We start from the raw sequence: 268,427 nt of genomic DNA on the forward strand, positions 1-268,427 counted from the left end.
TAGCTGGGTGGTGAACTGATCACACTTAAAAAAGTATGAATGATTGGGTTTGGATATTAGGTTTGGGTTAATAAGACTGCATGGCTTATCTTTTTTTCAGCCAGCACCATTCCCTCATCTGATTTGCTGCAAGGCTGCACAAACACTTCCTGCAGAGGTAGAAGTGGGTGGGCAGGAGGAGTGGGGTGAGGGGGTGCAAGTATTTTTTCTTTACACTGGCAGGGCCTGCTTTAAATGCACACTGAACTACAGCCACAGACACCATGAGAGCACACCCTTCTTTCTTAAGGAAATAAAGCTAAAATTATCTCTAAAAAAAGTGGTGGGTTTGATACCTAGCAAAGGAAGAATAAATATAAAACAAATGGTCAAAACATGAAGATTTGTTTTTCCAGCAACCCTAACTTACACAAAGAGATGTTTCTTTGTGCAAGAATAACGAAGAGGGCACAGAGAGCAAAGAGGTTTTGCAACTACATCAAGCTCTCAAATGTAGAGCCAGGCACAAGAATTTTAACAAAAAATTCAAATTACCATGTAAAAAATAGCAGCAGGAAAATCATGGCAAAGAATACAATAGTCATGAGGAGATAATCACACCAAAAGCATTGTCTAAGGATGCTTAAACCTCCATCACTTGGACTCTTAATTTTGGTACTGGGTACTGTTCCATGGAAGAGGTAGTGTTTCTATGAACACTTAACAGCTTTACTATATGTCCATTCTGCTTCTCATTAGATTTGTGTGCCCTTCTTACTTTTTAAAATGGCAAAATAGCATTACTGAAATTACATCCGATACCTAGGCAAATTGCATGTCATGGTTCTGGATGTGGGAGGGTCAGGGAAACGTTCTGTGCTTGTGTTATGCAGGAGATCTAATTTAGTTATCACAATGATTCCTTATGGCCTAAAGATCTGTTAATGTATCACTGCCTGGGCTTTGCGTTCTGAAAAAACAGGTTATTGGTGAAATGGAGCTTTTGAGACCTGGTTTCTAAGTGCCAGCAAGTTCTTGGTTTTCAGATATATTTTTTGTATGTGGTTCTTTTTCTTTGGCATTGAGAAACATAGCCTTGGTTCCTGCTCCTGTTGTGATGGACTGGTAATCTTCAATTCTGTTCCAACTGATTGTTTTTCAGAGCCACATCTGGCAACAAAGACACTCTGATTCTGTTTTGGATGTCATGTTCCTGGACCTCTGCAGAGTTTCAGGACTTGCGTCTTAAATGGCCCGGAAGATCTTAAGTCCCTGCTATTATTTCTTGTTCACTATCCCTGTCACTGTCTGTTACTGTCCTTATTCTTACCATTGTTGAAGCTTCACAAACCCAGAAGAGGAAGACTAGCTCTGTCCCCCAAAGAACTGGTTGTTTCCACTTTACGTTCTATTCATGTTACAGCCATCAGCATACTGCTTTCATTCTCCTAACTCTGCACTATGCTATGGGATGTAGCTAAGGAAGAACTTATGCTCAAAATACTATTTTGGGAAGAAGTGCTACTTCAGGTAGAAAAAAATGACAAACTATGAGCACACGGATTTCCCGTTCCATAGATATTATAACTCTGAATACTGTTGGGCAAGCTCTTCTGGAATTAGAAATCAGGAAACCTGACAATGTCATGGTTGGTAATCATCTGACAGCTGACCACTGTGCTGCTTAGTGCCAACTGGCAAACACCTACCATAACCAATGCAATGGAAAAACACAGTAATGCAATGTCCACCAATACCTACATTATTCCTCATATTCCCGCTTTAGCCTTTTACTGAAAATTTAATTATGATCTTAATTACTCTTCTGTAGTCTATGTGCTGCAGAAATACACTGGAATTTATTAAAATGCCTATTTTTTTTTCCCCAAGGCAAAATACTTATGTAATTGATTTGAAGCAGGATTTCATTTTGATTATACTACAGTCACTGGACTCCTGAGCTGCTTCAGTTCCCTGCTTGCTTCCAGGAGGCTTTCTTTTTGAATAAGCTCAGTCTCTGCTCCTCAGTCATCTGGCTTTCAGCTCTTTAGCATTTTCATCCCAATCCCCTTCATATGCAAGCCCAGATTACAGGAGTTTGTTCCAGCTCCAGATAAGTAGTAGCTGGATTTTTCTTTCCCAGTTGCCAAAACTGCCACAGTCCATCACAGGAAACATAGTCCAGCTACGCATCGCAGCCTACAGGGCCTTGAGGTGCTTGGCCTGCAGCCCCTATTTTGGTGAGTCATGTGTGCAGAAATGAATATTGACCAAAGGTAAATATCCCAGGCTCCCAACAGGAAAATAAAAATGTGTCTGCAAAGTTGATTACAGAAATGGATATTTTCTTTGCTGAAGACATTGCATTTTTGCTATTCCACCAGAAAATTTGAACCAGCACTAGTTAAATGTGAGGGGTGGGTTTCATCTGTCCAAATGGAAGTGCCTACAGCGTAGTCCTCTGCACTGTGCTAATATTCTGCATTTCTTTGTAGCCCATGGAGAGAGGCACATGGAGCGTGTGGTTTATCTTATTGAAGATGTCCGAAGCAATTCAGATGAGCTAAATCTGGAAGTGGTCTAGTTCATTCTCTTCAGTGATTAAAGGGAGCATAAAGTGATTACGAAACAGACCTTTAAGTGCAAAATCCACTCTAACTCTTTAGAGAAATAAGATGTCAGAATGTCTGCAACTTTGTTGATTTTGTTACTGCATTTTTTTCACCATGTTCAGGCTGAGCTCCTGCTCGTCATGAATATCTTAGGGTGATTCTAACAATCAGGTATTGCAGCTGTGACATTATTACCGTAAGCCCTAGCTCAGAAATGACTCCAGATTAGCTGAAATGTGCTTTCCATCAACACCAGGTAGGGACATGTCTCTTTCCCTTCCTTTTTGTTTGCAGGGAGGGGGAAAGGGAGCAAACCATGTCTTTCGCAATTCAAAACTTAACAGTCTCTGCCTGTGTCAGAGTTCCCGTATGACTTTCTTATAGTACAGTGGGATCTTATGGAATGGAGGATCTTGTTTCACACACATCTGTCTTTTTTGAATGCATATCACCACAACAGCAAACACTTGGTTTTAGGGACCTCCTGTGCCAATACTTGTGTCTCATTGGGAAAGGAAAGGATTTTCCTCACTTGGCAGGTGAACATCTAGATTGCGTCTCATATTCCGTCTTCTCAGAGCCAAGGTCTGCAGAACATGCATTATGAAGGCAGTAGTCTTAAGGCGTCAGGAGAATGAGCCAATGTTATTAAACCTGTGCTTTTTTTCCTTTGCAACAGTGTTTTTCAGCCTGTGGTCTGTGTACCTCTGGGAGTCTGTAGAATACTCCAAGAGGTCCATGAAAAACAAGTAACAGAAGCAGGCCTATTGTCAGTTGGTTTAAATTCTCTATGCAAGGATATATACCTCTTTTGGAAAAAAAATTAGGGGGCTTGTAAATTGAAAACTGTTGAAAACTGCAGCTCCGTAATGTTACAAGGAGTAATTTTTCTAAACGCTTAGATGTGTGAGGGGTCAGAGGGTGAATTGTTCTAGCTTGGTGGTTAGCACAATCACTCAGGCAACAGCAGTTGCTCCAATAAGCATTTAATTATTTTGTACAAACAGGAGAGACTGAAAAAGTCCTACCTCCAAGTATCCTATAGTGCAGTAATTAGGAAAATCTCTAGGAAGGTGAGAGGCTTGAATTGGGCAGGAAAAAATGTGAAGCTTAGCACATCTGTGGAGAAAGTTCCCACCTTCTCTATACTGGATATGTAAGAGCAACACCTTTCCACACATCTCTCTTTGTGATGTTTTGTGCTGTGTGGGATCTGGTAAATGTTTCCTTGTGGCTGAACGGTTGGAGTTGTACACATGCTCAGCGTTGGAGTGGTTGTACACATGCCCAGCAACAAGAGACTGTGAGGGTGGTAATCTAGATATACAGGCTCAAGTAGCACTGCATCTAGGGTGCTGAAGATCTACGTTTGTGAGTGGGGCACCAAAAGATGCTTTATGATTAAGCCTTTCGTGATTCACCCAAGGCCACACAGGAGGTTTTTGGTAGGGAAAGGATGTGAGCCCGAGTTTGCCAAATATGAGGCCAGTACCTTAACCACAGGGCTGTGATGTCTACGTTAACACAAGAGAGGCAGTGACCAGATCAAGGGTGAGCAAGAGAAGCTTTTTTCCCACAGAGAGTTTTAAAGGGAACCAGTAACATGGGAGTGCTACCAACAAGCAAGCTGTGCCAAGGGGGAAGAGGGAGAGGACAAAGCCCTATGCTGGATGTGAAAAATACAGAGGTGATGCAGAGAGAAGTGTAAGGTTAGATTTACAAATTTGTGGGAGGTTTACAAAGAGGGTTACTGCTGCTCCACGATATGCTTTCTGTTGGATTTCCACATAGAGCTCACAGCATCCTAATGAAAGGCAAAGATGGGTTCATGTTTCTAGTAGAAACAATATTTGGTTTAAAAAAATGGATCAACTTCAAGGATGAACAGCTTCTTATTCCTCGAAAGAGGTGTAATTGAAATCAAGACAATCTACTACTTCCCAAGGGCTTTGTCATACTGTTCAGACATCCTGAGGAACCATAATTGGATTTTCACCATAAACAAGCATTAAGCAACATGTTTCTTATTTAGGTTGGTTCATGTGTTCATGCCCTTTTTTGCTTCCCTGTTAGTCAACAGAATTTCTGTTGACACAAGTGGGAACAGGAAGTAAATATTTCATGTGGGGAAAGGCAAACCTCCTGAAGTTCACAGAACGCGAAACTATTAACCTATTTTGGGGATTTAGAAAACAAAATGTTTACCTTCACAAACTTGTTTTGCCTGTAATTTAAACTCATTTTATCTCCCGTGCCATTTAAGGAGATTACATTTCAAAAACAAACAGATTTTCTAGGGAGCCAATTTGTGTACTAAAGAAGGCTGACAAAGAAGCAGCCACAGATCAATCCTATGTAAAGGATTTCTGTACGTCCTGTCCTCAGACTTCCTAATGTTTCCTCTGTTGGAAAGTATTTTAGATTTTTATATTACATTAAATATTAAATTATATATTATATAAATGCAATAAGAAATATTAAATAATTACAGGTTTTTATTTATTATATTTATTGCTTGTATTTATTTGTAATTTTTGTTTGTATTTATTGTATCTGTTGAAGCCTCTGTTTGTTTCTGTCCCTTTTCATTTGTTGTGTCTCTGTCAAATTCTCTCACCAGTGCATATGTGTGTGTGTTTTGCATTTTCTAGCGGGAGGTTATGCTCTGTTTAGAAAACATTAATCCAATAATGTGGAAAATAACTTTCAAACCTGATTTATTGGCGTTGTCAAAGAATTTGGAAAATTTCAAACTTTAAGGTAAAGACAGCTGAGAAAGCAGATGTTTAAATATGCTAAAGCTTGGAGGATGGTGAGTTATTCTTCAAACTCCTCTTTCTTGTCAATCTCATTTTGATGCTTAAAACTAAGTCAATTTTGCAGGCGGGGTACAGTGAATGTGAGTGAATGAGATTATTGTTTGTATTACAGTAACAATCAAACAACTGGTAATGATAGGAAGGTTTTCTTTTTTGAGTCATGAGGTACTGAAGGGAAGAGCAAAAGTTGAGCTTTCAGTTCTAACTTTCCATGTTCTGACAGTTGTGTATTTGATTTCTCAACATTATCGTTATCTGCTAACCCAGAAAGACTATAGTGAGGGTTTAGAAGCGCAGTGAGAGGATTGGTTTGTACTGTGTAAATAGTGTGAAAACAATTTGTCTGCAATATTTTAAACAGTGGCTTGAATTGAAATACTTTTTTATTTATTAAAAAACAGCAATATTTCTAAATCTTCTATTTTTTTAACTGACATGCAGTATTTTTGTGTTTGTTGTGGCTTCTAAGGAGTTACATTTTTTTCTTTAATCTATTCAGAAAGTTTTTCAACATATCAGTAGCAAAAAAAGAAGGGTGGGTGGTTTCTGAATGCAATGCTGAAGAGCCAGACCCAAGTCCTGTGGAAATCTGTGGCTATATTCTCACCCCATCTACACGAGAAGTAGGTCTGGATTCACAGTGGGTCTGAGTCAAAACCTCGTGAAATCATTCTGAGCTTTCCCTTTGACTCCAGTTGTCTTTGGCTCATGTTCAGTGAATGGGGAGACAGTTGACTTGTATTTCTGACCCCAACTTATTTTTATTTATTATGAGTGGACACCAGCTGCTTCTTTGTTGTCTAAAATACACTGTCTGCCCTTGAACTTCAACATTTTCCTTCCAAGAGGATGATTTAGACTTTGTCCATGGTTTGCCAAACCAGCAGGCTACATCATACTTTTGGACTTCCGACAGACTATGAGAGGCTAATCACCCACCTACCTTTGGAGAGATACATAAAGTAAAATATGAAAAACATATACAAGGCCTTATAAAATGGAAGTATTGATCGATGGGGCCACAGTTTGTGTGATTACCTTTGCTGATATGTTCAATTAACAGTCTTGTCAAGGAGACCCTGGTTTTGGTCACTCAACCTTACTTCATTTAAGTTGATAGTCCTCAGTATCCAACAGTGGGATAAACCAGATTCCTTAGCTTTGTTTGTTTTGGCCTACCGTGTCTCTTTATGAGGAAAATGGTCAAAGTAAAGTGCTTCCTCTGTGTATTTTGACAGGAAACAGTACTAATATGCTTTCCTTTTGTCGTATGCCTTGCTCTTTTCTCCCGGTGTTGTTTAAATATTTTCAGTCCAATGACATATTTATTAACCCACCACTCTCTGCATGGGGTAAGACTTTGATTGGCCCATCTGTAAAGACTCTCGGTTAAGGTGGTTTTTTCAGCGAGAGTTAATAATATTACTACTATTCACGTAAAACTCTGAGACAATCTCTTTAAAAATGGAGCACATTTATCTAAAACAGCTGGTTAAGAGAGCATGAGGGCCCAGCTAGAGTCGGCAAGGTCGGAGGTCAGGGTTAACACCAATCTCTGTGGAACTTTGAAGCTGACATTTTACAGATTATATGTGTCTCAGTGCACAGTGGGCATGGCATATAAATTGGTCTTAGAGGCCCCTATTTGTTCTCTGCATTTTTATGAGCCCACAGAGTTGTTCTTTGAAGCAGCACACACAGAAAATAAAAACTCATTTTAATGTTGTGGAACTATTTGCAGTAAATCATGTTAACATCCTGGCTTTTCTTTAGAGAGATGCAGTGTGTTTTTCCATGTTCTTGGGTGCTGTTATTGCCTCTGATTTAATTCTGTATTTTTCCTTTTAATCTGGCTTCATACACGTTGTCTTCTCTCCTCTTCCCCACTTTGGTATTTGCACAGTTATCCTGTATGCCTGGCCGATTTTAAGGTAGCAAGGACACCTTCATTTTGCTTCATGCAGTGGCTTAGCTATTGTAAGTGCTTACTCTCTCCTCTATCGAAAATCCCCTGGCACTATAAACCCCTTGCTATTGTATGGCACTGTAGCCTTAGAAGAAAGCATCTGATTTCAAAGAGACTAAGTTCCATTCTGGAACTAATTATATCATTTACTTTATGGATTTTTTTTTAATTGCTAGGTGTTTTAACTGGAAAATGCTGTATTCTGGAGAGCCACAAGGAACAAACACTGTTAACAGAATCTGCTGGAGGTATTTTAGCCACCTAATTAATTTTCAATAAATGCTTCCAATAGGTAATTTGCTTCTGGCCAAATGTAAATCAACTGGAGACAAATAGGGTTAAAATTAGAAATGTGTGATGGGGACAATGTTTATGGACAAAATAACCTGGCACTCCTAGAAATAACTTGCTGACAGTAATAGAAAATTAGACCACACAGATGTTAACGAAAACTGAACATTGCATGTCACATGGCCCCGGTAGAGTTTCTCCAGCTGGACACACAACTGGTCTCACCACACAAGGCCTGCTTAGCCTTAATGTTCCCTTGGTATGGATTGGGCATAACATGACCTCAGTCCTCCTCTATCTGGCATGCTTCCTAAGGTGCCTTTTCTCTGTTCTCTTTTGCAAAAATGGACCTTATTGTCCACTTGAAACCTCCACAAAGCCTCAAAGATGCTCCAGCTAGTACAAATATCCTCTGCAGAGCTCCAGGCTTTTACGTTCTCTAGTCTTAGAGGCCATATTTTCAGAGGCACATAATAGCTGAAACACAGAAAATTGATGAATAAAGTTTTCTGATTTTGTTAATTAATAATGGTACTAATCTACATCTGCTTCTGAGAGAAATATACAGATTTAAAAAAAAATAAACACTTCTTGCATATTTGCTTTTTTAAGTTTCCTCACCCCTCTCACATGCTCTTCGCTCAGAGCCTTCTAATTCTACGATAAATTCCCTTGTCTTCTCCTCCAGAAAATGAAGTCAGTATCTGTCCCTCCCTAAAAGGGCTGGTAAGAGATTCTTTTTATAACTTCCAGTCTCCCATGCCGGGAGGTAAGAGATTCTTTTTATAACTTCCAGTCTCCCATGCTGGGTGGCCCTTGGACATGTCTGTCAAATGGCCAAGGTCTCCCATGAAGCAACACGCTGCATAAGTCCCTTCCTGCCCTTAAATTCAAACTATAAAAAGTTAGTCTGACCTGGGCAGAAGCACACTCTTTATCCACGGAAACTTTCATTTGAAAAGAGGATTGTTAAGGTTTGATGCCTCTTTATTATGGGTCTTAAGTCACTTACCTTTATAATTTAGAATAAATTAGACAACGTGGTTCAGAGAAAATGACAGGATTGGTGTTACTTTCTACTGAGTGAGCTGTGGATACTGGAAGAGCCTTCAGAGCAGATACCAGCTGCTGTATAAATAGGGTAATCTCTCAAAGCTGGCATTCATGGGCAGACCAGCAGCAGTACTAATAAGACATGATGGAGTTGCAGTGACATCGCTGGCCTGAAGAACAGGCCACAGATAATCATGGTATGGGACATGACAAACATAGGCTGCTATTAAATAAACGTAAGGACAAGTGACCTTTGGAGGAATGTGATTACCCTTCTAGAAGGAAGCTTGCTTAAATCTTTAGCATTATCTGAAAGCAAAAGTCAATGACACAGGCTTGCAACTTGTATAAACTTCTCTAAACATAACAGTGACAAAGCAAACTATGACATTCTCCTGGCATTTTCCTAGTCTCTGTTACTGAAAAGATCCTCACGTGGTCTCAACATTTCCCTAAGTTTTAGTGGATTTAGGTCTGGTCATGCTCTATACATAGGATCTCTGTCAACTTCAGGAAAAGGGCTTGGGAGAAAATTTGTTGGTTGATCTAGCAATAGCTTTTAACACTGTAAAATCATGAGGGGGTCTGGAAAATTTTGTTCATCTTTTTGAAGTCCCACAAAGTTTATTTCTGTCACTTTATTTTTCCGTGATGGCCAGTGTATGGAAAATGGCAACATATCAGACTCCATTCCTGTCTCAAGCAGCCCCAAACAAGGTTGTGTGCTGGCTCCCACGCTGGTTTCCTTCTTTTTCTTGGCTGTGCTGGCGGAGGCATTTTGCTGACATTGAGAGAGGAATATTTATTTAGTTCTATACCAATGGAAAGTTTCTCCATCTGCAGTGCTGCTCATCAGAGATCTTCTTTTTTCAAATGACTTAATGCTGGTAACTTCTTCAGCTGAAGACATTTGCTTAAGCAGTGACCATTTTGCTGAGCAGCCAGTCAAGTAGGTTTCATGACTGAACAACAGGATGTGCATGTCCATCCTGTTCCTGCTTCTCTCCAATTGGGGAGAGGTTTGCTGGTTAGTAAGAATGCTGTCACAGAAGCTGCTGATGAGATTAGCCATTGCACGGCTTTGCATTCTGGCTGTGGTCACACCTCTGTAGAACAACGTTGTGAAACTAAGTAGTAATAATAATGTCTGTCAAAATGTCCCACTCATACTATTCCTTCCTGGTTATAAGACATGGATAACATACTGTTGCTCCATCAAAATACCTAACCTATACAGCCTGTATGCTTTGGTTTGCCCTATTTGTGAGATTAGATGGTGGGGTGAAATACCTAATATGCAAATCCTTGTATGTTGACAAATTTTTCTCATTGAGAGCTGAAAATGACTGGACACCTTACTATATGGCTTGAAAATTCTTAAGTAAGTACTTTATGATCAACAAAACCAAACCAACTGTTACCATTTTGCTGGGATAATGCAAATCCAGCTGGTAAGTGAGCTGGATTGACCCCCCGAGGAGGCAGCAGCCCACAACAGAGCAGGGTGGTGGCAACAGTGCTGTAAGCATCTTTGAAAGAAATTGTCAATCGTATGAAAAAAAGAGCACCATTCCTTGACGTTCTTGATAATTCCACTTATTCCACATCCAGCTACTTTTAAGACTTTCGCGTAGCTCCTGTTTCCAACATACCTGTCCGAGTTGCGTGTTTTCTGGATTTATGTATGCTGAAATCAGCATGAGTTTTCATCATTTTTGGTGAGATAACAAGAAAGGCAGGTAAAAACTGAATTCAACAAGATTGTGCAGCTTAACACAGAATCCCATTATAAACAGATATTTTAGATGGGTTCCCCAGAGCAATGTTCTAAAGTAGTTTAAAAATGGATGAAGGAAATAACTGGCTAAAAAAGATTTTGTAGAGATGAGGACAGATCCTCAGCTGGCATGAATTTCCATAGCTCTGCTGAAGCCAGTGGAGCCAGGCCTTTTTATACTAGCTGGTGTTTCAGCCCATAAAGTTGTCCTTTTCATTCCATCATTAATTATGAGCCATATTTTTGAAATTCATAGTCAGACAAATAATTCTGTACTTAACATTGTGACTAATCATGCATTTAAGGCTTGCAGGAAGAGGAACCAATAAATCTAAAGACCAATATGAGACCAATACCCCTCAGGCAAGAGAATCTGATTCTGTATGGCATTTTAAGCATATTTTTCTGCTCTGTCATGGATTGGATTGATTAATTAGCCCTGAATCACATTTAATCATCAAGACTCAAACAATCAATGATGTATTCCAGGAATTCTGATTTTATGACCCATCTACCTACAATAGCAAATTACATTCGCTAACTGTGTTTAAGATGAAGTTATTATGAGTTCTTTCACTGCTAGAAGAACTGGTGGTCATAACATCAGAGAGGCAAATCAGTCTTGACTTTTGGAAAAGGACAGTCTTTCTATTCCTAGAATCCTATTAAGATAAATGATAGCAAGTTTTCCTTAAGCTCGGTACTACCCAGTAGTACAAGCTAGTTAATAAGGGACTTAGAAATTGCTGGAAATACTTTATTTTTGAGTTTATGGACATTCGATACAGTGCTGAATCTATATATTGCCTTTAAATCTAAAAAGCATAACAAAACTCTCTACATTTTCTGCATTAATCTAGATGTATTTAATTAGCAGTTAAGCACAAGGCTGGGAGCCAGGAGGTCTGGGTTGTAACTGCTGTGGGTATCCTTTGCAAGCCCTGCCTTGCCTGTCACCTGGGAATAAAAGTCTCTCCAGGGAAGGTTTGCCACAATGGAACTTAATTTACTGATGTTTTTAAAGCACTGTAAAGGACTGAAATGGGAGGCACAGGAGAAATGAGAATTGTGTGGAACTATTGTGCATCTTAGTACCCTGGTAATTGTTAATGATGGGCACGTTTCAGAAAGTTTTCAGAGTAGCTTAGATGATAGCCATGTATTTGGGTACATACCAAACATAAAGCCTGTTCCTGTTGAAATCAATAGAAGTCCTACGCTAAACCTAATGAAAGCAAGACAAGTCCTTGTCCTGGGTCTGTGTCAAAAAATGGTGCAAGGACATGTTCTCATAAAATTTTCTCACCAGGACTGCCTTTATCACATTGAATTAGAAAGTGCAAAGGAAGAGGGAAGCAAGAAACGTATCTTTCTAAAATAAATGGAATTTTATTTTTAATCTCAAGACAGGCGTTTCTTGAATGCTGTGCACAGATTTGTTTTACTTTGCTATTGCCAAATTTCTTGAGCTACTGCCAGTCATAATTCATTTGAGCTCTCATGTCATGATTAAACACATTGAGTGAATGAATGAAGATGGGAAATGCCAGTGTATATAAATCACAGCAGGCTGCCAGTTGTTCTCCATTTGCTTCCTCCTCGTCGTTGTCTCCCCACACCCATGATCAATGCTGTTTCCTGTTTGCTTCACTCAAATGGAGATGTGGTCTGATCCTGCCTTTCTTACAACTTCGTTTATAAAAGCCTCTCTCTTGTTCTGCTAAGTAGCCCTTGTTTCTGAGGAAAGCCTGACTGTGCCCAGCTGTAACATTCAGGTGAGTCAAATCCAATGGCCTCCATTAAAATTTTAGGGGTATGTCTGCATCAGCGTGAAAAAACACCTGAAAAAAAATTTAGCTTGACATTTCAGCCTTCAGTCACATGAGAAATGCCATTCATTTACCTGTATCTGTTCTCATGTGTCTACCCAAGCAATGGCCCCTACCCCAGGCCAAAGAGTCTTTAACCTCATAGCTAGTGGAGAAAAATGGACAGAAAGCTGGTGCTGCATTTCAGCCCTGGTTGATGAAGATAAAGAAACATGCTCTGTGCTGCTGGCAGCTGTTTCTTTCTTTGGAAGAAGGTCACAAAAATGATAAGTGAAACACCGAAGAAATGGTAAATCACTCAAGGAAAACTAGATCTATTTTGTTTTGTCCCAAAGTGTTTCATTATAATCATAAACTATAAGGTGTTAAAGGGGTTAACAGGCTCTCAACTCATTGTCAACTAATTATCTTTAAGGTGTTGTCATCACATACTAATCGCTGGGTTAATGCCAGTTCCACCACTGGGAGGTGCCCAACCCCAGGGTGACCTTCTCTCACCTAACAGATGCTTACTTCATTAACTTCAACCATCACTTGCACAAAAAAAGCTTTTAGGAACTTTCATCTTTTTAAAAGGGCAGGGAAAAAACCCTAATAAACTGGTAGCCTGGTTAGCAGTAGGGGATAGCTTTAGCTTAAGGCACCATGGGTGGCTAAGATGTATGAGAAACAGATGTAAGGCCTTTGGTGATAGGTCTGCACTTTCTATTTATTGACAAATGAAATAGGCAATAGAAGGCAATTAAAAGCCAATGATTGCACACAAACAGTGCAAACCATAACAGCAGAGAGGAAAGAAAAGCAACAACGCTGTGCAGCTCAGCTTGTTCAGGGCCAAGTGACATTGATTTGGGAAGCAAAAGTGTGATTTCTTTGTAAAGAAAATGTTTTGAGTTTAAAGCTGAAGAGGCTTGATAGTTGTTCTTGCTTTTGTCTTCTGTTTTTCTCCAGGTTCTGCCTGGTTACAAGGCACTATCCATCTGTTTGACTCTGGTTTTCTTTCTGGGGTTCAAAGAGGAGGTTTAGTATTCATTTTAACTGATGGAATGAATAAGGGAGATAATCAAATGTGAATAGGCAGCAAAGGGACAGTCCTTTCTTGCTGTGACTGAATGTGTCAGCGATTTGACATCAAACTGCAAGTTTGATAAGCTCTTTACATTTTAATGTTTTCTTAACAGCAGTTGAGACCTGGACATGAAAAGATAAATTCAAAGGCTTGTAATCAGCTTCTCTAAAGAGAGAGATTTATCCCCTTTTTTACTAATCTTCTGTCCTTCAGCAAATAAGCTTGCGAGGTAATTTATCTCCTAAAGAACTCGAGGAGTGTGTGTTCTGCTTGTAGGCTGACCTCCTGATGCCAGAACATACAGATAGGTAATGCAAGGAAGAGAAGGTCTTCTATGTAGGCATTTTAACAACCATTTTATACTCAGACCTGGGATAACACCTACTTTTCACTTAATATGATGAAGGTGCAAATCCATTGGCCTAATTTAAATGCGTCTTTATTCTGCAAACTATAATTTTGCACCAGAGGCAAGGGGAAAACCAGCTCACCCTCCCAGGATGATGTTACGGCCGAGCAGAATCTCATTAAAAATCAATTCCTCATGTCCATAAAACAAGTTTATTTTATCTTGTGGGAGCCTGCTGTTAGCACTCACACAGTCCCATTGTGTGGAATTCTTGTCTCTAGTTGTATGCCAAACTGCACAGTGTACCATTAACAAGTTTCAATTTTATGCTAAGCTTTTCAATATTTTTGGTGTCATTTACTGCAGGTTATTTTGCCAGCATGTGGTGTCTTATAACATATGTTATTAATAGTGATGACATGTTTAGGTTCTGAAGGTTTAAACAAGACCTCCAATATTTACATTTATAAAACCGGGAAATGATGAGAGCAGGGCTGTGATTGGCCACCGAAGGCTCCAGCTGTGCAGGTATTCATCCTAACCCTTGCAGGTCAAGGCTTGCTAGCCAACTGTTACAAAAACATAATGCAAAACACATTTTATAAGCACCACAAGACAAGTCAATACATGTTAATTATCTATTAATCTGCCCTTTTTGCAGAGGGTGGTAGGAAGCACATGTGTTTGGTATTGTGCTTTGTAGTACCCTGTATACCCGTGGTCCTCAGGGATGATTGCACCCATGCCTGGGTGATACAGGGAGTGCCACGGGGCTCAGGTGCCCTGATGAGTTACCCTGGCTTAACACCACAGCTAAGCAGTACCTCTTCACTGGGGCCATGCAAGAAAAGCAAGGTAAAATACATTGACTTATATCTGACTAAGAGAGGTTTGAGTTAATCCATTTTATGTCTTATCTGCAACGGATTAAGAACATGCACATGCTCAGTAACTACAGTTTTGCTGACCTGTGGTAATTGAAACTGCTGTAACTTGACTGTGTTTCTGGGCCTTTCATCTATAGGGCTTTTACATCTCTATCTGTGTTCTGTTTGAAAAATAGTATTTGGGATTTTTAGGCACTATTGTAATTAATAAATAATGATCTCATATTAATTTAGAAATGTCACTTTTAAAAGCTGGGAAGAAAACATGATATGTTCAAAGTATTGTTAATCTTGCATGTGTATATCTGGGGGGAGGAGATGTGCTACAGTCCTAAGTACCAGACATAATTAGGATGATTAGTCAAGGTTGACTACACTGTAAATTATAGGGAGCAAAGAGTGGTGCTTGAGTGATGCTTTGTGGTGCTAGGAAATGATTCATGTCTAGAAAAGATAAATACAGCATCTTGAATGAGTTATCCTATATTGTATTTAGTAATAGCAGCAGAAAGAGTAATTTTTTATTTCTGGTGCACCTAAAATTCCAGGGCTAGGATTTTCAAAAGGACACTTCCAGTTTTATTTAGGCAACCAACAGCTATTGACTTTGCTTGCTTGACTAAGCTTCCCTTAGAAATTCCAGTGACACCAGTGTAGGTTTTCAGTTCAGCAAAAAGTGCAGGCATGGAAAACTGCAGCTTAAAGTGATGTCTTCTGTGAACAACACAGAGTGGCTGTGTTTATAACAGGTAGGTGTAGGTAGCAAGGAACTGATGGTCACAAACATGCCTGTGGGTCCAGATGCTGAAATTCCCGTATGTTTAACAGAACTAGGTATGGGCATGAGACCTCTTGGGAGATGACGAGCTTTTTTCATTCTTTACTTGTACGTTGCTTGTCACAATAGCATCCTTGAGGGCATCATCTGTTTATTTAAAGCATTGAATAAATACAATGTATTGAGTAAGTAATAAGCTGATGTTTCCTTCTGATCAGACAATTATGTCAGGCTTTAAAACACCTTGTTTTGTAAATGTCCTCTTTACCAGAATGAAACGGAATGTATTGCACTCAGAAATCAAGCGCGAGACCTTCAATCCCAGTCCTGTTGGCTGTATAAGCCCTAGAAATGTAGCAGTGTCACTATGTATCTTCTGTCCAGTCAAGGGCAATAGCACCTATGTATAAAGCAGCCTTGAAAACTGGCAGTCTTTATACTACGTTGTTTCCTGAGGTTTCACTCCCTAGGAAATACCTGTGAACCTTTTTATATCCCACTGTTGTCTGGTGGCTGAGGTGGCAAGTAAAGGACTGAGCAATTATTATGCTTTATATAACAGTGATGTTATTTGCTGTTATCTCAAATGCTTGAATTAAAATACAGATAATAAAAAATACAACATGACCTCATGCTGGTATCTCTGAAATGGATGTTCATAGAGCACAGCCAGGAGCTTTGTGACACTTCACTTGTTTGGATCACCAGGGAGCCCAAGGCCTCTGTTCCTTAAACTTCTTTGGGCATAGGAGATGTTATGGTTAGTCAATTTATTTCATTTTCCCATTATTTTGAATTGAAATTTCATGATAAATAAAATCAGTGATAAAATATAGCTGAAATTATCATTATGGATAAGGAAACAAACAAAATTAGCTAATAGATCACATTTTCCTGTGCCTGTATTTTTGGCTTCCATTCACGCAAGAAAAGTTTTGAAATTTTTAGTGAATTTCAACCAAATCAGACAAACAGGAAGAAGATTCAAAGTAAGCATTCGCAGAGGATTCCTACAGGTTTTATGGAAACAGGTGTCTGTGGAAAAGGGAAAGGTACAAATGAGTGCCCCCCCCAAGAGAAAGGCTGCAGCACAGCCTCTGCTGTATTAATAGAAATGGGAAATACATGAGGAACAGTCATACTTAAGACCCCAAGATGAGGAGAAGCCTCTGCTGGAGTTCATGCTATATTAGACGCAGGATGATCCAAGCATGAGACACAGCCATGGGAAACCAGGTTTCAGAAGTTACGCTGTTCACAGAACCCCTTGGTTTTAGACCCCCACCCTCAGAAATTACAATTCAGTTTTAATTCAGCATCATAAGAAAGTGCCTATGAATTGGAATACTTGCAGTACAGTCAGGACAGTTAAGAGTGTTTTTATTTTATTTAAAAGGCTTGTTTTTGAGTTCCACGAGGTTCCCTCCAAAGTTACACACAGAAGAAATCATTTGTTCTTAAATTTCTTGAAGTCAAGAAAAATCACCCCAATTTTATTTTCTTTTCAATAGTTAATGAATTTCAAAATAATGTTCATTGGAGTTTTTCAAGGCAAACGAACAAGTTAGGCATGCATCTCCTGCTGGCTTTCAGTGGGAACTCAACAATTCACTGTCATATTTTTACTTTAAAAATCTCCCCCACCGGTAGGCAAGTATTCATTTAGGCAGGACAGATTTTGTATAGAAGGAAGTGCCAGAACATTAACACAACTTGCAAATAACAGAGGGCTCAGCTGGGTGGTGAACTAGGTCCTGTCTCACCATGCCACAGCACTCTCACAACAGCTAATCCTGGATTTAGGCATCTAGCACTAGGAGTGCAAACTTGAAAAATGCAGCTGGTGACTTTTTGCTTTATTTTTATTTATCTCCTCTTCTTGAAAGTCTCCAGGCCAGATAGAATTTCACAGCAAGGCCCCCTGCAGATAGCAGGAGCAAAGTAGTTGGTTGGAGTCAGAAAACTTTGGAGAACCGGAATGATCCGATCTTCATTATTGATCCTCTTGGTTCATACTTTATTTCTGTTTTGGGAAGTTGTCGCCGCCTCAGTACGGCATCCCTTAAAGGTCACCCGTGAAACTTTTCAGATTTTTAAGAGCCCTCGGCTTTCTCCAGTTCATCTGGTAACAAAAAGCTGGGGATAGCACAGTGCTGTACCTGCCACAGGCGAGGCAGGGCAGGCCCTGGGAAGAAAAGTGCGACGTGCACTCAAGTGTGCCAGCTGCTGCTGGGGCCATGAGTGCGGGCCCATATGTGGTCAGCTGGCTCTCCTGCATCCTTTCGTCAGATTAGCTGGCAGTGGGGGCCCTGTCCTGGGTGTAACCCCAGCACAGGTTCCGTTACCTCTTCCCTGAAATAGGAGTTACTGGTACAGCAGCTGAACAGCCTCAGGACCCGTGTTTCTCTTCCTCCTTGCCTAAAACTGCCTTTTCCTAGGGCCCTAACCTTGCAGTTCGCTGCTTTGGGGACAAGGGATGGTGGAAGCACACAGAAACTCAGGTTTTGCAGCAGGTTCTAAATTCAGTTATTGCTTTGAAGTCATTACTATAATGAGCACCAAAACCCATATAGACTCAGATGCACTTCCCTGCTTTCCTCACTTTTGTGTGCTCTTAGGGATCAAGGCAAAGTTCTTGCAAGTCAGGCTCTTTCTCACTCTTACTGCCTATGTCTTTTCTTCAGGACTTGGGAGCTTTTCCCACTCCTCTTTGGCTGGATTTCTTTATCTCAGCTGGTCTTGAAATTAACAAATATCGTTCTGTTATAAAAGCACGCTCCCATCTCCTGTTTCCTGCACACAGCGTCTTTCCCAGAATGTACAGTCCCTTTGGTGTCTTCATTTTCAATTCCCTGCCACTGCTTTCTGCTATACCCTCCCTTGCCAGGTGGCCCCGAGCAGCCTCCAAAGTGATCTAAGTCCCTACCTGATGATCAGCAGCTTAGTTCGCTTCCCTCCCTGTCCCTTATGTGTTCATCAGACTTAATAAATGAGGTAGTAGCCTTCTCTTTGTCTACGGCTGTTGCAGTTGAACCGGCTATCGGCAACATTTAATGACCCCTTTTTTTATTAGCCCTATGCAAAGGCACAAAAGTTTCTCTCATCACCTCCTGTGAATTCTGGGACACTGTAAGCCAAAGGGAGCCAAGAAAGAAAAAGATTGCCTGCTCAGAATGGATTTTGTAGCCTCTCAGACATGCAGAGAGAGTCCCCTGTAGCAAGCAGAATTCACAAGCTGTATGCGGAGAGATTGCCCAAATTGTCACTTAAGTTAACATGACTTTTTATAGTCTTTCCCTAGGAACATGTATTACTTTAACAAAATAAAAAGACTTTCCCCTTATCAAGCATTATTCTTTTACATTTACAGTTTGCCTGACATACAGGAGTAATATTCCATGGTTTGCTACAACTTATAAGTTTATGACCCTTCTGTGGCAGATCAGACTAAACATAATTCATTCACAGCTACTTAGTGTTCTGGGAAATAAACCCCTGAACTTAAATAACTATAGTGTGACCTCTGTAAAATATTATTTATGGGTTAAGAACTATTATTATGTACATATCAAGATGTGCCAAAGGTTATAAAACAAACACTAGTCAGCAAACTGCTCTGTTTACTGGCCTAGTCACTCATGGCTTGCTTTCTGGTTATAGTCCTACAAATATCTGTAAATGGAGAAAACTATTACTTGGCTGCCTTGGTAATTAGAATGAAGTTGATGCTATGGACCACTAAGGATTCAGTAACAAATAATTGTCTGTCATAAACAGAATGCCAAAATATAGCTAAGCAATCCAGTTGAAATACATGGTGTTTTCCATTAAAAAACATTGATTGCTGCAAGGGTGCAGCCACTGTCAAAATCAGCAGGGAAATGACAGCCATTCTGCTATTCATTTTGTAAATCAGTCGATCAAATGCAGGCAGAAAGCTCCAAGCACATATGTAAGGCTTCCAAAAGGGAATTTCGGGTTCTGGTTTTGATATCTACCAACCCACAGGGGTTTTGGGGAGAGTGTGAGTGTGCATTCATTGCACGGCTTGTTCGTGTATAATCCACCTATACCAGAACACATCTTGTGCTCAAGGCTCCTGAAATGTTTTACAGGCAGAGCTGTATAGACACATACATCAGAAATGTTCATATTAGTCAAAACCACATCATATAATTTTATGTGAGAAATCTGTCATGGTTTATTCCCCCTTCCCAGCTCTGCCCCCCCCTCCGCGCCCCCCCCCCCCCCCCCCCCCCCCAAAAAAAAAAAAAAAAAAAAGGACAAGGTCTGAATGAAAAATGAACCACCAGCTCTATCTGGACAAGTTTTATAATAGTCACATTTAATGCTGCAGGACAGATCCTTATATCCCTTTTTCAGTCAGGAAAGTCCCCTGGCAATGTCAATGGGGTTTCAATAATTTCTGCAATAAGGACAGGTATAAGTAAGTACCTGCGTACAGATTTTCTGGGCTTTCAAATCAAGTCCAGTAGTGCTCAGCTCACAAAAATCCCTTCCATCCAACTTGCTCTTCAGACATCAGGGATGGTTTCAGGCATGTGAGGTAGATGCTAAGTAATTAGTATGGGGAAGCAAACAATTTTTCAGCCCTCTGAAGAAAACTTTTTTTTGTTATTAACTCAGGGTTTTCTTCTTTTCTACTTTTACTACAAAAATGCTGCATGAGTAAGAGAGCTGATACCAAAATAGCAATCAGCCCTGTGGTTAGGGCAATCCCTAGAGATGTTGAAGACCCAAGTCCAAGTCCTTTTGCAAACCTAGGATTTACACCTTGGTGTGCCACATCCCATGAGAGTGCCTTGTCTGCTGACCTGTCTCTAACGCTGACCAAAATCCCATCCTGGGCTGAGCCGACTTTCCCTCTGGGACCTGGGTGGAAACCACCACCTTTCCCGTCAGAGGGCTTTGTTTCAGTGGAATGTTTCAATCCATTTTGCGAGACAGTTCTCTTCTGCCCTACCAGTTAATGATTCTTCTACTTTGTTTGCTGTGAGGGACCTGAGGCTGTTACGTATCTTAACATTTCCTTCATAATTTAATCCCATTACATCAACGACACCCCTGCAGCACCTCCAAATATTCACACAACCCACCATTTTCATTGGTTTGAGGCTGTTGAAAGATCCCAGTTTGGTAGAAAGCAAACCAGATCTTGCACCAATATGGAGCAGAATGGGGGCAGGGAGTTTGCTTGCTGTAGCCAAGAGTTGTCACTTCCCACAGAAGTAAGATGGAGTTGTATGAATTCCAGGACAATATCACTAATCTGGATGAAAAATTGACCATTAGAAGAGCCAGTTATGTGAGCCAAACTGCTCACTAAGTCCTTCTGAGGTTCCCTTAGAATATGGCAGGTGCAGACTTAGCCACCAATCTCCAGGGATATAGGAGGTATTGGAACAGGCAGAGCTTGAAGTGCTGGGTGTATTTTCCATTGACATGAAAATAGGTGGCATTTCCAAATATTTGGTTCTTTTCGCTAGGTCACAGTTTAGGCTAATGTTTACTCATGCTAGGTCTTTCCTGTGACCTGCTTTACTTCAGCTGAAGCTGGACTGCAGGGGACCTGGCTTTCAGAAGAGCTGTGCATCCATGTTTGTAACCTAGCCGGGGAAAAACAAACCACAGCAAAACCAGGGCACGCTGTGAACATAGAGCATTTGAGATAGCGTGAGCCATGGAGGAGGACCCTGGTAGGGGAACTGGGTGACTGACCTAGGTCGTACTCCTGGCTCTGTCCCATCGGCAGGGTAGTCTCAGACCACCACTTTTTCCTTCTTTGGTCTGTTTTCCTTCTTCCCTTATGGCTTATCTGTTTTGATTGCAAGTTATGTGGGACAAGTTCTGTGCTTCTTACTAGGTGTTTGTCCAGTTCCTAGCACAGGGCAGTCCTATGCTTATTTGACTCCCCTCAGGCACTGCTACAATGCAAATAATATTAGAGATCTGAACATTTTTGCTCTTATCCCTTTAATAAGATTAAATATGTATTTTAAACATGAGCTCCTGCGGGCCTCCTGTTTTTTTTCATTCACTCCCCAGAGTCATTTTTGGCTTTGATTGCACAGGAGGCTTTAACATTTACGTCCTTGGAAGAGGCTGGAACTGTTAGTTGAAAGCACAGCCGTACGCTGCACGGTGCGGTCCCAGGCTGCCCAGGGGGCCGCTCCAACTAAACAGAATCAAATTAAAGCGCATCATAAAATTACAGCATGCTTTCTGTAAAGTTTGATTTTTACTTTCCCGGGCCTGGCCTTCAGGTTTCATTAGGAGGAGCACTCAGCAGAGCTCCCTGCGTGGCCCCACTGCGGGCTGAGGGGACCCTCTAGTGGAACAGGCGCCGGCAGCAGGGAAACACTGCGGCTGCCAAGGGACGGCAGGGGTGCCCTGCCTTCCCAGGGGCTTTTTTAGGGCCGATGAGAAATTAGGGGAAATGAAATGCTGACTCTGGACCCTGCCCATCTGTGCTCTTCACCCTGTGCAAGGGTGATGGGGTGCAGGTGGGTTTAGGGGTCATGTTTAAAGGGAGATGTGTGCTGCCTTAATCCTTCCAAAATCAGGGCTTTGCGGTTCTCAGGCATGGAAGGAATAGTGCAGTGCAAAGAGGGACACAATACTGTTAGTTGTTCCTCCTGTGCATAGTGCTGTCATGGTGGTACCCTCAAGGCTTGTTCTCCAGGCTTATGGGATCACGCAGGCTGAGTGTGATACTCGCGCAGCCAGTTCTCTTCAGGCTGGCTGGCCCTGCTGGGAAAATTGCTACCGCTGTCCATGGAAGGGGTATGCCTTCCAGAAATGAAGCCCCCCCATCACAGGAGGCAAAGGAGTTCTTTGGTGTCCCAATTTATGCAGTCTTTCCCTCTTCATAGGGACCTTGTCCAGCACTGAGCTCAGCTCCCAGACTTCTGTATATCAGTGGCACACCACTGATATAAATTAGCCTGGCTGATCTCTGTCCAGCTGGGAATCTAGTGTGTTATTTACATTCAGATCTCAGCAGTCTGCAGTCGAGTTTGACTCTCTTTTCGCTCCCAAACGTTACTCTTCTGGAAGGGGCAACTTTTTTAAGCAATACAAGGGCATTGGCAACACAGCTGGTTTCTCAAGGGATTATGAAAAAGCTTAGAATATCTAACGACAGCGCAACGTGGATGCAAAATGATGCTCCCATGTACATTGTTGTAAATGCCTAAGCTTCCTTCCCTTACATAGCATTGTATTTCTCTTGTCGCGCCTTATGGCTGGCAGAACTTCACTAGCTGTTACTTGGTTTGAAAACAAAAGAGGTAGCTCCATCTAGAGGTCTTTGATAAGAGAAGAAAACCTGGTTTTCATAGCTCTGCACTTAGGAGTTTCTGTCTGATGCAGCGTTGTGTACGTGGGGGTGCTTCCCCTTGTGCAGTGTGGCTATACCTTCTGGTTTCTACATGTTTTATAAGTTCTAAGATTTTGGAGCAGGGCCTTGAAGTTTTAGAGCAATCCTGAGACATTCGTTTTTCTCCCCTGCTTATTATTCAGAATGAGTTGCAGCTCAGTGAGAGCATCCATATGTGTACAGTTTGCTGCCTGTGTGCAGGGTTTGGGGCAGAAATGGGATGGGCGGAGAGGTCTTAACCATTGTTTCTCCCTGTTTCTTTGCAGACATGTCAGAATTTCTCAGTGTGATATGTGAGAGAGGACTGCGCTCGAGCCTACACTGGTATTTAGTGGTTGAGCCTACACCCTGATTCAAAAGAAGGGGAGAGTATCGCTGTGGTAACCACCATGGAGTGAGGATGGGGATATGCAGGTAACTTTTACTCATAGGTGTGCACCAACAGAGCTGTTATTTTAAGTAATTAGGAATCTAACAGTTTGTCTCAATGAGTACTTGGGATGGCATCTTGGTATCACAGAGTTCTTACAATTTACGGAGATTTTAAAGATCTCAGTAAAAGTGCATACACAGCATGTTTTCTTCCTATCAGTAATGATTAAAGCAGAAACATAGCGATAAATCTATGCACAGCATATCCCATAGTGCAGGCCTGCCACGGCACTGTAATCATATGCTGGGGGATGTTTCAGGGTTTAGTTCTGAACCAAGAGGAGAGTTCTTTGTAATGGACTGAAGAATAGAAATTGATATTCCTTATATAGAATTTAAAGGTTAATAATGCCCAATACCTCCTCTGTGTTTCTTTTTCTTCTAGTCACCTAGTCCAGGTAATTGTTCCTTTCTCCCTTTGAGAATTCTTCATCGTCATTATATTCTCTATAGTACACTCACCTCAGTATACTTTTAACTCCATTCATTCTAACCCTTTCCTGCTGGCTTTTCAACTTTCAACTGCTCTATAGGTATTAAAGATGATAGCTCTTGTGGTTACTAGAAAATGTACAGATAAATAGAGCTTATTGGTGAGCTCCTGCATTTCAGTGGAACGGAGTTCAGCACTTGAAATGAAGAAAAGAATGTGCAGTTCTTGGCAGATGGGACTTTTTTTTTTTAATGAGAAAAAGGAATTCAGTGAGAGACATGGCAGGAAACTGAAAGATCAGGCTAAGTCTTGACCAAAATAAAGAACTTTGAGGGCTTGCTTATCCTTTGCCAGTGTTAAAGGAGTCAACTCAGTCAGGTATTATTAGCTAATATGAGTCTGCAACGTGTTGTCATAATAGTCCCATAATGTTAATACATTTCTTTTTCTCTCCCCTTTAGCCTACTTACTGTTTAAACAACATCTACTGTTGTTTTAGCACAGGTCATAGTTCAGTCTTTTGAGGACTTAAAAAAATGCAGAATTAAACTACTCAGGAAAAGAACAACATCCTACTTCTTAAGGAATAATATTCATATTAGATAAACATTTCTGGGGAACATTTGGAGTGCTAGATCTTAAACAGATCTCTGGCAACCACTGCAGTGGTTTTGTTTACCAAACTCTCCATCATTTTCTATTTCACCTATTTCAGTTTCAGGCTCTCCCATGAGGACCAGGCAGGTGGGCACAGTTCATGCTGGTTTCTCACAGAGATTATTCCTCACTCAGTACAAACAGATAGGGGTGTCGCTTTGTCTCCTCAGGACCAGAGCATGGCAGCCCTTGGAGCTGCCTGCCAAACTTCTCTGAATCTCTTCAGCAACGCAGCCCCCAGCTCTCCATAGCCAGCACAATTTCTCTTCCAGAGACATCATGTTGACACCTGCACAAGGTCTAGTGCAGCCGGGAGTCTGTCCTGTTGATCCATAAGCACGCAAGCTTTATTTGACTGTGGCAGGTACCTGCTTCCAGAAGCTATTTTTCCCCCAGGGTATCTTGGCATCTTTTACCTCAGAGATGTGCATCTATGCCTGGTCGGGTGTGTGCTGCAGACACAAGGGAACCACAGGTTTGAAAGCTGAATGCTTGTCCTTACTGAAATCTTGCTTCTCTGATTGGGAACACTGGGGCTAAGTCTCACTGATCTGAAATAAAGCTACGTACTGTTGTAGTAACAGGCCCTGGCCTGACTCTCCCCTCTGAATCTTAACATAATTTTCTAATTCACTTTCTTTTAAAATGAGCTGGATGTGAAGCTCTTACCACATGCATCTAGGGCTTATCAGCTTGGCTTAGGCAGCAGCTCCTGACCAGAGTAGTATGGAGAGTATAAACAAAGGTATCTCACAAATGGGAGGATGAGCCTGTCAGTGTGCTGTGGCTGAGTGCACTGGCAAGTCATAGAATCATAGAATAGTTTGGGTTGGAAGGGACCTTTGAAGGTCATCTATTCCAACCCCCCTACAATGACCAGGGACATCTTCCATGAGCCCCATCCAACCTGACTTTGAATGTTTCCAGGGATGGGGCATCCACCACCTCTCTGGGCAATCTGTGCTAGTGTTTTACCACCCTCATTGTAAAAAATTTCTTCCTCGTATATAGTCTAAATCTACCCTCTTTTAGTTTAAAACCATTACCCCTTGTCCTATCACAACAGACCCTGCTAAAAAGTCTGTCCCCATCTTTCTTATAAGCCCCCTTTCAGTGCTGAAAGGCTGCAATAAGGTCTCCCTGGAGCCTTCTCCACGCTGAACATGGCAACTCTCTCAGCCTGTCCTTAGAGGAGAGGTGTTCCATCCCTCTGACCATTTTTGTGGCCCTCCTTTGGACCTGCTCCAACAGGTCCACGTCTTTCCCGTGCTGAGGACTCCAGAGCTGGACGCAGTACTGCAGGTGGGGTCTCACCAGAGCGGAGCAGAGGGGCAGAATCACCTCCCTCGACCTGCTGGTCACGCTGCTTTTGATGCAGCCCAGGATACGGTTGGCTTTCTGGACTGTGAGTACACATTGCTGGCTCATGTCCAGCTTTTCATCCACCAGTACCCCCAAGTCCTTCTCCGCAGGGCTGCTCTCAATCCCTTCATCCCCCAGCCTGTAATGATACTGGGGCTTGCCCCGACCCAGGTGCAGGACCTTGCACTTGGCCTTGTTGAACCTCATGAAGTTCACATGGGCCCACTTCTCGAGCTTGTCCAGGTCCCTCTAAATGGCATCCTGTTCCTCAGGCTTCTCAACCGCACCACAATCATAATGTGCTCTTCAGTTGTTGTGGCAGGATCTCTTTCTTTGCTGTGCTGACACCCAGATCCCTGGAGAAAGAAAAATGATCCAGTGGAAGCAAAAAGAAGGAGTAACATGCTGCATGAAGCACACAGTGACTTTGTTAGGAAGATCCGTTTCTGCGAGAGGAGCCTGAGGGAAAAGGAGAGGAAACTGGAAGAGGGAGGTTGGTACAATGGCACAGTATCTCATGCAAGAGCAGGGAATGGGGTGCTCAGCCTTTTTGTAACAAGGGTCTAGATCACAGCTCTGGCACCTGCTTTCTGTTTGTAAAGGAGACTATGGGGTCTCCTCTGTGTTTGAACAGTCCTGCTGTTCATGGAAAGTCCTGGGATTTATTATGTTCTGAGCTGTACCAGGAGCTGAAAGAGGCAGAGATCCTCTTTTTATTCTACCGTGTTACCACAACGTAAAGAGAATGCATACACACCTGATGATCTGGACCATTCCTAGCAAGTCTCCGCATCTTAATGGCATAAAGTGCACATCCTTGGGCTTCTTAAATACTTTTAAATTTCTTGCCCAACTGGTTTTGTTGCACAATGTGTCAGCACGTGCTAGCTTGGGAAAGAGGGTAGGAAGGAAGTTGTTATCAGAAGCTGATAGGAGGGAAGTTGTAACAGAAGTGGCTTGTTTATAGGCAGCAGCTGACTCGTATCTTTGAGTCCCCAGCACCACAACACTACACATCCCCATGCACATACCACGTGAGACACAGGCATGGGCATACAGAATAGGCTTTAACCTCTGCTCTGGGGATAATAGGCGCACTTTCTAATCACATGTGCTGGTTGTACAAACTAGCAGTGTCTTGAGCCTGTTCTTAGCAAAATCTCTCACCTTTTTCCTCTTGACGCTGTGTTGGCTACATTGGGTGCCATAGCATCTGCATACGTTTGCAGATAGCACTGGGCTGATGTAATTTGGCCAAATTTGCACTCCATGACCATCCTCTGACTGCTTTGTGTGTAATCAAACCGTGATAAGACCCTATTTCACAAGCTGAATGCCCCACCAATCCTCTTCGCATCTCCAATGCAACGCATTCAGATACCACATTGTGAATCACTTTATTTGGAGGAGCGTGGCCTTTCTTCTTCAGAGAGTTAAGCACCACGTCTGCCACTGATGCACTGTGCCACTGTGCTGGTTGTGGCCCTGTCCTTCTGACTGACCCAAGCCTTTAGTGAACAGGTAGGATCGTTTATACCAGGTGTACCCTTGTGCCTTTGTAGGAGGAGAGGAGAACTTAAGTACCATTAATAACCGCAGTGCAGTAGAAAAAGACCAATAGCTCAGAAATTGCGTTATTTCAATCTCATTAAATATACCCATTCCCACAGAGGGTAAACCACAGTCACCTCGCATATCTCCACCTCTGAAGTACTGGTAGCTGTCTTGCAACACCAGTCAGGTCTGACACTGATTGGTGGGAGTCCGGAAGATCTTGTTTCCAAAGAGCACAAACAACACATTTCTGGGTGTTTCCTCCCTCATTTGTGTCTCATGGCACTGCAGGTTGAAGAAAACTGCTCAGACTGCTTGGTGAAAGCCGCTTTCATGACAAGCTGTTGCCAGTCCTTTGTGACAATTTGACACTGGTATTGTTTTTCCATTGCTTTGAACTGAATCAGGGTGAAGAAAGCAGAGCAAGTAACGTGTGCATCGGGGGTCTTCAGCATTCAGAGTCTGGAAGGTCTTTCAGATCTTGATAGTACTGGGTAACATTCCTCACATACAAGCATTTGCAAGATTGTGGCTCTAAGCTTATTTGTAAACAACAAGGCCAGAAGAGACCTGGACTAAATGTTTGTGCAAGACAGAAAGAGATAACCCTTACTTGATGCATCAGTCCCAACAAAGAGGTAAAAGATATTTTTAAGCTTGAATGTTGGATTTCAGTGAATTAGAGAGAGAGAAGCATGAATGAAGCAGAAGATTTTTACAGCCTCCTAGATACACGTTAATGTATCATTTACTTAAATCCCATTATTATCTATGTGGGTGGAAGCTGCTGCCCAACAAAGAGATACAGAAAAGCAGAGGCTGCTCCAAATGCTTGGTGCCTTGGAGCTCTCTGGATTGAAGGAGAGGTTTGTTGGGCTAGGTGGGGCTGGCAGGAGGGGCTGGCATGTGAACCTACTGTCTACATGGATGGCTTGAACCCATTTCTGTGTCAGTCATGTTTGGGAATAAGTGAGGAGCTAAATTATAAATAATAGGGCAAGACTGCTGGGAAAGAAATAAACCCCAGTAAACCAAAACAAGCGGTTTGTTCTCCAGTGTTTCCTGTACAAGTAATAAAATCTAATAACTGAGTTGCTGTTAACAGTTAATGACCACTGCATTTGTTAATGGACCCAGACAAATGAGAGCAGTTTAATACAACAAACAGGCCATTAGTTGAATTAATGGTTGGCTTGTAGGAGTTAGTGCTCTTATAAACTATATTCTGCAGTTTATAATACCAGCACTTTATAAAATGACCTGGTGTTTTCCAAAAAATAAAAAATAATAAGGATCAGGTGAGCTCCAATTTACTCATGGAAAATAAGTATGCATGCTACCTAAGAAAAGCTGATATTAGGCTAAATCTCTTTTTCTAGTTTGCATTGGGATAAATCAAGAGCAACAGCAGACATACAAACCAGGGCTGATTCTTGTATAGCTTAAATCAGTGGCAGCTTTGCTTTTGACTTCAGTGAGTTTTGGATTGATCCCATAATTATTATCATTAGTGAGGAATTTGATCTTTTCTCTTTTTCTTTTTTTTTTTCCCCAGACCACAAATGATTCCACACATGGGATATTCAGTTTTTAGCAGCTGTCATTATTTAGAGGTTTAACAAGCACTCTTACAGAAAGAACTATAAAAGGGAAGTTGTATAAATAGACTAAAATTAATAGAGGAACCAAATAGAGTTAGTTCCTGCTTCACTAGCCTCTACAGCTCTTTTAATTTTTGTATTTTTAAAGTGTATTTAACTGCAGTTCCATTTACAAGAAATGTCGGTAGCATTTTTGCAATGGTAGTTGTAAAAGCCAAAGTTTTTCCATCGCTTGACAGACTCACTTCTGAATGTAACCAGTGTTTGGTAGAAATTTAAAAAGTGGAGCAATTTAAGCATTTGCGCTTAACTTGCCAAATGGGGACGATACTAAATTATTACAGAATTATAGGTTACTGGTGAAGGGAATGCACACTTTGTAGGAAAAAGAAATGGAGGTTTTAAATGGTGCATGAATGGGCTCTAATTTGTGTATAGCTGTAGTGTGAGATGAGGCCAGGCTTAAATCATAAACTTGTAACAGGGCTTAGCCAAGCTCTTTGGCTTTGTTTGTGGAGCCGAATTGCCAGTTTTCCAGACAGACTACCAAAAACTTAAGAGAGAACTTGCATAAACTTATCCTTAAGGTTACTATGACCTGAAGGAAGAATGCAAGAGTAAACTCAAAGAGTTGTTCCTGTCTTTGGCCATTCACCCATCTGCAGGGAACTGTGGCTAAGCCAGTCTCAAGAGGTGTCATTCCTGAGTTTTCTCACTTAGATTTGGAAATTACAATCCAGAGGAATATAATAGGCACACTGGGTCCCTCCTAGATTCATCATACCTCAGCCATGCTGTTCCAGCGAGTGGCTGGTAACTGAGGCTTCAGAGTAAGAAGTAAAATGCTTAAGCAGAAAAGGATAAGAAATAAGAGAAACACAGAGTGGTCCTTCCTCTGTTCAATCCTCCCAGCTGGCAATTTGTGGTTTAAGAAGTTCCTGAGCCAGGGTTTATCTCATGGTCAGTAGCTACTACTAAGTCCATCCTCCATAAATGTCTAGCCCCTTTATGAGGCTGTTTATATTTCTGGCCTCCATTTTTGGCAAGGGATTCTATATTGTAGCTATGCATTGTGTGAAATGACATTTGCTTCTGTATGTTTTAAACCTGCTTCCTCATAATTTCACCGAGTGCCCTTTAGGTCTTTTCTGGGAAAGAATGAGAAATCCTTTTCCGTTCATCCAGCTCATATGGTTTATGATTGTACAGATCTCCCTCATGTTTTCCCCTTCAGTCATTCTTTCCCAGATTCAAGATCTTAAGCTAGGCAGCCTTTCTCCCTTCACAACCCTGTTTCATGCCTTTGATCACCGTTGTCATCTTTTTCTGTGCCTTCTCTAGCTCTGTTGTGCATTTTTTGAGACGGAGGAGAAGTGGACTTGCACGCAATATAAATGGTATGGGTGTATCATTTATGCAGTGCCTGAATGACAGTTTTGGCTTTGCTCTCGGTTCTGTTTCTAATAATTACTAATAGTCTATTTGTCTTTTTGATAGTTGGTGAGCTCTAAGCTGTTTTTTCCAGGAGGTTCTCCACCACCACACTAAAATCTTCTCCCAGATTGGTAGAAGGTTAGTAAGATTGCCTATTATCTGTTTGTTTATCCTGTAATTTACCTATAATTCAGATTGTATTGCCTCATGTGCTTTATTTTGTATTTGTTGCCATTGCACGCCATCCACCATGCTGCTGCTCAGGCACAACATCAGGAGAGCTGTTCATTCTTCTCAGTTGGTTTCTTGAACACAACTATGTGTCATTGGCCGACTGCTCAGGAAACCATGCAGCTTGGCAGGAAGCGCTAGGAAGAGCTCAGCCTCCCTGAACACTTGAGGGCACAAAATGAATCAACTTGCCATGTCTGGAGCCTGGTCTCCGAGCTCCTGCTGGGGAAGAGAAGAGAAGCCATGCTCCTGCAGACCTGCCTGGCACCGAGAGCTGTGCAAGGAGGTTCAATGCAGCCATCACCAGATGGTGCTGCTGCATTCAGCCTTGCAAGGTCATTATGTGCAGGGATGTTTTCATTCTTGGAAGGAAATACTGAACTGGGGGTGTTTTTCCGCTGCTCGGATGTCTGGAGAGTAGGCAGGGTATGTTCTGACTTCATGTCACTACTTGGTTCTCTTTGAGAACAGGACGTTTGGGCTTTGGCTGGGAGTTCAGAATAGGGGTGTGTTCAGATGCTCTTTGAGATGATCTGTTCCAGACTAGTTCAAGTGGATAAACAAAATTAATTAGATTCACATCATATGAGTCCACAGGATTGATTTTTTTTTCCTCCAGTGGAAAACCGGCTAGCAATGGGTACTGCTGCTTATCAGAAAAATTTATAACTATAGCTCACCTGTTTTTTCCATAAGTTTTACAATACTTGCTCATTTTTTTCCAAGGCCCAGGTACAGGAATCATGTTATCACACAAGACTCCAATGAACCACTATATGGAAAAAGTTCTTTAAGTCTCCTTTCCTATTGCTATTAGATATGAAATTCCAATGCAGTGAAGTACTTCACCTTGTGTGATTAAGCAGAGGAAATGGCACCATCAGAACCTTTAACTAGCAGATTTTGGTTTTCTCCCTGTTTGTGTCAGTAAATATGTGAGCCAGTCATTACTTCTAACAAGTTGCTTGGGAAGGCTTTCATCTCTGCTTCCTCAGAAAACTGAGGAAAAGGTAAAGAGAAAAATTTTGTCAGTATTATAGCAGTTTGCTATTGTAATTCATGTTTATATATAAACTATAGTCTCCAACCTCCGAGTTCTTGTGAATATAAGCTGATATTCAGACTTCTAAAAAGGGGTTATCTGCACTATTGGGGGAGCCTATAGAGGTTTTAATTTCCATAAGGCAAATAAATAGATCCAGCACAAGGAACTCGGAGGCAAACTGGACATGCTGCACTAAGCCAAAACTTGTTCTTTTTAAATCACCATTCTTCACTGCTATTGCGCTGAGGTCTTTGAAGACCTCTAAGCAAAGTAAAATCTATGTTTGACGATTTGGAGTTTGGAGAGTAAGCGCTCCAGCCTTTATAAGGCCTTCAGACTTATCCTGTGGATGTTCATCCTGGGTGCTTTAAAGTTCAGGCTGTCTTTAAGTCTTGTCTGTAGCCATTACAGAGTCCTGGTGAAGTCGTCTAAGAACTGTGGGTTGCCCATGATGGTCAGTATGGATTCTGTCCTGGCTCATGGACTCCAAGGGACAGCTCATGACTAGGAAGAAGGATAGAGACGATGAAAGTGCAAAATGGCAAATAGTGATGCTCTTGAGAAGGTAAATGAGGGGCTTTTTTATTTTATGGTGTCATGAAAGAACAACAGTGGTAAATCAAGAAATTAAAGTGATAGCAGATGTACAGCTGATAAAAAAAAATGTTTATTTGTGACCAGCTCACTGCTGTGCGATGGAGGAATCCAAGAAGGTGTGAAGATTAAAAACAGGATAGCTGTAGGGAAAATAAAACTACCCAGAATGATCATAGCTAATGCTAAAATGCGTTTCAGAAGGAACATCAACCCAACAAAAAATTCCTAAATCTTTAAGTCTTTTATGGGAACAGACTACTCTGTGTTTGCTCAGCCATATCTTCTGTTAAAAGACCTCGAGCTGGTCACTCCTGGAGACAAGATCCTACCTCCCATGGTGGCTGGATTTTGTGCAGTTTGGCAATTTCTCAGATTAAGCCTGCGTTCCTCCCCAGGATGAACTGTTCTAACCAAGCCCAAAAAATTCTTCAACACTTCTTTTCTCCAGCTAATAGTGACAGATCAAGGAACTTAAAAGCCTTGCAAGGAGATCTGTCAAAAGTCTGATTTAAGGGTCTGTGAGTTTTTCTGGCAGAACTGTTGCTTCCATGTGAGGAATGATCACATTACTGAACCTGTTCCACCTGCTCTCTCCCGAGTAAGCAATAGGAGCCCTGCTCTGTCTGAGGCTGGAAGGAGCCTTGCCTTGGTGCTCCTGCAAAATGTGGAGTGTCTAGAAGGAAAAAAGGGTGTGTGGAGGAGGACAGGGGGTGGGAAACCAGAAGCGGTTTGCTAGGGAATGGGTAGAATGTGAAAGATAAAGGGCTGAGGGGAGAGGAGTAGGCTGGAAAAGAAAAGAAAAAATGAAAGAAACACACACCAAAAAAAAAAGAGGCTGTACACTCTCAGCCAGCCTTGGCACTGTCCGGCAGTGGCAGGGACCTTCAGATGACCACATCTTCTTCTGCTGCAGGGACTGCAACCTAATTCAGACAACATTGGCCAAACAGTATCACCAGGAAAGCAGGATTTCACGGCTCCCCTACCCAGTCCACGCCATTTTGCTGTGAACTCTGGAAAGTAATTAAAAGTATTTAAATTCTGACTTTATTAAGTGCAATAAAAAACCAAGAGATATCCACCCCAAAACAAACCCTTCGTGCCGAGTGCCAAGAACGTTAATCATATGCAATTAATCCCAAACGGCAGAGTTGTAACAATAAACTTTTCAATATCAAAATCAACATATCTTCACATCCCCTGTACCCGTTCTCCTAGTTAAATGCGCTGCTCCAGCGTTAGGATGCTGTAAAACGCCTGCCATAAAAGACAAGGTACAAAGCAGCTGAGATAAGGCTGCGCTGTTTAAGTCCTCTCCCCGTTCAGCTGTACCGGCGATACACCGCAGGGATGACCAGGCGCGGCCTCAGCCCTTCCCCGGGCGGTGTGAAACGCGGCGGGAAGGGGCTGCGGCCGCCGGGGGGGTGGTTTGGGAGACCCGGGGGGCGTGCGGGCGGGGCGCACCCCTGCCTCGGCGGGGAAAGGCGGGCCGTCTCCCCGCGCAGCGCCGGGCCGGGCTGCTTGCCCCGCAACCTAGCACCGGCGTTGTTTTCCCCACCGCGCTTCTCAGGGCTCGGCAGGCGGTTCCCCCTCTCTCTCCGCCTCCCGGCGGGGCTCCTGGCCGCTGCCGGCCGCACCTGTGCTAACGGCGGAGGGGGGGCACCGCCCGGGACCGGACCGGACCGGACCGGGTGGAGCCGAGCCGAGCCGAGCCGAGCCGTGCGAGCGCCCGTCCCGCCCGCTCCCCAGCCCGGCCCCGCCTTCGCGGCGCGGGTTCGCGGCTCCTCCCCGCCCAGCGCCGTCCTACGCCCCAGGTGTCCCCCGCCGCGCCGAGCCGAGCCGAGCCGGACGGCGCCGCTCCCCGTCGGCAGGAGAGGCCGGCGCTGGGCGGCGGAGCGGCTGCCCGCTGCCGCGGGAGGAGGGCGGTGCGCGGAGGGAGGAGTGGGGGGGGGGGGGGGGGTGGCGGCGGTTCCGGGGCCCGGCATGGCCCGGGGGCGGGCGCGCCGCCGCCGGCCGGCCCCCTGAAGAGGCGCGGCGGGGCTGGCTACCGGCCCGGCTCCGCGGGAGAGGGGTCTCGCTCTCCTCCGGGCTGCCGGGCGCCGCGGGGGGGGCGGCCATGTCCGGAGCCATGAAGTTCAACGGGTACCTGAAGGTGCGGATTGGGGAGGCGGTGGGCCTGCAGCCCACCCGCTGGTCCCTCCGGCACTCGCTTTTCCGCAAGGGCTACCAGCTCTTGGACCCTTATGTCACCGTCAGCGTGGACCAGGTGCGCGTCGGGCAGACCAGCACCAAGCAGAAGACCAACAAACCCACCTACAACGAGGAGTTCTCCGCCACGGTTACCGACGGCCATCAGATCGAGCTGTCCGTCTTCCACGACACCCCCATCGGCTACGACGACTTCGTGGCCAACTGCACCTTGCACTTCCAGGACCTCCTGCGCTCCGCAGGCCCCAGCGACGGCTTCGAAGGCTGGGTGAGTACCTGTCTCCAGGTGAAGCTGGAGCTGGGCTCCTCTCTGAATGAATGAAGGCGCTCGAAGGGTACTCGCGGAGCTGGGGCTTGTCCTTGCACGCCTCTGCTGCAGATGCACGCAGCCCGGTGTGTGCGTCTGCATTCACACAGGTGTACCTTCGTGCATCTGTTTGTGCCCCCCCCCCCGTGCTTTAGATTTGCTTAGACTGCTGTTTAGACTGCTCTTTCAGCTGATGCATATTGCGACTGTGAGAACAAAAAGTCTCAGCTGTCACAGCTTGAGAGTCAAGACCCTGCAGCTGAGGGCTGTGAAGTCTCTCCTCTTTGTAGACTAGCAGAAAGAAGACTTGTAGTGCATAACTGGCAAAGTACACCTGCAGACTGACACAATCGTGCACCTTTCTTCTTTTGCTTAGCACGCAGAGGTATACTTGGAAACTCGGATACCTGGGGTTGGATGTATTTCTGCTCAGATCTACACATGCTTGCACAATTGTTTGATGTGTGCATGCAAATTTCTTTGACTTCTTAACAGAACGGCAGGACTAGTCTTGTGTCTATTATGTACGCCGCTGTGCTGGTTGAACACAGTTTCATTTACAGCTAATTCTAGGTTATTTCCAAGTAGATGTCACTTGCATCTGGCCCAGAGAACCTCATTTGTGTCTTAGTCCTAATGGTAAGTGAAAGTAATAGCACAGGCTCTAAAATTGTGCCTTTGCTTCCACTACTGTAAAGGAAGAAGTGACTGTATTGATCCAGACAGTAGTTTGAGTTTGCTTGTGTTAGGTTAGAAAAGGAAAAAAAAAAGTATTTCTTCTGGGGAGAGAAGGTGCAGAAGAGCTGAGAGTTACCGAGGTTAAGGTAGGTATTAACTTTTTGAGGCCAGGAAGTTCAGCACGCGTGGTCAGGTAACCACCACAATAAAATCAGACGTAGAGGAAAGAGAGCTGACACTGTAGAGAACAGATAGGCATCTCAATCGTATCGCTGGGGAGAATACGCTGCTTTCTGTTCTCAACCAGTATCTGAGACTGAGGTGTGATGCTACACCTCTGGGGTGATTACAGGGAAATACCAGTTGCAGGATTGATTAATAGGTGTATGTTGGTCCTATTTTTTTTTTTTTTTTTTTAATTCTTATGGTGTACTTAGGTACCCTACGGATAGGCTTGAGGTTCATGCACTAAAGGTGGTTTCTCTCAGACAGTCACTGATGTGATTTTGTGTCAGGCAGAGGGATCCAGGCTAGCCTCAAATGAGTTGGCTCAGATATTGCTCCTGACAGCACAGCCAGAGCAGAATTCACAGGGGTTTGCTCGGTGGGTGCATGCCCAGCTTCCCAGGCTAGTTGTGCTGCTGGAGAGAAACTGCTCCTGGGACTTGTGCTAAAACAGTTTTAAATACAGAACGAACCCCTGTGGGCTAGGGCAAAGGAGTGAGCTCCGGATAGAGAGCTGTAGTTTTGAGGGTTTTCTTTGTTTAATTTGCTGGGGGTGTTTCCTCTTTGCTGTTGAGAGAGGCCCTATCCTCTCGTGAGGCTGGAGTCCCGGTCACACTGGGTCTGGCTACATGTGGGATTGGACTGCTCTGCTGCAAAGGTGGTGGCCTTATTTACATTACTAAAATATCTATAATAATATTGCCTCTGGTGTGGATGCATGCATGTCCAGGGGCCCGCTGTTTCTTTTCCTTTCATCCATCCTGCAGCGCTGATTTTTAGGACAGATGCAGTCTGTAGCCTGAAATGCTTATTTGGTGAGGGCAAAGTTTCTTATCCCTGCTAGATAGGCACATGTTTTATGAACTCCTGTACCTGTGAGTTGATGGGTGCAAAGGGGTGGAAAATCAGTGAGTTTTTTAACTAGAATGATGTAAACTGATGTTATATCTGGGCGTGTAGACAGAGGCTAGGAGCTGCTGCTCTAACTTTTCAGTTAATGTCTAAAAATTACAGCTGGGGTGGGTTTAGTGAGGAGTGAGCAAGCGTTCATCTTCTGTTCCCTTTCTCCTCTCCCCTCCCTTTTGACTTGCTTCGTTAGCATCTCGCATAGCGTGCAGCCAGGATCACATGATGACAGGGAACAGCATCTTGCCCTGATAATTTAATATGTATTGATAAATCCAGCAAGGCTGTCATGGGGTTTTGTGTAATCAGAAGGATAGGAAATGCTGGTTTGTACTAACCCAAGGTCCATGAACTGCTGGCACGATATAAGACACCACAAGGGATTTGAAGATGATTTGCAACACCTCCACTCTGAAATCCTTCATACTGCCCTTTTTCCATCCCCAAAGCAAAAGCACACGTAGGCAAGGAAGGAGTGAATGGAGTGAGGGGAAGATTGGTGAATCCTCAAAGTTTAACCTGGCTTATACTGACTTGGCTGTGCGTGATTTTTCATTTTGATTTGAAACAATTTTTACGTTCACTTTTCAGAGACAAGGACGACAGTATATTGGTAAACTCCAAATGCTCCTTGGATTGATAACAGCCAAACTGCCTCTGCTCTGCTGGCTGCCTCTGCTCCCTGAGCTCTCCTCTGGAGAGCCAAGCTGCTGGGGATAACCTGGGATAGTCCCTTAGCAAACATGTTGGCCTGAAAATTTTGGCATGAGCTCTCAGGCTCATGCTGCTCTGTTTCTAAACATGGATTTTCTCCTGCTGAAAAAAAGTGATTAGTTGTAACATTGGTCACCACCTCTTGTGAGAACTGTAGGAAGTGTCGGTGAGAGGCAAGTGGGAGCAGTTGGTGTGTAAGCATTGGTGCTTCCCAGATGACTTGCAGGTACATCACTGCAATTATGACCCCAAACACTTATGCAGATGAGTAAGTGTATGGACATGAACTGTCTCATCAGTAATGCTTATACACCTGAGTCATCCCACTGGGTACTGGGACAGAGTTCTCTGTTCATGGTTTGCGTTAAAATCCATGTTCCAGAGACTCTTCAAAACTGACCCTTTTTCTTCTAACCATTTTGATTGGTTTCTGAAGTCTTTCTAGTAAACACATTACCATGGTCTGGATATCTTTTAATTTGCGTATTAGTTATTAAACACATTTGACTAATTTTACACAGATAAATCTGTAAGAGCCTATTAACTTGAAGATCCTTCTCTCTGTTTCCCATTTCTTATGTTTACTTGTCAAGTTGCAGAGCAGTAGTTTTTATTAATATTGTCAGTTAAATGCCATTTTGCCTTCAGCATGCTTTAATGTAGTTAAAACCGGGAGCGATCTCTCTGGTACTGTGTTTTTTCTGGTAGGCATTTTCCTGTGTGGGTGTGAAATTGTGCAAACCTGAATGGTAGCATTTTACACAGGTGCGCGTGACCCTGCCCAGTGCAACGCAGTGGAGAATTACGCTGGCTGCTATCCGAAAGCTGTTATGTTATGATTTACATCAGGGTTGAAACTTGTCTTTTAAAGCATCTAATTTTGCACTAGCATGTGCTAAGATCTTTTTACTCGGCATATGCCTCTTTAAAAGGTAGTATCTCCTCTTTAACTGTCTCTGAGTGCAGTACAGGAAGCAGTCATATGTCAGTGAAACAACATAAATAATTTGGAGTACTGAGTTGTAACTGAAAGGGGAGATGTTAACAATATATAGGATTATTCCTATGAGTTTATGTAGTAGCTGAAGTAATTTTTAAGCTTGGGGGAACATTATTTACAGATACTGAATTGCATTGTTACTAGGGAATTATTTAATTACGATTGTAAAAATTGTTAGTCCCTGTGTAGAGATGTCAAAATTTCTAGGACTTTAACAAGGAGTTAAAATTCAACCTTGATCTTGAAGTAGCAACTTATCAGAGTATACTGAAGGAAATTAGATAACAGATGGACTATAAGATTAATGAGCCAATCACAACTTCCTGATGAGTTTGTTACCATTTGCTCATGTGTGCAGGAAGAGATTAAGACAAATAATTCTTATGCGTTCCATAACTTGAGCTCTTTTGCCTGTATCCTTTGCTATGATTTTTTCTGTCTGAAGGCAGAAAGAACTTTACCCATGTTTATATGCAACTGTATTTATTGAACATTAAATTGAAGAGTTAAAGGAGAATGCAACAACTTCCCCAGAGCATTATGACCATGGCAGGGAGCCAGGGTGCTGCAGGTCAAATACGATAAGGTTGCTTCTTGTTTTGACTCCCGCTTCCCTGCGGAGTGTTCTCCAAGTGGGCAAAACTTGCATCAGGAAGCCAAAAATACTTTATAGCTGTTGACAGGATTTTGCGATGCAGTATTTTGTGCCTGCATCAGACTGTGCCCGCCTGCGGAGATGGACTGCAGCTTGTAGAGCGGGAGTAAATAGTGTCTCCTTCCATAGGTCAGTAGCAGGCTGAGAGATAAAGAGCAGGAGCAATCTGTCCATATGATTTCTGTTTCCATACACGACAACTGTATACATAGTGCAGATTTCTGATCTATGTGAAAGTCACGCTGCACGTTAATTGCAAACTAGGATTGAGTAAACTCCTTCCCTGTTTCTTGGTAAGTTTTAAGTTGTTTCTGTAATTATTATTACTGATGTGCAGTTGTCATGTTGAATGGGAACAGTGGAGAGAAACACCCATTGCAGAAGGTAAGATGGTTTTTGAAAGCTACTAGAACTTTGGCTTCTGTTTCTTTTCCTTTAGCATACAGCTGTCCTTAGGCCCTACGAACAAACCCTTCAAAATGCCAGCAGAGTCCCGTGCACCAAGGCTACCTGAGAGTGCCCTGCAGCCTAAAACAAAGGCTGTAATAAATAAATAAAGGAAAAATTGTTGCGCTTTGTCAGGTATTAAATAATCCTGGGGCGTGTGATGCTAATAACAGTTTTACTGATCAAGGCAGATGAGAACGACTAGGGCTGACTGTCACGAAGAGCTGCACGCTTGCTGCCCTGTTTCAGCATCAGAAGTTGAGCTAATTAGGAGTCGATTTCTCGCTCACCCATGAGCTCCTCCCCAATAAACGGCCTGTCGGGCAACTGCGAGCATCCTTGGAGAACATAGGCATTTTGTTTGAGAGTGTGTTAGGCTGGAAAGATTTGGTCAAAGAATGAGAAGAGCCAGCTTCCAGTGGTCGGAGCCACTGGGATGCCGGTCGGGGTCTGTGGGACGGGAGTTCATGCGCTGGCTTTGAACTGGGTACAGTAGGACATGAGTTTGGCTGTCCTGCATGCAGCTGGGTGCCTGGTCCCGCTGCGGTACCGACTTTCTAGTGTGTTGCTTAGTCTGTTTTTCCACAGCTGTGTCTTGAGAACTGTTCCTTTGATGCTGTTGGAGTTGGGAAGGGCTCGGGGAACGCCGCAGAGGTGTGCGGGAGAGGAGCACGCTTTCCCGCCCAGTGCGGTTCGCCTGGGATAGGCTGTGCAAGTGTCACCGCATCGCTTTCCCCAGCTGCGAGCAGCCGCTGGGGCCGAAAGCTCGACCCAAACCGCACTGAAAGGCCCTCAGGCCCCCCCTCTCCACGGCGTGGTGGGCACGGAGGTTTGTCGGCCCACGCTGCCTTTGCCTGCCAGCCCACTCGCCGGCGCTTCGGCTCTCCGGCCTGGTGGCAGCTTCTCGGCACGGGGTGGAGCGGGCGGCTGGGAGAGGCCCCAGCTCGCGTAGTCACACGAGGTTTTCTGGAGCTGTTTGTCGAAGCCCTTGCTAATGTGGTTGCTTTTATGCCAGTGTTAGCTTTCTGTTTCTGCTGCTGCCTGTTGCTCAGCCGGCGGGGTTGCCACTGAATTGCCTGCAAGGCCTGGTTAGGGGGAGAGGCGGCAGGCCAAGGGCTGATGCCCGTGTCTCCTTCGGCAGCGTAAGTCATGGCAGAAGCGGCTCCTGAGGGGGCTTGCCCGTGCCCCCAGCCCTGGGGTTGCTCTTTTCGGAGAGGCTGTGTGCGGAGGAGGAGGAGGAGGCGGGGGGGGCCGGCGGGGTGGCCGCAGCACAAGTGAGCCCGGCACCCCGGGAAGGTCTGTCCCCAGCCCTGCTCTCTGCGCCCCGCTGGCCTCGCCTCGCTCCCTTTGTGTTCTCATTTAGCCTTTGCCACAGGTCTCTCTGCATTTCATCCAGGCTGTCCGAGGCTTTCTGCTAGGAGTATTTTCTGAGTAACGATTTGGTTTCTGGCCATTTTGAGCTTATAGGCAATAAACCCCGCAGAAAAGATTGTCGAGGGGGCCGTTTAAGCTATTGAAATGCCATTAGAAAGTCTACTGATTTACAGTGTAATTCAATATGAAAGCATATCCCTTACTGAAGTGAATAAGACTCCCACCCTTTCTTTGCAAACTATTAAAGCTCCTTTGATGTTTTAGGCTTGATTGTAGCTATTGTGCTTTGCTAATACAATCAAGAAATCGGGGACCTTTTGTGTAACCATGGAGAAAAAGGCGAACAGAGGAGTTAGCAAGTAAAACGAGTTGCTGGCAGCTTTTGTAATGTGTTCTGGATCAGGCATCGCACCTTCTTGCCTCCCAAATCTCAGCCTATTTAGGCACGCAGTTAATATATGTCAAACCATGCTGCAGACTTAATTTCTTCTGGAGACAGCGAGAATCTTTGTTCTGATTGCTTATTCCACCCCTGTGTTATTTGTGGGGCCGTGCAGTGAACAAGGCTGGAGTCCTGGATAACTAACCTGGCGTCGTGTCCTGGTGGAGCTCACCAGGCGTTGTTCCTCTCCCAAGCCATGCCCTTGGTTGTGCTGGTACAAGAAGCCCTGGCTGGTTGTGAGGGAAAGACTTGCTTTATAATTATATCAAAGATAGCAAATGTATGTCTAAAACAAAGTGCATCCTGAAGCATCCAATTAATGTTACTAAGCTACTTAGGGTATGCCAGACAAATTACTTAAATTTCTGCAATGCCAATGACATTTTTTATTCTTTGATATTATGAGATGTTCTCATCGCTCAGGGAAGGCAATTGCTGAGGAAACCATCCTGCTTTATTTTGAAAGCCAGCACCATGAACAGATGTACGCCAGGTTTCGTTGCGTTAGCACAATGCTGCATGAAAGCAAGTGTTCCTCAGCAATTCTGGCGCTACCGATATTCAGCGCTAAGATCTCGGCGTCTGTGCTGGGCCCAAGGTGATGGAAAAAATTGCTTTTTCACTGCCCCTGCGAGGCCTTGTGTGCCCTTCTGCCCTTGTTACGCTAGACCAGAGGCATGTAATCGATGACCAGATCTATCCCACAGGCCTGCCAGAGCAGTTTTACCAGCTGACGGCCCCATTCCCTGCTTTGCTCTTCCCTGGGGTGCCTCGGATGTGGGGCAGGGGGCAGGTTGCAGGCAGAAGAATTGCTCAGGTTGCAGGCAGAAGAGTTGCTCTGGCAGCCACCAGCTTGTTTTCAGCCACTGTCTTCCTTGTGGGAACCACGGCATCCCCAGAAAGCCTCGTGCTCTTTAGCCCACCGGTGATCCATGTCCTGATGGAGGGATGCAGCCAATTTCTGTGTTCCATTATACGGCGTAGACCTGTCCTTCGGGTCGGCATAGCTTGCACTGGAGTAAGAGCATGCTGCTATGACTGTAGTTACCCATGAGCTTTGGCAATACAAAAAAAATGTTGGCAGGGCAGGAGGGAGGGGAGCGTGAACCTGTAGATGACGTTACATAAAGACTTTTTCTTGGTGTTCACCTGCCAAGTTTCGTAAGTATTGAGTTTCATGAGTGAGTTGATTGTATTTGTATCAGTGATACGGTGGCAGCTCTCCAGACTCCTTCCAGGAGGGGTCTCCTGGCTGTTGAACAGACAGGAGATGAAGTACTGGTGCAGAAACAAAAGTTGGGCAGCTTTGGTAGCTGACTTCAGTTTGTGAGATGGGAGATAGGTTATTTATTCTATTTTTTTTAACCAACGTGACAATGCTGTGTAGGCCTTAGTGGAATTTTTTTGACTTTTTTTTTTTTTAAACTTTTTATTGCAATAGGGATATTTCTGTCAAAAGAAAGAGAGAAGGAAAATACATCCATGCAAGACATATTTCTAAACATGTGATTTGGTGTATGAGTATTACATGTCTGCTGTGCTTTTTAAAAAAAATAAATTGATAAAATAATTTGCAGTGTGAAATCACTTGACAGATCAGCACAGCCCTGTAACCTCTCAGATGGAGGCGAGTGAGGGAGAGGATGTGAGAAACAGGCTGCGTATCTGTGCTGTCCCAGGACATTACACCGAATAGTAAGAATTATACTGACAGTCTGACAATGTGCATCTAGGGGCTGAGGAGAGGTTTGAGATGGCAGTTCCATATCTGAACACTGAGATGTTTTTCCTGCCTTTGTCTCATATGTTTAGTATCAGCCATCCTCAGAGGCAGGATTTTGACTTGTCAGCTGGTCTGATTTGGTCTGAAAAAGCAGCTCATACCTTCCTACAGCACTTCTGGTTTCTAGCCCTCTCTCTGCCTGCTCTGTGGTTTCTGTTTTTCCTTTGCTTGTTTCGTATGTTTTTTTCTTAGCTCTTTGTCATTATTCTCCATTTTAGCAAAGTACTGTAATTTGTATTTTTCTCTTGAGTAAATTTAATTTTACTCTGTCATGTAAGCAAGACATCACTTGTAAATTAAAGCCTTCATATACATCTCCACTTGCTTTAGTATCTTAAACCTCCTACGGTAGCAATGGGGTCTTAGTTTGGAAATCCTTTTATTGCTTTTTGGACAGAAAATATTTGCCGTCATTCACAGTTTTACAGATGCTGTAACAGGTTCAAGTAGGGACCAGTCATAACTATGCCAAGTGCTGTAGGTATGAGTCAGAGAGAGATGTGGACTGTCAGAAAGATCATTTAGGGTTGTGTCAGTTCGTTAGAGCTGGCTGGCTCTATGGTCTGGATAGGAAAGAGGGTGACAGTTTTACTATGACAGTAAAAATCAGCATGGGATGTCTGTACTCCTAAGTGCTTTTATCTGGCAAAATAGTTGCAAATAAATGCTGTCTCTGATAGCATTGGGGTTGGCTTGTCTATGTGTGAGTTAGTTTCTAGAGTGATTCTCTCCACTTAGACTGGTCAGTGTGCTCATCCTGTACTAAATGTATTCAATTCTGGGCTAAGTTCCTTCAGAATAACGAAGGCCGCCTGGATCAAGAACAACTAATGAAAGACTAGTTTATCCTGTTTGAATTCCTACTTTGTCCTGCATTTATTTTCCTTGGTAAACAAGGCCATATAGCTTGTTGGTTTTTGCCCAGGATTGAAGAGCAAAGGAAAAAAAATGTTGTTCTAAGTGGTGAAATCTGGGGATTGATTTACTGAATGTTTTCTCCTAGCTTGTATCCTTTAATTCTTTTAAAATTTAAATGCTTTAAATCTGAAGAGAGGGAGAAACCTTTCATGCAGCGGGGACCAATTCTTATCCCTCCTGTGCATGTAAACTCTGGCACACTCCATGAGAAGCTGCTCTCCAGCTGCTCTCCATACATGACTTTTTTCTGGCATCTAATTTTAATAACACTGATGTGGAAGTTGTCTTCCTCCTTTCTTATTTGTTTTAAAATGTCATTCTGTAAAAAGTTTGCCTGTGTCCTCTGTGAGATTTCAGCAGAATAGGAGCCTGGTGCTTGCCTCTGCTTTTGCTTGCCAGGCTTACATTGGTGCATTCCCAGTGGCATCAATGGAGTTAGGCTGCCAGCTTTGCACTGGTCTAATTTGGAGAAGAACTGGACACATTTCCTTCCTCCTTCTTGCATGCAACAAGGCTTTATAATGATGGCTGGGTTGTACATTATTTATTGAGCACAGTGAGTGCTCACGGAGCTCTAAGAAAGAGGAGGGAATTGGCTTCCGTGCAATGAGTTTATTATCTAGGTCATTCACAGACTGAGGCATCTAACATTAATATATTCAATGAAAATTTATTCTGTAAGGCACTTTGCTCCTGAGCCTGGAGGAAAATATAACTATGTGAGGAAAATGTTCCTGTGCAGTCCAAATCCATGGTGGGATTTCTTGTCAAAGCTACTCAGTTGGAACACACTATTTAATACAAAAGCTACAGTGGTGTCAAATGTGTAGGGTGATCCTCCATCCCCTAATAGGGCTTTGTGGGAGTATTGCTGTTGATAATCAGTTTGCAAGATGGAGCCCCACACCTATCACTTTATTATCTGTTTACTTAGTAATAGTAAAAAGTCCAGTGTAGGAGCTTTGGGTACTCTCACAAGACTGGCTTATGTGGGGGGAGTGTGTGATTTATTGGAGATTGTTGGAAATGACCCTCCAGTCAGTTTCCTTTCATAGAAGTATCAGCCTCTTGTTTCTGCAAGGGACTCACGATGTGGCAGATTACAGACCTACGCTAAGAAAAAATGCTTGTTTATTAGGTCTTCCTTAATATAGTGGGATGTAATTGTGGTGGTTTAGTAGCTACTATATGAGCAACTAAGCTGTTCTTGGTTTGAAGTGGAGCAAAACTGGGTAGAAACCCAGCTGTGCTAGGATAAGCCATCTTCCTCTCAAAAATTAGCCCCTATTATAATAACCCTATCGGTACTTAATGACAGTAACTCATTTTGACCACATTTTCAAATAATTAGCTCAAGTAACATTTAGCCTGTCTTGCCAATAAAGATGATAGAGTTTTTCCCCATCTTCTTAATTCTAGGAGGGAACATGTTGCACTTTCCTGTGCAAAATCTTGCTGAATGGTTTTTGGCATGAGCCTAGAAGAGCATCAAGTTCATTGTGCTCATGTCCAAGAAAGGAGCAAGTTCTAGAGCTGCGTTAGTGAGCCCAGACAGTAGGGCCTTGCTCTTTCCCTTTGAGGGACAAAAGGGGTATGACGGAGACAATAGAAACGGGCAGCAATGTTACAGAAGCAGATATGGTTTCTCTTGCATGTTCCAGATCTCTACAGGTTGAGGCTAAGATCTCTAGCTCTACCTGAAGGACAGTGTGACCCCCGCATTTACTGTTAAGGTGCTGTCTCTGCAGGCCAGGACTCACTGTACCCAAATCCTTAGGGCTTGTCATCATCTTGGAGTGACGGTGGTGTAATGGAGAGCAAACTCTTGGATTCTGGAGTGTCTGGCAGGCTCAGGAATAAAGCATCAAAAATTCAGGCACATCCTCACAGAATGGTTTTTGGCCCCTTGTAGGCAAAAGACGTTCATGTGCTAGTATGGATGAAATCCTTTTCTTTTGGGTGAATGCTTACAAAGTCATCCAGATTAGGAATGGGTTTTGTGTTTAACCACGATGGAGCACTTTTTCAGCAGGTTTGTGACCTGTGAGCTCTGGCAGCTTGTGCAGGACAGATCTAGGAGGATACCCAGCAGATTTTTGTCCTTCCTCTGCCCCATGGGTAGTTGCTGTGCAGCAAGAGAGGTAGAGTGCTTCCTGCTCGTGTCTCTGCTTCTCGCCTACCCCATTTCATAGCTGAGCTTGCTCAATAAAACATCAGTCAAAGGCCGAATGAGTTAACGTGGTGGGCTGTGAACTGTGGTTTTGGAGTCGTGCGAAAGCAGCGTCCGTTCTGCTGCCTTTGCAGAGCAGTGGTGACGGCCGGAAGAAAAGGGTGGGGGGAAGCTTTGGGGAGGCTGGGGACAGTAATCCGATTTTGATCAAAGCTTGATACCAAGATGGCTTTTCCCTTTATTTTGTATCTGCTGAAGAACTGGCTTAATGATTTATCAGTTCATAATCACCCCTATGCTCTTCCCAGCAGTTAACTACAGCCACTGTTGGACGCGTACAAAACCCAGCTCCGATGTTACCTAAGCTCCACCGAAGGGGTGCTGAAAGCCGTGTCTTTTAGCTTGTCTTGGGTGAGCAGTTGCTGCGTGTGGCTGCACATCTGCAGGAGCGCAGGATGTTAATGCTTGCAGGGTAGATAGAAATGCCTGCAAATGCGTGCGTGTTGTGGGACAGACAGGACACAACGCACACTCATTTCAGTTCTCGTTTAGTGCCGCTTGTAACGAGGAGAAATTCCTCTGACTGGTTGTGTTCCCTCTGGTTACCGCTTTGTTGGGTAAAACTCTTAGAGTTAAGAACTTTAGAACTCCAGAATTTTAGAAGAACCTTAGAATATTCAAAATCATTGGATGGTTCATTTTAGAATTGCACTCTTCTGATTTTGTCAAGAGTAAAATTGTAGGGTCTGGGTGGATTTCTTTGAAGAGAAGCAGTGTTCATTCAAGTCATCACATGTTTTGGCTTATGTGGATGCAATCTCAGAAGGTTTCTGATGTGTCCTTGCAAGTTTGTCACTTCCCTTTGTCATAGGGAAAGGAGTGTTTGTGATTAATACGAGGTCAGTGGATTTATTTCTATATATAAATAAGCTTACTGCAAAGAGACTTGCCTCAGCAATGGATATGCAGTACTCATTGTTTTTAAGCAATGCCACTTCTTATTTTAGTAACATTTTGGAAGTGCCTGTTCCTGTTTTGAACATGAACATTAGGTGAGAAAAGAGTAACTGAGGCTTGCTGGTTTTAAACAACCTTTGGTGCCCCTGTGCTTGGCTCCTGAAAGAGTGTTATGAAAGAATCTTCCTGACCTTGAAAACGCTCATCAACATTTTCTCAGTATAAGTTTTGTGGTTCACTTCTAGGTTGACTAAACAGTCTCCTTATGTTAATAATCCTGGGCATACGAAATTTTATTTGCAGAGAAATGTGGGTTTGGGGTTTTTTTTTTTGGTTACTTCAGCTGCACAATAATACTCTCAAAAATACTCTGATAATTTTTTTCACTGTCAACGATAAGAACAGGACCTCTTTTTTTTTTTTTTTTCTTTTAAATATATATATATATATTTAGCCAGTAAATGGGTAGTTGCAAAATTCTGTGCACCTCTAGTATTTATTGTTACTCCATCACTAACAACATTAAGCAACCGTTTCCACAGGAACGGTGCTCTTTACAATAGGCAGTGTTGTGGCTTGCTTCGAAGCCACAGTTAGAACATGTAGGTGTTTGAAGAGTACCAGATCTTTCCATCTCTTGCTATGAATTTTCCAGTGGGTCATTACTTGTTCAGACTTTCTATCTCAGTATCCGAAACCACCTCAGTGCTTCATGTTACTGTGTGTGGTAATGTCCGAGAAGTCTTTCAAGTGCTGCTGGGCTGCAAGAGGAATCTTTTAGATTCGTGAAAAGCCAAAACTCATGGTGCAGCGGTGGCAAGGATCTAGTCAGCAGCTCCAATGCAGCTAGTTTAGGATCCAGCTCTTCGCTGCTGTAATCTTATCTAGGGCTCTTTCAGTGTCATGCTGTCATGCCTATTAGCAGTTGAATAGCATTAGGTGTTTTATTATCTTTCTTAGGGGACTGCATTTGTAATGGTTCACTTCATTGGATGTATGGCAGTTATTAGAGGGACTGTATCTCTTTCATTTTCTTCCCCCCAAGGTCATTACTGAGCAGCCTGCTTGTACAGAAGAGAGAAACTGTTTGACTGGCTTCTCAGCTTTATATTACAGGGCTTGGTAAACCTTAAAGAAGGGAATTTATTTGATTTTATTTTGAAAGACTATAAATGCTGTCCAAGGGATTTCTGTCCTCAGCTGGTGAAGGCTCTCTGGTTAAGGTTATAAGACTAAAATTGATGTGACTTTTCCTGGGGCGAATAAAATTATGCTTTGGGACTTAAGGTAGTATGTCCCCCCTCAGCAAGGGCTGTTTGTCAGCGGGAGGAGTAGCATAAGGTCCACATTAGCAGTGCCACCCAGGTAGGGAAGTACTTTTCTCCAGAAGGGTATTTATACTTTTAAATGTATTAGCTAGTGGGCTGGAGTTGAAAGCATGTGTGTTTGTAATATAAAGCACATGCAACACTGGCTGTGTCACAGATAAAATGCCAGGCCTTCCATTCACAAAGAAACTAAATATTTATCAAGGTGGGCACATGACAGCAGTTGTCCTAAATATGATGGCCATGTGATGGAGCCTGTCCTGCTCCCGGCTTACCTAGGATTGCCATGTGCTCGGACTTGCAGTGATCCCCAGCAAAAGCTCTGTTCGAAGAGAACAACATTTATCTGCAGCTTTGCAGGTGATGTTGAGCTTCGGATGGGAAATGTGGTCAGCATCAGGTTGCGTTCTCGATTGACATGCGAGCAAAACCACTCTAACCATGTTCTGACCTTTTCTTCTGCAGACACTTTCTGGGTCATCGTGTCCCCCCCCCCCCCCCTTTTTTTTAATCCAAGGTACATCTTGGTCACATTGGTTGAGAAGTGCTTCCTCATCTTGAAACCACGCTTTGGAAAGGGAAAAAGAATTATTAAAAAGGGGAAATACGTGACAATATGCTGTTGGTAGATGCCAGCAAGCTGCCTGTCAGCTTGCAGTTGCACACAAACCCCAGAAGTGCCACCTCCTTCAGATGGAGGCAGATGGCTGGATCAGCTGAACAGCATATCCCAGTGACATGTCACCTTGTCACCCATCCAGTGGCCGGGAGAAGGCTGGAGGCTGACACTTTTCAGCTCCTTCCCGTCTCAACTCAATTGCTGGAGTCACAGCTATGACTTTATGGTCACAAGTGGGTAGTGAGATCATCTCTCTCATGAGGTAGATGAGGAAAACTGTAATCACAGACTTGATGGAACTGAAAATTGCTTGGTCTTGGACAGTAGTCTGTCTGTTATTGCAGTGCTTGGCTTCAGGATTTTGGGACTTCCCCCCCCCCCCCCCCCCCCCCCCCCCCCCAATCCTTTTTGTACAAATACACAACCCAGGGTCCTTCACTATGAAGAACGTCACCTATGCACCCTTTTTTTAACTGCTGTTTTACAGATATATTTTTTATTGTACTTCCCCCCCCCCCCCCAAAAAAAAAAAAACCCCAAACCAACCCAAAGCCCAAACAGAAAAACAAACCCACAAACAAAAACCACTACACAAATAGGATATGATCTAACTTGGCGAAGCAAATGTTGGCAATGGCATGTCCTGTCTGGGTGTTGTCAGCTGCGTACTAGATCCCAACCTACATTCTTTTTGCTGCGTGAAGACTTGACTGTGACTCCAATGCTGGACCTTGTGGGATTAGAGTGGAGACGTGAGTGGTAACATCTGGACAGCAGGAGCAAGCATCATACCTTCAGGAATGCTGGGGGAGCGCATGCCTTGGCACTCCTTTTTTTTGTACCTTTAGAAACATCTAATTGGCTCTGCGGCCAGAAACAGCTACTGTTTTTACGTGATGTTCTGGGATGTGTGTGCCAGGGATGTTAAAGAATCCCATAAGCTGTTGGCAGGGAATGGGACAGGGGTTAGCGTGTGGGCTAAAGTACTTTTAACCTTCCTCTTCATCTTTCGCTGTGTCCCAAGCAGATTCTTTCCTGTGAGGCACCACCTACATTTGATAGTTTGCTTTTCATCCTTCCAGCTCAAATCATTTGACAGATCATCTTGCAACATGGAGTGTGAGAAGAGATGTGCTGTATTAATACTGGCTGGATATAAATGTTAGTCCTTAATAGTTTCAGTGTTAAAAAAAGTGCTAGGTGAGGAAGTGAGAGGAGGAAGAAAGAAGTCACTGTGATTAATTCAAGATCTGGAAAGAATGGTCGGAGCAGTGCTGAGGCTTCTCCGTGGTGTTACAGCCCATGCCAGGATCTGGGCCGCGAAAGTTGTTGGAATGAATCCCTCCTTTTTCGTATCCTCACTAAGGATGAGTAATGCAGCTAAGGCTTTAAATAGGGATATCCATGATGGGAGCTGTAGTTCTAAAGACTGGCATGCCACTGAGATATGTAATTTGAAATCTTATATTTTGTCAGAAATACTGCTGATAACTTGATTTTGCACATAAATTAATTCATTGTGATACTGACGGGGTGGTGGTGTGTGTCATCCCCCCCGTCCCCCCTCCAAAGCACTTAGTACAAGGCTTTATAGTCACTGAAAAGAGTGATGGGTTCCGGTGCTGTGGAGCAATTGACTCTTCTTGACATCTGGACTGCTGTACAGTCCAGGCATGCATTGCTTTCACGGGAACTGCAGAGTCTTCCTTGCCCTTTTCCAAGGTGGGGTGGCTGCCATGCAGTGTGCTAGGTCGGGCTTTTGAAGTCCACAAGCACTGTTTCTAGTTCTGCTCCTGCCATCCCCATATATTGCTTTCCTTATCTATAAAATTGATGGTGTAAGGTTTCCTCAGCACCCCAAGGGGCTTTGCAGTCTTTGGTTGAAAAGGTGATGTGTATGATCTCATACATGCAGCTTCTTTCATACATCACGTTGCCTTTAGGAGAGATACACCACCACCACCACCGCTGTAGGAGTGTGATACCAGGGTTGCAAAAAAGGGATGGCAGCCTGCGTGGGAAGCTTTTCTGGGTGAAAGCAAGCACTGTGGGCCTACGTGGCATGGAGGTTCCCTTAGCCCTACCATCCCTGTTTGGTGTTCCAGCTATCCCGGGTGTAGTGCTACAGCAGCTCTGGAAGTCAGGCTGAGATAGGTGAGCGATGATCAGGACAGATAGCTGTTGGCCCCTTGTACAGCACACAAAACACTTGCCAACCGAGCAGCGTAGCGTTGGCTATTGCAAGGCCCTCCACTAAGTACAGATCTTTTAGACGCTCAGTGTTAAAGGGAGGAAGTGGGCAGGTGCCTGCAAACGAAGCCCTCTGCAGAGTTTTTGGTTTGTATTTGAATCCCTGTATCATGGAACCCCAGCTGCCATCAAGCTGCAGGCGTCGAGATGCTTATTACATCTCACTCTGGGATCCTTTTTTTTATTTTACAGCACCCCTTAATAGTGATCAAGCACCATAAATAGCTGGACTTTTCCAGCAGATTGCCTTTTGCGATACCACCAGGACTTAACTTTTAAACTGTTATTAAAAAGATGGGATTTGGCTCTTCAAAAGTGAGTCTCTGACAGAAATGGTTGGAGTAGCAGAAAGTTGTGACCTTTCACCTTTCTACCTGGGGTGTTGAGAAATTTGATGGATTATATCTGGAGGACTAATGCATTTTAATGGTTCATGATCTCATCAGCTGTGGCCTGGTTTTAGAAAGAAGAAGAAGCTATTGGACAAAAATGGAAAAGCAGCAGTACACCAAATGAATTATATGTAGTAGGAAGATATTTTAGAAATAGTGACGCACCTAATGGAGGCTCAAATGAGAAGAATTTCACAGAAGTTTAAGATTATGCAATAAAACCTATGAATAACGGGAAGATATTTTGCAGCGCTGAATACTGGAGAACAACGCAAGTATGTAAATGAGCAAGGTGCTGGGGAGGCAACTGCAAAGGGGTTCTTTGCTGAGTATTGCGACTGGTTTAGGGGTCTACAATTCCTTGGGTTGGATCCACGAACAGGATATTGAGGGCCCTATCTGACATTGTACAACCCACTGGATTTCCCCTAAGTTACATGGCGCTTTCCTGCTGTAGCTGTGTGGTGACGATCCTTGGCTGACCAACAAGAGTGCCTTGAACACAGAATCTCAGATCACGATGCAGACTTTGCTGCTTAATGTAAAGTCATGCATGATTCATAAACCTGCCAAGATTTTTTAATAAGGTTAATTAAAACTGCAGGTGAATGCCGTGCCTTGGAAGACTTCTCCTCAAGACCGAGAGCGTCGTTATTGCTTCTCTGCCCAATGCTTTTGTTTCTCCTTCTGTATTTCTGCCTGGTGCCTGTTCTGTTCCCCTATGGGCAAAACCCAGGTCTCTGGTGTGTGCTGGCTGGTACATGGGCTACCTGGGCTCGCTCCCTCGCTAGCACTCGCCTGCCCTTTTCTTGTCGGGGGACGTTGTATCAGTCCTAAGCTCAGCTATGTCAGTGTTTTACTTTGAGGAAACTCCGCTCACCAACTCATTGCTATGGCCCTTGGAGTGTTTCCAAACGGGAAGTGCCACCACCAACTTGCCTGCTTGGCACCCGTCAGTGATTTATTTATTTATTACTGTAAACAGCAAAACTGGCGGCACAACTTCCTGGTTTTTCTGCCAAGTTATATTGAGTTAACATATGTGACAGAAAATAAATTTGTTGATCATCTCCAGAACTTGGAGATAGAAAACGTCATTTCCTGCATTGTGTACTCAGTGAGAGAAGTAAAACATGAGCTGTTGGCATCATCCCTTCGCAACTCGTGGGTCCAGAGTGTAATAGTTAAAGTGGTGTCCCAGGGCTCTATAGCTGTTGAAAGATTTTTGTTTTGTTGGTAATAACTGATTGTTGAGGTTTATTGACCTGTTGTTACTGTTCATTGAGTGGAAATAGAAGATTTTTGTTTGTTTGTTTGTCAAAGCTCCTAAGCCTCTCAAGAGCAGAGACCCTGTCCCATTTTCAGCCTCTTTTACCTACAATTGCATATATAGGTGTTTGCAGGCAGGTTTCTATACATTGCATATGCAAACCGATAGCCTGATACCAGCTACCAAATGTGTCCATGGGCGTATTTGCTGTAATCAAGTGTTCAAACAGCTGAAAATGAAGCCCTGCATTTGCCATCTTTTAATTTAGTGGTCCTGCACTGATGTTAGTGTCTGCCTGTTAGGAAATGATAGTAATCTGTGATTTCCCTGCCATCCCTTAAAAAAAAAAATTTAAAAAAAATAAAAAAAAGCTGCAGGAGGAAGGCAAGAGGAGTTGGCAGGAGAATCCAGTGACGGACTGGACACGATGGTATTTGGCATGGCGTTACAAAGCAAGACGTGCGTTTAATAATTTGTGCGCAGCAGAGCCAAAGCTCTGCTTGCATGCGCGTGTGGTAGGGAAAGGCAGAACGCATCCTGCCCACGCGATTGTGGTTTCACGTGGGCTACGGTCGTAGCGGCTGTGGGAGGGAGCCGGGGGAGGTGTCGAGAGGCCGCCCGGGAAGTGGTGTCCTGCCCCTGCGCTCAGCTGGGTTGCCGAGCCTGTTCAGGGAGGCACGGAGCAGCCTTTGCTCTCTGCCCGACGTCTCCCCTGGCCACCACCTGCAAATGAGATGCCATTCGTTGGCCAGGTGCGAAAGCGGAGCAGAATCGCCCACGACTTGATGTCTCGCAGGTGCGAGGTTGGTCCGGAGCGGGCTTTTCGCCGCCTCGCTCCTATCCGTTCCTCGAGACTTCCCCCAAAAGGGGAGACCTTGGCTTTCCAGGGCTCCGTATCCCAGTAGCGCCGCTTCACCGGCTTACCCCGTGGGGCCGTGCAGGAGCTCTCGGGCCGCGGCGGCTCGCTGCAGGAGCTGCGTAGGACGGGAAGCCGCGGCGTGGCTGCGCGCCGGCGATGGCAGAGCCGCCCGCGGTGAGCTCGGGCTGCGCGCCCCGCTTCGAGCTGCTGGCAGCAGCGTGAGACCGCCGTCCTCCCCTGAGCCGCGGGCCCCGCTGGGGAGGGGTGACGGCAAACCGCCCCGTCGAATCCAGAGGGGAAGGCTCCGAGGCAGGAGTTTTCAGTGCCTGCTTCGCTGTTTGTGGGCAGTTTGCAGAGTTGTCCCGTGCTCGGCGTGTTCTGCGCCCTCAGAAGTTGGACCCTCGCTGCTAGGGTCTGGTCATCTTTCATGTTTTCTTCTCGGCCCGTTTACCACCCCCAGTCGTTTCTAGCCCCACGCTTGTCTTGGGGTTGTGGACGAGAGCCCTTCTCTGTTGCAGGCTCCAGTGTGTGCGTGGGACTTAGACTCTCCTCCATCCCCCGTTGCATTTTGAGTTTCACTGAAATCTGAAGTAACGGGTCCTTGCTCAGTGGTGGTACTGCTGGGGTCAACGCCCGGTCTTTGAGAAACTTCAGTACTGTGGGACTGATAAATGGGCAATTGGATTTCTTCCCCTGCCACATAACTCAGGAAAAAGAGATCAGAAATCCCTCCAGAGAGGAGTAGTTGGTTTTCTCCTTAAAAATATAAGGAGAACAAAAATATAATAGTCCCTTAACCAATTGTGTGTGTGTCTCTCTCTCATTTTAACTTTATAACCCTACAATTTTTTTCAAATATACTAAAGAGCAGTCACCTGCAACTATTACTCATAAATCATTCATTGCTTTAGAAGTGGGATTTCTCAAAAGTCATAGAAGTTGGTGTAACTCCAGTAGGAGCACGCTTTGGCTCATGCTTTTGAAAAAAATTTTTTTCTTAAGACTGGAAACCTCCTTTTTTATCTATATTTTATTTGTAGCCCTTCAAACAGGTTTTCTTGGCAGGAATTTTCACAGGATAGATAAATCTTGTTGCAGCCCTTCCTCTTCCTACCTGAGCAAATCTCCTGTTGAGGTGGGTAGTCTCTTGGATGAAACCAGACTAAAATTGATTAAAGAGTCCAGGATTGGCTAAGACTCATTAGTTATGCATGATTGCTCATGGCTGGCACACAGCTTATAATTATGCAGCTTGACTGAAAGCAAAAGTAATATTTCAAACAGCTGTCCTGGAACAAAAAATTAGAATGACAATATTACACTAATAGCTGGAATAACTGGTTATAGGAGTTATGAGAGAGACTAACTTTCCACCCATTTGTGGGTTAACCTCCAGAGTGTTAAACGTACAGCAGTAATAGTTGTTGCAAAGGTTTCTTTTTCCCCCTGAAACTTTGACGGTTATTGTCACTTGCAGGAGGCAGAAGTTTTGAGCCTTCGTCCCCTAACAGGGGATGGCCAGGCTGACCCCCAACGGACCAGGTGTCATCTCCAGGTCTAATCGTGCATCTGCTGCAGCTGGAATCGGTGAGCTGCGAGGGCTTCGACACTCTGGGAATTCAGCATGGTGCATAGCCCTACCAGTTAGAGGTGGGACTGGCAGCCTTTCTGCAGCGCTGTGTCACCCTGTGCTCGCTCTTTGTTTTGAGACCTGGCATCAAAATTAAATCGTGGTGGGAGCAGGGAGATGCTGCTGTTTGGCAGCACGAGATTCAAATCTCGTGTGGAACAAGAGCTGTGGTCGCTGCTGTTCACCAAATAGCATCTGCTAGGGCCTCCCCTGCATGGAGCTTGTCACGGGTCACTGAGAAACTGTCCAAGTCTGCCCTTGGCACCTGGGGTGGAAATTACTGCCCTAAGCACCTGCCAGCCTTTGCAGGAATGAGAAGGTGCTTGGTACCCCATTTTGTTTTTTTAGGCACACTGATTTGAATCTTAAAAATTGCATGCTGTGCATTTGTAGGAAAAATACTTTAATCTGTTGGCCTGGAAATGCAAAATCCCCTTTGCACTAGAGAGCCCTAAGGATTTTTCCAGGGTTCTTGACTTGATAGATAGGTGTCTGTCAGCCTCGAAACATACAAGAGGGACTGATTAATCCAGACACCGTGTATTTGGCTGAGAAAATTGCTACTTGACCTGTCCAACAAAGGCATGCTCAGGTGGAGGTGCTACCTTATTAAAATACAGAAAGATGTGACATTCCATAAGCATGATCTGTTAGGAGCTTAAACAAGAAAAATTGAAAGAAATAACTAGAGGCATGTGAAAAACCAGCTTTAGCCTAACCCAGACTTTCAGCTCTTCTGACTGAACAGAGCCTTGGGAATTGCCTCTACAAATGACTGATTATATATGCAGTTCTGTTAATTAAATTTAAAAATTGTGTAGGAAGTCAAAAGATATAGCTACTTGTTTAATTAAGCTAATTAAGTCCCCAGGTTGCTTTTATATTTGCTTTATTCACTGCAAGTGTCTGGCTTGTTCTGTTTTTGAAGCCACGTCAGCATTGACATGGCTTAGAAAAAGGTTGCACTTCTAGGATGCTTACTAATTGTGCCTGTGGGGAAGAAAGGACGGAGCAGCAATGGGAGAAAGGATGTTCTGGGCTCCAGGGTAAATGCAGTCGTCTTTTGTGTCTGATCCAAAGACAATAAAAAGATTCCCACTGATTTCAGCGTGCTTCAGATCAGGCTTCCCAGACTGGATTATCTGTTGTGGGGAAGGGAGGAAAAAGTCTTTTGAAGTTGTGTTTGCAAGAATTAATGCTCATGCCAGATGCAACGTTGAAGATGTCTCTTCATCCTGGAGGTCCACCTCGTCTCCATTTTGGAGAGCGAGCGACTCGCAGGCAGGCAGCCACCCTTCGGATCTGCCTCTGCCCATCCGCAGCGAGTTTTTCACAGAGGCATGCCGGGCTCTCTCGGAGGCCGACTGACTATACCTGCTCTTCGAGTTCAGTGGATGCTTCAGCTGGGTGTTGATATGTTGCCCGAGAGATTACCCTCCCTCTGAATTTGTTTTCCAAACCTCTTCCATTGCTGAATCACGCGCGACCAGTTTTACTATATGTGTGAAGGCATATGGTTAAGGAGCCCTGTTTGAGTCTCCCTGCATTTGTTCCCTCGTTCGCTCCCGAACTAGCTTTTTTTGTAACGCGGAGAAGGGGAGTTAATAACACCTGCCTAGCTGTCGGGAACGATGTTGGTACAGTCCTTTTCTGGAGAAGGTGTATGAGGTGGTTGGCTGGGGCCCCTCCTTGTGGGAAACCGATCCCTTGCAGCTCCCTTTGAAGTCACGTGGAGCTGCGCGATCTCGGCAAGTTCAGGCATGGGGCACCCTGCGAGTGGTTTGAATTAGGAGCGAAGTCCTCCTCGGTCCTGGGTTCAGCCTCGCTGCCAAAGCGTTGCGTCTCACGATGGAAGCGTAACGAAACCGCGGCTGAACTTGTCAGTCCTTACCTGCTCATTTCCAGCTCGCTTGCCAAAATCCTCCAGCGCTTGTTTTCTCTTAGGTACGGCTGTGAAGTTCAACAGAAGTTAAAGTGTATGCTTAGCTCTGGGCCAAAATCCTGTGTTGTTCTTACAGATACAAAGGGGGTTCCTGAGCTCCAACAGTTGATCTTATCGAGCCTTTGTGCTATGGAGGCACGTGCTGTCTTCCTTTTCCTTGAACTAGAAGAGAGTGGCGATTAAAGGCTTTACTACACCGATAAGCATTCTTCCCTCTCCCAGTTGGCTAAAACTTGGCCAAGTTACCTCTAAAACAGCCAGAAAGTTGGTATTTTTCCTCCCAGTTGTTCTCTGGGGGACCAGGCTGAGGACAAAAGTGCCAGAGAGAGGGGAGGGTGATTACTGTTTACAGCTATCAGTGCCAATGCTGTGATGCTGCACACCACCAGTTTACTTCGATTTATTTGGAGATCAATGTACCTCATAGCATTCGCAATGTCATGCATGCATAAAAATTCAGGCTTCTCCTTTGCTTCTCGCAGTACAACAGGACTTTTCCCACTGCGGTGCATCTCCTGCTCTGATACTAAACCTTCCGGGCAGAATTCTGTGATTCCTTAAAAGTTACCATGTGCTAAATAGATCTTGGCATTAGGAAACTTTTCTCTGTACTTATTACTCTTTGAATATTGTTGCCAAATACATACAGATGGTTACATTCCTGTATCGCTTATCTCCTATATTATGACATAGGAGTTCCCCCTTAGCATCATCTGTGCTGCCTTCAGGCTGTTGAGTTTCTCTGAGCCTGTCCTGCTTTTTTGAGAAAGAAGATCAGTGTCAGCTGCATTGTTGACCCAAACTGATTGCATGGTCTGCTTTGGACTTTAATAATTCTGTCAAGAATAACACTGTGGCCCCTGCTTCTCTGTAAAAACACAGTTTTTTGCCTTTAAGCAGCCACAGCCGATGCTGGGAAGAAAAGAAAGAAAAGAAGTGAGAAGCAAAACTTGGCACATCTGTGGTACTTGTGTTACACCCGCACTGATGTTGTGAGGCTGGATCCCGAGGGTGTTCGCCGATGCTGGGAGGTACCGACATCGCCGGAGCCTTGCCGGCGCACAGTCAGGGCCTGGGCCGCCAGCCAGCCGTTGCTAGATAGGGTTATCCCTTCCATGGCTGGAGGGCCAGTGCTTTGGCAGCTGCTTCCTTTTGAAGTGCTCGAATCTTATTTAATAACAGAGCATAGCGAGAAGTCCTCTCAGTCGGTGAAAGTAGGTGCTAGGGATGGAAGTTCTTTAGTGACTGAAGAGATTGAAGGAGGGCTTGTATTAGGAGTTCCTCCTTTTGGGGAAGAAGTAGGGTACCACACTCCTCATTTGCGGGCACCTGGTTTCGGGTGGTTATGGGCGTATTTCTGCCTGCCTAAACGTGGCTGCGGTTGCTTGCTGGGTCGGTAAAGCCATCCCGAAGCGCATGCTCTTTGTGTAGTCGCGCTGCGAGGCGCGAAGGCGGTAACGAAGGTGTAAAGCAGGGGCCGGAACACGGGGAACGGAGCTGCGAGGATGGCTGAGGTTAGCCCCGGGACCCGGGCTTAGCAAACCGATCGCGCCGGCTCAGCACGCGAACGTCCGTCGGGCTGCGCGGGCTGCGCGGGTTGCGGTCCAGCAGGCGCGAGGAGCCCACGGGAGCGAGCTGCCGCCAGCGCGAGGCCCCCTCCGCGCTGCGCCGCCGTGGTACGGGGGGGGACCGAGCGATGGCGAGAGGCAGCACGTCCTGTCGGGTGGGTGTTGCTGTCTGGGAGCTGCTTCGTCGTCTGAGCTCGGGCAGGCCTGCAGTCAGACCTTTTCCTTTCGGTTTTCTAGATCGGAGATTGTTTTCTGTTTCAGGCACGTTCCACGTATCTGGGACTTGATCTCAGATATTGCACTGGCTGCTGCTTAGCTGGTCAAATTTCATCTTTAAAGGAGATCACATCAGATCCAAAAGCCAGGCTTCTACCAGTCGTTTATTAATTTTAATTACTTAATTTCATTGTATCTTATCTTTTGTTGTTGCTGTTGCTATCAATTTAAGACCAGAGAAACTCTTCAGACCGTCTGGTTTAACCTCTTATACAGGGCAAGATTTCACTATCGATCCTGCATCCAGCGGGGTGCCCGTGTGCCAAAGTTTCAGCAGCTCCTGGCATGCTGGGGCTTCAGTCCTCATTTTGGAGCCTTTCAGCTGTAATTTTTCATTAAATCCTGCTAACATGTGCCATGAGAAGTTCTTGAGTGTAGCTAGATCATCTTTATTGAGTGCTCTTGAACTGTGATATAATACGAGCATGGCTGCTTAGTTGGTGTAGGGGATTTGACTGGTCTTTAATCTTGGAGTCTGGAAGGGAGAGAGGTTGTTATATAACTCTCATAAATCTCCTGCTATTACTTTTAGTATTATTTTGTTTCTGCTTTGTGAGGCTGTGCTACCTTGGGCAGAGGAATCCAATTTGCAGTGATGGAGAACAAGGTGTGTCGCAGAGTTTGGACCAATTTTTGTTTGTGCCCTGTGTCAAAGGTAGATGATGCTTTTGTTGCATCTCCTGGTCTCAGCCTAGCTGCTTCTGTCTTGACGAGCCTTTCCTTTTAAGACTAAACAAGGAGTGCAGGATTTGCTCCATATCCCACTGGAGACCATGTATGTCAGAAGAACAGAGGAAGGATCCTCTTTGTGAATGTGAAAACAGGAGTCTTAACATATCACTGTGTATGGAGACTGGCAGAAAAATGATAAGCACTGAAGAATGAGTTTGGAAACCTAAGTAAGTAAGGATTTTCCCATAAAATCTGAATTCTTCATACCCCATAAATCAATTTCGGTGACTGTGTATGTATATATTTTATAGATAGTACACGTTTTTGAAAGAACCATTTCTTTACAAAGCTGCATATCTCTCCAGCGAACTGAAATTTAGGTAATAATGATGCATGATATCTCTGGAGTTGAAGTTTATTTGGGGAGTGTCTTCGATACTAATAGAGACAGAGGGCTGTTCACACACAGCTTCCTAAAGCCAGTGTAGTAAGCAGCCCAAGCAAATACAAAAATTAATACTGAGTCAAAGCTAAATATTTAATTTAAATTTTCCCTGTGAGATTGATTTGGTTGTGTGGTTTTGGGTTTTTTTTAGTGGAAAATACAGTGCCCATAAAATCAACATTTCGATAGGTTTTTCCTGAGCAGTTCTAGCTTCCCTGTTTTGTATCCCACTGATAGAGACGTGTCACTTCTGGACTGTAGCTGGAGTTGTGCAAATAGGATGTTCTCTTATCCTTTCTCTGAAAGTATTTGCTCTGCTCATCCTAACAAATTCCCAATAGTTTAAAAACAATTTCTCTACTTCTGCAACAAACTGTAGGCTAGGGAAATGTATGTGATGCTGTGTGCTGTCTCTGCTTCCCCCTCACTTACCCCAGAAGATTGTTTTCTCTTGGCTCGTGTTAGCGAAGCTGCAGTTAGCATCCGTAGGAGCGGAGGTGCCAGCAGAAAGCGCTGCTATACCTTAACGCTGCAGAGTCAGCCTGGCTTGGACACTTTCTTCCCCCACTTACAGCAGTGCAGATACTTTCTGTCCATTTGTAGCATGGCTGTTTGGCTCCTCCCTTGGATATATAGAGTTCAACTTTCTCTTACATCTGTATCTTAATGTTATTCCCTTAAAAGGACCGGCTAGTGCCTGGCAGTGTTTTGCAAACTGTGGGCAAATGTCTGGATTAGTGGTGGTTCATACACTGTTGCTCTGGTAGCTTAGGCTTATGGTTAGAAGTTTATTTGAATGATGTGGTATGTGTTAACACTGAAGAGGAATCAAAGTGTTGGCAGGATACTTTGCATGTTACCCGAGAAAAAAGAGGGAGCCTTGGGTTCATCAACCTTTCTTGCAGGACCGGGAAATGTTTTTCTGCCCTGCAGTGTGCACACCAGAGTGTATAAAACTGTGGGCATCTCTGTGATGAAACTTGGGGCTGTTGAAGTTGGCTTGCTTCTATTTCTGCCAGACCAGGGAAAGGTGGCTGTACAAGAGCAGAGGGGGTTTGAACGATCATGTTTAGTCATTCCTCCAGAGAGGTCTATTTTCAGAATTTCTGTTCTGCACAGATTATTGATACCCATGAGATGTGAAGCTCCTCTTTGCTAATTTTAACCTTGTAATTTGGGGGTGTATTGGGGGGTGCCTTGGGTTGGTTTTTTTTTTTTTTTTTGAAAGTGAGATTTCTGTGTGACAGCCTGACTTAAACTTCAGGGATCCTTAGCTGTGATTTTTGCTAAAAACTAGCTAGTGAACAAAAAACCCAAAAGCAAGACCTTAATTAAAAATGTAACTAAAAATGAAAAATCTACTCGCCAAAAAATAAATACCTTCTTTCAAGGACAGGTTGACCGACACTGGGATTGAATCTCTGATCCCTAAAATTATGTTCTGTATCTCTATCTAATTTAGATTAAACGATAACAAGTCCTTAGGTAACAGCACTAACAGTTTTCTATTTTCTATGGTTTAAGGCCAAAAGGTGATTTATGTAAGAAATCGGTGTTTACCCCAGCACTGACAGTATTTTGAGAGACTGAAATAATTTAAATGGGATAAGATATAATAGGGAGGAAGTATCCATTCACCAAACAGATATGCATGGATCTTTTCAGAGAATTGCATGTGTTTAATGTTACTCCTGCTTTCCGCTTCATTTATCTGACAAATTGGAACACTATTAACCATATTTGATTTTTTTTCTTTAATATCTATTTCCTCGAGCAAGGTTGAGATTGTTCAGCGTTTCTAGGAGAAGAAAGGGATCAAGTTCCTTATTTGTTATGGAGCCCTGAATGCTTGATTTTTTTGCAAAATTAGAGGTGTGCATGAGAATATATATAGAGCTTCAAATATTATTAAAAGTTGGCAAGATTTATCATGCAAAATCCCGAGAAGAATCTTTGCCTTGAAATAGTCTTCTAACATTTCCTTTACTTTTTCAGGTGGATTTGGAGCCAGAAGGCAAAGTGTTTGTTGTCATAACTCTTACAGGCAGCTTCACAGAAGGTAAGGGAATCATTTTGGCTTGTTTCCATTAAGAGCTGGACTCTGGTGTATACTCTTGCCTTCAGTTACCAAGCAGTGTATAAGCAAATGGCATTCTTCATGCAGGCCACGTGCTATTGTGTGCCAGAGGTTTCGTGAGAAGTGTGGGAAACCTGAACGGGGCTCTTTGTAACGGCTCACTCTGTGTGTGCCCTCTGCTCTGCTATTGCTCTGATCTTGGACTCAGGGAGCCGATTCATGCTTGATCTGGTTTATTTATCTGAAGTTGTCCTTCAAAAGGATTGTTTTTGTCACTCGTACTTTTCACCTGGGTGCCTCTTGAAGGGCAAGCTAAGGAGCATGTAGAGCGTGTTTAAAATAGAACATGTTTAAAACATCGGCGTGATTTTTATTCCATAATGATTCCCATCTACTTCACATGCATTTCTGTTTCCCGAGTTCACTTTGCGCAGGAAACTTAGAAGCTTTTTAGTGCGACAGCTGCCCTGAAAAAGTATCTGGGTAGATTTGTTTGCTCTAACTATCTTTTATAGTATGATGTTTTTAATTTCCCTGTTGTTTACTGTGATACCAGCTATGAGCATGGATGTGAGCTCTGCTGGAGGAACCCAGGGAATCTGGGACAGAGCTCATAAAAAGCTTATATTCTTCAGACTTGCACCATGGTTCTTATTTGTTTTAGCTGCAGCCTCAAACTGCATTTGTTGGGGAGCGTTTTCTGTGCAGAAGCCAAGAACGGAGGCAGGATCTGCTCCACTCTCTGTTACCTGCAGCCTGGGAGAGCTGGATTTTTAATGCTTTCTCTTGTTCTGCCCCAGAAACCCATTGCTCTGCACGAAGGCTGTGCCGGGGGCTGCAGCACAGGCAGCCCACCCTGCCGTGCTCCGTCTTGGATGCAAGGAGGGCGCAAGCTGGAGGGGTGCGTGCTTCGAGGGACGGGGGAGCTCTGCTCTCCTGCGTAGCCGTTCCCCTAGCTTCCACCTTGTGCCGGGTGCCCAGGCCTCTCAATGCCCCTGCCTTTGTTTTTCATATGCAGGTTTGAATACAAGCTTGTGCTTTACTGGGATGCTCTCAGGGTGCTTTCTCGCTCTTGCTGAGCCGGCAGCCTGATGTGTGCTGGGGCCTGGGCAGCTGCTTGATGGGGACCTGCTGCACCAGAGGAGCTGGTGAAGTTTTTGGTTTTCTTTGTGTGGTTTACACCCCAGGAGTGCTCTGCTCCTGGCAGGATGGCTGTGGCCTTTTAAAGCATTTGAGCTGGTTACAGAACTGATCCGCTGAGCCACACCTGGGGGCCCAGCAAGGGTTTGCAGGGAGATGGTGTCCTTCTCCAGAGCAGCACCCCGAGCCCTGAGGTGGTGGAAGCAGTGGCAGGCTTTGCAGACATTCTTCCCGGTGTGCAGCTGGGGCTGCTCTTACTCCTAGAGACCGTGGGCAAGGTGTAATCCCGCTTGCAGAAGGTGTGTTAGGAGGGAGACATGAACAGGAAGCCTGACTTTGACTCCTCATCTTGGAGCGATGGAGGAGACGAGGAGTATCACAGCCTGGCACTGCAGCAGGGCAGAGAGGACCAGAATTCCCTTTTCCAGTGAAGTTCACTTACCTTGTAAAGCCAAGCAGGCCACATAGCATCACTACAACTTTCAGTTCTTTATCGGTTAAGTACGAATGCATGTTTTTCTCTGCCCAGGTGTCAAGTTTGGGGTCTGGGAACTGCTCTCGCATTTATCCACACATAAAATGTTAACAGATCATTTACCCTTTTTCTTCTAGGGACGTGCTCCCTACAACTGTGCTTTGAGAGGGAGACATGAAGTTTACTTTTTCAAGTCAATTTGGGAAAAGCTTTCTATTTGTAACCAGAGAACAGGGAGAGTGAAAAGGTGTGCTAGGGAAGCCTGGAGGACTTTTTTGCAGGTCCAGAGGCCATAGCTCCTAGGGATGAAGAGGACATTAGAAATTGGCTTTAATTGCCTATGACAGAGCCAATGATGGAAAGAGGGAAGAAACCAGAGGGCTTTTACTGACCTGCGTCCCAGTTTGTATCCACATGTAAGTGTGTCATGCTTGGCCATTTAAAGCAGGGTAGAGCAGGGATGGTGGGTTTGAGCATAAATGCAGTGTGCTTCAAACTTGTGCTGGTGGCGAAGCTGTTAAGGCATATTGCTAACAAGGTCTCAAAGACAAGAGATGGAGAACTCGGATGTTTGCACCGCTACTGCTTTCCGAGGAAAATGGGAAATGTTGGAAACAGTTTACTTCTCTTTCCTCTGTCGTTATTGAGGATGTGTGGACTTACAGAACAGGAAGATCAAAGACAGCTCTTGGCGTTTTTCTTGGCTGGTTAGTCCCATGTGTGGTCACATTTAGAGTTTCCAAGAATAGACGTAATCCAGGGCAAGCCTGATTGTGGATACTAACTTCTCCCAGTCGTTGAATAGTGGAGGCATCTATCAGGGAGGGGTTTCCTTCTGAAAAACAGTGAGGTCTCCTCCCTAACATCATGTTTTATTTTTCTCTCTTTTTTAATGGAAATCTGGAGGCTCAGAATTGTATTTGAAATTTAAGTTTTTTGGAAAGAAGTCTGAGAATAAATCAGAACTTGAAAGCACAAAAAGTGGCTTCCCACTTGTTTGCCCTAACCTGGAGGGCAGCCGCTACCACATGCTCCCTGCTAGTTATGGCTAACGTGGCAGAGACCGCTTGAAGGCTGCGTGTGTCTATGGGTACACAGAGAACCCAACGATTAGTTCGTGTTAGACCCCATCAGGGTAGCATGTAGACCCATGTGGAGTCTCAAGCAATATGATGTTTAGGACTTCTGATCATTTTCTTGTGACTTATGAATGGTTAAGTGTGTAACTCTGGTGCTCTGAAAAGGATCCAGCAATGGTGATGTGGTTTTTTTAGCAGCTCTTGCCTCACTGCTTTCAGTAGACCATGGGGACGGAAGGATAATGTAATGGAGTCAGTCTGAACTGTGGGGAGCATCTTCCTTTGAAAAGCTTCTGAGAACTCCACAGAGCAAAGGTGGAGGGTCAGTGCCTACTGCTGGTCCTCATACTGCCAACATGTCATTCATCTCAGACAAGTTTTATGCCAAGCTAGTTGTTTTGTTTATGGAAATAGCCAAATTCACAGGGTCTTGGCCACCATTGCCTAACTCCAGTAAGGTAAAAGCCCAAAAAGCGGCTAAAGAGAGTGAGAAGAGAGGGGGGATAAAAAGAAAAAAAAGCAAAAAGCCCCAAACCCAAACAAACATGTTAGGGATGTTAGGTCCACTTGAGACTATATTATTTGTTGTCCTAGAAAGGTTACCCAAAATAGACAGTCCTGGTGGTGTTGGCAGCTTGTACTTTCTTTAGTTTGGGAAGTGGTTGGTTGTTCTGTTTGATCAAAAGTTATTTTGACCAAAAGCTTAATTTGCTTCTGCTTACCTGCGGTGGGGATGGGGGAGAAGGGTGGCCTTTCTGTGAGGGGCACAGCGTGTCCAACAGAAGCGTTTGTGTACCATCAGGATGAGAGCAGTATAGAAAATGTACAGCTGGAAGGAGGTTAGTCCTTTGTAGGTTCCCATATGGCTCTTCTGTCCATCAGTGTTAATGTGCTGTTTTGAGGCAGGGAAATATGCCTGTTTCACATGTTAAAAATACGCATAACTTTTCAGGAAGAGAAAGAAACGGAGTCATAGAACGCAAGGGAGGTCTAGTGAAATTATCCCTGTCTATCTTTATTTTCTCTGCTGGATGGATTTGTTGCTGTGCTAAGCCATACCTGATTATATTAACTCCCCGCATTCAGCTGACATTTCCTGTGTAAAGCGACCAGTACAAAATTAAAATGAAAATCTCCTTACCTCGGGAGGAGATTACCTCTCCAAGCATGACTGTGTCTCTGCTGGCAGTGCTGGGTCCCGGTGGCCCCGGCACCTGGCTGGGGTGGAGGGAAGCACCCTCTCCTCCAGCCGTCTCCCTCACTGACCCAAGACCTGCTTCTACTCCACGCTGTTTTACAGAGAAGCTGAGGACTGACTTCTACCTGCCAAACTTCAGGCATTGCTTAGGAATTGATTCTTTCTTTTTTTTTTTTTTTTTTCCCATACCACTCGCTCCTGTGAAGAATTTGATTTAATCTTTCCTGGGGTTTCTTTATTTAACCTGCCTGATAATGGGATTTTTTTTCAAGTCATCAAAACTACCATTTCTTTTTAAATTTCCTCATTCTTTTTACTCTGAATATTAATACGTTTTGTGGTTTGTGGGGGTTTTTTTTGTTTTTTCACCCATGGTGTCTTTAGCATTTCTTATGTGTCTCTTTCTCTTTGTGTCTCCTTGCCCTTTTCTCCTTTTAAAATAACAAAAGCAGCTTCTCGGAGAGGTCTGTCTTTGCTGTGGACATGCCTCATCCATGGATGCGAGGCACGTTGTCAGCTGAGGAGCTGGGGATGGGAGCAGGGCGCAGCGTGCTGTGTGTGGGACCAAGCAAAGCTGTAGCTGTCAAAGGTGCTTCAGCTCTGCCCAGCCCTGGGGACCACAGGAGCTGTGTTTTAACTGAACCGTTAGTGTCCTGCCTCCCTGCCTGTGATGACCCATGTGTGTCCCAGGATCTCTGAGATAATCCACAAGATCTCAACTCTGTTTTAAGCCTCCTTTAAAGGAAAAATTCTGTTTTATTGCTCTCTAAAACAGGCAGTGCTGTGTAGGGTGTAAACCTCCCTAATGTTGTTCCTCTTCTAACCTTGGCCATAACCATTTCTAGGTGGGCAGCTTCTGAATAGGGTCACCTTCCTCGCCGCTCCCGGAGAGCACCTGGGAGCACCCAGGCAGGCAGACACCATGGACTGGAGGCGGTTGCGGTTCTCCAGTGCGGTGTGCCCGAGTACCGTTTCTCTGTGCTCTTCCAGGTCGTCTAGGTCCTCCTGGCTCGGGTTGAAGGTGACCCGGTGCCTCTGAGGAGACTCTGTCTTTGGGGCTTGTGTCGTTCATAGCAAGTGGCTCTGATGCTATTGCGGTGCCGCGTCGGGTGTTGCGCAGTCGGGGGCATGAATTCAGACCTGCTCTCCGCTACTTGTCTCTCTTTGCTACTGAATACTGGTTTGGGCTGGGAAGGGGCAATCCGTGAATTACTGTCGTCTTGGGCAGGGGGTGATTGATTTGAAATAAAAAGCCTTGCAATGAGCGTCCGTAGGCTTCTGTTGTTGGTGCTTCTGGACACCTGTGAGAAGTTAGCAGAGATACTCAAGAGCCGGTGATTGCGCGTGGGTCAGGGTGTTTCGCCGCAGCGAGGTCAGACTGGACACCGAGAGGCCCCAGGTGTATGCCTGAAGGATGGCATGAACCTCTTTTCCTTGCAATACTGGAGTCCCAGAGCAAGCTGAGTCCCCTCGCAGCTTCGCCTGTTGTTGTGTTGCTGTGCCACCTCTCTTGCTATTTACTCTTCTTAATTTTGAGCAAAGCTAATGAAATTAATACAAATTAATTATTTGACTGAATTAATGAATGAAGCAAGCCCCGCAGAAAATAAAGTGCTTCTATTTTAGTGCTTTGAACTCTTTCAATTTGCCTTTTTTTAAAAAAAAAAAGAATATATTTTTTTTTTATACATTGTCACTCAAAGTGATAATTCTGGCTTTAAGTTCAATTTTAATTTCATCATTGTGAGGTAAGTAATGGTTGTTTCTTTTCTTTCAGCGTCAGGAAAGACAAAGACAAATTTGAGTTCTGGGCAAGAAATAGAACAACGAGAATATTGAAAAGCCAAGTGACTTGGTAGAGCAGATATAGCACCCATTGCTAAATATTTAATGTTGGTAGGCTTTGCAGCAGCAAGGAAGCCTTGAACCTGCCTCTAGAGCAGGAAATACTTCTTTATTTTGCAACTGTCACATGATGTGTTCGGGGTGGTTTATTCTCAAGCATGAAGACTCTTGCTGTTGTTTTTCTTGGAATACATTTTTTCTAATGTGAAGTGATTTTTGTCGTAAGAAATAGTATTTCCTCAGACAGGTACCAGTAAAGATCTGCAGCCTTAAAGTCTCAAATGATATATAGGCTTTGTGCCAAGAAGATCCTTTTTCTGTATTGTAATGTAGCTTCTCAGCCCCACAAAACTTCTATTTGCAGATACCTTAGTAGGTCCTTGCACAGGAGGGAGAAAAAAAGATGTTTACCAGTCCTCTGTAAACTGCAATAATGACTGTTTTCAGCCTGTTTTTTATAGGTTAAGAGAATAATTATTGGAAACTAGGAGCCAGGAATGAAAAATGCCCTGTTCTGATCCCCTGCCTAGTTGGGCCACTCTTCTGTTTTGGGTTACTAGCCCAAGTAGGAGAATTTTAAGGCATGTAGTGGACAACATGCAGAGAACCTCCTGATCTGAATAGGCAATATCAGTGCAGAATAGGATAAAGAAAGTTTTGCTATCTTTTGTTCACAGTCTGAGAACATGGAAGTCTTTTAATGTCTAGCCCAAAGTTTTACGTGGCAGAGAGCAGCAGGAGACGTGTTTTTCTATACCCCTGTATTTTTTCCAATGCCTACACTTCTTCCAATGCTTTACACGTGTCACATACATGCATGCTGCAGGCAAGGGATTTCCAGATGCAGTCCATGTTGGTTCGATTCTGCATTTCCAGATGGAAATAGGTCAGAACAATGTTGAGTCCCATGGGGGAGAAAATACACCCTTAAATGCAACCTGGAGAAGATTGAGCCCATGCAGAGACCAGGAATGTCGCCCACAGATGCTGTGCATCTCTGCCTGAGAGGCAAGTGAACTTCACTGGATCCCCAAACTTGCTGGATAATGTCCATCAGGTTAAAAAGTAAAAGGCAATTCCAGAGGTTGATCTCGAAGTCCTGAGCAGGTATTGCTCTCCTGGAGGTCAGACTCTGCAACCCTGCACTCCAACCGAGATGTGTCAGCCAAGCCAACGGGAGAAAGAGCGGCTCTATCCTTGTCACGAAGCCTCCGTGAGTCAAGCATAAGGATGCCAAAGCTTCTCAGCAACACTGAAGATCTCAGGAGGGAATTTCAAAGTCAGAGAGACAGTGAAGAACCTCTTGGAGATCATTTTCACAGGGATGAGCCTTCAGGCCTTCTGAGAAATGTCCTTCGGGCTACGAGTTGCCATAAGGAGAAGGGGCTGTACCGCATCTTCCCGAGCGCTGCCTTTCACTTGTCATGCTGACAGTGGCATGAGAAGGCGTCACTGTAATGAGAGACAGCCCAGCCTTGGAAGATAGACAAAGTGGATGAACTTGGGAATAATGAATAATTATTACTGTTTATGGTGGGAGGATAGTGTGAGCAATTTTTTTTTTTTTTTAAGTGAAGCCTTCAAAATTTACCTATTGCATTGACATTTAAGTATTGCAGAGAGAACCCAAGTATTTTTGCACCTTGGCACTCTTATATCTCACATATGCATCTCCTCCATTAAAAAAAAAAGGGGGGTAAAAAAAGGCAAGTTTGGTAAATTCTGAATTTTCACAGGAAAAAAGGGTTTCACCAGGGGACAACAAACAAAAAAAACTTTATTCCTGATTGCTGGAAGATCTAGGCCCTGGGAAATAAAGTGGTTTGCTCAGTGTTACAGAGGGACTCTAATGCAGAGCCAGGAGTTGAACAGCGCCTCAGTCTGCTGCATATCCACAAGACCACCTTTATTTCTTGGAAAATGATCCATTTGCGCTCCACGTCTATTGCAGTATGTCTAATGCTGAGAGGTTTTTGGCAGTAATTCATGACTTGCCAAGATCTGCCAACTGCTTAGATATCCAGACGCTGTAAAAATGCAACAAACGGCAATATCAGCATTAACCTTACTTCCTCAGTGGGCTGTGTTTTGTCTGGGCTCTGAAACCTAGATATAAATATGCAAGCTTGCAATCTGCTCTGGGATTTCAGTGTTCCTGGCCATAATGAGGAGCAGAGATTTTTGCTTTATTTTAATGTGATTCCTGGAAGAAGTGACGGTGGTTCCCAGAGGAGTTTAAATCTATCTACTTGGCCTTGGAGGACAGCGCTGCGCTGGAGTGGGTGTTTGGGCTGCAGCGAAGCAGGATGGCAAATGTGGGCTGGAAGGAGCAGAGCATGAAGCCGTTTGGAGGTCAGGACTGTGATCCTGTGGCCAGGGATGATGACAGCAGCCCTGTCCCCATCTGCTGCGCCCTGTGCTGGGGGATGCTGTGTCATGACCATCTCCCTCTGCACCCATCGCGGTCAAGGGCACCTGGATGATGCCCTGGACTGGGATGAAGTGGGGGGTGCCCCGTACATCAGCACACCTCATGGCCGCAACTGAATTTCCCTAGACCACAATTTGCAAGGTACCTGACTGATGAAATAGGTGAATGGCTGGCCAAAAGCCCCAGTAGTTTACCTAAGGTCACCCTGTAAACCTGTGGCAGAAACTGGAGAAAAAAACCAAAAAACCCAACAAAACCCCACCTTTTTTTTTTTCTTTTTTTTTTTTTTTTTTAACCTCACCTCCACCAACTATCGAATTAGGCTGTCCCCCATTTAATACCCAGGTCTGTCAACTCTGGCTGCTGAAGGAGACTCCTAATTTAGGTGGTACCACCACAGGCAAGGGTTTTCCTTGTGTCTGGGTGTCTGACAGCCATCCAGAAGTCCCAGTCACCAGGCTGCTGTACGGGGCAGCGCTGGACTCGCTGTGTGAGCGGATCTGTTGGGCCTGTCGGCACGAGAGGATGCGGGAGGTAACAAGATGCTGTTGTGCCGCAGTGCTTAATTACCTCGAAAGTATTCATGCGTCATGGGTGCTTGCGAGGAGCAAAGTTCCCTCTGGCCCTGCAGACCCAAGGAGGACCAGCAGCATTGGTCTGCTGCGTGTTGTGGATGTTGCGGCAGTCGATTCCCACATCTCACTGGAGCGGGGCAAGATCTCATTGATAGCCAAGCAGGATGGGGTCTTCAGCCTTAGGCGAGCTGGCACAGAGCTGTAGGAAGTAGAGCTTGTCTTCTAGTGGTGCTTTCGGGGCGATTACTCATGTTTGCAATTTATATGCCCCTGTTTTGGGTTGTTCCTGAGTGTGCCCAGCATAAAATGCTAAGTTGCCTGCTCTTCAGTGCCAGCTGAAAAAGTGTTTGTTTTTGTTTTTTTTTATTTTCTGGAGTGCTTCAGCTGAAATGATTGTTGTTTTCCAGAATGAGATGCTGAATCAAAATACAGCTTTGAGCAAAGAGATCCTAACGTTGTTTTGCCAGCGCAACCTCAAGCTTGGCAGAGGAGAGGGTGGGAGGGATGAGAGCTGCTGCCGACTCTGTCTGCCTTGTGCTGTCTTTGGGAAAATGTATGCATTTGTGATCTTCTGGGAGAAACTGCATGAGACCAGCGTGGATTTGAGGGCTGTGGACACCACCTGCACTGAGCAGGCTCCCACCTTGGTGACTGTTCCTCCTGGCGATGCCAACACTGCTGGCCGTTGTGGATACGGGACTGAGGCGGTTTCATAATTGAGGGTAAATCTGTCTGTCTGAAAAGGATGCTCTTGGGTTTCCCTTGGGCTGGCCTCGCACGGGGCCACTTCTGCACCGGCTGGCTGGACTGGAGAGCTGAGCAGTTCTGGAGCAGGGGAGTGGGTTGGTTTTGGGCCAGATCCATCCTCTGGTTGAGGTCTGCGCTGGCCCGGGCAGGAGAGAGGAAGGCAGGAGGTCCGGCTGCGCATGTGTCCTGCTCTCCATGCCCTGTCTGCTGGGGCACAGGGCAAGGGCAGTGAACGGTGGAAACACTGGGAAAAGTCACTTGGAGGAGGAATAGAGCCATAAGAGTTTGGAAAAAGGACAGAGAAGAAATATAAGGAGAGATAGAAGGAAGTAGGAGACTGGCCTGGGGAGTGGTGATGGGTGGGTGTGGGCAGGAGCTGTAAGGAAGAAGAAGCTAAAAGAAGCTCAAAGGGTTAAAAAGGTGGGAAGGGGGGAATACGGACAGATGGATGGTAGAGGAGCTGCAGAGGATGAGGAAAGGCTGCAGCAGAAGAGTAGTGACCAGCAAAGCCCATTTCTTGCTAGAATCTGGAACCAAGTTTTTAATCCCAGACTCTCAGCTCTTTTCTGCCGTCTAGCTGTCAAACTTGTTGAGCAAGTGTGTCTGTCATCGCTAGTTCTGGATCTCTACAGCAGAGCGTAGTCCTTTTCTGTGAAGTATTCCTCTGGTAGTGCTACCCTCTCTCCCTGGACCTGCGTGTCTGAGACCACAGCCATGCTGGTGAAGCAGGACTGTGGAGGGGGAAGGCTGCTCCAGTTCCAGTGGATGAACTCATTTCCAATGACAGTTTTCTTTGTTTAGAAAACTTAGGAAATAGTCTTAAGACCAGAAACCTTTTCATTTTTAGGATATCACTAATGTTAGAAAATAAAACTCCCCAAAGTCAGGAAATTCTGAATTTTTGTGTGTAAAATTTGTCCTTCCTATATGTTCACGATACAGACTTGCAGATCACACTTGCAGATCAGCAAGAACAAAGGTAGGAAGACGTTTCTTCTCCAGCCTGCCCAGCTCAGAGTCCTTAAGTGGTGGGTGAGGAATCTGGGGCCTCAGTCTGGTCCTACACACTTTTTTACCTGCAATGTCTCTGGTCCTGTATTTCACTTGTGACTGTGAGGTAACCACGACAGGCGAGAAGAACAAGTCCTTCAGAGAAAGGCTCCAATGTTGCATCCGAAAGGGCTGACGGTAACTCGCACATGAGGGCCGTCGCACACCTTAGCTATAGAGGCACCCCGTGTCCCACGTGGTGGGCACGCAGGGGCTGAGTCCAGCAGCACCCACGGTTTTGGGCTGTGCTGTAAGGAGGAGTGCAGAGCCTGGATGCTAGGGACCACGGACCTTACAGAAGGCACAATGAAGTCTGGCTGATTTTCCCCCCAGATTGCTTTCACGCCCCACATCGTGCGAACGCAGCTGTTTGTGGGGTGCATGGCAAACTTGGGGAAGTGAACCGGCTGGAAAATGACTATGTGGAAGGGAGTGCTAGAAGGAAGGCAGGGTGCCGTATGGGGGGAGAACTGCTTAAATCTGTGTAAGGGCTGTTGTGAGCATCAAACCGCAGGCTGGCTTTCATCTCTTGTCATTTGGGCCTAAACAAACTCCCTCCCCAAGTGTTCCTTCCCCGTTGAGGGACTGGGAAAAAAGATTAAAAGAGGTGCAGGTTTTAGGTGTCTCTCTCAAGCTGATGGAGAAAGTTAACTTTCTTCCCGCTCACTCACCTCTGCTTGTTTGCTAATTGAGATGGGACAGCCCGTGGCGATGCAGAATACATACTTACTACTGCTGCTCTTACACCTGGTGGAAAGGGCCACCCATTTGCTAGAACAAAATTGGTTGGTGCCGCTGGTGGCCGTTACAGAGCTGGTGAAAGCAATGGGGTCCTTCCCTCTATGTATGAAGACGTCCTGAGCCAAGGCAAGCAACACCCTCTTCATGTGACACCCAGTGTTTTTAAAGCTCTGTTTGTATGGATTTGGGACATCTGCTTTTGAAATCTCAGAAATATATCTCAGAAGTGGAGAAATATGTATCGCAGGGTGAAAACTGTGTTGGGGAGGAGATGGGGAGGGGGGATAGATCAGGTCTAGCTGTGTAAGCTGCATGGGAAGCTGTCGAGGACAGCTGTGTTTTCTGACTGCGCCGCTCTTCCTGGCCTGCAGCCCTTGGGAAATCCCTCTGGGAAATAATAATCTGCTGGCACTAGGAGGGGTGCAGTGTGTGGCAGAGCAGTAACGGTCCGTGCCATCTGCAGAAGTGTTTTAGGACGGGCTGTGCAACGAAGCCAGGTGTGATTGCTACCCTGAGTGCTTGAGCACCGAGGATTTCCTTGCTGCATTACCAAGGTGGGGACTGTCTTGATGAGAAGAGGTGCTGCTTTTTGGCAGAGAGCTTCATGGTAGTAATAAGCTTGGAATACAAGAGGCTGAATCTATTTTTTTTGACAGATGCTTTGCTGCGGCAGTGTCTTGCTTAGCCCATGGTGTGTGGGAATCTGCGTGGGAGAGCGACATGGTAAACAACCTGCTTTTTAAGGCTGTTGCAATTAGAGAACTTATTAGCAAGCTGCCACATGGAAATCTCAGGAGTACCGAGGATCGGCTGTGTAATCAGAGCTGAGTATGTGGCCAGACCACTTGGGCTGGGTCTGTGCAACTGTTGGGTGACCAGTCGACCGGAGAATCCAGGTGTTGCAGGGTGGTGATTCAGATGTTGGTCATCCTCCCAGGTGAGCACAAGGCCAGTGCACCTCCAGGGACTGCGGAACGGCTGAGGCATCGCACGACAGCAGAGGCCCCGACAGCAGAAAAAGGGGAGTGTTTAGCTTGTCCTACTTAATTAGCTCTCCCAATTAATTTCTTCCTGACTAGATTCCATTTGTGCTTTGGGTCACAATTTGCTTTCCCAGACAGGTGCAGTGCCCCTGGTGAGGAAAGCTTGAGGTTTTGTCCTAGGGATGGCTGCTGCGTTGAGGAACGTGGTTGCCATCGGTGGAACTGCTGCAAAACTTTGCGTCCCTCTGGAGACAAGCTGCTTGATAGTGTCATTTCATCTGGCTTTCTGTTGATCCTGGTTTCTTTGTGTGTTTTGTCTCGTGTTACATACAGAATATTTTCCTGGTCCTCCTTCTTTGAGACAGATGTTAAGCCTGTGTCTCTGGAAAGTTGCACTGCCTAAACATAAAGGTCTGAATTTTAAGCAGATTTAGTGGAGTGTAAAGCCTTGTGTGGACACTCTTGTTTTAATACAAAAGTGGCCGATTTTAATTTTGAAGATGGCCACATAGCCCAAAAGAAGGATGTCCCTAGAGCATCTACTTAAAAATAGCTTTAAACTGCATCTAGTTAAAAATAGGTTTAACTTGGAGCTCATGCTTCCCTGTGTGGGTAGGGCCTCCTAATAGCATGTTGTGATACCTGCTACGGAGCCACCTACGAGCATGCGAGTTGCTGATGATTACAACACGCGTGAGCCCCAAGGCGTCAGGAGCAGGGGAGGGTGCAGGATCTCCCTGCTGTTTGCCCAGCCTGCCAATTCTGCTTTTCTCAAGGATTTTGCACAAGTGCCGGTAGCTTTCACGTATAAATGCTGTCACTCTGTTAGCGCTACTTCTGCTCTGTAGCCAGAGTAATTTGAATTCTTCTAAAACTTATGGTGCAGAGGGCTTCTGGCACATCAATTAATCATGGAAAAGATCAAAGTTGCTTTGTTAGTTTTATTTTCCTGTTTTTAATGAATAATGTATTTAAATGATTTCCTTCCCTAATAAATCACAACTCGACATTTTTCTCTTGAGTTTAATAGGTGGGAAGGACTAACAGGAGGTTTTACAATGGAAATTCACTTGCCTAAGCACAAGGAAATAATAATGATTATAATTGGCGAGGGGAGCAGGGAGAGGAATCAGTTCGTTAAGGCTTTAATGAGCAATGCAGTAAGAAGTACGAGGTACTAGTATTACTTGCACATCTTAAAGTAAGGAGGAGGATTGTCCCCATCTTATGATAGAATTGAGACTGCAAGCAGATGTGCCATTCTGCCCATAGCTGAGGAGGTGGTTATTACTGTCTGTTTCTCACTGTTTGTGTGGGTCAACTTAAATTTTTAATAATAGGGTTTTTCTGGGGTTTTTTTTTTGTTGCCTGTTCTTACCCCAGATCAATGTGACAGGAGTGGGTTATGGAGCAGTTGCAGATGGAGTCATGCCGGCGGGTCCAAGGTGGTAGGAAGGGGACTCCATCGTGAGGAGGGAGCAGTGAGGCTGGGCTGTCTTTTTGGACCTCTACTGCTGCTGGAAGACCATGTTCAACTACAGCCAGAAGGAAGCACGTATCCGTTATCTCGCTGGATACGACCTGACTAATCTATCTTGGTTTTCCAAACTACATGGGTGTCATGTGTCTCCTGCTGGGTTTGGGACAGATACGAGGTGGCCTTCCAATTATAGTGCAAGTCTGGGGCTCTGAAGGGCTCAGTTTGGTGCTCAGGTTTCTGCTGTCTCCCTCAAGTCCCTCCTCTAATTCTAAATAAAATCCTTCCCTTCTGGCATCTCCTCCTCTTTGTGCAAGCTGAGACAGTTCTCTGCCATTATCACCCCAGCCTGGTCTCTCTTGCAAACAGAAGTATCATGCTTTACCATCTCCAAACGAATGCAAAAACTTGCAGACGTGGAATGGTGAAATGGAGTGCAGGTAAAACCTTTTTTACTCTTGGCAGAGAAACAAGCACAGGGTGAAAAATGGGGCTGTCCCTTCTCTCACAGTGGTGTGGCTGTAAAGAGAAGGGAGAGGGAAGTGCAGGGAAATGGCTGTTGCCTTCAAACACATCCTCCTTGGCAGCCAGCAGCATTTCTGCAGCCTGTGGCCTGGAAAGCACAAATGGGCTGGCATGCAACGATCTCCGAGAACCTGGTCTCTTATGGCATGGGGTTGCTCATGTTCGCTGAAATCTTTTGTTATCCTCAGTATCCCATTTGCTCAGTTCATTGTTACTCACTACAGAAATGAATAGAAAGGCTTTTCCATTCCTACTTTTCAGCCTTGCGCAACATGCTGCTAGGCCTTGCTTCAGAGCTGTCAACATCCACAAGCAGACTAAAAAAAATTTTCCCAGAAATAACTTGTAAAAGCAGATGTGGAGAATAATATTTTTGAGCTGCCCTCTGCATGTCTGAAAACCTGTATGGCAATCATGATTAAAATTCTATGCAAAATAACCTGTATGGCATTCATAACTGGTCGGTAGACTGGAAGCGGCAGCAGAATACTTGTTTTAAGAGTTTCTCAAGCTGCCTTCTTCCTCCTCTCATGTTCTCACAGACCTTATGCAAACAGATAAAAAGCAACTATTCCTCCTTCAGCCCCAGCACTAGGCTCTACCCTCTGCTTTGCAGCCCTCTCCCCTCCTGCACGTGTGGACGGCTCCCAGCAGCCACGTACTGGTCACTCCAGCTCTGCAGAGCTGTCCTGCTGTCCCTAGCACTGCTACATCCAAGTGCAAGAGACTGAGTGAAGAAAACTGAACCCCACAAAAGGTCCTGGACCCCAGTTCCACACCGGTGAGGTTAGCAGTGATGGACGGAGCAGAGCTGTAGCTGGTAAGCCTGGGAAACATGAAGACATGTCCTCTCAGCTTTGCCATCTCACCTACTGATGCCACTAGAGCTTTGATGTCGTGTAATTCTAGAAATAAGCCTATGATGGGCTTTTGTAGCAATAGCTGAGCGCTGTCGTGCTCACTAATATTGTTGTGTGAACTTCACTGATCCTGGTCTTACTGCTGCTGCACTGAAACATCATCGTTCAGCCTCAGTACTCAATGCTGCTAAATCACTGGGAGCTGAGGGTGAGAGTGGAGATGAATTTATGTCCTAGACCTGGCAGGAAAACAAGGAAGATGGATCTACCCTACTTCAGCACTTGAACGAGAAACAGAGACCTTGCTTTAAGTGCAAAGTTCTGTGTGATTAGATGCAGGGATGATTACATGTTTTTGCATTTCCAAGACTGCCGATAATGCTGTTTCATACTCATGTGTAGGAAAACTCTTTATTTTTTTGGATTCAGAGCATCATTGTTGCTTCTTATTCTTTCAGACAATATTGACAGGTTGGCATCTTAAAAGATGAACTGCCCATTAATACGGGTTTTCTGTGAAGTCCTAGAAGACAGTCTAGTGCTGCCAGCACTAGCTGGCTCCTTCTCTGGTCTTCGTACAAAACTTTATCCAGTTTCAGAGGCAAAAACGGCAGCTGGATCAAACATAAGTCCCAGCCTGTGTTTGATGTGCCACATGTTTGCTTTGCAATGAGCCTCTCCTGGGATTTGAACCGATCTGGTTTTGTGCACAGACTGGCAAAAGCAGCAGAAGGCCAGAAATTTTGACAGACATGAAGTGGGAGAGAACCCTGTGTGGTTAACGCGATCTCTGCAGATGTGGCTGTTTTCCAGCTGGCCGATTCATGCATCCAAGTGACTTTTGAGGGGAGCTGAAGGAAAACCTTTGCAGTAATTAGGAAAGGCAAGGCTTTTTCACTCTGCAGCACTAATAGTAGGGAAGCAGAACAGTCAGCAATGGAAATACCACTTTGGGTCGTAGCCTTTAAATCCTTCCCTTTTCAGAGTCAGCCTGTCAGCCTCTTCTTCAATGCTATGTTATGTTTATAATGTTTTAATTAACAAGGCTTCCTGTGGTTTTGACCATCCATGGGATTATGGTGATAAAACTGGTTAAAAGATACCAAGCCTTTCCAAGGGATTTTTGTCATAACATACATGTTTTCCAGCTTGGAAAACAAACATCTTGGTTCATCTTGGTTTACCTCTGTTTATATTCAGTAGATGTGAGGAAGCCCGCTGTTGGGTAAATATTGAGCAAACACCTACACACTGATGGCTGGAGAGGGTATGTATGTGTATTCATTCCCCCCCATTTACTTGATTTGTTTTATATATTCTTTTCCTGAAACATCCACTACTACTCACCATTAGGGCATGGGCTAGACGAGTGTTTAGCCTGATCTGAAATTATTGTTCAGTGCTGCGGCGCTTGTGAGAGGCGAGGGGTCTGTCAATTTGCTATCTTGCTTTTTACAGTCTAATAAGTTCAGCTGGTTGATCTCTGCTCCATGCTCGTCTATCACTCAGTGCAACGGGATCTTGCTTGCAGTGCTCCCAGGGGAGCATTAAAAAAAAGTGTATACTGTTACTGCTACTAATAAAAAAAAGACTTAATTAAGTTTTAATCTGTTAGCATTATTGCTTTAAGGCTTTTTACATTGCTTTTTGAATATCTTTATTTCTTTCAAAGGAAAATCCTGTTGATGTGTACAGGAGTAATAACACTAGAAAATGTCATGTATCAGGATGTACCCAAACGACCTTTGTTGTGCCGGCATTATAGCAGTGGTTGATAGCACGACGGTGAGATTGATTTCCGATAGATGAGACCTGACAGGCTTTAACTACTTGAGGCAAACAGTTACACACACAACGCTTCATCCTGCAGCTCTTCTTGTCTTACTGCTGTAGTTCTGCCACCACTGTAAGGACTTAACTGAAATTAACCCCCTGGAATAAAAAATTGGGGTAAGAGAAAGGGGGGATCTCTGGCCGGGAAGGGCAGGGTCAGGTAAGCTCAGGGGACAGGTAGGGCAGTGTGATGAGGCTGCTGGGTGGGTGAGCAGTGTGCTAGTGCATGCAGATGTCCTCAGATGACTTGGTGGGTTATTTATTCTCCTCTCCCTCCGCATGCATAATTTCCACTGCCATAAACACGTGTTAGGCATGAGTGGAGAGGAGGAAAACGGAAGAGGCTTTTTAGTATTTAACTTTGTAGTTACTTTTGCACATAGCCAGGCACAGTAAATACCCCATAGTTACAGTCATCCGGATTTAACCATGGGTGTGGACAACTCCCTTCACTGAGCAATTACTTGCCTGTTTTTATAGCAGTATTTGGACATTTGAACCATTCATGGTGGTTGTTGCTTTACCAGAGATTAGAGGCTTTTAAAAGTCTGGGTCTCCTAAAGCGGTCTAGAGCTGCTTTGTTTTGTAAAATGCTCTCCGCACGCAGAAGGAAAATATATATTCTATAGGAAACTGGCCAGAACGCAGAACGTGAGCAGGGAAAACATCTATGATGACTTTACATCCTCTGACTCTAAAGGTGAGAGGCACGAGGGGCTGCTGCATTGGCCACCCTTTCCACTAGCAGACTCCAGCGCTGCGTTGATGGTTTCCCAGTGGTGCTGGGAGCCATTCAGCAGATGTGGTGGGTGGGAGCTGAGGAGCTGCCGTCTTGGTGGTTGGGGAGGCTGGTGGTTGGGAGGAAGGTGGCTTTGGTAGCGATATGTTCCACCATTTCAAAATCACTTGCGCCTTGTTGGAGGGTTGAACTCGCCTGCTCCGTGGTGTGGTGTGTGGGATGGGTGAGCGCCCAAGCCCTCTGACAGAGGGATTTATTCTGTGGGATGTGGTTGTGTATGTAGCTCTGCTAGATCACGTGGTGGATGGTCCTCTGCAGCTACGCCTGCTGGAGACAGCATCAGGAAATGGGAAGGACAGTGTCCAAAAATGCTGAGTGCATATGAAAAGTAACCCAGGCCTTGCTGAAGTCAGTCTCCTGCTTAGTAACACTTACATTTGTTAGAATGTAATGGGAGGTGAGGATCACCTGGAAGATGTACAGCATCTGGAGAAAGTTAGCAGGGTAACGCAGCCAAGTAGTGTGGGAAAATGTGAAATTTGAGGAATGTTTTAAAAACAAATTGTCCTTTAGAAAAAGACAAAAAACTTGTGGCATGTGTTTTAATGAAAAGTGGGTCTGTAAGACAGAAGTCATTGTGCTGCATGAGATGTCGGTGGCTGGAGAACAGGAGGTGGAGGCCAAGTACAGCCCAGAGGAGGAGGCTTAAGGCTGGCCATGGATGTGATCCACCAGTACAGGCAGCATGGAGACTTCCTCTGCCCCCCACGAAAAAGCAAGTGCCTGTCACTTTTCGGTCTTCCCGAACCATTTCAAAATTGCAGTCTCTCTGAAGCCAGGCAAACCACAGGGACGCACAGCAGTGTCCCATTCGGTGGCTTTGCGGGCCACCTTCAAGTGTCCCCTATTCCTGGTGCAAAGGACTGGTTTGCTCTGGGCTGCGTGTGGGCTTCTCGCTGCATGGGAGGGCACCAGGGAGGCAATTACGCCATGCTGATCCTTGAGGGGAACCGTAACAAAATGAGAAACTACATGAGCTAAATTGGGAACATATTCTCTTAAAGTCTGCTAAATGTGAGTGCATGAACTTAAAGGGCATCAGCTGCTGGGCTTCTAATGGAGCAGCTGGTATGAAGCAAGCTGGTAACTGGATTGCTGCTTTAGGTGATTTACTCACATGCTCACCACCCGCTCGCAAACTCTGCTCTCCCTTTCCATGCCTTGGAAGTTCTCCTGTATGTGCTGAATGCTAGGACAGGATACTTTGCCAGTTGAAGTGTTTGGCCCTGATCCAGGAGAACACTAAAGTGTATTCTTAAACCTAGATCAAGGAGACACTCTCTTGAATTTAAAGGTGGGCAAATTCTGTAATACTATAAGGATTTTTTTTTTTTTTTTAATTCTCACGTGAAGTTGCAGGAGGCTTGGGCTCAGAAAAGCAACTGGCTCTTGGTCTTTCTTTTGGGGAAGAAGGATGAACTAGTTGACGTCTTGAAGTTCTTCTCGGTTATGTTTCCTATGGTGAATAACGAGGCTATTGAAATTTTGCAATGATAGTTGAATGTTTGGAAGGGATATTAAACCTCCGCACATCAGCTCTCACTTCTGGAGATCAAAATGACATCTCATGTGTGGGAAAGAGGCAAATTATGTCCCAGCTGCAGGGTTCCTCCATCTGCTGTCATGTGTTTCTGGTTGCCCACTGACAGAGGCAGGATGCTGAACTAGATGGACCAATGTTCTGATTCAGTCTGGTAATTCCTGTGGTCCCCTCCGTCCTGTTGACTTCAGTGACAATTAAACACATGTTTAAGCACTTCCCTAGAAAGGCAGGCTTTTCTGTGCCAGTCTGTCTGCCCAGCTACTTGAAGCTCTGCAGTGAAGAAAGCAGGTTTCTGTTAAGTGCTTGGATCAGCCCTACCACATCCTTTTTTGTGTTTTAATGGGAAAATCCTAATTTGTAGCGTGCGCTTCCGTTTTAAAAATAAATGCAAGCTGTCTTAAAGTCAAGCTGTGTTCCATGTCGCAGTTACGCCATCGGGTAGGAGGTTTCCATTAGTGCCTGTGGAGGGGACGCGTGCACAAATGCCGGGGAGAACACAGCAGAACCCCCACCCTCCCCCTTGAGCTTTATGGCCAGCTTTGCTTCTAAACCTGTGTGGCAAGAGTACTGAGAGGAATACATCGTGTGGCTTGCGGCCCTTTGAAGTGGCTGGGTTCAGTACTGACGGGATGGCTTCCCTTATCTCCACTCCTACAAAGAGGAGTGGGAAATATGCCTGTGATGTGGGACTCTTACATTTCAAGCCTTGATCAGGTTGACAGCTTTTTCCTTTTTTTTCCCCCCAGTGGTTAATCGACAAAGATAGTTGAAAGCAGGGAAATGCTCTGCCCTCTTTTTATGGGTAAATGAAGCGGGACGGTAACAGCTGTGTTTGGGTACTGCTGCCAATCTGCCCCTCTGGGGTGATCAGATGGGTGGGAAGTTTATAGACGGCCTGTCCCTTGCTGTGTCATTACATCCATGAAGAGGGTTTGGCAATAGCTGGCGTTTGTCTTGCATCCAGTCTGTACCCAGAATGAGTAACGAGTACATATGTCGGTGCACAATCACTCTAGCAGACTCCAGTGTGTGTCCCCAAAATGCACTTGTAAGTGGGGCCTTTACTTTGCAAAGCAACTAACTTGAAAACTGCAAATTTCATTTCTTTCTTCTGAGGCGAGTGTGCCCCAGATGAGGCTTTGATCTGGGAAGCTCAGCTGAGTCTGACCTGGTCTGTGCAAGGATCCCAGAAACCAGCTGGCTGTGATTTGCAAGTCAGATGGCTGCTGCTGTATGGGAATGGCTTCCTTGATCTAGAGCTCAGCTCTTACAAGAGTGACTCGTTTTGTGTAAACTGAGCTTTGCTAGGAAATTGTTATATGGCCAAACTAAACCCAGTAAAAAAAATGAAATTAGATTTTGAGACAATTCAGGTTTGAATGCCAGCAGTTCCTGGATCACTGCTTCCCAGAACTTTAAAATATTACCTACCCTTTGGAAAATGAGCACTTTAAAGAAAGCTGAGAGTGGCACATATCCAGCAAGTAACAGCCCTTGAAAAATTAGGCTGTGCCTTTTTATCCAAGATGGGAAACAAAATTGCTGCAAATGGTGATACAGAAGTGCACCATGACAATACCGAAGGTGGATAAATACTATTCACCAAGCAAGACGCTGCTTTGGCTCAGCAAGCGGGGGCACTGGTCAGTTGGTTGCATGCAGTCATGTTTTCAGGAATTACTGCCCCAAAAGCTGTGAGTTATTACAACTCATTAGCCTTGAGCTTCTGGTCTGTTTACAGCTTGGGAATTAATGGGTTAGTGACATGTCTCAACATGGGAGAGGAGCAAGAGGAAGATGGGAAGAGGCAGTTATTTCTAGATGAAGACTGTAATTTTGAGCTAAAGGGGCCTTTGCAATTAACTTCCTTGCCTGTCCCAGATGCTATCCTCATTCTAGACCATGGTCCCCCAACTTCTAAACCAGGGATGTAATTGTAGCCTTTGAAAGCATTTTGTGCCATAGCAAAACCAGGAGTAATAACTGTGCATGCTAATGTTAATGTTTTGTTGCTTTTTTTTTTTCCTACCCCCTGCACAGGGACGCTCCAGAGGGATCGGATTTTTAAGAACCTCACTCGGAAACGCCAGCGGGCAATGCGAAGGCGAGTGCATCAGGTGAACGGGCACAAATTTATGGCTACCTACCTGCGACAGCCAACATACTGCTCGCACTGCAGGGAGTTCATCTGGTAAGAACATCTCGAACGCGGTGGTGTGGAGCTTCCCATCCCTTCGCATTTTGGGGACTGACATGCTACCCCTGATCCTGAATCAGTCACCCAGCACTTTACCAAGGGCCACCGATGTGATTCCCCTTGGCCATTAGGTTTAGCAGGACACATTTATGCTGCAAACTGGAGTGTACTGCAGAGAGGCCAGAGGTGATGTGTATCTTGGATGCTGGAAACAAACTGGGATGGTGTGGGGATGAGGCAATGTCCCTCACTTCTAAGCATAGATGTTATATCAAGGGGGGAAAAAGTAACCCAGGCACTCTGAAGAAAGGCCCCAGATACTAACTTGAGTGGAGCTTTGAGATTACGCTGAGAAAAAACAGTTGCTTGAAAGACTAGAAAAAATGCCTGTGAACAGAAAAGCCATCAGAGGTGTGAGGTGTGGGGTGATACATGTGGGGGAGTAGGCACAGCAGGGAGAAAAACTTAGATATGTCTCAAAAGAGCATGGAGTGGGAGAGATAATAACAGGGTGTGGGCTGCTGGGATCAGTCTCATAATGTGGTGTGTGTTGTAATAAAGTGAGGTATTTCAGAAAGTAGAGTGAGGGGGAATAACATGCATGTTGACAGCCTGCCCTGTAAGCTGTGGCCCTTGCAGTGCTTTGTTATGCTCCCACACCCCTGTGCTGAATTGCACCATTATTGCTGGGCAGTTTTGCCCCAGGGGTCTGGTCATTTGGGATCCTCTTGCATTTTGGTGCTGCCTTCTGTAAATGATCTGCAAGATGACTGGCTTTCTGATGTTAAATTATATTAATATTTTGTTTTGAACAGGGGTGTGTTTGGGAAGCAGGGATACCAGTGCCAAGGTAAGGTGCTCTGCTCCTGCACGGTGCGTGTGTGTAGGATGTGCTGTTTCGGGAGCGCTTTCCCATGCTGCTGGGACATCCTGCGGTTACAAGCTTCTCTGAAGTCACTGCTCCTCTTCCTCCATAGCCAGCCGAAACTGTGCATTTGAGCAGCTGTCAGGCTGATGGCTTGCATGCATGCAGAAAGCAAGCACCTACATTCATGCAAACAGCTAGGGGTCTAGTTGCTGTGTTTCATCCTGTGCAGATCCACTGAGTTGCTGAGTATGTGCAACACCCAGCTAGGCTTGAGACATGCAGGGTCCCTTCAGGACAGTATTCAGCTGGTATTGGGACACAAAGTACCCTACTGGAATGGCCACCCTCTTCCTTTCTCTCCCTATGAAGTTCAACAAAGTGAAATTAGGGATGTGACTTCAAAGGGAAGCCTTGTGGGCTGGTGCAGTACTTTTGTCTGAATGCATCTTTTGGCTGAATGGCTGTATAGATGTATGTGGTGCTTGTTTGCACTTAATTATTGTTCTGCCTTTCCCTTTCTCTGTGGTAAGATGACAGAATTACTTGCTTCACAGGTGCGTGGTCATTCAGTATAGCCTTCTAGCGTAGCCTGTTTCTTGTGCAATATCATAGGGTACTAGTGTCCTCATATGAAAGGAAGCTGCATGTAAACAAAATGGATATCCTACATAAAATTTCTGGGTGAAAGTGAATGCTATTGATAGCCCTTCATGAGTGCAAGCTTAAGTCAGCAACAAACAGAATAGCGTGGGACCCTTGCAACGTACCTGCAACTTGCAGTTTCCATTACAAAAATCTCCTTACGTAGACAGTAGCTATGGCCCTTAGTGATGTCTACAGTGCATGCTGGCTTATGGAGTGGAGGAATCCAAGTTCATTCCAGCCAAGCCAGCTTCAGACCTGGAGAGAGCCCAGCTCTGCTTTAGGGCTGATTAGCCCTCTTGATGGAGGCTAGCTGATTAGCCTAGACACAGTACCATTCTGCTGCAGTTATCCAGCTTCCCAGACGCAAGCATTGCACTGAGCCTCAATGACAAACTAAGCTGGGCAGGACTCACTTGGATATCCAGCGTAAGAAGCACTATGCCACTGAGATGTAGGGATGGCTTTGGGTATCTCAGACCTGTGTTCTCTAATGTTGTTTGTGTATGTCGTGTGAAATACTCTCCACTGGATAATTATTTCAACAGCTTTTTTTTTTTTAGTTCGTTTGAGAAGACACACTGTTGTTTCTTTGTGCATCACCCATATTTTATATAGGCAACTGTTTTCTAGGTTGTATGAATGACCTGGTGCAGAATTTCTCTTGCAATGGGTTGGAGATGCATCTCCAGATCTGTTATGAGATTTTGGAAATTCCAAGTCACCAATTGTTTTTCACATCTTTACTGGGTCCTGATGAGACAGCTGGGCCTTAAAGAACCCAGCTGGTGGGTTGATGTGTTCTGAGTCTTTCAAGAGCTCTTTTCAGTATGCCTCTTTTATTTCCTAGTATGCACCTGCGTTGTACACAAGCGCTGCCATCATCTAATTGTTACAGCTTGCACGTGCCAAAACAATACTAACAAGACCGATCTCAAGGTAAAGTCACGTTGGTTATTTTGGGTCATCGTAATTTGTGAAACTTCAGGGTTGTCTGGGTTGCTGGGCGTTGTCCTGTAACAGAATTTACTGTGTTATCTTTATTCATGGATTTAAAAGTGAGAAACAGTGATAGGGACGTGTATAAAGGCCATGCAATATCATCTGGTTGTTCTTCTGTTAATGCCAGTAACTGGTGGGACTAGCACATAGGTTAGGAAGACAGGGTGCCTTCATTGGAAGAGACATCAAGAAACAGCAAATCCACTGTTTTCCTTGGTAATTTTCTTGCATGATTAACTGTCTTGTCATCAAAATTTTGTGCCTGGTTCTTAATGTGGATTTCTTTGGCTTTAAAATCCAACCACTGGTCTTTGTTATGCCTCTTTTTTCTTTTCTGGTAACTTAAAGTGCCCATTTAGTCATTGCTCCACACCTTTACTCGATGAAATTATTTATGTTGTAATAAAGAACCCTTGCATAACTTGTATTTCTGAAGGTTTTCCTTCTTGCTAGTTTGGGCTGTATTTGATGGGAGTAGCATCCCCACCTGAAACTGCCCTGCGCCTTGCATGTCTTATTTCTATAACTGGAAATTGTTTAATAACTGTGCAAGGAAAATGAAATTGAAATATTTTTAATTGGGTTGTAGCTCTGTATGGTGTGCCATGCAGAAACCTTCTTTCCAGTGCAGATAAGAAATTGCCTTTGCTCATTATTTTCTTGCCTCCGAACTGCTGAGCTAGACTTCTTAAAATGACCCCTTGCCAAACCAGATGAAAATAAGTTAAAATGCTTAAGGCTAAAGTGCAAGTTACGTGGTGAATCTCCTCACCCCTCTTTTAGGATTGTTAAGGGTTTATAACACCGCTAAGTTACTTTAAAAGAAGACAAAGGTGAGGAGGCACCGCTCACTTCAAACTAATTGTTTCAGTCACACCTCTGACTTTTCTTTGTGAAGTGGTGGATTCCCCTCTCAGTCTTCTAAGATCTTCGTGTTGAGACACAAGATGGAAAGTAATGAAGAGGTTCAATGGGGATGGGTTTCTTCAGCCGATATAAGGTTTTCTAAGGTGTCTTTGAGATCTGAATGATTCACAGTTGGAAAAGAAAAAGGTAGAAAAGGGGATGAGAGCAAGCGATAAAGCAAAATCTGGGCCTGAAATGAAAGACTGTTAATAACAAGCAGGGTGAGAATAGGAATGAGAATTTTAGGAGGAGCTCGGAAAACTATGCTGTATTAAATTTAATAAAATCAACAGTTTGACCTAAAGTTATATGTTTGCACGTAGTATGAAAGTTAATAATTTGAAAACTGCTTAGTTACAAAATGCTGTAGCTAACATAATTTATATGTGGCACTTCAGTGCGATAGGTTTGTGATGAGGTAGTCCACACTTCTAATTCTAACTTTAAGAATTTATAGTTGGCTAGGCAGCCCTTTTTAAAATCTGCTTTGTCAGGTAGTCCAGCCTGCCCAGCAAGGAAACCAGAGCAGGCTCGCAGCAGATGAGGTTGGTCACTCTGTGTTCACTTGCAGTAAGCCTCAGTGAGGTGATGGATTGCGGTATTTTCTGAGTTGGAATGATTTTCAAAGTTTTGCACCTAAAGGCTTGTGTGTAAATGAATGTCAGCTTATATATATGTACTTGAATTTTAAATCTGTGCCTTTCTTTTGGTGCTTCAGGTGACTGAACAGAGGTTTGGAATCAACATTCCTCATAAGTTCAGCGTCCACAACTACAAAGTCCCGACTTTCTGTGACCATTGCGGTTCCTTGCTTTGGGGAATCATGCGACAGGGCCTACAGTGTAAAAGTGAGCAGCTTCTTACTGTAGCCTTTTCACAAAATACATATATCTTTAGACTCTTGATGCACTGTGTGGGCTTGATTTGTGCAACCTTCAAGAGAAAGCCGAGCAATGAATATTCATCTTTGCAAGAGTTAAAACCCCACTGATTTACTTTTTAATCTGTGGCTTCCAGAAGGACTCTACTTTGCACTCTAAGCACAGCTTTGTTTAACTTGCATTATTGAAAATATTCTTGGGTATCACTGCTCCCTGCATTCATTTTTCCCTTTACCTGAAGGTTTTTCCTCAGCTAAGGAGATAAGGCAACAAACAAGGCATCTGAGGGGAAAAAAAGGTCATTGCTTTAGGTTGACTAGCCTGTCTGTCATGCTGATAATTGATGACAAAGCATGTCCTGGTGCTATGTTTTTGTTTCAGTGATCCAGACTGTAAAATCTAACAGTCTCCATTTGCCTTCATCTCCCACAAGAGGGTGTGTGTGTGTCCATGAATGAGAGCAAGAAAGATTTGAGTTTCCCACTGAACAATATGTCTTTAAAATTAGATACCTGCAAATGCAGGGGAAGTTTGTTGCAAATTCTGTGGCATTATAAATCCTAATTTGACCTGCAGGCATAGCTGCAATGGTATTTATATGCCTGACAAACATGTGCTTATGAATAGCTTCAGGCAATGTGGCATCCTACTTGTAGAGTTTGGGGTATATTCCTGATTTTCAGGAGTTTATTCTCTTATGAGAGTCCTAATCTTGTTTCTGCTGAGATCAGTGGCAAAAATCCCTTTACTTTAAAGACACAGTAGATCCAGATGGGTATATTTCCTGAAGCAGAATTGCTAAATTATTTCTCAGCAGTAAATCCCTCCGAGTTATTTTAATTGTTCCTTTGTTTTTACTTTCCATCCCTACCATCACCCCGTCAGTCTGTAAAATGAACGTCCACATCCGATGCCAAGCAAATGTTGCACCGAACTGTGGGGTGAACGCAGCAGAGCTTGCTAAAACCTTGGCATGCATGGGTCTGCAACCAGGAAGCATTTCCCCAAATTCGGTAAGTCTTTTTCCTACCCCCCCCCCCCCCCCCCCCCCCCATTTAAAACATTTACAACTGAGTCTTTATACGGGTGCAGGAGAAATCAGAGACTTCAGTTATGACAGATGGCGTTAGGTGGTGGACTGCATGAGCAGGTTGTTACTGTCTGTGGCTTGTGGCAAAGACTTCACCTGGGGAATGGATGTCTTATATCCAGCTTTACCCTAGTGGAGGCTTTCATCTGTAGGTGTTGCTTTGTTGTATGCTTATGTTTCACAGTGGTGTGACTCGATTCACACTTTTATCTGTTTGGCATGAGTGAGAGGAGAATAAGACTCCTAACTAATTAGTGATCAATGTAATGTAATTCATGCCATACTTTTTTTTACTTTTACCACAAGCACAAACGCTCTGTCTGCATACGTGGCTTGCGATAGAGCAAAAGAAGAGCTCAGCAAGAGGCCTAGGTTCTCTTTCCAGCTTTGTCGCTGTTCTTCTGAGTGAGTCTGGGAAAACCATTTCACTCTTCTTTACAGTTTCCCCGGGTAAAATCTGTGGTCCCTGTCAACACAATGTCACCTCTGGTCTTTGCTCTCCGAGAGAGGGTCCCAGTGAGATTGTTTCCAGGGTTGGGACATATCTGTACAATTTCTGCTTGTCAGTACTTAAGGCATCCTAAAACCCCAGCTGTTGTATATCTGAATCTATTCAGAGAGTTTAAAACACACTGTAAGAGCTTAAGTGAAAATGCCCATACATGGTAATGGAAATCAGAGCTGCCATTTGATAACAAGTCAGTTTTCGTCATGTTTCCTTTGAGAGCAGTTTTGAAAAGTGAGTTTGCCTGAGACCACAATAACCCATAATAAAATACTGGTCTATTTATTTTTATTTGACCAAAAAGAAAATATTAAAACCCAAAACAGTCTAGTTGCCAGACATGGTAAATCTTGTCATACAGTTAGCCAGCTACATTGGTCAACCACATCACGCTGTATCAGCCTAGCATGCTCATTAGGCTGTGCTGCCCCTTTTGATTTCATTTGGTTCGTAGCAGACTGTCTTATCTTCACTCTTCATGCTGTAGCAGTTCAGGGGGACAGTTACCCTGGGAGTTACAGAGAAACACAAGTCTCACACCCCCTTCTCAGTTCTGTAAAAATCAGCGCTTGTTAGCATTTGTTCTTTGCATAATCTGCACATCAAAAGAAGATGAAACCAGGAAAATAAAAATCTGTGCTTAGTGTTTAACAATCTCTTTTCATTATTTGTGAGCTAAAGGCTGTAGGTAACTGTTCAGACTGTGCTGTAAGCTTAAATCTCTTGGGAGTTTTGCTGGGTGCTGTCCTGAATGCTGCTCTTAGTTCTTTCCCCATGGCTGGGGTTGCCACTTCTGTGGCAGTGAGACAAGTCTTCCGAGCGGGAAGAATTTTGCTTTACACCAAAGTAGTCACAAGGTGGAGCTCAAGAAGTCCGTGTGACTTTGTTCGGGCTAATAAACTGAGTAAAAGTACACGTGGCTTACATGCACACTCATACCTGGAGAGCTGTGAACAGAGGGCACTGGAGGTTGACTTGATCTTCATATACTGCAAAAATAGGAGCTCTAGAAATGTGTGCTAATACCAGTACAATTCCTGAAAATGCAGACACCTCGCTGCTGGAGTGGGAATGAACAGCCTTCCATCGAAATTACAGCAGCGGAGGAAGCCAGCAGCCCAGCTGTGGAAAAGAAAAATATTTTGAAGTTTAGGTCCCACTGAACTGGGCTTTCAGTAAGAGGCTTAAAATCAGATAGAAGACTAAGAGATTCAGATGAAATCTGCTTGGGTTCTAGATCTCTCCAGGACTTTGCATATTGCAGAAATTATGCAGTCCTCCTCGCTCTGATGTTAGATAGGAGACTTGGTTTTCCACACTCATTGTCTTATTTTTCTGGGGAGTGAGGATGGAGAGAGTCAGACTTGCCTCTTGGATCTACTGGGCAGTGGGTTTACAATTAAAATGCCCAGGTCGGGAACCGGTGTTGACATCTCAGCACAGCTCTGTGCAGTGCCGAGGTCGGCCGGTCACACGTAGCAGCTGCATGGGGTGGTGGTACCAACATGCCTTCTGTTCCAGTGGCCATACAGTGCATCTGAACCAGGTCCTAAAGGCCCAGATTGATAGCTTGACTACCTGTGAGTACCTCTAAGGCAAAAGTACACTTTCTATGCGGACTGATACTTACTTATTTTCTTCCACAGAAACTGGTTTCAAGATCTACTTTGAGACATCAGGGAAAAGGCAGCCTGAAAGATGGCAACAACGTTAGTGAAAGTTCAGCGAGCAAACTTGGGATCAAAGACTTAACCTTCCTTCGTGTATTGGGAAAGGGCAGTTTTGGAAAGGTGAGAGTTATTCATGGATCTTCTGGGGAAACCCACATTCCTTATTTAAGAAACTCCAAGATAGATGAAGTTATTTCATAATGTGGCACACAGGCTGTCCAGTGGAGTATGCTTTGTGCAACAAAGTTGGTTACGGAGAGCAGGGAGAAAAGGGAGAAGAAAGCAAGCTGACAGCAAAGTGAATATCACAAAAAAGAAAAAAGTTAGCAACTAAAGGAACAGCTGCATGCCAGGGCCCATACCTGAAATTGCAAGTGGGTGCATTAGCACTCGTTTGGGCAGCATTTCTTGGAGCATGTAAGACTTTCCCTTTAAAGGAAACAAGGCAGTGGTTTCAAATGCAGTGAGGTGGGGGTTTCATTTCTCTGCCTTGCCACGAAGCCAATATGAAACAGTGAATTTGAATTTGATAACTGAGGAGGAAAGTGGGATGGATGGCACTGCTGAGGGGGTTTGCCCTGGCACAGTGGATGAACTCTGACCAGCTAGCCCCGTGCCAGACATGGGAGCAATGTGTGTGGGTATTTCTATCTGGAGAAGCCTGCTACAGACAGTAGCATATGTGTCATCGATTGTACACCGATGCCCATACCAACAGGCTGACTCGCTCGCATCCACAAGCCTGGTCATGAGATAACTGACCTTTCTAGCGTGAGAAGGTGTGAGAGGCTCTGTGTTGCTCATAGAGACTGAGGGCTCAGCCCTTGCGATTCACCCTCCCCTTTGGTTTAGGTGATGCTTGCCAAGATGAAAGAGAGTGGGCAGCTCTATGCAGTGAAGGTGTTGAAGAAGGACGTCATTCTCCAAGATGACGATGTTGAATGCACCATGACTGAGAAACGCATCCTTTCCTTAGCGAGGAACCACCCATTCCTCACCAAGCTCTACTGTTGCTTCCAGACTCCTGTAAGTATAGCCTGGGCAGTGAACAGCCTTCCTCCTGATACTGGCTGGCACATTCAGGACAGAGGCTCTCCCCTGTGTATTTGCTCCCCGGCCTGTTATAAATGTCCACCTTAGACCCAGGAGAAACCTCTCTGCTCAAGGGTGAATAGAGCACTTTGCTATACTCCACCTCTAACACCTGCTGGGCATTTGGCAAACAAAATCCTGGCTTGTTCTAGGCTCCCTAACAAAATGGTAATAACAGGGAAGCCTTTCTTTGTGTCTTCCCTAGAAACATGTCTGTGCCATTGAATGTTTCCAAATGCATATGCGCAAATGTCTACAGCCCTGCAGTGTCCTCCGGTTGCTGTGGGATCTCAGGCTCTGCTGTCTTGCTACCTGAATTTTAACAGGACTGTATTTGCATTGAATTATCTGCAAACTCAATGAATTGTACTTGGAAGCAGGGGTAGCCTCCTGTATCTACCAGCCTTTGTATACTGCTCAGAAGTGAATGAAAGATCCTTCTGGGATTACTGGAAAGGAGCTTACAGGCATGGGTGGACACTGAATCAGATCCATATACAGTTGGTATTTCTTCTTGTGTAGATAAGACAAATGACAGCATTGCTGTCACTTGTGGTATGTATACCTCAGCAGAGGACTGCGTATGTGCTGCCTGTCCAGCTTAGAGCCTCCCCTGGTGTATGCGTGTGGGTAGGAGCTTATTGCTGATGTGGGTGGTGGAAGGAGGAGTGGCTGTGATGGAGGCAGTGCCACAGTTGTGTCCCAGCAAGGTAAGTTTGGGAGTCCCTGAGCTAAGCTGTTATTAAGACGAAAGCATTTTCTGCAGTGTAGCTCTTCCAAACTGCCTGGGCTTCTTTGCAGTTGCTTTTTGTCCATTGCTAAATGGTAATAGAGCTTGTTTTCCTCTTAGAAGAGGCAGGAGAAACTTGCCCTTTTAATTGTGGCTTCACTCCTCCTACATAAACCCAAAATACTAAGAAAAAAAAAAAAAAGGCAGACAAATGCATCCTGCCACCCACCCGTTTCTCTTCTCACTGGGGTGATGCAACAGCCAGCTACGGAGTTTGAGTTGTGCTCGTTTAGGGTGGAGCCCTTGGGTAGGCTCAAGCAATAGAAATGAGGTGGTTTGTTGTTTTTTGTTTTTTTGTTTTGTTTTTTTTTTTATATACAGCTTATGTGGTTCACAGAGCAGCTGTGCTGTATAGCAGAAACAAAACTTAAAGCTCACTGTTGTCACTAGTAACCAAGGAAACTCCTCTTTTATTTGTCTTCATAATATGAAGACACAGGGCCCAAATTTTAATGGCTTTCCTGAAGTTCTCATGTAAAATATCAGAAATGTCCAGTATTGATGTATGCTGTTTGAGGTCAGATGCAGGGTAGCAGTGTTTTTTGCCACTCGTTGCTATGCTCTTTGCTGTGGCTTTGCCTACTGAATTGCAATGTACACGTGAAAATGCCACATGTGCTCCTGGGCTGTGTAGAGTACTTCCGATGAACTTAGGGAGAATTTAAGGTCACTGTGCTAGCACCATCCGTCATGTTCAAGAAATGAATGCAATCTGCTATGGGTGCAGACAAGGTCTTCTGGGCTGATGAAGTAATTGCAGTCTTTTGCAAAGGGGGAAAAAAGGGAAGAACTCAGCCTGTTTAGACTAGCAAATTGAAAGCAAAAAGAGGATCTGATTGATGTCTGCAGATGTCGAACACTGAGGAGGGAAACAAAGCTGTCAAGATGCTGGCTAAGATTAAATGAGTCTAGACTGGCCATGGATACAGTTAGACTGGAAATGAAAAAGAGGTTGCTAAACAGTAGAGCAGCCTGGAACAGGAATTTCTGGACCAGCTTGTTGTCAGAGGAGCGGAGGGAAGAACCCCTCAGCCCTTGCAGCCCTGAACACAGCGCTGGTCAGTCTCTAACAGGGTGCCAAGGGAGTGATGCTTGTCATAGCAGGACCCTGCTATTTCCAGTCTTTCCCAGGTTTCTCCTTTACTTGAATCCCACTTTGCTTCATTGTCTTGATTGTCAGTAACAGAAAACCACTTCCTGCCAATAATAAACAAAACCAAGAAGGGAAGCGTTTACAAAAGAAAAAGTAGATTTCAGACTGATGTGGTTCATTGTGTCTTTTGCCCGTGTTCTGCACTCGGTGACGCCCACTTCAATCCAGAATAACCAGATTTAAATTGCTTATAAAAGCATAATTAAATCCCTTTGCTATAGTAGAGAAGTGATTGCAACAGCAGGGTATTCACTGGACAGAGTTCTTGCAGGAGGTCTTAACCAGGCTGATACAGTACTTAGGGTTTCTGCTCATTCTTTACATGGCATTGGGTTATCTCCTCCATTAACATGAACTTGGCAGAAAAGAATATATATATATATATATATATGTATATAAAAATAAAAGAGTAACCACTTATTCAAAATGTCAGCCTGCAGCCATATTTAAAAATGTTACTTATGTTTGGAGTTGGGGACAGGGTTACACAAAACAATACCTAGTTTCACTTGCCATTACATGGAAACCACATCATAGTATCACACTTACAGCCCAAACTCTGAAAATGTGGTACTAACAGTTTGTGTTATAAAAAACAAAGCATCACGCCAGTCTGCTGTGGAGATCCTGGATAAATAATGACCTGCTGGGCCTGCCTTTAGGAATTTTTCAATAACTAGCCATTTTGAGGCTTCTTACCATTTGTCAAAGCAAAGTCAGAGTCTGATCCCGTAAGATGCATCAAGACAGGCAGGGACTAACTGGCAGGGTGGTAGTCCAGCTGGAAGGTACCTGGGGCTTATGGTTGGTGCCAAGTTCAGTATGAGCCAGCAGTGCAGTCTCATTGCACATAAGTTAAATTATGTACTGGGCTGCTTCAGGAGCTGAGAGGGGAAGTCATTATCCCCTCTGCTTGGCACTGGTGAGGTTGCACCTAGAATAGGAGTGTCCAGTTATGGCCCCCCCTTCCCAGTTCAAGAGGAAATTGTGGAAACTGGAAAGGACGGACCTCGGAAGCACCTGAAATGCTGTAGCAGTTTGAGGACAGAGAGCTCAAAGGGTTTGAGGGTTTGGACCTAGAGCCATTTGAATTCTGACTCTTGTATAATACTCCACCCGAACCAGCAAACTCTTCCCCTGTCTTAAGCAGCCTAGGGCTAACTTAAACAGCCTGGGGCATGTCTGTGCTGCACAGTGCGATGTCGTGTAGTACCAGTAATCTAGCGTTAGCTGAGCTGGCACAAGTACCAGAAACAGCAGTGCATTACCTGAGTTCATCTATATCGCTGCTACTTTTGCTCGCTCTTTTAGAGCTAGCTGAGGTTTTTCTGTGCTTCCATTAGCTGTTGATGGTTTTCAGAAAGTTTTTCTGTTCTCTTGTGCTGCCCCTCTGCTCAGTGTGGTCCTAATATAGTCTCAGCTGCAGCATAAGTGATACCCGCTAGCAAGGGCTGCTTTATTCGACCAGGGTGGGCTGGGGCTGCCTGACCTCCAAACAGCCTCCTTGCTCCATTGCAGAGAAATAGTGCAGCCACTAGGTGGTAGGAGCTGCAAGGGTTGTCTCTGCCTGGTATAGGTGACAGTTTTGAGAGCCTAAAGAGGACATATTAGCTCCACAGCAGGCTGGCAGAGGCTGGACGTGGCCCTCAGCGTGCCCGGCGCTGGGCTGGGCAGTTTTGGACTTGCACCTCCAGATTCCTTTCTTGTGAAAGGCAAGGAAGGAGTCCTGCTGCTCCCTTCATGGGGTTGGGGGGGAGCAGTTTAAATCCTGCTCCAGCTGCATCTGTGTGAGGTCTTCCTTGCTCACCACATCTCTGGTTTTTTTAATATTTTTTTTTTTTTTTTTTTTTAATTGAAAGCCTCACCTTGGGATCTTTCCACCTTGCCTAAGCTATTTACATCTGCTTTTTCTAGGGCCTTAGAATCATCCTTTAGGGTCAGAGAGGATTATGCTCCTGCTTCAGTAATTTGTGAGTTGCTGACAGGTGCTGGGGCTGACCTGTGGATAATTGTGGATCCTGCGTTAGGGGTCACAAGCACCAAAAAATGCTCGTTTCCGTTTACCTGACACTGGTGTCATCCAACAGCTCAACAATACTGTCCTAGAACAGGTGAAAGAGGCTAGATGTATAAATAGCTAAGTCAGTAATTTAATCCTGGGGAATGTGGATCCTGGAATGTTTTAATTAAAATGAGTTTGCAGTAAGTAGGTCCTGTCTTCTTTGGGTTTTAGGAACCATCCTTCCTGCACAGGTGGTTTGCTTTTAAATCCTTTTGTCTCCACTCGTATGCATGAGAATGAAAAGGGCTGGGGGAGATCAGCTTCCCATGCAAATAGTGTCAAATAGCTTCTGGGGTTTATGTTTATTGCCCTTATCCCTTTTCTCATGACTGCAGGGTGCTTCCAGGGGACTGTCACCCCAGGCGATGCTGTTTCCAGCACTGTCCCTACTAGCTTGATCGTTATATGGATTTGCTTTCCGTGTGGCTCTGCTGAGGGTTGCTGAGGCACAGAGCCTGCCCGTGTCGTTCCAAAAATAGTGAGACACGAGAACTTGGCAGAAGGATGTGATTTTCTATAACAAGCGTCCTTCTGAGATAATAGCTAGCAGGGGTGCTATTGAAGCCAGTAAGGACTGGCTCAGGGACTCCAGGGCAGCATAACCATTGAACTGGTCCCATTTTACGAGGGCAGCCTGCTGTCCGGCACGCAGCTTTCTGCTCCCTTTACAAGCTGCGGGCTGATGTCACGCTCGTGACATGGAAGGGGAAGGTTTCTCCATGTCTTTGCTGGCTCTTGGGGCACTCAAGCAGTTCTCCCAGGGTCAGTGTGGACATCATATCATGGATCACCCAGGTGTTTAGAGAGATGAGCCTGTATTTCACCTCCTAGAAGTATTAAAGCTAACCTGGAGCCTTTGATGGGGGCATAATTGTCAAGTGAGGGCCCGCCAGCCAAAGTGGTGGGACCGAGCAGTTGGCAGCTGGCTGGCTGCTCACCCACCCATTGGTCCCCAGATGCCACAAGACAGGTCTAGGTGCCCTTGCATGTCCAGGGGAGTCCCTCAGTCATGGTCCCTCCACGGGAGTCCCTCAGTCATGGTCCCTCCAGGGCATCTCCAGCGTCAGCCTGGTTGTCCACCAGCCACTCCACTGTCACCAAATGGGCAGAGCACAGGGCAGCCCCGGGGCAGAGCCTGGCACGGTGGAGGTGAGGAAGGCTGGAAAGGCTGCGGCAGCCTTCCCGGGGCTCTGGTTAGACGAACCAGCGTCCTGACACAGGCCTTGGAGGGTGCTGGTGGGCGGTAAGGAAGCGGTGAGGCCTCTTTGATGTTCTTTTTGAAAGGCGCTGAGAGGGAGCCCTTTGGGAGCAGAGAGGACAGCTTTGATCATCTCCCAGGCTCTAAACCCCCAGCCTTCCCTCTCTGGCATGTCGGGGAGGCATGATTCCATATGTGCATATACCCGACAGCCAAATGCGCTTCTTGGATGCTTTTCTGCAAGCATTGAGACTTTTTCCCCTGTTCTTGAGCGTTGAGACCGTCGCTAGCCCCAAGCCGCTGTGCTGGAAGACCAGTGCACGCTTCAGCGTTGTTGCTGCCAGTCAAAATCAAGTGAAGATGTTGATGGGGACATCCTGTTTCTGGGCCCGGCATCTTCCAAAAAGCTTGGTACGGTTTGGCATGCCTTCTGGCCGTGGACTCTGTAGCAAGCCCTGCGTTTGTCTGAAGTCAGGCTTGAAGGAGCTCGAGTTGTGCTTTACCCGGGGCCCTGGGGCAGTGAGTTTAGGTTTTTGGGGGGCTGCTGGACAGGGAGCTACAGGGGAATTTCCTCTCTCCACCTTTGCTCTCCGGTGCAGCTTCTGCAGGGGTGTATGCCGCGGTGCCCTCACGTTGGCTTTGCGACCACAGGAGGGGCAGTCGCTTTCTGCCTTTCTCTGGCTCCTGTCCTGTCTAGCGCCGAATAAAGGCAGACTGGTCAAAACTGTCTCTTTCTGTGGTTTTACAGTGTTCACATGAACCGAAACCCCATGACGTCTTTGCTGGCACGCTGGCCCAAGTTGCCGGTAAACCAGATGTGTGAGGCTTCTAAAGCCTGGTCTGAAAGGCTCGGCTTTCTCTGACGTGCGCAGTAACACCTTGCAGTGGTCTCTTCATTGCAGGAACATACGGGGTCAGGGTTTTGGGTTGGTTTTTTTTTTGTAGGCAGAGTGGTTTTGCTTGCAGAAGATGAAACAAGATCAGACTGGCATTTCTGATTTTATCTGTGAACTTTGCTGGGTGTCCACACTTAGGCTGCAGACTGAGGTGATATGAGCTGAAGTGAAAACATGAACTGAAGGGTTAGCTGCCATCATCGTGTTGTAGCTCCTGAGTGTAACTTTCCCACCCTTGGCTGTTGAGGGACTTTGGATACTTGCATTTTTTACGAAGCTGAGAAAATGCCTGTCTCCATCTGCAGTGGCTTATGGGAGAGATTGTAACTTAGACAAATTATCAAGCTTAGTGCAAGGGTAGCTGAAGGAGATGCTCTTGCTTATGGTTAGCCACAGTACACAAAACTAATATTTTTCTTTGGACTTAAAATCAAGGAAGTTGTGGCATAAAAAGGGGTCGAAGTGGAACCAAGTCACAAGCAGCCTGAGCGAGCAGGTGCCAGTCAGTATTGAGGAGGAAGGGGAAAAAAAAAAAGGCAATCAAAGCTCAGAGAAGAGGTAACTAACTGAGGTGCGACCCAGCGGTGCTTTAGGTTTCAGTCTCTTTGAATCTGTATTGCTTTCCAGGTAATGCTTAGGGTGAGGGGATGGATCCACAAAGCCCTCATTACAAGCTGTTTCCAAGTGGCCTCTGGGTGTTTTGACACTCTTAATTTTCCTGAAGACCTTTGGCCGAGCTTGTAGAGGTCTCTAGCCTTCTCCAGTACAGTCTGAGGCCAGCAAATACTGCAGAGCTCAGTATTTTTAAAAACAGGCCAGAGCTGTCTCAAGTTGGTCACTCCAGTGTGGAAACAGCAATTCCAGTAGCTCTTTTTCTGAACTGAGGGCTGTAAAAAGAGCATGATCTTTACAGAGCTACTCTCTTCTGAGACACCATGATACCAGCAGCCAGCTGAGGGGTGCAGATGTCCTATAAATCTTTGATTAACGGGTGATGTCTATAGCTTGGTACATTCTAGTTCCTTACTCCTCAATTTATTCCCCTCTAAGTTCAGCCAGCCCTTTGTTTTTTTGATCTTTCGGGTGGGAAGGAGTGTTTATGTAGTTTTCTCTGCCATTTTAAAAGGTCTGGAGGGGAGGATTTAATTTTAATTCTTCTTTCAACTTGTTTTGTATTTTTTGGATATTTTGTTTTAATGGTGGCCAAACTGGCTTTTTTTTTTTTTTTTTTAAATTGGGATTACACAGACATTTTTTGCACGTGATTTAAATGGTTGACCTAGTACCTGAGATCTGAGATTTTTTTTTTTTCTTTTTTCCTCGTTGGGGTTTTTGTTTTGTTTCTAATGGAACAGATACAAGTGAAAAAGTGATAAAAATAATCCTTTTGCATGTATGTTGAGTAAAAGTTTCTGGTCAAAGATGAGGTAATCATGTAATCCTGCTGTGAATTAGAGCGTTTTAAGGGGAGGGGATGAGGAGGAAGGATGCGCATATGGTTCACTTGCATATCCCAAAGGATGCATTGTTTCAGAGAAATGATTGAATTTGTGTGTTATAAAAGCTGTCCACGCCGTGAGCTTGAAATTTCAGCCACACGGTTAAGAAAACAGGGGCAGAAGTTTGTAGGGTGTAGTTAGATGCGTCATTTTCTTTTTTTTTTCTTTTTTTTCTTTTTTTTTTTTTTTTTTCCGGGGCAGGTGGGAACCCACAACTCCCATCAGCTCGCCCTGGCTTGCGGTTGTCGTTGTTCAGCTCTTCTGGAATGAGCTCAGCCTTAATACGGTGCTGCGCACACATGCGCACGGGAGGCAGCCTTTACCCCGAGGGACCCCGCAGAGTTTATTTATGCAAATGGCAAGAACCAATTTGCTATTCTCTAGGCGATGTTTATGTGCCTCTCTGCCGCCGCGTAGGAAAGGCTGTGTCGTGCCCACTATCAGCAGCGTCAGATAGCAGAGCGCGGTTGTAAGTGATAACTGGTGATAACTGCCCTGTTCCTGTAGTTGTGACGATGCCTTTTTGGTGTCTTTTTGTTAAAGGAGCTAAAAATGAGCCTGGTACGGGGAAGTGACCTGTGCTTCTCAGAAGCGTGCTCAGCAGCTGCCCAGCTTAGAGGAGACACCGCATGCACCTTATCCCCTTCCTGAGTTTGCTTAATTTTCATGGCAGCTCCTTCTAGCTATAAAAACACCCAAAACAAAACCCCAAACCTGCAGAAGAAAGAAACCTTCCCTTTCTCAGCCTTTCAGATGCCGCACACAGTGATCTCCCCTGTCTCGATAGCCCCAGGGCTGCGTGTGCCGTGCTCCCTTGCTGTGGCTTGATTTCTCCTAGGGAGAAGTGGTTCCTGAGGCTGGCATGTACTTCTGCAGTCACTGAAGCAGAGAGGTAAAACGGCTAGCAGAGCACCAAAAATCAGCTAGCAGATGGCTGTAAAACCCGCCGCCTTTTTGCCGCCGCCTTGTTTGTCTGGGAGTCTTGGGCCACGGCGGCGAGCGGAGCGGCGGGAGGTGCCACGGCAGTCATCGCTGCGGCCGTGTTTCAGAAGCGTCAGTAACGCGTGCGTGTAATTCTAGCTGAGCAAGCATGGTGCGGAGATGTTTCTTCTCCTCTGCTTGATGTAGTTACTCTGATTTGAAATCAGAGCAGCAAATCTTCACCTAGCATAAGTTCGTGTCTTGCTCCGTCGCCTGTGGCTTTGACACTGTCCAGAAATTTGGGGCTGAGCTCATTAGATCTGCTTCAGCTCTTGTGCACGTGTGTGTGTGTGCAAAGGTTGTTTCAGGGATTCCCTCTCGGTGAGCCTGTTCTCACGACGCCTGCGATCCTCTCTGGTTTTGAAACACTGCCATGTATAACTCCCCTGATCAGCCTGTCCTCCTGTAAACCTCTTAGCTGGGAGCAGCAGACAGCTTGCAAGGATGCGGCGCTGCCTTGGCCGAAGGGCTGGGTATGGAGGGGAGGCATTTTGGCCCAGAGTAGCGTCTGAGCATGGTTTATGGTTGTGTTACTCCTATGAAGATAAATACTGAGAAACAAACCTGTTTATTATTCCTCCTCTGGGTCCTGCGCTTTGGCGTGACTTGACCCAGATACGGATGGCTACTCGCGCTGCTGGGGGAGTTGGACATGTGGCTTTCCGAAGCCTGGTACTGAGACGGCACGGTTTATTTGCGTGCTCCCAGCAAGACCTGAGGCAGATTGCTTTGTGTGGGGGTTGTGGACCACGAAGGAAGAACAGGAACATCGGGAGCACTGAGGGAGCCTGCCAGCTCTTGTAATAATCTTGTAATAATTTGCTTGCAAGCTTCCTAAGCCCTGCTACTCTTTTTGGAAACAATAAACTTTTGCTGGGAAGCAATGACACAGCTGTCTCTGTATGGAGATAATTTTGAAAGCCTGCCTTCTGTTCTGCAAAGCATAAACTGCCAAAACACTGTTTTCTTGGGGAAACCCTTTGGCTTCAGTGAACTCAGATTAAGCCCAAAGCTGATTGTCTAAGGAGTTGTGTGCATGAGTTATTTCCAAAAAGATGAAATGCAAACTTAGCGCAATTCCTGAGCCAGGCTGATTTGATTTTTTTTTTTTTTTTTTTTCCCCCTCCAAATTGGACCATTGCTCGAAACAACATTTAACCAGGTCTCCATATCCTCCAGATTCTTCCTTATATGGCAGCTGTCAGCTAAAGAGGAGGCTTGGGTGAAATTACTGCTGGGATGTGTCCTTGCTGGGGTGGCTCAGCCCCTTGTCCTGCAGAGGAATCAGCATGGGCAGAAGCAGTGTCTAGAAGAGCTCTGCTGTGACAGGGACGTCCAGAGTTTGTCCAAGGCTATTCCTGGTGGCTCTGGAGGCTGGAGAGGCTCCGTTGCTCTTGTAGGGTGGCAGATCGGGGAGGCAGCTTTGCTATTATCTTCTTCCATGTCTGCACGTGGGAAAGGCTTGTCTTTCCCCATCTCCTCCCTCCATGCTGCCTGAACTGGGACAATGGGGTTGCCCTGTCCTATTTACTTAGCATGAAAGCCTGCGATCGGAGATAAGGCTCTCACCCTAGCTGTCTTCAGAGGTCTTTGGTCTTGTGTGGGTAGTACATGGACGTCAGCTATGACTCTTAACTAGAAGGGGGTGGAAGTTAGCCATCACACTGGCCTTTTTTGGGCATGGGGAGGGAAAGGATGCTCTTATAATAAAATCTGGATATATTCCCCCCCGCCCCGTGATAATGAAGGGGAAAGGTATGAGGGCTCAAAACAGCTTGCTTATAGAGCTGGTGAGGACAAAGGGCTAAAGTGATGTTTGAGCTGGATTTCAGTGGGTGCTTGTGTTTGCAACAGGCAGTAAGCAGTGTGTGGATTGTAACCGGTATTGTGGCTTTTGCAATCAGGGACTCTCTTCAAGCCCCACCAACACCCCGCTAAGACAACAAACAAATAAAGCAGGTATATGTAATTGCTATCAAACACTGTCCTTAGGACATAGTATGTTCTTCCAACAGCCCCTGCCCTGCTAATAGGTGAACAAATAGGGATGGCAAACTGAAATGTAAACAAATAATAAAAAAAAAAAAAGCCAAACCCAAACCAAACAGCTGTCTTGCACTAAAATTGGCAGAGCTAATCTCTAGATGTAGGCCAGCCTAGAAGTGAGCCCACCTGATCCCACAGACCTCATTTGTTTCCTCCAAGTGTTTCTTTAATTTACAGTAACAATTGCTTGCAGCTTTATTCATCTCAATCCCAGTCCAGAAGTGGTGCAATGCGACTTCCTCATGTGGCTGCCACTGCTGCGAAGGCTTTCGCATCACCCTTTCCTGTTGACTCAAATGCTCTTTCTTACTTTTGCTGACGTCAGAGATAGCAGATCAGGGAAGACTTCTGAACAATGCAAAATAGAAAAACAGAAATGCGAGGATTTCAGCATTAAGCCCTATCAAACACTCCAGCTTTCAACTCCTCCTAATTCCTGGTGCTAGTCCTCAGGAAAGGAGGGACATAACGCTTAGGGTCAAATTTGCAAGTATCTGAACTATCTGTTGGTTTAAGATTTCTTTTTCCTGTTCCCTTTTTAAACTATCTGTTCACTCTTACTCTGCCTGCTGCAAATTGCCTTTTTTCATAAAATACCACTGTTTATTTCACTTCTCAATGATTCCTGGAAGAGTAGTGGGTCTTTGCAGTTTGGCAAGCTAATGGCCTTGCTTAGGAGTAAAAATGGAAGACCTTGCTTGGCTTTTAGATCCTGGTCCCCAAGGGGTGGTCATTAGTGCTGATCTTTCTAATAATTCTTGCAGGTATGTAGCAGGCCAATGCACAAATGCTGTATTATAAATAAATTGTAATACTCATCCTGCTCTTTTCTTCAGCAACCGCATGGGATTTCTAAGTGTTAGGAAACTGGACAGACAATTAGCTACACCTCTTTTTTAAAAAAATTTAAAATGGGTAGTCCAAAGTTCTGTTAGGCCTAAATGGGAGAGCTTCAGTAATTAGATAATCCATATTTATGCTTGACCTGTGAAATCATACCATGGGTGGAGGTGAGGCATTAGCTGTCACACTTGTGAGCACCATGTAACACATGCAATGATACTTGCTCGGGTTTGTAGTTAGTCTGAAGCAAGAGCTGTGTGTAAAAAAAAGCTGTTAATTCCACCTCAGCAGTGATGTGAATTTTAAAACCAGCTGTTTCTGTGCTCACCTGAACATTTGAGAAAGAAGTAGTATCTTCTTTTAAGCATCATAGGACAGACGAGTACATCCAGAAGTCTGAGATGGGCTGTGGAGTTTTGCCAGCACTGGAGAAACAGGACGTGTATGTTTTAAGATAGGGAGAGTTAACTTTGTTTCCCTGAAGCTCACCTTTAAGGAAAGAGTAGAAAATGTATGCGTGTTCACCTAACTGTATGCATGTTTATACAAGCATATCTATTACATAAATACATACACACACCTCCTTCATCAGGTTGCTGGTAAATTAAATCACTTCCTGTTGGAGATCTGGCAAGGGGGATTTCTTTTAAGTATGAGCTTGAAGAGATGCCTGGACAAGCTGGGCTAGATAAGCACGTGGCATGTGGGCAGATCAGCAAGGAAGGAGGCGGGAAAGAATAACAAGGAGATGTAAAAGCTGGCCTGACTGGCAAGGCAGAGGTGATATCTGCGCTGCAGCTGGAGGAGGGGTTGCTGAACAGGTAGGCACAGCATAGCCAGACCCAGTTTAACCAACTGCAGCGAAGACGTGGCATTAGAGATCTGATGTGGACTGAAGAGCCAATGTTGCTGGTGGGTTTGCAGAGTTTGTGCTGCTCTGGCTTAGGCTGCTGCCGTAGACAAGCCAGCTTGGGTGTCTTTCAGCTGCCCTGTAATAAAGGCAAAGTGAAACAATGAAGTATTGTTGTTTATATGGACTGGAGATAGCACTTAACACGTGGCCTTGGTGCTACACGCAGTAGTATTGTGAGATTGCTGGGAACACATCTATCTTAGCTTCTGGAAGGAGCCGTTGAGCAGAGCCCGCGATGATGACAAGAAGAAACCTCATCTGTGCTCATCTGTCACGAGCCGTTTGCTTTCGTGCTTGTGTCCAGAGAGGAATGAAAGGATTCCTGGTTGCTTTTCTTCTGCTGTGTGCATCTCAAGAAGTTAATACCAGTAGTCATTTCAAGCTGGCTGGCTGCCAGAAAGTGGAGCGTAACAATGCTTATCCTCTTAAACTTAGAGAGTGTTTAAAAGTAGCTTGTAGATGATTAACATCAGGCCTGGGAAGGGGCTTGTGGGAAAAGAAGTGCAAATAGTACCTTTAAAAGGCTGACTGGTCGCCACTGAATTGTATGCCTCTTTTCCAGTCTGCTTGTTCCTGGTATTCAGAGTAAAACTGAAACAATCGATACTGAATGTCCTGAAACAACTACTAGGGGCAATTTTTGAACCAGACTGCAACAATTCTAGGGTTTAGTTTTGTGACAAATTACTGTGTGTCCTTCCTCTCACAATTAAGCGAGCACCCCTTTTGCACGCATTAAACCCATACCCAGACGGTTGAGCATGCAGCTTAAGCAAGTGCCTCCCTAGGTGTAGACTTTTGCAAAAACCAGAACAAAGCCAAAAAAGAAACCTCAGAGACCAGCAGCTGTGGTTAATGAGCTGAACTTTATTGAACAGGTTGCTTCTCTGCCCAGCAGAAACTTTGGTTTATACTTCATCCTTACCAGTTCCTTCACCACCCAGAGGTCTCTGCAGGTTAATCAGAGGAAAGCTGAAATCTGAAGCCCCAAAAGGCAGCTGATGTGCAAGTGTATGGCAGAAAATCCTATTCTGGAAAACAACGCACATTCTCCAGAACTAGTGTTGGGATACCCTCGAGACAACATCGTCATTGCTGTTCTTGAGCCCTTGTGCTGTCGTGGTGAAGCTGCAGTCTGTGAGCAGTCTCGTTATGCACATCATATTATGGAGTGTTTTCCCCCGAGAGCTGCGGTGTTTAGTATGGAGCAAGTGACATTTTACAGATCTCTCTTGTGTTCGCTCAGGGGTATCATCCTCTGCAGATTCAGGCTAAGGACAGTTTGGGAAACCCTCCAGGAGGCGGTTAATGTTGAGCACACACCTACTGATATGCCTAATCCACATGTGAACGGGAATTAATTTCATTACTGGGGGCAAATTTTTTGTGGGGAGTGCAGGACAAGGGGGTACTAACAGATCTTCCTAGTATTGACTTAATCTTTCCTTGAAAAAGTCAGCGTTTTTTTTTTTTTTTTTTTTTTCCACCCCAATGTCTCATGGGTGCTTAATCTGTTTTTGTTTGGGAGATAACAGTTTTACTTAGAATTTTCTAAGCCTGACAGAGGATATGATTAACATTGTTCATATCTGTTGTGTTTGCGTGTGTGAAGGATCGTCTGTTCTTTGTGATGGAGTTCGTAAATGGCGGGGACTTGATGTTCCATATTCAGAAGTCGCGTCGCTTCGATGAAGATCGGGCCCGGTTCTATGCTGCAGAAATTATTTCAGCCCTTATGTTTCTCCATGAAAGAGGCATCATTTATCGGTGAGCTCTGTATTCATTCATTCATTCATTCTCTTTGTCTGAACCCCACGGCTGAGATGATAGCTCGAGTTTTCTGCTTGAATAAATAACTGTCACTTGCTGCCCACCAGGAACAAGTTGTTGGCTGGGACAACAATACCTCCACTTTCCCCCTGCACATTGTCCGCGGTGTGCCAGCTTCCAGGAAGGAGTGGAATTTCTGGCTGCAGCATTGACTACGGGGAGGGTCTTCCTATGACATGCGTGCAAGCATGTAGAAAAACAGGTTTTCCTTCTGAGGCACAGGGACTAGATTTTGCATTGGTGTCAATTCACGTAGCTGGTTTATATTAGCCCCAGAACTGCCCCTTGTCTGCACCTCGGGTGCCTGTGTGGCTGCTGAGTGTTAGCTGCTGACCGACAGAAGCTTCTGCGGGGCTGCTCTGGGCCAGACCTGCTGCTGGAGAGTACATGTCAAACTGATGACAAAGGGAAAGGCATTAAGTGAAACCTTCCTAGATTTTCTGGGAGGTAAATGCAAGGAGCTGTTGCTTTTGCTGCTGTGTACCCTGTTATTTAAAGGCCAGTATGTACTGGTTACACCCGTGCCTCTTTGTTTCCCTGTATTGGCTATGGGCCTGTGTTATCTATTTGACGCTCAGCCACTGAAAGTCTTTTAATTCCTGCCATGATCCTACAGCAGGAGTTTTTCCTTCCTGTCCATGTCTGGCATCTTTGTGTTTGCGGCAGGATCGGAGCATCATTGCCTCCCTGCATCAGCCTCTGCTCCCAGGTCTGGAGGCTGTTCTCAGGAAGCTATTTCCCATATGCAACTCTCTCTTTATTTGTCATTATTCTGTACTCAGGGGGGCAGTTTGCTTATATTTTTTTCTTTCTGTACTGCCAAAGTGCTCCCCTATCGGCTCAAGCATCAAGGCATAGACCAGCCAGCATGGATCAGCTAGCCAGTCTGCTTTGCAGAGGCCTTCCTGGCCAAGATGACCATTTGACCAGCATCCTCACATATATGCCAGGGGCAGAGCGAGACCTCTTCTCGAGTGGAACGGGACAGCTAGAGCAGGGAGATGTCGGCACTGACAGTCTGGTTATACAGAAAGGTCTCTTTCTGACATGCTTTGCAGAACACCTCTGACATCTCTGGCCCAGAGCACTGCAAAGGACGAACAGTCAGTTGTTTTCTTTGGAATACTGTTACCTGGGTTCCAGCAGCAAAGCATGCGTATTTGGGTATGGTCTGCTGTAGCCCTGCTCAGTCCCAGTTGTGGCATGCCAGCACTGCAAAGAATAACATCAACTCTCTCTTTTTGCTGCTTGGTTACATTTGTACAGCTGGGACCCACAGCTGGGTCCAGGATGGGACCGGTTCCAATCCCAGTCAGGCTCTATTAGTACCATTTCAGACTGTGGGTTGGGCCAAATGCCTTTTGGTTTGGGGGTTTGCGTAGTTTAACCCAGGCGATGCAGTCCTGTGCTTAGTAGTGTGTCCTCCCGTATCAGATAAACCCAGGTCTGAACACACTAAAACGAGAATAGCTGAGGGCTGAAGTGGCCAAAGGGCAGGGGGCTGTGCAGGGGACACTTGCTTATCTGATGGTGAGATGACAGGATAAATCAAGTAAAAGCAACTTCTCTTTCTCTTCCTAGCTTGAGCTCCAGTAAGAAACAGATGGTCAGGTGAGGACAGAGAATATTAAATTATTTTTAAGTATGAAATCATATGATATATGTGGCACAGTGAAATAGAGAAGGAGTGTCATTTTTAGGATTCTGCAAGTCCTGAGAGCATGAAAATTAGTAGTGATATATACCATATGTATTGAGCTTCTAAAGCACAGTGATTGTCTGCACAGAATAGCAAATCTACTTACTCTACAGCTGGATTTCGGTCTAATTCTTCCCTTGTGAATAATGCCAGCCGCTGAAGAGAGACCCCGCCAGATAATTACGCAAATGACATTATCCTTAAAATAGTGACATCCAGTAGTTATTGTCAATCATTCAGCAGCAAAACTGTGTCTGTGCATAATGTAATGCCACTGTGCTCGCAGTTTGTCCTGTCCTCCCCAGCCTGCTGCCTGTCACAGGGCAGGAGTAATCGATCTCTCTGGGTTTTGGCACTCTTCAAGTGCTGCTGTAATTCATGATAGAAACTGGAGGAGTAATTGAAAAGCTCCTTGAACAACTGCATGGGCTTTGATCTTGTTGAGAAACTGGTTGAGCTGCGGAGTCAGGTAGCTTTGGCTGCACGAGGCAGATTTGCAGGGGGATGACTTGTTTTTTTAAAATTAGTCGGGGTGACTCCGTTCTGGAAGATGTAAGAGGAGAGAGCTGCTGGCTGTGGCTGTACTGAGCCGAGGTTGCTTCTGTCAGGTCACGAACACCGGGCTCCAGGAGGTAGTCTGCAGGATGGAAGCAGATACTCAGAAGGGAATCACTGCAGTTGTGTAAGAGAATTTGGAGAGTTTATGATCAGAATGTGAGTGCTTGCTTAGGAAGCTGGGAGCAGGGGGGAGAGACACCAGGAAAAACTTGACCAGAAAGTGTTTTGCCACAGGCTGTTCAATGTGCCTCTTCTTTCTGGATTCCCAGGGTCAATGGAGTAAGAGAGTTGCTGGCCTAGAATACCCTGGGTCATTTGTTTGTCTTCTGGGCTAAACTTAAACATAATAATACTGTATTTTTCCTTGCCCCCTTCAAGATTAAGCAGTTCAGGAGAGAGTCTGCATTTACCAACACAATGAGCGTTCTCCCGGTAAGTCAAGTTGCTTTTGCCACAAGTGCTGCCAAAAGCTGGGTCTTCTCTTCTTTGAAATGCCAGAGAGGCTTGAGAGCCAGCACTGAAAGTTCATCAAGAAGTAGCTGAAATATGTCACTTTGGCCTGGGGTGACAATGCTGGTAACAGCTAAAATCAGGTGTTTGTTGATTCCTTTTCTGGCCACGCATACGCAATTTGAAATAGCCATAGTGCAGTATTTCTGCAATTGTTGCTGTGAGTCCGTGAGAATGGAGTTCCTGAGGCAGATGGTGTATTTTGGTTATATGTGACTTTTTAACATTAAAACCAGGCTTACTGCTGGATCGGTGCTTTTATAGGATGGTTTTTATGATGCAACTGAAATTTTCAGTGAGTTTGCTCCTCACATAAAGGAAACTGCTTTTTGTTACTAAGTGCCAGCCAGAATAGAAGCCCCATAAACGTACCTGTGTGTATTTGGGTTTTTTAAAAAGAGAGCTTTTAGTTTCACAGTTTTGTTTTGGGCTTGGGGTTTTTTTCTTTGGTGGTTTTTTTTTTTTCATTTGCATCACTGCAAAGGAGCCGATGGCTTTCTGGCCTTATCAGGGAAACATCTTTGTCTTGCCCTAAGCTGAAGCTTAGCTGTCAACTCAGCAGTGTCTATTTATAGTTGCTTCCTGAAAAAAAATGTCAACAAGTACAGTGTGGTTCTGTATCCCATCATACAGGGGATAGGACTAGAATGCATCCAGCCATGAAAGCAAGCTTTTCAACATGTCAAATCATAGTATATAGTGCACCCTTAACCACAGAGGAGTAGGATGAGGACATATTTGGGATCAGCTTATGCTGGATGTTGCCAGGAAAAGGTTAGGTGATAATCAAGGCTATTGTAGATAAAATCTTTGCTCACAGGCCAGTATTCTTGCACTGCTGCCTTCTTTAAGCTTACTTCTAAAGGAAAATAGTATGTCGGGTCCTGTTGCAGTTAGGTAGGTTGGTTTGTGATTTTTATCTAAAGATGGTATGTGCTATTTTTCTTGAGGCAGCTCTTCCCGACTTTCACTTTCCAGTTCAGCAGTTCCCAGGGTAGGGCAAGCATATTTTGGCTTCTGTGCATGCCGGAAACAAAACAAAACAGCATGCACATCTGAACAGTATTAGATTGCACAGTGGCTGGCTCGATGCAAGTAAGCTAGTCCACTCATAGTCTTCTAAAAAGCAAAGAGATAGTAAATGATTATAAGGATTTCTTTTAAAAGCAGGACTTTTCCTTCCATGTAGCATTACTGTCTGTCCTGCTGCCCTCAAATTCAAACCTTCGCATAGGTTGATGTACAGCTTTGCTAGTGGATGAGTGCACTTGCCAAGGTCATCTACACGGTGTCCCTCAATAGAGGCATCATACCTGCATACCAAGGGCAAATGCAAATGTTTTCTTAAACTTGGTTGTTGTGGTTTGTTGTTTTGGGGTTTTTTTGGAGCAGGGGTCTTAGGGGTTTGCCCTGCAGACTTTTTTGATTTCAGAAAGATAATGGCCTTTTTACAGGCAACATAGAGCAATCAGCCCAACCTAGTGGCATGGTCTTGGTTTTTATGACAAACCTTCTTTATCTCCCTCTGCAAATGTGTCTTACTGGTAGGATTCATGGGCTGAGACAGTCCCTTTTCAGAACATGTCTCCGCTACCTGCAGAGATGATGCAGCATGCAGTACGTGGTGACGTACCCGAACTATATCTGGAAGCAGAGGCAGCGTCACCTTTGCACCCTGCACTTTAACGCTGGTTTTGCCAGCCCTAGGTATGGAGTTGGATAGTAGAGACACCTATGTGCCCCAGCTCACCGCTTGGCACAGCACGGTGGCAGATACATCGTTTAGGGTATAGGTAGTGTAGCATGTAGGTAATGTAGCTGACCAAGAGCCAGAGGAGCTAAAAGGGTGGGCTAGAGATCTTGGGAGAAGGACTGGTTGCTGGCTGGCTGAAGAACCTTGGTTTTATCCTGAGGACTTGTGCTAGTTAGACACAAAGGCTGTGGAATAAGCTGTATTGCTATTCCTAATGCAGCTGGCCCCTCTAGAGATGCTCAGGGTCTGCTTGTGCTCCATCACACCTCTGAATGTGGGATGGTGAGTCCCCATGCTCTGATGTGGCACCAGCCACCATTAAGTAGGTCCCGTGACTTGATTGTGTTTAATAGGATGTGTGGTCCCTTTGGAAGGCAAAAGATAATTATACAATTATCCAAATGAGAAAATGGTCTTGCCTTGGGGCTGAACACTAGCTCTTGGGGAAAATAAGATAGGCTCATTAACAGGAAGTGTTTACTTTTCTGTGTGTTACCTGGAAGCATCACCTTCATGTGTGTGGTACTCCTTATGACAGGGAAAAGCTCCGTCTCCTCTGGGATCTGGAAAGATTGCTGGATGCTGGCTAGGTCTCTGAAGTCATCACCTTTCCTTAGTGTAGGAGACCCGTCAGGTCTGCAGCTGTGTGTCTCATGACTGTTGGCTTTTATAGGGAATGACTTATTTGCAACAGGTTAATTCCCTGCCAATTCAAACAGTAAGCCTGTGACATTAGAAGGAAGGTTTACATAAGCCTTTTACGGAGACCAGTTTTGCTGGAAAGACTCTTACTAACTGAAACAACACTAAAGTTTCTTTCAGCAAAATCAATTAAAAATTACATGCTGAAAACAGAAGCTGAATGCCTTTCCTAATTACATACAGCCACTGTTAACAGAGCAACTCTTATTAGTGTGCTGTTTGCTTTTTCCATGGGTCAAGACATTGTAGACATGGAATCCCTCATATTTTCTCTCTGTTGCTTTTTTTTTTTGGGGGGGGGGGGGCGGGTTGGCAACTGGTAATTTAGTTTATTCTCATCTCATGTCCTTTTTCACATCTGGAGCCAGATCTTGTTTCCCTGTGAAGTCAAGGGGCTTCCCCCAGGGAGGTAAATTAGCAGTTGAACTGGATCTGTGACTGATAGCAGCAGTTCCCTGCAAGGCAAACTGGCTTGGGGACTACCCAGGGATTACCATTGGTTTACTTAGGTGCTATGCACAGCTTTGTATTCTTAGCAAATAAATGATAAATCTTTTGTTTAATGAGGTGTTTTTAAGCTTTTCTGAAAGTTTTTGCTTGAACGTGCTACAGTAGATGCCTCTGTAGGTAGTCTTTGCTGTATCTGATGCCTCCTCCTTCCCCACCCTGATTCGGCTACATGTTGTTTGCATCCGAGAGGAAAGGGTGGGAAACGGTTCAGCCAGTGCCAAAACGGGTGGGAGTCTCCACTCTGTGGAGCACCAGAACCTCAGCTGTGGGATCTGGTCCCTACTGCTTCGCGACCTCGATTCAGGAGAGCTCCTAGACTTGGTGCTTTCCTGGATTGGAGCCCTGAAGGCGAGAGTAGGTATATGTAAGTAGAAAAAAATGAAGGATGTGCTATGCTATGAGAACAGCATAGGAAAGAACGAAATATAAGCTGATTTTACGGTGAACGAGTGAAGCAAATCAGCTAAAAGCTGCAAATTGGCACAGAATAGCATACTAACAGCCCTGTCCCTACAACAACTGCTTAGTGTAGAAGAGAAATTTTCATGCTGCAGTCTCTGGAAATGCTTCATTCAGCTTTAGAAAATATAAAGGAATGTCTCTTAGGGTCAGGAGCGTAGTAATGTCTGTGGCTATCTTATCTGACAGTCAACAGCTCGTGTAGACTGATTTGTGCTTCTAGACAGTGCATCTTCCACATTGTTTTCCACTCAGATGTGGTTGTTGCATGCTTGTAAGCTGGGCTCTTTTACAGCCTCTGGCATGCAGTGTTTAAAGTGTTGTTTCTCTGCACTTGATCAAATGGAAAGTGCAGAGAAAAAAACCCCAGCCTCTCACGTTTCCATGTCATGTTTAATCAGTCACTGTGCAGGACAGTTTAGTCCTGATTTACAGTTATGCTTACGAAGAGCAGTCCTGTTTTGAGATCCACATATCAGATCTCTGTGCCCCATTGACTCCACTGTATATAGTCTGTGAACTTTAATGCAACTTTCCACATGACTAAGGACTACTGAATAGCCTACAGAAGTTATTGGCTCTGCTAGTGTCTACTTTTCCTTTATGGTTATTTAAAGGGATTGATTTGAAACCTGCAAACCCTGCACATAATGAGTTTGTATAAATCATTAAAAACCAGAGCTTGAAGGGGCCTCAAGAGTTTGTGTAGTTCATCCACCTGCCCCAAGGCTGGATAACCTTTACCTAAGTGCAAGTCTCTCCTACTTTCACTCTTCTTCTCTTTTGGTGTAGTTGTTACATTTGCGTGTAATAACTTGTATACTACACTCTTGCAGGCATGGGCTCTCACTTACCGCATGTTTGAAATGAGAGTTCAGTGTTAGTTGGGAATTCTGGTACTGGTGCAATAAGAATAAGCAATACTTCTCATCTGTGGAGGGGATAAGTGATTAAACGTGACTTGTGTTCTGTCATTATTTTCATGACTAATACATGCTTATGAAGGCATTTCACAATTAAAAAGCATGCAGATGCAATTTGAGAAATAGCTACATGTAACGATTACAGACAAGTTCTTAAAGAAAGGAGTCCAGAATTAGGCTCAGTCTTTAAGTCCCAGGGCACCTGGAAATATTTAGGTTAGAACTTCTGGAACTAAGAAACTTTTATACAAAAAGACCATTTTTCTGCCTTTCCTGCCCTCTTCATTTTTTTTCAAAGGCATGAAGGTCATGAGAAGGAGAAAAAATAAAAATTTAAATAAATTTTTAGTTGTTATGTAAAATTTATTTTTAAAAACCTCCCCTAAATATTATTGCTACCTTTTTAGCCAGAACTGCTCATCTGACTTTTAATGTGTTCCCTGACATGAAGGGCATTCAGGCCTATGATTTTAAGGACCTATTTTTGAAAACTTTTGCTCTGAGACCTCCAGAATTGCCCAGCATTAATCCAACCATTTTATTGATCTTTGTACCCACCTCAACTCAAGGAAGCTTTCAATATTAATGTCAGAGAATATGACCCCTGAGTTAGCATTAGGGAGGCTGATATATATAGCTGAGGAAAAGGTCTCTGTCAACCTTAATAAATGTTTTGTACAATTTTTTAAAACAAAGATTCTGCCAACAAAATGCTGTTGCATCTGCTCCCTCTGACTTGCTGAAATGGAAGATTTCTTGCAACATGACGTGTTGCAGTGGGTGAAGCTCCTATATATGTAAGGGAGACAATGAGAAAATCAGTGTTGACATACTTGGCCTGCAGCAACTGCCGTAGCTATCCAGGGAGAATTTGACTTACTCTTTTAGCTGTAGCAAGATCAGCCTGATGTTTCCTTGGTCAATAATCCCAATGTTTAGGTTTTGTTCTTTATGCCAGTGAGCATGTAGGTACTCTGGTTTTATGCAAACAGAGGAATTTTGTAAAGTCCCCAAGCAACTTTTCATATCAATGATGCACCATTTTAAGACCTTGTCTCTAGATTCTAGTTCAGAATCATCAGCTACCTGTAATGATACAGAAATAAACTAAAAATAGTAACACAGTAGAAAATTTTGACTATTACATGGCAACACTGCAGTAATAGTTGTCTGGTTTACAATTCAAAATTTCTGTGGGAGAAAACTCCATCTTCTGCCAGCGGTACCCTGGGCAGGATGGCGGGCACAGCTTTGCTTCTGCCCTCTATGTGGCAGTCGCGCTGGTGCTGGGGCTTGTAGTTAGCTGCTGTGGTGGCCCAGGATACGCATTGCTAAACCTATTCCCATGGAGCAAGGGGAAAGCATTACTCATCATTTGGCCTCTGAGTCATAACACCTTTGCTGTTAGTAGGATCAAGAACCTCCCCTTTTATGAGGCTGTGCCTAAAGGCACAATTTAGTCTCAGAATTGTATTACCCGATTATTATTCCACTAAAGCAGGTGGCAGTATTCCAGCTGACAACAATGGAAACGGGAGCAAGCCTTCAAGTCTCAACCATGTACAAGGTATGATCTATTCAAAACCACAGCGATCCTCCATGCTCTGAGCTGATTTTTTCTGAATCAATTAAAGTTTCACAAGCACGATTTATTATTAACATCTAGAGCCGCTTTCACAAATCTCTTGGCAGCGTAGTAGAGAAGTGCTCCTGAATCAGGAAAATGACTTCCAGCTAGGAGAGGTTATTTACTAGCTAAATCTCCGATCCAGGTGTACTGCTGTGGCAAAGTCCATCCAATAAGGATGTGAATGTTTGCATCTGAACCATTTCTGATTATGCCATTTCGGGGAAGGCAGCAGTGTCATGGTGCCTAGCCAAAGTGGGTCATGGCTTCTTTGTTTATCGTGGTGGAAAAGGAAGGCGGCTGGAGCAGGGGACCCAGGACGGGCTGGGGGTTGGAATTGGGGAAAAACCGGGTTAGCTGTGCAAGGTAGCAGGGGGAAATTATTCCATGTGCAAACCTGTGTGGTAGAAGGGGCAGTAGGAAGGGATCCCTTCAAACTCTTCCTGGGCTTTCAAATAAGCCTGTGTGTGCTGTTGTAGTGAGGCTGCAGCACGTTTCAGCATGCAGGCTCTGTGGCACCCGTGCTAGAGTCTGAGCTGGTGTGTGACATTTGGCATGCGGGCTTCGGGTTTTCTCCTCCCTTCTCTGGATCTGGTTACGTTCCTTTTGACATTTACCTGAGTATGAAAATATAGCAAGGTCCCGTGTCCTTGTTGACTTGTGCCTAAAAGCTGAATTAGTGTGCTTTGTATTTCTGTTTGTCAGTATCTCTTGACTGTAAGTTGAGGGATTGTATACTTATCTATGTTTTGGGGATTTTGACACAATCTTATCAACTTAATGTAGCCTTTGCCATTGCATGCGCTTTCTCTTAAATTTTCCCTCTTCTTTTATAACCATCCTTCCTAGCTGGAGCTCCCCATTTCAGTAGTTCTCGTATCACTAGTTCAAAACCTGGTGTCCGAACAGCAGCTTTGCAGCCAGAATTTCTACCTTCAGCCACTGTTGAGCACAGAAGGGAGCAAAGATCTTGGCAGCTGGCTCCTGCTTCTTGCTTCTCTGCCCAGCCTTGATAAATGAGAAAGCCAAGGAGCTGCTCTGACTCGTGCCAGCTGGCCAAGCTCCCAAAGAGACAGCCCACCCACCGCGAAGGTCAGAGCATGGCACTGCCCGGAGAATGGAGCAAGAGCTGGCCCTGCCAGTGCTGCTCCCGCTGGGGTCTCTCTGGGGCCAGGGCCAGGGCCAACCCCCGCGGGAGGGTTACAGCTCTCCATCTTCTTTGTGCTGCTTGAGATGCAGCAAGACAGCGAAGCTTCAGCTGGTCCAACTCACCCTTTGAACTGCACGGTTAATTGCAAAATTGTGATGGCAGATTGATGACAGCCAATCTGCTGGTGGTAGGTTTGAGATGGGACTGGTGTAACTCGTACCTGAACTCAGGATTTTTTCCCTACCTCTACACAAAGAGAAAATGCCCAAATAAGCTTTTATTGTACCGTATCTGTTAAACAGATAGCTTTTATCTGTGACTGAGCCACTTGAAACATACTTTCCTGTCTGCCTTCAGAAAGGCAATACTAACTTGTGCTTCTTGTTGGAAATCATGATGTTTTGGAAAGGAGTCAGAGCAAAGTATAACTGGCTTTCAAACCTCTAAAGCCACACGACGTCTGCGGCTCGAGTGGGCTGCAGTCTGATTCATGAGTGGAGATTCTCTGTGTTGCACGTCCCCCTACACTCTTTTGATGTAGCGAAATTGCCCTGCTTACTCAAATTGGTGATTACCCTGACAGGGATAGCCCCAGGGGAAAGACAGGTATTTTGTGTGATAAAATTAATGGAAAACTGTCTTGCAGCCTGCCCTATTTACTGCACCTCATCACCTCCAGTCCCAGCTGCCTTTGGGGTCCTTCAGGACTGACGGCTTTCCCCAAGCCATAGGGCAGCCAGGAGAAGTTCCTGCCAAAACTGTTGGATGCTGCTTCCCAGCATCAGCTGATGGCATCTCCAGATCCCCACTGGCCAGGAAGCAAGACGGCAAATTCCAACTATTGGCATGAACCGGTAATCTGACATTAGACTGGGGATGTGTAAAGGGGAGGGGATGTCAGATGAGAGTTTCTGGAGACCTAGCTGTTACCTCTGCATAAGTTGAATGTGGCATGGAGTGTCAGGTATCTCCATGTTCTGTCATGTCTAGGACAGGCTAATTGAAGTCATTGTTTGACTGACTGAGAGCCTTCCCTACTTTCTCTTCACTTTCTTACAACCAGACTCGTGCTGAAATTCTCCACCTCTTCTCCAGGGAAGCTCCTAATATTTCCAAGTCTTTGCTCTGCTTGTGTCTTCTTTGAGACCTTGCTGTGACTTGGGGTGGTTCAAGCTGTTCTGTTCCCTGCGGGATGCGTCCAGTTAGAAGATGGCTGTCCTTCAGTAGAGTTGGGTTATAGATGTGAGCACATAATTCCCATAGGCTCCTGCTGCCTAATTCCCTGAAGCCCACGCTGAGTATGTAAGGATGCCTGTAGCTGCTGGGTATAACACAGGCATCGCTCACTTGCTCACAGGCTTTTCCTTGGCCTGTGTTGGCAGGGCCGTTCACAGCATTGGCCAAATGAGTGGCTGCGTCCCAGGCACTGTTACGTAAGGAAGAATTTCAATGTTAATTACGTGTCTTGGCTTTAGGTTTCATTCTGTCTCTCTGGACACCAGAAGTAGTCTCAGAAGATTCAGTGTGGCTTCTGCAAACAAAACAAACAAACTTTATTTTACAGGCTTTGGGCTCTACTGCTTTCTCCTGGAGCATCCGCTCTTTTGGGACGTTTTCCCTTTGTTGCCCTACCGCTCAGAAGGGACAGCAGTTTTTTCTGGAGACGCCGCCGAGCATAGCTAACACGCTGAAGTATTTGAGCTGCGGGAAGGCTGGCACTTCCAGTCAGACAGATTAAAAAGGAAAACTTACCGTTTCCCTTTGCTCTCAGCCACCTTCCTCATTCTGAAGGGCCGGAGGAGGGAAGGATGGATGGAGGGACACGAGGCGCTGTTGCCAGCACAGCTGTAGAGGTTGTCTGGGGCAGAAGTGTGTGCTGGGTGACAGATGTCTGTGTGGATCCCGTTCTCGCCCTAATGGCTTCCCTCCCCCTTCCTCCTGCAACTGAAGTCATTAATGCTCGTTAAGCCAGGATGGAAACAAACCCAAACAACAACAGTCTACAAAATAATTCGGTCACTCCAGACTGTTTTGTTTTTTTCTCCAGTGAAGCAATTAGTCTCCTGTCATCCCGTTTTTAGCCGGACTGGAAACAATTGGCCGGACAATAGCGATTCCCCTCCTGGCAGGGCAGTCACCGGATCCTCTCCGAGATGGGAAAGGTGAGGCGCCTTCCCTTGCCTGTCTCTTGGGGAAGAATCTCCCTAAAGAAATTCCTGTGGGCCTCCCTGAAAGCCCTGTTTTTGTGCAGCCCCTCCCAGTGAGTCATAGCCTCTGGCTCCTCTGAGAGCCCTCTGTACTGGTTGCGTTTTCTCTCAGCCCGCTGCAGGGTTAACCCTTCTGTGGTTTCGCCCAGGCGCTCTCATGCGTATATGACCCATCCCACTCACTGGCTGATGATGTAGATTGTGGGTGCCAGAAAGTCATGAAGCAATCTGTGGTTTATACCAACAACAGGACAATATAGGACTCGCATGGAGGGGGAGGGAAGATTTTTCCAGTCTTGCTCATCTGACTGGTACTTGATCCTAGGAATGGCTCAGCCTGTGTAAGGGGACAGCACTGCGGAGCACAGGACTGCGTGACGCGAGCAAATGCATGGGAGTTTGGCAAAAAGCAGGGGGTGTGATAGGGAGGACAGGGGCCAGCTGAAGTCCTGTGGTAGCACCACAGGGAGCCACGACGCAGCTTGGCCAGGGCGACCCAGGAAATCTCTCGATTCCTATAACTGCTTGGGACACGAGTAACGTGAAGTGCTGTACTCTGCCGAGGGTGAAGCCTGCAGCTGTGCCACGCGCAGGGCCTTCCTCTTGCTGCTGAGGTTGGTTGTGACATATGGGGGAGCACTGGATTCCCCCTCCATCGCTGCACCTCCCTGCAGGGCACCATGCCTACGTGGCACGCAGCACCCTCGCTGCCCCGAAAAGCACAGACGGGGCATGGAAGGACAGGTTCAGATAGGAAAGCAACGTGGCTATGCTGCTGGAAGAGAAGGCTTAAGTCACCAGAAAGAGGGACCTTGCTGTCTTTAGCTTCTAAAAAGCAGCCCTGATGGCACCTTAGTGGCTGGCCAGTGCTAACCCCAAACACTTTCCTTTAAAGATGTAGCAAGAAGCTAAGCCTGAATCCATGTTCTGTCTCATTTCTACACATGAGGTAAAAGCCACAGCGTTGCTAGTCAGGTGCCAGAAAAAGCTCCAGCTGCCCAGGGCAACCGACGACAAGGGGAGCTCTGCTTGCTCGGCTGCTGGGTCTAACAGCAAGTCACCGCGTGTTTGAGTAATGCGTCACCAGTGCCGGAGCTCTGACGTCTGTGGTATGAAGGTGCCGTGTGGGCACCAGAGCCATTGGGCTGTGGAGCACTTCGCCTTGAGATAGAAAGCTCGGGTGGAGAAGCACTTGGCAGAGAAATCTGCCGTACAGGCTCGTCTGGGGATGCGCAGCGGAAGGTGTTTCTGCCTGATCCCTGAAGCTTGGATTAGCTCTGGGGCAGAGCCTGCTGCATCCAAACATCATGCTGGGTGTCAGCTGCACCCGCTCCGTGTCTGGGCAGAGCTGCTCTGGGAGCACGCTTTGGTTGCCGTGGGGGAATGAAAGGCTGTTGATAAGGGTTGTCGTCTTGTTGGGCGTTTTCTGGTTTGAGTCATTCCAGCCATGTTGAAGGTTGCCGGCAGGGCCAGGAGTGACAGCAAGCGCCTGGTCTGGGGGCAGCGAACCAAACGCCCAGGGGTTGAGTTCCAGGTAGGGGTGGCTGTGGAGACGCGGGCATGTGCAATGGAAATGCAGAGATGCAAAACCAGTAGTACAAAATTAAGGAATTGGCTGGAGAGGAAACAAGCTGGGTTTGCACTGGTGTCACTGTGGTGCTTCCCAAGTCACCACAGGGACAATGTGAGGTGGGAAGTGAAAGTAACCCTGTGTTTAAAAGTTGATTCCCAACGCGCATGGACGTAATCTTGATGTGAAAGTGGCTGCTATGTCATGGTGTGGTTGCTTTCCTGTTAGTCTACCACGAAGTACGCTGCAGCACCCGCACCACCATCCCACGTTTACAAACCATTTGTAAAGTAAAGCACTGTGAAGTCTACTTGAGAATGGAAGTGGGGGACAGGTAAACCACATGTGTATGGTGTCCTCTCTGCACTTTGGGGACACCATACACAAGTCATCTATTGCTCCTTGTCTGTATAGCCTATCTAGAACAGTTCCAGGAATTTGTTAGCTTTAATGTATCTTTTGTGGGTGATGCATTTCAGCATGTTAAAATTAAAATAATTCACTTTTTGTTCCTTTTGCTCTGGGCAGTGAAGAGTCATTCTGTTTTCCCTGAGCCGCTATGGTCTTCCATTAGTCCTCAATCAATTATTTATTCATGGGGAGAGTATCTGAAAACAGCAGTCCAGACTGAGAGTAGCGGCACTTGACTGTGTAGATGAGTTTGAAGTACTTGATGACTGAACCCACTGGAATTGTCAATAACATTAAGAACTGCTTTCCTGCCACAAAATAAAAATAAAGCCTTGTAGGTGGAGTGTGCTAAATTTTGATGAGGACATGAGCTAAAAACCACTGCACTTTAGGTGTCACCTGGGTGTACCTTTAGCAAGCACAGACAAGGAGTTTTTTGAAAAACATCTTGCCTTCAAGTTGGCTAATTTTTGTATTGTGATAGAAAATGTGTATTGTTGTGCAATTCTGGCCTGTGTAAACATGGGAGGTTCAGATACAAAGTCTTTAATCCTGAGTTTTGATCTGGTGTGGTGCCATCCCACCTCTCAGCAAAGATTTCTGTCTGGTTTGCCTGTTGTTTCTTGTCTCCCTAAATTAGGAATAAGTTTCAGTGAGGATTTGTGGTGTCTTCTTCCTGCAGAAAGGGATTTACGATCAAGACATTCAAGCATACAGTCAAGGCCTGTGTGGGCGAGAGGGACCTGACAGCTTCAGATCTTCCCCAGTTGAAATAGTAAAATCCAAGAGTCCTGTAGTCTGTGGTGTTGGCCTGCAAAAGGCTGAGGTACCTTCCAGTAAGCAAGGCATCCTGGTCCTGGAAAGAAGAGTGAACACACAGAGTCACAACATGAATTGACTCTGAATCAACCAAACTGAAAGGCACGTGTTACTCGTGGGTAACACCCCCTAATTTCCATCTTGACTGGAGCTTGCTGCCTGCTAGTGTTAGTCGTTATTCCCATTCCTGTCCTGAAAATGCCCTTTGTGCTTCCCTTGCACAAACTTCCCAGTTCCCCCCCTGGAGTTGATACTCTGTGTATTGGGTGATGAAAGGAAAGGGATGCAGATTCTTCAGGTTGTAAAGGATGTGACTGTAGGTGCCCGTGGAGGGACTGGCTTGTTTATCAGGGGAAGGACTGTAATATTTGGTCTGGAAAGCAATCTTTTAGTGTGGTGCCACAGAAAGCCAATTCATGCCAGGAGGCATATTCCCAGAGACACAGACACAGAGTACCACTGGGTATCCTCCTCCATGGTCGCACGTTGCAGGGGCCAAAGCACCCTGCTGCACTGGGGAGATGCCAGTTGGGTTGCAATGACTCTTATGCAAGGGACTTGACAGATCTCTATGCTAAAAACTCAAGAGGTAAGCAGTGTAAAGACAGCCTTTCCGCATTCAGGTCCCATTTCTATCCTTTTTCTAGATGGGGTCACTTGAGACGGTGCTTATTTTCATTTTCTGATTCATTTGTTTCATATATTACAGGAACAAGGGAGTTGGCAGCTTTTTGTGCATGGTAGCCATGTCAGCTGAGCATTGATTGACTCCTGCTCTAAGTTACTTCTGCTTTGCTTGCAATCGGGCAACCAGCTAGGGCACCTAATTTGGGAACTTGGCCTTGCCAGCTGGTGAGTCAAGTTTTAGAGGGGCTGAACTGCCTTGGGAAAGCACGTGTCTCCCTGTAATAGCTAGAGAGGGGGCCCTGACCAACGAGACTCGTGGGTTAAGTACCTGATGTGACATGGGGACAATACCAGCCACCGTTGTTCATGGACGGTTTGGGGTCTGTTTGCTGCCCGTATGGCATTTGGGGGTGACACGTATGGGATCTAGTCTGTCCCTGTTGGCCTGGCACAAAGCTCAAGGTCGCTGGTTCCTGCACGCAGGCAGCTTGGGAGGAGTCCCCAGAAGTGGGAGTGGGATTGCAGAGGGCTCAGCATGCCCAGCCAGGAATTTCACCTGGCTCTGCCCTGCTTATCCAGGGTACTCGGGCTTCACGCGGTCCTGGGTGAATCACCTGTAATGAGTGAATAGCAACAGTAATCCTCATGAAATGAGAAACTAAATCTTGGGATAATGACCCATTTGCTAGGCTCCTACAAATACCTCTTCCATCTGATTTCACTGCTGCTATTTAAGTGATTGTTGTGGGGAAAAGCAGGGAGATTGTAGCAGTCAGGAAAGCACTTTGTTTGCCTGCGGGTTTGCTGGAGTCTTAGAAAAAAGGGAATCAATGATATCAGTGATGGTCTCAGTTTTTTTAAGAAGCAACTCTCAAGACAGCATCTCCTAGGGAATATATTTAAACTTTGCTCCAAGAGGGGCTAGGCAGTACCGCCTCCTGTGCAGTTCTGGGATGCTTGTGTGCTTTGTGGCCACAATGGGTCACTAGCACGGAGACTACTGTTTTGTCGTGTGCGTAAAAATTCAGTGCAGGTGGTGAGATTTTCAGAAGCATCCGTGCTGGCCCAGTGTTGTTCCACCAGAAGTTAATAGTAAATCTGGCAGTGGAAATCTAGAGGCCAAAGCAAAGTGCTTTTAAAAATCCCATTTAAAAATACAGCACTTCTGCCTTCAGCTTTGTTCATTCCATTCTAGAAGAGAGATCAGTGCCTATAGCCTTAGCTTTGTAAATCTGGATCTGTAATTCAGAGCTTTAATAAGGTTAAGTAATTTTTTTTTTCCTAAGAGCCTAATCCAAAATCAGCTGAACCTGACAGGACTTTTTCCCACTGATTTCTCTGGATTCAGGATCAGTCTCAGAGTAAAGTGAATCTTATCCATATCAGATGAATATGGAGAACTCTGCCTGACTAGACATACAGGTTCAATGCAGGAGTGTCTTCCCCACAAAGCCCGGCTGGCGTTACCAATACTAGCACAGGTTGGTTTGCTGCCCAAGCTGCTGCCAGAGGCAGTCTGCACACATGATTGTGATGGATGGGGCCACCTTTTTTTTTTTTTTTTTTTTTTTTGATATTTCCTGGAGTGAAACATTCCTCCCAAGACTCTGAGTGTGGGGAGGGTGGATTTCACGGCAGCTGTGAGATTAGCAGTGAGAGCGCAGAAGAGTTGCTTTGGTGTGAGCTACTGTCTAATTCCCCCAGGGCAGGTTTAGTGGCACGCAGCGGTGAAATGGGGACGTGTCACTCTGTGCTGGTGGAAAGAGGAGCCTTTTCAGCAACACAGTCCAACCCTGATCCTACCAGGACAGCTTGGAGATGGGACAGGGCCTTCAAGCAGCTCTACAGCGGGCTGTGGGCAGTTGGTCATGATTAATCCTGGGTAACTCTTTCACTCCATCTTGAAGCATTGAGACCATGTTGTACTGCGAGCACAAGGCTGATTTCATTTTAATTTCTGTATCAGGCTTTGAATCAACATTGGTCTATTTTTGTCAAGGTGACATAACAGACTTATGCTTTTTAACCTCTTTTGGCACTGTCAGCCATAAGTCCACACCTGATTCTTGTTTGTGCATTTGGGGCTTGAGTGTTGTATGCCTCCTCTGAAGACTTCAGGCAAGGGGACTCACAGAAAGAAGCATTGTGGTTTGGGTTTTTTTTTCTCTTCCCCTCTATTTCTGGCAAGGGTAAAATAGGAGCTCTGTTGGGAGCAACTCAGCAAGTGATGTTTCAGGGCCAGCAAATTCCAGTGTCGCTGCCCAGTGGGACCGAGGAGTCTATCACAGGACTAGGCTGGCGGCTCATCCGGAGAGGGAGCGCGTGGTGTGCATACCAAGAGCTGGACACGAAGCCTTTTTCTGTCCACCTCTCCCCTTCCCGCAGTAAATGGGAGGACGTTTGCTCTGGGATTCAGGGAAATACCTCAAGTGTAACTCCTCTTTCCTGACTAGAGTCCCACATAAAAATGCAGCAAATAATATATATATATTATATATACATATATATAAAAAAAAAGTACGCGCACAAGTGTGGACATATAAATATATATGGATTGCGCCATCTTTGGGATTACTCCAATGTAGCAATCTCCAGCGCGTCTGTGTTTCAGCAGTAATGGCTCCGGCTCTCGGCTGCCCCATTTCACAAGAGTGTCTTTTTGCCCTTGTAAAGCTGCCTTTGGAAACTATCATTAGCTCTCTTACAGCTGCCGTGCATATAATAAAGAGGAAGCTTATAGGTGTGCCTGACCCTGAAGGGACTGAGGGCACTCGTGGGGACCCACTGGATCTGTACCACTCGGGTTCAGTGGCAGAAGCTTTGTGATTATCTGTTGTGGTATGCCAGGGGTTTTTTTAGCCTATGCCTGTATACTTTAGCCTACCACTCTAATTTAACTGGAGGATGAATCATGCCCGTTCATCTCAATAGCCATGAAATCACGTCGGTAATTGTGTTAACTTCCACAGACGCTTTTCTGAAGTGCCCAGAGGGAGGGGAGGTGGGACTGCTGGCACTTCAAACCATCAGAGAGGTCTTGGATCCTGAGTAATGCCAGCTTCTTTGCCGTAACAGAAGTCAACGCCTTGGGCACTGCTTCGTCTCTGGAGCGGCAGCCTGGGGAGTGCCGGGAGGGGACCGGTGCTCTGATGTGGTCTGGGGAACCGGCTTCCAGAGAGACCCTGCCAGCAGGAAGGGGTCAGGCAGATGGGGAGCCAGCAGCACTGGGTTCCAGCCCATCTCCACCAAGAAACCCATGGTGCTGCCTTAACCCGGGCAGGTGGCTTGCAGAAACTTGTCCTTATGCTTGAAGGGCTGCTTGACTTTAAGATTAAAATGTAATAACAGAGTGCTTCTGGATACAAGTGCTTGCCAATCAGAGTTTAATCTGAAGCCCAAGCAACAGAGCAAGAAGGTATTTTAAAACTTAATCAGACTTATCCCTGTGAGTGCACAAGACTGATCCAGAGTACCTTTGGACATACTGAAGAGCACAGATGCAGGTGGGTATGAGGATCTCCCTCTGCCTTGCATAAATTCAAACACCCACCTCGCCCTCCAGAGTGGTCCTTGGCCATGTGCTCCAGCATGAGTTTTCAGAGAAGTTCAGCCACACGTTCTGGCTTTGTATCTGACCCCAGACGTGAGTGCATATTGCATCACTCTCTACCATCCTGGTGGTTGCAGGAGAGGTGGAGCCTGCTTTGGAGGCTGCGTGGCTGTAATCCGTCGTGCCTTTATCCTAACGCATGGGCACAGAGCATTTCAAAAGGTTTGTGCTCTGCATGCCATTGTGGGTGGGCTAGGTGAAGCAGAGAAAAGCCACGAAGATCTGTTATATCCTGCCACGTTCCCCCTCTGCAGCTCTCTGTGGAGTCTGTAGGATGTGCTGTGGTGGGATGAGGCCATAAAATCCCCAGGAATAGTGCTGGGCTCCTGGCTGGAGAACTGCTCAGGTACTGAGATGCCTGTGGGATTGACCTTCCTCATGAGCCTCCTCTGTCTCCCACGGCTGCACAAAGCAGCTGGCAAGGGCAGGCGGCTGTCTGCTGTTATATGGGCTAGCAATGAGTGTTAATTTGCAGTGGAGTTTCACTCGCTCATATCGCTTATCCTGGGTCTGAGTTGGATTCTTGAATCATTATGTCACGTTTCTGCTTTTGCTTTGTTTCTCAGAAATGCAGTTCAGTTTGGAGCCGTTGTGGCTGTATTTACAGTCCTTAAACACTTAAGCGTGGTCAGATTTTGGAAACAACTTCTGGTTGTTAGGACAGTGCAGAAGGGCACCTTGCAATGTTTCATTCCTACTTTCTGGTAACTTTGAATTACAAATGCCTGGAGAGATCTTCCTTTCATTTCTGTCCCATTACATTGCACTGCAAGTTGCAGTACGCCTGCTGTAGTCGGGCTGTCTGAGTGCATGCTGCTCTCTGAACAGGTTTGCACCTCAGAAGTTGATTGGAAACTAGAAGGAACGTTTTCTTTACCCAAGAGAAAGTTTTTCAAGAAAACAAGGAGTTGAGGTTATGTTTTTCAGTCATTGCGCTGTATTTTGACGTTACTTCGTGCAGTACTGGGAAGGATGGAGTGCACAGACTAAATCCCATAGGATTTTAGGGATTGTGCTGTGAAGCTGTGGGTGCGTAAAGCAATGCTTTCCATCTCAGCGTGTCAGCCCCAAGTGGTGGTATATGTAAATGGCTACACGCTGGTTACGTGCCTTGTAACAGCGCTGAGTCTTACCTCTGGTTCTTCGGTTGGTTCTGCGCCCAAGTGGGTGCCCTCTGTAAGCACAGTGGGGTTGCTCCAGCTATGCTGATTTTCCCCTTCAAAGTATGACAGGAGTTGAATTAGAGGAAGCCTCCGAGGCTGGAAGGGAGCTCATCCTTTTATTTGGCAGCAAAACTCAGGATTTCAAACTGTTTTTCTCCAGCTCGGTACGGCTTGATCTTTTTCTGATCTCTGCTTTGTGGTTCCCTTTTCCAAAGGCCAGTAACCTGTTTTTTCATTTGTGATTTCAATATTTCCCCCTACCCTAAAGATGTGGTAGCAACTAAGCAAATATCAGCAGCTCAGCCTGGGGTTTTATGTCTTAGCTCTGGTAGAATATATTGCAGGTGTCTTCTTTAGCCTGTATTTACTGCTGCCTGCTGACAGTCAGCCTTACCACTGCTTAGGAAATTTGCATAGCTCTTCCTTGATGCTGTGAGTATATGAGTTTCTGGTTATAAAAACTTACTTGACCATAAAAATAAATAATGTTAGGTTGTTATTAGAAAAATGTGGGAGACGGGAACCATTTTCTGTGAAGGAATTTTTAAGCCAGTTCTCTACAACCCAAGGAACACAGGATTGGAAATAGCCTTAATTCCCAAAGTGGTGTGATATCTTGGGAACAAAATGTGGAGGTCCCTAGTCCAAAGCTGCTGGGAATGGAATTGTGAAAATAATTATTTGCTTTGAGTTTGGTAACTGAGTCTCCAAAATTTGATGTAGGAAGAAAGATAGAAAATTGTTTAAGGTTTTGTGGGCCCAAAATAATTGTTAGGGCTTTTTTAAAGCAACGGTATTTTTTTGCAACTCAAGAGAGTGTTGGTTTCAAGTAAAATAAAATATTTTGGTTTGGGTGTTATTAATGAATGCAAAGGAAAATGGGAAATGATAATAGCTTCGCATGAGTATTTAGGGCTTTACATAAAACTGAGACCTCCATCTGTTCTCCTCCATATTTAATCAAAATACTGGTTTAAATCTGTTGTCCACTGTATTGGGAGCAATGCCTCCAACTTGAAAAATCCTACCTCTTTGATAAGTGTCTTACCAACTGTGCTATTCAGCAGATTGTACGTCTTTCGTTCTCCTCTGTTGAATTTGCCTCATTTTGCAAAAAATAAGTACAATTTCACTGGAGCAGGAGTTGGAAACGTGTATTGCTTTGGCCACCAGAGCAGGCAATAGAAACGCATTTTCTCCATCGTGATGGAGATTTCAGTATTTCTGTGAAGTAAAATGACTTCAGCAGCAGAGGTGGAGAAAAATCAAAATCTACTCCCTGCTTGCAAAGGGGATTTGAATGCACATTTGCTCACCCAAAGGTGTTTCCAAGGAGTGTCTAAATGGCCTTGCATGCTGAGGACTTGAAAAAGCAAAATTTTTCCCTTTCAGAAATTCCACAATTACTCATTTAGCTAATTCCAGGCTTGGGGATTTTATTTTTAATTGTGTATTTATTTTTTTTTAAACATTTGGCTGGAGTTTTAGATTAGTCGCACCTACATTTGTGGCTACACTGCTCTGTACCTACATCTTTCATGACTAAATGCTTTGCATTGAGAGGGGAAAGCCAGGCTTTTATGAGCTTTAAACTGGACCTTTGGAATTACCAAACCTGGGAGAACCTCGAACCGAGGCAGAACCAAGGCAGGAAGCCAGTTTCTGCCACCCCTACTCCTGTGAAGATCCTTACTACATGTACAGCCCTTACAACACAGGGTGGTAAAACCAAAAGAGGAAAAAAACAACCCCAAAACTTCATCCTTTCAAATATAGATTCTACATTACAAGTGAGATGATTGGAGTAGAGCAAATGGCAGGTACGTGTATAACACCTATTCACTGGCAAAACTCCCTGTTGCAAGGAAATCGTATTTGACAGATGCTTCAGAAAAGGACTGGATCATCTGCAATTGTAATTTTGTTTTTTTTATGAATGTTAAACTCAAGCGGCAGATGTGTACAGAACACCTCTTCCAGCGAGTGACGCTGAAGCAGTTCATTTTGTCATTTCTTCTGGGTCTAGACTAAACCGAGGCCGTTAAGCCGATGTGCCGTAGCTGCTTGCGAGGACAAAGGCTGCCTTTCTGAGTCGGGATGAAGCCTGTTTTCCAGTGGAGTTTTGCCAGTGAAAGGCAGAACCTCAGCCGGACCTTAGAAACGCAGCCCTCAGAAAACCTTTCCGCCGTTATTGCTTCATCGAACTGCTAAAAATATTGAATGGAAAATGCAAGTATTAAGGAAATGAGGTAGATTTGGGCTTTCTGAGCTGGATGACTTCCAGTTTCATCAGCTTCCCGGAATCCTTGCTGCGAAAATGAAGAGCTCCTTGTAAATCTCAGAAACCTGTCAGTGTTTTTCCTCTCATGTGGCTGTGCTGGTTCACAGGGTACGACACGTGGGGAGACCCGTCAGTGTCGAGCAGCGAGTACAGAGCTTACGGCTGCTGGGATCGCTTGAGACAAACGCTCAAACACGAGACCAAACCACGACTTTCCCAGGGAATTATCTTACGGGGCAGCCGGAGGGAGCAGGCTCCGGAGGAGCCACATGGCTGAGCCTGCCACTGTGCCGGCCCGCGAGACCTGCTCCGAGAGGGACGTGTGGGGCCATCTTCTGTGGCCTGGCCGAGAAAAGAGCATTGAGAAGTCTTCTTTGGTCGCGGGAGGTCCTCTTCTAAAACGATCTACACGTAGCCAGAGTGCCTGAGCAAGCGAGAGCAGATTAATGTCACGTTACAGGTTCTGTGAAAGTAGAAAATGCAAGTTTTGGATTTCACGTTGCTGGAAAGAAATCAGGAGGAGCCGGAATCCCAACTGCAGGAGGAGACAACAGGCGCTCTTAATGGGTTTAACGTGCAAGGTAGAGAAGCCAAAGGGCTGGAGGTTTGCCTCGTGTGGTTAAAACTGTACTTGCTCAGCAAGAGGCAGACAGTTTAAATTTAATGGCAATTACATATAGAGAGACTCTCTGGGAGGACACAGCAAGCGCGGGGTGCTCTTGCACCTGCAGAGGCCTCTGCCATCTCGGTGCTATAACGAGCGTGGTGCGTTACACAGCTAGCAGGGATTTCGGGCCTTCCGCAGCACGTCCTCAGAGGCTGAGAAGTGGAAGAGTGGCTGGAGATCTGGTCTGCAGGGCTGGCCCTGCCTCGTAGCTGTGTCTTGCCTCAGCTCCTCGGGCTCTCCATGAGGGACTGCAGCCTGCTCACTCCGTCAATGTACGCGACTCCGTTTCTGCTGGCTCGCATATAAGGAAGGTGGGATTCGAGATATTCCCAAAGCATGCCAGGACGTGGCAGATGTTTTGGGGAGTGAGGGGAAGTTTGGAAGGGGGATCTCCAAGCAGGTTCACCAAAATTCCTCTTCCAGTCGCACCTTTAGGGGCACCCCCCCAGCAGTCAGGCCTGCCCAGGACCAAAAAGGTGTTTGCTGCATTTAAAACCGAGCCAAGAATAAACTGCGCGTTTCAACCACATCATTGCAGATTCCTGGAAACAAGGCCTGCCTTCATGCTTGGAGGGCTTCCCTGCTCTGCCAGGAACCACAGGGAAGAGCAACAGGAGCTTTGGCTGTAAACTGCTGCTGAAGGCGTACTGTCATGGGTGAGCACATACAATACCTCTCACTGTGCTCGCCTAAAGCGTTTCCAGGACGAGCCTTTGCCCACATGCCTTAGCAGCCATTTTTGATTCTCGGAAGGGGAAAAATAAGTGTCTTCTGCTGAGCATCCCACCCAGAGCAAACACTGGCATAAGACAGGCATAGGGACTGTCTTTGGCATCAAAATTTCACTGGCCACCAGATAGCTGATGGGCCTGCTGGGAAGGGCAACATCATTGCAGAGGGCTTTTTGCTGTTTTGTGTTGCCATGGTTAAAGTTGAAGAGAGAGGATGTATGATCTTGCGATTAAGATCCGGAGCTGGAATTCAGGAAGCTGGTGTTCAGTCTTGGCTCTGGGGGACACGGGCAAATTTCTTAACCTCTACCCCTCGCCTTCCCATGTGTTCAAAAGAGGCTAATAATACTTTTTCTTATCTCTTTAGGACAGGATGTGGCTCTGATTGTCTAGCACAATGCATCATTGATCTTTCCACTGCAACAGTGAAGTTGAGGGAGAGCTGTCTCGAGCTCCAGAGAGGCTTCCGGTGGTGGTGAGGGCTGTAGAAATACCAATGCACAGCAGAGCGATCGACCGCCTGATTTTCACTTTAAGATCATAGATGGAGGTTGAACAGGATCAAGCTGGACTTAGATTTCAGCTCACCCATAGGTTTTCATATTGATAAGGAGATGCCACCACCTGTGCTACCACCTTCCCCATTGCTCCCCCTTCCCAGGGAAATAGATGTCCAACCAGAGGGCAAAATGGATCAAAATCCAGCATGGATTTCATAAAGGGGCCCTGAGGCTCTCAGACGTACTTAGTTATTCGATCCTTATCTGGGCATCTGAATTACTTTGAAAGTGGCTTTGTCTAGGCCTATAAGATGTCCTCCATTTCAGTAAAATGGCCATAGCAACACTTCCCTGCCTCAGAGCTGCTGTGAAGGCTCAGTGCAACTCTTGGGCCAATGCCTGAGACGCTTCAAAAAATAACTGTGACCTATTTGTACTGCACAGAGCTCCCATCATAGCTCCTTTCCTCCATCTGTGACCGTGCCTAGAGCTTGTCTGGCAGCTGAAAAGCAGAGGTGCTACGAGCTGGTATGTATTTTTAGGAAGGCATTGCCTAAGTCTGCAGATGACCCCGTGCTTTCTGGTCATGTTCCTGACGGTGCTTCTGACTGCAGGCTGTTTCCTCAGGCTATCTCAAGGTCAGGCAAGCTGATAAGCTTTGTTAGGGCTCTGTCATTTTGGCAGCTCTGCTTTTGATGAGTAGCTCCCAGACTGTTAGAGGTGACGTATTGGAAAATGTGCCTTTCTGCGGTTTGGTTGGCTGCAGGTCTCTTGTGTCAGTGACAAGGAGGTCCCCACCTCACTGAGCACTATGGGGGACATTCGCTTCTTACATTAGTGCTGGAATCGATACATCTGGGAGGACTTTTAAGACTTTGCCTTATGATGGAGGCATCCCGTGCTGGCTGAAGATTCCCCCTGCCCGTGTGGCATGGTGTCAGCAGGGAGTTTCTTTTCTTCTCAGCTTGGATAACACTCCAGGTGGGGTTTATCAGTCGGGCTTGCCCCGATACAGGGAAGTCTGGGACTTAACCCCCGACACCTCAGGAGAAGAGGGGATCTGCTGCCCCTCTGAAGAGATCTTGCATGCCTACCCGGCTTCAGCTGTGTCCTCCCAGCGCGGCACTTTGCTGAATCAGAGCACATCTCATGCGGTGCGTTTTGCTGCATCATAACATCGTTACGCAATTTGACAGCTCTGGCAACCTCTGCTCCAGTGAGTCCCGAGCTAAATGAGCAGGACCTCTGCCAGGCAGGCTTGTGGTGTGTTTGGAAAGCCATGTGGGCGAACTCGTATAGCACCTGCCCATATTAAATGCAGTTCGGCAGAATGATGTTTGTTCCTCCCTCCCTTTTGTAAGAGATGAAGCAAAAGAAAACCCCTCCTGCATGACTTCTGTTTATTTTTTTATGATGATGAGGCTTGTCCAGTTTACCGGTTGAGCTTCTGAGGCCTGGGACGCTGCCTCCATTTGTGCTTGGGCTGCTCCAAGCATGTAGCGACTTGGTGAATGATTCTCGTTGCAGGGACTTGAAGCTGGACAACGTGCTGCTGGACTACGAGGGTCACTGCAAGCTGGCAGACTTTGGAATGTGCAAGGAGGGCATTCACGACGGCATTACCACAGCCACCTTCTGTGGTACACCAGACTACATCGCTCCAGAGGTATAGGAAACCTTTCTTTGGCCAGGAAAACTCGGTTACAATATGAAAAGCGTAGGTTAGCTTTGGAACAGCAAGTGTACTCTCTGGTGTCTTTAGCTACACCTTATTTGACTGCCGGGTGCAAGGTTTCCTCCTAGATGTACGCTTGTATTATCAGTCCCTTGTGCAAGCAAAGCATGAGTAAACGTTCAGGCTGCTGTAGGCACCAAGATAAGCCTATATTTTTCTTTAGGAAATGTGAGGTGACAAACAGAGGCACAGCTGCAAAAATCTTGAGGGAGGCACATACAGATACTGGCCCAGTTTGATTTGAAAAGAGGTTGAATTCTTGTTTCCCAGTTCCTTCTTCTACCTCCTCCCATTCCCTGTCATTCCCCAATCTCACTACAAAATTAATAAACACCTCTTTAAGGAACAGCTGCCCTCCAGATGCTGCCAGATGTTCTGACAGGGCTTCAGATCCTTCTTCAGCACAATTGAATTTTTGTCTGTGATTGGTGTTTGTGCCTTTCTCACACACTCGCGCTCCTTCCCCTCTCCAGCTGAAAGCCTTGCCGTTGGAGCCGGGTAAGCGTTTCCTTCCCAGGGGCAAGGAAGAGGTGATGTCAACCCACACACATGGCTGTTCTGCCGCTTCTGAGACTCAGCCAGTTTTGCTGAAATGCCCCTTCTCCTCCTGCTAAGACCTAGCATCATTTCTAAGGGCTTGTTTCCCAGGTGACCCTGTGAGCAGCCAAGCTAGTTCAGCCCTTGTTTAATGCATCTGATGTACCTGGGGTTCCCAGCTTGAGATCACCTATAGGTTCTTGGACGTACAGCCAGCCTAGCAGAGAGTGCTGTTAGGACGTAGCGAGAGCTCCTGCATTAATGTTTCCAAATGCTTTTTCCTGCCCTGCTCAGTTTAAGAACCTTCAGGGTTGATATTTCCTTCCCATCCCTTCTTCAGATCCTGCAGGAGATGCTGTATGGCCCTGACGTAGACTGGTGGGCCATGGGTGTGCTGCTGTATGAGATGCTGTGCGGCCACGCACCCTTCGAGGCGGAGAATGAGGACGACCTCTTCGAGGCCATTCTGAATGATGAAGTCGTCTACCCAACGTGGCTCCAGCAGGATGCAGTGGCAATCCTCAAAGCAGTGAGTTCCTTTGGCTGTTTGCATGCTCTCTGTCCTGGCTTTCTTCAGCCTAATCTAGCAAAAGAAAACAGGGCTGGGGTGTGGGCACTCAGAAATTGCGGTTACCCTGACCCTGACCCTTTTGTTATCTTGGATTGAAGGGTAAACAAAAAAAAATAATCCTGCCACACTTAGGTGTGTTTGCATAGTTATGTCCTTTATACGGTTCAGCAGCCAACTTGGCAAGCAAAGTGTGTACATGTCTGTGTGTCCGGGCATTCCCCTGTGCCGACTTAATGATTTACAACATATGGTCATCTTCCAGAACAGAAGCAGCAGGTATACACAGTACTTAATCAGTAGCGACCATATGATTTCCATGCGACTGGAGCGGTGAAGGAGTGAAGTCTTCATGATAATCCTTTCTGACTGTTGGTAACACCAGCCATCCCCCAGGGACTGCTTGTCTATCTGCATTCAAAGACAGGTTTTTGATTTTTGTGCGTTTGGGAGAAAAAAAATGGGGCTGTACAGCAAACAGTTTGAGTAGAGCTGTTGCTGGCTACACTTAGTCCTTGTTCTACCCTGTATTCCTGAATTTTCCCAAGTGCTCTTACCTACGTGCCTCACATCTTTGCCTGTGACATGGGGATGAAGATAGTAACATGTGGAGAACTGACTCAAAGACATGGGGTAATGAATGATGGGACCATTTAAAAGAAAGAGGAGAATTTGTTTTCATCAGATCTTTAGTAGAGTCTGGAAGTTTTCTGCTGAAAGGTTTCTGTTCTATATGAACTGAGCAACTACTTTCTGTAGCTGAAAAGGTATCTAATAAATTCCACAGAAATCAACTGAGAATAAAATCCACTTATTGAGGAGGCAAAGGGTTGTCCTTTGAAATCACAGGTTGTGCTCAGGAGTGATCATTTGTTATGCTGAAGGCCCTCTTGGGTTTTGGAAATAACCTGCAACATATTTAAAATGAAAAGTGAAGTTCAGACTCATTGCAGCTTCTGGAGCAGCATTCGTGTTGTTGGGTTGAGACTCCTGAATGCCTGAGCTAATTCCTCTTCTGCAGTGACAAGTAATAGCAGAGTGGATTTGTTGCAGGTATCTTGCATAAGTATGAGATGGAGGTAAAATGTGGTCAGATAGATTCTCATCGTAACAGGAATTTCAGGGTATAATAAAATATGATTTGTGTTTTAGCCTCTTGACAAAATGCTTATATTCCTAATTCTGATAGGAACCTCATAGAAACAGCCAGTGCAAGCTGCCGTCACCCTAGGCTGCTCTAGCCCATGTTCAGAGCCCAACTTTTAACAGTGGGTCCCTTCTGTGATTAACGGGCAAGCAGCATGCTGGAAGGCACTGGAGAAAGAGGGCCACAATGGAGGAGGGAGCTAACAATATAAATAGAGATCGACCGAGTGTCTCCAAAACTGCACAGTCAACTTAGGAATTGCTGGTTGCTTGCCTGAAAAAGGTCTTCTCTCCAGCCGCTCTGCTTGTCTGGTTATCATGTGTTGCTGGTGAAACCCAAATGAAGGCAAAACTGCCTCTCTGAAATGCACATGCATTGCTTGAGAGAAGCGCTATACTATGTCTGCTCGGGGAAAAAGGCTGAAATTTAGGGCATTAACCAAGAGCCTTGTGGTCAACTACTGGGAAGTTGCAACTGAAATTTTTATTGGACCTTCAGTTTTTCAGTGTTTCTGTTCCCTGGGTGGCTGCTACCTGGAGGTGACTTTTGTATTGTATTTTACAACACTGATGGTTGGCTACAGCCTGAATTTCTGCAACTTCACAGTAGCTGCTCTTGGGATCAAGAGCCATTCACTAGAAGAGCTCCTCATTTCCTCTTCCCTTTCTTATGCTGAGTTTTTAGAGGCATCAGAGCATGTTGGCTTTAATGGGAAGGAAACATCCTGTCATGAGATTGTCTGGGTCTCTAGATAAAACAGAAAAACCCACACACTTTGATTTCTTTTGAATGATAACAAATATCACTGCTGTGGTATTGTATTTGCAGTGTACTGATAATGTTTGGTCAGTATTTTTAGGTGTCAGTATAACACAGAGTGGTGAAACTGGCTTTTTTGTTCCCTTGTGGCTATTTTATGAAGGAAGACAGTAGATCTTCTAGCTGCTAAATATGTAGATTTTTTTCTCACAGACTTCTGATGCTATTATTATTTCTCTTAAATATGGCATTATTACTATGTGAGCATCTTCTATTCACTACTGTGTTTACCTCCAAGAAAAAGTGAACTCGAGCTCCCTGATTTACAGCTGTGACAGTGCTTTCGAACCCATGATATTAAGAGCTCTGGAAAATCGGAGCACTCAACTACTGCAGTGACATAAATGATTATAAGTAATTACATGGCATGGGAAGCCTATGAAGGACCAGGGAATTAAACCTGCGGTCTCTTGTATTGCAGGCTAAGGCCTTAATAGCCTTAATAACTGGATTATCCCCTCACTCAAAAGTTCTGGCCACTAACCTTGGACAGGACTAGTGAGAATTTGCTTAGTCTTGAGTGGTACAAAGCTGTGAAATGAAAATCAAATTCTTCTGCCAGGAAGATGCAATTAGGTGTAGGTGCTTAGAGATGCTCCACAAATGGATACATCTGGGTTTAGAAAGCCCTCGATGCATTTGCCTTCATGAAGACCTTCATTGTAAACAAGGATAATAGGTTTTAGGACCCATTTCATGGATGCTGTTATTTTGTTTTGGTTTTGTTTACCGTAATTGTGCTTCACCAATTTCACCCCATCAGAAACCACCCAATTTCTGAAGGTTGCATCCTGTTCATCTTTGCAGTTTCCTGATAATAACCAAAATACGTCCTTAGGACCTCATTTCGGTCACTGGGTGTTCCTGGGTGGTTTTGAACACTGGTACCAAGGAAAACAAAAACAACCTTGATGCCCTGGGACCTTGTTCAGAATTGAAAACAGAAATATTTGTGCTCTAGAAAAAGTTTTTATCTATTTCTCTTTTTAATGTTTTTTTTGTCCTTGATATTTTCCCTCAAGAGCTGGGGAAAGAGTAGGGTAGAGCTAAATCAGTGTAAGTCAGCAGGATTTTGCTGGAGTCAACACTCCCAGAGGAGGGAAGTAGGAAATTTCATTCGTGTACCCTGCCCCATCTGAGTGTGTCACTGCTGAATTTAGGTATTGATGGTTCAAGTCAGGTGGGGAGGACTCAAAATGAGGTCTCCCCTGCTTGTGTGACCAGGTCGAACTGGGCATGGATTTGCTTGAGGGAGTAAAAAAAGTGCAAAAAAGACTTGCTGCTGAATGGATTCAGACCACTTCAGCTCATTCTAAACATAAGTTTTGCTTTGATTTTGATTCCCCCAAAAAAAGGTTTCTCCTTAGCTCTACCTGAATGCAGTCAAGGAGTTTATGCCAAAGGAGCTATCGGCTTTGTGTCTGTAAAAGAAATTCTTTCAAATATTCTTTGCCGTCAGCTGACAGAGTAGTCACCAGTGTCTGATGATAAAGAGACTGTGAAAGAGAAACTTTGTGAGCATGCAGAGAGCAGAGACTGCTGCACCGTATCTTTTACAGTGAGAGTGCAGCTGGAGTTTGCTTTGTTACAGCATGTCCGTGTTCTGAATTTGTAAATTGTCACTAGCAAAAAGTGCTTGAGCAAAGGGGGTGGCTTTCCGGGCAGCCAGAGGCTTTGGGATTCAGCTGAGCGAAGTGCAAAATGAAATACAATCCTCTCGTTTCCCATAAGCGGGGCGGTATTTTGGCAGCGTGTTTCACTTGCTTCGTGTATGACTTTCTCAAATGCAATTCAATCACGCTGTCTTGCTCACAGTCAGGCTTAGTTGGAGGGGAGAATGAAGGGACACAGTGAAAATCGGGTCTCAAAAGTCAATGGCGTAATGGGAAGCAAATTCACAGGGAAAGCTGCAGGGATTTTCCTTTCCAAGTCTGGTTTCAGATGAGGAGAGAAGGGCTAAGCCTATCGAGTCGCTACATGGACTGATGATCTTAAGTAGCAACGGTTGGCCCAAAGGCTTGGAAACTTGGTTGAGCAATTGCAGCTTAGATGTTTTCACTCTCAGAGCCAGGTAATGCAGGGGCTAGAAAGCAGCATCTCCCCAGGGAAGTGTTAGCATCGCTCTGCCTTCTGCAGCCTGGATTTCTGAACTACTGTCACAGCCGAGTCTGCTGAAGCTGAGGGTGTCTCTTGGCATTTGTATGCCAAAGTCCAGTCTTAACGTGAACTCTCAAACACTTCTGGCCTAGCTGAAACGCTTCCTCCAAAAGTGAGGCTTGGGCAGCCTTGCCTGTAGCTGCGTATTTTGGGGACAAAAATGAGACTAAAGCCTGTTCTCCCTCCAGCTGGTTAAAAACATGCATTTTGAAGAAAACACTACTGGAGTTAAGAGACTGAGCAAAAATGGTTATGTCCCCCTCCAAGTGGTTTTCATGTGCAAAATAAACACCAGGCAAGAAAAGAGGAAGGTGCAGAGGAAATTGGCTGTGGTTTTAGCAGCTTGCACTCCCGCCCAGCACAGGTGGAACAGCACGGGGAATCCAAATGCCAGTGTATTTGTGCGAAGAGCGAGAGGGATTGAAAGGTGAGGGAGTGCTGAGAGCAAACATGACCTGTATCTCGGAGGAAAATTATGTCAGCAATACAGTGCCAGGGATGCAAAAGAAAAACTTGAGGTTGATCTGTTTTTCTAGAGAACAATAGCCTGGAAGTGACGCTGACTCAAAAAGCAAATACTGTGGTTTAATGAACTCTGCCACTTCGTGTCAGGGTTCAGTTCCCCCCTCCGGATACCCCGGTGCTCTCTGCGCCCCGACAACACCACTGATGTCTAACACCCCCACCCACCACCGCCTCCCCATCCTCCTTTAGACTTTGTTCTTGCAGACTTGCTTAAAATGCCCTTTGCTCTGCCACATTAACATCAAGGGGCTGTTGTGTCTGGGTATTAGTGCTTCAAACTCAGCTGCAGGAATAATGATGCTCTCTGGGTCAGCAGGAGCCAGGTCCTGCTCTGATGACTTGTGCTTTATGGACTCATTTTTGGCTGTTGGAGCACAAGGTGAGGGAGTTGGCATTTCCTTCCTGGCTTCTGCCAGCAGCCAGGAGGGAGCTTGCATGGCTCTTGAGAGCAGCCAGAGGGAGAATGGTTAAACATGCCACAGTTTAAATCCCCTTTGCCTCCAGACAGCCTTGAAGTCTGATCTAGAAGTCAAAAAAATCCTGATCTAGAAAGGAAAATCCTCTTCTGCCGTTCCTGTGAGCCCATGTAACAGACCAAAACACAGAAGCTAGGGCTTTTCAGTTAGTTCCTTAGTTTTTTTGGCTTGTTTGTACAGCTAGCGCACACAGTAGTATTCAATACCGAGGGCTTGCTGGCAGTGTAACTTATCCCCCTTTGCTAGGAGGCAGCACACACGGGTTTTTCTGGAGAGCAGGAAAAGGGCTCAGGAATGTTGCAGTGCAGACGGCAAGCAGCCACTTCATCTTCAGCGGGAGAGAGGTATGGGGACCCTTCCGCAACAGCTCGGCCAATTTTCATCTTGTTAATTAAAAAAGCCACTCAAAACTTTCTACAGAAGTTGGTCATTCCTTTGCTGCCCAGAAGAGTGAATATGAGGCTGCCTTAGTCCCTCAGTCACTTGGGTAACCATCAGACACAAGAGACTTCCCCACAAGGTACTATAATGAGTAGTGTATTGCTCCACCAGCAATTTCTCTTGAGTTGATGGGGGGAAGCCTGTGGATATTATTTCAAAATGTGGCCTAATTCTACCTTAAAACAAGAGGTTAAGTTAGAGGGCACTGACAGTGAATTGTAGAAATGCTTTGTGTATCCATATGCATGCGTAGAAATAAGTTAGGTAGGAGTTGGGAAAGTGTGCGTGTGTGTATGTTATGGTTTTCTTCTTCCCTAAATTTCCAGGCAATACTAGATGAGGAAAAACTAAATCTGAAGGGTACCTTCCTCCCCTTCTCCTTCTGGAGAAAACGAGCCCCAATCCTGAGTGATGGCTCCTAATGAGAGAAAAATTTGATTATTATGTGTGTGTGAGTTAAATGCAGGACTCCCCGGGGAGTACAGGGTTTCAGTGGTTATTTCTTGCCATTCCAAAGAAATGCTGAGGAACTTCTAACGTCCCGTGTGGTCGAAGCACAGAGCAGTGCAGTCTGGCTGGATACAGGATAACAGCTCCAGCAGAGCCCTTGGAGACTCAGGCTGTGCTGCGTGCACTTACCATAATGGGCTGAGAAGAAAGAAGATTGGAGAGATAGAGAAAGGAAATTTCCCTATAGCACTCCACCCAGGCCCAGCTGAAGGAGAGAAAGAAAAGGGAACACTGAGCTGTGCTGCAGGAGGAGTAAACTACCCATCCTAAGGGGATGCCACCATGATTGCCCAAACCCTCAGCGAGGACCCCTTTTGCACGTGCTGCGGCTTATTTTCAGAAAGGCTTTCTGGATGGTGAGTGCTCTGTGCTGAACCAGACTGGCCCCATCACTGTAAGCAACTTGAAAATGCCATTAATGAGGAGAGAAGGCAGAGGCCAAGGTTTTCACAGCAGAAAGACTTAGAGGCAGATTTTTTAATGTAATCAAAGCACACAGTCTGCGGTGACAGAGGAGTGGACGGGAAAGGGCTGATTTTGGACTGCTGGTGAGGACATCTAAGGTCAGGAGAGATGTGGATGGTCCAAGTTGCCTACTCGCTGCAGCTGCTTACCCTGAACATCAGCACAGAGGGTGAGATCTTCTGAACTGTTCTTCGGAGAAGTTTGTTCTTTTCATACACTGCACTTGCTTGGGTTCCAACACCCCTGGATACTGGGAGGTCAGAACTAGCTGTCATCAGCTCAGAGGTGTCTGCATCCTCCCTGCATGCTACAGCAACCAACACATACTCCAAAATACCTGGGCTGTGCTTTGCTTGGCACATCTAAGCGCAATGCGTATGTGCTTCCTGCGGCGCTTGTGCCTTGCCTTTTCCGTAAATCCTGGGCGGTTCAGTTTGGTCACTGTGTGAGCTAGACCAAACCCCCGTGTTTGTGCTTTCCAGTTGCCATGGTTTAACCCCAGCCAGCAACTAAGCACCACGCAGCCACTCACTCACTGCCCCTCCACCCAATGGGATGGGGGAGAGAATCGAGGGGGAAAAAAAAAGTAAAACTTTTGGGTTGAGATAAAGACAGTTTAATAGGACAGAAAAGGAAGGGAAAATAATAATAATAATAGAATATACAAAACAAGTGGTGCACAGCACAATTGCTCACCACCTGTTGACCGATGCCCAGCCAATCCCCGAGCCATGGTGCCCCCCGGCCAACTCCCCCCAGTTTATATACTGGGCGTGATGTAATATGGTATGGAATACCCCTTTGGCTTGTTTGGGTCAGCTATCCTTGCTGTGTCCCCTCCCAGCTTCTTGTGCCCCTCCAGCCTTCTTGCTGGCAGGGCAGTATGAGAAGCTGAAAAGTCCTTGACACAGTGTAAACACTGCTTAGCAACAGCTAAAACATCAGTGTGTTACCAACATTATTCTCATCCTGAATCCAAAACACAGCACTATACCAGCTACTAGGAAGAAAATTAACTTTATTCCAGCCGAAACCAGGACACCAGTCCTCTCCTGAACACTTACGAGGTGTGAAACGAGGCAGCCAGATGCTGATGGTGCAAGGTTGCCTATGTTTCCTTTACATCACTCTACACAAGGCGCATGTCTCTCCTTTGCACTTGCATCCTACAGATCTGGGCCAGGTTCCTTCTTTCCAACAGACAGAAAAAGGCAGATAATCTGTTTCACATGCAGTGCTGGAATAGCCAGAATGAACTTGTTTCTGAATGAACTAGATGCCGGGAGTATTCTTTAGACAAAGATTAAAAGGAAAAGCAACAACACAATGGTGGACCCACTGAAATTAAAGAGGGAACTAGATGAGCTCATCGCTTTATCCTCAGAGCTGAGGAGCCTGCTAACAAAGGCAGATAGATATTAAAAATGCCTTCAAATATGCTGATAAATTATTCTCCTTGGCATCTCTTCAGAGTTGGCAGGCTCCATAAATCCTCTTGCACAACTTGATTAAGCTTTGGCTGTCAGAGTGAGGCCGATATTTAAATCTCTCTGTGAAGCTCTATGCTGGATCTGTGTACACATTTTTCCTTTATTTTGTTTTTTAGAAATGCTTTCATCCTGCATTTCCTGGTTGGCTCCAGAGCCTCTCTGGCAAAAGCAGGACTCTGGAGCCTGTCGTTTCCCAACTGGGAAGGAGTTCTGCAGTTTTAAATGATCTCTCATCTAGACCATTTTTGCCATAAACATACACTGTGGTGAAGTGAGAAGGCCGTGCTCCACCACAGATTGCCGCCTTACCTCTTTTGCCTGAGCTTGCATTTCCATCTCTGTAACATGCTGTCTCTTACTCTTCGCCTCCTAATTCTCAAACAACAAACAGCTTTCCCCCGTGATTTTGATCTCTTCTGTTGATTGATCACACCCCTTTCTGAAGTGCTCCTCTTCCCCACACTAATAGACCCATACTTCTGAATAATACATCGTGAAAGAAACCTAAAGCCATCTCTATATAGCTTGCCAAGGCCAAATTCATCTTGAGGTAGTCATTAGGTCTTTTACCTTTCCCGTTCCAATAGGCTGACACTAGCTTCTTGTTTAAGTCTGCAGGGTGCAGGCTCAGATTTGCTTCCTAACAAAAGCTCCAAACCCTGCCTATTGTAATGTCAGGTGTGACTCATCCTCCTCTTTCCTGCCAGGAATGGGGAAAAAAGTGAAGGAGCATTCGTTGTGCCGACTTTGTCTTCCTCCTCCTCTTTTTCTCTAGGTGCTCGGGAAGAAGCGATTCCCGTTGCCGAACCTGAGCCTAAGCCTTGTGGCCTGGGCTCACTTCTCAGCTCTGCCACAGTTAAACAGTGTGATTATAGACGCTCAAAGGTGTTTTGGTGAAGTCAAATAAAATCCAATCTTGGGGGAAGGCCCAAGGATTCCCTTCAGAACCTGGGTCCGACCTGGAGATGGGGATGACTGCTGAATGATGGGACCAGCTCTTGCTGTGCAGCCTCCAGTGGAGGGGGCCAGCCCATCTAACTGGGAGGTCTCAGCACCGCTACAGGGGTAACAAATCTCCGACTGTCCAAGCTATTCAGGGCTGTAGGTCTTACTTGTCCTTCTAGCTTTGAACTTTCTGACCTGCTGTGTCTTTTCAGGAACTTTAAAATTAAAAGAATAGAAATAAATATAACTAAGACCACAAAAAAGTTCCTTTGAAGTATTTTCCTGTGATTTTTTTTTTTCCCCCTTAATTGGCCCTTACAGGTTTGTCTGGGGCACTTTAGTCCCCTTTGTACTTGACCCTATGTAAATAGGCCACCCAGGGTTGTGTAATAGATTCCCAGTTCCTCTTGACAAGACTATCAGAAAAGGATTAATTGTTTTCCCATGCAACCCTAGGGAGATTTTACCACTGCTTAAAATTAGAGTGGGATCATGCCCCCAGTCTGTTAGTAAGCGCGATGCTCATTCTCCCTCCATGTTTGTGTTACTCTGATTGATGTATTGATTTAGTAATTGACCTGCATATCCCCATGTTGTACCTATAGTCCAACTGGGGTAATTTAAAAACAGCAGCTGGAGTTTGACACTGTCTGAGCAGCCTGTGCAGCTGGTGACCCACGTGGGAACTGGGGCTGACTCATCAGTTCTGAAAACACAGATCTCTGGAGTGACATCTTGACCAAAACCTATGTTAAATATTCCATATATCTAATGACAAAGGTTAATTTCTGTTTATTATTACTTATTACAGGAGTACCAAAGGCACAAGTGTCAAAAATCACTAGCTATCATCAGGGGCTAATATGCATTTGATACTTGTGGCCTTTTCATTCTGCATTAGTATTGATGAGTGGGGAGAGGCAGGGAAACAGGTAGATTTCAGCACAGCAAGGAAGTTTGTAGCTATTCAGACAACATTTAATTCCCATATGTCGTGCCAAGTTCTCTCCTGGTGATAGTCAGCAAAGTTACATCAGTTTACACCACCTGGAGATTTGGAGCCTGATGTGTCTATCCCACACGTGAGTTGCTCTGTCTACCTTGGTTTATTTTGCTAGTCTCTCTCGCTCAGCACTGTTTGCAATACAGTTAATCCTTCTTGTTCCCTCGAGCTTTGACTGGGCACCATCGAGCAGCCATTTCTGCACTAGGGGAAAGCGAGATCAAATTTATCTGCTTAATATCCACTGCACTGACATTTTGTCCTTCTTGCCTGCGGCTGGCACATTAAACATGTGACTGCTGTCATGCTTATTGTTAAAGTCTTATGGCTTTTAGGAGCAGGGCTGGAGATTGTTTTTTATCTCCCTTCCCATTTGTTTTTTATCTGGAAAAGGAAATCACAGAGATCTCACACTCTCTTTCTTCCTCCCCTCCTCCTTAAAACACTTTCAGGGCAGCCTTGTACTTCTGAGCCCTGGCACTGCACTCGCTGGACCTTCTCTACACTGAAGGATTTCACCTGCTCACAGTTTTCTGTAGCCAGGACCCCAGCATGATGCTAGAAGCACCCTGTACCTGCGTGGGTCGCATTCTGGCTCAGCACCACGATGGATTGCACTGGTACAAATCAGGGCCTTTAGTAATCGATCCCGCTGTGTGCAGGGTAGGAAGCTGAAACGCCGCGTGGCCTCTAATGGCTGCAATCAGAGCAAATCCCCAGTGTAAAACGGAGGTAGCATTTGAGAGAGCCGCAATGACTCCAAGTCCTATTCTCAGCAGCACAATCCTCACTGAAGGTCAGTAGGACTTGGGCTCCCAAGCGCCTGGCTCACACCCACAGCCACATCGCTGCAGTTTAAGTTACCAGGCACCAGCTGAGCTGCCGTAAGTACAAGGACTTCCACGGCAGAGCTCTCCGACCACCCTGCTCCCAGGGCCGTGGAGCTTCCCCTGACACCATTTAGTGAAGTCGGGCTGTGCTGACTCCCTCACTCGCCGTAACCCACTTGTGTGTCTGAGCCCTGGATTGCTCTTGTATGGGGAAGCGAGGCACGCTTATGAGCATCGCCCCGGCAGGGCTGTGATGGAGGGTGATGGGAGCCTTGCCCAAGAGAGCAAAAGACAAGAATGGCTCAAAACGAGCAGCTTTTGATGTAAAAGAAAAAAAAAAGAAAAAAAGAAAAAAAGTCTCTCTGCTATGCTAATACCTCCTGGCTTCCAATCATTAAAAATAATACAGACGTTAACAGACAGAGCCATAGAGCCATCTTTCTTCTCCTTTGTTTAGGGGTGGATGAAGGCTAATGAAACCCCAGACTGCGGGTTTGTTTGCCTTACATAATAGGCGGCCAAACTGTTTTCGGCAACTGCAGCATTCAGTCGAGAGATTCATGGAGGGAAGCCTTAATTAGAGTAATTGCTCTATTTATATAACGATTCCCTTTTGTCTGAGATCAAATAGATCTTTGAGAAATCTTATTTCCTTTCGAGTTAATTTCTGGCCTGTTAGTTTAGCTCATGAATCTTAATGAAGACAAGCATGTTGGGTATCTCCCGATCTCCCCGCTCTCCCTCATTACTAGAGGGGAGGCTGTGGGGCGTTAATCTGTACTGCTGCTGCTTTTCACTTTGGTAGCAACATGGGAGAAACACCAACAGGCAGGAAATGTTAATCCCATGAACAGGGAAACCTTGCTTTCCTTTAACAGTTTGGGCTTGACTATTGCATTGGCAGAATCCCTAATAGGGGTCCTGTGAGGCATGTGGTGAGATGGAGGGGAGGTGAGACTGAGGGTCTGCCGTCGTATCTGTGACAGGCTACCCTTGGGCTCCTGGCAAAATAAAGCGATGCATTTCTCTGGGTCTCTGTTCCCTGCCTGTAAGACGGGGAGAGCCTCTATCTCTGCCATACGCTTGCATTTGAAAGATGAGCTGCTCAGGGGCACAGGCTTTCTCTTACAAAGTAAATGTGTCCTACCCAGGGCAACAGAGTCCTGATGGGAGCTGGTGCGTCTAAGACTTTCTTTGTATTAAAGAAATAATGATTTCTTCCTCGTCCAGATGGCTGACAATGTGAAGGGAATGGCTGAGCAGGAAGTTGTATTCCTCTTCCTGAAGTGCATTACTTCTGTGAAGGGGTCTGGGCTTGTTAGTGTTTTCCTAGAACATGATGCAATTTCACGTAATCTAGTCACTGTGATATGAAATTAATTATCCTGATGCAAATAGCACATACATGAGTTACGTAAAACCTATCAGGGATTCCAGTATTAAGAAAGGGAACTTACAAATTCAATGGAATTAATGCTTGGAAACATCTGTTTTGTGCAAACATCCCCTCACAGACTTCCAGGCTGACTGATTTCCAAACTCAGCCTCTTGAGACGGAATTTGCAATGCTGCATGTGAGCAGCACCAGAGAAGTCCAGTACAGCCTTGCCCAGCAGACTGGGAGACCTGGAGCCCTTCCCAGCACAGTCCGAGCCATGTAGTGGGTAAAGGGGAGGACTGGCGCGGGTCCCCTGCTCTCCCTCACCTGCTCGCGGGCTGAGCTCCCAGGGCTGACGCAGATTTTTTCCTAATGGTTGGCACTGCTATGTCTGCATTTTTTCCTTGTAACTTCACGGGCCCTCTGTGGACTAATCTCCAGCTTTTAATTTCTTGTCATGGCTTGCTGCGTTTTCTTTCAGTAAATGTTTTCAAATGGTCTTGTGAAGTCATGTTTTTGGCTCATTCCAGCTGCTGGTTTTGGCTGTGATGCTGCTGAGAGGGTTAGCTGAGGTCAGCGAGCTCCTCGCTTGAGTTTGCTGCTCGGCAAACTGGCGTAGCCCAAAGGGACCCAGTCTGAGGATGCTCCCAAGGGGCTCTTTACACCGGGAATGGGATAATTCCCCATGGTTGGATGTGATCACAGAGCAAGGGCTTGATGGCCTGGTTCAGGTTTAAGATTGGTAGTCTTGCTATTGGTTTTCCTGGGAGGCATCTTGGATTTGGGTGATTGCGTGTTTCTTTTTGTTCAGGAACACCTCTTGTTTGCCTTGTTGTTGTTACTGTTGAATTTTTTTTCTCTGTGTTTCTTCATTGAGCGTTGTGTGCCAGAGGTTGAGATTCATGCTGGATTCTGGATTATCGTGCAAAATTAAAGATACTCAATACACGTTAGGAGATGACATTTTGCCACAAAAAACTTTCTGCTGAACATCTTCTCTCATCACTTTCAAAAACATTAGAGGGTTGTACTTGGAAGGACATTTAGGGCTGTCCAACCTATGAAGCAAGAGTCAAACTCTGGCCTTCCTGTGGATGCCAGGAACTGCCAACGCTTTGTAAGGCATTTTCTAGCCATTTCTGAATGCAGTTGAAGGGATCAAGTGAAAGATTAGCTGCACTTCTGAAAACCTTTCCCCTGCGCAGCCTGCATGTGTGCAGAGGGCAGCATCTGTGTGCTCTGGGCACTCAGCTTTACCCCTCCTGCTGCAGAAATTCCTCTTATGTGGCCAGAGACATGGGTATGGGCTCCAGCTACTTATTTCAGAGATGAAGGCTGAGCTTGTAATTAAGTTCCTTAGAAATCCCAAGTTCTTTGTTTGCTTTGCCAGAAGTGCCATCAGATAGCAGAGGCGGCATGAGACTGGCCATCAGATGCTACCCTGTTGCAGCAGAGAAATGTCAGTACTGCCTAAGGCAGAGAGGGAGAAAGAGAAGGATTCATGGGCTCTTGAGCCTTTGAGAGGTCATTATAATCTTTTGTTTTTTCCTGACATACTGGACAACACAAACTAAAACTGCATCCGTTTTTTGTCAGTGCAATAATTCCTAGTGAATTCAGATAGTGTTTGAGGGGGTTAGTTATCATTTTAGTGGAAACCGGCTTCAAAAATTTCATCCTTTAATTTTATATGCCTGTCACAGTGAGGCAGGTAACTCTGTTCCAGTGTAAAACATCAGTACTGTCTCTGTTGGAGTTACCATCTGCACGCCTGCTTTTCAGCCCAATTGCCAAATAAAGACTGGAGCTGCTTCCCAGAGAAAACACCCCACCTTCACCAGGCTGTGACAGACCTGCCGCCTCCAAAATTCACCGGGGAGGAGCAGCAATGGCCAATATCTTGTTTTCTGTCAGCCCTCGGGTGCAGAGATGTGTGTTCATCCCCAGGCCAAGTAAGCTGCCAGGATGCTGCGGCTGCCCAGAGTACGGGACCATATTTCACGTACCGCATGATGCCGTTCAAAGGCAACATTTTCAGTGCCGGTTCCCATCTGCAGATGCAACTGAGAAGTCTCAGTGCAGTGTACAATATGTTTATCAGGGATGTAAGTTAATGATAAGAGACCGACTGCCCTTTGAAATTATATCCCACCCTTTTGCTGAAGCAGACAAGTATGAGTTTGCCGTGAAAGGGAGGCCTCCTCGTGTGTTGATACTCTTTGTAGAGTGCATGATTTATATTCACTTTCAAGGTCCTGGTAGCCTGCGTTAGGTGCTTACAGTATCTGGGAAACAAGCTTAGAGAAACGTGTCCGGAGTGGTTTATGGTGCTGGTGGGTCGCTCCAGCCCTTGATACCCTTGTGCTTCAAAGCCCTGTTTGTACAGAGCAAGAGAGGCAGCAGCACTGAGCTCGTGCCTGACAGCAGGGGAAGGTGCTGTTTGATCGGGTCCCCCATAGGTCAGCTCACTCCTGTTGGAGGCAAGAATTAATTCAGAGGGGTTTTGTGGCAGCCCAGCATCGCTCTCAGCAGCCAGCCAGGGCGATGTGTTCTAGCAGTGGGTGAATTTGAAGTCATCACTCTCCTCCTGCCTCCTTTGGGCACCCAGTGCGGGTTAGACGGTGCCTAGAGTTACCCAACTAAGGTTTTTTCAGTCTGTGGGTCCCATGCTCAAATTGGAGCTGGCCGGTCAAATTTGAACAGTCATTTTGTTTTGTATGTTATGTTTCACTTTTTCAGAGCTCAAAACAGCCCACCTCAAGGGATGGCCCTTGCCTAATCCTCATTGTCCTAACAAAATGGGTGTTTTAAGCAGCCAGGAATGTATTTACGTTGGCTCTCAGCTTGTTGCATCGGATGCCTTCACTTGGTGCAATTTTGGCATCATGTGGAATAAAGCAAGCAAATAGGAATGTAAACACACTTTTATATCCTAGGGCTCTGAACTGGTCTGGGAATGGGCAGTCCAGTTTAGGTTTTGGTCTTATATGGTTGAGTGTGAATGGGAACCCAAGCAAAGCATGTTACGAGCTCTTTTCAGAGATTATTTCTTTCATGATTTTTTTTTTCCTCTCCACATTTAGGAGAAGCTTCCTGGTGTAATGGAGGCAGTGGTAGGTCAGGAGGCAGGAGACATGGGACTTATTCCCAGCTCTTCTCTCCTTTTTGTCTTGTCTTTTTGGACTGTTTTGGTCTATACCACTCCCAGCACCAGCGAGCTCTGATCTTATTTGAGCTTTCTAGGTGTTCCAGCAAAGCAAATAAGAGCTAGTGAGGTGCAGATATCCATCTGTGGGGACAAAGAAGCTGGGCAGGGAATTTCTAGAGAAAGACGGGGCTGCCAGGAGATTTCTGGCCTGTTTTGCAAACCAAAGAAATTTACTTCAAGACTTGCAAAGGCTTGTCTGAACCAGGTCTCTCAGAGATTTTGGCTTGACCCGTTTCTTGTTTGGAAACCAAGCTGTTGTCTGGGGATCAGTATCCCGCAGAAATTTTGGGGCAGAGTCTCTTGGGAAACAAATTGTGTTTGGGTTCTGCTGGTAAAAAGGGAGAAGAATGGGTTGAAAGGGTTGGGGAGACAGAGAAGTTCTGCTTGTCCTTGGGCCTGACCCTGGAAATGCTGCATAACTGAGGGCTGAAGAGGCCAGAGAAGCATGGAAAGACCCCAGCTGCAGAGAGCCGTGTCAGCTTTGCTCCTCTTCTCGTGACCGCTCTTACAAATCTGGATGCACTCAGCAGCTCTTTCTACTAATGTTTTGGGTGGAATGGTGGAAAACAGTTCTACCGTAGGGAATCCCATGGCAGTACACGTCCTCGAAGGGCTCAGGAGGTCAGGCTGGAGCTGGGGTTTTTGCGCTAATGTCAGCAGAGTCTGGGGTCCTGCAAGGTCTCAGCTGCAGATGCCCCATCTACTTTGGCTCTGAAGCCCCCTCAGGGTGGGGTATTGGGGAGACTTCTAAAAGAAATCTGGCAGTCGTCTTTCTTCTCCCCGTCTTCTCTCTAGGTAGGGAATGACTAGACCTTTTATCCGCTCGTTCTAGAAAAATTTGTACCTTCTGAAAAGCTCCTACAGTCAGAATGAAGTTGGTCTCTCACTGCACCTCCCCTTCTTTTTATTTCCCTATTGCCGAGATGCAGCAGACTTGGTCATTCCCGAAACAGTGACCGATTGTCTGGTTTGGCTGGTTCAGCTATTTGCTAAACATAATGCTCTTTCATCTTCGAGGAAATCGTCTGGACACCTCCACCAGAGTGGAGCTTGCTTTATGCTGCTGTTTCAATAGGCAAATAAAAGCGGCTGTTTTCCCAGTTTAAACATAACCTGATTTCTCTAATGAATTAGAAATACTTGAGGGGAGGGGAAAGATTGGGTTTTACTGAATTTAAAAACTATAATCCTAAATTAACAAGCCAACTAGCTCTTTTCCTGCCTGAGGAAAGGATTCCCCTCCTCCCCCAAATATTTCCCTTCCCCTTAAGAAATGTCCGCAGCACTCACACTTCATCATTCTTGTCGGGACCTAAAGGGCACCCGCCAGAGCCCTCTCGCGCTGTGCATGATGTACGGCTTTTCTCCTAGCTCCCTGGAAAATCAGGGCACTTTGGCTGAGGTTTAAGATTTCTTTTCACTGGTAACAGAGGAAAAATGTTACAAAAAGAAATCCTCTAAAAGAGTTTTGCCATCAAGAGAGGAGACGGTCACCTGTCTGCTCTCATCTGCTCAGGGCTTGGGGGGCTCTAAAAGCCAGCGGCTTGCTCATTTTCCTCTGTTTCCTGAGATGACAGGAAGGAAAGCGTAGGCTTCTGGCTGCGCTTCAGCAGGCTGAGGTTCAGGAAAAAGACACAGCTCAGGACTGACTCCAGTCCAAAGCCTGGCTGGCTGGTGAGCAGCGTTTGAGAGTGAGCTTGTATTGCTGAGAAATTAATACAGAAATAAATAACCATCAAAACCACTGTGCAACATTCATAATGTTGCAAACGATGCAATTCAACTTTCTTTTCTTTTGTGGTAATCAAGGATTTAACCAAAAGAAAAAGGACTATAGTGGAGAAATAGACCCCAACTTCTTCCTCTAGAGAATGAGTCAAGTTCCTTGCATGCGGTTCCAGTACAATGAAATTGAGAAGTCTGGCCAGCAACTGGGTTCAACAGGAAAGCTGAGGACAAGCTTTTGTGCAACTGCTAATAGGTCCCTCTCCCGTGGCCCTGCCGGATGGGAGGAAACAAACAGCCCTTTTTGTTTTGCAGTTCATGACGAAGAACCCCAACATGCGGCTGGGCAGCCTGGGGCTGGGCGGTGAGAGCGCGATTCTGCGGCACCCCTACTTCAAAGATCTGGACTGGGACCTGCTGAACCAGCGTCAGATGGAGCCACCGTTCAGGCCCCGAATTGTACGTGGGAAGGAGGGTGGGGTGAAGGGATCCTGGTTTTTTTCCTCTTCTGGGCTCTTTAAGCAGGTTTATTCCCATGAGACAGGAAAGAAGGTGAAGGAAGGGCAACCTTGACATGAAAGCCCTGGACCAGGAGCCAGGAGGTGAGGTCTCTGGTCTTGACTTGGCTGCTGGTTGGCCACCTGATGTTGTACAGGTCACTTTTCCCCTCCATGCTGGATTTTCAAAGGCGGTTCAGCCAAAAGATGCGGGTTTGTAAAAGCAGCTGCAGCAGATCAGGCACCTAACTACCCTTTGCCTTGCCCCAGATATAAAACAGGGTAAGTAATCCTCATTCTGACCACTGCACCTACCTCTTCATGACTGGGCTCTCTCTGTCTGTATAGCACCCAGCACAGTGTTCCCTGCTCAAACCACCGTCAGCTGAGTGGGTCAAATGGCAGACAGGCTGCAGAGGGGACAGCGTTGCCCGTTTTCCCAGTAGTGCCACACAGCCCAAAGGATGCTGTCCGTGGAGAGCCTTTCCAAGGTTGTCTCTGTGGCTTCCTTGCCTTTGGAATTGTCACTTGGAGTGGCTTGGTCTCATGCTGTGGTCACTCTGCAAACTCATAGTGGCAGTGGTCAACCCCAGTCCTGCTCTGTGGAGCTCACTGGGTGCAGGATCAGGCTCTTGTGTTGTTTCTTCACCTGAATCAAAGGCTAAGGGAGCCTCCTCAGTCCCCCACGAGCTGGACAGGATCTGGGAACATTAGACTTCAATGTCAATAAAACATCTTGTTCTGGATGCAGGAAAAACACACGCCTTGTCAAAATGTGCCACAAACCCCGTTTGTGTGTGTGCATTGTAAACAGTCCCACTCTGTGGCACGCAGTAAGGAACCCAGCACCTGGAGGCAAGCCATTTGTCTTCCCACGGCCCAGTAATTCATTATTGTGCAAGTTTAATGGCTCGCACACAGAGGAGTGTACGCCCCCCAAAAACCCAGCTGAGACACTCTGCAGATAAGGAGGGACTGTGTGGAGTCAGCTAATTTGAAACGCGGCTGATAACTGCTTCGAATGGCTGGGTCTGTGCTGCCACTTGAGGAAAGAAACTGATTTATGTGCCCTGCCCTGCCACGTCTGCAATGCATCAGAGGTGGTGTCAGTTAAATCAGAGAGGGGTTTGCCTGTCAGAAGCCTGCAGAGGCTCTAAAAGGGTTTACACTGTAAGAGGCTCTGGGGGGGCACTCAGCTGCTCCTAGTCCAACCCGAGAAAAAGCTTTCAGTAAGCTCAGCCTGGGTTATGGAAGTGATGGTTTACTGCACTCAAGACTAGACTAAAGATGCAGAGCGAGGATCAAGCAGATGATACATACTTTTGACATCTCTTTCCTTTGTCTTTTCTGTTTGACAGAAATCCAAAGATGACGTGAGCAACTTTGATCCAGATTTTATAAAAGAGGAGCCCATTCTGACTCCCATTGAAGAAGGAATTCTTCCGATGATAAACCAAGATGAATTTAGAAACTTTTCATTCACAAGCCCAGAATTGCAGCAATAGCTATGGCTCTGGGGAAGGGCTGCTGAGAGGACTGGGGGGAAACAAAATGAAAACCAAGTTTACCAGGAATTTCATTCTCAAGGAGTAACAGTGCACTGACTTTACGTGATACAGCAGCACCACTGTCAACGTTACCTTAATGTGAAATTGAAGCCTTCCTGTGTTTGTTGGATTTATGCAGCTCTTGGATCAAATATTGACATGGGTGGAACAAACATGATATTGTGAGTAGCTGATGCAGACAGAGAATTGAATGCTGAGCTAGTTGGCTCAGCCTGAATGTCACCGCTTGCAGTGGATTCAAGGAGTCGGCGTGAGCACAAACAAGTGTCTTGCAGCTCTGAGCCAAACAGACTTGTTACAATTCTGATTGTTTGCAAGACTATTTTGAGGAGTCACAGCACTGTCCAGTGTTATGGAGCCATGATCCAGCATCCCATGGCCTGACCGAACCAGATGTTGCTACTGACTTTACCTGTTTCTGCAGTATTTATTTCTTTCCAAAGGACAAATGGCTCTCTTTGCCACTGTTTGGGTTTCCATGTGAAATATGTCATTGTGGTGACTAGCAGAAGGAAAAAAACAAATGCCCTGCGCCCCACACAGATTCTTCCAAATCAAAGGGAAGTCATGTGCTCGTAGTGTTTTACTGTTTGTGCGATATGAAAAGTTTTAGTGTTTGCATTCTGTGAAATGCCTTTTTACATCATGCATCTTCAATGCTCCTTTCTTTGCCTCCCAGCTGTTTTCAACTATAATGTAACTTGTAAAACTTTACTGTTTATTTAGGCCCATTCTATTTAATTATGTTATACAGAGCCCCTTTTGTGGGTTTAGTGCCTCATTAAAAATTTGATCCAAAGTGGTAGCGCTTAAATTTGTAGCATTATTGTGATGGGAGCCGCAGAGCTGGCAAACTGCTTGAAAGCAGAGTTGTCGGCCAACAGGTAACAGAAAAGGACAACTTTCTCTCATGAGAATGATAAACCTTATCTAAGAAACAGGGTGACTTGGTTTGGTTTGGATTTAAGGGCTTGTTACTCACAGGGCACTTCCCATCAGTTGCAGCCTCAAGCCTCTGCTACAGGCAGACTGAGACAGTTTTTCAGTGCGGATTGTAGAAACCAGACACTCTAGGAGATGGTTCTGTGCTGTCCCTGCTCTTCTGGAAGTTGGATGATTTTTCTGTAGCTCCATGGCACAGCTTTGCACTCCTTGCTAGTCTTGAAGCTGTATATCAGGATTATAGCCTCTTCCTTGGGCAGGTGTGAATTACTAGAGAAGAAGGATTTCTGACCTTTTGCAAAACTGATCATGTTCATATAGTTCTAGTCACATGCTTTAACTTGAGAGAAGGGTGAGTTGCAGCAGAGAGGGACACTTCTGCACAGACTTTGCACCGCTGTAGCTGTGGAGGTGGTGTCAGGGAGCATAAGCCTTTGTCAAGGAAATTACAAAGGTACAACCCCCATTACAGCACAGACCCACCAGTATGTACATGCTCACCTTCTGCGAGACCAAGATAAAAATAAGAAAAAAAAGCCAAGATCTGCATACAAGTGATACACCTTCCCACCCAAGCTCTCTCTACTTGACCAAGTCCCTTTTACTTCTACCCCTAAACTATCTGCTGAACTGTTTGACAGGTGGAGCACAGGTTCAGTTACCCTTGGACTCTTCTTGTTTTTGTGCTTGTGTATTATACCAGTTCTCCCTCTTTCGTTCCTGCATCTCCTCTTTCAAGTAAGCACAGCTTCATTCTCTGGTCTTCCCTCCCTTCCATGGGCATCTTCTGGCCACATCACAGCCAGTCAGCCTCTCATCTCTTTGCTAGTCTATAGATATCCAGCTCCTTCAAAGTGGGGCAAGAGAGGAGGAAAGACAGGTTGGATAGTATGAGTGGGAGAAGGAAGAGTGGATATCCAGAAAAATGATCCAAGAACCAGTCATGCAGGCTGGCTTGAATTGCTTTGCCATATAGGCAGAAATGGTACAGGGTTGAATGCATTTGCATGAGGGGGCCACTGTGGCTTCTTATTCACGTGTGAATTAAGCGTAGCGTTCACCTGTCTGGTGCAGACATGACCCTAGGCAACTCTTCACTCAGTTTCCCACCCAGCTTCCCAGCTTTATGACTGCAGCACTGTTTGCTTGGCAAGGGGTAAGTGAAGCTAAGCTGGCCACCAAGAGTGGGAGCACCAAAACTATCTTGCGAATTTTGTGTTGACAGCTTTTTGACTCTCCCACTGTTGAGGATTATGAATGACCTCTCCTTCCCTGGAGATCAGTGCAGGAGAACAGTAAGTGATACACTTTTTTGCCAGTATGTTGGTATCATCCCAGGGTTTCACTGGTTGTATTATTCCTCAGGGCTCTGGAGACCTTCTGGAATCACTCCTGCTGGAGAAGGTAGTGCCATAGTGTTGCCTTCAGCAGCAAAACGTGATCCCGTCTCCATGGCCCCAGGATCCGAGCAGCTTTGCTTATCCCACTGACAGTATGAAGATTGTGCAATAGTCGCCTTTGGAGACGTTTATTGGTGTAGCAATACCCACCAGTCTGTGTCCTGAAAGCCTGGGGGATGGAAACACCTCTGTAGGTGCTCTGTTAGGATTTTTGTGAACTGTAAATCAGAAAGCTTGTAGATCTCTGGAAGATATAAAATGGTGTCCAAGGCCACCCGGGGGAGCAGGAAAAGCTCCTGCCCTGGCCAGCCAGTACCTGCTTTGGCCCAGGGCTTGTTGGCTTGATGGGGCAGGGATCAAATATCAAAGGGACATTCTTCCCCAGCTTCACTTTTCATTGATTTCAAGTGGTGTCAGGGTCACTCCACCCTACCATAACTCTCATTGCAAAGCACGTGTGCAGATCCGTGTTTGGACAGGAGCTGATGCTCTGCTATAAAGTCATTTCCTTGATTTTCATAATTTTACCTGGATCTTGCTTCATAATTTAGGGCAGCTCTTGCCCTCCATTGCCTGCCTAGAACTCACATGTCTACGTAATGATTTCAGCCACTCGAGTCAGCAGATCTTGAGTCAGCCACGTTTGGCCAAGATCCCTGAACTCTCCCATACTTTTTACGAGGAACTGCCATTTCGATCGTGTTCCCTCCAGACGCTGTCAGCAGCATGGATAAAGATCAGCTCATTAAAAAGTATCTATGCAATAGCTTTGCTTTTGAAAAAGCTGAATTAGTGTTTACGCTCCCATTGACTATGTAAAGAAATATTGTTTTATTTTTTTCTAAAAACAAAGCAGGGATACAAAAAAGTTTTTCCATGAGCTAGCCTGCCAGCTCTTTTGGCTTCATTGCTTGCCTGAGTGGATGCAAGATGGTTTTAGTCTATTAATTTGGTCCTGGCTTTAGGAGTATATTAAGCTGGCAGCCACGGGTTTGTAAGGTTTAAAGCATAAAATGCTTGTATTTGCTCCAGTGTGAAAACTGGCAATAGAGCAAATTATAATTAGTTCCCTTTGCACTGCTTTAGTGCTTGCATGAAAAGGGAAGGTCCCTTTGATGTCTCTAAATTTGTGTTGTGTGCAATCCTTTCATTTTCAAAGAGGTTCATGAAATTTAGCTATAAAATTCAGTGGCCTACATCTCATTCAAGGCCTTTGAAAGTTGAGGGTAAGAAGCAGATGGTCTAGAATGAATAGATGAAAATCATCTCGCATCTACTCAGGCTGGCTGTGCTGCCAAAGACATCATTTTTAATACCACTGCTTGATAGGCAATGGAAAAAAAAATCTCACAGACTCCAAGTGCCTAAGGGATTTTAATGTAAAAAATGCAATTCTAACTGCTGGATGAAGATGCTTTGAATGCATTCTCAAAGACTGGCACAGGTTCCTCACTCCTTGTGAAGTCCTAAATGGTTTGCAACAGTATTTTCCCTTGAAGCTGCGTGCTCCTCCTGCAGAAGTTGCTGTTTCTCCAGTTGGGTATGAGAGAGGTTCCAGTGGCTGTGGTATGAGGGAGGACTTGATTAGCAATGCCCAGAGCCAGGAGAAATGAAGAGGAAAACGTGTCTGGGATCATCTGCTCTGTCCCTTGGCCAGAAAGTAAAGAGCCGTTCGCTGCTGCCTGCTCTCTGTTGGTTTGTTCAGCTGTTCAAGTGCGTAGTCGGGAGGTTTCTGCTCCTCCCCAGGGAGATCATTTCACAGCTTTTACAACTCTTGCTGTTAAGCAAATTTCCTGATATTTGGAAATAACGCGAATGAGATGAAAATCTGTCTTATCATGCCATTAGGATTCTTATTGGAAGCTGCAAGTCAGGGTTTGTATTACTAAATATATACAGGGCTGCCAAACCGAAGCATTCAGAAATGATGAGTCAGGTTGTCTGAAAATCATGGCTCACTCAGAAATCAAAAGCTTTCCAAAATAATAAATGTCAAAGTCTTTTTTTTTTTTAAACATCTGAATTATGAATATTTCGGATTCTGACTTGCACTTCTTCTCCACATCAATAGTAGCTGGAATGTTGTGTAATTATAATTTTTTTAGATGAAAGCTGGGGTCCGTGAATTGATGTGAAGCCAGACATTGGAGCTTGGAGGAAAATGCCAAGCACCAAGAGATGGGTGATAAAACTGTGAGAACAGGGGGCAGGGGTTTTATGTGTTTTTCCACCTCTTCCTATTCTTTATGTGTAGTCACCACAGCGCGGTCCTTTGCCTCCCTGTCTCAAAACCCACATAACAGGGCATGCAGCAAACAGGACGCACAGGAGTGAAGAAAGAGAAGAGGAAGGCTGGGGAAGGCATTTACATGCCGTATAGTTGCTGTGCATAGGGCTTGTTCAGCAGCATTTCTCAACTTGTGCATCAGTCCTTGCACAAGCCTGTCACCTTTTGCCTTCTGCAGCCCGTGCTGCCGTTGCCCACCCGCCCCGCTGCCCGTCCTGCCTCCCCCCGGGCACAGCACTTGGCATCGCCCCTCGGGCCGTCGCAGTCTGGAAGTGTCCTGCTGATGGAGCCAAGCCTGTAGGAAGAACAGAAGGTCCAAAAGCATGGAAGAACGATAAGTTGTGTTGGTGGTTGGCTACCTGGGCATCTTCTGCTCCTGAATGAGGTGGTGGGGACTCTGATATAGCCAGTGTCCCAGTGATGTCCATATGCGACTGGAAGTTGTGGGAGAAGGTCAGGCTATCTCCCCTTTCACGTCCTGTATTAGAAGCTAGAAAAGAGAGGGGACAGGAGAGCGTCCTCTAAGAAGAGGATTCACAACTCTGGGCTGTGACCAAGAGGGTGGAGTATAATTTAGAAGTGCCTAAGGACACTTGTAGTCAACTAGTAAAGACATGCGAGAAAGTTGCCCTTTCATCTCTGCCCCCATCCACACTGGGGAAGGCAGATGTCTTTGCCTCGATGAGGGTGGTTTGATCGAGGAGAACTGGGGACCACAGGTCTCGGGGATGGTGGGAATTAGAAGCCGTTGTGGCAAAAGGCTGCCGGGCAGAATTGCCAAGGAACATCCCCAAACCCTTTCATCTCAAGGAGGAAGCTTGAAACGAGCTTGGGTCAGAGGCTCCGCTGCGTGGGCTCCCACTGGTAACATGTCAGTGTGAAGGTTTGGGCCCTGAAACAGTTTTAACTTGCCTGTGGTATCAGCTCTCCTGCTCCAGCTCTGAGCTCCCACGGCTGTTGTTGGCAACAGGCCTTATAAAAGTGGAGATGAGAGATTTTAGCACTGAGTTCAGGATTGCTCAAAACTAGTGACTCAGTTCCTCCAGTGCTTCCTTCCCCCCTCCTGCAAATGAAGGGTTTATTCATCACCTGGTTTCTCATTTCCAAACATTTAACACGAACTGGGGTCAGAGCCTCAGTTTTTCTACAACAGTGAAAACTAAAACGGTTTCTTCTTAAATGAAACCTGTTTCACCCTCACCTTACTTGATTCCAGGAACAAGATCTCAAGATCTTCAAACCACTACAACAACAGCAACACCACCACCGTAGCCACCACATATGCCAAGATAGAAGAACATTGCAAGAGTTGTCAATGAAGCCATTTTTGGAGACTAGCCAAGGTGTGCTGCGGTTGGACTGGGAGTGAGAGGCAGTTTGATATATCTTCATCTTATCTGCCTCTAGACTCAGATGAGGAGCAGCTCTAGGCCTCCTAGTCATTACAGGCTTGCCTACTGCCCAGAGATACCTTCTGCACAAAAGTATTTCATTCTTTTCCCAAATGTGGAGCCTAGTAGAAATAGGGTGTTACGAACCTTTATTAGAGTTTGGTGGTAACCACAGATTTCTTCTGGACTGAGACGTAGTGTCATGTTCACCCTAAGAACTGGGTCATTGGGTTTGCAAATGCCAACAAGGCTCTGGTTGATGTCTCCTCTAGCTTCTGGGATGTTGGCGTCTCCCAAACTCGAGTGAAGGATGGACCATCGGTAGCTCAAACCTTCTGACCTTCTGGCAGTATTACAGGTGAGCAAGTATTTCACCTAGAGCTGACTCACCATTATTTTTAAGCTCTGTGAACACACTCTGGGGCTTAAGCCTGAGTATTGTGATCTGATAGATGTATCTGAACATGTTGTTCTCCTTGGGGCAACCTTTCTGTCTGCCACTTCTCAGGCCCTTTATTCTTGCTCGTCGCTAACCCTTTCTCCAAGGAGAAGGCAGGGTGGTGGTTTTGTTCAGCTCGGTGCTTCTGCCACTTCGCCGGACAGTGGAGAAAACCGCCTCCAACTGCTGAAGGAAACTGGTCAAGTGAGCCCTATGTCACAGGATAATGTTCCCTTTCAAATGCTAATCTCAGTAGCTTAAAACTCAGTTTTAACTGGAGGAAAAAAGGCAAGTGTGACCTTTAAACCTGCTCAGCTAGCCCTAGACTTTAGCAAAATCCTTCCACTTGTGGGAACCTTCTTCACCAAGTTTCACCGGGCTCCCTGCAGACCCATGAAAATTGCCATGTAGAGCCTGCGTCTAAATTACACCCTGGCAATTGAAGGCTGTCTTTTGTTTTTGCTTCTAATGAGCAAGAATTTCCCCTGCCAGCTCGAGATGCCTTCTCTAATCTGTTACCCTGACTCCTTTAATTTTCCTTGCACTGCAACAATTTACCATGGCCCTGGGTCTCCGGCCCACGGCAGGCATTTCCCTCGCACACGCGGAGGGGAGCTCTGCTGGTGTGGATCTGGTGAAGATGTTGTAATCCAAAATGGGGCTGTCTCTCAGCTATTTTGGTGGAGCCCAGTAATTTGTCTGAGATGGAAAATCCCCGAACTGCAATCAGTGCCTGGGACACTTGAGTGGAAAATGACAAAATTGTAACATGGCTCATCTCCCCGTGGTGAATTACTCTGTGTCTACGTATAGACCTACCGGTGTTGGCCTGAACCGCCCAGCGCAACCATAAAGGTATCTGGGCCTTTGTTGTGGCTCCGTAACCTCTATATTGGGTCAAACATAGAGGAAGCGAAGCACCCATGGCCATGCTAACAACGGAGGTTTGTTAGACATGGGTGCTCCTCCGTTCCTCTGAAAGCATCTTGGGCATCAAGCCAGCGACCTCCTCTTCTCTCCCGTTTGGCTAGGCCCGGGCAGAGGGACTGGGAGGGATGGACGGATGCTCTCTCCTCCCAGCAGGAAGGGACGTGCCTCCTGGGTCAGAGGGAGGTCTCCAGGGAGCCTGCTGGTGGTGGCCAAATGTTGAAGGGTGACCTCACGTAGGTGTCTCTCGGTTTTGGTGGAGCACGAGCGTATCCCAGGGATGCCTGAGCACTAACAAATGGCTTAGGAGCCCGCAGCAGCAACTGGACTTCCAACACCAGCAGCTGGCCCATAGCATCCTGCTGTGGAGACCGGTTCCTACGCAGAGACAAGGCGTGAGCAAGGAGGTGCCTGGAGCTACCCAGACCTGGAGTGAAAGCCTAAACGCAGCAAGCTTATTAGTGCTCAGCTGGGCTGGAAGATGCACATGAGGTCACTCAGGGACTTTGCCTTAGTCCTCCACCCACCTGTGTCCTCAGGCTGGGGCCGTGGGGAGCAGCTCCCAGGGGAGTGGAGCCTGCCTGATGTGCAGGACCTTGCAGCTGGGCTTGATGACCGCAGGAAAAGGCACCCCGTACAGCTGGTTGCCAGAATCGGGAAACTTCTTTTAGACGGCATCTAAATAAGCATCCTAATTGAAAATGGGCAACTGAAGCCTAAGCTGTTGTTTGTGCCAAGACCGTCCCCTGCTCCTCGCTCCCAGCCTCTCCCGCTGGGCGCTGTTGCCCGTGTGCCGGCTGTTTATGGGGCAATGACCACAGGCAGCAAGAGCCCCACGCTGATTTAGGGTCATCAGGCAAAGGTCACACAGGCAACACCTACGTTTCTAAATCTTGGTGTCCACATAGAAGCAGGATTCTGCAGCTTATTTTTATTACCATCATAAAGTGAATCCGGCAGCTTTCTGAGATAGGGTACAAGATAAGCCTGCAACAAACCCGAGTAGACAAATAATTTTCTTTTAATTGCTGTTGTAGGGCAGTAGAAATGAAAAACCATGTGTCCAAGGGTATACACACCCTCATCCCCTGATTAGATACATATAATGAGATGGAAAGCTAATCTATCATATTTAGAATCAGTCAATTAGAGGGTTAGGACTATAGATGCATTTAGCTTTAGCATTAGGGAGATATTTAAACCACATGCTGTACTTAGTCATTACCATGCTAAGTGATAGTAGATGCAGGTCACCCTATATATGGGCCGTAGTAATCAGCTTGAAGTATTACTAATTAAGCCTTTTCACCTTTGGGCTCTCTTCCATGCCACCACACATAAAATGGGCCATTGAGGTCATGGTGAGATGCTCTTTAAAACCCAACACCCACTGTTTATTGTGGAGTGGAGAGCGATTTGGCTTTCTACTTCAGCCTCTGCTGCCTGGAGAGAGTTGTAAACAAACAGCTCTCTTTCTTTATCAGGTATTTTGCTTTTTAGTCGCCAGCAAAGTAAGTGGTGGCAGATGCCAGCCGGGCACTCCTAGCCCTTCGCTCGCCCAGCTGCCTGCCTGGCATTATTTGAAGCCCGTGGACCATCCAGGTGCATAAACCACGTCAAAGCGAGTGCGGCTCTCCTGGCTATCCTCGCTGTCGTTTTCGGAGGAAGTCAATGAAAGCTGCGAATGCCGTAGTTACTCTGGAAAGCAGCTTATGCGATTAGGCGGAAGGTCAAAAATAGAAAAGCCCACAAAGGAAGGCCTAAAAAATTGTGGTGCGATACAGCGATGCCCGGCAATGGTTTCACCACCTCCCTCCGCACCCCCTGAGATGCAGCTGGGCACCCCAAGGTCCTCAGCTGGCTCTGGTACCGGCCCATTCACCACGGGAGTTCATGGACTCCTTCGGGCCAAAAGCTCTTTATTTTTATATGAAGGGGGTTTGCATCTGCTTTTAAGACTCTGCTGTGTCGGGCTGGTGGCAGAGCCACAGGCCACCCCGCTGCAGGTGGCCAGGAGAACGGAGAGCTTTGCAATGCCTTCCAGCCCAGGAGAAAGGCAGCGGGTGGCCGTGGAGAAGGAGGTGCAGTGTCTCGGGGTGCTCTCCAGCCCAAGGGGAGCTACTTTTTCGGACCAGCTTCTCTCTCACAGTATTACCGAGACATTCCTGGCAGCACCAGGGCCCCACTTTGCTGAGAAACAACCGCCCTGCCCTTAAACCTTCACCTCTCCATCCTTTCAGAGGCTAATTGCTCCACTTCTACCTTCATTTCTGGTCTCCCAGGAATCTGAGGAAAATCGTCTCGCTCGCAATGGGTAAAGCTGATTATGTGCCCGTAACAACCCTTTGCATGAAAACCCATCAACCCCGTCCCTCTGGGGCAAGTCTTTGCAAGCAGGCGGGAGCTGGCACAGAGGTCTTGGAGGAGGGTGCTCCCTCTCTGTCTCAGGAGAACACCAGGAACCGGTGCTGCTCACCAGCAACCGGGAAAGGTCTCGGCTTTGGCACGGCCTGGGACCAGGAAACGATTTGAAACGTCGGGTATTTTCCAGGACGCAGGGCAAGCTTTGCCCCAGCTCCTCTTGGCCGGTCGGGGCTAGCTGGCAAAGATCCCCCAGGGGAAGGTGCCAGGTTTGGGGCCGATGGAGACCTGCCCCGGGGAGGTGGAGCGAGGATGATGCAATGGGCCGCGGCTCTTGCACCGTCGATGAGCCCGGGCGGCCGGTTGGGGCCGGGGCGCGGGCAGGGCAAGCGGCCGTGGTGGCCGGAGAGGGCGCTGGGCGGTCTCGGGGTGCTGTGCGGTATAGCAGCAGCTCTTCACCGGGCTCCGAGGGGGCTGCCAGAGATAGCGGCTTTCTTGGCAGGACACCGGTGTTCTGCTGCCTGCCTTCCTGTGGGAAAGGGACTCCGAAGACGGAGCACAAAATCTCAATGGAGAGTCAGATTAGCAGCAAGCGCCTGTGGCAAGAAGCTCGTGACGAACGTTTCGTGTTTTCCCCATGTGAAGACCAGTGTGTTGGTAACGCGTTCCCCGACTCCCACCACATCCCAGTTATGGCTCTCCCTCTTTGCTGGCCAAGCCACTGAAGTCAGCTGGGGAGGTACGGTGGGGTGGGAAGCGTGGGGCTGGAGCAGCAGTGACCAACCCCAGCCGCAAAGCAGCACCGAGCATCGCCAGCTGCAGGACCTGCAGTCAGTGGTGGCTGCCGTAACCCCAATGATATTTGACTTTTTGCTGACGGGGAAGCTCACATGGTCAGGCGGCAGCAGGGCTGTGCATTGTTGTCCCATGAGCTGTGCTCTCCAGGGGGGTAAAATCCTCTGCTTGATTTTTTTGCTCTACTTCTTAGCCAGTGACCACAGGTCTTGTAGGGACTTTCCATCTCCCACTAATCTGGTTAGCAGGTCAGGTCCAGCTGCCTCTCAGCACTCGTAGGTTGGTCAATCACTGGACAGGTCTTTGCAAATCCACATTAAGTCATGCCAGCCCACGGACATGCCTCGCTCGGTACCTACATGATCTTCATATTGTCTCCTTTATCCTCCTCCCTCTCCTTTTGTGTTTTTGCCCATCTGTGATCCTCTAGTGGCATTTCAGCTCCTTGTTTGGGGAAGGGCAGTGTTGTACCAAGGAGAAAGTATAAATGTGAGCTCTGAAAAGTTGATTTCATCGCTATTTGTGCCTGTGGTTTTTTTGGGGGGGGTTGTTTATTTGCCCAGCTTGCCAAGCTACTCCTGTGCTCAGTCAGCACTGGAAGGTGGCGTAAATAGGCACAGCTCTGTCCATCTGGGTAGGGATGTGTCCTCTGTGAGTCCCCACCGTGTGAGCAGAGTGTTGCGATGGTTTTGAAATGCCAGCTTTGGTGATGGCATGGCCGGGAGCCCCCTCTGCTGCTGGCGGGGAGGGTGGGCACTGCCCCTCGCTCAGCACCATAGTGGGGCCGGAGATGGTCTCCTTTCCCCAAGAGAGGAGATAGGCAGTTCTCAGCCCACAGAGTTATTTCCAGTCTTCCCCACGTTGCTCCAGCAAAGCAGCTTTCAAGCCGCGTTGCACACGCAGCCCGGCCCGGCCGCAGCACCTCTCCGCTGGGCTCTCCCAGCTGCCTCTGCTGGCACAATGGGTGGGAAGGGCGCAGGGAATGTGGAAAGACCTGTGCGATCAAGGAACCTCCTCGATCTCCACCATGTCATGGTGTGGGGATCCCTATGATCCACCACTATTCCTTTGTTGCTGTTATGGCTGTTTTCCCCCCTGAACTTTGCTGGTTTTCCATAGGCACCAGAGGTGTTCCGCCAGCCTTCCTCCGAGCCGTGGCCCATCTGCAATAGCCAAGAGCAAACGGGCTGAAGGTGTGGGGTCCCGCACGTCGAAGACCCCCAGCTGGTGTCTGTCTCTGCTAGGAAAGATGAAGATTTCTTTGCCAGCCGGGTATTGTGAAACAACGGCCGTGCCATGAGCGAGAGGGTGGAGCCAGCAGGAAGCGCGTGTGTGTTTTATACATGGGGTGAAAGCCTGGATTTTCAGAAGTAAACTTTGGGTCATGGTTTTGGGAGGTGCTGGGGTTGGGTTGGTTTTTTTTTCCTGTTTGCTTTTTTCCGTTGCAGCTCTAGGTCTCATTCAAGAGGTCTGAATTTCTGAAGGGGGGTGCTTAGCCTGGGCTCCAAGCCTGTATTCCTGGTGATGGCGATGGAAAACCCACCCTTGACCTGAAGCACCATCGGCTTTTCAAAGCCTAAGCCCAGCAAAGCCCTATGTGGAGCATTACGTGACACCTCCCAGTGCCTCCCCAGGGAAGAGAGCGAGCAAGCCCTCTCCTAACTACCTGCTGCAGGGATTTGGGGGGAAATAAAAGGCAATAGCCATGCTCGGCACCGACCCGGCCGCCAAACCCAGAGCCGAGGTGATGTGAGCATCATGGGGACCGCACCACGGCACTGTGAAATGAGGGCTAAAGGCAGACCTGCCCCCTGTGAGCAAATATCACGGGCCGTCGGGACATTTAGTTGCCGCTTGGCCGTTTGCCCCTGTTACAAGGCTTGGCTAGGAGGGGATTGCGTTTCTTGCAACATCCCCCGGTGAGGTAACGTGGAGTTTGCCAGCAGTATTTGTCTACCGGGACACGCAGCGAACAACCCAGCTGTTTGTCCTGGCCTCCTGCCCGGCAGCCAGTGCCGAGCGCTGCTGCCATCCGTGCGGGATGGAGACCCGCGCTTGCCGCAGGAGGAGGCATCTTTTCAGCTGAAGGAAGCCCAGAGGCCAGTTTTTTGGGGTCCCTGCTACAGAAGCTGAGGAGGTGCCGCAGCGACGGAGCCACCTGCTCGCTGCCTTCGCTGCTTCGCTTCGTCCGAGGCTGTTGCGCCGTCACAGCCAGCAAGTCAGACAGTGCAAGAAGTACGCTTTACTCCTTCCTTTATCGGCTGCTGCTGAATCACTCAATATTTGTTCTGATTACAAGGCCCTTCTTATCAGAGCTTTCTACTACTTCGCCCCTCCATTTCCCCCTTCCTGGCACACCGTGGTTCATCTCCTGTCTCACTGGGTGTTGCCAAGCTCTGTTTGCAAACCGCCGGGGTTTCCATCCTGGCCCTGTTAGCGGGGCAGGCTCGGCATTCCCACCGCCTTCCCGAGGCGCGTGTCAGAGCTGACGAAGGGCTCTGGCTTACCATCCCAGGGGGATTTAGCCGCAGCACTCAGCGTGTTTCTGGCTTCTGCCCGCCCACCCACCCTGTGTGTTGGCACTGCCGCTCCCGCGGTGCTCTGCTCCTTCTCACCGCCGGTTTGCAGATCCAGGTTATTAGTGCAAAACGCCACCGATCCCAATGGCATCGCCTTGCCCATGGGGAGGCCGGCAGCTCTGCGGCGGCTGCCTACCACGGAGGCAGCGCCTTTGGCATCGCAGCAGGCAGGCAGCCTGGGCAAAATCCACCCTCCGGCGTGAGTCACAGCCCTCTGCACCCACTGAGTCAGCCTGGCCTCTTCAACACCCCCGTCAGCTTGGACTGGCAAATCAATCCAATTGGAACAGGAATAGGGCAAACCAGGCAGCCAGAGTTGCCCAAGAAGCCAAGGATGGGTGCGGACGGATGAGAGACTGCAGAATATACAGGTGTCATGGTTTAACCCCAGCCAGCAGCTAAGCACCACGCAGCCGCTCACTCACTGCCCCCCCACCCAGTGGGATGGGGGAGAGGATCAGGGGAAAAAAAAGGTAAAACTCATGGGTTCAGATAAGAACAGTTTAATAGGGCAGAAAGGAAGAAACTAATAATGATGATAACAATAATAAAATGCCAATAATAATAATAATAATAATAAAAGAATTGGAATAGACAAAACAAGCGATGCACTATGCAGTTGCTCACCGCACGCTGATCGATGCCCAGGTAGTTCCCGAGCAGCAATTCCCCCCCACGCCAACTCCCCCCAGTTTATATACTGGGCATGATGTCACATGGTATGGAATACCCCTTTGGCCAGTTTGGGTCAGCTGCCCTGGCTGTGTCCCCTCCCAACTTCTTGTGCCCCTCCAGCCTTCTTGCTGGCTGGGCATGAGAAGCTGAAAAATCCTTGACTTAGTCTTAACACTACTTAGCAACAACTGAAAACATCAGTGTGTTATCAACATTCTTCTCATCCTAATTCCAAGACATAACACTATACCAGCTATTAGAAAGAAAATTAACTCTATCCCAGCCAAAACCAGGACAACAGGTTTTCCCCAGTTAAACCTCTCCTGGGACATTTCTGCCCTCTGCAGCACCCTGGATGCCCCCAGCGTGCTCTGCTAGCAAAATGTGTCTGGGATGTGAGGTGAGAGTATCCCAGAGGCTCAACCCACCCTGAAAAGGGCCCAAACACCACACGTGGACATGTCCTGTGTCTCATTTTCCTCCTCCCCACAGGGCAAGAGGGATGGGGTCCTCAGGAGCACGATTCGTGGCTGCCCTCCTCGGGACGGAGGGCTTCAGCTGGTTCACAGGCCATCCCAGCCCAAATTTCGGATGTGGCCTCAACCCCCCCAAAACCGCAGAGGGAGTTTCACCCTTGGGGACGGTGGGCGAGTACAGCCATTGCTGTACGCCGGCGAGGCTGGCACGCAGAGCAGACGTTCCGAGAGCTGCAGTCACACTCCTGCAGGTAATTAAAGCTCCGAGCAAGGCAATTACGGGGTGCGGGGTGTATAAATAGGAGGTGCTGGGGTGTCGCAGGCTGGGGAGAGGAGCTGCTTGACCTTGTCGGAGAGTATCTGGGGGTGTGTTTGGGGCTTGCTTCTGCCTTTCTCACACTGCCTTGTACCCGGCCTGAGCCGCTGGGTCACCTTCACGGGCTGGTGATTTCCAGTAGCGGGTCGTGGTGGTCAGCACTGGACTTGAGGGATTTTCTGTGTCCCTGACTCACAAGTGTCTTCCCTCCCTGACAAGGACGCTTGAAGCTGCCGGAGAGCCTGGCCCTCCTCGTGTAGGTGTCCAAGGCAAAAGCGGACCCTGGAAAACCATGGCCAAGTGGGCTTTGCTCTTAGAGTCTAAGAGTTGACTCCAATTTTATTTTCAAGGACTTTTTCTCAAATTGCAATAGTGAACTAGTAAAAGATAATCTCAAAGAAGGAAAGGCGAACCCAGCCCAGGGCACTGAGCATCCCTCTCACATCTCAGGGCTTTTTTTCTTTTTGATACTGGTTTTATTTGGATTTTTCTTTCTTTTCTCCTCAGAAGTCAGCTGTCTGTGTGCCATGCTGACTTCCATCTGGATGAATCCAGCTTTTCTTACTGCTGCCCCACCTTCCCATCTCCTGGAGCTAGAGAGCGGTTGAGACATGGTATTCATGTGCATATACATGTTGTATACGGAGAGATTCTCTATTAATCTTAAATGCGCTTTGATCAGAAAAGTAATAACTTGCTGGCATGAATTACTTTACAAATTTTGCTTTTGTGGAGAGAAGCTCCTTGGCTTGAGCTTTTCCTTCCTAGCAGAAACAAGTTATATCTGATGAACTAACCTTGCTGCTTTCACTCACAAAGCAGTAATTTACTCTTCAAGTGGTGGCATCACAACTTATCATCCCCACAGCACCATTTATTCGGCAGCGCAGTCAGCCGGGAGGATAACGTGGGGTGCAAGCGTTGGGGTTACTATCTGCTCTGCACTGTCTGGCATGACTTTCCCCTTCTTGGTGTATTTTAGGACACAGAAACTAGCAGGGAAATGTTTTTCTTCATGTGAGGAAATTCAAGTCACCACAGGACCAAATTTATCCCACAGAGTAGCAGCTACAGCTCCCAGTATATCCAGTGGAAAATAGTTGTAGCCCAGCAAATTCCTCTTTGGCCCATACAGCTGCAGAGCTGTTAAATACTTGGATGTTTCCCTGCACAAAGCTCCTGTAAAGGCTTCCTGCAGCCTTGACTCCTCGCCAGCCCAGCCTCCAGGGCCGCCTGAGCCCAGCCAGGACTTTCCACAGAAAATCCTGTCAAAACCTCCCCAATTTCTCTGGTTTGTGTTTTGTGCAGCGCTCTGATGTGAAAATATTGATTCTGGACTTTAAACCAGCTGCTTTGTATATTCGACCAATTCAACGGTACCAAGGCTTGGCCTGAACTGTCCTTGTCTGGTTCCTTTTTTATCTTTTTAATGCAGCCTTAATAGTGCAGTAGGTATTGACATTAGGAAGAGCCAAATATAACGATGATGCAGCATAAATCCTATAGCCAGCCAGTATTGTCCGTCTCGACTACACGCAGCTTTTTTTTTTTCCTTTTACCCTCTAGATTGTATTTAAAATGGAAAACTTTAAAAGGCCATTTCAGGAGAATTTTAAGATTTATGCAGAAACAGGGAAAAGTCAGGCTGAGATCTTTGCTGATTGAAAAAAATACAAAACCCCAAGGAGTGTTTGCAGTACCACAGTGTTTCTATAGGCAATCTGGGAGGTGCTGAGCACTGCTCAAACTGGAGCCGGTGGCTCTCCCCGACCCCAGGCTAGGACCCTGCCTCACCCCTCGGTGCGGATGCGCTGCTGCTACATCTGCAGCCAACGGTGAGGGATTTGGTACAAAGGCTTCAAATACATGTGGCCAAATTCCTGTTAGCGTGAATTAACACTCTGTGAGCATCGGACCCGCTCTAGCAAGGCATAACTCATAACGTGGCAGGGGGCTGCAGCTCCAGCTCCAGCTCCAGCACCAGCTATTGCTTTGTTTTCTTCCAGGGTCATTGCGAAGGGCACATCCCGGTCCCTGTTACCTCGTAGGGACCAAGGACTTGATGGTGCCCAGCACCGTCAGGCAGTGGTTTTCAGTCTGTCCCGAGGTCTCGGAGGACTGGGGTGTAACAGGCCAGCCGGGAGGTTGGGGAACTGCATCTCTGCTTTGCATCTCTGACAACAACCTTTAGCTTCTTTAATTGTACTGTCTGCCTCCCTCCTTCCCGGCCTTGCAATCAGCAAATGAAGGCAAGTGAAAGGCATAATCAACAGCGTGTGGCTTTATAGTCTTCTGCTCTGCCTTTTGGGCTGGCTGCAGCTCGGCAGCCATGCACGGGGAGACGGGAGCCTGCTCCTGCATCCTCACCGCCTCTGCCTTTCTCAGGGTCTGATCCAGCCAGGGCACGGTTTCACTCCAAAATCCCCCCACAGGACCGAAGCATCTTTAATATTCTCATTATATCTGCTGATAACGTGAAGAAATGAGACTCAAAGCACGCCTGTCGCAGATGGAGCTGCCCATGAATTTCTGTGTCTTGTTTTTTTCAGCAATTTCTGTGAGAGCAAACCTTTCCACGGCATTGAAGCTGAAATGGTTTGTTACAAGGAGCTGAAGTGCATCCCTTGATTGCCGTTCACTAGGCCCCAGTCAAAACTTTTTGGTTTGCCTAACATTGGCTCAGCTCGTGCCTGTGCCTGCTCAAACTGTGATTCAGGTGGGAGCAGTGTTTGGAGGTGGTCTGGCCCCATCTTCTGCACCCCACGCTCCCCAGCCTGGTGCTGCCTCCTGCCAAGCAGCCCCGAGAGGGACTCTGGTGATGAACTGTTTTGGCAAAGCTGCAAATGATCCCACCTGCAGCTCCAAAGCCCTGCAGCAGAGAGATCCGTGCACCAAAACCCACTTTGCCCTCACTCAGCGGTGTCCGAGTGAGGTGCCCTGCTGAGCTAAGCTAAAAATTTAACCCTTGGATAAGGGAGCGTCAAAGATACATTTGCTTTAACTTGGAAGTGGTTTGGCATCTCTGAATCAAAACCTTGGTCCCACTTGGAACTGGGCATATTGTGTAAATTTTCCGAACAGCTGAGCGTCCATGCTGAACCATGGGCATCTCCCACCACTGCTCTGCTCCGGTAAAGGAGACACGCTGCACGAGGGCAGATGAAGAGCCAGCGTGCATTTTCTCTTCCAGCTCTCCGTGTGCCATATCGGCACAAGCCAGCCAGCAATTTTGCAGCCAGCCTTGAGGACAAGGCGTCCGCAGTGCCTGCCACCGAGTCCGGCTGGGGACTGAACGTCACGGCTCCCAGGAGCGGGACTGCCCGCGTCCGGGCAGCGCGGGAAGGCATCCCGACCTCCGCCGCCAGCTCCGTGCCTGCTTGATGCTAGAGGAAAAAAGTATTGTCCCTTGCCACCTGCAGCCTGCTCTTATCTCCACTTGCCAGCATCCTGTCCCCTTACTTGGTCCAAGTGTTTTTAAAAAGCCAAAAGGCAAAGCAGGAGGATAAAGGGTGGGGGATTTCCTCCTGGGCATGGCTCGGTGCCGTGGGTTGAGTGCCTGAGTGTGGCTATTTTGGACACAAAGCAGGCAGAGCGAGCGGTAAAGGGATGGCTCCTTTTGGTGACACGGCCACGTGTGCCTGGGCCCAGCAAGGGGCACTGGGGCTGTCTCTGCTGCCATCGATGGCATTTGTGGGGATGCGCTGGAGCTGGGGTTGATGTGGGGGGCCGTGCTGTCCCCCTCACCAAGTTTAGATCCGTGAAATCCAAAAAATTTCCGGATCGCATCCCAGTGTCTTATGCAGCTCTGTGGGATGGCAGGACCGAGGAGGTACCGAGGGCAGATCGTAGGCTTCCCGCTGAGCCTGGTGGCAGCTTCGTGGAGAAGCTGGTGGGTCTTGCGAGGCTGCACCCCACATCTGCATTTTGGGGGAGAGGAAGGTAAAAGATCCAGCTTTCCGTTTCCAGCCTCTTTGGCTTTCTTACAGAGCTAGAAAACACTGAAAAGAAAGTGTGGGGGAGAGGGAAGGAAAACCTTGTACAAGTGAGACACGGCACGGCCTCCGAAGCTGGAGCTGTTGTCTCGGTCTCGTGGGAAGCTGCTGCTGCAGCAGGAGCGGGTCTGATGCACACCGGGCAGCTTTGCAAAAGTGCCCTCAGGAGTGTCACAGGACATCTTTACTCTCTCCAGCTCGTCTTAAAAGGTGAGGAGCTGATAGGAACCTGCCTAGCACGGCTCTTCACAAGCACCGGGACGGCGTGCCACGGGCAGCCTGGCGTGGCTGCGGTTCGGGGCAGGTATCATACTACGTTCAGCTCACGCAGGGGCAGCGGGGGACAGCTGAACTTCGGCTAACCTGGTAAGACTAAAGCAAGATCAGCTGAGAAAACTAGCCTGCCTTTCGACTGCTGCCAGTCCCGGCAAAAGCCGGAGACGGAGCAGTCCCAGCTCAGACAAAACAGCTCGCTGGGCTTTGTTGCCGGCTTTTGTCTGCCTGCGGGCGGTTTTCCGCAAGGCTGGTTCCCCCGCTCCCTGTAAAGCTGTGCAAAACTTGCATATCGCCGCAAAACATGAAGGGGTGAGCTAAGAACCAGAGTTCACAGGTCACTCAAACTCAGCTTAAAAAAAAGGTGAGGGTTGTTCCTGTCCCCATACGGGGATTTACCCTCCTGGGGACTACATCAATACCCTGAGGTGATGAGAGCAGGGAAAAAGTCTTCAAATTGAAGAGCTTTTGGAGAAATCCCAGGGGCTCCAGGCTACTTGCTCAGGCCAGAGGAGCAGGAGAGGGCTAGGGGGGACTTACTTACACTTGGAAGAGAGGCAAAAAATTAAACTCCTCACAGTATTTGAAGCTATTCGTGCCCTGTCTGAGTGCTCTTGATGGGTGTCTTTCTTACAGCATTTGGTGAAAGGAAGTCTGAATCTTGTTTAGGCTGCCAGTCTATCCCGGCAGTTTATTTTTATCTGAGATGGCTTGTGACAGCGCAGTGGTGTTGCAACACTACAGTTCTTGTTTGTGGTTGCCCAGTCCTTTGCTACTGGAGTAAGTGAAGGGTCCTGACAGGGGCTCATTGTGCTAGAAAACGCAGAGATGTTGCAAGAGACGGTTCCCTCCCAAGGAGGCAACATCTAAGAGAAAAGACCTGCAAAAGCAGAAAGGAGTTGGCCTCGTGTGCAGCCTGCTGCAAAGCGATGCTGCCGTGGATCTGGGTCCTTATTCCAGCCCTGTAGACCCACTGTGGCATGAGCCATCTACCCCGACCCCACGTGCCCCAGCACCGCTGCGTGCTGCCCAAGTGACCCGTGGACCTTCTCCTTCGAGGGGACGGTGATGAGAGTCTCCTGCCATGGGTTATGCCTCCTTCCAGCTCTCCTTCCAGCCTTGCTGTTTCTTGCAACCACTAAGGGCTTGCACAACTCCTTAGCTTTCTCCTCCAACCCCTCCATGAGCATGAACCACACCTCTAAAATAGTTTTTCTAACTGCAGCAATGTCACCGCAACCGTATGAAGTGACAGCGAGGGGAGGCAACACGGGACCAGAAAGGAGACAAAGATGAGCTCTGAGGGCCAAAAGGAAATCTAAACCTACAACTCATCACTGGAACTAAACCTGTCTGCAAAGAGCAGACTTCACAGTTCAGCTTCTTACCTGGTGTAAGAGATGAAACGTCAAAGGAATAAGGATCTGGCCTCCTTGGTTACTCTCCCTTCACTCGCACATGCTTTACGCCCATGTAAGTCCATTAACTTCTGCCCAGGGTAATACAGAACAGAATGAGGTACCTGATCTGCCTCTTTTTAGGCAACACAACCTGAGATTATAGCTGTGCTAGCTTGGTATGCCGCGCTGTAAATCCCTACATGTTGGTTCCCTGTCTCCTCCTCAAGTTTTACAGGATGCCGACAGCTTTCTGCTTGTTTTATGATTTCATGGCAGTTGCTCGACACATCAATAAGAGAATTAATTAATCTTGGCTACAGGGTAGGCAGCAGCTCAGGCAGCCCAAGAGCAAACAAGGTCAGGATTTCAGCAACAGCCCATTTAGAGAACTTGCTGGGGCTCAAGCAGAGCAGCTTCGTCTCTCTGATTTCTATTTGGATCGCTGCTCTCTTGCCTTGTTTGCAAGTTCTGTCCTGTTGGCGAGGCTGATGTAAAGCCAAACCCAGACAACTACAGCAGATGACTCTGCTCCGTACAGGGAGTGAGGATTAGGGCAGGGGCAGTGTTTGGTTCACAAACATAAGTCACTACAAAACAATTTTTGACTTAAAATCCCTTTGCCGATGTCCCAACTTTCATTTGATGATGTTAAAAGGTCAGAAGGAAAATTAGAGCTTTTTTGCCCTAATCCCTTTAAGCGCTAAATTCATGGAAAGCAATTGAACCAACAATTTAGATTAAGGCAATAGCTTCAAATGATGGAGAAACTCTGATCCTCAAAGGATGCCTGAATGAAATGCGGCTTTTCAGAATGAGATTGGAATTGCCCTTGGCCTCCTGTTACAAAGATCCTCCCCGTTGGCTCGGTAAGTGAATAATCCAAGACTACCATGCTTATGGCAGTGCTCAGCTCTGCAACATGCCCTTAGATCACAGCAAAAGACTCTGAGCAGTAACAATAAATACAGGGGAAAAGAAAGATCTGTGTCAGACTGGCTCCAAATTAATCTGTTTCCCAAACAAATCATTACTGCTACTAGTGAATAGCGTTTATCAAGTTGATGCTGCTCTTCGCAGTCCTTGCTAGGGCTGAAATACACTTTTTTTTTCTCTCTTTTTCCCCTCCCTGTCTAGCCTTTTCCCAAACTTTCTCTGGATCTTCAGGGTGCAGTGTGAGGATGCCCTGATGGAGAGGTGAGATGTCCTCCCTCCATGGAAAGGAGCCCAGCGAGAACAAAGCACGGCAAGACGGCAGATGCAAAGGCGAACCCAGAAGATGGCTCGAGGGTGGTGTGGGTCCTTTCTTCCCCGACCCCCGGTCCCAGACCCTGCTCCATCTGAACGCCCTCAGCGCAAGCAGGCAATAATCCAACAGGCTGCGAGATGGTAGATAGGATCTTGTACAGTTTAGTTGGTTTTTAGCCAGCTCGTTTCCTTGGTGCCTCTGTTGATAGAAGGGCTTTTATTGCAGATACAAGCCTTAGCAGAGACAAAACTCATGTCTCCTCTTTTAATAGGAGAATTGACAGATATGACACTGTCAGCAAAATATATTTTCCATGTATGGCTCTGGGTAGGAAAAGAGCCCGTCCCTGCAGCTGTGCTTAGCAAGCAAGGGGAGGTCCTGGGGACAGGAGCCTGGCTTCATGCCCCCCGCAGCAGGGAGCACCCAGCCAGCCTGCACGGGGGCTGGGTGTCGAGAGAGGTGCCTGGCTGTACCCCTAAAACCAGAGCACCCCTAAGGGCTAAGCTGACGACACGTCCCGTCAGCTTTCCGGAGCGGTGCCTGCACCGCAGCCCCGCCGGCAGGGCCACCTCTGCCCACCCGGCTGGAGCAGGAGGCGCTGGGGTGGAGGGGTGGCTTCTCCTCCAGAGCCCTGCTCAGGACTGGAGAGGAGACCGTGCAAAGAGAAAACCATCCTGGACTTTCACACCGAGCCCGAGGGGCGATGGATAGCGGTGTGTGGATTTCTAGGGCACAATCCCTATAAACTGATCGGTTTATACTGTTGTTATTCCCGTGTGAGATGACCCTTTGTAACCTAAAGCACAAGTTAGCCGTCCCGGTGAAGGAATAAAACCCCTCTTATTAGCAGCAGTGACATGTTAAATTCCCACGTACCACTCTTGAATGGCAGTTCCAGCCATCCCTCTATCCTGACCCATCGGTTTCAATTTTCATTTTTTTTTTTCTTTAGTTTTGGATTTTCCTAGGAAATTTCTTGTCCTGAGAACAGCTCTGAGAAACATGTTTTCCATTACTGGTTCCTTCAGAAATGTTATTACTGGCAATAATACTTACAATAAGATTAAGTTTCTCTTGCTGGAAAATTCAGACACTACAAATTTTTAATATCAAAAACCAAACAAGTAATAACAAGTAATTTCCTAACACAATCTGGCATTGGTAGTCTTTCATGGGAAAATGCTTCATTGCAGTGTGTGTGTCTATTTTTAAGGAAACTGATGGCAAATGGGGTGAAAGGAAAAACACACAGGATAATTACAAACCCCCACTTATCAACCTGCTTCTAACCATTCTTTGGAGTGGTAGGTACACATGCAAAACATCGAACCGCTCTGTATTTTTATGCTGCTTTGAAGTGTGAGTTCCAAAGAAATTTTAACTTGCATCACTTCAGCATTTCCATAACTGACTAGTGCCGGTGTCTTTGGGCAGCAGCCACCATTTATCTTTCCAGAAAGAAGTCCAAAACAGATGACATAGTTGGAGATAACATGTTCTTAACCAAGAGAAGAGATGGGCAAAGGAGGGAGCTGTCAAAGTCTTGCCGGGCAAGTCCCACCTCGGTCCTTCTCGTGCACCCCGGGATATTCCCACGATGCAACCTTCAGTGATCCAGAGTGGCATCTTCGAAGCACAAACAGGTTCTCGGTTTGCAGAAGGGGAACTGAGATCCATGAAGTTTTTCAGAGGTGATTTGTCAGGGACGCTTTAGTTGGGGTAGGCTCCCTGCTTCAGCCAAGCACGTGCGTTTCACACTCCCCCTTTTCTTCTGGCTGCAGCAGATAATCTTGTATAAATCTCCGGAGCGATATGTGGCAACGAGAGGTGCTGGGTGTCGACACTCGGGAGCCTCTGCCATCAGCAGATGCAGGTGTTGGCAAGTGCAGGCGGGCTTCTAAAAATATCCTGCGTGCTTTATTCTTGTTTCAAAGGCCATTAAGTATTTCTGTGAGAGTCTTTTTCATCTTCAGCATGGAGAACTGCCTAATACTCCCACGCATCCTTTATAATCCCCTGAACCTCAGGTTCTCCCAAATAGGAATATCTGGGCTGCAGATCTGTGAAACAAAGTCTTTAGCGCTGCGCGGCAGCACCAAGTAGTATGGGCAACGAACCTGAATTTCTTCTCATTTCAGTTGTCCTTACAACATTGTAATTCTACCGAGTGCAGACTGTGGGTTTACTTCCCGTATCTGTAAAGAGCACAATCAACTCCAATTACTCTTCACATGAGCATAATCCGTGCACGCGACTTTTTAATGCAGAATATTTAGGTCTGCTTCATAAATAGCAATGAAGTGTCGCAAGGAAGTATCGGCTCACCCATAGGCACTTTACCAAACCCAGCCATGCAAAGGCAGGAGAGACCAAGGGCCAGCCTTAAAAACAAAAGCATGTTGCTTTTCTCTTGCTCTGGATCTGCCGCTGCGTTTCCAGTGTGTGTGCTCTGTCATTCCTAGCAGCCCGGGTGTTTTAGTCATCCTAATGTGTTTGCTTAGGCACCAACATTAGTGTCAAAAGCACTTAATGCAAAGGAAACTTCCCAGGAGTGCACCGGTCACTGCCAGAGCAATCAGTCTTGTGTTGGGTGCGTATACACTGTGCAGCGTTTACTACGGCGGGCTGGATAACGAAATACCCACAAATTCTGAGTGCAGCTCAGAGGTCTGCTTCCCACCAGGCCATCTGTGAAAAGCTGCTGTGCCCCATATCGCGTGCCCGCGGGTCCTCCCGCGCGCACATCAGCCTCCCATGACAACAAATCCGAGCCCAGGATGGAAATGTTTATTCTTGGCTGATGCTGCTATCTCATTTCGAGCTGATGATTCAAACCAGTATCACTAAAGCGGTGATACGGTGACAGCCCCCACTCTGGACCCTGTTCATGAAAAATCGTTTCCCATCAGGCTAATTAGGGTAATTGCAGGTGAGCTTTGGCCACTGGAAGCCCCTGGCAGACCCCTTTCCCAGCCCCTGGCAAACACTCTGCCTTGCTGCCCCCGGGGCTAGCCGGCGTTTCTCCTGTGCCCCCAGCTCTTTTTCAGTGGAAGCAGCTCGGTTTGGAAGCATGGCTTTAAACTAGGCTCGCCTGAACCTGGCTGTGGGTTTTGGGGCGGAGGATTTAGCCAAGAGCCTTCCCGTGTGACCCCATCTTTTAGTAAGCAACTGCAAGGCTCTGTCTTTGGGCTCTCCTTAGGCAAATGAAGAGAGACCTGGCTCGCTCGCTGCTTTAAGAAGCCATTTTTCCTTCATGATTTGTTTGCTGCTTTGATTATTTTTCTTTTTTCAAGTTTCTGTGTCTTTGATGTAAAGGAAACAGTTACGAGGAATTTGAGCTGAGCTGTGGAGGTGAAGAAGTAATTGGAGATTACATTTAAATCTGCTGCCAGAGTTTGGAAGGCAACGCTTAGAGTAATTTTTGTTTTCTAATCTCTTCTTTCCCCATTGTAGCAGAAAATGAGCTTTCTGGGGTTTCCTGACCATCGCATCTTGCTGGAGATGGGCGAATCCTCTCCGTGTCTATCTGGTACCTATCGGGAGGCACTGCTTCGCTCTCATTCACCTTCTGCAGATCGGCTCTGCCTGTGAAGGTGCCTCCAGCACCCACAGCCTTCCTACCATGCATGCTCCCTTCCCCGGGGGCAAATACTCATTAGCTGTAAAAAGGAAAACACAATAATAATATTAATATTTTAAAAAAAAAAACCACAAAACACCAACATTGCTGTAGCTCAAGTGGTTTTTTTTTCCTACGGGTTCCAGTGCCAAACCCTTAACGCCTGGAAATATCCAGAGCTAATTCATCTTTATAGATGCCAGAGTCACCCTAATAGCAGCTGAATCAAGAATACGCTTCCCTGCCCCTGCGTTGTACCTATACGTGGTGCTTATGGGCACTTCAGAGCCTGGCAATGAGTGGCTCCGACTCGCAGGCACAGTGGATATGGAGGGTGGAGGATCCCACGCCTGCGCGGGAGCTTTCCGGAGGGAGCGGGGAAGCGGCGAGGCTGGTTTGCTCTTCCCACATGCCAATTTACTGTAACACAAGGCAAGTCACCTCATACGCTATCATCAAAGTGGTGGTGTTTATTCCAGGGGATTTTTGGGGTGGATTTGCCTAAGGCTGGTGCCTGAGCTGGAGAGGCCATTAATTAGAGCAAACAATATTGACTTTCAACCTCTTTTGAGAAACTGAGGATCCCTTTAAAGAGGCAGATCCCTCGAAGGGCCTTGTGCCAATCTCCTCGCCGTGCCACGAGGGTCCGAGCCAGCCTGGCTCATCCCATCCCAGCCTGCACCTCCTGCTCTAACGAGGATTTAACATCCCCGCTACAAATCCACAGTTTCAGGACGAGGGGAACTGACTTTCATTCCACTTGTGTATCTGAGGAAGAGGGAGATCATCACAATTACTTGCGGTGTGAATATTGCAAATACTATCTAAATCCCAAATCCTAGAATTCTTTATCCAGCGGAGAAGGGGTGCGAGCTCCTGCTCCCCCAGCCGGCTGCCTGGGTTGAAGCCAGCGGTTTTTTGCTGCCAGGGAGCAGAATTCAGAGTATTTGGGTGCAGAGAGGATTTCTGCAGCGGCTGCGTCTCTGTCACCGTGTGCTTCAGCAGCTGAAATGCGGAGCTCCTCAAAGGGCACGCCATCAGATTTCCTGGCACGATGCAATTCCCCAGACCCTTGGCATTTTGCAGCCCTTAGAAAAGGTTTCTGGCTCAGGGCTTTGTTAGTGTTTGATGTCTTAAAAACACTAAGCAGACACTACTATCCTAATCCTGCCAGACTTGCAATGGAGCAGATATGTAATCCTTCATGGGTATTAAATTTAATAGCAATAAAGTATATTTAAGAATTACACTGTCAAATGTCTGCCTAAGCAGAGGAAAATATTCTTAATTTAAACTTCTTCAGAAATCTATTTCCAGTTGTTATTGCCTATGAAAGCCTCCCCCACGTGTGTGGGAGTAAAGACGAGAGAAATCAGCAAAAAATCAGCAACAGGCGGTCCCAGATCGCTCTTTCCGGACACTTGCGCGAGAAACGTTTCCCTGTAATATATGACCATATTCACATGTGTGCACATACTTCTATTCAACTGCTTTTTTATGCATAACAGCAGAGGTAGATGTATGCAGGGGCACCCCTGTGCTTAAGGAAAAGCCCCGAGCTGCGTGATACATATTAATGCCAGCTGAAGGATTTGGGGGGGGGGGGGGGGAGGTGTGCTGGGGGCTACAAGAGGGAGGAGGTGGGAGCCCTGCTACAGGCAGGATCAGCCAGCTCTGGAGCCATCCCTGCAGAGGTGTGAGCGACAGATGGAGGGGGTAGACTAAGGAATGGGGGGGCACACCCCCGAGAAGGCGAGCAGCAAGGAAAAGTCCCCGAGCTTCTGGGTTTGGATCCCCTTCAAATTTGGGAACCGTAGCTTGGATTTGCTTGGGGTTTGGCCCAAATGTGGGGGGCAAGCAGCTGGGTGTCCCAGCTGAAAAGCAGGTTTCTCATCAGAGTAAACAGCTGAGTTAACTACCTAATTTAACAATAATTTTAGCAAGTGATTAAAAGCTTTAACTCAGTCTCTACTATTGGCATGAAATGGATGCAAGGTCCTTTGGCCGGGAGCCCCGGTGCAGGCAGGGGGGTGAGGTGGAGCTGCTGCGGTGCTGGTACCCAAGGCACAGCTCATGCTGGGGGGGGGGGGGGGGGGGGGGGGGGGGGGTCCTACAGAAAAAGGCTTTTGTGAGACCTCAGGCTGAAAAAAAAAAAAGAGGAAAAGCCCAGCTACCCTGGCCGTGAGCTACGTGGCAGGATGTGGTGGGCAAAACATGGAACGTTTTGTTTCAGATGCTGAGTGACTGTTCTCCAAGGAACAATTCCCATCTTCCTCTCACCAGCCATGGCACCAGGCACCAGGAGTCCGGAGCGGAGAAGCGCTTCAGAGGTGGGACCTGCTGAAATCCAGCTCGTCTAGAGCCTGTCGCTTCCTATCAGGACATCGCACAAACAAATCCTATCTGACGTGACTTCCCCCTCTCACCTCCGCTCGCCGCCCCCCCCAGCCCGCCTGGTAGACAGGCAAACACAGGTTTTGCTGTGAGTTACATGAAAACTTTTTCCATCTGACAAAATGAACCCCGTGGTACCACCCAGACCCATCTAGCAGTCCATACAGGAACTGCCTGAGACCACGGGCTAATTAAGGAGCCTTTAAATAGTTTCCACCAGTGATATGATAAAGTGCTGACTCTCGAGATGAGGAAACCTGGAGAAAGGTGACAGGGTTTTCCATGCCACCACCCTCCCCTTTCCTCTCCTATGACCAGCTATCGGTGGCTGCCTTCCAAGGAAAACCGCTTAACGCCGCGGCAGTGCCGGAGATGCTCCTTCCCTGTCGAATGCATGGATCATCCCCTCCGCGGGCTCTGGATGCTGCAGGGGGGACCGCTGGCAGCAAGGGGCTGACCCGTTTGGGGTCGGAGGCAGCTCAGCTGGGTTTGCTTAGTGCCGCAGCCCGGCCCCTTCATCTCAACGGGGTTTATTAGTATCCGACCTGTGCCCGGCCAGCGTGGGCATCTCCAGGCTGCTCGCCTCCCTGCTGGCTCCAGCCTGCCGGGTCTCAGAGGCTGAGCCTGCTCCAACACGCTCCGCACCGAGAGCCTACTGCAGTTTGCAGATGACTCCCCTTAAAAACCTGGCGAAGCGGGTGGGAAATTCCCCCCCTGGGCTGAAGTAGGGGGGCCAGGCTCAGCACTGAAACGAGTTTCAGTTTGATCCCGATTAGAAGAGGGCAGGAAGAGCCCGAGCCAACGCGGCCCCTGTTGCTCTTAACCTCAGATGACCCCATGTGAAAGTCCGAATGCTAAAGCCCCGCGGCCACACGGACCAGCGGCTCCTGGCAGCGTTCCTCCATACCGACCCACATAAAACTCTTCTGGAAACAGTCTGGGATCCCAGCGAGGAGTTTTCTCTCCTGAGGATGGGGCACTGGATGTATAATAAGTCTTTTGCTGTAAAGTGAGACTTTATGGGGACAACTCTTTGTGGGATTTGCAGGTGCCTTGTCATCTTTCAGGCACGTGCTGGAAAACCATCGCCTAGATAACGATGCTGGGTCGTTTTTAAAGCAACACAGGTATTGTACTTCCTACATAAAATACATACCCCCTCGGAAAGCATTTAGTCTATACAGTTTGACATTAGCCAAAACCTGTGAGATAGATAAACATCTTTTGGATGGAGAATTTGAGCTGAATTCCACTGTGGAATAAGCAGACTGAAGGCCCCTAAACTTGTTTTTTACAGATTTAGAAATGTGTGATAAAAGGTACATATTTCTGTGGCTGAGTCACCCCTTGCAAACAGAGTGTCACATTAATGTTTGCCTAGAAACACCTTCCCTTGGAGCAGCCAGCCTTGACCCTTTCAGACAGCGTGAAAAACTATATATATAATTTCAGTGGCTTTTTGTACTGCCTGACCAGCTCCCAGAAGCCACTTAGGAGCTGCCTTCCTCTTGAGGCAAGGACACAAACAGGAATTTGTATTATGTCTTCGACTTCCTCTTAAAAGGTAAAATTGACTTTTTTAACAAATTAGAGAGGTTGGCTGATCATGGACTCTTCTGTGATGGATGCTGTCTACCTGCCGACTGATGAAGGCTGTAAATCTGTTCCCGATGGAGCGACACTGATTTACATGGGCTGAGGACTGGGACTGTCAGATTTATGTTAGACAGCGTGACTTTTGACTCCCAGTTATGTCCCGCAGAGTGAGGGAGACGAAAAACTCACCCAAGCAAAGGCGGCTGCTCGCCTCCATGTCTGTGGCAGCACAATATTGGCCTCTTAATTTCCTACTGATTAAACTGTAGAAAAACAAAATCTGCTTTGCCTGGAGCGATTTGGCTTCTGCTCAAAAGCTTTCTCATCAAAATGAAATATCATTTGCTGTGAAACCGCTAGCAGGAGGATAAATGTAGCTATAAAAGCAGCTATTTCTAAAACCCAAGTGGGGAGCAGCAAAATGCTGTAATTTAGGGGGAAATCTCTGCAAGGGCTCTGGAGGGCAAAACTTCTTATAAAGCCCATGTTTCATCAGCATTGTCTAGTTAGTGGGTTTGTTCGCTGCCCACCATGCAGATACAGAAGCGTTTTCTTTACTAACATCTCTCTTGACTTGTCTGAAGGATGAACTGGTTGGCGTGGGGCTGGCGGGACCCTGCAGTTTGACGTCGATGTCCCCAAGCCCGGAGGTGCGGTTGGTGGCATCTTGTTGGGAAGCACAAGGCAAGAAATGGTGGTGTAGGCTCTCGAATACCCAGGTACTGTCATCAGCAGGGCTTCAGGCTGGACAACAAAGTGCTAGTGAAAGAAGCAACCTATATAATCCCATATAATGCCGAGTAAATAGCAGGTTGTTTTAGTCCTGAGAAATAGCCACAAGAGGGAGATGTGATTGGATGTACCAAATCTATGTTTTTAATAGGCAGAAATATTGAGGAATTGAACATTAATTCAGAGATCACTAGGAGCCCAGGAAGAAATTTCACTGCGGGAGCCTGCAGTTTTGGGGTGATCAAGAACCTGAGCTGAATTTAGGAGGTACTTTTACAATAGCAAAATTATTCATGATGATTTTTTTCTCTAAAATTTCCTTAGTCCTAATGAAAAATTGTGTTTTCTTGAATATTGCCTGAATTACATTAATAATTTTGAGTGAAAAAGGGGAAGATGTCGACTTCCCCAAAACCCTAACAAAACAAGGAGTCAAATTTTCATTTCAAGTTGATTTAAAATAAATTTTTGATCAGTGAACCAAAAAATCTCTCATTCAGACAGCACAGCTGTAATTATCTCACCCTTAAGGGCAGACTGACCGAGTGATGCTGAAGCATTTTGGAGCATGTTATGGAGATGACTTGAATCTGCTTCCCGCAGTCTGTGCTTTAGTTTTAAAAAAAAAATGTTTCCTGAAAACCATCAGTCTATCACCTTTCCCCTGTCTGAGAATCATTTCTACTAAAAATAAACCTCCTTATTTCTCCTCTCCCTCTTTTTCCCCTCATCCCCTACAAATCCAGACTATCATACTAAGAGCTCTGTAGGGCTGAAAATTTAGGAAGCATAGCCAGTACTGTGGATTATCCCTTTAAAATCATCTCTACGCCCTTTAAATCATCTGACTGTGGACTGTCATTGTAACAATGGGGAAAACCAGCATTTTTTTCTCCTCTCAGAGCTGCTTCTGTTACGTAACTGCTAATACAGTATCTGGCTCGTCCAGCCCATCGGTCCTTGGGGCTTTTAGACCTATTTACACACAAACAGACTAACATCCATCTGAAAGTCATCTCAGGCACAGAAAAGTGATCCTTTTGCCTCTCTAAAATAACAATCCTTTTCTGCAGGGCACTGAATAACTGTTTCGCAAAGCAAGTGCCAGGTTGGTGCTTAGATTAATCTGCTTAGATCGACTAACACAGTTGTGCAAGAGTAGAAAATACCCAGTCAAGTAAATTACATCATCCAGGGAAAAGCTATTCTAAAGAAAGCACAGTTTATAAGCCTGAGCAAAATCCTGCTCAGTTAAACATTTACGTATATTTACAAGCAGGAGCAGAAGCTCATTTCTTTCCTTGTGAAGTGAAAAAAAAAAAAAAAAAAAAAAAAAAAGAAGGGATCTTTGAAGTTTTGGCTAATAGAAAAGATTCTGACTAAATTAATCACTGGCCAAGATCCAGAAAGAATTAAAAACCCATTATAATTTTTCTCACGTTGGTAGTACCAAGTAGGTAAAGCCCCCAGTCCAGAAGAAAGGAGGTCAAGGCATTGCATAGCATTGCATATAAGAAGTGGCAAGTCCCTGGCTAAAATTGGGGCTGTCTTTGAAACGTTGCATTGCTTCTACTGTCAGACCATCTTCGTAACAACTTCCATCACTTGATGCTTCATTAAAATCTCTTGTTCTCTCTGCAGTCTTAAATATGAGAGGAAAAAAATGGTTCCATTTTTTTTGAGGGGATGAGGGAATTTAGAGGCCATAACCACATCTGGATTTAAACATTTAACTCCTGCTGACTTGGTTTTTATTGTCCCACTTTTAGAAGTATTTTTAGTGGAAGATCTGTTGTCGGTGATGAGACCTGAAAACAGCTGATGGTGCAGCGCTTGGCCGCGAGCAGCTCTCAGGTTCAATTTTCTAGGTTGGTCCCCTGAAAGCACTCGCCAGAGGAACTGTTCAGGTCCTAGCAAAATGAAAGGTGGGATCAAAACGTAAGGTTTTGTCTTGTGATGGGAGCTGGGCTGTTGCCATCATCCCCGGTGGCAGCACGGAGGTGAGCTCTCACTGACAGCACCCCGCTCAGGCGTGCCCTCGGGAATGACAACCCAGCGGGCGAGCACCACAACGGCCCCAAAAAAGAGGAAAAACTGCCACCGCGAATGTGTGGAAGGGTAGCAGAGAGCGCTGGAGACAGACCAGATGTTGGGGTCTCCGTTACGTTCCCTGGACCAGAGCCCGTTCCAGCCACCTTCCAGCCCTTGCTGGCAAAGCCCAGCATAAGGCGGCAGCGTGCTGGAACGGAGCGGTGGTTGTGCAGTAACAGCTAAACACAACACACGGCCACGTCCACGGGGGTCAAGCTCCGTGCACAGACCCCTGAACCCAGCCTTGGCGGCCACATCATGCCTCTGTTTTGGTTTTGCTTTTGCAGAAAGTACTGCGTCATACCAGGAGCTCTGCTTCAGCTTTCTGAGGTTTTTCTTGAAAGCTCTCCTCTAGCAAAGCTCCTTGCCGTGGTTTGAGCCTTAGATTACGCTTTGGGCCCAAATATGCAAGTGTGTCACATGGGGAATTCCCACGGAATGGAATAAAAGTATATAATGTGGTTGGACTAAGACCATATTTAAACTTGGTGGCTTTTTTTAGCCTTGGTTGAACTTCAGCTTGATAGAAAATTAGATTTGGGTTCAAATTATTCTTTCTTTCTCTTCTTCCTCCCAAATTCATCTCATCAAGCCCCCCTCAGTTTTAAGAACTCCTAGATATTCCATTTATATTCATTTTATTTTGGAATAACTTTTGCTTGCTACCTTTCCCTCCCTTCTCTCTTCATCCTCTTCTTCCAGCTTTTTTCTGTGCTCTTGATTCACCTGAGCTTAAACTCACGTGAAATAAGAACAGGCACATTAGTGACAAAAAAGGATAAAATCTCTGCAAATGTAATTTAGCCTTTATCTGCCTGACCGTGGCAGCAGATGGACTATTAAGCTAATGTGAATTTTAAAACTAGGTATTGTATGTTATATATTGGCTTCTACAGTGTGTGCATGTGATCAGCTGGGGGCTGAATGGATGATTCATCACTATAAGACTTAATATTACTCAAGAGTTGAACTGGGCAGCATTAATCAGGTTCTTCACACCTATTGCCCTGCCCTGGCCTGCTTCTCTCCAGCTCTCCTCTAGCTCCTCCTTCCTGCTTATTCACCAGTTTGATCTCCCAGGTACTCTCAGATCTAACTTCATACCAGCGCTGCAGATAACCACATCTATCCAACGTGTAAACACAACCATATACATGTCTTTGCAGGGTGACGGTCATAATATCATGTACATATTATTATGTGTATCACACAGAGTCCTTCTGTTCATAAGAATGAGGAAAGTCCTTAATAAGCGTTATTATTGGTATTTAGCGACAGTCTTGTCACTGGCGTAAGTGTTCCTAGGTAAGCGTATATTAAATGCATAGTTAAAATCCTCAGTCTATTTTTTCTATGTTGCAAATGAGCTGATAAATGATTGCAGCCTGTTGGGATTATAATATGAATTGACATTCAAAAATAAAAGTTCCAACTCCATCTGTTTGGGTTACATAACTCGTGATCTCAAGCAATCTCAGAGGCAGGATTTTCTGCATAAATAGTACAATTTCCAGTAAGGAGATTAAGGCTTCTTTGCTGGGAAAGGAAGAAATTACCAGAAAAGCTGTCATTTCAATGAACACAAATAAATCATGTTCCAAAATACACAGGAAGACACATTTATGTCATTGAGTCCCCCTGCCCCAGCTGCTCCCTCCCCACCTGTCACAGGGAGCAGTATTTTGCCAGAAAATACCATTCATCTTTTAAGCAGTTATGAAACGCGGTCAGCTATATTTTCTATGTATGTTAACTCTTTTAAAAATCAGTGCCGCTATTAATATTGTAAGTTTTTACGGTTTTAATCCTAGTGCCTTTTTTTAATATCCGGTGGCTTTCCGTAATTGCGGGACTTCAGTAAATCCAGGCGTTGGGAAGCATAAAATATATTCCACAAGTATAAACAGAGGCACTCAGAGCAGCTACTATACGGCAGCCTGACAGCGGATCCGGCTCCGTGTGACGGAGAGAAAAACTCTCCCCCAGCGGCTGACAGTGCCATGTCTGCGCTCTGCGAAAGCACGTGAGTTTTTAAGTTAAAAAAAACCACCCTTTTTTTTTTTGTGTGAGTAAGGAGAAAACTCCGTGTTTGGCCTATTTCTGCAGACAGACGGGAAAGTGTTTCTGCAGACAGACTGTTACCACACGTCACATCCTCCAGAGGCAAAAGATCCCATTAAAAGGCTGCTTGCAGAAAGCATTTATTAAAGCAACCTGCAACTTTCCTGATGGCAGCGAAGGCAGCGCTGCTCCAAAACCAGCAGCAGATAGCGAGCAGCTCCGGACATCTGCCCCAGTGCAAATTCTCTTTTCTAGAGAGGAAAAAATTAGCGGAGCCCACCCGGGAAAGCCCCAGCTCGGGCTCGGGCTCTGCGCAGGACTGGGGGGGTCGCTTCCCCAGCGCTGCCCAGACCTCTACCAGGCTGTGGGCTTTCACCTGGCTCTCTCCAGTGCTGCTCCCGTTTCTGCCCCCAATTTATTTTTTTTATTGCCTGCTGCAGCTCTCGTGTACCCAGACTCCTCTGGGTTGTGATGGGAATTTCTCATCTTTTATGTCTAGGGTAAAGTTTTGGCACGGACCGAGCCATGGCTTCTCAGCAGATCCCTCCCTCCTCTCCCTGGTGTCTTCTCCTTGGAAAACTGAGCGAGGCTGGTATGTGGTTAACAGGAAATGTTGTGCTGGTAGCTCCCATTTTATTGCTTGTGCATTACCATCCCTCTGCTGAAACCACTTCGTGCCTGAGTCATGTGTTTACCATCCCTGTGCTCTCCAGCCACCTCCATCCTTTTACCCATCCCCTCTGTGGTTTAGGAGCTCGGGGACCTCCAAGGACAGCTCAGCAGGATGCCCTGGCAAAGCCTCCCTCTTCCCAGGCTCACCTCTTTGCTTTTCCACCAGAACGGTGTGTGTAAACAAGCGAGGAGGCCCTCACCCTGCTCTCACACAAGTCTCCAGGACTTTAAAATAACTCCTTATCTCCTGGTTTCATCACAGGGGAAATGCACTTGGCCATGCTGATACGCAGAAGAAATGGAACAGAGCAGCTTGCCTGGAAGCTCACGCGCTCAGCAGCGTTAGCAAACCGAGTCAAACTCAACGTGCTTTGGAGAAGTGTCCCGTTTTGTACCCGGGGAACCGCTGCTTACGACCTGCCACAGCAAAATGTCATCGAGGTGACTTGGGAGAGCAGAGATTATTTGTGTAGGGGAGGGATTACAGAGTCAGAGCCTTCTCGCTGCCCGTCCTCCCCTCTTCCATGCGCATCCCCTCAACTCGAGGGAGTCCCCGCTCTGCAGGGGTTATCACACCTACGTCCCTCCCCAGGCACCACAGACGATGGTTTCCCATCAAAACCTCTTTGCCTCACCTTCACAAAAACCCCACTTGAAACCGCTGCAGGCTCAGCGAGGTAAATGGAGACACGGGTTTCCATGGCTGGTCCCTATATTCCTGGTGATAAGCTGAATATCGAAAGGGAAAGCCCCGGGTTTCCCTGCCCTGCCGGGCTCTGCGGGCAGCACATGGAGTGTCTGCACGGGTGCTGCAGCGAGCGCTAACCGGAGAGTTGCAATACGCCATCGCACGTATGATGGACTACAAATGCTTCCCGTTATCCGAAAGGAGAAAGGACAACTTCTGGCCTGGTCAAGCGGAGAAGAAATCGGCCTCGGAGCAAGGGACAGGGACGGTCACCTGAACCCAGCCCCATCTGAAACCGCACGCCCCACAGAGGCTGCAGTCACTTTGTAAAGGTCAAAATCATATTATAACGGGCCGTGAACTCTGACGTCGTTTCAGAGTGACTGATCGATATTCCTGGCACGGGAAAGCAGCCAGCGATGAGGCAGAGTCCCACTGTCACGGCCAGGCTTGGCAGCACCATGTGGTTTGCGAGCGAGTTTATAATACGGAGTTGCTAATGTATTTAAGCTTTAATTGCTGTTTAGCAATGGGGCGTTTGGGAGGAGTCGCCCAAGCAGGAGAGATTAGAGAGAGCCAACAGAAGAAGAGATACTAATCGATGAGATTGACTTTCTCTGGTCAGATATGTTAGCTAACTCCAGGAAATTATATTTTCCTCATACTCCTCCTATGAGCCTGCAAGAGCTTGGCCTGATTTCACTGACACCTAGCACTTCAAAGCTGGCCACATCCAATCTCAGGAAGCATACCTGTGTCTGACACAGGCCATAACCCTGTGACCAGCAGCTACCTCTGCTTAGCAGCATTTTTTAGGTGAGCATGCATACGCACCAATTAAATACTTACACTGAGATGTGCAGTTTTATAATTGATTTTAAAAAAATAAACTGGTCGCGCTGTCTCAGACACGACAGAGAGAACTTTATTACTCTTTCCACGGGGCTGCAGTAGCAATTTCTTCACCATCATATGCAGCAGAGGCTGCAGGACGCTCACACATGCTGCAGAAACTCTGAGGTCATGCGGAAACTTTTCAAATTAATGACGGCTCCTGGACATGAGATAACTATGTTTTGCAGAATAAACATTGCTCCTGAGTAGTTTTCAGCTCGTTTAAGTCATTTTCAGCCCATTTTTTAAGACGAGTTTGCTTTGCAGGGAAAAATAATAAGAGTTGTATGATGCAAGATACTTGTCTTTTCTTGATGGGGTAAAAACATGTGAGGGACTTTTTGTCTGTAAAAAATCCCTGCCAGGAAGATTAGTGGTTACCGCACAGATCTGTGAATTTGGAAACTTGGGATGTATCCCTGAGAAGCGGACTGGCTGCCTACGTGATCTCGAAGAAGTCAATGGACTGGCAATGAGCTGACCTTTGGGTTGAGCCAAGCCTGCGTGTCTGTATTTTGAGGGAGGAGGGGGTGTCTTCTGTTGGGTTTTATTATTGTGGCTATGTTTCTACATTTCCAATTTTCCACTGAGAAGCCACACAGTGGGAGCAGCCTGCCTGTCGCTGCCTTGCCTGCAGCCCGATGCACTGGGGGCACCTCGCATGGGCTCTCCTCTGCCCCCTCCTCTGCACATACCTGCGGGGAAGCAAGGTCGCACCGAGATGCAACGTAAGAGGCATTGCTCAGTCAGCGAGGCTGGCTATAGAGGAGCCCGAGATGTCACTGAGGTGTTTCTTTCCCCCCAACTCTACCTCTCGCAGGCCTTTTTCCGTCTGTCTGAGCCTTAGGGATGCTTGGCACGTGGGTGAGGGTGCGGTGCTCCGGACATGTCAGACTGAGAGTACCAGGTGAGCCAGGCATGCGTTCCTGCCCAATAAATCAGTTATAGTGATACATATGCCTCTAACAGCTACTGAGACTCTTTGGTTCATGAGTTCCTGGCCCAGTTCACCTCGATTATGTCTCCTATGGATCTCGGTGCCTAAGGGGTTGATTTTTGTTTGTTTGTTTTCAAGCTTAAATCAATTTAAAACCCTGCAAAAGTGTTCCTGTTACACCAGAATGGATTCTTCCTTCTCCAGACACCATGCTCTACTCTGCCAATTAGATTTCTTTCGCTGCTGCTTTGGGAGAAGATGGTTTAATGTTCAGCTGCTCGTCCTATCAATAATCCACAAGCTGCTGTACTCAGGCCTACGCTTGCTTTTACCTGGGGGAGGTTGCGGGCAGTACCATCTTCTCTCAGTTTTGCGTAACAGTTCTAGTAATGCAAATGAGTAGTAGAGATGCTATTGCTATAGTCTTCTTGCATTATTTTTTATTTAATAAAGGCAGCAGCCATGAAATAGTGATGAAATTTAACTGGTATCTGACCTTGCTTGCTCTCCTGTTTTTTGGTGAGGTATTTTGTTCATGACGAACTGAGAGCTTCTCAGCTGTCTGAAAATGAAAATTACATCCATGAACTAAGTTTTTCTCTCCTTTCTAAGACAATAGGAAAAAGAAAACTTGATTAGCTTGTGTGTATCTCTCTTTGTGGGGTGCATGAATACCTATATGTACTAAAGGCTTGCACCGAGCAAAAGCTGGCAGCACAAACAAATTTTCATTTGGTTCTGAAAATGGTGAGGTCTGTGGTCATTCTTATCTAGATCAGTTCCTATGAGATCTTTGTTTCCCACGCTCATAAGTTGCCTCTTATTGATAAACAGTTTCATTACTTTACTTAACATGTGATCTCAGATAGCAAAGAGAGGTTTGATGCACCAACTTTGTCATTATGGTTCTGAATTTTGCTTACTCAGTTCCTTGGCAAACTCCTTCCATTCTGCGTTGACATCTTTTGACATACGAACCCATGGTTTTTCTGGTCTCTGAAATGCTGTGCTTATTAGCTCCTACCTTAACCTGCCAGGCTCGCCAAATTCTTCATTAACAGTACAGGAATGCCCCCAGCCCATCCTATGCCTCAACTTTTTTTTTTTTTTTTTTTTAAATTTTCCCACCTGCCAAAGTGGCCTGACAACCCAGCACTGGTGGTCCTTGTTTCACCGCCCCTCACTTCACCCTTCCTGCACTCCGCAGTGTCGCTAGCTAAAGTCCTTGGGAGTGAAGAGTTTGAACCAAGAAACAGCTGGAAAGCGATCAAAGGGGATGTCGGTCTCTGTTACTGCTGGCCGAGGTGGGTAGCACTAAGGAGAAGACACCGGGCAGAGCGCTCAGATGCTGCTTTGTGCTCAAATACCCTGGAGCTGTTCAGTCACTGCCTTTCCTCAGCTCTTACTTGGCCTTTGTCTTCCCTGACTGGAATTGTTGCAGTTCTGCTGGGAAGTACCTATTACCCCACTCATAAGTGGAGAACTCAGTCTCCCTTCCAAAGGACGAGATCCACAAACTATTTATGTATCTAAGTCCAACTGATTTTTATCTCAGTTGCCTGAATATCTTTGTGTATCTGGACCTAAGTGTTTTGTCTGTGGTCATGCAGGAAGTCTATGGTAGAGCAGAGAAGTGAAAACACAACCCAAGCTAAAGCTGTAACTACTTGTGCCATTCTTCCCTTCACTGGGATTTGGGGGGGGGGGGGGGGGCAGGGCAAGATCTCAATTTGCTGTGAATAACAGCAGTATTTTGCCTCTGCATTTTGATATTTGGCTTTAAAATAAAACCCCATATCACTGCTGCAAATGTTGTCTATTGATTAGCCTCTAATAAACTGGAGAAGTCATTTCGGCTGGCATTGCCATGGCTGAAAGCCAATATTGCAATTGATCATTTAATTAACTGGAAGAAAATTAAAGGAACTGTAATCTGTGTCTCAGCTCTGTTGTTATCAAGCTGGCAAAGTGCTTATTTCTGCCTAGAGCAATAATTGGTTCCTTGACCCTGCAATTTAGAAGCACCAGTTTAGGCATCCCCCCTCACCTCCCCACCTGCTTTCTGCAAGGCAGGAAGCAATGCGACCTGATCCTTCCTTCATCTGCTTCTGGATCCCAGACTCTGGGGTACCTGACACCTCTCACAGCTGGCTGGATCAGCTAAACTCACATCTTCTCACCGCGTCTGTGAAGGCTGTGGTTCTGGCTTACTGGGTGGAAAAACTGAGTCTGGAAGAGAGATGGATGTACTCTAAAAGTCGTTTTTTAGAGGCTGAAATGAGAACATGGGAGCTCTTGAGTTTACTTGAATACCAGCATTTCCTTAAAGGGATTGTGATACTGAATTTCATTTTGCTACTTCAAGTAAGTAAGAGAGAACAGCATGTTTGAGAGAGAAATCACTGGTCCTGAAAATATGGTGAGCTCTTAAAGCTTTGACTTATACAAGCAACTTGAGTGGTCTGTGAACACAGAGAGGAAAAAAAAAGATATAAGAAGCCATTGTTTTAACGATTGTGTTGCCATATCAAGAGAAGAAAGACAGCTGCTTCCAACTTGTCTTTGCATGCCTAAGTAATATATTAATTACCTCATTCCCCCATAAATGCCTACAGTCCTCCAAAAGGCATGTTAAAACAGACATAGTCATTAAAGCTTGCACTGCATTTTCTAGTGTGTTGGGGGAAAACAAACAAACAAACAAACAAATAAAACCTCAAGCCCTTTGTGTTTTAGCTAGATCCAAGTTGGGGAAATGTTAAGTAGAAACACTTAGAAAACTGTATCATTGGAGAGAAAGTGTGTTTTAATGCCAAAACAGGAAAAAAAACCCAGCATTTTAAACAGTTCGCAATTTTGGACCAGGTAAAATAGTTTGGCCCCCTTTACATTTTAATTACAGCTGAAGCCCATTCAATTTCATCTTTTGATTTATTTCCGAATCTTTCTTGCTCCGCGTGAGAAACTTGCGGTCCAGGCTGTAAAATAACAAAGGGCTTGGTAGAAGGGATGAAAAGGATCAAAAAAAGGAAAAAGAAACCTCTTTCAGAACATTCCTGCGGATCATAACTAGCTGTAGGAGTCAGAAATCTGCATGAAATTGAAACCACGTCTCCTTCTGAGAAACGCATTTTCCCTCTGCTCTAGGTTATAACTTATGCAAAGACTGTCGCACAGTTCACGCTGCATCTGCTGACGGCTCGTCTGGTTTCCCTTACGTGTCCTCAAAGCATTTCACTTGTGTTTATAGTACCTTCAAAAGGGAAGCTGGGCAAAGAAGAAAGTAAAACTAGCCTGGTAGGTATGAGGTGTTACGGGCTGATTGGCATATTGGGAGTGTCTTGTGGGCTCCAGAGATGTAGGTTAAAAACACTTTGTTGGTCACAAGCAAAACCAGCCGGTGGCCTGCTTACCGGTGTGACGACAGACCGCGCTGCGCTGGTCACCGCGGCCTCACGAGAAAGTCGTGCTCGGAGTGTGTGAGCAGAGGCAAGGGGGAGGAGATGGAAGAGTTTGTGTCTCCATCTTACACAGTAAGACCGATGGCCACGAAAACAGCACTTGGTATGCTCAAGAGTACTCGGGACCGAGCCGAGCAGCACCAAACCCGCTCTTTAGGCACTCCTGCACCCTCCAAAAGCTGAGTGGGGCAAACCTGTGCCCAAATCTCTCTTTTGCCTGGTTTGGAGAGAGGATTTAAACCCAGCTCCCCCATGTCCCCAAGTGTCTCTCTGTAAACAGCAGTTAAGGGGCTAAAGTGAAACAGCTCCCAGAGGAGAGAAGAAATGAAGCTTTGCCCAAGTGGGTGCCAAACCCCGGTCTGAGCTGGACAGGACAGAGGTTGAACAAGCACCTCTGACCTCCAAGAGAGCGCTTTACCCCCCCGACTTTGGCTACTCTTTCCAAGTCCCATCGCCATGCCTAGCTGCAGGGCAGAGTTACCAGCCGAGGATCCTGAGCACAAAGGAGTATCTTGAAGGCCAAAAACCGGACCTGGCTTTGGCAAGGCCATAGGTCCAAGCAGCGCTCCTTTTTTTCAGTGTTTCCACTGTGGTTATCTCAGTCGCTTCCTCCGCAGCTGGTTTCTGAGGCTCCTGCTCAGGTCCCCAGAGCTCCTGGTGCACTGCATGGGGAGCCGGACTCCACACCCGGCACGCAGTGAACTCCTCCGCTCAGCACTGTGGCAAAGGATTGCAGCACTGAAATCTGAAAGCCTTTCTCCAAGTGATTTGTGTAGAGTCCAACAGGAAGCCTGGAACCAAACCTCTGCTCCCCAAGCCTTCGTTCAGGGCTTTGACCACAAACCCATCTTTTCTGTGAGGACAATTTTAAAATTCCATCCTGCTTTTTGTCCACATCAGGAAAACCACCGTACAATTGGCAATATCTGCTCAGGAGTGGCCTGGGGTTGGCAGGATGCAGCCGAATGGTGAAACTGTACAGCGTAGCCTGCTGAGCGCCTGCTTGCCTTATGCTTTCATCTGGTAAATTCCTTTCATGGGTAGAAAATCCTTCCCCCAAATCTAATTACACTGAATTGGACATAGTGCTTTTATTATACTGCAGAATTTGTTACCCACATCAGTGTACTTCTCCGTGCAGAAATCACGGTCAAGAGAGTATTTCTAAATATCTAAATGTGCACTGAGTCAAGCAGGCTTTAAGATACGGTCATAGTTCAAAAAATGTGGATTGTGCAAATGCAAAAAAGAAAAATAAATAAGATCTTGGCACAAGAAGGAGAGGAGAAGTGCTAAGGTTAGAAAAGACCAGAGGAAAGAACAGTTGCCAAAGAGAGATTGTGTCTTCCATCACGTACCCTGTTTCAGACAATATTTCATATTTGAGAAACGGCAGCATTAGGCTTTCACTACCAATGTTTTGGTTTGAATTCGATTCAAATTTCAATTCGCCTTTCTATTGTGAAATGAGTTGACTACCAGAGATCTCAGGTTCTGGCGTTGTTAGGCATAGTAAGTCGTAGTAACGAGCATTAGAGCGTTGGCAGCCTGTGTAGCAGAGCCACAGGTCTGCACAGTGTTAGAGACCTTGTGCCACTTCTCTTTCAAGTAAATGCTCCCACAGGGGTGCTGTGGGTAAGGCAGGTTTTGTGGTCAAACATCGATAGACTGGTATGTACCCTTCATTATAGCACCGTGCTTATTTATTGAATCAATGAATATTAATTCCCTAAATGTAAGGGGCTGTACTACGAAGCAAAAGCCCAGGAAAGCCAGTGCTGCGGGTGGGTTTTTACAGTGACATCCCACGTGATGTGAGCTGCCAACTCAAGCCAGATAAATGGAGGGAGTCCTTACTTCTCTTTAACACCCTCCACCTGGTAAGTCCACGCTCAGAAATGGCAAGTGTTCTTCAGAGGGAAGATGCCTGAGACAATTAAGCCCCTGATCTTCTTCCCACTGAAGTCAGCAGAAGTTTTGCCAATCAGTATTGATGGGGATGCATTTGGGTCTGGAGAGTTAATGCGTACAGAGCCCATCACGGTGAGATCTGACCCATCAGCAGACAGATCTGAAGCCACAGGTAGGAGCATATCTCACATCTTCACGTTGATTTGTTCTGCTGCTGCATCCCCACCACCGTCCTCACCAAGCTGCTTGCTGACTCATCAGCTTGTGCATTTGCCCTAATTAGTCATATGCAAACACTAGTTTATTCAGGAAGTTCTCTTAACGTAAGTTGGAGTATGAACTTAGCACAGCAATAAAGGTCAAGAAAAGTGACTAAGGCATTATATACTGTAATAAGTTTCTGTTATCAGCCACTGGCAAAGCGGGAAAGAAAATGTATGTGCAGAATTTTAGTGGAGTGATGCAAGAGTTTAATAAGGGGCAGGATGTGTGTGGGGGGAGAGCGTTTGCTGAACATCTCTCTAGAGCTGCTATAGTATGAAATGCTTAATTGCAGAACAAGTTTCCACTAACATCCTCCTGAAACACAGTTGGTTTTTGAAGCAGTATTCTTTATTATGAGCTTGGGGTAAGCATGTTTGGCATGAAAAAAATGTGTCTAGTAAAGAGACCACAACACTTACTCACAGCTCCTCAGCGAATTCATGCTGGGAAGTCTGACATCTTTGAACAATCAACTTGAGCAGTGTTAGTAATTTGTAGACCGAGATTTTTCTGCAGTGTCTTTTACCCGGGGATTGCTAACACATCTTGACCCTTTGTGCCTGAACGATTTAAAATGATCAGAACCTAGTGTGAGAATACTCAATGAGGAACCCTTTCCATGTACTGCACACACAGTATGTGAATCTGGATAATGGTATTAAAGGTGCACAAGTGGATCCTAAGACATCCATGCTTATGGGCACCAAATTGTCATTCAAAGGACTGACAGCTGTAGGATTGAAAATAAAGAGTTTACTGCGTAGGATAAGCCGGGTTCTGTAGCGTTAGAGCTAGGCAGTCCCCAGTCTGGACCACATTGGTGCTACTTGGTCTTTGAAGGGAGTGTGAGCACCGAGATTGCAGCTGAAGTGCAAAAGAGGCTTTCATTTCTGAGTGCAGCGGGCTCACCAGAAACCACTTCATCTCACACTCAGCTTAGAGAAGCTGCAATGGCTGCTCAGAGTTGCACCAACCTCCTCTAAGGCACAGGAAGTACCTCTGGTAGCACCATTTCACTACCGAAACTCCCCCGATGCATTCCCCGTGGCAAGGGCTCCGATGAGGAAGGTGGCACTGAGCTGGGTACGTCATTTCTGCACCTGCCAGGAGATCCCCCCATTTCACCAGGGAAATTCCTTAGGGGCTGTTATGGTGAGTCTGTGACTGTACTAAAACAGTCGACAGCTGCCGCGCAGGAGTGAATTTCTTCCTATGTCTAAACTGCCTATATTTCACTTTGAAAGATGAAGTTGTCCGTGAGTTCTTGTGTGGGACTTCTTGGTACTTACGCAAGAGACCTGAGTTTGAGTCTTGCTTTGATTATTTCTTTTCTCGAGGCCCCAGTGAGCACAGGACAACAGAAATATCAGTAGTCCACAGCCGCACCGCCATGGGCTATGCTGTTGTCACATCTCATAAGCTAAGTCAAGCTGGGCTTTGTCAGCGTTCTGATGAGAAATCTTAAAGAAATCAAAGGAGACTATAGCACCTGTGCCTCTTCTGTGTATCTGACTGCTGCGGGCAGAAGCAATTAATTTCATACAGAAACTCCTGGTGATTTCTATTAATGTCACAGTCATTGCTTTTTCTTCAAATGAAATTTTAAAAACACAAAACCAGAAACACAAAACACCCATGGTTGTACGCAAAACCGACTGCTCATTACCTGCAAGTTCGGAATCCACTGCAGAAGTGTTAGGAGGGTGCAGTACTGAAACGACATCACTTTGCCCTGCAGGTGTTTCTTACAACACCGCATGTGGACACAGCAGCGCAAGGATGGTACTTTATGCCTGTCAAAGCTGCTTTTCTAAAAGGTATCATTACCTCTGAGCGGCAAACCGAGTAGTCTCGTAAGGTTCAGCTCCATGGGATCACTTAAAAGCCCTGGCTGGAGGAAGCCTACAAGAGGTAAAGGAACCTCTGAGCTCCGTGGAGTCCCTCCACCTGGAGCTGTACCTTTCCCGCCTCCCCACAGCGCTCAGACACACAGGACGAAGGCCTCTGTGGACCCTTTAATTCTAAATGCGTGGGCTCAACCCCCAGTTTTCCTCTCTCTGCTCCCCCCCGGCTGCGGCCTGCCTCCCGATCCGAGGGGCCGCCCCTGAGCACCTGCGTGGCCGTCCCGACGCCGGGCCTGCCGCTAAGGCCTGGGCCGCCACGGGCCCTGTCCCCCGCACGGCCGCTCCTGACGACCCTCCCGGGCCACCCGAGGTTTGCAGGAGACCCCGGAGCTCACCCCGGAGCTCACCCCGGAGGTGAGCGGTGCCCCACGCCGCGCTGCCGGGGGGTGCCGTGGCCCGAGGCCCGGTCCCGTCACCCGCGGCCGCGCCGTGAGGGGAGCGACCCCGCGGGCCGCCCCGCGCCGGGCGGCTGCTCTCTGGCGCCCCCCGGCGGCCGCCGGTGGGGCAGGGGCAGCGCGGGGCAACGCCGCGGCGGGGCCGCGCTGGTCCTAACGCCGCCCGCCCGCCCGCAGCCCTCCCCGGGGCACGGCAAGGGACCGGGACGTTTCCCCGCTCCCCGGCGGAGACCGCGATGCTGCGGCCCGGTGCTTGGCCGGCGGGGGGTTCCGGCCTGCCCGGGCGGGAGGGAAGGCAGCGGAGGCGCGGTGCCTCCGCGCGGCCCCCCGTCCAGCCTGCCGGCGCTGCCCGCGGGCGTCGGGGTTTTTGAAGTTGTAAAAACTTGCTCGAAACGCGCTTAATGACCCGTGTGCTATCCTTCTGGCCCGCCCGGCCGCGCGCTTCTCTTAATTAATAGGAGGGCTCGAACTGCGTAACTGGAAAAGTCCTGGGTTTCGGACTACGAACCCATTGGGAGAGGACTCAAGCACCGACAAAAAGTTCCGTGCAGAACCCCCCCCCCGCCCCAAGCCGCGGTATGCCCATAAACGCGCGGCCGCGCCGGCGGGCTCGTCTTTGGCCGTTTTTTCCCGATCCGCGCCGGCGGTGCTCGGCCTCGGCGTGAAACCGGGGGCTGGGGGGGGGGGGTGTGTGCTCACCGGGGGGGGACAGGTGGTCGCCCCGGGGGCGGGGCCGGGGTCCCGCCCCGCCCCGCACACAGCGGCCACACGTGAGGCGCCGGCCCCCTCCCAGCTGAGCGCTCAGCTGACCCCGCCGGCCGAGGGGGCCGGGCCGCGCCGCCGCTCCTCACTGGCGCAGCGCGGGGCCCGGGCCGGCCCTGCCCGCCCCCTCCTCCTCCTCCTCCGCGCCTGGCCCAGCCCGGCCCGGCCCGGCCCAGCCCCGCGCCGCCCACCGCCGCCGCTGCGCCCTTCGCCGCCCGCACCTCCCCGCAGCCTGCCCCGATGCTCTGAGCCCGCGCGGCCCCAGACCCGGCCCCTTCCCGGCCGCGCCGCCATCATCTCCCCGCGCCCCGTGGCGGCCATTGGAGCCGCCCGCCTCGTATCCAGGGAGCCGGCGGCAGGAAGAAGCCCGGCCCGCCGCCATGGAGAGCCCCGGCGGCGTCACCGACAAGAAGAGGTACCGCCGGCCGACGTACGCGGCCTCCCGAGCGGCCCGCCCGCGGTGCCGGGGCTCGGCCCGCGCCGGCAGCGCGCTGCCCGCCCCCCCCCTCCGCTCGCCGCCCGGCCCGGGGGGCCGCCTCCTCTCCCCCCCCCCCCTCCCCTCCGCCATCTCCTCCGGTGCTGCCGGCGCCGTTCCGCGGGCCCCCCGCCGCCCCCCGCTTTGTGACCTCGGTCCCCCCCCCCTTCCCTCCCCGCGCTCCCCCAGCCCGCGGAGCGCTTCGCTCTTTCATTCCTCCTCCTCCTCCTCCTCCCCGCCGTCCACGTCGCCATTTTGTCGGCGGGGGGGAGCGGGTCGGGGCTCCGGTGCGGGGCGGGGGGGGGTGTGTGTGTGTGGGGGGGGGCTCCCCGCGGTGCGGCGCGTCTCCCGCGGCGGGAGCTGTCCCGCCGGCCTGGCGTGGCTCTCGGGTCCGCGGGTGGGAGCTCGCGGCGTGTTTTCTCCCCGCGGGGCGTGCGTGGGCCCCGCTCCGCTCCCCGCGCCCTCAGCCGTTGCGGCCGGGCGGCCTGCGCGCCGAAAGCGAGGGACGAGCGGACCGGGGGAAGGGCAGGCGGCGAGGCCGAGGGGTGTCCGCGGGGGTCGGCGGGGGGGGAGCGCCTGGCTTCGGCCGAGCTGCGGCGGTGCCGGGGAGCGACCCGGGGGCTGGCTTTGCTTCTGTAAATGAGCGGGTAGGAATTGATGGTGCTTTATTCCAGGCGGTCACCGAGCCTGTGGGGATTTGGTTTTGTGCAGAAAAAGAAATTCCGTTTTGGAATCTGGAAATATTAAGCTTAAAAAAAACCCCAACCCGCGACGGATGGGGGGGGGGGGGGGGGGAGGATGGCGGCTGGACAATGTGAGTTGAGGAGTATGAATAATTCACCAAGGATTGTTAGCTCAAATTAGGAGGGGGAAATAAAAGCCTTAAAAGCCTTTGTTGCATGGTGAAGTTAGGGAGTTTGAGTATTTGGGTGACCAGATTTCTGCGTTGGTGCTCCACCGGCGTGCTTTGTGGAGGGATTAATTGCCATAATCGCCATCTGCAGAAGACGCCGTTTGTTTATATTGATATCGATACCTTTTTTTGTTTTTTTTTCTGAGATGGGTTTTCTCTGCTTGTGTATCAAAAGGTCACCTGAGTAGGTTAAACGCAGCAAGTACTAAAGCATGTAAGTTGTGTTGGAAAGGAGACTGGCTGGCTTTTAAAATGGATGGTGAGCTTTGTGCTGAGCTGGGAGTGCAGAGCGCTGGGCTTGTGAACAGGGAGTGCTTCACCTCTAGGACAGTATCATCTCGGTGATAATTTGGTACAGGGGGTGCGGTGGGGGAGAAGCAGCTTTTAGTCTAATGAAATCCGTACAGTGGGGCACCTGGGGGTGGCACCGGTTCTGTAACCTTTGTTTTTTCTACTCGAAGCTAATGGCTATTCAGAAGCCTGGGAGAAAATGTTGCAACAGAGAAATGATTATTCTGTGCTTTGCTCTGCTGCCCTAATTTAGTGGCAGGTCTAGAAAGGGGGTTTGAGACTGAAGTTGTTCTCTGTTGCTGGTTTTTGTTTTGGTTTGGGGTTTTTTTTTTGTTGTTGGTTGGTTGGGGTTTTTTTTGCCCTTAAGCATTTGTTATTTTTTTACTTACCATTCTGTCCCACTTGGGTACTTTTTTTTGCAATTTCCTTATCCTGGATGTAATCTGCTTTCTTCAGAATGTAAGAATCAGTATGCAAAGCTTATCCTTCCTTCCTAAAGGCAGGGCTTAAGAAAGAGAATTTGTTGTTTTCTGTTTCCTCTAGACCGAGTTCAAAGTTGGGAATGTTTCTTATAAAACAGTAAAGAATATTCAGATTACTTCTGTTGTAGGGTTCTAATCAAAAACATAAAGCCGTATCTGTGGTACGCTCATCCTGGGGGCTGTGAATGTGCAGTAGAGCAAAGATGGCTAGGCAAAAAAGGAAGGATATGAGCTCACCAGAGAACTTATTGAAAATCTCAAACATTTCTCAAGAACCTGGGTTGTTTTAGAAGGGCTTAGGTTTGACAGTGTCCATGTTCAGAATACCTTTAAGGGAGAAGACCTTCCAGGCCTGTTCTTCAATGATAAAACTTTGGCTGATTGTATATATAGTATACCTCAACTGTGGCATGTGTTAAGATCCTTTTATTCCCTGTGTTTGTATTTGGATAGCATTTAGCTCTTGATAGTCAAAGTGAAGCTTGTTGTTTGCTTAATTGTGTGCTGTGAGATGCAGAAATTACAGAATTTGACCAAGTGTGTGTCTCAGTCTTATGTAAGTGAAATTTAGTCATAAGAGTGCCTGGAAGTGTGGATTCATTTACTGGTTTGTTGAATCCATTCTTTGATGTAGTCCCAAGCTTCTCATATACCTGTAAGGGTCAAGATTCCTTTAGAAACAAAATATCAGCAACATGATTAGGTATTGAGTTTTTTGGATTTTAGCTATTCTTCAGTAGTTGTGTCACTTTCATGTGCTCCTGGGTTTCCCCCCATGCGCTACAAGGAGCGAGTCTGTCTCATTGCATAGAGTGGGTAAAACAGCACTGTTGGGAGCTTTGTTTGGTTATCAACTCTCATTTGATTCAAATTTAAGGCTTTTGTTGAGAAGTATGCTGACTTTTCTCAATAACCCTTTAAGAAACTGGTGTGTGGATGGCTGATGCTATGAAAAGCTCTTCCCCAGGTCTGTGGTGTGACACTTCACTATTAGCAGAATAATTCCTGCACCATTTTAACTAAATGAGCCATTTAGGGTTACTGGTTACTTTGGTAGTGGCTTGCAGCTGGTAGATACACTAGAAAAATGGATCTTGGATTGTTTTAAGCCTTTATTTGTAGCATAAAATACATATTTTTAATGGTATGGGTGCTAAATAAAACAGAGAACCAGGAGGGTTTAAAAAAATGTTTTCTTGAGTGCTCATTCTGAGTCTTAAGATGGTATAAACCAGCAGAATTTAACATTCTGACTTGAGTGCCTTGCAGAAAAACTTCAGCTTTTCAGTTTCTCACAGTTGGGACTTGAAACTTAACATCTAGTGTCTAAGGGGATGATTTGAAAGAGCAGGGTTTTGCTGCTGGATCTCTGCCACTGAGGTCCAGCTCCAAAATCTGTTTGAGAAGCCTGGGTCCTGTGCCGCTAGCTCTGAGGGGCAGCGGCTACTGCTGGTTTTTCTTAAACCTGTGTGAGGTCTTTAGGATTGTATGTGCCATTGCTTTTTGTGTGTTAATTTCTTTCAACGCTGGTGGAAATGAGCCACCATTACTAGAGTCGAAAGCGAATACAAAACCCTTTTGTATATACTCTAAGCGTACCTTTCTATGTGTTGTAAGAAGAGGAGAAATCTTTCAGTAAATCTCCTGTAGAGTCACCCCACAGGTACGGGGAGGGCAGAGTGGTTTCTGGCTTACAGAATGGTGTTTTTACTGCTTTCTGGATTTTTCTGGATTGTTTGCTTTGCCATAGGGCTTACCTTGTGGTAGTGCCTGTGTTGTCTGTTCTTTGCCATTTCCTCAAACGTGAAACAGTTTTGAATTCCTTCAGTAAAAGTGATCAGAAATTACTTTCCAGTGCCTGCTAAAGATGAAGGCAACAGCATAGTGCTGCTGCCCTTCCTCCTTGTTATCAAGGCACTAGAAATCAGCGAAGAATAGTTGTGGAGGATTTGCCTACTCCAGATATTTTCCATAATTCTGCTCTGTTGGTGCTTTGGTTTCATTTTATCAGTGAAGGTCTGAGTATTTGGCAGTATGTTGATGGAAGCAGCGGTTCCATTTTTTGTTTACGGTTGCGCTTGCTTTGCCCTTTTAAAACAGTGTCTCCAGTCTGCAGCCTGGGTCTCTTGGTTGGCATGCCTGAAATACCAACAACCGGTCCACACTTAGTGGAGAGGTCTGGTGTAGATGTGATCAGATGGTCCAGGTTGTCAGGTGGTCTGTAACAGGGTGATGGGATGGTAAGAGGCTTTTATTTCAAGTACTTTCAAGCTTTTTTAGCAACTCTGCCTTCTGTAGAAATGCTCTTCCTCTCTGGTGTCTCTGGAGGCACATCCTGGACCATTTTTGGAGAGGGTGGCAACAAATATAGCTGCATACTGTTATCAACAACTTAAGTCTGGCAATTAAGTCAACTATTGGTTTTAAGGTGGAGGTGTGAAGTGGATAATCCATTTTATTCCCTCATTTAATTGCCATCCCCGTTTTCTGGTTGGTTTCTCACTTCTCAGAAATGTCCATCAAGGGCTTATTTATGTTAGGCAAAGATCATGCTGAAGTATGTTCTTTGTAAGCCTCGAGAAGCTGAGAAGCGTAGTTGCATGCTATGTTTCTACTGCCACCAGAAGAGAGGCCAGAGAAGACTATCCTGCTATCATATGTAAGGCTTCAGTCAGCAATGTAACATGCATTTACTTAGAGGTGCTTGCTTCCTCCTCTGCACATTGTGAAAGCAACTGTAGACCTTTGTTCCTCCCTATCCTTGAACTATAATGCGTGGAGTTTATAAGGCTGTTTCTGGGACTCTGCTGATGGTGAAGTGGAAAAAAAAATTAGTCAATAAATATTAATAACACTAGCAAATGTCAGCAGTGTTGCAGTATAAGCCCAAACCCTTCAGAGGTTCCTAAGAGTACGCATGTTCACGTTGGTGTGCCTCTAACCTGAAAGCCTTGAAGACTCTTGCTGAGCCTATGTAACACAATGGATTGAGTTCTTGAATGTGTTTCGTGTTGTTCAGTAGTAATACTGCACCAATTTATGTTAGAAGGTTGGATTTCAAGTAGGCTCCTGTGAGATTTCTGGTATTAAAGGGGACATTAAGTGACAGAAACCACTGATTTTTGAGTATTCATTTTTTTTTTGTACTGCAGAAGAGAATTTGGCAGTATTATCTCAATTTATTCTTGAAGAGCTTGGTGTTATGATATGCCAACAAAATAATTCTTACATGATTGTGAGTATGCATTGTTAAGTAAACCCAGGAGGGAAGTACTGCATGGCTCAGCGGTGGTACACGAGAGCATCTAGATTTTCCTGATGATACTGCTCTTTCAAGGAGATGCAAATACCGATCCGATTACAAGATGTGTTCTTTAAAAAACAAACAGCTTCAAAACAAAAACAAATCTTGTAAGAACCTTAGCAAGAAGGTGCAGTAACCCTTTTCTAGCAAGCTGATGTCCAAAAGGAAGGAATGTTCCAGATTACAAGTCATCAGCTCAAAAGCTCCTTTTATCTTCACATACACAGTTATATAGGCAGGTGTTTACATGCCTCAGAAAAACCACCTAGGTAATGCATGGAAAGAACTTGGACCTTAATCATGTTTTCATGTTATAACAGCCCTTTCTCTTTTGAATTCAAGAAAGTTTGAGCATTTTGAGCCTCTCTTGAGAAACCATCTTTGTATTAGAGCAGGTGGAAGAGCATGCAGGAGAATCTGAGTTTTCCACTGAGTATTGCTCCAAAATGGGAGGTGCTTGGGGGTTTTATGACACTGGGAAGTACAAAAATGGCCCAGGAGAGAAGGTGAGCCTTTTTACTGTAACTAATGACTGAAAAAATCAGGAAAGATACAGGTTTCCAAATTACCATTGGATATGAAGGCTATTAAGGTTTTCTTCTACTGAGATCTCTGCTATTTAGCTTAGAATAAAAGTCTCTATGAAAATTGAGTTCTGAAATTACTAGAAACATGAACATGAAATCAAGTGAATACATGCCAGCATATATATTTTTTTAAATACAGTTTATGTAGGTGACGAACACTTTAGGGTTCTTTGATGTGGAGCCATTGCCTCAGTTGAAGCTACGCCTGTTCATACCAGCCTGGGGGTTTGGTCCAAGATCTCAGAGTAAGTGCATCGATAAAGAGGAGTTTCATTGTATGCATAATCTGTCGTTTCTTTCTGTTGAAGCCTCATAATACTGGGGCTTGTACAAAAATGTAGCCTTTTTAAAACATTGAGATATTTTGGTACTGAGACATTTGAAAAATGGCTCTGCTGGCGCTGAAGAACTGGTGCTTCAAGATGATCCATTAGTTGTTTCTTAAAGATATCCAATACATAATAAACTGTGTGTGTGTTAGGAGAGACACTGTGCATCTTCTGTTTAATTTGGTGTGGTGTGAAGGAATGCTTGTTAAGCGTTTTGAGGAAAAATGTTAAAAGAGATCTTGAAAATCACTACATTAAAATAGAGCCTGAAGTTCAAGTGAAGAATTGAGGAAACTGAATCAGCAGCACTGAACTGTGCTACTATATTTACAACAGTGGAAGGTTTTACCAAGTAACTTATTAAATAACCTTTCCAACTCAATTTGTAATAGTCCTGGAAGTGTTACTTGAAAAAGATGACCCATTTTGTTTACCAGAATGAGTTGTTTCACTGTCAATCCTAAACCAAAACCGGATTGGTGTTACGTTACGAAAATGCTTGTATTTCAAGAAGCAAAAGAATTTGAGGCCAAGGTTCCTGTTTTTGTGAAGTTATTTCATGCTGCTCGCAAGTGAGAATAGTAAATGGACTGTTATGCTAGAACGGGAGTTACTAGAGGCTTACCTCCTTACGTTTGCCCCCTGCTCACATCCATTGGAAGAGATGGGAATATGCTCCAAGGAACAGAAGACTTGAAGTAGTCCATGTCAAATATAAAGGCTGCCATCTCTACTAGCTAAGCTAAAGAATGAGAAGCTCTACATGGTTTAGCTGGGGATGGGAGTATTTGGTGCTCAGTGCTTCAGAAAGGACTTTTTCCTTGTACGCTATTGAATCTACTGGATGTTGAGCTGACGTTGCTGCAGGCTTTTTGTCCTAGCTATTATTGTAAGCGTTTTTCTTGACTGCTTAGTGGATCTGTTTGTTCTTTATTCATACAGAAAAATAAAATTTTATATTTGTTACTTCTGGGGTTTTTTTAGTTCTTAAAACCTTTGATCATAAAATACCCTGTTAACTGAAAGCAGTTGCGGAATGTGAGGTGAAGGGACAAGAACTTGGATGGAAGCAGTGAGGGAAAATGTCCAGCCTCCAGTATGGAAAACCTGAATGCAATGGCATAAAATAAATGATATATTGTAAAGCCATGGTTTAGACTAAAATTAGTTACTTTGTCAAGAGTCTGCATCTGTCTGAAAATAGACCAGTTTGTAGCTAAAACGTTGTTAACTGAGAGCCTGACAGATATCTCGGGGATATGTTTTGCATCTTTTTTTGTGAGTTTGGTAGAAGGAAAAGCAGGAGGGCTGAAGGGAGGGGAGCACTCAGTGGCTAGTTCTGTCAAGCCCATGTCCAGATATCTCTTTTGAAGAGCTGTGTTTTTTCTGTAATAATAAACACATTTTAACTACAACGTATCTTTCATCCTGAAGGGCAGAGCACAGATAATTAAAAGAAAAAAAAATTGCTGTATTCTAGGAAAAAGCCAAATAACCTAGTTGAAAAAACCTAGAATTTTCTTAAAAACAACTGCTGTATGCCATGTGGTTATTTTAAAATAGTAAATTACTATGCAAAGGTAAAATATCAGTGGGTTACATTGTGTAGTAAGACACAGCAGAATCACTTCACCATGTTCTGAATTAAATACTAATTTTGGAAGCTTTTACCTTCTTACTCACACTTTCTAAGCGGGGAGTTAGTTGGGGTTTCAGGTCAGTTCAAGGCCAAATCCAGGTGATGGATAATCTTGGCAGTGTGGTCCTGTGCTGGCTTCAGGAGTTTCAGGCTCTGCTGCTGGCTCTTATGTGCCATAATTTACCTATCTGTAAAATGGCTGTTTATATAGACTTCGCGGTCTTGACAGACTTTACTTTGTAAGTTAATGCATAGCTCAGTGGACTCTCTTCTCGCTGCCTCTCCCCACTATCATTTTGCAAACGGCAGTGCGTTTCAGTGTTCACTCGGAACGTTTGTGCTGCTGTAGCTAATTGTCTGAACTGCCTGCTTGCTCTCTTAGTTTGTTAGGGTTTTTTCAGTTAGGGTTTTTTTGATGGTAGTCAAGTTACGGTAAATGCCTGTAACTACCCTCATGTAAAGAAAATGGTTTAAATTGCCATTTTAGAAGGTAATATACAAAGGAATGAATTTTAATAGTTTACATACAGAGGTGTTGTCTCTGCTTGGTTATTATGCTAGTTTCTGCAGTTAAATCTCTTAAATCTCTTTGCTCTCTGTAAGGAAATTCTGATTTCTTTTCTGAGTTGGATTACTAGTTCATTAATTCATAATGAGCAAGGCTTTCTTCTAGAAAATCAGATGCTTGTGATTACACATGAGATTCAGGTGTGGGGTTTTTTTTGTTTGGTATTTTCCTCACAAGAACTCTCTACACAGACTATAAAATAAGGAAAACTGGTAAATAAAATTGGCCATAATGGTAAAAGCAGTAATACTGAAAGTAAATCATGTCAAAGCAAGAAGAGGCAAAGCTGTAACCCCGAGTTCATTGTGAACTAGTAGCTGAGAGATTGCACTAATTTTGTAATGCAGCTATAGAAGGAAGGAGCACCCCTCCTAACCAATTTGGAAAAAGTAACATTTATGGAGAATTTGCAAATATATTACAGTTCCTGGAAAGCCTGCCTATTCAACTGAAAATTCAGACTTTGCACTAAGTGTTTGAGAGCGCAGTCTGAAATGTCTTTTCCCCCACCACTGGGAGGAGTGTTTGGATACCAGAAATGAGTAGCCCCGTAAGCCAGCACATGAGATGAAGCTGGTCCTCTGGCCCCTTTCCTCCCCACCCCATTGCCTGGGTTTTCTTGTCTTTAAACAGCAAAGACTGGAGCTCCCTTGCAAGACTGACTGGAATGGACCCAGTTGCCCCTACTTGTAACCTGTTTTATTGGTTGTCTGCGGAGTGGTGAACAGTCTGGGCTGCTGCATCTCGGTTGCTGGTCAGGCCAGACAAGTATGTTACTGCTGGGCTGGGAGGCGAGAGGGAATGGGGCTTTTGGGGCTGCCTGCAACTCTGGACAATGTTTGTGTGGGTCCGTCTCAAGACTTGATAGTGTTAACGCTACAGCTCTGTCACCCCTAGTTGATCAACTTCAATTAAAAAGTATTTTTAGGGGGATAAGGGGGCTAACTGGCATGTTCTCCATCTATGCCAGGTGGAAGATGAGAGGCTTTTGGTTTTTGGGTGGATTTTTGGGGGGAGAGGGGGTTGGGGGGTTGTTTTGGTTCTGTTTTTATTTGGAAGAATACTTGCATCATTAGCTCACTATATATTTAAATAACTGGATTTGAGCCATGTTCTCTTACATTATAAACCCATTTTTCATGTGAATTTGTCTTTAGGGAAGTTGAGTACACAGTTATAGGTTTCTCTGTGCTAAGTGCTGGGCTTGCCTGGGACTTCTTTCCATGGAAGAATAGTTTAGTAAGTATTGTGGATAGCAGCTCTGGACAAAATAAAGATCTAACAAACAGTGAAGAAAAATGAATGGCTGCACATTCAGCACAGTAAAAGGAGTAGAGCTCTGTTGTAACAGTCTTTGGCAGTCTGCGCCTTTTAAGCGAGCTTGTATCTGGTCAGTATTTTCTTGGTGTGCTATTGTGCTGTAGGTGAGAGCAGTCAGCATGGACGTGCCTAGGGTTGAGGTCTTCAGATGGTCCACATAAACACAGCTAGTTACGCTGGTATAATGATACCAGAGTTAGGGTGTTCTGCTAGGGTATGGCCGCAAACTGGGAGTTGCACCTTTGTCCCATACAGCTGTGCTGGCAGAAATACCTGGTTTAGGCTAGGCATGAAAAGACTACTGGGTTTTGTACCAACCGCAGGAATGAGTTCAACCTTAAAAGCTAAATATGAAGCTGCTTACAGGTCTACTTTCTAAGTTCCAATACCATCATGATGACATATACTGTTAATGTATTATTGTATTGTAATAGCTGCTTTTTTTTGTTGTTGTTGTTTGCATAATGAAGAAAAATTGAAGCTTTTTTGTAGTGGATATGGTCTTTGTGACTCCATTTCTAAGTCAGGTATTTCCCATGCTAGTTTTATAGTCTGAGGAGAGGTTGTCTCTAACATTGAAGTATCGAGTGTGAATCTTGTACTGGCAAATGATGGGGATTGATGGCAGAACCGAAAACTAGTTGAAGCTCAATAATGAGATGTTACCAAATCTGAGGCACATTATTCATTTGGATTGTATTGTTTCTACATGGTATACTTCTATGAAACTGTTTAAGAACAGATACCGTGAAAAATACAAAGCCACTCAATTGTAGAAAACAGTTCTAAAGAGAAATATGTGAATTGCTATTGGAAGATGCTTATTTTTTTAGAATGTTCTCAAAACCTGGATCAAGAAAGATGATCCTGGATTAATAATACAGGCACAGTAGCTATTTTACATGGGAGTTGAAAACACCTATAGGGCAAAATCTAACTGATGAGAGAAACAGTAAGTTAGAATGGGAGAAAGACTAGAAAATAGGTTACAGCAGTAAAACAACATAGAGGAAACCCCCTGATTTCGTGTGTTAATGTAATATGGTGTACACAATGTAAAATTTTCCTTAACGCTGGGTGGTGATTTAAAAAGCCAGGAGATAAAGTTGACATGCTAATGTTTTAAGATCTGTCCATTGACCATTTTTAATCTAGTTATTTTTAATTAAAATTTATCAGTTACTGATGGCATTTTCTAGGGTTCTTTTTGGTCTTACTTGCTGGTGGTAAATAAGCAGGAACAAGTCAGCTTTAAATGTAGCCATTGATTAATTTTACACTCAAGGAGATGAAAACTGTGGGCTGTATTTAGACAATTGGGGAATCGCTTGTAGAAATATGCAGCAGTGGGCAGAGGGGTCTTTGAGATGGTGTGGGGAACAATATATTGTTTGAGACACGCTCTGGCCCAAATGGTTCATATGACCATAATGACAGGAGTTGCACATTCGAGTAGAGAGGCCGTGTTAACATCTGTAACTGGTGCACATGGGATTGCTGCTGGCGTGCTTTGTTCTGAAGGCTGTTGGGCCAATTCTTGCTTGCTGTAAAACTTTGTTTACATTCACGTTGCTGTATTTTAAAGCCTTTTTGATTTGAGGCGGTGAGTGGGAGCCTGGGTAATGTTCTTCCACTGAGCTCTTGGTTCAGCTGCAGTGAATCCTGGTGGTAAAATACCTTTTTGCTCTGAGTCTCTAACTCAAATATCTTTTGGAACTCAGATGTTTATTCAGCTACTGCATGTAAACATCTCTTACATATAAGAAGTGCCTAGTATTGGGTTTAAAACTATCAGTGAAACACTGCTTTCTGTGAGCTATGATGCATAACCTGCTTTGGATTGCTTTCTGCTTCTGTATTCTGGTGGTGGAAATACAAAATGGAAATGAACGTCTGGCACTGAAATTGTGCAGGAAACATCATACCTGAAAATGCATGCAATTTCCTGTCTAGCACTGGCATTTCTGATATTTTCATTGCATGTATAATCCACTCTTCAGCTGAGATTTTCTTCTGCGTCTTTAGGTGTTTTTCTTTCATGCAAGACTGATAGCAGAAGGTTGCAATACAGCTCTTAAGTTTGGGGTTTGTTTTAAATGGAGCTTGGGTTCCTGTTGTCTCTACAGAATGGTATTTCTGTTGTGAAGACCATGAGTTTTACACATGGGCAGTTCTGAAAATCTCTTAAATTATACAATTTATTTAAGCTTATTTTGTGCCAGTTCACATCTCGCTGTTTAAAGTCCTCTTCCTTGAGCTCCCATTTCTGCCCCCCCCCCCCCAAGTAGAGAGGGAGTTCACTTAGGAAATATATTTTCTTTCTCAGGAATTCAACATCCTTTAATTGACTACACAGACATTTGTGGGCAGCTACACATGCTGATTGTGTGTGTTTTCATTTACTTTATGCAATTGTCAGTAACAAAGATTAGAGTAGTTGCAACAGTAAAGGATTTTATTTTGGGGGGGCTTTTTTTTTTTTATTTGGTAGCATCCTGTGTTGAGGCAACTCTGACTTCACTTGGTAATTAAACCTCATTTGTGAAAGAACTTTTCTCTATTAATTTGATCCATTAAAGAATTGCTCTTTGAAGCTGGTAGTTAATCTTCCTATTTAAATTGCTGGGTTTTACTCAGATTGGTTACAGCTTAGTTTTAAACAGCAGCTAAAAATAGCAAACTGTTGTGCTGTACAGTTTAAATATCTATCTATAGTAGTAGCCTTTCTAGAAAGGAAATACCTAGTAAGAAGGAGAGGAGACTCTGCTGCTCGGACAGCACCAGTTGGTACCAACATTGCACTTTTCCTTGAGTTTTGCCCATCACAAAGTCAGGCAGTGTTCCAGCAGGCAGCACTTGATTCTCTTACTCTGGGATTAATTTTTAACAGAAGCACTATGAGCTTGATTTGAGCAGCGTTTCAGTCGGTAATTAATAATTCAATGGTTGTGAGAAGTTTTGACTGCTCATGTTGAAGTCTACTGCTAAGCGTGCTAAAACCACGCAAAAATCTAGAAAATAGCTGAAATATTTTCAAGAATGTTAGGCTTTCAGAAAGAAAATAGAAGGGAAAGGGCTGAAATTGCAACTTGTGAGGTTAGCATCTATTTTCATCTCTTGCGCTGTCCTTCTACATGCCCTTTGTGATTCACACAAGCCTGACAAGCTCGTAGACTTGAAGTGCACAGCATTATTGCTAAAGCATGGGGTTTTTCACTTAAAAGTGTCTGCAGTTGAAAAGAAAACTGTGGGCATCTAAGCAGATGGAAACCAATTACTTCCAGTAATTCTCCCTTGAATTTCTATTGTAGGACAAACTTTCTGCAGGTGAAGGGACCTTGAATGAGTAGCTAAAAAATCAGAGGTATAAAGGTGAATCTAAGGCAGCATAATTACTTTGTTACCTTTGTCAGTGAAATCTGTGGTCCAAGAAAGAGGACAAAGAGAATCCAGATGTTTTTTCACCTCCACCCTTAGTTTTCCACCAAGATAAAAGGTACTTTAGGCCTGTCTTCAGTAAGAAATGTTTAATCAATCAGGTTATATAGCCAGAATATTATTTCAGTATTGTTAAAGGTCAGACTTCTCCTAATGGCTGTTTCCAGATATACCTGTATGTCAGGAGTCTCAAGCTTCTCAGACCAAGATATCCATGACTAGAGCAGGAACATCTGTTGTCACGGGGAAATTAAATGTGAAGAAATCTGCAAGATGGGAAATATTATCAGATATTTTAGGCTACCCTTCTGAGGAACACAAGCTTATATTCACAGAAACTGATAAAACTATTGTATGTCCAGAATTTTTTACAACTCTAACACCCATAAGTTAGTTTTCCAAAGATCTCCATTACTATTATGTTGATTTAGTAATGCTTCTCATTACATAGAAATAGTATTTCTGTGATCTAGTAGCCTAATTTTTGCCACCAAAGGAGAAAATATAATCCTATTTTTAGCTCTTATAAAACTTATGATTCTGAAAATCAAGCTTCTAGTGCTTCCTTCTGCTGGTAGTGGCAGGGGGTAGAAGGAGAGGATGGTGGGGTTGGGGATGGATGGGGATGCTGTACAGTTTTGTGAAGTTGGAAAAAACGAAGGTAATTGTAGAAGAGATTCTGATGGCTTACTTTGTCTTTATCACAGCTTATCATGCTTCCAACATCGGTCTTAATAGTATTGTTGCTTGCAAGTTTCTGCACAAACTAAGCAGGTTTTTGGCCATTGTGGGTAGCACATCAGGTAAAGGACTGAAAACTTGTTCTTTTGGGTGTGCATTTGACTGCTTACATTGAATTTGGTTCATTGTTTCCCAGGTAATATCAGCTTGTGAATCACTTTCCTTTATCATTTGTGGTACCTTCCACAAGATGTGTGCTAATTAAAAAGTGCTTTTGCACAGATCCGCAGACTTAGCAACGTGAATTTGGCAGTGGTAGTACATGACTTTTAAGTCTGGTGAAATTTGAAAAAAGTAATTCCTAAACTGATGGTAGTAAATAATGCAGTGCTTTATTTTCTGTCTCTTTAAACTAGTGACACTTAATCTCTTTATGATAACATTAAAAGGCATGCTACTTTGAATTATAAAAGCAGTGTTTATAGGCATATATTTATCTTACAACTTTAATGTAAGTCAATGGAAAAAAGGGGATCCTACAGATTAGTGCAACTACCTTTTGTATCTCGGGTGTATGCAAAATGAAGATTTAACTGCAGTGGCATAATTTCCTCAGGGACCACAGCAGGATTGAGTTCTCGTTCAAATGTAAGAAAAATTTGGAGCTCCTGTCTCAAAATTCCTAGTTCAAAACTCATGTGACAGATGCACGAGACAAACATGAATTGGTGTGGGTACTGGGAAAAGGGAGAATTCTCCATGTTACTGACTGACAGAGAGTCTCAGTTGTTTCAGTGGTTGCTCTTAGTGAGCTGTCCTTTACTTCATGTGTCCTGGGGGAGGCGAGCCTAACGGAGGCAATGGGAGGAGAATGAGGCAACTTCGTAACAGCTGGAGTTTTCCAGTATAGGGGAGACTATGGGAGGGGCTATGCTGGAGAAAGAGAGCTGGGAAAGGAACTTTTTGGATTACTTGAAAAGCAGGACACCTCATGCTAAATCAATATCCTTGCTTATCTGACCCATCGGGTGGGCTTTGTAAGGATGGTATAAAGGGAAGAACTTGGAGAGTATACACGATGCTACTTGAGCGTCAAGCTGGAAATAATATATGTTGAATGGACTTAAGGGGTTAGGAAAGAGGAAGGAAACAAGATTTGGAGGCTAGAGGCAGCAGTCAAGGTACAAGACAAGCACTTCAGGAATGGTTCTGAGTATGTAGATGTCTGTTTGAAGAACTGATCTTGTTGGAAGACTGTAGGTTTGAATTTAGTTCTGGCAGAGCCCAACCGTGGTAGAATTCTATATGCAGAGTTACATTTACACTTTTAAACTGAGGTTTTAAATTATTCAACTTTGATAACTGGTTAATTGGTTACTGGGCAGCTTAGTTTCAAATTTAACTTGCACAGAGAACTCTGTTTCCTATGTTAACCCCAAACTTTGTTTATATAGGATTAGCTCAGAACGCAGAAAAGAGAAGTCAAGAGATGCAGCCCGGTGCCGAAGGAGCAAGGAATCGGAAGTATTCTACGAGCTTGCCCATCAGCTGCCTCTGCCCCACACCGTGAGTGCACACCTGGACAAGGCATCCATCATGAGACTGACCATCAGCTACTTGCGCATGAGAAAGCTGCTAGATGCTGGTAAGTGAATAATCTTCTGCTGGTAGCAGAATCTGGAAAAGGGGCTGGAGGTATATTGAGAAAGAAGCTATTTCTCAAACCTATCAGCAGTTAAATAAATAAATACATTAATAGTTGAATCCTTTCTGTGGAAAGGTGGAAGACCTTACAGTAGAAACAGGCTATTGGTGATGGCACACGAAAAATATGGCCACTGTTCAACAAACTTTGTTTTTCCCTTTGTATTCTGATGATCCTACTTGGCTCATCACAGCTGTGGAGCCATTTTCGTTCTCATTTGACCCTTCTCCCAAAGTTAATTTCTTTTATTTAGCCCTCTTTTTCCCCTAGAGTTGTTTGTTCCAAGTGTGCTTTACTAAACTGTAGGTGGTTGGTGCAAGGCTGGCTTAGCTAACTGTAGGTGTTTCTTCTTAGTATAAACTGCAAGGAATTTTTTTTGTAATTTATACTCCACCGAAGGTGAAGTTAGCTGAGGATGTCTGTCTCTGCAGTTACACCTGCCCATGCAACTACAGGAGTATTTGAGTTAGCTTATGAACCAGTATCTGGATAGCATGCCATGGATGCTGTGCTGGTTGATTGTACTCATGCATGCCTACCTATACCGTGTGGAGGAGTAACTTTGGTAGCTGTACTCTGAAATGTCTCCTAGGAAGCCCCTGAGAAAAGTTTGTAGTGCCTTTTTGAGATAAATGGTAATATTTTTGCCACATGGAGTTTTTCCTTAAGGTGGAAGGTTTATTGATTTATGCATAAAAGCACAGAGGGTTAACCTCACTTTGATATTCTGTGACTTGTGATACTATTAATAGAACTTGAGGAATTTAATTGATCACTTATCTAAGTGAATTATACTGGTTTTGAACAGTCCTGCAAGACTGCAGTCCTTGCAGACTGATGCCAGAAGTGAAGAATGGCTGCTATTTACTTAAATGAAAATGTGTGGCTGCTTGTAGGTGAGCTGGAGACAGAGGCCAAAATGGAGAAGGAACTGAACTGTTTCTACTTGAAAGCTCTTGATGGATTTGTCATGGTTCTATCCGAAGATGGGGACATGATTTACATGTCTGAAAACGTGAACAAGTGTATGGGACTCACTCAGGTGAAATACTGACATTTCCTAAGCCTGTTCCAAATCTGTAAAAGTTGTTATGTTTTTGTATATGTAAAGTTAGACACCCCTATACCTCTTATTTTTTGCAGTTTGAGTTGACGGGGCACAGTGTATTTGATTTCACTCATCCATGTGACCATGAAGAGCTGAGAGAAATGCTTACACACAGAAATGGTGAGAAGAAAGAAAAAATCGATTTAATTTACTTATGGATAGTTCCTGTTGGCATTAGTACAGTCAGATATCTGCCGGAAAAAGGTGTTGAGAGAACAAACTAGTATGTTTTGCTCTTAAATCTCAAAATAAACCTTGTTCAGAGATACTAACAACAGAAATAACCAGCATGTTTTGGCAATATCCTAATTGTAGGAGAGATGAGACTTAGTACCCTTTAATCTAAAACAAAATTAATGACTAAAACAGAGTTATTGAGGGTTGAGAGAATTTGCATGCCTACAGGAATAAAATTAGAGGTAGGTTGAATGAAAGTGATCTTAAGCGATTGCTATAGAAGGATATGGAGAAGTTAAATTGGAGCATTTGTCTTGGTGTGGGCTTGCCTTTACAGGACAACTTGGAAGCAAATGTTTTCTTCCAGAAATCTGTGGTGGTATACTTAAGACACAAAAAAAGATACCATATTTAGGAGACCAAAAAACTAATCCGGGAATACTTGGACAGCCCCAAAAAGGGCTTTGGGATTGATGCGTCTCTGTACCTTTTAATTGGTGCATGAAATTGGTATCTTTTCACAGATTTCTGACTCTTCTCCGTCTGAGGGAGTCGAACACCGTGTTCACATATTCTGTATGCTTTTGAATTTAACAAATGCCCATGAATTACTGCTTTTATGGCTTCTAAAGGTTTGTTAATGACTATAAAGGCTTGGCAGCCTGTATGCTTCCAAACAAATATGCTTTACTCAGTTGTTAGAAGTCTAAAATCTGACCTCTCTAATTCCTGTTTCATCAAACAAGGGTTATATGGACTCTGAATCTAGACAGTGATAAATTACCAAGCCTGACCTCTGCTTTTTAGTACTGTAAATCAGAAGCCTTTTATGTTGTCATTCTATTTAATATAGTGGAAGAGACCTGATAAGATATCATAGCATTAAGGGCCCCAACTTTGATTTTGTAAGCATTTTCTAAACTTGTCTGCCCTTAGTATTGAAGTACATTTCTAAGGCTAGATTAGACTTTTTTCCTCCCCTTTTGGAATACAGTAATGCATCGGGGGCAGGGGAACAACTTCACTAAAGCAGAGTAAAAAAAAAAAAAAAAAAAGTCTTGTTGCAAAAGCTTATTCTTAAAAATGTCATATTACTGAGTTTCATGCAAACCAACTCTAGTGTGTCTAAATTAACCAGACTGGAATAAGATGTCTGGAAAGTGTTATTACAAAATCTGTTTTGCAAATGAAGTTGGCAGACAAAAGTCTAAATTACAGTAATAATAGTATATTTTTATATTTATTAGTATTCCTAGGTTGCATTCTACTGCAGCTCTTGCATCAGTGGAATTATTTTGGTTTTGAATCGAGTATTAAATACTCCCCTTTTGGATGTACAGGTGCAAATGAATAGAAATGTGATTGCCAGGAACTGAACTGCATTCTGATTTTATGAAGTTGCTTTTTAAACTTAAAAAGCTGGCTATTTTAAAAATGTCCAGTGCCGAATCAGGCTTGAGAAAGTTGCTCCATCTTTTACAGTTGCTTCTTAAAGCAGAGCCTTAAGCATCAGGGCTTGGTTACAATAACGATGTATGATCTTCAACTATGAATTTCTAGATTGGTTTAACTCTTTTAAAAACATTCTGAATTAAGTAAGTTTTGGCTGCTTCTCTGAACTCTGCTTTTTTTTTCTTCCTCCCTCCCCCCTTATCGAGAATATTTTGATGTGGCATGAAGTAGGCTTGTCCCTGTCAGTCTTTAGCCTCTGCTAGAAGCAGTAGACAATGTAGCATAAGGTTTTAACATTTTTCTAATGAATTTTGTCAAACTAGTAGTTGCAGTGCCAGCCACCATGAAGAATTTTGTAGCTACTATTGTCTGTGGAGGATGAGAGCAAATTATTGTATAAACTTGTATCAGAAGTAAGCTTACGTGTTCTAAGCTTCCACCGTCTGCCATGATTTGGTCCTCGCTCCTTAGCACACCTCGGCAAACTCGCTCTTCCACTGCTCCTTATCCTAGGTGCTTTATTTCCTTCCTCCATGCACAGCAAGCTGCTTGCAGCTCTCCTGATAGGGTCGGTTTGCATTTTCTTTGCCCAGAATGGCCTAGCTAGTAATCGACTCTGAAAGGTTCTCCCCTGTAAAGGCAAAAACTTAACTTAAAGCCTGCTGTTAGCAAGTAAGGCTAAAAAAATTAGTGCCTCTAATATTAATTTGTATTAGTATTTCTTGACTTTTTTTCTCCCAAGAATGCTAATAATGTGTTTAAAAACTTGGACTCTGTTTACTCTGAGTGTAAATCACTGTGAAAATATTCGGATGTGTGTAGCGGAGTTTTTAATTCTGAATTAAAAAACTTAAAATACTGCAGTCCTGAAGAGCTACAGGCCCCCAAATGTGTTTGATGTGAACCTCCCCGCAATGAGTTACCAATGCATTTTAGTGGAAACCAACTCAACAGTACTCCTCATTCTGCACATGCTTTTCTTGTCCTCTTGTCACAATTTTAAAATACACTACATTTTCAATCAGTCTCTCTCCCCACTCCTTTTTCCTGAAATTTGGGAGTGTGGAGTTCGCTACATTGAGACAAGAGTTCAATTGAAATTAAGAGTTCATTGAAACAAGAGTTCAAATTCCTGAAATTTTCCTGTTCAATTTCAACATTGAAAATTCTTTTTTTTTTTTTTGCCTACTTTACAGTAAAACTCATTCTGAAAAGTGTTATTATCGAAAGTGCTGTTAGGTTTATCAACCTTTTAAATTTATTTTTTGGGTCTTCCCCTAGTCTTAAGAGTTCTGTAACATGATTTTTTTTTTTTTTATGCCTTTCGAAGGAGATCCAAGAGCTTAAGAATTGGTTTACTATTTGCTTTTGCTAGGTCCTGTGAAAAAGGGCAAAGAGCAAAACACGGAGCGCAGCTTTTTTCTCAGAATGAAGTGTACACTGACTAGCAGGGGAAGAACAGTGAATATAAAGTCTGCTACGTGGAAGGTAACTAATGCAAAGGAATATTTACGTAGTTTGGCAGCTTCCTCTTCAGATGTCATAACACTATTTCAACATTTTTACTTCATGTAACGAGCTTGAGTTTCACTAAGTACTTAACTAATTTAATGTTTGTGCTTCAATATGCTGAATTTTAATGCTGAATACATCATGGAGGTAACTAAAACAATGTTTTAAAATTAGTTTTTCAAAACTCTTTTAATGAATTCTCTGTTTTAAATTAGAGGTCATTTACTTACTAGAAATTGTAATTACTAAATATGTTTGCATAAAGCCTTCTCCTCTGAGAAAAAAAATCCTTGACTCCACTTATGCTGATACCTGATTTCTTTTGATTTGATACTGTAAATGTGACAGTTGAGGTCTCTCTGAAGGACTTCAATACTATTCTTTCTGAAGCTGCTGGCTATCCCTTTTGTAACAGTTGGAACAAAAAGAGCCCAGCCTGATAACTTTCTGCAGTGAATGCATTTTCTCTTCTGGACAAAAAGTAACCTTTTACTGTATCGACTGATATTATGGCTCACAATTCTCTTTTTTATAATTTAAATTTACTTATTCTGGATCAAACAACTTCTTTCTTCTTTGCTGCTGTCTGCAAACAATTTCTACTTCAGAATGGTTTAAAAAAAAAAACTACAAAATGCAAACCTTCTTGTCTCTTGAAGAATATATTTGATCTCTAACACCACTTATGCAGAAGATCTAAAATGGAGGTTGCTACTATTACCATCTTTTGCTGAGGCAATTGCTTATCAGTGTTGTCATTAGTAATGTAACTTTCAAAGAACAGTTCACAGAAATGCAGAAATGTCTAGCGTTGCTTCAGCCAGTGCCCGAGAGGAAAGAGTTGGCAGCCTGTGTACTCGTCACAGTCTGTGTAGTGTAAGGAGAACTGCTGCTCTCCTTTAGCCATCCATCTGAAAGCACTGCTGCCTTTCTGTTGTTGCCTTCACATCAAGGGGTGGGGAGGGGAAGGACTCCGCTCTGGGTGTGCTAATGGAAATACGGTTGTGTTGTCTAACAGACAAGAACCTAGTCTCTTTTAAAAATATAATTTTCCCATAGGTACTCCACTGCACTGGACACATTCGTGTATACGACACATGTGGTAATCAAACTCACTGTGGCTACAAAAAGCCTCCCATGACATGTCTGGTGTTGATCTGTGAACCTATTCCTCATCCATCAAACATTGAGGTCCCCTTGGACAGTAAAACGTTCCTCAGTCGTCACAGTCTTGATATGAAATTTTCCTATTGTGATGAAAGGTAATATATATTTTGTACTTTAAAAAAGAATTCATTTGAAGGATTTGCAGGGTTGGTACATGTCGGATAATGTTGGTCTTACACATTTACATAGTCTTGCTCGTTAACTTGATTCATCTGCGCAATGGAATCATCGGTGGGATACTTTGGCTTTTACTAACTGATCAGGATGTCTTATTTAAAAGCCAGATTTTTTAAATCTAAGGAGGGTGTGGGGTTATTACTTTGGAATAAATCCTTTGCCTGCAGTTAACTGCTTGTTCAAACTGGTCTTTAGTGTAGTGGCAGCAATGAAATTGAAATGAGAAGATTCTTCTGGACACTGAAAAAACAGGAAGGATTTTAGGTTTTTCAAAGATGGTGGTGCATTTTGGCAACTGAAAAGAGTGTGTAATACTTGTCAGATGCATTTTATTGCTACCACTTCCCCTCTCCCTTCAGGAGATCAGTGTCTGCTTTCTCCAGTCCAAAAAAACCCCAAAAGTTCAGCTGTACTTTTAATGCAATACATCTGCTGTTGGAAATGAGATTTTGTGTTCTGGTGCAAATCATGGATGTACTCAAATACATAAGACTGTTTTTACTATCCTCTGGAAACTAAGCTTGACAAATTTGAAAAACAGAAGTGAAGGAAATCATTGGCCTGAGGTTTTTGTTGTTTGGTGGTTTTTTTTTTCCTTGTTTGTTTGTTTTACTGGGTATTGTTTGTTATTCCATTTCTTTTTCTTTATAAGAAAAACGAACTTCTAATTAGTTGCTGCAGTTAGATGCAGAGAGATGTTAGTGCAGGTTATTTTGTCCTCTGCAGTAACTACCTTTCTGGGACTGATGGTGTCACATAAAAGGTACTTATTTGGTCACATTCTGCATGTAGAAGCAGCAAAATAAATGTGTTCTCCTGGTTAGCACTGCCCTCTAGGGGCTGAAGAAAATACTGCTTTCTCTAAAAGCTGGCAGTGGTTGAATGGGAGGAATAAATCTGATTCCTAATTTCTCTTGCAGGTTTAAAACTGTTGAAGCATGTCTGTTATTTTATTAAATTCTCATACTTGTGTACGCTGGATATGCTAGTCCATAAGTAGCTGGTCTACCTTTTAAGCAAAAAAAAAAAAAAAAAAAAAAAAAGTCTAGAAAGCAGGGATTTACTTAATCCTGTCCACCACAGGACATTATTTATAAATATTCAGTAAGAAGGAAACTCCTATGCCTGCTGAAATTTCTCTTTTAAAGAAGCATAAAAAATAGCAATTTATTTCACAACAAAAATTCCCAGTAAACCAGAATTGCTGCTAATGTGTATAGAAGTGACTCTTAGGATTTTTCTAGATGTGTAAGCGTCCAAATGCTCTAGTATTTGTGCTAGTTCATGTCTGCTTTTACTTAGCAACTTTCCCCCTTGTTTTAAAGAATTACAGAGTTGATGGGGTATGAGCCAGAGGAACTGCTGGGTCGCTCAATCTATGAGTACTATCATGCGTTGGATTCTGATCATCTGACCAAAACACACCATGACAGTAAGTGAAAAGATGTATTTAAAGCCCTCCAGCTACAAGAGATGAGATACAGCGCTGGGGGAAAGCAGCAAAAGAACAAGGACTTTCTTTTAATTGCAGATATGAATCTGCAGTGAATACTTATCTTAAATGGTTTTGTTTTTTTCTGCCTGTAATTAAAGTTGGTGTCCTTTCTCCTTGTAGTGTTCACAAAAGGGCAGGTGACAACAGGACAGTACAGAATGCTTGCTAAACAAGGTGGCTATGTCTGGGTTGAAACTCAAGCAACTGTTATATACAACACTAAGAATTCTCAGCCACAGTGCATAGTGTGTGTAAACTATGTGTTGAGGTAAGTTGAATGGACTTCGCTATTCTTTGTCATAATTTCTACTGAAGACAAAGTCAGATTCTGATGGCACTATATCTTTTTTTTTTTGACTTGCTGAGAATGCGATCCCTGGTTGAATATGTTACGATGTTACTATTTCCTACCAATGGAATTTTGCTGTCAGTCCCAGGGTTAGGAATTGTATTTGAAAACAAAACGCTTTTCTGATCTAGTGATGTCAGTAGGAAGATCTCTGTAGGCAAGTGACTGTAGGCCCAGCCTCGTCTGTACTATTGCTGTGGAAGCATTTGAGAATTTGTGAGTTCTAGACAACTCTAATCTTTGTCTGCAGTCTGGAGCAGTTAATTTCACTACGAACTTTTAGTCATGGAGTCAGAGCACCAGTAATGGTGTCTTAATCCCATTTATCTCTTTCTTCCTTAGAATTCCTTTTTTAATTGAAAGCTTCAACTGAAGGCAGACATGTTGACTGTTTTTTTGCAATTGTATAATAGTCCTAAATAAGTTTTCAAAATTTTAGTGAATGGACCAGTATCAATCTATCAACATATTGCACATCCATTTAAAACAAAGAAAAGTGTTTTAGGAAATATCTAACTTTTTTTTTTCCTTATTTTCTCAATGCTTTCAGAAAAGCATGTTTATTTTTGTTAACTTTTTCTGATGGCACTGCGATTAGTGCTTGCTTTGTCTATTACATTTGAGGAAAGAATGAGTAAGAAAAAAAAGAATTCTTAAAGCTCCAATCCTGGTAATTTTGTGGTGTGGTGCGTGTGGTATTTTTGGGTTTGTGGGGGTTTTTTGGTTGTTGTTTGTGCTTTTTTCAACTTACAAAACTGGTAAGCCTAAATTTGTTCCTTTTAGCTGTTGTTTAACAGTCATCTTCCTCTCTGTCTGACAGTGGAATTGTTCAGAAGGACTTGATTTTTTCCCTTGGACAAACTGAGTGTATGCTGAAACCAGTGGAGTCTCCTGATATGAAAATGACCAAAATATTCAGCAAAGATGACCTGGATGATACCAACAGTTTATTTGAAAAACTTAAACAGGAACCAGATGCTTTAACTGTGCTGGCCCCAGCTGCTGGAGACACAATTATCTCTCTAGATTTCAGCAGTAATGGTGGGTGTGCGTTTAAACTGGAGAGCATGCCAATTAATATAAAGTTAGTATTTTACAGTAAATTTTGAAAAATAACTTCCCAGTATCACTTGCCTAGTGGTATTTCAGCCGCTGTTTAAATTTAATGAGGTCCATAGACACGCACAGTATCGTTACTTAGGTTGATGGTTTCTTTTAATTTTTATAGAGTCTGATGAACAACAATGTGATGAAGTTCCTTTGTATAACGATGTAATGCTCCCCTCATCCAGTGAGAAATTGCAGAATATAAATATGGCAATGTCCCCACTACCTGCCTCTGAAACTACAAAACCACTTCGTAGTAATGCTGATCCTGCACTCAATAGAGAAGTTGTATCAAAGCTGGAGCCAAACACAGAGCCACTCGAACTTTCTTTTACCATGCCTCAGGTGCAAGAGCAACCAACCAGCCCTTCTGATGCAAGTACCAGCCAAAGTTCACCTGAGGTTAGTTATGTAATTTGGATATGCTGTCATTAAAATGTATGTGCTGTTGGGGCTTGTGGAGCAAATCTGGTTAAGGAAGCAGCCAAGACAGGAATCGAAAATTATTTCTGTGTTGTGACTTAAGCTCTTGCCATGATCTGAGAAAAAGAGATAAATTTTCATACTGAGAATTAACTTTTCATTAAAGTGAGTCTTGCAAACACATGCAATACCACCTGATAGAAATAAGAAGAGCTTGGGATTGGTCCTTCTCAAAAAGAATGGTTCAGAGACAACTTCTCTATGCAGCAAATTAGTTACAATAAATTACTGTAGAGGCTACTTCCAGGTTCCAACTAATCGTGCGCTTCCCAAGTGGGGTAAATTTGAATGTATACCAATAAATGTAGGTGGTTTTGTTCCTGTTTTTAATTTTGTGCAACTATAGCTTGGAATCAGTTTTTACATGGGAACGTTTTTACAGAGAATCTGTAGATACAGTGCAAAATGATGTAATGACAGAAACTTAAAACTGTGCTCAAAATGTTTTCACAGCCCAGTAGTCCCAATGACTACTGCTTTGATGTGGATAATGATATGGCTAATGAATTCAAACTGGAATTAGTGGAGAAACTCTTTGCAATAGATACAGAAGCAAAAAATCCATTCTCTACTCAGGTAATGTACATTAACTTAAAATTCTGTATCATCTTAATACGTATTCTTAATATGCTTCTCTTTTTCTTGGAATGTCTTCAGAAACCTCTTTTCTCTTTTATGTAGTATTTTTATTAAAATAAATTGCAAAAAAAATGTTGTAAGGATTTGGTAAAAGGAAGAGCCTTAATGAAGCCATGAGGGCATAGCTGAGATGTTCTTACATATTTGTAATTTTTACCTCTCGTCTTTTTCAGGAAACTGATTTAGATTTGGAGATGTTGGCTCCTTACATCCCAATGGATGATGACTTCCAGCTGCGATCCTTTGATCAGCTATCTCCACTGGAAAGCAGTTCTTCCGGCTCTCAAAATGCAGCCACCATTACCATATTTCAGCAGACTCAGACACCATCAAGTAGTGCTGATGAAATAAAACCAGCGACAGAACGTGTGGATGACGTGAAGACGCTAATTGTTCCTTCGTCTCCTGTCCACATAATCAATGAAACGAGTAGTGCCCCACCGTCCCCCTACGGTGGAAACAGGAGTCGAACTGCATCTCCAATCAGAGCAGGAAAAGGAACATTGGATCAGACAGAAAAATCTTGTCCAGGATCGCCCAGTTTGCTAACAGTCACTCTGAATAAAAGGTATTTTAAAAAAGTGAAGCTTAAGCCCTAGTATCTCTTCAAGAAGTTAGATATTATACACCTTTAAATACTGCCAACTGTTGTATGTTGTCTTCGGCATTCTGCTTCAAATTAGAAATTGATACATTTAAATTTGGACATTTCAAACAAGTTTGGTGGGGTGGGTTTTTTTATAGTAACCTTCCCTAAAGTTAATTTCGCAGTAGTTTTTACATAAATATCTTATGTAATAGGCAGCTACTATATGCAAACTGTGTTCATAATTTTGTATCTGACATGCAGCCTTTATAAAAGAATGCAGTAGGCAATTTACAAGTAGTTTTACCCGCACAGTATTTCTGGTGCTTTTCTTGTCCACTTCGTTATGAGGTAAGAGGCAACTGCAGTCTGTGTGCTACATTTATTGCTTTTAAAATGAGCTGTATTTCATAATGATGGACTGTGGCATATGTAGTAAATATTTATCATGATAGAAAACTCTACAAAATCAAGCATCAGACTTTTGATATATAGAAGACTTATCTGTACATAGAAATATTCAAAATAGACTTTTCCTCACCCTTCCCTCCCTTCTTTCTGTTGAAAGTGAATTGCTGAACTTTTATGCCTTTTTTTTCCCTGCAAAGACTTTAAAATTTTTTGTTATAACTCATTCTGAGCTTCACAGCAAGATTAAAAGCTAACATTTGCTATGCTCATAGACAATGATGGTTGAAATGAGTCGATTATGAAAGAAAAGTAGTATAGTTCATAAATTCAGTTCTGTGATATTGTATGTAAGTGTCCACAAAAGAAGAATGGCTTGAGGATAGTAGAAACGTCTTAACAGCCTGAATCAATTTTTCTTAGATCTACTGCAATGGATGAAGAACTAAATCCAAAGATGCTAGCTTTGCATAATGCTCAGAGAAAACGAAAAATGGAACATGATGGTTCACTTTTTCAGGCAGTTGGAATTGTGAGTTTTGTTTTACCATTTTAAAATATTCACTTTTAACCTTGCAATTTCTGAAACAAGGCATCAGTGCAGACTCCTGAGTTTAGCTGTTGGTATGCAGTGGAATCTTGGGATCAGAGATAATAGTTTGATAGTGAAATTCCCACATATATGCAGCTACTCTGATTTTAGTTCTCTTTTACTGTCAGCTGTTTCAAAAGTGCCCTCTATACCCAGCACATTTCTTGATTAGGTAGAATATAGTCTTTTGTGAACATATATGTTCTTCAGTAGAATATGCACAAATGTAAGATATCACATTTAAATTTATAATTGCCATATTTATTTCACTTTTTAGTTTAAACTCAATTTTCATATTTGTCAATACTGGAGATGGTGTTCTTATGCTTCTTTCTATGGTTTCATTTTTCCATCAAGACTGAGATTCCTTTATTTGATCAGATAACAAGACCATCTGAACCATAAGGGAATAGAACTCCTATAACCCAGCAAATGTATATTACTACCACTTTAATTTAATGCTCACTGTCTCTAGTATTAGTGTGTGTGATTGTGACTAGCTCATCATCATCTGTCCTAGCTATTCAAAAGAAACTTTTTAGGTATTCTTAGATTTGTGTCACTTAATTGGGGCTATCCAGCTTATTATTTCTGCAAGGGTATTTTGTCTCCATAATCTTTGTCTCTTACTGTCAGTTCTTAGTATTTTGTGAAATACACACTGTTATCTCTCTTCTTGCCTTCATTGCAAGTTCCCACTTCTCTTAAGTTTTGCACAGTTAATTCTTAGTCCCTCTACTGCAATGTAGCATTTGAGATTCTTTTTCTAGTGGTCCATCTTCTAGGTGTAGTCATACATCATGTCTTACAGTGCAGGATTATTTTTCTTCTGAACTATGAATTATTCCTGTATTAGCATTCTGGTTTGGGCATGAGACAAATCACTGTATGCTGTCTTTATCATTGCTCTCCTCTAGAAGAGCTGAGAGAGCTTTTATATGTCCATTTTTTTTCTGTGAGGCAAGCAGACTTTATTTAAAAAAAAAAAAATCATACTTATGCCATTGTTTTCATTTGCGAAATGCTTTGCACTTTCATGCATGTTGTTCTGTTGCTTCCAGTAGCCCTGTAAGAACTCAGAGCTCTGCAAGAAATTTTATTGCCTTCCATTGCCTTTTTTTTCATGTGATGATGCTACAGCTGTCATATAGTGTTGCTGATAAAATACTCAAAATAGCACGGGATGTCATTAAATACACAGAACACAAGCAATTCTGTATTAACTGCTGTAATAGTGTTCAGGCTTCTATGCTTAGTGGCTTTTTAATGCTTATAGGTTCAAACTTCATCCTTTGCTAAACCTTTTTCTTTTTTCTGCATCTGACAGAAGTGTTATAAATATTTTGATGGTTTCTGCACAGTCAGAAGCTGAATTTTCCGTGTAGCTGGGTCTTAGTGATGTTATTTCAAGCAAATGCTTTTGTTGTTCGGCTTCTCTCTCCACAATTGATTTCTGAGAGGATGAACTAGGCCTTGCATATGCACAGAAGAAAAATGATGTTAAATCCAAGCTTGTAATACATGGTATTCTGGGATTGTGCAAAAACTTGCCACAACTCCTTAGCTGTCAGGAAGTGGGACTTACTTTGCAAAGAGTGAAAATAAGTGAAGATCAAAGTAAAATACTACTTCAGTTTTCTAGAAAATAGGAGAATTAGACAAGGGCAAAGTGTGTTATAGTAAGATTATGAAATAATGATCCAAATCATTACATTGAAAAAGATACGAGCTATGCCTTTCTTAACATGAAGGGCTGTATTGCATTCACAGTAAGAAAAATAAACCAGCAGCAATGTAGGTGACTGACCTTACTATGAAATGCAGCTTCGAAGTCTGAGTTGTTTAACTGTAACTTCTATTATACAACTGTCCTTTTGACTTGCATGGATGTTTTATAACCTGAAAACATACATTCTTTACTATTTAAGTGTTCAGGATAACAGCAGTGTTCTGAAGTACCTTTTCCTCTTTTTGCAGCAGTCAGTACTACTAACAAGACAAAACTTTGCAGATTCAACTACTTTTGCTAGCAAATGATACTAAGATGGTGTTTTTTCCTTCCATCCCATCTGTTTTAGTGGCAGCTTCTTCTTACTTATCCTAATTATATGGAGCCCTTAAAAGCTTTCTAATCTCTGTATCTTCTATGCTGCTGTCAAAACAATATGCTAAGGAGCCATATCTGCAATAGAATGGCCTAGGACTGCATTCCCCGCAAGACTTGGGTCAGATGGCGTGGTGGCAATAACTGGAGTGCAAGCAGAATTTGCATCTTAAATTTAGATAGAATTGACCTACCGAGGTTCCTGAATCTCCTGTCTACACTATTAATTCCACTGCAGAAAACTATTAGAGACTTCAGTGAAAACCTGATGCTTACTCACACAAGAGCAGTGGTAATTAAATGGGTGTGTATGTGTACATGTACATCCTAATCTTGAGCATGGTAACTGATGATAACCAACATTCAGTAATTGTTTTCTGTAAGGGAAGTAAGGTCTTAATCTGATTCAGTTTTCCTTTAAATAATTTTCAAGGCCAGTGTACTTGGAAATATATTTCTCCCCAAGTTCTGAATGAAGTCCACTTTAAATTGTAACAATGCCTACATTAGTAATTAGTGACAGGAACTGTTAGTTTGGAAGAGGGATGTGGAGAGCTAGAAAGATACAGTATTCAATAAGGAAGATTTATTTTATTTCTTTCTAGGGGTCTTTATTCCAGCAGACAGGTGACCGTGGAGGAAATGCATCACTTGCTTGGAAACGTGTAAAGGGATGCAAAACAAATGGTCACAATGGAGTGGAGCAAAAGACAATCATTCTACTATCAACTGGTTGGTATCCTCTTTTAATACATTGAGAGGGGTGGCAGGGGGCTGTGTGAAAGAACTGAATGACAAAAACATATTCAAACTTACCTCCTTTATGAACAATTTTGGAGGAAAGGTTAAGCATGGTGAATAAAGTGCACTTTTTCTCCTTCCCCTCCCTCTTTAGACATAGCAAGTAAACTTCTAGGGCAGTCGATGGATGAAAGTGGACTACCCCAACTCACGAGTTACGATTGTGAAGTAAACGCTCCCATACAAGGCAACAGAAACCTGCTACAGGGTGAAGAACTGCTCAGAGCTCTGGATCAAGTTAACTGAGCTTTCACAATACTTGTTCCTTTTTTGGACACTGGTGAATCATCACCTAAAGCAGTCTATTTATATTTTCTATATCTGATTTTAGAAGCCTGGCTACAGTACTGCACTAATTCAGTTAGTTCAGTTTTGATCCCCTTTCTACTTATTTTGACAGTCTTTTTAATATGTTCTTTATGTAACAATAACTCAAACTATAGCGCATTTTTATAATTCTTTGGTACATACACTTTTAAGTCCATTACATTTAAAACACACTTGCAATAGCAGCTTTGAAATATGCACCTGATTTTAAAAAAATATTTATTTTTTGGCTGGGGAGTTGGTCACCAAAACTTAACATTAGTAAAATGTCAACACAGGAAAAACTGGCAATACTTCCATCCTGTTCTTCATAGGTAGTTGGAAGACTTGTGCTCTCTTAATCTTTATGTTCAAATAGGTTTTTTATTTTAATAGTTTTTATAAGAAACAACAATGCTTTGCAGCAGTGCATTGTAGCCACAATCGCACAATATATTTTCTTAAAAAATACCAGCAGTTCCTCATGCAATATATTCTGCATTTATAAAAACTAGTTTTTAAGAAGAATCTTCTTTTGTTTGCCTATGAAATGATGTTTAAACCTGGATTATGTCATTATTTTAGTCACGTTGTAATATAAATTGTTCTTAAATGCTGTCTTATGCTTTTGACTTAAATAAGTGTGGTTAGTCAAAGGAAAGGCTTTATCTGGAAAGGGCTAGCAGCATTTTATTTGGATACGTTCTCAATTTAGAGAGAGTTTGATGTTCTTAAAGTAGTCACTTTGCCAGCTTAAAAAAAAAAAAAATTCCCTGCCTGTAGTTGTGGAAGTTAATGCTAATATTGTGTATGATCTTAAATCTAAATGTTCAGCTTACCCTGTGTGGTATAGGTGATATTTCAAGCAGATCGTAAAACATCTTGCATTGTTAGCAAATTTTATCTAGTACATCACTGAGTTGCTCAATATTTTGATGTTTTGGTTTTATGCACCTTGTTGCGATTAACATCCATATGTTTTCATGTAGATTTCAGTAACTTGAATATATTTAGAAGCCTTTTTATTTAGAAATATATAGTTGTCACAAACATCTTATTTTCCTATATGTACTGTACAAAACCTTCATTCACTCATTCTTTTGCTCTTTGTGGTTGGATCTAACACTAACTGTATTGTTTTCTTACATCAATAAACTATATGTGGACCAGGCCCCCTTGGGGAGTGTGTTATCTGAGAGAAACGAGATAATTTATATTTTTGTTAGTGGTTATTGTTCATCCGTGTTCCCTTTTTAACTTAGAGTTGATTGGAAATCACTGCTTCCTTATTTTGATTGTAACATGTCCACGTTAATTATTTGAGCCTATTCAGTACTGAAGTCTCCTAGACAGTGTTGTACTACCGCTCGCCAAAGATGTTAAACTTTTAAATCTGTTACCACACCAGTTAGCAAACTTGAAAGTGAGGAGACGGTGTATTTGTGTTACTTTAGAGTGGAAAGATTCTTCCTTACGAACAGCTTAAAGGCTTGTCTCTGGAAGCTTTATCAAGGTAACACTGGAAAGCAGGAAAAAGTAAAATTCACAGGAGTGATCAATTAAAGATGGATTTTTATCACAAAACCGCATGATTAAAAATTAAGCTGGTACTTGATGATAAAGCTTGTTCTACATTCTTCTGCTGTTGACTCAGTAGCTTTGACTAGGTGACTTTCCTCATTTTGCTGTCATAACACACGATGCTACTGATACAACCTTGTAATGTATAAATATGGTCAAGATATCCTGTGCATTCTTCAAACTATTTGAAAAAAAACCCAAACTTCTCTATGTAAGAAATCAAATGTGGACTGTCACAAGAATTATTTTGGTTTTATTTTGGAAACTTTGGTTTCATTGGACTCTTTTGAGTCTCTTGAAATCAATATAATGGTACATAAGCTTAACTTGTTTTCTAAAATTACTGTTACTATTTCACTGGAACAAGCACTTTTTGAATTGACACAACTGTATTAAACTAAATGGATATATTAGCTACCAACTAAAAAAAAGATAAGGCACTGGTAGCAGAAGGTGGTTGCATACTTCTTAAAGTTTGAGTAGAAGTTGCACAAAGAAAAAGGGAAAGCATGTAGATGCACTAAGCTAGAGTTGAAGCTTTGTGCAGAGAACATTTTGAGTATATTCACTTGCTACTGATATTAAAGATTTTTTTTAATGCAGTCTTTAAGTGTACAAAACTTATAAAGCTCTCTAGATAAAAGCAGCAGAGCTACTGCATACCTGCTGTATGGATGGCATTCCTTCCGTGGCATCTTTCTTGTGTCAGCAGTTAAGAGGTTTAATAGTGAAGTTGCTAAAGGCTTAGGTAAAGCACCAGCTGTTAGGGGCATCCCTTATGCTTAGCTCTGCATGGATTGACATGATGCTTCTGTGAGATAGCGAGGAGATTCTTGCAGACTTGTGAAAAGTACAAGTGGGTTCTGCTTTTCTTACTGCCCTGGCAAGCTTTGAGCTGGCCTGGTGGGTTATCCCTTTCTATCTCCCAAGAGAAACATCATACCATCCTGCTTGATGGTGTTCTGCTACTCTCTTGAACTTATTTTGGAGGAGCCTGACCTGTTTGGATCTGTCAGTTCCTCTTCAGTGTACTTTAAGAGGGCAGTAAATTTTCACAAAGAAAAAATCCATGTTAAAAAGAGAGGAAAACTTCAGTGACCCACGTTATTTATGATTATGAGCCTGCTGGAATCATCTCTGGTCTTAATGATAGTAGCTGTGGATTTAAATGAGCCATGTTTCATCTAAGAATCTTCCCGATTCTCACATTTTTTTATTATACATAATAATAAGGCATAGCATTTTGTTTACTGTCCTGGTAAAAGTGACCTAAACAAGCAATTAATGGAATGAACTGCAGTAGCTTTATTGGTTTACTCTAGGAAAAAAATCAAATAAAAAAAAAAACCCACTAAACCTCTTAGAGACACTGAAGAAATCATGGAAAAGTAACAGTAATAGCTCTGGCCTTGTAAGAGCTTTATTAAACGCAGATGTAAGTTTGCAAAATCTAGAAGTACACCTTTTAGCTGCTATTTTTTGTTTGTGTGTTCTTTTGTTTTGTTTTTTCTGCTTAGAGTCTAGGAATACATAGCCTGATTCTAAACCTACTTTGGAGGACAATCTTCTAGAATACCTTACTTTATAAACGTTTTCTTGGTGATTTTGAATAATTTCTGTGCTGACTTGCTACCTTTTAAAATGTTGAGGCACTACATTAGAGCTTTTATTCTTCACCAGTAGTAAAGAAGAAACTGTAGGTAGATATAGTGTTTCCTTCTGCATATGAAACGTGCTATATTATGCGGAAACGATAAACTGAAGAGAGTAACCAAGTTAGCTTCCAGAAGGTTACCACGACTACAGCAGTAGTCAAGCCATGCCTTCTTCATGACATAGCGCAATTATTATTTTTACATATAGATTCTAATTGATGTTTTTATCAACAATAGTGATGGTTTTGTTAAAAGGTAAAGGAATTTTTAAACTAGTATTTATGATGACATCATTCATTCCTTTACTTGAAAGTAGTTATAATTAACTACAGCTGAACCTCCCAAGAAGTTGCTGAAGTCTGCTGTCCAGTAACTTGATCTCAGGTGTAATATACTGACTAAACCACAGTAGGCTGGAGTCCAAAGTACACCTTTCTAGCATACCTTCCTCCTATGTAGTGAGATAGGCTTGGACTACATTGATCTTTGAAAACCTTTGGGTGAAACGGAAACAATTTACTATTAAGTTTCCTTTCCTCTGTGTCTGTGTACACACATTAAACTCTCCATAAGTAATTACTGAATTAAAGAACTACAGATTAAGGCCAGAAAGAACAATTAAAACTTTGCACGTAACACTGGTGACAATTTAAAGACTTCAAAGCTTATTTTGGATGAATTGATCAGCTCTGCTTCCAATGAAATACAACTGTAGGATCAGTAATTTTTCATTATTTAAAAAGCTGTTTGATTAAACAGCTGAACAATGGTAGCTAAAGGCAGAAAAGTGGGCTGCTTCACCAGTATCTGTTGGCAAGCTTTCTCCTCTGTTACACTGCTGAACAAACCGTTTCCTTTGATGAACAGTGCTATGCAAGCTGGGAGTCGTGAGTACCTGACCACTGTCAGCCAGGCTGGACATACCCGAGGTCAACCCTCTGTTCCCGTCCTTGCTGATTAGCTGCTACTGAACAGAACACACATCTCACTCAAATGTCACTGCACTTACGCACATTATTCATACGGTAATTGTCCAGCACAAAAATAAACATTTCACAGGCCAGGAGTACTTTGTAGGATACCATTTTCATAGGAATTCACATGAGTTGGGTATCCGGCTTTCATTAAAAATACCATTAGCAATTAGGCACTTGACTCCCTGGAAAGCTCCATTCTGGAGAACTGTGATTTTTTTGATCCAAATTCTAGAAATGAGTTGTCATTTTCCTTCTGCTTCCCTGTTTACCTTGAGCAAGACTTGCCAAGTTACCAAAAAGTTAAAGAGTTTGCTACTGGATTTATACAGTATGGTAGATTTTGTGAATAATAGCAGTATTCTCTCATTAAGAAGTGGTATATTTTAATGGAATTCTTTTTTGGAACCAAGTACAACGTATTGCAATTGATATTTCTCTTGAAACATTTTGACATACTTGTGACTGTATTTCTTTTTGATTGTGTAACAGTATAAAATTCAATAAAAGAGAGGGTTTGTTTCTAATTCATGACATCTGTGATCTTTCTGTTCATCCATTACCCCTGTTCTAAAAGATAGAGATGGCAAAACCACTTTAAAAAAAAGTGAACTAAATAACCACTATGCAGTGTAACTAAAACTCCTTGCATGTTTGAAGTCTCACTTACCTATTGCTGATAGTCAGAAACTAAGCATACACGTGGTCTATTTTCCAAAAGCATTTATAAATTCTGTCTTGCCCTTACAGCTGAATTCTGTTCACCTTGGACACAATGGTTATCCCACCTGAATTAAGTAGACTACATGCATGAACAAAAGAGGTTAAAGCATGCAATTTAATAAGATGGACGTGAGGGACCATGTAGGTTTTCCTGTAGGAAGTAAAGAGACCAACAGATACAGAGCTGGAGAGACAGCGAATGTTTATGAAACCTCTTTGAGTAATCATATCAAGAATGCCCTCAGTAACAAAACAGAAATTAGTCTGAATCCAAGATGACATCTTGAGGTGATTTCAGTTGCTTTCAGTACAAGCAAGTAACTTGACAAAAACCTGTGACTCTTGCTGTCTTGTTAAATCAATCCTGCTTCCTATTGCACAGATTAAAAATCTTTTGCAATGTTTTTGCTTGGTTGGGAAGTCTGAAAGCAGAAGGCACGTGCAAGTGCTGTCACAGTAGAGTATGATCCTGTTACTTGGTATTAGCGATAGGTTTGCACATACAGAAGTGTGAATATGCTATTTAATAAAATATATCCATGACTTATTTTCATGAAAATCCATTAAGACATTTATTTTCATGTTTTCAATTTGAAAATGTGTTGCGATACAATCATACAAGGTTGTAGTTTTTTTAAAAAAAAGAAGTCTTTTGCCATGTGCAACTGGAGAACCCACTGTTATTTATATCTATGCAGGATAAATGGCTTTTTAACTTGCAACTAACAAGCTAGGAATTAATGGGGCAAACAGAACTTCATCCTTTTGTTTAGGAGTTAAATAAGAATATGAAGAAGATACAGTAACCAGCACACTCTTTCTTACATCATCTAATTTTTTTTAATTTTTTTTTTTTTTTTAGTTTGGAAGGCAGTCTATTAAGAATTAAAATGTACTAACAAAAAATCTGTAGGAGCACTAGATGAAAACACACAATTTATCAAGAAGAGTAGAGTATTAATTAGCCTAAAATTTGACAGTGTATTTCATTGCATACACCACAGAAGGGGAATTCTATGAAAAGACCCTGTTGCTTTTTTTTTATTCTTCTGCATTTTCATTTGTTACACTGTAGCCAAAATTTCTGCAAGGAAAGACTTAGCACACGTTAACATATGGGCACAACAGCCTCATCCTCACTGTGTCTTACATCATCTTTCACAATGAAAGTGTCATGACATGCAGCCCCACCTGCCTTAGAAAAAAAATTTCCATCTAGCGTTTCTTGAAACACTGTCTCTGAGAAATCACAACACTCACTGCACACTTAAAATACAAAAATCAGAAAACACACTCAAGCTTTACAAATTCGGCACATCACGGCAGAGCCAAGCGCCTCCGCTCCTTTTAAATTACGGGATAACTCCTGTAACTAAGTAGGTCTTGGCTTGACCTCGCTCCATGATGTGTCAGTTATTAACTTGCTTGTGCTTTGAATCCTTAAGTCCATTGGGGGCAGTACATTATAACTGTTTTCCCAACAGCGCTGGCATTCTGTTTCAAAATCGGTACAATCTGTTGAAGACAGGGTCACGTACTGGATGAACGGGGTCACTGCCCTACATCTCTAAACGTGAATCCAAATGACAGATGAAAATGTCTTGTCTTTTCAGATAAAAAAGCCAAGCCAAACCAAAACCTAGCAGGTGCAGCTCTCCCCCTTCAACTGCTAAAACCTGTCCAGTTCATGTGTAACAGCTCTGCTAATGCTTCTGTTCCTATAATCAATGACAGCAGCAAGCAGTGGTGCTTAAAGACAACAGCTGTTTAGCTAACGGACATTCATTTCCTACTCATCTATAAAGGCTGCTACAGGTTGGATTCCAGCAATCTTTTGGGAAATATAATAAATACGGAAAGATGCTTTTGTGCCTGAAGCACCGTGGAAGCTACTGTCATCGTAGGAGCTGATAGCTTGAAGCGCCTAGCTTTAAGGAGAGACCTTTGGATGGATTAGTTGACGCTAATGGTGAACTGGAGAACATCACGGTACCAGAGCCAGCAGAATTTAAAATTTATTTTGCAGCGCATGATCATTTGAGCAAGCGAAATGCGAATTTTTATCCTGGTCACAGCGCAAAACTCCTGCAGGTTTAAACACCCTAAAGGCAGCACGCAACGCGCCATCCCACGCCTATTCGCTACGTTTTCTACACGCCGTTTCTCACCCGTTAAGGTCCCCCCAGCGCAGGGGCAACCTCCCACGAGCCGAGCTCACAGCCCCTCTCCCCCCACGGACGCAGAAGCGTTCCGGCACTCTCCTGCCAAGACCGGGGACCCGCTCTCCAGCGCCGGTGCTGCCGCCGCTGCCCAGCCCCGCTCCCGCAAGACCGCAGGCTGCCCGCAGCCCGGCTCCGGCCTCACAGGCGATTCCACCCGCGGGCTCCGGTCACGGCAACGACGCCCTGAAACCCCAGCCCCGTCCCTAAAAACCCTCTCGGGAACTGCCGCAGGGCTGCGGGGCTTCGCGGGGAAGACAAGCATTCCAAAACCCGACTCCCTGCTGCCACCGCCCCGAGCCGGCGCTCGCCGCTCGCCCGCCTCCCTCCCCCGCTGCCGCCGGTCCGTACTCACCCGGGCCGCGGGGGCTCTCCGACGCCGGCGCTCCTCTCCCCGGCTGCCTCGCTACGAGCCGCTCGCCCCTACGTGCGCGGGGGAGAGCGGGGCAGGGGAAGCCCCCGCCGCCCGGCTCCGCGCCGCCGGCGAGGCCGCGCCCACCCACCCTACGTGCGGCTCGGCAGCCGCGGCCCCCTCCCCGCCCGCCCGCCCGGCTCGCCCCGGCCGGCCGCCTACGTGTGGCCCTGCATGCGGGGAGCGTGCGGCACGCCGCTCCTCAGCTCAAAGGGGACGGCCGCCGGCTGATCCCCTGCCCGCCGCGCTCGCTCGGGCGGAAACAGGGCTTCCCTCAGCCGCCGAGCAGCGCTGGGAAGGGGGTGGGAGGGGAAGGGGCAGCCGCCGAACCGGCCCTCGGCAGCGGCGGGCAGCGCAGGAAGGCGGGCGGGAGCCGGGAGTCGGGAGCGGGAGCCCTTCGCGGGGCACATCTGGCCGGGAGCGTGGCGGCGCGTCACGTCTACACGGCCGCGAAGCGCGGGCGCACCGCGGCGCTGCCGAGCCCCCCCCCTCCCCATTCCCCTCAGAAGACCCCGCTGTTCCCGGGCCTGCCGGGCTGCGAGCCGGCGAGCTCGCTGCGGGGGGGGGTGGGCGCTTCTGTAGGGACAGGGGCTGGGAACGCCGAAGCCTCACCGGCATCCCCCGGGGCTGCGGTAGGGCGGCGGCTGCCCGGCTGAACCCCTTCCTCCTCCCGGGCCGCTCGCCGACCGCGCCCCGGGGCCGGCCGAGGGGTACGTTAGCCTGTGTGCCCGCCGACCAGGCTCGCCCTCACGGCGTGGGGCAGGAGGGACAGCCGCCCCCGGGGCAGACGGAGCGAGCTCCGGTCACCGACGAGCCCCCGGGGCCCCTCCCTCCCTCACGGAGACGCCCCAGTTGCGCCTCCCGGGCAACGGGGAGTGCGCATGCGCGGGGAAGCCGCGCAGGCGCCTCGGGGGTGTGTGTGTTGTGGGGAGGCTGCGCATGCGCGATGGGGTGCGCGGAGCGGCGGCGGGATGAGCTCGGTGCCGGGGCTGCAGGCGGACTGCGAGGAGCTGCTCGGCGCCTTCCAGGAGGCCGACACCGTCCGCTTCGAGCGCTTCGCCGAGCTGTGGCGGGAGCGCCGCTTCCACACCATCTTCTAGTGAGTTGAGGAGTCCCGGCCGGCCCACCCGCCTCCGGGCCGCCTCCTCAGCGGCCTACCCGCTGCGAGCCGCCCTTAGCGGCACCGGCTTGAAAGGCAGCGGGGCCGGCCGCCCTTTCGCGTGTCTCTGCGCGGTGCTCGGCGGCTGAGCCTCTCCTCTCCTCGCCTCAGGGAGTCTGTCTTCCCCCTCCCAAAGCCCGCAGATCCCCGCTGCTGAGCTTGCCCCTTGGTAGCGCGGAGGACCTTAAAGGGGGGTGTTGGTGAGCCGTGTTTCCCTGCTGGCGTAGTTTTTGGGAAGGGTTTGCCTGGCTGGTGTGTAGGTAAAAGGCAATGAAGCATCGGTCCCTGTGTAATACTGAAAAACAGTTACTAGTTCGATTTATTTTGTACGCTACTAGCGCATGTGATTTGAACACTGATGCTTCAGGGATTTTGATGCAACGCTCGTGATGCGAGATTAAAAATGTGATTGGAGGGTATTTCATTTTTCACTTTACATGTAATTTAGTAGAAGGAATTATGTGTAGTGTTGTGTGAGAGCTTAAGGTCTGGCCATCTTTGAAGACTTCCCAGAACTTGAGCCCTATGGTAATATGTTTTAAAATACCTAAAACTTGTCTCTGCATTATGGATTCTCTAAAGCCTGCACTTTCATAGTTACTTGCTTCAACATGCTTCCTTTTTGTTTACTTTAGTGGTAGAATAAGAGCTTTGGAGAGGAATAAGCTCACAAAGAAGACTTTAGAACTGGCACAGCAGTACTTCTTGCCCCCGTACGCTTTCCAGATTCGAGTTGGTGCTCTCTACCTTTTGTATGGGCTCTATAATACACAGCTTTGCCAGCCAAAACAAAAGGTAATTATTCTTGAGGTTTTATTCTCAGGAGATGCTAGATGTAAGATATGTGGTATAACTCTGTTTACTTTGTCATCATAAAGGGGTTGGGCATTTTCTCTCACTTTCTTAAAATAAAAATATTTAGAACCAGATGGTCCCTTTGGAAAAGGTAGCCTTTCAAACACCTTTGGGTTTAAGAACTGACGTGGTGGTGACTAAAGTATTGTGCGTGCCTCCTAAATTGTAGCTGTGATCTCAGAAGTCTTGTTTGCCAGAGAGGAAGCTTCTCTCTGTTCAACAATGAAAAAGACGAGCCTTCAAAATGGTAACAGAGAACGTGCTCATCAGCTCCGTGGAGGACTCCATTACATCGCCAGTTATTCCTTAGAATTTCAAAAGAATGAAGACTGGGTGAATTATTTCCAGTTCCTGTTAACCAGAAGTGGAAGTGGAATTTGTAAATAGGTTAAAAGGGTGAATGCCTGAATGACATGTCTCCTTGCTGCTTCTAGGACAGGAGACCAGTATGTAAAGAAGTTGGAAACTCAGTGCAAGGAGAAGTGGTTTAATTGGAAACTGTGTGTTGTATGTTGTGTGCATCTGCACAGTTGAGTCCAAATTCTTTAAATAAGAAACTGAAGTCTAAGTATTGTACAACGATGCAATTACATCTCCTATCTTAACTTCAAAGATGTCAGTACCTTTTATGGAGATGAATTTAGGGAATTTTAAAACCACTGCTATATAGCAATTGTTAGAGAGTCTGGGAATTATCAAAGAAGCTAACTTCGGTAGAGAGAAAATGAACTGGGCAGACTACATGGGAGAGGAAGGAAAGCAAGAAGATAAGGATACTTTTATGAGTATTTCACCGGCAGCAAATCACGGTGTGAGTATTATTTCCTAATCATCTAATGAGTGAGTCTCCTGGGTGTGTATTGTTTCAGGCATCTTGGAATGTGAAGAGTTAACTTTTTCAAATGTCAAGGGGCTTGCGTTCCATGTCACTGTCAAAAAAAGCAACTGCAGTGAGAATATTTAACACAAGTGTAATAAGCTTATCTGCATAAAATTTTGATAGTAGTTACCAATGTTATAGTAGAATCCTTTCTGTACTTCTGTGATCATGTGACATGTTAGACTCTAGACATCCAAGTGCTGCGCATAGTATAACGTGATCACAGCAGTCAGCTGAACTAATTTTTATGTGTTGAAATATGCAGATTGGTATGACAATATACAACTGGTATGTTGCAGATCAGAATCGCGCTCAAGGATTGGCCTGAAATCCAGAGATTTCAACAGGATCTGATAGACTCCCAGCATTATGATGCAGCATACATCTTCAGGACACTGCGACTTGCCAGAGCATTCCATTTCACAGCAATGCCAAAGCTAGTGAGTTATTACATTAATGACTTACCATTTTTAATAAAATATCTTCAGCTTTCAATGGCTGATAGTTCAACAGCGCTCAAGTATTTAGTTTAGCTTTGAGGCTGTGTTGAAATGTAATGTTTTGCTTTATGTAGCTAGGTCTGTGATGTAAAGCTTAGAGGATGTTTGAATGTAGCATGCTTCTCACCTGAAAATATTTTTTCAGTATCTAATGTTCTTACTAGGTTTGAGATGTCCTGTAATTGGTGGAAATGTCAAACTCTTGAATCTGGGTGCTGGATTAAATTCTTGACTAGGGAATAATTTTTGAAAAGTGCTGACTCTGAGCACTTGACAGTAAAGCTGCATGCTATTGTTGATGAGGCAGTTTTATGCCTTTCAGGATGTCTTGATGGTTGAATATGCAGTAAGAATTTTCAAGAGGAGGTGCCGTTTTAAGTTTGCTTTTAGCTTACAAAGCATTGTCTCTTGCTTTAGCTAAACTACCGAACTAAGAAGAAGATTCAGGAAAATGAATTCAAAGAAGAATTTAAGGACCCAAGTAACAGAGTAAACAACCTCATCACTAATGATGTACTGGAGGTACAGTAACTTTTAAACAGATTAATCACTGTTGGTTTGGTTTTGTTTTGTTTTTCTTCTTCAGTTGTCCAAGGGCTATAACTTATCTAATTAGCACAGTCTTGTCCTTTGTAAGTCTTCTTATGGAACGCAGACTAGGGTAATAGTCTGTGCCAGCAATTTTACCGAACTCTCAGAAACACGGCCTTTATTTTTGAAGAACTGTGGTACCTTTTTCAATACTGAAATATGCTCTAATGTTTTGTGGTTTTGCCTTGGTAGGATGTAAAAGGGGAAGGGTATAAATGGTTAATTGTCACTTAGGGAGAGAAAAATGGAAAATAGTGGGTGAGCGAAAGCATGTGTATTCTGATATGTCTGCAAGTTGCAGCTGGAGGCTTGATACTTGTGGTACTATGGATTTACTTATCTGCAAGTTTATAGCCTTCTCTAACCTTTATTTCTGCTTTTAAAACTTGGTTTTGTTTAATATATAATACATTTTATAAAAAAATGGAGTAATTCAAGCTGCCTATAGGTTCTTATATTGCTCATTATGACTCAGTAATAGATCTTTGTTTACAGTTTTTTTTCCAGTTGCTGCTAGCAAATATGTATCATCAGTAAGGTTGACTACAGTGGTACAAAAATCAGTAATCTGTGAAATGGCAGGGTGAGGAGACCTGCTTCCTCAAAAGGAGGAAGTAAAATGCTTTCTCCAAAGAGATGAAAATAGACCATATCAGAATGAGACCTCTATGAACACTGATCCTGAGTATCACTTGAGACTTCCTTCTTAGTTTAATAATGCAAGATACTCTTTCTTCTTTTGCTTATTTGGTGAACTGATGGGACAGTGCTAGGTAGCAGTATTGCTAGGCTCCCTAAAACTGAACTGATCTGAACAGAATCTGTTTCTAACATTCCTGCTAGTTCCACAGTCTCCTTAGAATGTTTTGTATAACACTGGTGTTGTTCATTGAGGACTAATATTGCTTTACTGCTGGATTTTTATTTTTTTTTTTTCCTGAAAAGAGTATCTTTTTTATTTTAGGAACTGATGAATATTCATGACCACTATCAGAAAATGAAGTGTGTCATTTCAGCTGACAAATCCCAGCCAGACAAGGCACTGAGCTTGATAAAAGATGACTTTGTAGTTACTCTTAAAGACATAACTTTGGAACATCAGGAATGGCAGCAAAACAGAATGGTAGGTCATATCAACCATTGTGCTGTGGCAACTTAACAGATTGTATGAACATGTAAGAACTGTCTGTCTTAGTTTAATTACCTCTGAACATAGTTTGTAAATCTCAGATTTAAGTAGAAGGAACTGTAACACTGAAGACATGGAATGAGTAAAACCCTAGGCAGAGTTACGGTATGGGGGGAAGGACATGGACTTGTATGTGGTACTGCTTCTGTGATACTGTAAATGATTGCTAAGAGGTAAGCCCTTGAAGATGTGACTGATGGGCAATATTAGAATGATCCTATGAAATACCTCTTATTCGCGGATCAAGGAAAGGCCATAGTGTAAGATCGATGAAGAAAATGGACATGTGTGTAAATACTCATTTTGTTTTTCACAATTCTTGGATTTTAGCTGCCTTGTATATGACAGACATTTAAAAAAACATATTTTTTTTCCCAGAAATTATTCCTAAATGCCAAAGAAACTGATGAAATACCAAGCAAAAAGGCAGAAGGGACTTTGCTAGAATCAGAGGTAAGAAGAAAGAACTAGTTTGCTACATTGCGCAGGCCAAATCTATTTGTGTTTTGACTTCATATCGCAGGCTAAGCAGTGTATGTCAAGACTTGATAGCGTCAAAGTAAGTTCCAGGAATAGCTAGTGGGGCTGGTTGTTTTTTGTTTGTTTGTTTTTAAATCACGTTGTTTTCTGTTAAGCTGTGAGCATTCACTGCTGTGATAGCTCTTGGATGCTCGTAATAAAAAGTCTCTTTCAGGTAAGGAGGGGACAGAGCTGTATTTTCTTGGCCAGACTCCTTTATGGTTCCTCTTGGAATTTCCACTAAATGCAATATCCATTTTTTTTTATGCTACAAAATTATCTCAAATTGTACTTATCTGCTTATTTCAGCTTTGAATTCGAGTAAGATGTGAAGTTTCAAATTTGATTTTCTCCTCCTGGCTTTGTAACAGTGAGGCAACGTAAATTATGGTCTGCCTTCTTAATGAAATTTGAAATTATTTTTTTTTAAGTAACAGTTCAACAGCATTCTAATTATAGAGAACTAATTCTAATTATAGAATTACAAGTGTAGTGAGAGATTGCTCAAGTGATTGTCTGATGTGATATTTCATTTCAATACTGCTATAATAAAGTATGAAAACTTTTTCTGACTGATCCCGTTGTTTCTTTGCAGGGTTCTGAAAGAGCAAATGCATTGGCTAGAATCAAGTACAGGTCTTACTCTGCAGTTGTTGAGGTAGGTATAAAATTTGATGATAGGGATGTATTTATTTTTAAAGAACAATTTTAAGTACCAGTTTAATGTAAATGCTGGGTCAGAAAGGAATGAGTTAAAATTGCACTCTGTATTTCAACCTTTGAATGTTCTAGTTTTCCTAAAACATTGGGGAAACCTGAAGCTCTTGCTATTCTTGTTAGATTTGTGGAAGCAGTACAGATATGGTCTATGCTTGGGGGATTTTAATTTACAAGGTATCTTTCAATGTCTATGTTCTGTTTAAGTAGGTGGAATTTTAAATAGATGGAATAAAAATACTTCTGAGTTTAATTGCTCAAATTCCTTGAAGCTTAGATATTGGAATCTCTGGAGATGCTTGTGAAAATGGCACTTGGGTGTTTAAAGTCTGTTGGAAGTTCTTGGAAACCTTGTTTCAATAACTGCTACTTTAAAAATATTGATGATTTGTCTCTTTTTATAGCAGGCCTATGAGAAACATCACAACTTTCCCTGTTTATTAAAATCTCATATTGAAAAATGCATTATTAAATGAAACAGAGCTCTGGAATGTATAACAGTCCAGACTTGTGAATATGCAGTGATAATGTTTTCTAGGCACCTAAGCAAAATATGACAGTAAAGAGGCTTTATGGTTCAACAGTTTTCGGAAGTGTTCCTTTTGCTTGAACACAGTGGTGTGCAACATGGTGTAGGTTGATACCAACAGAAAATGGTTTGAAAATAAATTAATATTTAATTACCTGAATATTAAGTGACACACCCACTAATCATAGAAGGGCGTTGTCCTGTTAAAACTGAAGAACAGTAGTAACTAGTGGGAATCTTCCGTCCCTCCCTTCCCCTTCCATCCCTTCTGCACCCTGACATGTAAGTTGGTCCTTGCTGATTTGTAAGGTACTGGGTGACATACAGGAATATCTGGCTGTAGAATTTTAGCTTTTTTGTATCATTCATGTATATGCTTGGGTTCTAGGCTTCCAAATCCAGAAGACATCGTCAAGTAAAATTAGAATCTTCTGAATCGGGATCGAATTATGGGAAATCTCCAAGCCGAAGTAAAAAAACCAGTAGGAGACCACAGCCAGCAACAAGAGATTCTTTGGAAATCAAAGGTATTTCTGCATTGCATTTGTGAACCTGGAGAGACTGCAAAAGTTTATACATGGCTTTGCTAGCTGAGGCAGCTGGTTTTGTTGTTACTATTGATCAGTGGAGGTAGAAGATTAAAGAAATATTTTGTGATGCCAGTATCATATTGAACCTTTTTGTCTGTTTTCCACACTCTGGTCAGGTAGAAAGACAACGTGAGTGCATGCAGTTTATTGTTAATCTGAAGTCTCCTATATAGTCCTACTAATTTTTCTCTGGAAAGGCATGACCTTGGAAAAGCATGTCCTGTGTGGCAGTGTCTTAATTTTTTCCTATTGCCATGTAACAAACATATTGGAGATTAAGATATGTGTCTAACTGTTTCTTCTTCTGACAGATAGCTTCTGCTTTTGAAGCTTTCTGATGAAAATCAGCCTATCTGATAATTTTGATAGTTCGTACTATCTTCATGAAATCCAAAGTAAACCTTCCCTGTTTCTATTCTGTTCTTGAGCTCTTGAAGGAATATCCTCTAATATTTCTGAAGAGAAAATGATATTGATGTCGTAATGACAATGATTGTAAGACTAGTACCTGTGCTATCATCTCAGTCATTCTCATTGTGATACTCTTTATTTTGTTCTTTTGTTACTGAAATTTTTAATACTTCCATGTGAATACAAATCTTTTGTCAACAACTGATGTAGTTTCAAAACTCTTTTCAAATTGTTTCCTTAATATCAGTATTGCAATTATAAGTTCTACATGTTTTTAGTTTATAGCTAGACTTAACTTTTCCCTTCTTGACAGGAGGGGTGTTTTTTGTATACCTGTGACTTGGTTTTTGTGGTTCTGCTCTGTAATTCTATTTTATTTCTCCTGAGCATTGTAATTTTAGCTAGGAATAAAAACAATTTTAAGGAGCAAATGTTTTTAAAACGTTTCAAAGTTCCAAGCTCCATTTTCTGACTTGCTTAGCTTCTTCTAGCAAAAAAGTTACTGAGAAAATTCATCCCTCTTCAGAGGTAAGCATTACGCAATGTTGCCTTTGCTTCACTTTAAAACAGTAGATGAAGTGTTGAAGAGGAATAAGGGTGTTTTGAATTATCTCTGTACTGATTGGAGTTGGTGATTAATATGCTTTAAACTTGTAGTGTTAATTACTTGTTATTGAAGGTTTCTTTAGTGAGCCGTATGAAAGTACCGTGAAATGTAGGTGTTTCTCTACAGCCTTTGTCTAGAAAGTCAAGAGAGCAGCAAGTGAACAACCTGTTAGCTACTGGACCTGAGATGTAGAAGCAAAAAAAAAAAAACAGCTGACAGTTTTTCCTAAAAATCTATCTGCAGGTGAAATGCAAGTGGCAAAGGAAACTGTTACTCGGCATATTGGGATGCCTATAATCACAGAAGAGAACTCAGATGAAGAAGGTACAACGATTGAAATTCTAACAAACTGGTGACTTGTTTTTTAATAGCTGTCTACTATGCTGTATTTTTCTGAAACTAAAGCTGATATTTTGGACCATGTGTTGCTGTCTTGCAAAAGCTAGATTAGTTTTTAGCCTGTAAATTGTTGCATTGAAGCTTTGATTTGAGACTTTGTTATGAGCACACACATGGTGGCAAAATCCTGAGGGTCATGTTTTTCTACATAGATTTATTTCATTATCGTGTGTTCAGAGTTAAAACTGGTCCAGTTAAAAGGGGACTTACTCTTCTGTAATACAAATCTGGCTTGAAGAGTTCCAATGGGTAGGGAAAAGTGATTTTTTCGGTCATTCTCCTACTTACAGAAGATACCTGTTCTAGTAACTGTGGGAACTTATGTAACCTGCACTCGAGGTCAGAATAGCCCTTGCTGCCTTCACCTTTGTGGAAGTGAAGGGACATAGAAGTTTCTCCTCTAGCCTTAGTTTCAGTTGGGCAATGCTTCAAGGATTAAGTTCCAGTATACATGTACAGTAATAGCATTCTCTGCTGTATTGGAAGTTGTCCGACATAGATGGGGTAGATATTCTGGGAACCGCAGCAGAAGAGTGAATGACTTTTCCAGTAATGTGAGTGACAGCAATAATGTAATTTTTATTTGGAAGCAATGGTAAAGCAGGTTTTTCAAAGCTGAGTGTGGAGTTGCTCTACAGATGGATCAAATGCATGTAGTACAAATTGAGATGTTAGATGATCTTGAACTGCTCTGCAACTCAGAAGCTTCAGGGTCTGCTCTTAGTATTGCTTGAGGAGCACGTAAGCACCACGGAACAGACACTGCACAAAGAAAATTGCATCCTCTTTATCTTGAGGTACCTCGTTTAGCTGTGCTCTGGGAAGAGCCTGGAGTACTGCTTTGCTGCCATGTCTCAAACACAGGTAGTGTTCCTGGGAGGGGAGCTGGCCAGCTAAAGGCGTGATTTCCACTGGCAGTTCTAGCTGGTCTAAGACCAATGGGTCTTGCTTACGTAGTGGAAGGCAGACTTGATAGACCAGAGATACTGGTTCTTAACCTGACAGAGTAGGATTTAATTAGGTTGCTTAAAGGGGGAGAAAAGGGTTAAGTACAACTTCTGTAAAGCTTTAATGACATAGATGAGTGTGAGGAGTACATCTTTTGGAGTTAATTTACTATCCAAAGTTGTATGGAAGGATATTTCATACAAGGGAGCATGATAACTATTAAAATACATTTGCAGTGAGGTAGCACACTTATATTTTCTCTTTTTAAAATCAAAAGAGCATCCTGTAGTACTGAAATGAGTTTACATTCTCTGATCAGCTTAGTTGTATACAATGTGAATTCATTCAATTTTAAATGGTCAGATTGAAGGCACAGTGGTGCATTTAATATTGTACGTACTTACTTTCCTTCAAGCTGTTGTGGACAAAAAGTTTCTTTCTAAATCAGGAACATTCTCCATTTCCCAGAATGCCAGCATTCTGAAACATTAAAAATACCCATAAGCAATCTCTTCAGGTATTTTATGCTTAATTTTGTGAGTATTCCATTCGTCAAACTCACAATGAAATCTTAAAAAGTGTTCATAAGGAGCAGAAAGCTCTCAAGATTGAATAAGTTTTGAAGTACAGTATTTTGTTCATCAATGGAATTTTAATTGATATTTTGAATGATAGTGTGCGGTAGAATCTAGAAATTTTTTTTTTTTTTTTTCGTATTTAAAACCATGGGGAGGGGGATTGGGAGGAGATCTCAAGAGCTCATCTAATTAATTTCCTTTGCTGGGCAGAATTAATTCTACCTTAATCGTTCCCATGAGGGAAGATAGTTTGAAAAGCTTGTCAGAAAAATCTCTTTATTTGCTTTCAGAAGTACCTCTCCCCAAGAGGAAAAGAAGATGTTAGAGGATCCAGTTGGAGAAGCACTAATGTTAATTTTAATGACAAAACATAAATGTCAGAGGTAACACAAAGTTCTTGTCTTGGATGCCTTTGAATGTACAACAAGAAGTGTCTGGGACCAGAACCACAGGTGATACTGGAATACTGGTAGTGACTGGTATACCTTAACTGTCTCATGATGGCGCAGCATCTGGTGCCTTTATTCACCTGGTGAATGCTTCTTGTGGGAGACAAAGTTGCTGTGCCCTGTTTGAGATGGAAAGAGAAGATGTTTGCTTGTTGTATTTAGCTTGTACAATGTGAGTTATCACTTGGAACTCATGTTGATGTGCAATGATGGTTTTAGCTGCGACTGTTAAAAGAACAGCTCACAAAATATTTGCCCATATGAGACATGTTTGTAATGTTTTATCTCTGAACATAAAATTAAGGTTACTGACTGTTGAAAATTAGTACAATAAATTATTTTCCACACTTTACTTGCTCCATTTTATAGTGTGTAACTTCAGCAATGTTTATCATGGTTTGATCCCACAGGTGTGGGAAATGAACTTGGTGATGAGCCTTTTATTGTACTCTGTCTCCAGCAGATCTGGAATCATTGTGTATTCAAATGAAGAAATGTAAAGTGCGTTTATTAATTCTGCAGATGACCCTAAGCTCTACAAGGGCAGGACTGGAATTCAAAATGGTCTTTATAAATTGGAGAGGAGTGGAAGAAGTGGGTGTGGAAATAGACATGAAGCTCAGTACTGAAAACAGGTACAGGATGGGAAAATGATTGCTAGGCAACAGTACTGCAGAAAAAGCAAACAGACTGAGAATCATAAGCTGGAGTATTTTCTGTAAACAATAACAAGCACTAGAATTCAAGTCATTCAGCCCTGAAAGGCTGTAGCCTTAAATACCCCTGTCTGACCACAACAATTCAAGATGAATGTGGATAGTTATTCTCCTTGGTATTTTCTCCAGTTGATGATAGCCGTACTATCAAGAATGGCTGAAGGAGTTGAGGTGTCCTCTACTACAAGAAGAAATATAAAATAGAAATTTGAAAGGTTTTGAATATAAAAGAGACCTAAACTGAGTGAATTAGTTTGGTAGTATGACTCTCAAAGGCCAAAGAAATTGAAGTGCCCTTACCTAGAAGAAGAGATACTGAGTGGAAATATAAATGATTTGACTATAAAAGGGGCCTGTATCAAATGCATTGGTTGGTAAGGAGAAATGGGCCTAAATGACAAACAGGTTGGACACTCTAAAAACTACTAATTAAGCACCAGTGTTGCACTCAACCTTTTTAATGGGAAAAGAGGAAACACTTTATAACAAAGCCAAAACCTTGCTGTATAGTAAACTGAACAATCAGATATTCAGTTGAATAACCAAAATCTTTATAGTCTAATCCGAAAGTCATTATTAGTCCAGATCTAATTATTGCAGAAAAAGAATACTTCTATACAGCAAAAAATCTCTGTAGTGGTAATAATACAGTTAAATTTATCATACACGTGCTTAGTTTCTACCCCTTTTTCCTGGTTTAACTTCAACTCTTCCACTGCGCTTTTGGTCCTAAGGTTGTTAGGCTTCTTCTGTGGATAGAACATGCCATAGATGTGGTCTGCTTTAAAAAGACTAATCTGTAGTTATAAAGATTTTGGAGGTATCATTTCTGTAAATCTTGAACAGTTTGGTTTTAACTGGGTTTTCGGACAATAATGATGCTTGTGCTTTTCTGTTACCAGCACAAACTCATTCTCCCGCTATGCATTTCTGCTCCTAATTTTTGGTGAGCAGATACAAGAGACAAAAAGAGACCTCTTAAGGAAAACTTAACCAGATGTTTTTGCTCAATATTTTCTGCTCATCTTAATGCAGTTAGGAACCTGTTGGTAATACTGCATTTATCAGTTTTGTCAATTCCAACTGCTGCTTTGGGTGTGGGTATGCAGGCCGACAGAGAAGCTTTCTGGTATCCTCACATTGCAGGGGATGGATAGCAGTATAGGGGAGCAATTTGGAGATGAGGTGCAGTGGAGTACTTGAATCTCTTCTTGGGAAACCCCTGGATGGCTAGGAAAGATAGAGATGAAGAGGAAGAGTTCTTTCTAGCAGATACTGGGACTACAGCTTCAAATTCATCATTTCTTATGAGTTGCTTCACTTAGGAAGTTGCTTAAGGATGAAGAGCACCAATCCTCTTTTGCTGTTTCTAGGCACGGAGGTTAAGCTATGTCTTCCAGCTACATGGTATTGGGTTCTTCCCTTGAAGGGAAACTTGAAAGTGACTTCTCTATTTCCCTCCAACTTACGGGTATCTTTCTCAAAGAAGCTAAAGATTAAACACAGCTACAAAAGCTTATTTTTCATTTTCTTGACAGGCTATTTTCAGCTAAATTATTATTCCATATGTATGGCATAAGTTTATTTTAACATACTTAAAGAATATGTTTAATACTGTTCCCTGCAGTGACACTTTTTCATATCGTGACCATCTTGTTTCTCTCTCCTTGTACCTTTGAACCATCCCAAGAGCTGAATAGGAGAATTTTTCAGAATTTTCGATACTCTGTGCCATGAGTCTTCCCTGCACACGCTTCTGAAAATGATTTGCAAATCAACATCAGAAGCACGCAAAGGCTTGACTAGGCATGAAGATGGGTGCATTCAACTAGCAGTTATTTTAATATTGTAATTATGAAAACAAGTGTTCTTTAATTTGTTTATAAAATTATGTAGATGTAAAATGGAAGTTATGCTTAAGGATAGACTTAGAACTGCTGACTATATACAGTGGTAATATTTAGAACAGTAATCCTGAGAATTTAGGGGCAGCTGTAAGCAAAGTTTCACAATGCTGGTGTAATTTTTTTTTTTTTTTTTAAATAAAAATCCCTTGCTGCAGTATGATGGGCAATTACGGGCTTTTAAAAACAGGAGAGGGACTTCCTAAAATGCTTCATTGAAGCAAGCAGCTGTCATTAAAAAAAACCCAACCTGTCCCTTCCTTCCCCTGCCAACAATAGTAAATCTAGACTTCAAGAATATTTTTTTCTAGTATCTAACTTCTCTCCTGGTTATAGCCTCAGCTAATACGGTAGTTAAAGGCCACAAGGAAACTTCATCTCTGTAATGCCAGCCTAACTTCCAACTGAACTGGTGGATTGGAATGAGGCAACATGACAGTATGTATCTGGATGTTGTTACAGTTTTCGTAAATAAATTAGAGAAATATGGTTTGGCTGAAACTTCTCCAAGATGGATATACAACTGACTGAAGAACTATATTCATACAATAGTAATCACCATTTCTTTGGCAAAACTAAAGGATCCTCTAAGTGGAGGTTTGAGCTAGTGCTATGCAATGTTTACAAGTGTAATGCGGGTGATGAAAAGCAGAATAAACTTAAAACACTTATAGGTGACATCAGTTTAGAAACTGTTTAAGTGGAAGACATTGTCCAATATAATTTTTATTCTTATAATGGGAGAAATCAGCAAGGTCTAATTAAGTAAAGGTAAGTGCAAAAGGCTGCGCTTGGAAGGACAGATTAAATGCAAATACCAGCTCGGGAATGCGTGTGTAAGCAGCTGTTCTCAATCTGGAGGTTTTTGCAGCCTTCAAACCAAAGGTGGATCAGCAGTATGGGGGTGAGGTGAAAAATTCCAAATGCCATGGATGGCAGTGGTGATCTGTGTTGTGTATAGTTTGGGGAGGATGCAGACATCACCTCTAGAATAATTAGAGAATCCTAAAAAGGGCAACAAAAAGAAAACAGACTGTGGGAGAGTTTAGTCTGGAAAAGAAAGGGTTTGAGAGTGAATATAACAGTCTTCCTGGTAATGGTCTTTACAGCTTTGTAATACGTGTTTACGTAAATGGTGACTTAACTGTTCTCCATGTTCACTGAGGTAGCGCTATACAATCTGCAGCAACATGAATTTACTTAGTAAGAGATTTTTGCAGTTAAGTAAACAGTTTGGCCTTATAACAAACAGCAGAGTCACTTTTACTGTAGGAGTTCAAAACAATGTTGGAAGAACAGACATGGTTGTCTGAGGTAGACCTAATCCTGATTTGGAGAGAGGAGATGGACTAGAGGATATACCTTGAGGTTCCTTCTAGCCCTATACTTAAATGTTTTACATAACAGGACCCTATGCAGAGAGTTTATATTCTCTCATCACACCATGCATAGCAAGTTCTTCAAATGCCACAGATATTTTACCCCTTCTTTTCTGGAATGTGTCATTTTCAGGTTCATTCTACTTCTGGATTTGCCCATTCCCATTTTACAAAGCTTGCTGTGCGGATCAGGCTTCCTTACCCCATTTTCATCTTTGTCCTCGCATCTGGGCAGCTGATGAAGCCTCGTAACGGAATACTTCCCTCCTCCATCTGTATGCAACCCAACACTTGGAAATGAGACTGTGAGAACTTCACGAGCTACAAGGGGTTGAGAAATGTGCTAAACTCCTTGCTCTTAGCACTTCAGGGCTTGGGTCAGGCTTCTTTGTGCTGCGCCGTAGTTTGGCTGCAATAGAAACATGCAAAGCAAAATTATCTTGCAACAGCTTGAGCTTTCTGTAACAGACACCAAACTGCTTCCTCTTTGGTCACAGAAACGTAAACCTGGATGTGGAAAATAGTGGAGGACATAAGGGCCAGCCATCAGCTATTAAAGGTTATCGGAGATGGGGAGTAACTTCTTTCTTCGGAAGAGAGTTTTGTATGTGTGATGGAAAGTGAGGTAGCATTTACCTCTTAGAGGCAGGCCCAGCGCGGCCTCCTGGGTCTCCAGATCAGTTTTTGACACAGGGCTGCGTGTTGACAAAGTCCACCCGAGTGAGGTGGAGCCGGCTGTCGTATTTTACGCACGCTACCAACAGGTCAAGGGAGCCCTGAGGACTCGTGAAAAGAGCCGGCACAAAATTTTGGAAGACGGGGTGAAGCTGCTTACCTTCCTAAGTTAGAGTCGGTTTTTTTTCCTGCGAAATTTCAGAGTCGCGCCTGTGCCGTCCACGACCCCCGCTGAAGGGCCTGGGGCCGCGGGGCGATGGGGGTGCAGCCGAGGCGCACGGCCCTTCACGCTTTCCCCGGGACAGCCCTCCCCGGCACCCGGCGCTGCCCCGGGGGGCGGCACGGCCGCTCCTTCCCGTAGCCCCGGGGGACCCCCCCCCCCCACACACACACCTCCCGCCTTCCCCGCACCGAGGCGGGGAGGCGCCGTGCGGGTCAGCGCGCCCCCTCCCCGCTGGTGGCGGCGGCGGCGGCCCGGGCCGCCTCCCCGCCTCGCTGCGGCCGCGGGGCTCCGCCGCCATCGGGCAGCCAGCGCGGGAGGCCGGGCCGCCGCCGCGGCCATGGCGACGGACGGTGAGTGCGGGAGGCGCCCGGGGCGGGGGCGGCCTCCCCGGGGAGGCGGCTGAGGCACCTGCCGCCGGCCGCGCCCTTCCCTGGCGGGCGGTGAGGGTGAGGGGCTTCCCCTCCGCCGGGCAGGGCTGAGGGGAGCGGGGCGCTGAGGGCGAGGGGGCGGCGGACGGGCTCGGCGGGGTGAAACCGGGCCCCGCTCCGGCGGCCCTGCCTCTGCGAGCGGCGGGGACGCTCCGCAGCGGGGGCCGGGGCCGCGGGGGCCGGGGCCGCGGGGCCCGGCCGGGCGGGAAAAGGGGGTTTGTGGGGTGTCCGTCCTCCTCCGTCAGGAGGCCCGGCTGTGCCGCCCGGGCCGGCTGCGGGCGGTGCGCCCTCCTCCCGCCGCCGGGATCTCGCTGGGGATGGTGGTGGTGGTGGTGGTGTGCTGCCTGTGCCCTCCGCACGGGAAGGAAGAGATGGGTGGGTGGGTGCACACGGACACGAATGTTAGAGAGAATAAAGACATAGGGAAGCCTGCTTTTAAGATACTGATGAAGAACAGGTGTTCTTGTATTACGGGAGACTCGCCTGTGTCCGAGAGACTCGGAGTCGTTGGGCTTTCTGACCGTGCTGTAATACAAATGATTTCAGGGGCGATCGCCTTCCATTTTTTGATTGATGAGGTTGTTGCCTGATGACATGTACTGCCCAACGACACGTACCACCCTGGCTTAGGTCTCGGCCACGGTAGTGGTGCTGCTGCACGGAGGGCAGGTGTTTCTCTTAATAGTTCAGATCACAGCACTGGCGAGTTAAAACCTGAATTGCTACTGTTAGCCACGGTCCTGGCTGCCTCCTCCTGATTTACCGTAGAAACACCAACATCAACTCTTACTGAAGACTGCTAGGTTGGTTTTGCTATATCTTTTGCCGGGTTAGGGGAAAACAATCATGTGAGCCTTTAAGAGATATCGGGATGGCACGTAGCAGTTTATAAGCTCTGAGGAGCAAAATCCTAGGCTTGAGCTTTTCAAAAACATTGGACTTAATGAGGACTCTAATTTCTCTCTTCCTTTTGTCATTTGGTGATGCTCACTTGTGTTTGCTGTTCCTCGTTTTCTTTCGAGGCTGTGTCCCTAAGGAAGGGTCATCTCAGGCAAGGCCCAGGCTGACGTGACGTGGAGTCGTTCAGTGCTTCAGGGTGGCCTTAGGAGAACTAGGAACTGACCTGGTTTGTTCAGAGTAATAGTGGGCTTTTATGTAGCAGAATCTGTCCTTTTATTAGTTAGATCCTCAAAGCAGAGATCCAAAGGCACTGATAGGGCTCAGTACATAATGTAATTATCATTAGTTTATATTTTATAGCATTTTACAAATTAATAAAAATATTGTGGGTTGGCTTGTCACTTCTGTTCCTGCTGCACAAATATGAAATGGATAATTGTACAATATTTAATTAATCAGACATCATTCTGACCCAAAAGTCAGCAGAGCTATTGCTTTGTTCCTTAAACAAGAACAACTCTGTCTCCTCCAATACTTACAAGAGGTATTGTTTGTTTAATGTACCTCTTCTTCTGGTAGTAGGTTCAGTCTTTGGGCTGAGGTAGTTGGTGGGCGACTGGTTAAGGTGTGGGGACAGCTGAGCTCATACCACCCTGACCCTGTGTTGTCGGTTTCAGGTGCACAGGGCGCTTGGATCAGTTGTGTGGGCTGGCGCTCTCAGCCTGGGATTGTAGCAGGGGTGAGGAAGGCACCGAGTGAGATTCCATTTTGTAGGTTGTAGCTCTGAGATCAGACCTGGGCACCCAGAGTGTTGGTGTTCTTTCTAGTGAAGGGGTATTCGAGGAATTTTTTTCTAGGATTTTAACTTAGTCACATTATGCTCTTTTCTCTCTTGTAAGTGTGAGGAGATTGAATGAAGAGAGCAGCAAACAGAACATTAAGCAGTTACTTATGATGCTGTAAGTTAACTCCTCATAAGCCTAACAAATACGAGAGATGGGATTCACCATGAAGTACCAACTGTTGATCGGTGCAATGGCGAGGTGTTGATACAGTGATTTTAAGTGTAAGAAGGCAGCCTGGAGACATGTGCATCGTCTTATGGTTTAGCTGCTGAAGCTTTGGTGCGGACCATCATTTCCCAACCTGCTTTTAGCTGAGCTTTGCTTGAGAAAGTTGGAAACCTTTGAGCTTCATTGGTTGCTGTTCCTTGTGGTTCCTTCCACGTGTTGGTGTTCTGGGGCTGCCAGTGCCTCTCACTGGTGCAGCAGTCGGACCCAAGCTAGTAAACCCTGCTAAACTCATCTGACTTGGTCCAGAGCCATTGAATTATCTTGCACTGCCCATTGTTTTGTGTGCCAGTCCAGATCTAGCAAACTTCTTTTTCTTCTGCCCTGCTCTGTATCTCAGCCTTAGTCATCTTGTCTTGTACAACTGAGACACTTGCTCTGGGGTGTCCTGTTTTCAAGGCTACCTGTGTGCTTTGCGTTCACTAAGTTACTTGGCAGCTTGCAATACCTAATCTTGGTAAGCACACCTAACAGTTAATTCCTCATCTGTTTGAAAATTACTAAATGTTTTGATTGAGAAATAATAACCTGAAGTAAAAAAGACCAGAGGGAAGCCTAATATTAAAATGAATAAGCTGGCATTCCTTGGATTTGGTGTACTTGTATTAAATTCCGCTCAGATATAAACTATTATTTTTATTGAAATGGGGAAATCTGGATTGTTCTGTTCAGCTTTATATCCAACAGGCACCTCAGCGGTTGCCAACCCTGCCCATACTTGCATGGAGCAGTGGCACCGTTGGCAGAACTGGGGGTTCTTCTCGCCTGGGGGGCTTTGGGAGGAGTGGGGGCATCCTGATAGCTCAGGTAGTGTTGACTTCTGTCCTTGTATCAGAGCTGTTCCTCAGAGAAGGAAATAATGGCCAGAGGGTCTCTCTTCTCTGATTTTGGGCTCCCAGAAGAGGTGGTGGTGATGACTTGAGGTGATAAGCAATATGTGTTACAGCAGTCCGCTCTGATTTTTATTGTTAAATAATTCATTGCTGCTGCTGGCTGAAGAATCGGAAGTGAGGGAAGTTTGGTCTCCAGTAACTTCGGCTTCAACCCAATTTGAAATGAGTACAGCTTGGATGCAGTTCAGGTCAGTGCTAAAGAGAACTGTGGATCATTTGAATACACTTCTAATGGTATTAAAGGCGCAGGAGCAGGCCATCCCCATATGCTGAAAGACGAGTTGGCAGGGAAGAAGACTGGCCTGGCTGAACAGAGAGCTTTGGCTGGAACTCAGGAAAAAAAGGAGAGTTTTTGACCTTTGGAAGAAGGGGCAGGCAACTCAGGAGGACTACAAGGATGTCGTGAGGTTATGCAGGGAGAAAATTAGAAGGGCCAAAGCACAACTAGAACTTAATCTGGCTACTGCCACAAAGGACAATAAAAAATGTTTCTATAAATAAATTCACAACAAAAGGAGGGCTGAGGAGAATCTCCATCCTTTATTTGATGCGGGGGGATACATAGTGATAAAGGACGAGAAAAAGGCTGAGGTACTTAATGCCTTCTTTGCCTCAGTCTTTAATAGTAAGATGAGTTGTGCTTGGGGTACCCAGCCCCCTGAGCTGGAAGACAGGGACAGGGAGCAGAATGAAGCTGCCATAGAAATGGTTAGTGACCTGCTACACCACTTAGACACACACAAGTCTATGGGGCTGGGTGGGATCCACCCAAGGGTGCTGAGGGAGCTGATGGAAGCGCTCACCAAGCCACTTTCCATTATTTATCACCAGTACTGGCTAATTGGGGAGGTCCCTGTTGACTGGAGGTTAGCAAATGTGACGCACATGTCCGAGAAGGGCTGGAAGGAGGATCTGGGGAACTACAGGCCTGTCAGCCTGACCTCAGTGCCGGGGAAGGTAATGGAGCAGATCATCTTGAGTGCCATCACATGGCACGTACAGGACAACCAGGTGATCAGGCCCGGTCAGCATGGGTTTATGAAAGGCAGGTCCTGCTTGACTAACCCGATCTCCTTCTATGACAAGGTGACCCACTTAGTGAATGAGGGAAAGGCTGTGGATGTTGTCTACCTAGACTTTAGTAAAGCCTTTGGTACCGTTTCCCACAGCATTCTCCTGGAGAAACTGGCTGCTCGTGGCTTGGGCAGGCGTACTCTTTGCTGGGTAAAAAACTGGCTGGATGCCTGGGCCCAAAGAGTGGTGGTGAATGGAGTTAAATCCAGTTGGTGGCCGGTCACAAGTGGTGTTAACCAGGACTCAGTATTGGGGTGAGTTCTGTTCAATATCTTTATCAATGATCTGGATGAGGGGATTGAGTGCACCCTCAGTAAGTTTGCAGATGACACCAAGTTGGGCAGGAGTGTTGATCTGCTTGAGGGTAGAAAGGCTCTAGAGAGGGATGCGGACAGGCTGGATTGATGGGCTGAGGCCAATTGTATGAGGTTCAACAAGGCCAAGTGCCGGGTCCTGCGCTTGGGTCGCAACACCCGCATGCAGCGCTACAGGCTTGGGCAAGAGTGGCTGGAAAGCTGCCTGGCGGAAAAGGACCTGGGGGTGCTGGTCGACAGCCGGCTGAATATGAGCCAGCAGTGTGCCCAGGTGGCCAAGAAGGCCAACGGCATCCTGGCTTGTATCAGAAATAGTGTGGCCAGCAGGAGCAGGGAAGTGGTTGTTGTCCCCCTGTACTCGGCACTGGTGAGGCCGAACCTTGAATAATGTGTTCAGTTTTTGGCCCCTGTCGTGTTTTAACCCCAGCTGGTGATTAAACACCACATGGCTGCTTGCTCACTCCCCCTGCCGGTGGGATGGGGAGAGAATTGGAAGAAAAAGTAAAACTCATGGGTTGAAATAAAGACAGTTTAATAGGACAGAAAAGGGAGGGAAAATAGTATTATAATAATAATAATAATAATAATAGAATATACAAAACAAGTGATGCACAATACAATTGCTCACCACCTGCTGACCAATGCCCAGCCAATCCCCGAACCATGGTGCCCCCCGGCCAACTCCCCCCAGTTTATATACTGGGCATGATGTCACATGGTATGGAATACCCTTTTGGCCAGTTTGGGTCAGCTGTCCTGGCTGTGTCCCCTCCCAGCTTCTTGTGCCCCTCCAGCCTTCTTGCTGGCAGGGCAGTATGAGAAGCTGAAAAGTCCTTGACACAGTGTAAACACTGCTTAGCAACAGCTAAAACATCAGTGTGTTACCAACATTATTCTCATCCTGAATCCAAAACACAGCACTATACCAGCTACTAGGAAGAAAATTAACTTTATTCCAGCCGAAACCAGGACAGCCCCTTGCTACAAGAAAGACATTGAGGTGCTGGAGCGCGTCCAAAGAGGAGCAGTGAAGCTGGTGAAGGGTCTAGAGAACAAGTCTTATGAGGAGCAGCTGAGGGAGCTGGGGTTGTTGGAGAAAAGGAGGCTGAGGGGAGACCTTATCGCTCTCTACAACTACCTGAAAGGAGATTGTAGCGAGGTGGGTGTCAGTCTCTTCTCCCAAGTAAGAAGAGATAGGACAAGAGGAAATGGCCTCAAGTTATGCCAGGGGAGGTTTGGATTGGATATTAGGAAAAATTTCTTCACTGAAAGGGTTATCAAGCCTTGGAACAGGCTGCCCAGGGAAGTGGTTGAGTCACCATCCCTGGAGGTATTTAAAGACGTGTAGATGTGGTGCATAGGGACATGGGTTAGTGGTGGACTTGGCAGTGTTAGATTAATGGTTGGACTTGATGAGCATAAAATTCCAACCTGAATGATTCTATGATTCTATGGTATCCTCACAGTATTAAGTACATTCTGTACATTTTTAAATTAAAAACCTCCCAAGAGAATATATTTAAAAGAGGGGATATACATGTGACTGTTCAGAGTAGTTTTTAAATACTGTAGATACATTGGCTTTCATTTGAAAGTTCATGCCATTGTGTCTGGGTTTTGTTTTTCCTGGCTTAGGATGTGTAGAGAAACCGGCAGTGTTACAGGGATGCCCAAGTTCTCTACCACAGGTCTGTGGCACTGGGGCTTAACCACATTTTACATCAGCAACCCTGTTTGTTGCATGGAGGAGTGTGCTGACTGTATTGCGCCCAAAGGCAACTTCGCTCTGCTAAACGTCTGTTGGTCATTTGAACAAGCTCTTAATTAAACAATCTATACCTATGTATTTGTATCACATCAGGTACATGGGTATCACGGTGACGTAACGTGGCACTGATACTTATTAGTGCAGTAATAAGATCCCAGGCACAGTAACTGAATCCTGAGTGAATTATTCTCCTTAAAGAAGATGCTAGGAAGAGGATGCGGGTCTGGTGTAGCAGTCCAGAGGGCGATACTCTTGTTCTCTTGGCTCTTATGATCCTTATTAATACGAAAATACAGGCAAGACTGGTAGATGCTTCTTTAAGGAAATAAGTGAATAAACTGCAAACAGCAATCCAGAGTCTTGTTTATTAGCTTCCCATGTCTTTCTGGATGGCATGAAAATGTGGGTCTTGAATTTTTACGGTGGTGTTAGGAGTTAGCATGCCTGATGTGCAGTCTGAGAAGATACATACGTATTGCAGCTCAGCATCTCTCCGGTGCAAGTAAAACTCTGTTTTGTGGCAAGGATGATCCCTCAGTACTGTGTTTTCTCAGGGCATCATAGCAGAGTGAGCTCTGTCTCCTGTAACCTGTGATCCTGAGTTGCTCAGGGAACAAGGAGCATGGAAGGGTTTTTCTGACAATAAGCCGTGGTGGTCAGGGTCTCTTGCCTCAGGCTGTGACTCAGCTGCCCTTGTGAGCCAGTTGCCCTAGGAAATTACCTCCTGCACCTGTATGCTTGATTCCTGACTGTAAAATCGCATATAACTGTGGAAGGATTTCTTGAGTACTGCCACACTGGTACATATGAAAAACCTGCTACTGGAAAATAATGAGAGCGGTTAGATTTTTTTTTTTTTCTTTTTGTGGGTTACCTCTGTTTTTTCATTTTGACGTAGCGTTGGTTAAATTCTTGCTAATAATAGACCTGCATCACATCCGGCTGTGTTGAAAGCAAATCTTGAAAAATGCCTGCTTTGTGGAAAATATTGATTGCAATTGTATGTTCTTGTCTAAATACGTGAAACACAGTTACTTTTATAAAGAGCTTGTATGTGTGCTTATGCACCTGTCCCTGTGAGAAAACATTCAAATACAGTCAGACTTCAAAATAGCTTGCAAAATAAATTGGAGAATGTTTTAAATCTATTTCCTTCCTGTTTTGATTCAAGTGGGGGGTATTCTCCAGGGATGCTGCCTCTGAGGAGAGCTTGTTTTGGGCATTATTATTTGCAAAGATAGGCAACTTTTTATGCCTAGGAGGAGAGGGTAGAGAGTGCTTCAGCTGAAGAACTGGGATGCAGTTGCAGAGGTGTAGGCAGTGTTCCTTCTTTGACAAAATAAAAGCTAATGGGCCACTGGGCTTGTGGACTCTAGGGCCAGGCTTTTAAAAAATATTTTTAGAGGTTTGAAGACACAAGTGAGGTACCAAACCAAACATTAGCAAGCATGTAGGACACCTTAAATCAAATCATGCCCCAGAGCCTTGCTGATAATGGCTGTAGCACTGATTTAGTATGCTTAGGTCACCGTGGAATGGGTCCCGTTCAGTGCAGACGGGCAATTAAGGAGGAAGTCTTGTGAGTGTGGTGGTGCATCTGTGGATGCACAGAGGCCCTGTGCTGGAAGCACTGCAGCAGTGAGAGGGCTGTGAGCTGTGTCAGGGTTTGTAAAATGAAGTGCTGTGGCTTGCCTTTGCTCTAAGTAATGATGCCAGCACTTCCTGAGGGACCCATCTGCAGTAGTCTGTAATGTTTATTGCGTGTTACTTTCTTGAAGTGTTCTTTTGGTTCCCGTGCACGTGGGAAACAAGTGTGTACCATCTGGCCCGGTTAAGTCCTTCCATGGTGCTGCTCAGCTGTAGAGATGACTCTTATGTAAATAGGACTAGTCATAATTATCAGGGGAGGTTATCTAAAAACATCAGGCGGCTTTATTTTGAAAAGCAGCCTCTTATGTGCCTTAGGTAGGTTGATGGCATGATTGGTGGGGTTAAGTAGTCATGAAGGAGACCTTGTGTTCACTTTCCATTTGTATGATCTATTGCTGATTGCTCTGTGCACGAGAAAGTTTGATCAATTATTCAGCAAGGGCTTGAGTCTAATCTGTCTCGGGGCTAGGAAGACACTGACTCTACAAACTGGTGAAGTTAGTTGCTATTTAGGCACTCAGACTTTGCACTGACTGTTTTTCATGTAGTTTTGGGAGATGAATTCCCAATCAGAGGAGAATGTAGTTATCAACCATTTATCTGATATGTATGTACTCGGCCTATTACAGTGGCTGTAAACAAATCCAATTACACATGTTTTAATCAGACATGGATACTGTCAGCTGTGCTATCCGGAATGGACTTCTTGGATATGTTCCTTTTTATGTGTAAGATAGACTGGGTTTGTGTTGAAGAGTTAAATGAGTAGGTAAACAGTGGGTTAAATTTGCCAACAGCAATGTTATCCATCAGCAGTGTGACCAGCTGCAGGACTTGGTTAAAGCAATGAAAAGTGACCTTTGTGGCAGCCTTCTTAGTGGGTGTGAGGAAGACAAGATGCCATTTGTGAAGTCCTGAGAAGAGCAGCTCACAGGAATCAAAATGGAAAAGAATAGGAAGGTAGTTGAAAGAGTATGGGTAGATTGCAAGGTGCATAACCATACAGACATTGTACAAAAACTAGTATGCTTCCTCTGTGTGAAACCCCAGAGCAAGTTCTGAGACAAGAAGATGTCCTGATTTTGGGCCAAACAAAATTAGGAGCTGTGCTTTTAGCCATGTTGAAGTTTCAGCTGATTCACAAGATGTACAGCAAGAGCACTGGAAGGGCATGCCAAGATCTAGTGTGCACGAAAAGATAAGCCTGGAATGGAAGCAGAGCTGTGGGTCTGTGAGAGACTAAAAGAGTTAATGTCTCAAACACTGTGGTTGAACAAGTTCTGCTTAAAGACAAACCCTACACAGCAAGGAACCCAGGTGAAAAGCCCATCAGCACAGACATCAGCAACAGGAGGGGGAGGGCGTGCTGGAGGCTGCGCAGCTCCCTGTTCTGATAAGCTGTTCTGATACAAAGATCAAACAATGGCCACGTCTGCAGGGAAGGAGAAGTTACTGCACAAACGACCCCCGAGCCCAAAGGCTCACAAACTGCTCATTAACCTGAGGAGTTGGGTGCCCACCTGAAGGAGGGGCAAGGATGATAAAAGGACACCAACTGAAGCCCTGGGTGCGCAAGCCCACCGGGACTGGACCCCTTGGCTGACTGAACTAACGCTGGACCCAGGACCGGTGAAATCTTTCTCTCTTCCTTTCTCTCTCTCTGTCTTCTTCTCTCTTTCTTTTCCTTTTCTACAATCCCTACGCCTCATCCGTTTCAAGATATAAACCGTTGACCAAGTCTGAGACTAAGAGTGGATCCAGCCGCCCCCAGACCCTTCTCTGAGGAGGAGTCTGGAAAGCAAGGGGGTCTGCTCTGAACCTCGTGACTCAACGGGAGGGATCTCCTTATTCCCTGAATCGATGTATATGGTTACATGGTTTACAGAAGTAGTCTTGTGCCAGTTCCTGTTGTGAGAAACCCTGCCACCTACTACCACGCCTCCCCAGTTCAGTTTGCTTCCATCATAAATAAAATCTTTAACTGATCGTTTGGTGTTGTTTCACCTTAATTTAGCCCGAGGGAATTTTGAATTAAACACGACTCCCTGGTCTGTCCAGTCTGGGTCGTGACAGGGTCGTGAACAAAAAATAGAGGCTGAGACTGGAAGTAACATGGAAGGGAGAAAAAGAAAGAATAGGTCTCCTGGGAAGCTCAGGGAGATGGGGAGGGCATAGAGGAGGATGGGAAGATCATGCGAAGGAACAGTTGGAGGTGTGAAAGGAGGGTTGTGTAAGCCAAGAGAGGATATGATTTCAAGAACAAAGTGTATGATTGCATCAGAAGCAGCTGACAGGTTGAGGAGGACATAAGAGTGTTGACTGAAGGAAGGATATTGGAAGGGTATCACAGAGCCCACTCTCCATATACAAACACAAAATTACACCTACTCCATCCTCTGCTTGTGGGATCACAGCTGCATTGCATGCATGTGTGGAACAGCTGGATGGCATCTTTTCATTAACACAGTCCTGATTTCTGTCTTGGAATAAATTGTACGATGCTCCCTGGCCAAAGCTCCTAGTGAGAGGAGTGCAGGGGGTCTGAGCAGCACTGGTTTCTTTTCTTTCTTAAGAGTACCTCTCACCATTCTGACCCCTTCGTTTCACAAGTACCTTTCATGTCTCTCTTGGCCCCATGCAGGAGGCATGGCTGGGACTTGTGTTCAGCATCAGTCCTTGCTCTGCTGCTGACTTCTTCAGAGGCTGTGGCATTTTGCTTCCCCTCCCTGCACCTGTTTCCCTTTGCTGTTTCTGTAGTGCTCTGTAATGAAGTGTGTTCTATATAAGCTAGGTATTATTATTGCCTACGTTATTATTATTATTATTGAGCTTTTGTGACTCAAATGTACAAGAAGCTAGGTGCCTCCAGGTAGTGAGGGTCAGCCTTAATTAGCTTTCGTTGGCTTTGATAGGGTTTTAAAGCATCTGGGAATTGCAGATAGTGCTTATTCCTGCAGCTGGCAGACATGTTTTCAGATGGCTGTTATTTTAAAAAATACAGTTTTGTGGATACCAAAACTACTTATTTTGGTCAAAAAAAGAGTTTTGAAACACTTAAGCACTTCTTATGAAAATGTGGAAAATCAGAACATGGTTGACATCTCGGAAGTGTCTAGTGAGCATATTCAGATAATGTATATAAATTTTAAAAAAATCCCCCAAACATCTCCCATCATGTTGTCTTGAGAACCAAGTGCTTGTGCAGTTGAAACAAAAATATTTGGCGACTGAACCAAAACCCAGTGATTTTTGCACAGATCTACTCAGCCCTTTGCAGTATCTCACTATGATTGAAAGAAAAGAGCTTTCTAAAAGAATTCATTGCTCTTTGGTGTGGTACTTTCTCTTTTCCTAAGCATTAGTTCTTAAGTGGGAGGGGGGGATTCTGCAGATAGAGGGCATCTGCACACTGCTGATTCCTGCTGGTATTGTGAATTTGGTCAGAAGATAAGCATTTGAGCCTGTTCAGTGGTAATTATTGGGATCTTGCAGTTGTTGTCTGCAGCAAACAGTTTTTAATAGTTTTTTCTCTTTCTCAGTATTTAATTTTGCTCTGAGAGGGACAAGGAAAGAGTAAATCTCAGGACTGGCTAGTCGAGGCCACAAGCCCTGCCAACAAACACAGACCTGGGAGGAGGTGGCGGTTCCTTGGCCTGGTACACAAAGGTCTGTGGCTGCCTTGCGGGCAGTCCCTTTCTGCAGCATTTGCCAGGTTTGCTCATTGCAGGCTGTTTCAATAGTTTGTGCTGTTTAAACTGCTAAAGTGAATTATTAATTAACTAATTAACACAGAGCCCTGGTTCATGGACAGATGCCGGTGTGCCTCAGGTGTTTGTGCGCTGGGCAGATGTGCGTGGCTCGCCTGGGAAGCAGAGAGAGGACCAGTGTCCTGCCCTGCTCTGCGCTGTCACACGGCTGGCTAAAAGAGGTAGCAGCATCCAAAGGGATTTTGCAGTGTTTGCTCTTCACCTCTGCGTTTTGTGATTTCAGATGGGATTGCAGTTCCTGACGCGAAGGTCTCTGGAGCTTTGCGGGGTCTGTGTTTTCCTAAGATATGGTGACCCTTCCTTTTTAATGGACTATTTAAGAATCAAAAGCATGACTAAGATACCTCATTACCTGCAGTGTCTGTGTGTTGGCTGCAGATAAGATATACCTGCTTGCTTAAACCTGTGTCTCAAAGAATTTAGTGGTGCTTTAGTAGTTTTAGACCAGGTGCTGTAGTGGTTTTGCAGTGAGTTGTCACTGAAGTTACTTGGTCAGTGTTGTGTTTACCCTCTCTTGAGACCTAACAGTGAACTACACGCAATCTCTTAGCCGTTGGTATAAATTGCTGCTTGTGCATGGGATGTTTAGGTGAGGTGTGCTTTGCAGTGCAGAATGAAGTTAGGCACTGATGTTGCTGGCCTGGTGTGTGGAAGGGAAAGGTTTTTTTCACAGTTGGTTAACAAACTATCAGTAACTAAGAGCCAGGACAGTCATTAGTAGAAGACTCTGGCTAGTCATTCCCAAGAAACACAGGTTTTAATAAAACTAAGTGCGGGTAGAGAGTTCCCCTCTGGGAAAGTATTATAATGTGGTTTCTTAAGTTCTGAGGTTATAAATTGGAGAAAAGCGTGGGAAGGAATGTGTGTGCGAAAGAGGACAGATGTTGAGCTCAACAGAGGCCTTTGGAAAATAACAGATACTTGCTTGTGCCAGCAAAGATCTCCTTCAGTGAAATTAGGGTGAGGGTCCTGCCTATAGGCTGGAGTAAGTTATGTGTGGTTATAAATGTGGTTTTCCATAATATCTTTACATGCATCTCCAAACCAAGTGACTGTGTTGTTTAACGTTTGAGTCGTAGTAAATAAATGAAAAAATTCACTTGGCCCAGTTTCTGAGAATTATTTCAGAGGACTTGCAGTCATGAGACTTTCCATCCCCAAGGACAGGGCAAGCCTTGAAATTGGGGAGTGGGATTCTCTGGCAACATGAAACATCTCAGGAAACTTCAAAAATACCCACATAGTAGCAAAGCCACTGCTTGAGTTAATTTGGGAGATGTTAATGTAGGACTTCTGTTTGAAGGAGGCTTGTCTTTCTATGACAAGCGATAGCTGGAATATTTTTGGCATGTATAAGGACTGTGGGTTACAGTGTCCAGAACTCAGGAGTTTCCAATGAATTTCTGAGAAGATGCAGTGGTTTTCCTGTAGTGAGGCTGAGGTTTGGTTTTTTGTTCGTTTTTGGGTGGCATTTTTTTAGTACTCTTTTGTACTGGACAAAATGAGCCTAAAACTTTTTATCAGACAGTGGCAGAGGGGGATGAAACACTGCCTGTTCTAGAGTGGGTATTTCTTCTCTCTTGTTTCCTAGTGACTCTTTGGAACCAACATTTTCTATCAATAACTTTTATTGAAAATGCTTAAGAAGCTTTGCTGTTTGAAGCCCATTTTGCATAACGTGCTATGGTTACACTTGGTGCTTAAAAACTTTGAGTCAACCCTGAAAAATAATACAATCACCATAAAAATTGCACACAAAATGTTTAATGTGTGGGAGGTTTTTGTCCTCTTTCTTGTTTTGCAGCAGTTGAAATCCTCTGAGTTTCGTTCCAGAGGAGCAGATGAAAGGAGAGAAGGCATTTTTTTCATTGCCACAAGGACTAGAAAGTAAGTTGTTACAGCAGTTGAGATTCTCACCCCATCATTTGCTTCAGGATCCACACATTTAGGTAAAGCACCTATTATTGTTTGATGAAGGCTTAGATTTTAGTTAGTGAAGTTGTGATAATAGCATTTTAACAGTCCTTTAAAAAAACATGCATGCTCCATGAGGCATGGGTATAGTTACAAGTTATTTTGCTTTCCAGTTGCAAAAATTACTTTAGAAGTTCTGTACTTTTGACCCTGCAATTATATTCATCAGTCCTCATGTGGGTGATACAGCTGTGCGGGGAGCCCTGCTCAGAAATGAGTCCAGGCGGTTCTGTTGCTGTACTTCAAAGTAAATGCTTGTTAAGGTTTTACTGAAGCTGTAATAGATGAAATGTACAAATGCTCACAGCGTTTTGCAGCAGTACTTTGGTTTTTGTTTGAAAGCTTGAATTATTTGATTTGTTACCTGCATTTCGGTAAAAAATTAAAAAGCGTAGCCCTCCTTAACTTGGATTTTATATGGTTGGATATGGCATATCATAGGGTTTTCAATGGAAGCAGAGTATATTTCATGATGCTGGAGTCAGAAGACAGCCTGTAAACAAATTAAGGTCTATTCCTATTGCCGTTATTTATGTTGGGAAATTCTGCCATGTTTTTTAAGGCAGTCCACGATGAGGGATCTGACAACGTTCAGGCTTTTCTTTCTATGCTATTCATGATGCTGTGTAATCAAGGGTGGTCAGCCTGCCTGGCTCCAGGAGCCACATGCCAACATTTTCATGCAACTGAGAACCATATGATGTGCACTTGACGTCATGGAGAGCCATAGTAAGGGAGGGAAAATATAGTGATCCCACTGCTCAGTTACAGTCTTGACTGTTTGTATCTGATGATCCTCTCATTTTAGCCCAAATGTTGGCAACCTTCCACCTTTTTGATTACTCAGGAACCCTATGGCTGGCCACATGATCTGATATGTCCAAAATGACAAAATGCTCCAAAATGATCAAAGAGTCGTAATTTAGTAAAGACAAACGGAAAGTGTTACCCTGAAGGAGGAGCCCTCAAACTGATGGTTGTACTGGCTGTGCTGATATAACTCAACATGTCCCGGTTTGGTGCTGCTCATGGATTTCTTTGTTATCACTGGGGCATGCTGTAGTGTGTGCTGCGAAGGTCAGGAGGGGCAGAGGAGGCAGGAGATGTGCTGTTCCCTGCCACTCTGAAAATTGGTTTAGGTGTGTCTGAATGATACCCTGTGAGGAGGTCAAGGTGACAGTGTTGCCACATGCTCCAAAACCGTGACCCAGGCTTCTCAAGCCTGTAAGCTAATGTTGAAAAATCAGTAGTCTCAAGCCTCAAAAAGAGCACGTGTCCTGACTGACTCTGACCTTTAGTCTGCCTGCCTCTGGTTTTCAGATATTCCTCCTGCAAACATGCGAGCTAGAAACAAAACTATAGAACAAAGCTGAGTTTCTCTTTTGTGATGACATGGTTCCAAGTGTTACAGAATTAAGAAAAACACCAAATAACTTAAATCTGATAGCAGCTCTGGCAACAGAGCTGCAGGTCCCCCTTTTGGGGGAAAAGGAATGGATTAAAGGTTTCCCAATAGGCAATCTTGGGGGGCGGGGGGAGTGGTTCTTGCAAGCATTAGTTTTCAGTGCTTCCTCAGCAAGAACTGTGCAGCACACGTAGTCACATATTTGCCCTGCTGAAGGCACAAGGACAGACCTCCAGAGCTATTCTTCTCCCCATTTGCTTTCCCGTTGCTTTCTTGCTTCTTCCCAGTTCCGTTCTTTACTCTCCTGAACTTTCCCTGTCTCCTGCCTGACAGAGGGATGCCATTGGAGCTTCTGCTGTTGCCCTGGTTCGTGTTTTGTTCTCCCTTGAGACCAGGGGAAGGAGAGCTGTGCAGAGCTGGGCCCTTGGGAAAGAGAAGGAGCAGTTGCTCATATGGTGTTGCTCAGCAGCCGTTGCCTGCTGGGAGTCACTGAGCACCATTCGTGAGTGTTGCTTGCTGAAACCAGTAGATGAGTCATGAGCAGTCTGGGACTTCTTGAGTTCATTTGGAGCATTGAATCCATGACTAGATGGTT

At 45.0% G+C, this 268,427-nt stretch overlaps 3 protein-coding genes and 3 long non-coding RNA genes across 15 annotated transcripts; 4 read left to right on the forward strand and 2 right to left on the reverse strand.

Moving 5' to 3' along the window:
• Positions 1-28,485: 28,485 nt before the first annotated feature.
• On the forward strand, positions 28,486-31,299 carry LOC121233156. The gene is made up of 3 exons (XR_005931973.1): positions 28,486-30,244; positions 30,345-30,419; positions 31,239-31,299. It is a non-coding gene; the product is annotated as an uncharacterized LOC121233156 (long non-coding RNA).
• Positions 31,300-34,133: 2,834 nt separating this feature from the next.
• PRKCH (protein kinase C eta) lies at positions 34,134-153,928 on the forward strand. 5 transcript variants are annotated; one of them, XM_030005058.2, is made up of 14 exons: positions 34,134-34,630; positions 62,185-62,248; positions 83,608-83,758; positions 84,580-84,614; positions 86,125-86,213; positions 87,901-88,030; positions 88,949-89,076; positions 91,305-91,448; positions 92,181-92,354; positions 106,414-106,568; positions 132,636-132,774; positions 133,721-133,909; positions 151,383-151,526; positions 152,923-153,928. In XM_030005058.2, exons 1-14 carry the CDS (start codon positions 34,271-34,273, stop codon positions 153,067-153,069), a joined length of 2,049 nt encoding a protein of 682 aa, XP_029860918.1. In that variant the 5' UTR covers positions 34,134-34,270; the 3' UTR covers positions 153,070-153,928. The 5 variants fall into 5 exon arrangements, with proteins under 5 accessions (XP_029860918.1, XP_029860949.1, XP_029860926.1 ...); XM_030005089.2 differs by lacking the exon at positions 34,134-34,630 and adding an exon at positions 59,634-59,679; XM_030005066.2 differs by lacking the exon at positions 34,134-34,630 and adding an exon at positions 59,635-59,727.
• A 21,708-nt stretch (positions 153,929-175,636) lies between these two features.
• Positions 175,637-178,292, reverse strand: LOC115337729. The gene is made up of 2 exons (XR_003922235.1): positions 178,197-178,292; positions 175,637-176,826 (listed from the first exon to the last, which is right to left on the reverse strand). It is a non-coding gene; the product is annotated as an uncharacterized LOC115337729 (long non-coding RNA).
• Positions 178,293-199,074: 20,782 nt separating this feature from the next.
• On the forward strand, positions 199,075-232,148 carry HIF1A (hypoxia inducible factor 1 subunit alpha). Of its 2 annotated transcripts, none has more exons than XM_030034369.2 (15): positions 199,075-199,427; positions 214,494-214,684; positions 215,641-215,786; positions 215,888-215,972; positions 218,857-218,969; positions 220,053-220,255; positions 221,663-221,769; positions 221,953-222,100; positions 223,002-223,222; positions 223,410-223,690; positions 224,225-224,347; positions 224,584-224,978; positions 225,828-225,936; positions 228,706-228,832; positions 228,996-232,148. In XM_030034369.2, exons 1-15 carry the CDS (start codon positions 199,393-199,395, stop codon positions 229,145-229,147), a joined length of 2,436 nt encoding a protein of 811 aa, XP_029890229.1. In that variant the 5' UTR covers positions 199,075-199,392; the 3' UTR covers positions 229,148-232,148. The 2 variants fall into 2 exon arrangements, with proteins under 2 accessions (XP_029890229.1, XP_029890219.1); XM_030034359.2 differs by lacking the exon at positions 199,075-199,427 and adding an exon at positions 213,668-213,687.
• LOC115349751 lies at positions 203,873-237,601 on the reverse strand. Of its 3 annotated transcripts, none has more exons than XR_003926227.2 (5): positions 236,715-237,601; positions 217,905-218,112; positions 212,532-212,624; positions 212,325-212,431; positions 203,873-203,980 (listed from the first exon to the last, which is right to left on the reverse strand). It is a non-coding gene; the product is annotated as an uncharacterized LOC115349751 (long non-coding RNA). The 3 variants fall into 3 exon arrangements; XR_003926229.2 differs by having other exon boundaries at positions 203,877-203,977; XR_003926228.1 differs by lacking the exons at positions 203,873-203,980; positions 212,325-212,431 and having other exon boundaries at positions 212,433-212,624.
• A 99-nt stretch (positions 237,602-237,700) lies between these two features.
• On the forward strand, positions 237,701-248,044 carry SNAPC1 (small nuclear RNA activating complex polypeptide 1). Of its 3 annotated transcripts, none has more exons than XM_030003800.2 (10): positions 237,701-237,870; positions 238,566-238,725; positions 239,965-240,105; positions 240,583-240,687; positions 241,721-241,879; positions 242,324-242,398; positions 243,060-243,122; positions 244,099-244,237; positions 245,562-245,642; positions 247,534-248,044. In XM_030003800.2, the coding sequence occupies exons 1-10, from the start codon at positions 237,743-237,745 to the stop codon at positions 247,566-247,568; spliced, it is 1,086 nt and encodes a 361-aa protein (XP_029859660.1). In that variant the 5' UTR covers positions 237,701-237,742; the 3' UTR covers positions 247,569-248,044. The 3 variants fall into 3 exon arrangements, with proteins under 3 accessions (XP_029859660.1, XP_029859670.1, XP_029859676.1); XM_030003810.2 differs by having other exon boundaries at positions 247,537-248,044; XM_030003816.1 differs by lacking the exon at positions 238,566-238,725.
• Positions 248,045-268,427: the final 20,383 nt, after the last annotated feature.

This window comes from Aquila chrysaetos, chromosome 2 (genome assembly GCF_900496995.4).
Source record: "Aquila chrysaetos chrysaetos chromosome 2, bAquChr1.4, whole genome shotgun sequence".
In the NCBI taxonomy this organism is placed as follows: Eukaryota; Metazoa; Chordata; class Aves; order Accipitriformes; family Accipitridae; genus Aquila; species Aquila chrysaetos.

Bases quoted from the DNA above. Each gene is read 5' to 3' on its own strand.
- SNAPC1 (XM_030003800.2), top strand. From the start codon at position 237,743: ATGAGCTCGGTGCCGGGGCTGCAGGCGGACTGCGAGGAGCTGCTCGGC. The intron at 240,688-241,720 runs GTACAGTAACTT...TTTTTATTTTAG, and splicing joins TCACTAATGATGTACTGGAG to GAACTGATGAATATTCATGA. The intron at 244,238-245,561 runs GTATTTCTGCAT...ATCTATCTGCAG, and splicing joins AGATTCTTTGGAAATCAAAG to GTGAAATGCAAGTGGCAAAG.
- HIF1A (XM_030034369.2), top strand. From the start codon at position 199,393: ATGGAGAGCCCCGGCGGCGTCACCGACAAGAAGAG. The intron at 221,770-221,952 runs GTAAGTGAAAAG...TTCTCCTTGTAG, and splicing joins GACCAAAACACACCATGACA to TGTTCACAAAAGGGCAGGTG. The intron at 223,691-224,224 runs GTTAGTTATGTA...ATGTTTTCACAG, and splicing joins CCAGCCAAAGTTCACCTGAG to CCCAGTAGTCCCAATGACTA.
- PRKCH (XM_030005058.2), top strand. From the start codon at position 34,271: ATGTCCGGAGCCATGAAGTTCAACGGGTACCTGAAGGTGCGGATTGGG. The intron at 86,214-87,900 runs GTAAAGTCACGT...TTGGTGCTTCAG, and splicing joins CTAACAAGACCGATCTCAAG to GTGACTGAACAGAGGTTTGG. The intron at 106,569-132,635 runs GTGAGCTCTGTA...TTCTCGTTGCAG, and splicing joins GAAAGAGGCATCATTTATCG to GGACTTGAAGCTGGACAACG.